The following is a 288,358-nucleotide window of genomic DNA, read 5'->3' on the forward strand; positions in this document are numbered from 1 at the left end:
AATCGCAAAGGGTTTACATACTTTTTTCTTGCAACTGTCTGTTTGTAATTAAATGGGATTTTGTTGTGGTGGTTTCACCATTGAGCAATATTCACCATATTGGTGTTGGATTGGAGGTTGGATTAGGGTCTCCCCCCCAGAACTGGTGCTGAGAAATGTTCTAAATAAAGTTAGCTAAGGTCAGGTGACATTTCATAATTTCCTAATTTTTCAAATGTATTTCCTGTACATGTCATTTTTGTTTAATAAAATGTTTACTCTGCTTTATAATTTAAATTAGTTCTTCCTAGAGTTCTTGTGAATCAACGCATTAACTGTTGTCTGTTATTTAGAGTTTATATACGACTCTACACAGTGTTGAATTAACTCCAAAATATTAGCTCTTTTGATATAATTATTTTAACAATATATATTAGAGTAAGTGGGACTATATATTATATTACAAATTATATTAATTTTGCAGAATTTTACTGAATCTAGTATAGTTCTATAAACATCTGAACATATCCTGCTGCTATCTTACTGTATGAGGCCGCCACCTCATATAATAACTAACTTAATAGTTATGTAGTTGCATAAGTGTAATTACTGCTGAAGAATGCATTGTTGTAGCTTGTTGGTGGTTGTATATAATACATAATTACACACATGTACAGACATATGTTCATATTACATTACATACAGTACATGTATTAGGGCAATCAAGGTTAAAGCGTTAATGAACAAGATTAATTTGAAATCAGTAATGCTTTTTTTTTTTAAACAATTAATTACACCACTAGGTTGGACCCCATCTTCTACTGTAATCTGCCCCACCCCAGCCCAACGCTCTGATTTTTTATTTTTTTTTGGCTGAATGACTGAAAAGCTCCAACACAGAAAACACAATTAAAAAAGAGAACTGTCCAGGTGTGCGATGCCCAGCTGTAAAGCCTCGGAGCCGATCTTGGATCAGACTTCAGCTCTAACCCAGATAGAAAGCTTTGGAGCAGGAAAAACATGGAGCACATGGAGCAGATAGAACACTCAGACTCGCCCTGGCGGAACTCCACTTGCTTATTTATTAATTCATACATTAACAAATGCAGCACCAAAGCATATTTATGGTGTTTCTTACAACAAATTAGTTAAATAAAAGAAATGAGCTAGGTCCAGTGGTCTCCGTGGTACAGCACTATTCACACACCATGATTCTCCACACTCTCAGTGCTACAAACGTGCCTTAGCGTAATGGGGTTCTTAAAGGGACAGTGTACACATTACTGAATTTTGGCTGTTACATATTTCCCCAGGCCATTTAAAACACCACCCACCCACCCCCAAACATTTCCTGAGATTTTTATACTCAGCAAATTAAGTTCTATTTCAGAAATCCTTACAACCAAGCTGAGGTGTTTAAAATAACATTTAAATAAAGTATCCACTATCCGATTTAATAAGAGCGATTAATGGCAGTTAATCACAGCATATAGCCTTTATTATTCTGATCAAAGTTTTTAATTGATTGACACCACTTATATATAAACACGACTGGTCAAAAGTTTTAGAACACCCCTATTCTTTCGTTGTCCAGTAGCAGTATTGTATGGGTTAGGGTGTGTGTGTGTGTGTGTTTTTTCTTTCTCATACATTAGTAAAGTATGTACATAGTATAGTACATACATACATATACATCACATGTGTCAAACACAAGGCCCGCGGGCCAAATGTGGCCCGCCACGTCCTTTTATGTGGCCCGCGAGAGCTTGTAAAATCTTAGTGTCCATAATAAATAGGTCAGAAGCATTCTTTGACCAAAAACTACATTTCCCACAATGCTTGTCGATTGTATTACCCGCGAGGTTACGGCTTACTGCCACTAGGAGAGATATTTACTGCCATTTAGGAGAGATATAAGTTATGTGTAAATATTTATAAGACAATAGCTGACAAAATATGTTTTAATGACGTTAATAAACATCACTGTGACAGGGCTAGTCGCAGTTTCACCACAGCAAAGGACGAAGACGTGAATCACTTATCTAACCAGCCTTTACTGATTTCTGCCCCCAATAACCGTTTCAATAACCTCCAATAGCCTTTAATAGTCTTCAGTAGCCCAACAGTCTAACCTTGCCGCCGTGGTGTGTCCACTAAACTCCGTAGTTATAAACATCATGAGGTTAGCAGCGCGCTAACTGACCTGTTTATAATGTAATCCGAGCAGTGACTCCGTGATGGCTGCTTTAAACTGCTGCTGTTAGCTGCTTGGGCTGAAAGATGAACTGTATTATCCGGTTAGTGGGGTTAAAAACCTTTATTTCATACACGGAAGAACTTAAAAATGTTAAAAACGCTCCAGACTGGCTCAGCTGAGCCCTGTAGCCCGTGGCTGGGCTGTAGCTCTGACTCAGTAAAGACTGCGGGCTTGTGCTGCTGCAGCTCCCACTAGTGGTTGTATGAGGAACTGCTAAATCTGAGGAAATGCTAAATCTGTCATGTTCTTAACAGCTCACAATTTTTTATTTTATATTTATTAAGCCTTATTTCAGTATCAAACGTTTTGATCAAAGTTAATATAACTTGTATTTTATGTCATTTCTATTCACTTGAATAGTTTGGTTCTTGATTGATGGAGTTTTTGGATTTCATAACATGACAAATTAAAAGGATTTATGTTAATAGAGCAACAAGCTAACATTTTTTCCATGCAACTGTAATATTTGATTGAATAAATAATATATTGAGAGTTACTTAACATTAAAGAGTAATTACATTCATTTTATATTACATCTGGTTACATTTTCTTACATTTATAAGTTACATCTGGCCCTCAGAGGACAGCCAATATGCCAATGTGGCCCTCGGCCAAAATGAGTTTGACACCCCTGATATACATAGTATAGTGTGTATATATATATATATATATATATATATATATATATATATATATATATATATATATATATATATATATATATATATATATATATATATATATACAGGGATAGATGTTAAGATATATACAGGGAGAGAAAAGTCAGAGAGAGATAAAGACAGAGAGAGAGAGAGAGTGAGAGAGAAAGCTAGATCGCATCAGACCTCGGATGAGTCATGCAAAGAACCTGTATTAAAGGGGGCGAAGTACCAACGAAAGCCAGCAGGGGGAGCCATAACATAAATACTATTAAGTTCTCTTTCTAAATCACAATTCACATAGGTACAACTGAGCTTAACTAGTGCATAATTTATTTACATATTTACATTAAAATAAATCCCGCCCCCTGGTTATTACAACAGGTGAATGTGGAAGCAATACTGAATGCTTAAGATCTTTCATGTTTTTGAATATTTATCATATTTATTAGACTTGTTTTATTAGTCACTTTCAATTTTCATTTTTCTATTTTCTGTCATTTATGCATCCAAGCTGCGTAACGATGAAGATATGTCTGAGATGTCAGCGTTTACTTTCTAAAAGGGTGTTTATTTTGAAAGTATAATTGAGCTATTTATTTATTCACACATGAATAATCACACATCACATTACCTTTCAAATAATTACACACAATCACCTAATTGCAGATGTACATATGCTGTTCTAATCTCTAAATGCACTATTGATTTTATGTCATGTCGGAGGAAGAGGTCATCACGCTCACTGCTGCACTTTGTCTGTGACATCTGTGCTGTGACTGACGTTCTTTGTTCGTGGGTAATGAATGGAAGCACCACATGGCCCTGGTACTTTATCTTTGACAGTGTTTTTTGTCTATAAAGGCAGATTTTAGTTGAGGTCCTTTTTTCTGAATTAATGTGATTGATCTGAAATGAGTGCCTTGTTGGTCACTTCTGGTTGGCCAGCAAGATTTTTAATGGCACAGAAAATGAACAGGCTTTAATTGAACGTACATGAAAAACTTTACAACATGAAAATTCCTTTAAGGAATTATTTTACATTTGTTATTTGTTTTATTTATATGCTGCTCTGAACATAACTGGTTTCTTGTTGATGGTGGTGTCCCTCCCAAAGCAGGAATGGTAATACATTTTTATAAATTTAATTAAATAAAGCACCTATAGCAATACATCTCTGAATGTACATTTTCAACCACAGTTTCCAATTTAATTTAATTGTAAATGCAGACGTTATTATCTTCACTTTAGTCATTCACCGGTCATATCCCTCTTTAGGCCAGTAGTAATAAGCACCACTTGCAAGTAAACTGGTGAGTAGCTTGAGAAATATATTATATGACACTAGTTGCACAAGTTCCAACCTTTTTATGATTGAGAATTAAAAGTTCACTGAACTAAAAAATCCTTTATATGGGAAATGCAGTGTAGGTTCTGCAAGTTTAGAGAATGGCTAGAGATTTTAGCAGTACTCACTTAACACATAATTATTCACAGAGAATGAAAATAGTTGTACTGTCATCTTAACTTTCAAACCTGTGAAATAACTACCCTCATATTAGAGACACAACAAGATTTGGATCTTATAGCTTGGTAGGTGTTCAGTACAACAGAGACAAAAAAGCCTAAAGCCAACTTAGGTTAAAGTTTATTATACTGAGCGCTGTATAGCACTCCTGAGTTAGTCAGTACATCCTGTAGTGCGTTAATTAAGCATAAATGTGTAAACCAGCTTCCACACACACACACTTTACATATTTTTTATTTTCCATATAAAATATAAAACATCAACAGGAAACAAAATATTTGCAGAAAAATGTCCAATTTGCAGTTTGTTACTCAATAAAATGTTAGAATGTGTAGGGATAAAGAAAACAGCACCTTTTACACCTTTTATTTTGTCCTTTTTTTGTTTATTTTCAGTTATTTAAGATAAAAAGTAAAAGGAGGGAAATTAAGTCACTCCCTCTACACATGGTGGTCTGAGAGGGAGAGACAGGAGATCCTCTGTATCAGGATCATTTGGTACCAATAAACATATCAGTCAACATGAAATCCAGGGCTCTGCATGCAATTTTCAAAGTACGAGGTAAATATGATGCCCTTCACTGATTTTTACTGAAGTTCAGAAAAACAAAATGCACTGTGCTTTGTGAAGTTTATCCTGTGCTTATAGCAGAACTGTAACCACAAGTTACCTTCGCCTGTGTTTGTGCTCTATAGGCTAAAATCTAATTACATGGTGTTAAAGATTAAGTGTTTAAAGCCTAAAGCTTAAGGACGCCATTGCAAACAGCGACATCTTGAATTTATATCAACTGCTACACAAGTGCCATAACCCATCTCATATCCTGGTATCAGCATCATTAAACTAAAGGTTCAGAAGATGATCTAATCATAGATCATAGAAGTGTGACTTGACAATGAAGAATCTCTTAAGTCCATTAGATCCACCATAAACAATTACGCTGTAATTATTAGAAACAAATTGAATCTGTATCTGTTTTTAATAAAAAAATAAATCCTGAAACATTGCTAATCATTATTCATAGTACTATTGCTAGTACTGATAACAAATGAATAGATTTTCTAACACTCAAAAACAGTTGATCCCATTGTGTGGGCACCAATAGCACCATATCATTTTTTATGCAAACCACAATTAGGGCACTTCTTTATTAGAGAATCCCCTCACTGGGCATTTTTTTTCTGGGTACTCCTACCTTTAGAAGCACCTTACAGACCACTGCACTCCATTTTTAGTGGAAATTGCACCTTTAAGACAGTGCTTTGTAAGATTGGCACAGAAACGCAGGCAGAAGGTAGATCACAGGCACTCATAGATGACCACTCATCAAGACACATTATAAAAAATATATATATTTCAATCATAATTTATTGCAAGAGGAGGCATGCTGTAGCAAAGCGGACAACGCCTTTTTTCCCCACAAGAAGGGCAGCCAATGGGACACTATCTATTTTTTTTTTTATTTTCAACATCCCATCTCTGTCAGAGTTTAAAAGTTTGAGGACAACTGATGTAATAAAACTGCCTATATTTTATAAGTTGCTAAAGAAGAGAATGATTCAATATTATTGAAGAACATCTTCTATAGCTTTTGCTTTATGAGTTTTCAGCTATAGACAGACTCGATCTGACCTCCATCTGTGACACTGGCAACATAATAAGCTCGGTCTGTCTGTCTGTGTGTCAGTTCCTCGGAACGCCTCGCCAGCGAGGCAGGGGGAAGTCTTTATAGTAGGCTCGTGTACTTGGTTGCTACTTCTTCCAGGATATCCTCCCACCGCTGTGCAGATTTAGTTAGATTTCCCGCAGCCTCCAGGAGAGCCATCTGTTGTGTTATTTTTTATTTTTTTTTATAGTAACAGAAACTCAGTATATAGTAAATATATATTTATGTAGATGTTTAATTCGTCTTTTAGGAACTATTAGGTACTCTTTTTTTCGCAAGGGTAGTAATGTTGTGTTCGCGTATTTGCTTTTTTTCTTTTAATGCACGACGGTGGTGAAGAAGTTTTGATCTAAAGTAGATACGATAAGCACGCGCGACCCCCCGGTCCCCGGTTTCACAGCCTGACGTCTCCTCGCGGATGAACCGCATCGCTACGTTGCAGCAGATTTTTTTGTACGGCAGAGATACGGAGCCGCTGCGCCTGGCGGAATACCGAGCGGCTGGATTGTAAAGTAACTGTTCTTCATGCTCTGTTTTGGGTTTTTATATGACGAATCGCAGTCAGCAGTGTCGGCGGGTCTGATCTCAGTTCAGTCGGACCGCTGTCGGAGAGGAATTATGGTCCAAAACTGAAGAAAGTCCAGAGACAGAATGACTTACTGCGACTCCGGCGAGCCCTCACTTTCTTGGTGTATAAAATCTTAATGTTTCACATTTTTGACGTACAAATATGATGAAATGGCAGCCCCGGAAGAAGGTAAGGCATGCTGATTAGACTTTTTCTCCATCTGTAAAACGTTTTCAGAATTTAGCAAGGTGACCTAGATCTTTAGCCAGCCTAACATCTATCTGTGTCTCTCTGCCAATGATTTCTCCGTGTTGCACAGCCTCCATAATATAAATGTATTGGAGAAGTTGGAGCAGAATCGAGTTGGAGTGATTTATATTCTTTATTTTAACTGTTTTATTATATGTGGGTCACTCGAAAAGTCGAAAAGTTCGGCAAGGTTCATCTAACCAATGTTGAAAAAAAATGCGTATGTTATATAGGCTAAGCATCGTGCAAATGTAGTTATGTTGCCATTCACAGGCTTAGCTTAAATAAATAACGATGCATTTAAGCTGTTTCTCACTACTTTACAGTATAATGTGTTTTCCTCATGCAGTCAGTACTCGTCTGTCAGCTGTGTTCTGTGTCAAAATTTAGGCTGTCCGTATCTCGGATCATAGATCAGGTGTTTCAGATAAATAAACGCTCTGTATGAAATGACAGGAACGCGTATGATAAGTATGATATTTAATTCCATAATCAGAAGCTATAGAGCAGGTGATCCAGGCGCAAGCTTTAACGCTACATGCGTTATAAAAGAAATGGGGCAGAGGAGGGGGGAGTGGTGGTGGGAACGCTCGCGGAGAAGAATTATGACATTGGTAGCGCCATATATGGAAATCCGGGTTTTTCTAAAGCAATTTTGTGGAAGCTCACACGCTGGGGCTGGTCAGGTTGATTAGGCTGGTTGGCTAGACTGTTTCTTTAACCAGCATAAGGGATATTTTTGTTGGGAGTTTAATGTTTTAGCTGGCTGACCATTCTGACATTGCATAACCAGCATAACTAGCATGATTACCAACATGACCAATTCTGGTTGACTAGCATGACCTACAAAATCAAACTAGTAGACAAGCATGACCAACATGACCAAGCTGGTTGACTATCATGACCAACATCACCAAGCTGGTTGAATAGCATGACCAACAATATCAAATTAGTTGACTAGCATGAACAACATGACCAATCTCGTTGACTAGCATGACCAACATGACCAAGCTGGTTGAATAGCATGACCAACATGATCAAACTAATTGACTAGCATGACCAACATGACCAAGCTGGTTGACTAGCATGACCAACATGACCAAGCTGGTTGACTATCATGACCAACATCATCAAGCTGGTTGACTAGCATTACCAACATGACCAATCTGGTTGACTAGCATGACCAACATGACCAAGCTGGTTGACTAGCATGACCAACATAATCAAGCTGGTGGACTAGCATGACCAACATAATCAAGCTGGTTGACTAGCATGACCAACATGATCAAGCTGTTTAACGAGCATGACCAACATGATCAAACTGGTTGAATAGCATGACCAACATGATCAAGCTGATTGAGTAGCATGACCAACTTGACCAAGCTGATTGATTTGCATAGCCAACATCCTCAAGCTGGTTGACTAGCATGACCAACATGACCAAGCTGACCCACTGTTCTACCAGTATGACCTGCATAAACAAAATCAAATGCAACACATACTATGGTGATCAAGAGCTGATCAACCAGCTGGTTTACCAGCATAGGGTATTGTTATAGATTAGGTTATGTATAGATTACTTTTTTTAACCAGCTTGACCATAACACACCAACTTAACCCATCTGAAAACAGGTGGTTGTTAGGATATTTAACGATAGCCAACCCATACAATGGTACAGTCTTTTTTTCTGCATTCTGATTTAAAGCCAGTGTTTCCACCATGAATTGGCCCCATTACTCTTCTGTGTTTAGCCTGGCTTATGTGTGTAAAGTAGGGGGTTAACCTAGTTGGCACCTATACAAAAACAAATGGGAACTGGGTGTTAACTTACAAATAACCAACTGTGTGTGGACATCACCTCTAATGAGGTTACTTTAAGTGGCACAGCAAGTATAAACACACAAACACATCTTGTCTCATCCCAGCAGAGACGTATTGACAATAGAACAGAACTCTGGAGCAGTTAAACATAAACCTTGGAACTGTTGGCACCATGCCTAATGCCAGACTTGAGCTAGATGAGTATAAAGCTTCCAACATTAATTAGGCTGTATTTTGGAATAATGACTCTCTATCTAGTACTTTAAAATGTGATTTGAGGATTTGGGGATGGGTTGGGGTGCTGATCATCTAATATTCTCACACAGCTAACACTCATCTTGTTGCATGCAATCAAATCATAACAAAAATAGTTAAAAATCTAGTTGAAAGACTTTTTCTCGACAGAAGAGACGGTTAATTGGTAACAAAATATGATGATTTCTTTTATACCCTTGATTTTGGAAGAAATGATGAATGAGTTGGTGTCAGAATACGTTTGTCCATATTCTATACATGTATTTCTGGGCTATTCTTAATACGTCAGAATGTATGAGTTAGTGCTAAAATAAGTAACAGGTAGTATGATAGTAAGACATGTATCCTTTATTGTGCCCATCTTTAATTTTACGTTGTTTCTTGAGGAGCATTTAACTTGATTTATTTTGAGCCTACAGTTTAGGTTAATTAGATTGTGGATATAAACACTGACCGAGATTTAGCACCGGTACCAGTTCTGCACTCAGGGTGTGTTCACACCTACAGTTAATTGCTTTGGAAGTTTGCAAGCTTGGAGTGTTTTCACCTTGATTTGGTTTGTTTACTTAAACAGGGGAAAACCCAAGTGAACTAAAAGGCTAAAAAACTACATGAGAACAATGTCTTTGCTCATTAGTCAGAGCAGTCTTGAGGGGAAAGTAAATACAGGAAGATGGTCTGGTGTTAGCTTGGAGTTTGGTCTACAGTATGATTACTCTGTTCACACCTGCCCAAAGTAAAACCAAACAACAACCAGAGTCTTGTTTTACCAGATTAAACAGTGGGGGTGTAACAAAATGGATAAATCTCTTTAACTTTTGTTGACCTCAATATTGCACGTGTATTACAGTAATCATATCAGGCCATTTACACATTTACACAAGAGTTTTCCTGGCCCCAGTGCTGGTTCTGCAGTTGTATCATAGTACTATAGACCATTATTTCTTTAGACCTGAATCAATCCTGCTACATTGATAAAAATGTATGTAATACTATCGATTCATCACCGGCCAATTTGCTGTGTATATACCTTCCCTCAAACACATATACACAGCCTGGCACACACTCTAATATTTTTGTGAATCGCTTTTAGCTCTGATTGCCTTATTTTTTCACCAAGGTCTTGCAGCATTGATGATGGAAGAGTCTTGCACATTTGACTCTGCACTTTGGTTATTTTATGTGGCAGACTGGAGAGGGCAAAGTCATGTGACTACTATTCTTAATTAAGGGCACATTCTAAAGAATGCTGGATGATTTGTTAAACCTGTTTAATATACTGAGTAGGGCTGTAACGATTAGTCAATATAATCGACAATGTCAGATATAAAAGTTTGTCGACTCCAAATGTTCATTGTCAACTAATCGTTAATTCGCAGCACAGTGACTTAGGTGGCTTAGTGGTTAGCACGTTTGCCTCCCAGCACTGAGGTCTTGGGTTCAAGTCCCTGTCTGGGTGGAGTTTCCCTGTTGCCTCCGGGGACAAAAACATGGAGATCAAGTAAATTGGAAACTAAACGGAATACCCAGAAAATGTTTTACTCTAAAATGATTTGTATGTGTTTTGTATAGTATTGTGTGTGTGTTTGTATAAAATGCATGACTGTGCCCAGATATGGATTGGCACTGTATCCTGGGTAAATGCTGTAGTGCCCGATGCAGTCCTCCAGGTGAATGGTTGTTTCTGGTTGAGAGTATGCTGTGTGCTATTGGCTGCCGCTTCTCACCTGTGTAAAACGTGTAAATTGTAGTGTCCCTGGGTTTCTAGAAAGGTGTTATATAAGTGTGACTGCATTAATTCGTTCATTCAACTCGGTGTGTGTCTCCAAAAGTGCCCAAACACAACAGATTACATTCCTAATACTGAGCAATACCTTTCTATTTCATTTCATTATGTCCAATTGATCATTAGACACTTAACAAATTGAGGAAGACAACATTTATTTTTAAGTTACTTTTGCCCGCAACCATCCACCTCATGTCTTTCCCATACTTCAGATGAGCTTGTATGATAAATAGATAAATATCATGAAATGTACAAAAGTTTTTTGTGTAACATACAGTATGAAAGATATTAAAACTGTCTCCATCACATTAAAGATTATTAGCCGTGATTCTGAAGTGCAGTCAGTAGATATGGGAAGCAGTTATTAGGTTAATGTGCCTGCTGCGTTCTTGTGCAGAAGCAGTTAGGAATGAAGGCAGAGTTATCTTAATGACTGAACTCCAGCCATAAAAAGCTTGTTTGGCTCATATTTCTGGAGCAGATATAACACTGTAAGTTGTACAGATTTATGTAGTTAACCTTGAAAGAGGTTAACATGCTGAGCATGAGCTTTTAACAATATAACCAAAGCGCAGGTGTTGCTAACATGTCTCTGTGATGTTATCTCCTTAAGCGCTTCCAGACATCCTCATTTATCTTAGTCTACAAAGTACATTTCCCATCCTGAAGAACAGAGCCATGTTTATGGTCAACGACTCAAGTGGAAATTGAACGTTTTTGTTTGCCTTTTTTTTCTCCCTCTTTTTGTAGTGCTGCCAGATGTGGGAGTAAATGTCTCCCTTTAGACTCTCGGGCAGATGTTTGGAAGCTGCAGTTGTCTGGTAAAAGGGTGATTTGTGAATCTCAGGCTTTCTTATCAACCACAGGGTTTATGTCCTCATTCCTAACCTTGTTCTGAAAGTCCTGACCTCAGAAAGAAGCCTTATTCCACTGCATGCTTTGCTTGCATTATCTCCTTATTTATGAAGTGCCTGTGCATAAGTTAATGGCTAGCACTACCACAAGTGGCCCATCAGTCCAGGAGATGACCGATAGCCAGTGGCTGTTCTTCCGTTACAGGTGGGAGAGATCGGGACTCGGGGCACATTGGGGAAATATTGTAATGACTTACAGAATAGTAAGTCTGACCTTTTAAAACTGCAACTTTCTGCACAATTTCATGCAGTTTAAGCCTGAATAACTTTTTTTACTTACTGCTATTTAAAAAACAAAAAAAATGTCAAAAGAGAGTAAAGTACTGTTATGTTTTGCGATATACTGTAAAAGAAAATAGTGCTGTAATGATTTTTCTGGGTTGTTTCTGCTTCTTTGGGGTTTATATTTAGTTAGAAATAAATTATGTTTAATAGTAGTTTTGTTAAGTGTTGCCATTTAATGTTTTTAAACGTTCTAAAAGAAGTTTTGGTGTGTCTACTTGAATGTTTTGGGATATATTGTTAAAAAAGTGTCAGTACTTTCATCAGGTGTGCTAAAATGCTAATGTCACTCACCATGACTAACCTTTGTTTAAAAGGCCCCATTTTCTTCATCCAGCCTATTTTACCATTAAATGGGAAAATGCATTGCAGTTCTTAGCCAGCATGGCTTAGCCTACAACACCATGGCCATGCAGTCAATCATCATAACTAAATTCCTAAGGGAAGATCTCCCTGGTGGGCGAGGCTGCACACTGATGGTGAGTGAGGATTGGGCGGAACGCACAAATTTAAAAATAACACAAGATGCAAAATTAAGAAAACTCTTGGCAATCTGGACACACAGGGACAAGCTCCCTGTGTGCAGGAGAAGGCTGTACAATCCTTCTGCAGGTGAAACAGAAATGTGAGTTATAATGCATTCTGCCATATTTATCTTATAGTGTCTTCCAGAGTTTAAGTATAAGTAACCCTTGAGTATAAGCACGGGTTACCCCTGTTGTAGAGGAAACATATATAAACCTGGGGTGGGTTTCTTAGTAGCTTTTTAGCTTTTTAGTTAACCTGCACAGGCTCTGAGTGGTACTATGATCGGGAGTTCGAATCCCAGTCATGCAGCTTGTCATCAGCTGCCAGAGCCCTGAGAGAGCATAATTGGCCTTGCTCTCTCTGGGTGGGTAGATGGTGCTCTCTCCCACCTCACTCCTAGCGCGATATCCATTTGCACAAGGCATCTGTGAGCCGATGCATCGGAACTGAGTCACTGACTTCACACGTATTGGAGGAGGCAGGTGCTAGTCTTCTGGTGATCACCTGATGAGGAATTTACAGCAGAGTAGCAGCTAAATTAGGAGGAAATGGGAAACAATAAAAAAAAAAAAACACCTGCATGTAGATAATAAATGTTTTTATTTTGATAGGTATTTCGTGCATTTACAACTCTGGCAGGTAATAGACAGTTAATAAAACATGGGCTTTCTATTGTAGCTATTCTATTTGTATTGGAGTTTTTGACAGACCGGAAATGTACGTGAAAAAAAAAAAAACTACCAGGGGTGCCGTAAAATAACCCACTTTTTTTCCAACTGGTGATCTTTTGCCCATTTTTGCTGCTCAAAGACTCTTTTGAGTCTTTTGTGGATACTTAAAAAGCATGACTACAATGACCTGTTGCCATCACCTGTTTGAGATCACATCATTATTTAGATTGTCACATCATTACTAACCACAAAGTGCCAGCAAATTTAAATGTGTATATGAACAATTGATAATAACAAATGATTAAATACGTGTCAGGAGAAACCTTTGGTTGTTTTGGCATTTTCTATACGGTCCAAGCTTTTTATGGTTTGGGGTCATTAGCGAGACTATTGAACACCCTGCGAAAGATGCGTTTCAATGCTCGTTGCTATCTTACCCCCCGCCAACAGTATATTTTAACACCTTGTGTCTGCGTTGTTAAAATAGGGTCAGAGTTTAGGAATAAATCTACACTAATGGGTGTGATGGTCTGGAAGTGAGGTGTGTTCAGGTAAAGTTCTGGTCTGTTTCTATCTTGGTGGAAATGCAGGTGCACCACTGACTGATTAAAACCCTGACAACAGTCAACAGCCAGCCGCCCAATCCTATCTTAACCATGCAGGAGCACTATGTGCACTGTGCACCCTCAGCATTCGTACACCCCCGCTCGTTAAACACACACACAGACGCACTGCAGAGGGGAAACTCAAATTTTACAATAAACTGAATAAAGAATAAAAAAATAAGTGAATGAGCTGCTGGCATACCTTCAAAGCAGGAACACACAGATCGGTATCCTCTGCTGAGACGCACAAAGTGCAGCGCTGTTAAGATATTAACGTGCTAAAGTCAGAGCTCACCTGGCTCTTAAAGTGAATGACAACTGGCGCACTTGTACCTAAAACACATCCATATGGAAACAGTGCAGGAAATATGTAAATGCTTCTATCAGACTCTATAAGGACAGGTGAACCTCTTAAAAAAGTGAGACCAAGTTTAACAGTGTTACTGTGACAGCTGTAGTTTTGTACACACATTCCCACTCAGAAATCTGCATATTCTCCAGGAAAACCCTGGGTCGGTGAGCGGACTGATGCAGATGCAGTGTGGGTAAGCAATGGGAAGGAGAGAGAGAGTAGTGGTACCTGCTGTTCTCCATACGACCTGGTATTTATGACCCAGGAGTGATAGCAACACCGGGCGGACCCCAGGCCTGTCCTCAGGGAGCTTGCTTGAAGAAAATTTATGTGCTGGTCTCTGCTCTCCTTGCACTGTTACTCCCATCCCCCATCCCCAGAGACTGCTGGGACAGAACAGGATCCATGTGTGGATCTATAATGGTGTACGAAGGCAGTTTGGTGTGTGTGTGTTTTTGCATGTATATATACTGTATGTATGTGTGCACATAGTTGTGAGTAGCTATAATGTTTTATAGTGGTTTAAAGGTAAAGGTGTGTGTGTGTGTGTGTGTTTGACCTATATCTATATGCGTATGTGGTTTGGGGTTACTGAGGTGTATGGTTTAGGAAAGGTTTGTGGAGTGTGTCAGAAAAAAAACTACTGATTGATATATGTGTGTGTGTGTGTGTGTGTGTGTGTGTGTGTTTGGGTTACATGTTGTGTTTCCTGCTTTTATATTGGTGCTGAAAAAATGGGCATGCTTGAGATTTTTTCAGATTAATAATAAAACACAATATTTCATACTTTATTAATTAGGGCTGCATAGCATATCATTTCAGCATCATTACTGCAGTGTGGGCACATGCAGTAATCACTGTTGGATATGCAATTTCAACAAAGGCAAATTGAATTAAATGTTAAAACATTTTTGTCCACTTAATATACAAATGAAATTCCCGTATTTTTCATAACATATATATAATATTTTTCCAGTATAACTTATTTTATTTTAATTTTGGCTACACAGAGTGGGGAAAATCTGTGTCTGTATTTTTAATATTGCAGTACATACTGCACAAATTAACATTATAGTTAGTTTTTCCCAATATTGTGCAGAGCTATAATTAATCATTGCTTATCTAAAGCTTTGAGTAGCTCTCAAAACATTACAATAGTTTTATAATAGAGTAATAGTTTTACAATTAATAATTACCATTTCATTCCCAATAGACTATTTTACACAAAGACTTAAATGTATGCTTGATTCTAAAACAAATATAAATACTGGTAGTAAAATCAGATATTTGAATTGATTTCCAACACTTTTTAGGGATCAAATGTATTTTTGGAAAGAGTCTCATCTACTAAGTGGACAGAAAATGCTGTAGATTGTAACATAAATGTATATGTATACACATATGTAGCATATTCTGCAAAAAACAACTTCTACACAGGAGCCCACAGGCTTGTCCTGATGCATGTTTTGCTATGTAAGAGATTATAATCTAGCGCGTTTTATGTATGAATTTTACCAGTCAGGTATTAAGGAGTAGTAAAGACACACAGGATTGTACAAGAGTTTCAGTTTAGTTCTCCAGCATAGAGCCTGGAGCAGCATTAGCATTAGCGGCTAAACGCGCTAAGCGCTAGCTCTTTTCTCCATTCAGAGGTCAGTATATTGGACTGTAGCCTGCGCATTTACCGTGTTAAAATAAACTATGTGGGAAAATTGCAATCTAATATCGCCCTGGCTTAACAAAACACTCAGTGTCGGGTGGCATTTACGGTTAGCTGCTAATGGTAATGCTGCTGCACCTAGCCTTAGTGGAAATCTGGAAATCTAAGCTTACTGTAAATAAGCAGAAGCGCTTTACTCACCCAAATAAACAGTTTATAGGAGAGAAATCTGTGTAGATTAACATCCAGCAGTTGTTTGACTTAAATTCGCTTTTTTTAAATTACAGTTTTTTTTACTTAGCTTAGCTGTACTTAACTTAGTTAGTCTAGTTTTGTCTAGCAGGTTTTTCTGCCTTGCGTCCAATGATTGCAGGTAGGCTCCAGACCAATCCTGACCCTGAACAAGACAGGTAGATGCTTATAGAAGGATGGATGTATGAACTGCTCTAGGCCACTCTATCAAATGCTGTTTAGAATTGGTATTATTTTAAGTCTGCTCAGTTTAGAGGCATACTCAAAAACAGAGAATAGCTGGAGGTGGAGATGGGGCCTAAACAAGTGGAAAGACACGCCCAGTATGGAGATAGATGAAGGCAAGAGCCTGTGGGAAAATGCAGCCTTTTACAGCCTGAACCACAAGGGAATATTCTGAAATGAGATCGATATGCTGACTCAACCGTACCCTAGCTCTGTGCTCAATAGACTGGAAAAGGCATATGGCCGCCGAGGGGCTGCCCGTTGTGAGTTTATGAGAGAAATTCAGAGTAGTGTAAACTGAACTAAATTTAGCCATGTTAATACAGGAAGTGCAGGTTTAAGGGGTCTGAAGCAGTTACACATGCATTGCAGGTGCATGTTATATAAAATAAGTCTGATTTGTGCCTGAATAAATATAAATAACAATAAGAATTGTAATTGTAATATGTCATTTAAAAAAGCCCTAAGAGATTGACACAGTAAGTAAAAACAAATGCACCTTCAATGCTAGACCTACTGCACCTTTGTGATTGATAATCCTTTGTGATTTCATGTCCTCTCACACCGTGTAACTGGCTCTAATCTCCTAATCTTCAGGCCTCTTGCTTGTAGACTTTGGCAGCTATTAGATTTGTAAGGGGAACAACCCATACACACCCACATCTATTCTCACAGATGCCAGTAAATCCCACTAATTTGATTAGCTCCTTGGTCGTCACAGATGGGGTCCATAAGCTTACCAAGAGCTCAAGTTGCCAGAAATGTGTATATTGGTTTTGTGGGTTGTGGTGTGTGTTGGGAGTGTGTTTTTGGAGAAGAAAATGTTTACAGAATTTCAGTGTAATGTACCTTTTATATAAATATATTATATCATGTTTCTCCTGATCAGGTTGTGATCTGATCTAGTATTTGTGTTTGTATAAATAATATAGCCACAGAGTTTAGATAAGATGTGTTTCTGATTAATACTCATTTAAATCAGTTAATTTTAGCAACAGATTAAATAATAAGACATTCTGGACTGTTTTAAGGGATCATTGTAATTAGTTTATTTTTTAAATTAAATTTACTATTACTGTGTGTTTAATTTCTGATGATCCAGTCTGACTATTCTCCCTGACTGTTAAGCATCCGGTTAAACCACAGCAGTAATGTCCCATTGTGTATATATATGTGTGTGTGTGTGTGTATTTGTGTAATGGTACACTAGGGGTGTGCCATATCGTATCGTACTCAATACTCATTTTCACGAGGGCCACATCAGCATAATGGCTCTCCTCAAAGGACTAGATATAACTTATAAATGTAACAAAATGTAAATTAAAATGAATGTAACTACTCCTTAATGTTAAATGAATCTATTACTTATTCAATTAATATATTATAGTTGCATGGAAAAATATGTTTGCTTGTTGCTCTGTTATAAATCCTTTTAATTTGTCATTTTATGAAAGCCATAAGTTCCATTAATCAAGGATCAAAATATTCAAGTGAACAAAAAATAACATCAAACACAATTATAACATTAACTTTGATCAAAACGTTTGACATACTGAAAAGAGGCTTAATTAGTATTAAATCTAAAATTGTAAGCTACTAAGAACATGTGTGTAGCATTTAACAAAAAATCTACTGCAACAGCCTCGCTTCAAACTAATGAGATGCTTTAATTACAATTAACATTTTTCTGCTAAATTACAGCAGCGTTTCCACATCAATGGCTACACTGCTGTGTAGTGGCAGTAAGCTGTAACTTTGTTGGTAACACAATTGAAATGCATTGTGGGAAATGTAGTTTTTTGGTCAAAGCACATTTTGACCTATTTATTTTTAGACACTAAGACCTTTCAAGCTCTCCAGGGCCTTGAGTTTGACACATGTGCTCTAGTGGATTAGTGAGTTCTCTCAGTTTGAGTTTACTCTCAGTCAGTAAAGAGATGGTGTTAAACACGGAGTTCAGGTCCCAGTGTTAAATCACCACAGAACATCTTAAAGTCCTGATTAACTCTCAGGGTATTAAGTGATTAGCTCCACCCTTTACATGCTGTGTAGCCCATGTGGAGCATGTTTAAGAGGTGCGCAGCAGCAAAGGACTCTGGGAAAAAGGGTCTGATTATTCATCTTTGCACCACTTTCCAAACAAAAAAAAATAAAAAGTTACGCCCGTGTGTACAGTTGTGGACAGAATACTTATGTTTCTAGTGTGAAATAGATGTACAGCGTACATCTTTAAAAGAAAAAAAAAAAGGACTGCAAATTTAGTTTTGCAGTACCGTATAGATTTTTTTAAAGAACACAGTATAATTTTTCAGATATTAGTTTATGTACCGTATTTTACCCACTATAAAGAGCACTTAAAATCTTTTTATTTTCCCAAAAATCATGAGTGCACCTTATAATCCGGTGCGCCTTATGTATCAATTTTACCAGTCAGGTATTAAGGAGCAGTAAAGCCACTCTGCTGAAGTACAGAGTTATACAGGAGTTGCAGTTTAGCTAGCTCTTTTGCTGTTCAGAGGTGAGTATATTGGACTGTGGTCTGCGTGTTTACCATGTTAAAACAAGCTACATGTGACAAACCGCTAGCTGATATCACCCTGTCTTACCAGAACACTCAGGGTTTCTCAGTGTAGCGCTGTCGGGCAGCATTTATGAGCTTTAAGTTGCTGCTAACTGCGACTAGCGCTGCTGCTAACCACGCTAAAATATTGGAAATCTAAGCTTACTGTAAATAAACAGAAGTGCTCAGAAGTACTCACCCAAATAAACATTTTTCAGGAGAGAAATATGTGTAGATTAACATCCAGCACTTGTTTAACTTTAAAAGAAAACCTTTTATTTAGAATTACAGTTTTGTTTACTTAGGTGCCCTATAACCCCCATTTCCCCAACCCCCCAAGCAGAGAGACCTGCTGAATTAGAAGGGAAACATGGCTTTTGTAGTCCATAAAATACAGTATATGTAAAGATACTGTCAGACAGTGGTTTATTTAGTGTTGTATTTAAGCTCTGTACACCATATTGAAGTAATGTAATCTGTCAATAGATACCACTTGTTCTGACTTTTTTCTTTTACTCAAATTTTATAAATATAATAGTGTGCATTTATACTATGACACCTTTGATTTAAATTCAACCATCACTATACTTCTCTACAGTATTACAATGTATTGCAATATATTGAATCATAACCAATGTATAATATTATTTATCATATCCTGAAAAATATAAAGTCTGGCAAATGCACAGTCCTAGTTCGTAATAGTAACATGAGTCAGAACAGCAGGAATCGCAGTGCACAGGCAGTATGAGTTAGACATCAGAAGAAATGAGGAAATAACAAGAAAGTGCTGCTGAGGGGAAGGAATTCAGGTTGGAGATGATATACTGTAGCAGTTTCATCTTTAAATTCAATATAGAATTTTAATGCTGAAGTTGACATAGTTTATACGTGCGATCCACCACACCATTCTTTATCAGCCTCACTGTAAACAAGACATTCATCATGTTGCTCTGTAAGCAGCAACCATAACAGGTAATGGGGAATGATCCCTTAATATAAGTCACTGACGGGTTTTAAACATCAATCATGCAAACGAAAAAGGGAAAATCATCACACACTGTCACCTAGGCTACTACATTAGTACAATAACAACTGTCTAGCTAGTTGCAAACAGGCTAAGCTAATTCTTCAATGCCACAACACAACCTGCTTACATAAAGAAAAAACCTAATACAGCATTCAAGTCAAGTCAAGTCAAGTCAAGAAGCTTTTACCCTCAATATATCTGAACACAGGTACACAGTATAACACTACAATCAATACAATAAATACAGCAGACTAAACACTTTAACAGACAGGTCAGTGCAGTACTGATAATATATAATGAAATGTTCTTGTGAGGATAAGGTGCAGAGATGTGTAACATACTGTAACATATATAACATATATAATCACTGCAGTTACTGAGGTAGAGAGTTTATAGTACTATAAAGCAGCAAATATTGCTGAAAGGGATACAGCTATTTCGGTTCCAGTGTGTGTAGAGTGATGGGTGGGTTCAGTACAGTCTGTATGTGTGTAAAAAGTGGTGGAGGGGTTTAGTTCTGTTCTGTGTGAGTGTGTTGGGTGTGTGTGGGGTGTTTCAGCTCCGTGTTGAGAAGTCTGATTGCCTGGTGGAAGAAGCTGTTGCAGAGTCTGCTAGTAGAGGCTCTGTGTGTTGAGGAGTCTCACTGCCTGGTGGATGAAGCTGTTGCAGAGTCTGGTAGTGAAGGCTCTATGTATTGAAGTGTCTGACTGCCTGGTGGAAGAATCTGTTGGAGAGTCTGGTAGTGGAGGCTTGGATGCTCCACAGGAAGTAGAAATGCTGCTGGGTTTTCTTGGTTCTGGTGTTGAGGGACCAGGTAAGGTTCTCTGTGATGTGTACACCAAGGAACTCGGTGTTCTTCACAATTTAAGTATCAATTCACCATAATAGAGGAGGTGTAGACATCATGTGTCTAATCAGTGCTAGAGATTTGGGATGGCTTAGTGGCTTTACGGTTACGGCACATTTGTCGTTTGGGTATTGGGTTCAGGTCCCCATCTGGGGGGACGTTTTACCATGTTCTCCCATTGTCTGCGTGGGTTTCGTCAGAAAGGTGGGGGTTTAATCCCACAGTCCAAAAACATCCTTGCTCAAGGACAGCGCTAAAACAGCGCTAGCCCACCAAACCTGGGCATCGAACCCACAACCTTGTCATTGATGACCTGGTGCTATAACCCTAAAAGAAAAAGCAGTATTCTTTTTGTCAAAAAATAAAACAGTGACCTTAAAGAAAGGTATTTATTGTTTGGATAGCATCAAACTTGATTGGTTTCTGGGTCATAATATTGGAGTTGCATACTAATAATTCACACTATTTTAATCATCAATTAATTAGCAGTGTGTGAAGAGTCTTTATTCAATATTTTTTTTCATTTTATTTCTTGTTTATTTGCAATCAGTGAGGTAAGATTCCACTTCATTTAAATAATAGATTAATATAGATCTACATTTAATATCAGGAAGCTGTGTCTCAATCAGGTTTATGTGCTTCTTCTTTCAGAGACATTAACCCAGGAGAGCTCCTTTTCTGTGTGGCCAGTAAGTGGCAGGAATTCAGGGGAGATTTTTGTAAAGGATCCAGGCTTGTGTCTTTAGCTGTCGTAGCTGAAGAGGGAGAGCTGATTAGTGTTTGTGTTAATTACCATCTGTCTTCGTCTCTTTGGCCTTTTTTCTTTCATCCCTTTCAAAGTCATCTCGTTTGCGTTGCGTCTCTCTTATCGAGTAAGTGTGTCTATCAGCGAAACAATACCCTCTGTAGCCTCATCAAGGCGCTTTGCTCAGATCGAGGTCACTGTCTCTTCTTGTGTTCTTTTTAAATTGTTATAGGAGGATGATATTATGCTGCTAATCTAGATTTGAATGCTTGTGTTGTCCCTCTGCGGCTTGTGGGGGTACTAGTGTGGAGAATCCTGGCTAGCAGCACACTCTTATCTTGCTCTGAGTTCGGGAATTTCCTGTGGCTCTTGTCATTTTATGTGTTTGATGCGAAGAGATCAAGAGGTACCACAACCAACAGATCTCTTGCTGTTATTTCTCTGGCTATTCTGGAAACATTACTGTCCGTAAACATGGTTCTATTGTTACTGTACAGTTACAATGAAGTCCCAACACAGTGGATGTGAAAACTAAATCCATTAAACTTTTGGATAAAAAAACAGAAGCTGAAAGACTTCATTGACTGCATTGAGGCCTGGCAGCTGGGGATAGTGCTACTCGGACTATTAGCACTTCAAAGAGTTCAGATAAAGGCCCTTCATCAGAGCAGCTGAGGTTAGATAATGAAGCTGAACCGGGCTAGCAGAAAGCTTACAAAAAGATTTTATTTTACCAGATGAAACAGCTAATTGTTTCTGGAAGAAAAGTCTTGGAATTTTCCTATTGTTTTTTGGGAATGAGTAAATCCATAAAAGTGCAAGATTGGAGCCTCACAGACCATGTAATTATTGAGATACCTTTGGGAGAGGTCAGAGTACATTTATTTCTCATGATAGTGTTTTGTGATTTTTTAGAGAGGAGGATTTGTAAAGGAGCCAATATTTTTTAAACCACAGATATTCAGTTTTGTTTGCAACAATATGAGATTTTTCAGAGCATGGTAGAAAATATAACTGTGTCACGGTAAAGCAATATTGTACAATTGCCATAAAGCAGTGGTTCTCAAACTTTTAAAGCAATCTACCTGCAATCTGCAAATTATTAATTATCTTTTCTTGTAAATGCAGTACACCTATGAAAGCTTGAGACTAAGATAAATAACAGGACTGTGAGAAAATGTAGTGGACTACAGAGTCTACATGGAACCCCTTGAATACTCGGCTAGTTATTGTGCTATTATTACTAATACAAAAACTATTGTGAATTGTGGAGTTCCACAGGGTTCAATTGCAGGACCTGTAAGAATTGTAAGCTTACACATAGGGTCTACCAGGTTAAACACTAAACACAAACAAACTGATGTTTCAAAAAAATTAAAGGTAAAAATTTTTTAATATTTAATATTAATATTTTTGTGCATGAATTACAGTTTCAGCAATTATCTGGTGTACCACTCTGAAATGCTCTGTGTATCACCAGTGTACACCTTTCACAGTTTTATAGCCACTGCTATAAAGCATCAACAGAATTATAATGCTAAATAAAAATTATACATACGATGAATATCAGACTAGTACATTGCATTTGATGGCGATTATAAGATATATATTTGGATAAAAAAAAGGATATGCACATGCAGAGGGGAGCTTTTCAATTTGCTTTTTTGTTTAATACCGTGGAATAAAATAAAACCAGTTACTGCTGCAACCCAAGATGAGTCTGGGAGGATATCAAAATAATTACAAATAAGCCATTCCACTGTCCAGAATATAAATTCTAAGTGGAAAAACTGTCAACGTGGCCAAAACAGGCTGTTTTAACATGCTCAGCCTGAGAGCAGACCGCAAGATAAGTAAAGGAGTTTCCAACAATCCTGTAATATCATCACAGGACCTGTTAAAAGCTCTTATCATCAAAAAGAAACCAAACCAGCCGGATTTTTATTGGAAGTGGAAGGAGCAAACCCTTTAGAGAAAATCAGACTAAAAAAGATTTAAGATTTAAAAAAGATTTAAGTGTTAAAACAAACACTTCCCCTCAAAAACCCTCTTTAGTGATATTATTATTATTATTGTTTGTAGCTGATGTGGTGCACCTAATATAAACTTTTTTAGAGATAAATGTTGGGGTTTCCTAATTACATTTCTGTGAATTGTATTTGACAAATATTTTAAAATACATTTTATTTAATTGTTTAATTTTGTATTTATCAATATTGTTAAATTACAAAATGAATGTTCTTATGTTTAAATATATATAAAAATATAAAAGTTTGCATAGAGAGTCCCAACACTAATCCATTGTTAAAAGGCCTATGTATTTTTTAAATATTGTTAAATCACAAAATGAATGTTCATATGTTTAAATATATGTAAAAATCTAAAAGTTTGCATAGAGAGTCCCAACACTAATCCATTGTTAAAAGGCCTATGTATTTTTTAAATTACCCATGTATTTAAAATAATTGATAATACATGCTGATAATAGTGATGAAGTCATTTACATTTACAGTGGCAGTCCATGAATCCATTTTTTAATAGTGGAAGGAACAGCTTGAGCTTTAATTACAATGTGATACAATCTTGCTTTTCATATTTTGTACATTCATCAATATTGAACAAAATTTCATCAATATCTTACAGTATATTTATCTTATAGTATGAGAACAGAGTAATAACATGTTTTCTATTTTCACAATTCTCACATAATTTCACAATTTCATAATCTAGAATTCAGTCAATAGCTTTTTAAAACCAGTATTGTGGAGCAGAAATCCCTCAACCCAACACGTCTCTAATGCTGATACCCCACTGTTCCTCAGGGACTCCACCAATTACTGTCACTTTTCTGTTCTGTCACATGCGACCCCCACTCAACTCCCTCCATTAGGATGAAACCATTATTCCCTCTTTTCTAGCTTAACTAAATTTGTCAAGATCATGACAGCACATTGTGCCAAATTACCCACAATTCAATGATTCTCCTTCATGGTGGCAGCAGGAATTTTGATAAAATGGAAATGGTTTCTTTTCAATTGTTCCTTATATGATGTTTTAACCTCTTCACTGTATAATTACTTTAACTGATACTGAATAACCCTCCTCTGTTTCTCCCTAAATATTTTGTTTTCATTACTTAACACTCCTCCTAATATCTTCTGCCTCATTTCCTCACTTACTCGGTTTCAACTCAGGCCCCTTATTGTGAATCCTTGTGTAAATAGCTTGGATAATCGGCTCTTTTACCAATTTGTATATATGAATATTGCATGACTGCCAAGTCTGTACAGAACCAGATAACTGTGCCATTCTCTCCTCTCCTGCTTAATTGAAATTCAGTGGAACTGATTTTAGTCTGTATGGTCGTCTTTTGGTTAGGGGCACTGTCTGTGTCTCCCATCCTAGTTTTCTTCTTTTTTTTTTAACAGCAGCTCCAGTTAAAGTACAGTCTTTATAGAGAGTAAGTGCAAATGAGCTCTAAGAGCAGAGAAATGAGGTTAAGTGTAGAGGATGTCAGAAGAGTTGATATGCTAACCCGTGCCATATCAGAGCCTCACAGACTTGACTCGAATCAAAAGGACAGGGATTCTTCTTTTCACTGGGGGAAGTGAAGCTCTGAGCCGGGGAATAGATAGGGTGATTTCACAGTTTTAGCCCAGACGGTTTTCTGAAAGAAGCCTCACTAAGTGGCCATGGCTTATTTTAATTTATTTGGAATGTCACTGACTCGGCTCTATACTATGTGTATATCAGTGCTGATAATGAAATATATTAAAGCTCAATACACTCTGTGATTGAATAAAGTTACACTTAGGTCGAGCCTCTTAAGAAACCCCAGTGCTCTTCACGATCAACACTTTACACAATCCTTTACACTCAATACTCAACCAACACACACCTGCGAGAAGCAGCAGCCAGTCACACATAGGAAACAACTGGAAATTACCATCAAGGACTATGCATGGACTGCAAAGAATACTATATAGACTAGGGGTATTTAATTAGAATTCAGTACGGTCCAGTTAAATAAAGAAAATTGCTGTATTATGTGTTATGATTCAGTATTATATCCTGTATACTGAAGAAGCCTATAGTAGTTCTGTCAGTGTTTTATGTCATCAGCAACTGAAAGACAAAACTAATTACAAATACTATTTAGTATATTTCAACAGTATTTATTGTTTTAAAAAGGCATGTCACAATAATTAAATTATTGACTTATTGTACAATAAATGGAAACTCCAACAATAATTTAACTTATCGAGTCTAATAATGTGAATCTGATTTTATTTAAATTAGATTTAGGCTTGCCTGTCGTGATAATTACATAAATGAGAAATTGCACAATATACAGAGAAATGTTTGCTGAACTCGGCCAGAATATCAGCTTAGTTTAAAAACAGCAGTTTTGTTTTACTTAATATTATTACTGTTAGTATGTTTTATAAATGTAGTATTTTTATTTCTTTTTCTGGTGCGCACCATCTGTATTAGCTTTTCTCGCTTTATTCTCCGACTGCAGCTTCCTGCAGTGTTGCTGCCTGCTTCGCCTGTTGTGCTTCTCGCTCCCGAATCTGCACAGATCTGATTGGTGTTTGGTGATCTTATAACACACGTGATTGGTCTGTGAGTTTACTGCGCCTCAAAGGACGTATACTGTAAAGACAATAAACTTTCCACCGCTTTAAATGAACACTGACATTGAAATTAAATCCTTCTAGGTAGTTTATCGGTTTGGGTCCACATTGGACAACATCTGGGTCCTGACCCGGACCGTGGTCCGCCTATTAGTGACCCCTGTCTTAGACAGTGACCAATATTGGACAGAGTGCCAATCTATATCTGGGTGTATAGACATGCACACACACATAACCCAATTTGAAAGTAAGTAGCCAATTTAGAATAGCCAATTTTGGTACAATTTACAGAAACCCGGTTATCTGTAGGACTGTGGGAGGAAACGTAAGTCCTTGAATGAAACCCACATGGACACAGAAAGAACATGGAAATTCCACTCACATAGGGACCTCAGCCTTGCGAGGCAAATGTACTAACCTGTGTGAATATGGCTTTAGCACAAGACCCTAGAACATTTCAATATAGACCTGGTTTTGCCACCTGTAAAATTTTAAATGGTCTGTTTACATTTAAATTGTGTTTGAAAAGGAATTTAGTATTTAATGAAACGGTTTAAAAAAGGCCATTTATAAGTATTTAAACTGAGGAGCTGAGAGTGTGCAGCAATGTCTCATTCAACTTCTAAGTTAGTCCATATGCATTGTGATGCATGTGGAGTCCTAAGTGGTTCCTTTGGAATAAGAATTACATGCTGGCATGTAGTGAAGAGCCTGTTTAAATGGAGTCAGGGAGCAGCAGCCTGAATTATATTAGGCACCACGGTCCGTTGCGTGTTTACTGATTGGGTTATTCAAATCGGTGCTTCTGCTCCTGCTCCAAACACGTAAACACACTGAAAAGGACACCTGTTCTATTAACCCTCTGCATCTGTTTAGTCTGTGTGTGTGTGTGTGTGTGTGTGTGTGAGAGTGTGTGTGTGTGTGTGTGTGTGTGTGTGAGAGAGAGTGTGTGTGTGTGTGTGTGTGTGTGTGCTTGAGAGAGATTAATGTCGCCTTCAAAACCTGCTGCCTCCCTGGCCTGGACTTTTCAAAGAGTGTGTATCTGTGCTTTTGTAAAAACAGCAGGATCTTTCCTGCAGTTCAGGTGTGTGTGTGTGTGTAGTGTAGAGTAGTGTTGAAAGCAGTGATGGTGTGTTTCTTGCCTGTATCTTGATTTTTCCTCCATATGTCCCACTTAGTATAAATGTTTCATACTACTGTTTCCAAAACTGACTCAAATTCTACAGAATATTTTGACATAAGCTCCAGCCCACGAAACCTGTCTCCTCCCCTCATGTCATGATAATGCTCAGAAATTTGATGGTTTGAAGTGTTGCTAGAGCATTAGTTCTACACTATGCACCTTATTTACTCTGCGTTCAAGTTGAAACGAAAGCGAGGTTGGGGGGATGGGAGCGCACTTAAACCATAAAGGCCAGTGCCTGTGTGGACAACTAACCTCACACACCTCCCTGAATTAACGGTGAAAGCAAAATGAGCAGAAAATAAGTGCAAGATTCCCCGGGCTGTTTTAATAAAAGCCTACAGTAACTGGACTGAGGGTTATGTGCACAATGTGGAAGGTAGCTAGGTAACTAATCGCCTTTCTTTGCTGTATTAAAAAAATTAGTGTGTAAGTGGGCTTGCTAGCTAGTTAATTACTAACTAACTTAGTGACTGTAGAAAAATACCTATAGTCCATCTAGCTATAGTCCTCATGTCAGTCCTGATGCTGTCAGTCTGCCCATTCTGGAATATTGTTCCACTAAAAACTCTATTTCCCATCATTCTCATCCCATGGACTACAATGACTCAGCTGAACATGTGACACTGCAGCGTTCAGCCTCGCCCACATCTGATTGTTCATTCCCCACACCTGTGTTCACCTGTATAAATAGCCCTCTGTTTCCTTTGCTACTTGCAGAGTATTATCTAGTTTTCTAGATCTGTTAGAACGCGTTTTCCTTGCTTTCTTGACTTATTGTTATCGCCCTTTTTCTGCTCTTAGTTTACTCTCTCTTTTAGCCCTATATTTCTTCTGTTGATCTTTAGTTACTGACCTTGCTTTACTCTCTGACTACTTTCTTTTCTCATCCCTTTACTCCTGATTGTTTATCCGTGTACTGACCCTGCTTCCGGCTCACTAAGTTCTGGTATGTTGCTATTTATTGCTGCCCTGTTGTTCACTAGTTGTCCTGTGTACACCAATCCCTTTGGGATCTGTGTTAATAATAACCCTGTATTTTCAAATCAGCAATTGTCTCACCTTGTCCTGGCCCTGGTGACACCTCCTTACAGGCTTCACTTAACTATCTGTCCAGGCAAATAACATGGGCACAGCATCCTTTTTCAGCATTCACACTCCAACCAGTGTTTTAAAGAAATACTCTTTGTGTTCACGTTATTCTGTAATATCAAATCAAATCAGACATAAACTTAATGTTAATCTGAGTATTAAATGCTAAATATAGTCCAGCTAAGCACTGTAAGTGTACACTCTGTAAGACCAGGATCCCCACAGTAGGATATTAACTAGCTAGCTAAGCAGGCTACCCTAAAGAGCTACGGCTTGACTAACGTTACCCCCCACTCATTTTGACATTAAACCAAGAAAATAACCATTTCAGGGTTAATCAAGTCATAGCCGGAGAACTGAGTTTAGCTAGCTTGCTGTCTCTCTGCTGGCTGGGTAATAATAATATGGCTAGCCTTAGCTAGCTAGCTAGCACCGTAACATACTTCTTAAATTGAATGCGTGATCTCTACTGATTTTTTTGCGAATCCATACATGGTAAATGTCGGGATTTTTAGAAAAACTTTCTTCTTGAAGAGGTGTATTTGGCATCATAGCAGTGAAGCAGCATTGCTAGGACCCAGCTAGTACCAACGCTACTTCCGTCCCCCACAGCCTCGTTTTGGTAGATAATGCTGACGTAGAGGTGAATAAAGCATATTCCAGTAGGACAATGCTAGTCCATATGCTGCTGATGTCTTAAGAGCTTGGATTGAAATCACAGATACCATGCCATGGCCAGCCGCATCACCAAACCTATCCCTCACTGAAAATGTGTGGGAGGCTATTGGACAGCGTATCAACACTCCACCCCTACTGCAAAACCTGCAGGAACATTTAATCTGACACAATATTAAAGGACACCATTAGGAACCTCTATAACTCCACAGAGAATTGTCTGGCATGTTGCATTGTTACACACGCTACTTACACACACTACTTAAAATGACCCATTTCAGTGTAAATTTGAATTATTTATTTTTCCTTGTGACATTTTCATTCCTTAATAGTATTGCAATCCAACGTTTCTTTTGGTGAAAGTATATTAAAATATTGCATTTTTTTAAGTTTTCTTTTTTTATATTAGTCAAAGTATGTTAAACAAAGCATTTTCATTTTCGATTATCCTATTTGCACTAAAGGGAAAACCAGATTATAAAACACACCGGATTATAAGGCGCATTATGCAACATTAGTAAGCAACAAGGGTGTCGCCATGTTTCCCTTCTAATTAAGCAGGTCTCGTCGCTGGGCGGCGACACTTGTAAAGCTAAGCTAAGTAAAAAAAAAAATCTTATAAAGTCAAATTAGTGCTATGTATTAACCTACACAGATTTCTCTCCTGAAAACTGTTTATTTGGGTGAGTAAAGCACTTCTGTTTATTTACAGTAAGCTTAGGTTTCCAGATTTTCACTAGCGCAGCAGTATTAGCATTAGCAGCTAACTGCTAATGCTAGCGGCCTGACAGCGCTACACTGAGGAACCCTGAGTGTTCCGGTATGCCAGGGCTATATTAGCTACCAGTTCGTCCCACGTAGCTTGTTTTAATACGGTAAACACGCAGGCTACAGTCCGATATACTCACCTCAGAAGAGCTAGTGCCTAGGGGCTAGTGTTAAAGCTGCTCCAGCAGTGCTAGCCATGGTGAGCAGCAGGCTACAGACCGATAAAGAGCTAGTGCTAATACTGCTCCAGTGTCAATGTTGGAGAACTAAATTGAAACTCATGTATAACTCTGTATTTCAGCAGAGTGGCTTCACTGCTCCTTAATACCTGACTGGTAAAATTCACACATAAGACGCACTGGATTATAAGGTACACTGACGATTTTTGGAAAAATTAAAGAATTTTAAGTGCGTTTTATAGTGCAAAAAAATACAGTAGACTATTAGATTTGTTAAAGTGGGTAAATAGGACACATTAAGAATGCATTATCCATAAGAAAAGTGACAAAATCCCCACGAGTGGGAGGGGTCATGTTATGGTGTGTCTAGCTGTAATCAGATGGTGGGTTGGGGGCAGGGCCTGACAGTTGGCCAAATTAGCTTGTTCGACATCTGTTGGGTCTTTTGCAGTATTCAGAGTGTAAAGCTAAAAATGCAATTATCTGTAATGCACTACATCTGTTTGTTAACTAATGGTGATGAATATTACAGGTCTTGTTAATCAAAAACAAACAATATTTATGCTATATTGATGTTAAATTTTTTTTTTAAAAAGAAAAAAGTTCTTCAGTGGATCTGTGGAGAAGTTTAATGACTGGGAATAATTTTCACGCTCAGTGTTAAAGGAAACAAATCTTCACTGACAACTCAAGACAGCACCATATTAATCATCATATAAAGCATTGCTTTATTTAAGAAAATGGTTAATTGTCTTTTGATTTGACTTGTGTTTTTTTCTGTAGTTGAAGCATTATTTTAAAGGAAAGTAGTGTAAAGAGGCAGTACATACTGTGGAATGAATCAGTTTGTCGAGCTCAGCTGTCCTGAAGCAAAATGTTTGGATCGCCGGTTTGAATGTAACCTCTGTAGCTTGATGCTACCTTAACTAGCCAAATCCACAATCATTTTCAATACCCTCTATGCTAGCTTTTTGTACCTTACATTTCCTGACTTTTGACTGTATTTAAACTCTACTAATTAAATAGATAGATAGATAGATAGATAGATAGATAGATAGATAGATAGATAGATAGATAGATAGATAGATAGATAGAAGTGTGAATATACAGGATGTACCATAAAGTGTCTATAGTGTTCAAGAGTGCAAATGTACAAGACGTACCATAAAGTGTCCAGAGTGTCCAGGAGTGCACCTGAACAGAATATACAGAAAAATATGAAAGTGAAAGATTCAGGAAGCATGAGATCATCATTTTAACACATGGATTGTTCACCACAGAGTCCAGATCTTAACCTCATTGAGAATCTTTGGGATGTGCTGGATGGAGAAGACTTTGTGCAGTGGTCAGACTCTACCGTCATCAATGCTGCTGCAAGATCTTGGTGAAAAATTAATGCAACACTGGATTGAAATAAATCTTGTAACATTGCAGAAGATTATTGAAACAATGACACAGAGAATGTTCAGTGCTGCAATCAAAGATTCCAACCCTCCAGTTTATTACATCTGCGTTTCCTAAATTCTGTTTGTCTGACCTCTTCAGAACATGAGATAAGCTAAATGGGATGGACTGAAGAAGTGCAGAGAGGAAAGTGTGTGTTGTAGCTGTCAGTAGAGGAGGAGAGTTTACAGAGTGAAAGAGGAAGAAGGGAAGATTGCTTAAACAGCAGAGAGATGGAGAGATGGATGAAGTAGTGTTAGAGCTGGCACTCTATCTTTTCCAGTCAATTAACTCTCCCCTTGACTCCAGCGTTTCCTCTTTACCATGTTTACCACTGTTTTTTATGCTACTTTGTGCACTCACTGTGATTGTCATCTTCCTCTTAGTGGAAGTTCTCAGCAGGGCTTCTGAACATGGACATTTTGCTCGATGTTCATTTATCTGTCATGAATTAATGCTCACATTTACAGTACTTTTTCTAAAAAACTGTGTGTTGTTGAGCACCAATGCTAAAACATTTTCAGTAGCCATAGCATCTGGTTGTTTATCAGAAGTCTGACTGCCTTTCTCTGTGTGAAACACTCACATGACTTAAGTACCACTATTGAGGTAAATGTATGACTAAAATTGCCAGGCTGAAAGAATTCACTATTAAAGTAAATGTATTGAGCTTTGTTGGTGTGTGAGTGTGTGTGAGTGTGTGTATATAAATGAGACAGAGATTAGTCGATATGGTTTATTTTTCACATTATAATCCTGAAGGGTCAACACTTGTTTTGTTGCTCATTATAAACAGAAGAGCACCATAATGATCTTTAGATGCTGCTAAATTCTTTCTTACCGATTACTTTGAACATCAAATTATTTTTATTTATTAATACAGTCATAGCCAAATATATTTTTAACCCTGCATTACTTTATAAATGCTGTGTTGTTATAAATGCTTTGGAATTCAGATTAATGAAATTCAATAATTTCTCACAATTTTAATGGGGCACCAATAACTTTAACCAGTCTATTTGTGGAGTTCTGTGTGGAATGATTTTTGGTTTTCTCTGCTTTTTATTTTGTTCCAGCTTACACAAAAGAAATAAATGTGATTACTTAGGCATGTATAACTCCTTTGTTGCCTTGACTGTATGTTTTGGGTCATTGTCTTGCTGGAAGACCCAACCACGACCCATTTGTAGTGTACTGTCAGAGGGACAGTACTGTCAGAGTTTTTCTCTGCTAAGGTGCCCTTAGCAGAGAAAAACTTCCAAAGCATAATGTTCCACCTTTGACAGTGGGGACGATGTTTTTTGAGTCATAGTCAGCATTTTACTTCCTTCAAACACAGCGTTTTAAGTTAATGCCAAAGAGCTCAAAATGTGTCTGTCATTAAAACAGAAGGTTTACTGGAGTTTTTTTCTTTTTAAGCTTCAGTATTTTTCTAGTGGGGAGACTGACTGCACGAAAAAAACACCTCCAAAAGAATTCTAGTCATACATATTCATCCTTTTCCCCGAGATTATGAGCTGCATTACTTTCATCCTCATGTGTATTGTGTGTATGTGAGTGTGTGTATTGTATTGGCATATCTACCCCTCAGACAAACTGGGATAGAGGAGCTGCTATATTAAAAATTGCAGAGGCTGCATAATTCGTCTGACACCTTGAAGGATAAGATGAGATAGGCTGTGAAATACAGAATTTATTCAGCGTTACACACAGGCACCCATACTCACTTAGCCCATGCCTACAGAGATTGATTTTTTTTTTAAGTGCTAGAGTTCTTATATTGTCATGTGCTTATGTATGTATGGGTGTTTCGGAGATAGAGGAAAAGAGAGAGAGAGAGAGAGGGAGGGAGGTGAGTAAACCGGGGGACTACATTCAGTCATGTAAAAGGGCCAACTGAACCGCTGATAAGCTCCATTAATCCTCTGTTAGCTTGGCTATAGGTATTCAGCTGGGTGGCTGACTGCCATCATGGGGTGAGCTGCATCTGAAAGGCGGGCTTTCTCTCCTCCAGGCCCGGCTCTCTGTTCAACTCTCTGTCAGTAGTCCGTCCAGCGTGGCGTCCGAGCAGCAAGACTTCCCCTCAGTCCAGCTTATCATGCTAAAACACATTGGAGCAGTCTGTGGAGATTTATTTCTGTGTGCTGGTTTGATGAAATGGTTGTGTTTAAATCAAAGCTGGTCTGCTGTGTATGAGAGAATGTTTTAATGCAGTGCAGAATGCACTTTGTAATCCTGACTACTGGTGTCTGATTCGAAATGAACTGTATCTTATTGTTGCTGAAAGCATGTTTTAATGTTCAGTAATGCAATTCTGTCTCCTCGGCTGACCCTGCTTAAGATTTTTTCTCATTTGAAGCAAAGATAAGATACTATTACCCTTGTTCTGTTTAATAGCAGAGTGAAAATTAAAACCCCAAGAGATCTGAGCTATCAAATAACCTAATGGCAGGTTCAGGAAAATACTGATTTTAAAACAAAGTTTAGGAAAGTGACAATGTTATGATTGTAATTAATTATACACTGCTCAAAAAAATAAAGGGAACTCTAAAATAACATCATAGATCTCAATGAATAAATATTCCAGTTTAAAACCTTTATTTGTTACAAAGTGGAATGCGTTGAGAAAAAAATAACATAAAAAAAAATCAACAATGTAAATCAAAATTATTATGGAGGTCTGGATTTGGAATCATACTTAAAATCAAAGTGGAAAATCGAATGACAGGCTGATCCAACTTCAGTAGAAATTCCTTAAGACAAGTTAAAATGAGGTTCAGTAGTGTGTGTGGCTCCACGTTCCTGTATGACCTCCCTACAACGCCTGGGCTGCTCCTGATGAGGAGGTGGATGTTCTCCTGAGGAATCTCCTCCCAGACCTGGACTAAAGTGTCAGTAAACTCCTGGACAGTCTGTGGTGCAGTGTGGTGTTGGTGGATGTAACGAGACGTGATGTTCCAGATGGATTGGATTCAGGTCTGGGGAACGGGCAGGCCAGTCCAGAGCATCAATGCCTTTATTATGCAGGAACTGCTGACACACTCCAGCCACATGAGGCCTAGCATTGTCCTGCATTAGAAGGAACCCAGGGCCCACAGCATCAGCATATAATCTCACAATGGGTCTGAGGTTCTCATCCCGGTCTCTAAGGGCAGTCAGGCAACCTCTGGTGAGCACATGGAAACATTAGTGGATATTAGTGTCCTGCTGGAGGTCATTTTGCAGGGCTCTTGCACTGCTCCTCCTGTTCCTCCTTGCACAAAGGCGGAGGTAGCGGTCCTGTTGCTGGGTTTTTGCCCTCCTACGGCCTTCTCCACGTCTCATAGTGTACTGGCCTGTCTCCTGGTTGCGCCTCCAACCTCTGGACACTACGCTGACAGACACAGCTAACCTTCATGCCACAGCTCGCATTGATCTGCCATCCTGGATGAGCTGCACTACCTGAGCAGCTTCTGTGGGTTGTAGACACCACCTCATGCTACCTCACCTCATGGTGAGAGAACTGACAAAATGCAAATGTGACCAAAACATCAGCCAGACAGGATGAGAACAGAGAAAAGGTCTGTGGTCTCCACCTGCAGAACCACTTCTTTATAGGGGATGTCTTGTTAATTGCCTCTCATTTCTACCTGTTGTCTGTTCCATTTGCACAACAGCATATGAAATTGATTTACAATCAGTGCTGCTTCCTAACTGGACACAGTTGATTTTACAGAAGTGTGGTTGATTTGGAGTTACATTGTGTTGTTTAAGTGTTCCCTTTATTTTTTTGAGCAGTGTATTTTTAAAGTAGCAGATTTACCTACATTTTTTAAAGTAATTTATATTACAATTACAATTAGAATTTGTAGTAACGTTTATTTTCAAACATTAAACCTTTTTATGTAATGCTTGAATAGAAATCCTCAAGATTTAGATGTGTAATATCAGGTAGAAAATGTACTAAAAATTATGGCCTGTTAAGGGGTTAAAACTACAAGAAACCTTTAGGATGTAGCAGGCAACGCAGTGGTGGTGCATAGTACTGGGTGGTACACTACTTTATTCTGTATATCAGTTACAGTCTGTGTTTCTGGAATACCATAATGCCCTCGTACAAGGGAAACATGTAGTGGAAAAAAAGATGAATCATGAATAGCACACAAATTTAGCAGTTATGTGCTGCTAGCAACAGTACTCACAGAACTCACTCTACAAAGTCTGCAAAGAATTTGCATCCAATCCCTAAACATACAGTGACATGAAAGAGTTTTTCCTACCTACAGATTTCTTTTATTTTCACATTTTTGTCATACCTACATTTTTTAGATTATCAAACTAACATTAATAACAGACAAAGATAACCTTAATAAATAAAAAAAACACTTTTTAAATGATGTTTTCGTTTATAAAGGAAAAGAAAACTACCCATCTAATCTAGCCATGTGTGAAAAAGTAAATACATTTAATGTGATTAGACAGCATAGCACTTTTTAGAAAGCATAAGTTTAATTTCACTACTAACAACAATCAGACCCGATTACTGCCAAACCTGTAGAACCAAGAAATCATTTAAATAGTCTATTAACTACAACATGAAGCAGATAAAACATCTCAAAAAGCAACATGTAATGAAGAAATTCAAAAACAGAGAGAAAACAAAGTCATTGATGATCTTTCAGTCTGGAAACAGTCTGGTTACAAAGTTATTTCTAAAGCTTTGGGACTCCAAAGAACCCCAGTGAAAGCTATTATTATTCACTAATGGAGAAAACATGGAACACTGGTGAACCTTCCCAGGAGTGACCAGCCAACCAAAATTACTCCAAAAGGGCATGAACAACTCATCCAGGAGGTCACAAAAAAAAACAAGAACAACATTTAACGAACTGCAGGTCTCACTCGCCTCAGTTAAGGTCAGTAATAAATGGTTAATGCTGTGTTTTGTTAAACAGCTTACCCTTTTACACATCACCCCTGTTTCATTTTGAATTATTGAGATGTTGTACTAAAGTAAAAATACAATATGGTGTCACTGTCCATATATTAATGGACCACACTGTGTCTGTAGCGTATTGTTTTGCTGTGCTCCAGTATATACATATATATTTATGCTGCCCTGCGTTTGTTTACATTCTCTAAATACTCCTCCAGTACTGGAAGTGCAGAGGCTCAGTCCTGCAGTGGTTTCCTGTTGTGCCTGCTTCAGGTTGACTGAGGTGAGAGTGTGTAATTACAGAAACCGCACTGTTGTGACATGATGCAGTTTCCCGTTTTAGCTCTGGAGACGAGAACTCTTATGGGATACTTTAACAGAAATTCTAATGTGGTTAACCATAAACAAACACTCGTAGCAGTGTCAGCGCAGTGTTTATCAGTTTCATTTTCTGAACGTTAGAGGCGAAATGTGAAAATTATTTGTTTTATTTAGTATTGTGAATCACTTTTAGTTTTTAGTTTCTAAAAAAGCCAGTTTTGACTTTCACAAATAAAATTTCAGGAACATTTTTAAAATTAACTGGTACCACTTTAAAATAAGGCTCCTTTATTAAGGGTTTATAAATAGTTTATAAAGGAGTTTATTAATGGTTGTTAATTAATTTTTAAATACATTAATAACCATTTACAACATGTAAATAGAAATAACAACAGTGACAAAGACTAATCTAGTCTAATAAAATAATAGAGAAAGTCAGTTTAGTCGTTTAATATGTTATTATAGTTAAATTAAGTTAATAAATTAAGTTATTAACAGAAATGTTAATGATGACTGATGGATAAGATAAAAAACAAGATAATCATTTAGTAAGATCTGAAGTTAAACAGTATTAATGAATGTGGAATCACTAGTTGGAACACGGCAGGCCACTGTTGACCCCTTCCTATTTATGTGTTGTAACTGATTATTAGTTTATAACCTAATTAATAACAATTTAAAAAATATTTTACAACAATTTTTAAACCCTCCGTAAAGGAGCCTTATTTTAAAGTGGTACCAAGAACCTTTTCTCTATTTTCAGATTTTCCAGTTTTGTCTTTTAACAAAAAAGTGATGGTACAAAACACCCTGCTTTTGTGGTGTGAAAGTGAATAGATGGATTGGGTTTAATCGTTTAACATCATGACCTCACTAATGTTTTTGCCACTGAATGCAATCACAGCAAAAACTTCACAGCAATGCTTTAAATCTTTATTTAATAGAAAGTCATCCCTGCCCAGTAGAGGCAGTTACTCCAACAAAAACAGCAGAAACTCTTTTTAGTCTCCTTGATGTCAGAAGGAACAGTAATGAACATCTGTCCTTATATTGTATGGTCACATTAGAAGAGTCATTAAAGGCATTTATTTAAATTTTATTGTTGTTTTTAATAGAAGTGGGCGATATGGCCTTAAATAATATCATAATATCATAAATATTTTAAGGTATTTTTGTGATGACAATACTTTTGGCGATATGACAAAACACTGAATAAAAAAAAAATCAAGAATAAACTACTGCAACAAAATAAATATAAAATTTTATTATTACATACAATATGATACGGCACACCCCTAACTGAGATATTAAAAAATAATAATTTTATCAGATTTGTAACAGACATTAATGATCCACAATGTCATGATATTAATAATGCACTCCATATATCTCCATATATACAGGATTAAAGTAAAATAAATGATACTAGACAGATATAATCTGTCTCTAGTAGATATATAATGGGAAATAAGAACAGTGAGATTTTTTATTTTGCTAAAAACCAAGCCAAAAAGTAGTACTTTGATGTGATAACTAGGGGTGGGTGAAATGACAAGATATTTCAGGGTATATAATCATTCACAATATTTAAAAATGTTGGCGATATTATTACGTACAATATGATAAAGCACACCCCTTTAATATGTTTTAAAAAGTAAATATTGGGCATGTGACACGGATGGGTGTTAAATGCTAAGATACAGAATGAGGTTTACAGACTGATTTTTAACCCTCAAAATGAAACACGCTAATAGTTATTTTATAGTGGATGTACCTAGCCTAGCCTAGCCTAGCTTAGCAGAATCAAAAACTTTTAACACTGTAATTTGAGGCTTATATTGCAGAACTGGCATCTTAATGAAAGGATAATTTTGAATTATGCAGTAAAAGATGCAATAATATTTCAAGGCTTTTATGACACTGTTCTTGTGGGAGGTCTCGTGCACACTTCACCAAAGTTACATAGTGCGGTATCTGGTGTGCAGAGCCCTGAAGTGGCAATGAGAAGGACCCCTTTCACTCAATTACAGTTAATAAAGATAATTTTGACTGATTTTGATGATTATTTTAAGGTACAATTGTTTTATAACTTCATGAATGAATTGTGGTAAGCTTCTTTACACTGGCATGCAAAAGTTTGGCCCGTGTGGTTAGAATTTCTCTTACAGTGAATAGCAAGTGAACAGGAGATGAACAGATTTTTTATACAAAAGACGTCAAGATAAAGATAAAGATAAACATTCTTGTTCTAGTAAAATTGTAAATTATGTTTCCTTTTTCTTTCAAATTGTCCTATACATAAAGAGAATAAGTATTAAAAAAGAAGAATGCTGTGACCTGTGTATAGCTCATGCACGGGAGTCATCAAGTGTTATCATGATAGTTGTGCACAGAATGGTTTAGAGATAGGTGTCTCTGAGTTGGTTATTCATTAAATCTCATTCTGAATGCAATTAAGCAAAGATGGCCTTGGGAACATTTCAGACTTCTCTTTGTACTCTGGAACAAAAAGAGAAAATAAGTGAGGATGGGCAAAAAGGCTTTTCAGAGCCTCTTAGGGTTCTTTAGCGATGAGTCAAATTTGCAGTGGAAAGAACAAAGCAGGCAGACAAAGCGATATCACAGTACCAGCCACCTAATTAAGCACTTCTCAGCTGATAATGGAGAGGACTGCACTGACAGTCCTTCTGCTCCAGTCCACCTCCTCCTTCTCCTCCTCTCTATTCTGATGCCAACCACTTCATTCTGCATAAACACGTCCTGTTGGATCAAATGCTGCTGCTGTTTTCATACCAAAAATAAAATTGGCCAATCATTAGCAATCATTAATCACTGTCAGATTGTTTTTATAGCTGGCATTAATTCAACAAATCAGTGTGTGTGGTGTTCTACGACATTGTTTCATTTTGAGAGCAGTCTTAAAGCAGGTCAGATTTATCAGTGGCATTGAGTTTGTTGTTACAGGTGTGGCAGCTTGAGTCTTGAGTATAATTACTATCTAGAGGGAGCAGTTTCTGCAGAAACAGAGAGTGAGATTTCAGCTCAGTAGTGGTAGAGTCATTCCACCGAATGGGTGTCATCTGCTTGTTGTAACTCAAACCAAATTAAACTTATTTTTTTTTATCTTTTTTCAACTCTCAATGTAATAACACATTTATTTAACTATTTAAAACATGTACTGTTTTACTTACATTTACATTTACTTACATGAACTAATATTCACATGAATAATAAGTCAATAAACCAGTTTTTTTATTATTTTATTATTTATTATTATTAAAAAAAAAAAATTATAATACTATACAAGTTTGGCCAAATCATGACCACTTCAGAACAATTCAGAACATAGGTTCAACATTATTAGTTATAAAATAGAGTGGCTTTTTTCTTTAAAAAATATATTATTATTTTAATTCTCTGCTAATCTTAAAGGATTCAAGGATTCAAGGAGATTTTATTGTCATTCGCATCACATGTGGTACATGAGGTGGAACGAAATTGTGATCTCACGATCCAGTTTACACCCAGGAGCTGTTATTAAAATAGATATATAGATAAAATAAAGAATACAATAAAAATGGAATATACAAAATAGGTAAGATAAATACCCCCCCCCAAAAAAAAAAAAATAAATAAATAAATAGAGTAGACAGGTTGCAGCAACATGAAGTCCAGAGTGCAAGTTTTGCTATAGCAGCATGATATGGAATTAGAGCAGTAGAAGATAAAGTGTCTCAGTGCGGTTTAAGGTGACAGTGTTTGTTAACAGTAATTGTCATTGTAAAGTGTCAGTGCAGTGTGTTGTTTAGGTGGAGTTTAAGAGTCTTACAGCTTCCGGAATGAAGCTGTTTCTCAGTCTGGTTGTTCTGCACTTAATGCTCCGCAGCCTCCGGCCTAAGAGGGGAGCGGGACAAAAAGTGCATGTGCTGCGTGGGTGGGATCCTTCCTGATGCAGGTGGCCCTTTTCCTGCATCTGCAGGTGTAGATGTCCGTGGTGATATGTGATCCTTTAAGATTAGCAGAGAATTTAAATAATAATAATTTTGCCACTCAGAGATCTGTAATATTGGAACATTTCCCTCAATAAAGTCCCATTTGTTTGCTTTGGTTCTCCTTACATTTTAGTTAAACTAAGTAATCACTTATAGCCTTTCTTATTGAACAAAAAGCTCTATAGCTATGACCCACTGAGAGTAGGATTCTCTACATCAGGTGATTAGATGGAGACACTAAAATGACAATCTTGCAATAAATCATACATTTATTAAAAAATAACTGAACACTATACCAATATATAGTTTTAGATATAAAAAAAGATATTAAAAAATGATCATATTTGTAATATTGCACCTGCTACTATTAGTTGGATACTTTAGATATAGATATGTGTTATTAAACTATATATGCTGTTTTTTGGTTCTGTAAAAATGATATTTTAACACCTCACTTTATTAAAGTTTTCAATAAATAGTTTCATTATTTGACATGCTCCATCATCGTTTGCAATTAAGTCAAAATTTAAACGTATATATATGTTAGCTTTCTCATACAGCTGAATCCAGTGTATTAATTGTGCCCTTTTGTTTTTTGTCCTTATTTATTATTTGTGTAATATACAGCATTTTGAGGCAAGTCTGGTTATATTAAATGTGCTATATAAATACATTATACATTATACTTAGTTAATAATATCATATTGTATATTGGCATTTCTTTATTGTTTTGTGTGTCATGTCACCCGGCCCCACATTAAAATGCAGACGACCATTTTTTATTAGGTTCCGTATGTGGTGCTGGGGGAGCTTTCACCTTTAAACAATGTAGGCTATTCCCCCGAGAGCTGACCTCTGACCTAGCTGCCAGAAACCCGGTACAGTGTCACCCCTCTCTGACCCGCCCCTCACTCCCTATCTACCCCCACGTCCTCCCTGATGCCTCAGAATGAGCTTTCATCTACTCACACATACAGCAGCTGAACACCACACGCATCCTGCACTTTCACTTACAGTTAAACACACATTCAGACTGTGTTTTCTCTTTTTCATTTTCTCATTCTGTACCTTTCTCTTGTTGTTTTCTTTTGTATCTTGTTTAAGGAGGAGTGTTGTGCAGGGACAGCTATTTTAACAATGCAAATATTTTGATAAGAAGATTTTTTACATTGTTATTAATAGAAAAAAAAAACAGTTAATCAGTAGTAAATCAGGATCAGAACATTTTTATTCAATGATTCAGTGCTTACTATCCACCAGAGAAGCATTGATACATGCACCCTGACACTAGGGATGTGCATATCATGATATTACAATATTCTTGAGAGTATATTTGAGCAATTTTTAGTTAAATATATCATAGCAGATGAACACAGTTATATTTGTATCACTAATGAATCATTAAGTAAAATGAAGTTTACAAGATTTAAAGAAAGTGTGCAATAATTCTTTAATCTAAATTAGGCAGGTGTATAAATTTAATAAATTAAATAATTCTCCTTTTTTGAATCTTCTCTGAAGATTGACAGCATGGAAACCTCAAAAGACAACTCAAATGACCTGAAACCAAAGATTTTTCAACATCATGGTTTAGAGGAAGGATATAAAAAGCTCAGATCTAAGACATTTCAGCTGCAGTTCACACTGTGAGGAACAGACTGAGGAAATGGAAGATCACAGACACAGTTCTAGTTAAGACCTGAAGTGACAGAACAAGAAAAATCTCAGATAATCAGAGGAGAAGAATGATGAGAACAGCCATAGTGAACCCACAGACCTCCAGAGCTCCAAACACCTACATCATCATCTTACTGCAGATGGAGTCACTGTGCTTTATTCAGCTATTCAGAACACTTTACACAAGGAGAGGATGTATAAGAGAGTAATGCAGAAGAAGCCTTTTCTGAGCACACGCCACAAACAGAGTCGCTTGAGGTGATAAAGCTAAAGCACATTTGAACAAGCCAGCTTCATTTTGGAATAAGGTTCTGTGGACTGATTAAACTAAAATTGAGTTATTTGGAGGGCGGTTATTTTAGCATGGAGGCAAAATAACTCAGCATTCCAAGATAAACACTTTACTGCTCCCCACAGTAAAATGTGGTGTTGGTTCATCATGCTGTGGGTCTGTGTGATCAGTGCAGGTACTGGGAATCTTATTAAAGTTGAGGGTCTCATGGATTCCAGTCAATATCAGCAGATTCTTGAGAACAATGTTTAAGAATCAGTGAGAAAATTGAAGTTGCACCAGGGCTGGATACTTCAACAAGACAATGACCCTAAACACTAAATCCTGCTCAAAATCTACTAAATCATTCATGCAGAGAAACAAGTACAACGTTCTGGAATGATCATCTCAGTCCCCAGACCTGAATATTCTTAAAATCTGTGGTGTGATTTAAAGCAGCTGTTCATGATCAGAAATCATCAAACCTGACTGAACTGAAGACGTTTTATAAAGAAGAATGATCCAAAATACCTTCAACCAGAAGCCAGACTCTCATAGGAAGCTGTAGGAAGAGTTTAGAGGCTGTTATTTCTGTAAAAGGAGGATCTAATAAATACTGATGTAATTTTTCTGTTGGGGCCCAAATTTATGCACCTGCCTAATTTAGTTCAAATAATTATTGCACACTTTCTGTAAATCCTATAAACTTCATTTCCCTTCTCAAATATCACTGTGTTCATCTGCTTTATGATATATTTAACTGAAATTGCTGATCTGAACAACCAATGATTTATAAAGGAAAATCATGAAAATTATCAGGGGTACCCAAACCCTGTAAGCCAGTGCAATAATATTTGTACAGTAAATGACTACCAGGAATGCATCAAAATGCATCTGTAAACTGTTAAACAGAAATTCTTTGCTTTATCCCGTTTTCTACAATCCAAATTGACTGTATGATCAACCGTAAATGCCCATATGAATGGATGTTAACAAATGACACACTGGTCATTTTACAATCGGCAGCTATCACACACAACACTCCTGGTATCTGTATGGGATTATCCTGGCTATGTTGCCTTTAGAGTTCATTTCTTCCGTAGCTGATATAATGATAGGTATACACTCATATACACTCTTTTAAAGCTGCATTTGACCACATTCCTGACTCTCCCTTTATCTCATTCGCATTGTTACCCTCAACATGACTTGCAAACCACACACACACACATACACACACACACACACACACACACACATACACACACTCGTGTTTAAAATAAAAAGAGAAAGTGATTGCCACACATTTCTATTACACTGTTGGTTTAATCACAATAGGCAGGTTGGCATAGTAATGGAGGTATTCTCGGTCTTATTATGTGCTAATAGAGATGAAACTATTCCCTCAGAATTTTAAAGAGCTGTGGGCAGCCAAGCTGTGCGGCTCAGCGTGGAGTCCTTATTTGGGCGCTTTAGCATAAGGGAAGTGTGCTGGATTAATCACTAGCACTCAAGCAACATTATACTGACAGCATGCTGCGCTTTTCTACCATCTTGATACTTGGCGTGAGAGCAGTTTCATATTGTATCTTGGTGCCGCCGAGACGTGATCATAAAAAGGTTCATTTTTTTATAGCCTATTTAAGCAAATTTTCTCACAAAAAAGAGCTTTAGAATTGAGTGTTTGTGTATTACTGAGCAGAGGAACCTTCATTTTCAACGGATTTCCGATGTAAAATTTAATTTAGGTGCAATCAGAAAAAAGAGAAATAAATTGTGTTGAGGGGGGAATAATACATTAAGTAGTTGTAGTGTTTTTTTTTTTGTTTGTTTTTTTTACATTTTTGTAGGTCAGAAGATCACATGGCTTGAATGCTTTAAATATATATATCTATCTATATATATATATATATATGTATATATATATATATACAGTTCAAGAATGGATTAATGCGTTATTAGTATTGAAATTGTTTAATATTCTCAATAGTGATGTATCTTGAGCAGATCATAATAATATTTTATTAGTAGGTAGTAGCCTCAGTGGAATAGTGAAGGCTGTGTCATCTTGAAGCTTATTGACTTCTTAGCTGGTTATATTTAACTCAGTGGACTTACTATTTAAAAGCACAAGCTTTTATGTTATTGTCCTCTATGACACATGACATTTGAGGCAAGGGATCGGATTTGGACAAAATATTCCACCAAGAGTTCTCAGCAATTACGCTGAGGGGTGTTAGCAAAACCCTGTATAAATGATGAGTGAGTGTGTGTGTTTGTTTGTGTATAATTGAGAGAGAGAGAGATAGAGGGCAGTTTAAATGATTAAGGATTAATATTTCTGTTTCTGGGGGGAGGGAGAGAGAAATAATAAAGCGTATCGGTGTGAAAGATTATTTTCATCAGAGCTAATGCAGCTATAATGATGTTTGATTATTTGTAAATAAATAAAATCATATGTTTCGGTCGCTGTGAGAAGTCATGTGATCATCTCAATATGAGTATGAGTATAAGGTCTGCATGTAGGAAAATATAAACATGATTTAAACATAGCATATATAGATTATGGCTGAAACTGTAGTGAGGGGGTCACTGACCAATACTATAAACACAACACTTTTTCTTATGTACACAAAAAGCCTTTTTCTCACAAAATTTGTTCAACATTGTGTGTAAATCTGTGTTAGTGAGCACTTCTACTTTACTGAGAAAAACAACACTGTAAGCCCGGATAAGTTGAATTTGCTTTAAAAATTGAGGAAAGTCTTAGTTAAGTAATGGGCAATGAAAACTTAACATCAAGTTATTACAACTAAAGGAGAAGTTGATTCAATTTTTTTTATTTTTGTTATATTGTAAGACCAGATAAGTTGAGTTTACTTAACTTTTATAACGCAGTTCGCTTAAATTTTTGAGTTGAATTTACTTAAAAAATTTGATGAAACCGGTTGCCTTAAAAAAGTTAAGTAATGGGGAATGAAAACTTGAGTTAGCATAAATTAAAACATCAAGTTATTACAACTAAAGGGAAATTAGATTTTTCAACTCAAAGATCTCAGTTTGAATAGTACAGTATATGTGCCCACAAATGTTCAGCTAACTCAAAATAGTTGAGTATTGTTTAGAAATATCCAATTTTATGTAAAACAGACTTAATTTATTTGAGTTCAAACAACAAGTGTGGGTTCACAATACAGTTACAGATGTGAAATATCAAGATGCTGATTAAACACAGTGATTATTAAACAGGTGTATCTTGGGCCACAATAAAAGGCCACTCAAAAATGTGCAGTTTTATGATATTGTGAGAATTTGGGGGGTTCAGAAAACCAGTCAGTATCTGGTGTGTTTTAAAGAACCCCCACTATGCTTTTGCTATGAAAATTATAATTACCTAATCATACAAATGTGGTTTTAAAAAGCTAATTAAAAGCACAGTGGATTATAATAGGCAATAACATTGCTGTTGTATTCTAAGAAAATGGAGCTGAAAGTCACATAAAAGAGCTATTTAAAAAAGGTGCTCCTTCGAGACTTTTCTTCTAGGCACCAAAATGTGGCGAGCCAAAACAAATTATCAGCTTCATTTTCCCAATCTGTAGTAAAGAGTAATCTATTTTGGAAATCGCTGGTCTCGTCAGCGCTGATGGAGCTGAGCTTGCATGGTCATTATCCTGATTTGCCTGCTCTAGTTTCTCTTTCACATTTTCCCGCCTCTCGTTCTTAAGTGTGAAACTGATCTATAACGACTGCTACTGGGAACTGTTGACTCCATGTCCAAAAACTTATTATATATTTACATTTGTACAGTATGGGATTTATCCCATGGTAAAGTCACTGAGAGATTATTGATCTAGTGCATTTATTTTGGGTTTAAGGTGCTGAGCAGCTAAGCTAGCAGGCTGTGCTGTTTGCTGTATTTCTACATGTGTAAATGCCTGATGTTCAATTCAGTTTAAAACAGATAAGGTCATAATGCATTCACAGCACTAGAAATAACTATAAAAATATGTGTATGAGTTTACTGCATGTACTACTATCCACATCACACAAAAAGTAATTTCTCTGTAGCCTTTAAAAACACTTTTAAATGCATGTTGTATTTTTCTAAAATATGCATGGTTTCTAGAAGACCCAAACCTGGAATTGATCAAATTTATTATCATGCAATTTATTAAACAAACAGATAAACGAGAAACCAAACAGAATTGGAAAAAAGTGATTTAAATTAACTAATATATACATATAAAATAAAACTGTACACCAGGGGACAATACTCACTCCTGTTACTAGCACTTACTCCTGTTACTGGCACTTACTCCTGTTACTGGCACTTACTCCTGTTACTGATACTCACTCCTGTTACTAGCACTTACTCCTGTTACTGATACTCACTCCTGTTACTGGCACCCAATCCTGTTACTGGAACTCGGTCCTGTTACTCGAACTTACTCCTGTTACTGGCACTCAATCTTGTACTGAAACTCACTTCTGTTACTGGAACTTACTCCTGTTACTGGAACTCACTCCTGTTACTGGCACTCACTCCTGTTACTGGAACTTACTCCTGTAACTGGCACTCACTCGTGTTACTGGCACTCACTCCTGTTACTGGAACTCACTCCTGTAACCGGCACTCAATCTTGTACTGAAACTCACTTCTGTTACTGGCACTCACTCCTGATATTTTTTGTTTCTAGTAACAGGACTAAAAGTATCAGGAATGAGTTTTAGCATAGAATTAGCAAAAACATGAAAAATAGCTAAATGGTGGCTATGCTAATAGCATGAGGACACTGAGCACATTCTTGAGCTCCTCAGTCAGAGTTACAATAAGATCAAATATACAGAAAAACTAATGAGGGAACTTAATTTGAATCTTCTCATGATCTTCAGAAGAACCAGCTGATGTCACTTCCTGTTGTAGTTGTGACTTGTATAGATGTTTCAGACGGGGTAATGTGTTACAGTAACAGGACTGAGTGAAACCCAGGAACACAACTAAAATGTGTATTTTAACTTAAATATTATGGATTTATTATGAAAAAATAATAGATGGGATTTGGAGTCACAAATAAAAAAATATATATTTTTTCTTTATTTCAGTTGCTGTTGTGTGTTGTGAGCATTCACTAGTGCATTCACTGAGCACTAGTGTTGAAGTCAAATATCAAAGAAACGTAATTTGCTGTTTAAAGGTTCTGGGCTTTTTTCTGAGCTGTATACTGGGTAGTTATCTAAGGCTATGTATAGGTATCAGCTTAGACCTGACATTTATCACCACTCTTGTTCTCTATAGTATTGACCTACTTTGTTATATAGCTATCTGCTATGTTATTCTGTGTGATGCTAAATGGCAGAGCTGTTACACACATTGATTTACACCCTTAAATGCGACTATTATTCAGTGACGACAAAAAATAAATATAGTTCTAAAAGGGCTACATGATGTTGTTGTTATTCCATGATGTGTATTGCAGTATTGATTAAAATACAGGAATTCTCACCAGATTTCAGCAGAAGTCTATGATCTGGCAGATAATAACAATGCCCTCGGTGTATTTAAGATTGGAATATATTAAATCTGAATCTGGTAGGTTAATGGGTAATGAGAGCAATGCTGTATTTATTTCTACCCATTTTTTTTTACCAAATTAATGCAACATTAAATGTGATGTTGCGCTTCCTTCAATGTGACTGTTGCACATTTACATCTTTTAGTAATGATGTTAAAACAATATATTCTGCAGCTCTAGTTTATAATCAACATTACTTTAGACAGACACTGTGACTGTGGCTCCTTATAACATCACATTCTCAGTCCATTTTTCCCAGAGACAAAACTGATTCAAAATGAGGTTGAGAGTAGAGACAGAAACTGCAAAACCAAGATATACCAAACTGCTCTTAGACTTGCCTCAGTAGATGATTGTAATTATCATTACATTTCATTAGATTTCCATTAAATATATGATCATTAGATATAATAGATCATAATATATTGTCATTAGAGATTATCATTCTCCTTGCATACGTCTCAGACACATCCTCAGGAAAATCCTCAGGTCTGAGCATGTGTCTGACCTTTTTGTGTTTCAGCCACCCCGCTGGCTGATGAGCTCTCCTATAATGACCATAATCACAAACTGGCCCGGTGTTCACACACGTTTAGTTTGGAGGTGATGAAATAGGCTGCTAGTGTTTCCCACTGGACACTCATTAATCTAACTGGAAAAACATAGCCTGATCTGATGAATCTTGATTTCTGCTGAGACACAGGCAGATGGCAGCTCAGAATTTGCTGCCTGCAACATGAACATCTATGCACCGACTCGACTTTTGTGGGCAGGACCTGGTGGAGGTAGTGTAAAGCTGTGTTTTTAGCTGATTTTTGTGCTTCTTTACAATAAACACAGTAAAAAAAACTTGTGATAACTCTGTAAAAAATATGACATAACCAGACTGGACGCAGAGCGAGGTAGATAATCTTCCTCTTTCTACCTTGCTCAACCTCACTCTAACTCGCTGTCCTCACTTTGCCCCACTCTATCTCTCTCTCCCTCCCTCTACCTTACCTTTATCTTGCTGTACCTCACTCTGCCTCAATCTACTTTACTCTCCGTCACTCTAACTTGATCTATCTCACTCTGCCCAACACCATCTCACTATCAGTAGAGATAGGTAGAGTGAGGTAGAATGAGGCAGATATGTAGAGTGAAGTAGTGCAGGGTAGAGAGAGGGAGAGTGAGATGGTGTTGGGCAGAGTGAGGTAGATCAAGGTAGAGTGATGGAGAGTAAAGTAGATTGAGGCAGAGTGAGGTACAGCAAAGTAGAATGAGGTAGAGCAAAGTAGAGTGAGATAGAGCAAAGTAGAGTGAGGTAGAGCAAAGTAGAGTGAGGTAGAACAAAGTAGAGTGAGGTAGAGCAAGGTAGAGTGAGGTACAAAGTAGAGTGAGGTAGAGCAAAGTAGAGTGATGTAGAGCAAAGTAGAGTGATGTAGAGCAAAGTAGAGTGAGGTACAGCAAAGTAGAGTGAGGTACAGCAAAGTAGAATGAGGTAGAGCAAAGTAGAGTGAGATAGAGCAAAGTAGAGTGAGGTAGAGCAAAGTAGAGTGAGGTAGAGCAAAGTAGAGTGAGGTAGAGCAAGGTAGAGTGAGGTACAAAGTAGAGTGAGGTAGAGCAAAGTAGAGTGATGTAGAGCAAAGTAGAGTGATGTAGAGCAAAGTAGAGTGAGGTACAGCAAAGTAGAGTGAGGTACAGCAAAGTAGCGTGAGGTACAGCAAAGTAGAGTGAGGTAGAGCAAAGTAGTTTGAGGTAGAGCAAAGCAGAGCGAGGTAGAGTGATGGAAAGTTAGGTAGATTAAGGCAGAGTGAGGTACAACAAGGTAGAGTGACGTAGAGCAAAGTAGAGTGAGGTACAGCAAAGTAGGGTGAGGTAGAGCAAAGTAGAGTGAGGTACAGCAAAGTAGGGTGAGGTAGAGCAAAGTAGAGTGAGGAGCAGAAAGGTAGATTCAGGCAGAGTGAGAAAGAGCAAAGTAGAATAAGGTAGAGCAAGGCAAAGTGAGGTAGAGCAGTAGCTTGAGGTAGAGCAGTAGCTTGAGGTAGAGCAGTAGCTTGAGGTAGAGCAGTAGCTTGGTGTAGAGCAAGGTAGAGAGGGGGAAGTGAGGTTAGAGAGAGGTAGAGTGAGGTAGAGGTCCACAGTGAATACTGACACCAAACTACTTGAAATATAAATCCTCGATCGCTTTGGAGAAATCCAACAGCATGATCACACATTGCATTGTTTGTTCATATTGTACTCCACTAATACTGACCATGATTGACCTCTGGTGAAGGATAATGAATGTATTCTGTATTCTGTTGTCTTATTTTTAGATGGCTGTAATATTGACGTCTGCTTTCGTTCTCATTAATTGAGTTTGCTCATTGTGCTGAATGACCTTTTCCTCAGAGGAGCTCTCTCCTCTCTTTTTCTCTCAATATCACTCTGTTTAATGTGCACCTAGCCATCAATAGCCTCTGGCAGTTTTGCAGTATCTAAATGATGTGTCAAAATAGAAAAAGACTCATACGCTATTTATATATCCATCTGCCAATATAGGCTGTTTTCACCACCTCCCAAAACGATGCCTTTAAATTATAAATGAGCTTTGCTCCATTTTGCAGTCATTCACCAGACAAAACGATCTCCCTACAACACTGCAATTAAGAGTATCATTTCTAATAGCCTAATTAAAGCTTATGATGTGGAGGAAGTAATTACACATATCTGGCATCGCTGTGTTGCGCATTAATATTTTAGAAGGTGACATTAAACAAGGATTATATACAAATTCCCTCAACAGTTAACAGCTGGTTATTACTATAGTATTGTTATGTAGTAGCATGGAAATTGGGTGGTAGTAAAGAAATATATTTGCGTAATCTTTGTGATCTAAATACAACAACATTTCCAACTGTACCACTGTAAAAATACAAAAAATACCCACTAAAATAGATTTGATTTATACCGTTGCCCTCAAAAGCTTGGTTTCCGCTAAGTTTCCATTATAGTGGTGATACTTAAAACCACAACCAAATAAAATCTACCCACCGTCCTCAAAACGTCTCTTACCACATTAAAGAACACAACATGACATTGCTAGACAAATTTACTACTAAACTATATACAAACCCCAAAGCATAATGGGAAAACCCTTTTTTTTTTTTCGAAAAAAAAAAAATAAAAATAAAAATGACAATATAACAAAACTTCTCTATTTTGTAAAAAAATAAAAGCTACAATTACAAAAAATGTTTTTTTTTTACATAGAAAACATTTTTATTTGAGTTTTCTTAAACATACTAACTAGGAGCTGTTAAAAAAGAGGATAATTCATGTACACTGAATTTTTTCATGAATTCACATGAAAATTTTTTTGTCATTTAAGGTTATTTTTCAAATAAATATTTTTCTAGGAAAATAGTGTAAAATGCATATGAGGTAGGCATGTCAAACCATTTTTACAGTGTAGCTCAGTTATAAATGCAGGGCATGTAAGCTGTCGTTTCACAATGTATTGAACACAAATAAACACTTTGTTGGCTTGTTTAAGAACATGGCCTGTTACCCAGCAGAGAAAATGTCATTCCGTCTTGTCTAAAATGGCCAGTTCCCAAACAAATCTTCCCTATTGGATTAGTGGATTATGACTGCCGGGGGGATGTGGTATCTGTGAGTAACCCTGTGTTAAATCTGCCCTCAGGCAAAGGTTGTAATCCTCTAGCCAGACACACAAGGTTAGGAGCAATAGATGCCCCGTCACCTTTCGTCTGCCCTCTGGGAATGTAGGAGACTGAGGAGAAGAGGAATTTAAAATGTTAGCAGTGAGAGACGGAAAGACGGGGAAGTAGCAAAATGATAGAAGCTTTATTTTTAGGATAAAATTATACTATTTAAGTATGATATGTGCAGAATGGCAAAAATAAATCACAGTACTTAAATTCCTTTTTTAACAATATGTAATACTGTTCTAATTCTTTTTTTAGGTTAGATACAGCGGACAGAAACAACAGAAAACAACAGAAAAGCCTCACTTTTATATCAGTTCTATATTAAAAAAGTCTCAGCTCTCTAAGCTGCTAAAGATTTGAGCTTCTTCAGAGTAGTCGCTGTAACATGTTGAAGGCATGATGCAAATGCAATTGTTTTAATTAAAGCCATAAAGCCAAAACAAAGCAACTCATACTAGGACAATAAATTAAACAACAAATCACAAGCTAGAAAAGCAAGGACTAATAAAAACAGTCGAATCCACAAAAATAAAATAAAGATAATCTATAACTGATAAGTCATTCAATCAAACTAATCAAATAAAGATAATAAACTACAACATACCAGTAACACAGAGGGAACAACACAACACAACACAACTGTGGGTCAGTTTTAGTTTCTGAATCAGTTTCTCTGATGTTGCAATTTATAGGTTTATGTTTGAGTAAAATGAACATTGTTGTTTTGTTTTTCCCTAAACTTCCCTTTCCCTTTCTAACCTCAAATAATGCCAAGAAAGTAAGTTAATATTTTATATTATATATATATATATATATATATATATATATATATATATATATATATATATATATATATATATAATAAGTTTTAAGAGTTCAGAAATCAATATTTGGTGGAATAACCCTGTATTTTAATTACATGCATCTTGGCATGTTCTCCTCCACCAGTCTTACACACTGCTTTTGGATAACTTTATGCCACTCTTGGTGCAAAAATACAAGCAGTTCAGCTTGGTTTGACGGCTTGTGATCATCCATAATCCTCTTGAATATATTTCAGAGGTTTTCGGTTTGGTAAAATCAAAGAAACTCATTATTTTTAAAGACACAAACACGGAACATCTGGGGAAGATATAAAGCAGGCTGGGTTTTAATTCAGACACTAATCAATGAGCAGGGCTAGGGTGGGGCTTGGGCGAAGACAAGGGAGAACAAAACAGGGCCATGTGCTGCAGAGTACATGACAAGGAAAACAACTGGACTGTGTTAGGACGAATTTTTTTAGGTACATTTACACATGGACATATTACCGTATTATAAGGCACATTATCAATAAATGTCTATTTTCTGGTCTATTTTCATACGTAAGGCGAACTGGATTATAAGTGACATTATAAGGAACCTCTAATTCAGCAGGTCTTGCTGCTGGTTGGTGGTGGTGGTGGGGGGTAGCTAACTAAGTTAAGTAAAGCTAAGCTAAGGAAACAAAACTGTAATAAAAAATACTTTCTTTTAAAGTCAAAAGAGCGCTGGATGTTAATCTACACAGATTTCTCTCCTGAAAACTCTTTATTTGTGAGTAAAGCACTTCCATTTATTTGCAGTAAACTTAGATTTCTGAATTTCTCCAGCACTAAAGCTGGAGCATTAGCATTCACGGCTAACCGCTCCAGCAGTACTAGCCAGGGTTAGGAGCAGGCTACAGGTCGATAATACTCACCTCTGAACGGGGAAATAGCAGTTAGCAGCTAATGCTAATGCTACTACAGCCCCGGTGCTGGAGAACTAAACTGAAACTCCTGAATAACTCTGTACTTCAGTGGAGTGATTTTACGTCTCCTTAATACCTGACTTTGAAAATTCATACATAAGGCGCACCTGATATGAAAATTAAAGGATTTAAAGTGTGCCTTATAGTTAGAAAAATATGGTACATTACTTTTAAGACATCTGTTTCCAAAATCATATTTAAACCCTGATAAAATCCTATAAAAGCCTCATGAACAGTTTATAGCAGTTGGCTTAATATTGCATGAAAAACTTGTTTAGCTTGTTATGGCTACTGCACTTGCGCAGATCTCTTTAAAGAAAAAAGCTTTCCCCTCCAGTACACTGACCCTCATCCACTCAGAGTTTAAGCAGCAAGCAACAAAAACATTGCACATTGCAATGATGATTGCAAAACAATATTCTCCAGCTGGAGTTATCAAAGTCATCATATTACACATCACTATAAGCCAATTAAAGATGACCAGAGAATCTGTATCATATTGCATTTTACTGTTAAAACCGTATAATATAACTCCATTAAGCATAATACATTCAGTAGAGCACATCATTACTGTAATTAATTCTTTATGGTAGTATGTAAATAGCAGATTCAAATGAATATGGAACTTGAACTGCTTTAGATCAACATAACAGCTCTTGAAAAAAATAAGAGACCACTTAAAAATGTGTTTCTTTGATTTTACCAAATTGAAAACCTCTGGAATATAATCAAGAGGAAGATGGATGATCACAAGCCATCAAACCTAACTGAACTGCTTGAATTTTTGCACCAGGAGTAAAGGCATAAAGTTATCCAAAAGCAGTGTGTAAGACTGGTGGAGGAGAACATGCCAAGACGCATGAAAATTTTGATTAAAAACCAGGATTATTGCACCAAATATTAATTTCCGAACTTTTAAAACTTTATGAATATGAACTGGTTTTCTTTGCATTATTTGAGGTCTGAAAGCTTTGTATCTTTTTTGTTATTTTAGCCATTTCTCATTTTCTCCAAATAAATGCTCTAAATGACAGTATTTTTATTTGGAATTTGGGAGAAATGTTGTCTGTAGTTTATAGAATAAACAACAATGTTTATTTTACTCAAACATATACCTATAAATAGCAAAATCAGAGAAACTGATTCAGAAACTGAAGTGGTCTCTTAATTTTTACAGAGCTGTATTTTAGTGCATAACCGTTTCATCAAGCTTAGTCTCTCAACTCCAGAGAAAGCAATCACAGAAAACTTGATGTGTTGTCGAGTGTTCACCTGTTTCCCTCTGTGACTGTTGTTCCCTGTTTAATTTGTCACGGTCAGCAGCTATCTCAAGCTATTAAATTAAGCATTTGACATCTTGTGTGTGCCGTGTCTTGCTGTGTCACTGTGAGAGGAGTCTTGGCAAGATCTCAGAGCAGATCTGAGTGCAGCTAGCAGCTCTGTTCTTCTTCACAATTGACATTTCTGGGTCATGTTTGGAGCCAGGCAGCAGCACCTAGCAATTAAAAGCCTCGGTAAGGAAGGCCTTCAGCTGAGTGTGGGTTAGCATGCCAGTGGCACAGACCAGGCTATTAGATTTTAATTAGTGCCCTGCTAAAGTGCACAAGACACTGTCTTCTAGATGGACATGACAGGTGAGGCAGAGGGGTCTGGAGCAATCAGGTTTGTGTGTGTGTGTGTGAGTGTGTGAGTGTGAAAGAGTATTAAGACTTTCACTGTTTAATAAAAAATCACTTCTACTTCATTTAGAAGTTTTTTTGTATGTATTACTATGGTGTGTCTAAGATAAACGGATAAAATTAATTTAAAAATAAATACAAAAAATGAGCAAAGATTCAATATATATATAAAATGATTCTATAAGGGTGAAATTACTTTACTTTTTTAACTATATGTATATTTTTACAGACTGACATTCATTACAGGTTGTGTTTCTCTGTGGCCGTTTTGTTGTTTAAATTGATATTGGAATTGTGTTTAATTTCATAATTAATTGTGATCCTATCTTAAAGCACTTAGTGTGAGTCATATTAGTCATGCTGTGTCCATAACTAGCTCATTTTATGTTATAGCTGTTATTTATCTAGTTTTTTATTTAAATGAACATTTCAACCAATCACAATTTAGCTTTTATCATGTGCTTCAAGTGTCTTGACCAATCACAGTTCCAGAGTGAATGTAAGCCTTTTAATTAATAAGCAAATAAGATAATTATTTTGATTAAAAACAATACAGACTCATCTTTGATTGTCACACTATTTTAGTAGATTATTTTATTAAATAAAACTGTAAGACATTTAAAGTTTAATATAAGAAAATATAATCAGTATTGTACTAGAATTTTGGCCATATTGTGCAGTAGAAATGTCACAATTCTAGACTAATATTTATAGACTATATATTAATTAAATGTTAATTACAGTGGCTTGTAAATGTATTCATACATCTTGAACTTTTCCATGTTTTTTCTGCTTACAACCACACACATGTATTTTATTAAGATTTTAAGTTGTAGACTGACAGAAAGTTGCACATAATTGTGAACTTGAATGAAAATAATACAATTTTATTAAATTGTGAAGACGTCAGTGGTTTGTTAGAGAACAAATAGTTAGAGAAACATTAATAGTTAAATGCAGGACAATCCTGAAAGAAAACCTGTTGGAGGCTGCAAAAGACTTGAGACTGGGAAGGAGATTCACCTTCCAGCAAGACAATGACCCTAAACATACAGCCAGAGCTACAGAGGAGTGGTTTATATCAAAGAATATTCATTATATGTGTTATAATGGCCCAATCAAAGTTCTGACCTAAACACTACTGAGCTTCTATGGCAAGACATGAAAATTGCTGTTCACAGACGCTCTCCATCCAACCTGGATGAGCTTGAGCTGTTTTATAAAGAAGAATCAGCAAAAATCTAAAATCTCAGTCTTTAAATGCGCAAAGCTGGTAGAAACAAACCCCAAAGCACTTACAGTTGTAATTCCAGGGCTGAATACTTTTGCACATTACACTTTTAAGATTTTTATTTAGTTTAAATTTTAAAAACCATGTATAATTTTCATTCCTCTTCACAATCATGGGCTACTTTGTGTTGGTCTCTCATTTAAAATCACTATAAAATACATTCAAATCTGTGGTTCTACGATGACAAAATGTGAAAAAGTTTAGTGTATTATTATTATTATTATTATTATTATTATTATTATTTAAACAGCATCAACCATAACAGAGCTCTAGTCTTAATCTTTATGTTCTCCAAGTTTTAAAGCAGCAGTGTGAACAATATTATATATAGTGAACATACAAAACTTTCAAATTCATATTCTTTATCAAACATTATTTTACTCCTCAATGTGTTTACTGTCAGTCCTCTATGAAAGCTTACACCAGGGGTCTCCAAACTTTTTTTTCTTGGGGGCCAGAAGGAGAAATATATTTGAAGTCACGGGCCAAAGACTCTGTAATAAAACAAATAATGAAATATACCACTTTAAATAATACATTTTCCTGATTACTTTCATTTACACACCATTTTACTTGACTCACTATCTTTATCTATCTTTGACAGTGTTGTGTAAACTAAGATTTTTCAAATTGATGTTTCATTTCATGATGTCTCTTTATATTAAACTCCTTAATTACGGCAACTTTTAGACTCTTTGGCCCGTTTTTCTGTGCAAGAAATGCGCACTCTCTCCGCTTTTAGACTCTTTGGCCCGTTTTTCTGCTCTAGAAATGCGTACTCTCTCCGCTTTTAGACTGTTTGGCCCGTTTTTCTGCGATAAAACTGCGCACCCTCTCCGCTTTTAGACCATTTGGCCCGTTTTTCTGCGTTAGAAATGCACACTCTCTCCGCTTTTAGACTCTTTGGCCCGTTTTTCTTTGCTAGAAATGCGCACTCTCTCCGCTTTTAGACTCTTTGGCCCGTTTTTCTGCTCTACAACTGAGCACCCTCTCCGCTTTTAGACTCTTTGGCCCGTTTTTCTGCTCTTCAACTGAGCTCTCTCTCCGCTTTTAGACTCTTTGGACCGTTTTTCTGCTCTACAACTGCACACTCTCTCCGCTTTTAGACTCTTTGGACCGTTTTTCTGCTCTACAACTGCACACTCTCTCCGCTTTTAGACTCTTTGGACCGTTTTTCTGCACTAGAAATGCGCACTCTCTACGCTTTTAGACTCTTTGGCCCGTTTTTCTGCTCTACAACTGAGCACTCTCTCCGCTTTTAGACTCTTTGGCCCGTTTTTCTTTGCTAGAAATGCGCACTCTCTCCGCTTTTAGACTCTTTGGCCCGTTTTTCTGCTCTACAACTGAGCACTCTCTCCGCTTTTAGACTCTTTGGCCCGTTTTTCTGCGCTAGAAATGGGCACTCTCTCCGCTTTTAGACTCTTCGGACCGTTTTTCTGCGCTAGAAATGCGCACTCTCTCCGCTTTTAGACTCTTTGGCCCGTTTTTCTGCACTAAAACTGCGCACCCTCTCCGCTTTTAGACTCTTTGGCCCGTTTTTCTGCGCAACAACTGCGCACTCTCTCCGCTTTTAGACTCTTTGGCTCGTTTTTCTGTGCTACAACTGCGCACTCTCTCCGCTTTTAGACTTTTTGGCCCGTTTTTCTGCGCTAAAACTGCACAAACTCTGAATCTCACATTATAAAAACCTGCTTAACAGCGGGCCAACTTTCATTCTATTTCTAAAATACCTCGCGGGCCGCTCCAAAAAAGGAAACGGGCTGCAAATGGGGCCGTAGTTTGGACACCCCTGCCCTAGACTGTGTTTGGAAATCTGCTTGATTAATAATGTGAGACTGGATCACTGAGCAGATTCTGTTGCTAGTCCTCGTTAAGTGTATTAAAAGTATGCGTAAGTGGTATAAAATGGCCACATCATTTTTCACTTTGTGAGATTCTGCAGTGCAAAGGTGAAGGCTAAAGGACGTTTGGTAATGACTGTGTGAGGGAACAATGGCAGGTAAATGAATGCCTACAGATTCATGTCGTGTCTCATTTTCTCTAACCTCTCCCTGCCCTCACCTCTTTATTGGATTATTTCAGAGTCTTTTGGCATGATAATGAAATTCTCTGCCAAGGCAACAGATATCAAAGTCCTTAAGGATCAGTCTTAAATTAATGTCTGTAGCATAAGATGCACTTAAAACAGCACTAGTTCACAAATCTTACATTTCCTTCACTTAATAAAACTGAGATATGATATAAGTAAGACTGTTATGATTAATTGCTCAAACTATTTTTTCAATGACTATTATGTATTGATATTTATGAGTTAGGATGATGATGGCGTGCAGTGTATAGTGAATTATGGTGTCTACATGGCGTCCCCTTGAACTCTAGGTTATTTTTTCAGCTGTAATCAGGAGTTCCTCTTGTTTCTATTTTTAGGGCCTATTGAAGTAATGTTAACAATTAAGTTATACTAAGAGTTATGGAAGTGAAGAACTGAAGTGTGGGCTTACATACATACATACATACATACATACATACATATACTGGAAAAGCTTAAACTGTGTTTGGAAATCTGCTTGATTAATAATGTGGGACTGCATTCATAAGCAAATTCTGTTGCTAGCCTTCATTAAGTGTGTTAAGAAAAATGAAAAGTATGCATAAGTGGTATAAAATTGCCACACTGATTTAATATCATTTTTTTATTTATTAGAGATCACATGGTGTACCATCTCAGAATGCTTCACACTCCATTAGTTTGAGAACCGCTGGCTTTCACAAAGAAACTTGCACTGTTCCAGTCCTATATGGTAGATTAATAAGCTGCACGATATTAGAAAAAAATTGACATTGCAATGTTTTTTTTGTTTCAACAATTGCAATATTAAAAATGCAGGACCCGTGACATCATTAGCCCCGCCCCCATCTGCGTGCTGTCTCACCTTCACTCAGCCCATCATTCAAAACCCAAGGAAACCAGCAAAGCAACAATAATCAGACAGTGGTAACACTTTATAAAAACGTTAGTCATTATAACATTTATACGTTTTTAATTCATATTAAATTAATGATGAATTCATTATCTACTCAGCTATAAGTCATGAATTTCATTTTTAGCAATGCTTTACCACATAAAGCCACATAAAAGTTCCTCTTTCATTCTTAACAAATGATTAACAAATGATGATGATGAATAGATCAGGAATTCAGATGTTACACATCAGTTACATACTTTATACATTATATTAACTAATATGTGAATAGAATCTCTACAAAATCATTTAGGGCCCTATCGTGCATTCTGTGTAGAAGGTGTGTTGTGATGCTCGTTGCTATCTTACACCCCATATAATTGTTTTTAAAATCCTTTTGTATTAAATTAGGTTATCCTTCTCTGATATTAAAGTTTGTGTGATAATCTGTAAAATGCAAATACTATCTCATGGCACTGTAGGTGCTGTACTTTAATCATTGTATTGTATTTATGATGTGTTGTAGCTGTTTAGCTCAATAGAGCAGGCTTTATTGTTAGAAAAAACAATAGAGCAGGCTTTATTCAGTTTCAATAAAAGCTGATTTATTGAAACATTAAACGAAAGATCAAAAGAAAGTGGAAATCAGAAAAAGTCACAACTATTTTTTTAGCGTTCAAAGTTTTTATCTATTATTAATGTAAGTATATAACTGACATGTAACCACTGAATTCCTGATGTATTCGTCATTTGTTGAGCATTTGTTAGGTATGAAATAATAACTTGTATGTTTCTTCTAAAGCATTATAAATATATTAATGAATTATTTATAGATATGAGTAAATTTTGGTTAATTAGGAATTAAAAACTTAAAAATGTTTAATAGCTGAACGTTATTATAAAGTGTTACCCAGACATTTAAATGGCCTATTAAAAGGGAAATAAGAGCGTTTTTCTGGGATTAAAAGCACGATTTCAGCTGCAACTGGAAATATCTGCAAAAAACTGTGCCGGACTGAGGTACACAGCTTTCAACCTCTGCTTTTACAAGCATGTGCCCATCCATGTGGATGGAGGCCATGCAGTTACCTCGTGTTTACTCCTGCCCCTCCCCCTAAGCTTCCCCTCCCCCTCACTCTTCTCAGGCAGCAGGAGCCTGTCACTCACACAGACACAGAGACAGCGCTGTGTATCTACTTCTTGTGTCAAGAATCAAAACTTTTAATTTCCATAGGTGCTCATCGCACATCCTGCGATGTGACTTTTGCTCATGCACACATCACAATGACGATGCTTAACTGGTATATCGTGCAGCCCTAGTAAATTAGGCACACCAATTTATTTCTACCCACTCATTGTTTCTCATAAGTTCATTAATATTAATTATCTTATAAGATCTCCAGGTTATTTTTTTCTCAGTGAAAACCCATCTTTGATGATGAGGGCAGATTAAAATTCCTCTGTAACTCTTTCATCTCTGGATCTTTGGAGAATACAACTTGTGTTATCCTCCAGCTCACACTATGTTAAGTTACTACTGAATTACTGTATCTCCAACATCAGAGCATTTCTGAAAAACATTAAGACCTGCAACGCTCCTCCACCAGTGCTCCTGAACGTTAAAGCTAAATGTGAGAGATTTTAACCCTTGTGTGGTGTTCGGGTCTGTGGGACCCGTTTTCATTTTTTCATCAAATTATACTAAAAAACTCAAACTCATTGGCATTGGTTAATTTCTTGTGAAAAACATATATCAAAACACATTTTCGATAAACACACACTGTACCCCCCCCCCTACACATTTATATTACATACAGTATGTTTGGCCGAGGGCTAATAAACATTGCTTCATTTGTAAATTTGAAACTAAACAAATGTTCTACTCATATCTTGAGTTTAATTCATTTTCTTTTACATTTTATTAAAAAACTAATAAAAAAATAGTAGCACTTTTTGAAAGAAATGTAACATAAGAAAGGTAAAGGGCAAATATTAACCAGGTAAGCTGTTTATATTGCTTGCAATTTAGGTGAAGCAAGCATGTGTAAAGCCTTTTAATGTAGAATTGCTTAATTTTGCAGAATTAAATACAAGTAACAAACAAAAATATGAACACCACACAAGGGTTAAATAAGCGCTTCTGTAAAGTTCTGGAGCTGAGGTGTTGAACATGCTTCCGAATTTTTATTTTTGGATACATTTATATCCTCCACAGTCTCATTAATATTGCAGGACCATTTTCTTTTGCCTCGTCTTACATCTCTTGTTTACTTTATTCTACAGAGCAGAAAACATGAATTAATGCAAGCTCATAAATTCCCAGTTGTAAACAACAACAACAACTACAAGTACAGCAACAAAAAGCCCTTTTATAAATGCACTACAAAAGGGTGTTGATTACTGATTTATAATTCCTTTTGTTTGCAGCATTTGCTTTTATGTTGAATATGTACAACCAAGCACAGAACAGAAGAGCTGTAATCTGAGAAATGTGTGGACTTATTTAAATCCACTATAGTAATGGTTTTAAGACTGTGACGGTGCAGAAATCAGTGTAAAAATGTTATTTATTCATTAGTACAATAACCCATATCTAATAGAAATGCTAACAGAATTAAGCCTATGTCTCTTTATCTTTTATTACAGGCATACTTCCGACAGGGTGTTGCCCTTCAGTACTTGGGCCGCCATGCAGATGCGTTGGCTGCCTTTGCCTCCGGCCTGGCTCAGGATCCCAAGAGTCTGCAGTTGCTGACTGGCATTGTGGAGGCTGCCATGAAGTCTCCTCTGCGAGGTAAACATGCCTTATTTTTATATGTTTAAATTTTTAAAAATAGAAGCTTTACCTTCTTCTGTTCTCTTTCTATTTTGTTTTATTTTTCTATCCTGCACTTTTATTGCATATACATTAGTATTATTTGAAGAAAAAAAGACTTTTATCATAGAACATAGGACCAGATGTGTGCTGTTGCTTGTGAAAACGCTGATTTAATGCTGAGTTGCTTAATAGAAGTTCAGAATTAACAACAATGGATATGATAACAAAAAGATGCAAATAGTGACACAGCTTGTGAATATATCTATGCTGATGGGCATGGTGGAAAAAGTTCTTGCACATTGCTATCTTGGGAATGCGAAACACAGATGCACCACTGACTGAATAAAACCCTGCCAACAGTTGCCTGTCAGACTTTCATTGCAAGGAAATGTCAGTGCACGCAACTTTTACATTCAAGGATTCAAGGAGATTTTATTGTCATTCGCATCACATGTGGTACATGAGGTGGAACGAAATTGTGATCTCACGATCCAGTTTACACCCAAGAGCTGTTGTTCAAATAGATATATAGACACATGAACAATAAACAGAATTTACAGTAAAATAAGACTGCTGTTCCAGTATATGAGCTGCTTGTGCACCTTCACAGCGTGAACATGGAGGTCAGTTCCCTCTGCTGAGATGGGCAGAAGCACTGCACCATTAAAATACAAATGCCATTAAAATACCAATCCTTAAAGGGAATGGCAAGTGAAACGCTGATTGGTTTATTTCACATTACGCCCAAAACACACAGATGATTTTTTAAAAGAAATAGCACTTGCCTTTTGCGCTCTTCTAGCCTCACAAGTCTTACTTTTCCCATTGTTATGAAAGCAAAGACATACTGACACACCCTAAATCCATGAAAATGGATAAAAGACCATGGATGACGACTTGCCTATAGATTGCTAAAATAGGGGCCAATAACTTACATAACTAACCAGGTGCTTGTAGAATAATGTAACATATAGGGCCCTATTTTAGTGACCTATAGGCAAGCCAACAACCACTCAGTGTGCAGATTGTTTTAGGGCATGTAAGTGTGTCTTTGCTATCGTAACAATGGGAAAAGTATGCTTTTCTTCTTAGCAAGATAGCTGTATAAGATAGCAATTTTTAGGCATATTGCATAGGATATCTCAAAATAGCATAGGATTTTCAAAATAGATTTCCCAAAAAAAGGCGCACTTCATAATCCGGTTTTGTATGAATTTTACCAGTCAGGTTGTAAGGAGTAGTAAAGCTACTCTGCTGAAGTACTCCTATATAAATACATTTATATAGGAGTTTAGTTTAGTTCTCCAGCACCGAGGATGGAGCAGTACTAGCATTAGCTGCTAACTGCACTAAGTGCTAAGCTTTTATTATTGGCCTGTAGCCTGCTGATAACCCTGGCTAGCACTGCTAGAGCAGCATTAGTATTAGCAGCATACTACGCTAAGCTCTAGCTCTTTTGCCATTCAGAGGCGATTATATCAGACTGTAGACTGCGCATTTTTGCGTGTTAAAACTAGCTATGTGGGACGAATCGCTAGCTAACATCACCCTGGCTTCCTGGAACTCTCAGGGTTAATAGTTTAATAAATATACCTCTGAGTTCTCTGCTGTCTGTGTCAGAGCGTATAAGTAGAAGACAGTTGAAGAGCTCAACTGCTCTGTCGTGAACTCAGGGAGCAGGAAGTTCACTAGCTTTATTTTTATTAAAAACCTTTAGATGATTATACTCAGAGTGGATGTGAAAGAGACTAGCAGGGAAAAGACTTTCAGTAATATTGGAGGACAAAAGCATTAAATAAAAAGACTGTATGTGCACAGAAAACACGATCCTCTAATACATGGAAACAAATGTAGCTCATATTAATACACAGCAAAAACAGGAGAGTTGAAATTTCAGAGTTAAACAGCTGAGAGTTGATTTTCTCTCTTAAAGTGTAATTTTAACTCTTTCAGATTTAAAGGGTGTTCAGTGTTGGAGTTATTTGACAGAGTTGAATATTTCAGTGTTAATCCCACTAAACCCAATAAATACTGGCCAACTCCACAGAGATTTAATTAAACTCCGCCCAGTTGAACACGTTATTTGCATAATGGGTGTGTCCCTCAGATCCTAACTAACCATCAGTGTGAAATCTTGCCCACCAGGGCTACCTTCCATTGGGTATTGTGTTATATTTTGTTTAATGGTTGTTTGTCTAGCCAATATATTGTAGGCTATAAGAGCAAATTACCATCCTTTATACAGTAAATTGTGATAAAGTGTTGGTAATGCACTAAGATATAGAATGGAAAATTACACGCTAACCTGTCCTGAAAAATAATGAAATAATAAAAAGTCATATCAATTGACTAATCTTCTTCTCATTTATCATTTTTAAAACTCTTTCCAGTGTTAGTGTAACAATTTAGGAAGTCAAAGAAATACAAATGTGAGTTAAAAAGGAACTCTGGCAAGGTGTCAAATGTTTAACTATTTTGAAAGTGTTGATTTAACTCCCTGAAAAAGAGTTAAAATCAACTCCGTGGGAGTTAATTTAACACTTGCCTTTTTGCTGTGTACAAACTCCAAACAATGTAAAATTAACACTTTAGGTGTTGCTATAACACTAATGAACAACACTAGCATAAGTAAATAGTACACTGCACAGTGTCATTTAACACTGCTATCAGTGTATTTTTTACTCTCTGTAGAGTGGGACCATATATGCTCCAAAGGAGTGTTAAAGTTAACTCTTTAGATGTTGATCCAGCACTGCTTATTTTACTGTGTAGGCTTAATAAGTATAGTAACAACTTCCTCTACAACTGGATCCCTATTAACAGCAGTCAGTCATTCATTTTCTATTACATTTTCTACAATATTAAATACAATTGAACATTTATTTAATACTGAAGAACTATTTATTTTTATTAAATTAAAAGACAATTAACTTAACATAAATATTTCTTTTTATAAAAAAATAAAATATGGTCTTTCTTGATTTCACTTAACATAAATACTTGTTTTTATAAAAAATATATAAAATAAAGAAAGTCTTTTTTGACCTGACATATTTAACACTGTAAAACTGAACATTGAACCTGTTGTTCTCTGCAGGGCAGCAAGGAGTGGTTTGATAAAACAGAACCGTGTATATGGTCAAGGCCAGGGATCACATATATGCAGACTGCAGTCCGGGTCCGGACCCAGACGTTGTCCAATGCGGACCCAAACCAGTAAACTACTGAGAAGGATTTAATTTTGACAGTGTTCATTTAAAGCGTCAGAACCTTTCTTGTCTTTACGGTATACGCGCTCTGCGGCACGGGGAACTTGCAGACCAATCACGTGTGGTGTAAAATCTTCAAACGCTCTCCTCTGCCAATCAGATCTGTGCAGACCGCTGCCCTGGCTAGTGAATTGGGACGCAGCCAGGAAAACCCGCCTTTATAAAGAGATAGGGAGCCCGAGAACTGGCGGAAAAACGAGAATGGGCGGAAACTAAAGTCACGCCAAGCTCGAGAGAGAGAGAGACAGGGGAGAAAGCGAGACGCGTGTGATTGGGGGAGAGCGGAGGGGGATGGGGAAGGGAACGCGGTGTGTGTGTGTGTGAGGTGGAGAGAGAGAGAGAGATAGAGTAACGCACAGTGACTTGGATAAGTAACTTTAATCTGATTACTGCATTGGAAATAGTAACGCGTTAGATTACTCGTTACTGAAAAAAGAGTCAGATTAGAGTAACGCGTTACTAACATCACTGCTTGGGACCCTGTGTCAGCGTGAGGCTGCCGTAAAAAAAAAAAGCCTTTTTAATTTATTTAGACAGCAGTCATATTCATATTGTTCTACCCAGCTACTGATGCATCTGTAACTCTTTACAATCAGGGTAAAAAATAACAGTACTTACGACTGTAATAAACATTAAGTGGTAATTAAGTGGTAAATATTATTTAACATTTCTAAATTGTAATGCTTAAGAATGTTGTAAATAAAGATGAATTGCGATATCAGTTTTAACATTTTGTAGGAATTAATATCTTAACTAGTGTCATAATAATAATTAGTTGAGGCATTCTAACATAAGTATGGTTAAACAATGTAAATTAATTGTAAAGTGCTACTGATGCATCTGAGGCCAAATATCTTAAAGCAGGATTCCTCTACTGTAATTGTATATTTTGGTTTGTGGTAGACAGATTTACCTCAAACCAAAAGGTATGTGGTTTTAGCAGGTGTCCATTTCTGTCATAATCAAGTGATCACCATGAATTTATTTTGAAAGTTACATTTTTTGTAGCTTGTATTTTTTTCCTTTTCAAATGTCATATTGTTTTTACAGACCATTTTTACTGAAAGATGTTACTGATCTCTATGTATCACATGCAGAGGGGGGACATAAAAAAAGTTTTAGATTTGATTTGCTCACTTGGCATTTTTTGAAAGGCAAAATAATGTAGTAATATGCTCAAAATCATGTAACTTAAATATATAATTATATTAAATTATGGTCCTCCAACCTCTGTGGAGTTGTGGGTGCTAATTTGTAATTTGAACAAGTATTTCTAATAAAACAGATGTTTTATTAATGTATGATTTATGTTATTGGATGAATAAAGGGATACTGCAGTGTCTCATGGAACCTGGTAAGACAAGCAGACTGTAAGAACTGATTTTTTTTCTCTGTTTTTCTAGTGTGTATGCTGACCTCGGACAGTACTTCTGAAATGCTAATGCTTATCTTTTGGAATTTGATTCCTTTGATTCTTATTTTTTAAAGCATCAGAAAGTTATCAGTATATTTCTGTATGCAGGGCTTAATTTTGCACATGTAAATCCCAAAGCTTTAATCGTTTTAAAAGTTGTATATAGATATTTCTCAGAGTTGCACAGACAATTGTAGGCAGACCACCAGTCACAATAAATTTGAATGAATAACCTTCCATAATAAATTACTGGCCAATACATTGAGGTAACACTTCATGATCAGCCTCAAACCTACTATCCCATGACTTGTAGAAGTAATGTCAGTGTAATTCCTAAGTGGTCAAACATCACATAGAGGCGAGTTGTTGAAAATTACACTTTGGTTTTAAGTATAACAAAAAGGTGTAACACTGAGAGCCTTTGTATATTACCAGATATATTATTTATATAAATTCAATTAAAGGAATAACTTTCACTGAAATACAAAACTGAAATTGTCCTTGGAGCTGACATGACCTTATCAACCTTATCATATTTGGGAATATGAGACACATGGGATAATCAGCTTTTAACTTCAGAACATCTCTGTTCATTACATTAATAATAAATCAATAATTTCTGATTTATTCTTTCAGTGTTTAGTTGAAGTGTTAAAAAAGTGGTTGAATGTGGGCATCAAATCCACATTTAATAAAATATTAAAATATTTTTTTTTCCATAAACACATTTCAAGAAACTTAGCGATAGTGTGATCAAATAAACAGACAAGTGATAGCAATAAAAAAACATTTATTGACAAAGTTAAGAAACAAACAAAATTAAGAACAGTTAAAAAAAAAAAAAAAAAAGTGTCCAAACCTCTTTTGAGTAAGCACAAAGGAGACAGCGGCAAAGAAAATTCTCTCAGAAAGAGAGATAGAAACCTTGAGAGGAACCCATACTCCTTGGGTCAATACACAAATTAAAAATGTAAAAATCTGAAAAAGACAAAGAGCATAAACATTGAAACAAAAATATATACAATGCAAATATAAAATCTCGTATAAAGACATACAATTAATAAACAATGTAATATGAAGCTGAAAGAAAATTAAATAAAAAATAATGTATAAATATCAGAATTAAGTACAGAAAGATTAATAGTAAAATAGTAAAAGGTAAGTACAATATTAATTGATTAAAGCACTAAAAGACAGAACGTTAAAATGTTTTTAATGAATATAAGCCCAAAATAAGACTAAAACACCTATACAATAACCATTAATAAAGCAAGTAACTAAGCAATAAAAGAAATATATACAAAAAGTGTATGGATTAAAACACTAACAGTATACTACATAAAGAAATACAGTTAAGTAATTAATAAACATCAAAAGATAAACAATATCAAGATAAAAGGATTAAAGCCTTAAGTACATGAACACAAATACAAAACAGGAAGCAATTAAAAGCATACAATACACAAAACGATTAAAACATTTATATAGTTAAAGAAAATCATTACCTTTTTAAAAGTATGGAATCAATAGCTTTATTAATACCTGCTATTTTCCTTAGGTGTGTTTTATAAAAAACCCTCTAAACTAGAGAATAGAGCTGGGCGATATGGCCGAAAAAAGAAATTCGTTTTTTTTTTTTATCCAATTTTCGATTTAAATCGATTTTTTCCCCCTACTAAAAATCAAGTTCTTATTTAATTTGTTTTCACTTAAAATGTTCCATTTGTGGTTAAAGTGCAACCAGAAACAAGCAAAAAAAAAAAACTATTGTAAACAGTGAAAACATCTAATGACTTTTAGAAAGCTTTCTCCAACATAGTTTAGGTAGACACAATGCACCCTCAAACTTAAAAAATAATTAAATAAATAAACACACCCTTAAAAACAAATAGAAATAAATAAAATGGTGCCCTTTTTAGATAAAACTTACAAAGTAGACAATAGAAAACAAGTACAATTTATATGCTCTTAAGTAAATACTTTTCCCTATTGGGCTAGAATTGCAAAACAAAGCATTTAAATAAGTGCCAGTGTTCTATAAAATGAGATCTTTTCTCATGAATATGCAAAACATCTTAACTTGTAGTGCATACAAAACCTGGTACACGGTGGGAAGATGTGCCAGGGACAGTTCCTTGTTTAACGTTGAATGGTGAACTGGTGCTGCTGCTGCGTTCATTCCTATGGTAGCAGCACTTCTCCCACTCCGCTACATGGTTCTGTTTAAGGTATAGTGATAAATTGGTTCACCTTACAGCGAGGACCTGTTTGGTCTACGTCCGACGCCGCAAAACCGAACCAACTCCAGATCACGGAGCTAGTTGCTCTTAAGCTCCGCCGTCATGTGTTTTGTGTATGTGTGTGTGTGCGTGTGTGTGTTTGTGCGTGCAAGGGAGGGAGGGAGTGAGGGAGGGGTCGGGGGTGCGCGGGAGGGAGGGAGGGAGGTATGGAGGGAGCTAGCTAAGCTCACTCTGTGCCCACAGAGGAGCGTCTGTGGTGAAAAAGAAAACTCAGAGAAAATCGATTTTCATAAAAACACATTGTCCTTAACTATAAATTCGAATTTATCGATAAAATCGATTAATCGCCCAGCTCTACTAGAGAACTCTCTAAACTAGAGATTGAAAATATAGATTTTTTTTTAAATTATTATTATTGTTTTATATGGTACCTGACTGAGGTGTGCCTGATGTGGTGGCTGTGTCGTGGTGTATACTTAGCCAGGGGTCATAGAGCAGATGGTGGAGAGATGATCTGAGACTTCTTTGAGGTGATCTCCGTGCTGGTGTTGAAGGGTCACCTCTCACACACAGCAGGATGATTCCTATCTGCAACACTGTGGAGGATTTGGCCTCATGGGTAAACCACTCATGAGGAAGGTCCTGAAAAGTAAATTAGAGACAGTGACTGAGCGTTAAGGAATGTTTTTGACCTGAATCTCTATTCAGTAATGGTAGCTTCTACGAAGACAGTTCTCTGCCTGTAGTGTTCACTGAAAACCCATACCAGAAGAACAGAAGATGAAGGCGTGGTTCCTAACTGTACATCTGAACCAGGATGTTCTATGGCTTGAGGTCACAGTGCAGAACCCCTCTGGCATGGACCTCAATCACGCCTTCAACTAGCTGCCTTAGAAGTACCTGCAGAGTACACAGAGCACATTATAGTAAAGTTAAATTGGCTGAAATTTCTCCCAACATTTGCAATACTTGTGATTGTCGGCACGCTGCCACGTTAAATAAAAAAAATATAAGTACCTACAGAGTGTAAGAAACAGACAGAAGGAAATTACAGCCGCTATAGAACAGGCAAACAGTTATCCAGTGGGTAGCTGCTACATTAAGGGTGAAGAGTGTTCAGGTACCTAACGATTTTCCAATGATTTCACAGTTGCAGACAAATTTCCAGAGTCAGGATAAAATCACGAGAGTCTGGCTAGAGTCGAGCTGCAGTTGAGTTGCGGTCGTGTCATCTCAATGGTTAAGTGTAAGGTGGTTACGATTGAAAGTTTTAGTCAGTTGGGTTTGGGTACTGGCGCTCCGATAAAATCAACTGTGTTTGTTTTTTATTTATTAGCAGTGTGAGCAGCATCTGTAAGATCGAAAGAGCGTATTACACCTCTCTGTTTGGAAATATTTTAAAGTGGACTGCAAAGGCAGGATTTTACAAGGTGGGAAAGAAAAAAAATGCACATTCAACAACAAACATGATTCCGTCCCTTAATTAGTTCCCCCGGTAAGACAGTAATAAGAACAATTACAGTAATAATATTAAGCTATTAATGTATTAACATATATATTCATCATCTTACATTTTTAAACTATTTTTTAAGCTAACTTTTGTAAAATGCATATTTACAGTTTTTTTAAGCCGAGCTGCCTCAGCGTACTCTGAGAATTGTAACGATGTTTCTGTCTAATATTTTATTTTATATACAGTTTTTAGTTTTGATTTAGGTATGTTCTTAAATCATTGTTTCAATAATAATTAATTTATTAATAAAAACATAAGGGACAACTTGGATGTGTTCCTTTTTTTCCATTGCCAAAATATTGGATTAAGAAAAATAAATGACTGACTCAGAGGCTAAAAATGTGATTGGGACTTACCGCTCTGCACTACCATCTCAACATCCTGGGACCCTCCACTGCTGCTGATCTTCCTCTTTTGGGTGGGGATGGAGAAGGTGGAGTGGCCAGTGCTTCAGCTGGAGCTCCAGGACACTGAGGATGTTGTGTCTTTTGGAACTGGGCCTGATTTTACAGAACAGAAACAAAACAGTTCATGGTAGCTGTATCAATTTATCCAATAAAGTAGATCTACAGGTCTTACTTTATATAAATAAAACTAACCGACATAAAATAGAATGAATAAAATATATATTTTTTAAAACACACAGGCCTGCATGAAAATGTTCAGGACATCCAGAATGGCAAGTATTTAAAAACACGGTCCAGTGTTAATTTTTAGTAACATGTTTAAAGTCTATACTATCTAAGGCAGTGAGACAAATACAGCAACTTTTCTAAAATTACACTCTTCTACTGCAGCACAGACTTACACTCCCTCCTTAAAAAAATGCTCAAAACCAGAAAAAAACAAACACCCTGGGAGGTTAGCTCTTTAAAAAGCTTTTGACCAGCATAGGTAATGTTTATTTCTGGATGATCAGCTGGACTCAGCAGGGCCAACATTAGTAGCCTAGTCTTTTAAAATTAATTAACTCATTTTTTTTTTAACCCATCAAGTCCAGTAACAGCTGTGTTTATTTGTTTTTTAAAGTCACTGGTTAGCTGCGGGTGTAACTTCACAGACCGCGATCTCAGTTCACAATTATGCAGCCACACATCTTATAAAATCTCCTTCTCCTAACCAAATATCCAGCACAACAAACCCAGCTTTAAACCCAAACCATCGCTGTATAAACAGAGACAGAGGAGAAGTTTTCTTTCAGTGTTTTCTGACAGAAACTGTGAGGATTCAAAAAAAAGACAAGAGTGTGTTTACTAATCCGTTACTCGTTCGTGATGAAGTTAACGCTAACTTGCACGTACAGTGGATTCACGCGGTTAGTTAATAGTATGCAAAATGCAGTGAATGCTGCTGTTTGGGGTCAAAATAAACTAAACACCTTAGCTAATAATCATGGACTGCAGAAAACTAAGCCGGAGACACAACAAACGCTAGCTCTGTAAGTTAGTTGTCTAACGGAGTTACGTTAAGTGCATAAACTGCCTGCACAGATCAGAACATAACAGCAGCTTACCTTTTCATGTTAAATCCTCGACGAAAACATTCTTCTCTCATATCTTTATAAAATCCAGTTGCAGCGTCACCTGCTCGTTCAGAAACAAAACAAACTCCCAGCGCTGTTTAAGAACTGATTCACGACCTTCTCTCCCAGCACAGGGTGTGTTTTTCTCAATCAGCAGTAGCTTTTAAACCACGCTGTAGTTTAGTAATAAGATCGCGTTTCACCGAGAGCTAACGGTAGTTAAAATACCTAACAGGCCTGAGAGCTCCTCTCGGTACTCCGGTGTAATCCGGCAGGGTTTTTGTAGATATTTAACTTCTGAATCTTATTAATACTGAATGGTATGGTAATCTGGCTAATGTTAAAGTCAACTAGCTTTTTACCAAAACACTTAGTTAATTTATACCTAATTTTAGTGGTGTGTTCCCACAAGACGAATAAAAAAAATAATAATAAAAAAAAGAGGGGGCCGTCTGCGCGTGCGCGAAATTTAGCGGCCGTCTACGCATGCGCGAAATTTTAAATTTGTTTAAATTTCGCGCATGCGCAGTCGGCCGCAAATATTCGCGCATGCGCAGTCGGCCCCTAAATTTCGCGCATGCGCAGTCGGCCGCAAATATTCGCGCATGCGCAGTCGGCCGCAAATATTCGCGCATGCGCAGTCGGACGCTAAATTTCGCGCATGCGCAGTCGGCCGCTAATTTTCGCGCATGCGCAGTCGGCCGCAAATATTCGCGCATGCGCAGTTGGCCGCTAAATTTCGCGCATGCGCAGTCGGCCGCAAATATTCGCGCATGCGCAGTGGGCCGCTAATTTTGGCGCATGCGCAGACGGCCACCCCATTTTTTATTTATTTTTTCTTTTGTCTTGTGGGAACACGCCGCTAAAATTAGGTATAAATTAACTAAAAGTGTTTTGGTAAAAAGCTAGTTGACTTTTTAATATTAGCCAGATTACCATTCTTTAATTCAGTATTAATAAGATTCAGAAATTAAACATTAACTACTAAATTAACTACAAAAACCCTGCCGGATTAGACCGGAGTACCGAGAGGAGCTCTCAGGCCTGTTGGGTATTTTAACTACCGTTAGCTAACTGGCTGTTTCAGCTCTCGGTGAAACGCGATCTTATTACTGAACTACTGCATGATTTAAAAGCTGCTGCTGATTGAGAAAAACACACCCTGTGCTGGGAGAGAAGGTCGTGAATCAGCTCTTAAACGGCGCTGGGTGTTTGTTTTGTTTCTGAACGAGCAGGTGCTGCTGCAGGTAATCGAGCTAACTGTAGCTAATTAGCTTAGCCAGCCATGCTCCGCTCGCTAACGTTAGCTATTTTACAGCGTTATTCGCCATTAACACGCTTTAAATAGTCTTTAAATAGTGGTAAGACTATTTTAAAGCGTGTTAATGGCGAATAACGCTGTAAGATGGCTAACGTTAGCGAGCTAGCGAGTGGAGGCTGGCTGGCTAAGCTAATTAGCTACAGTTAGCTCGATTACCTGCAGCAGCACCTGCTCGTTCAGAAACAAAACAAACACCCAGCGCCGTTTAAGTATCATAATAAGACCGCGCTTCACCGAGAGCTGAAACAGTCAGCTAACTAAATTACTCACCGGGACTTACAGAGCTCCGCCGCGCTGCTCTAATCTAATCCGGCAGGGTAAAAATCAATATCGGTGCTGAAGGCCCGCTAGTGCCGCCGTTTTAAGACTGAGGGGCTTTAAATGAAAACAGAGTAAAGGGGTTCACACACTAAAGAGCAGCGCAGCGCACCTTCAGCACCAGAGTGAAGAAATACTGGATTATTTGACCCAATATTAATAACTGTTCCCCATAAAACACAGCGAGGCTTTGGACTCCTGCAGTCCCCATGCAGCTCCCGGAGAAAAGGACGTCTTTCTTGTGGCTACTGATTCAGTGGAGTGGAGCCACGACCATTCAAAACTAGGTTCGGGGTTTTTTTGTTGCCCGAAAGGTTTTTAATTTGTTTTTTAATATATTCATTATATGTTATATTGTATTAAAACGTGAGATATAAACGTGAATAATCATAATTTAATAGGAACGGTGAAATATATTATTTTAATTATATTAAATATCATGCCTCAAAATCTCAGATCTCCCCCTCTTTTCCAGTGACTTTGGTTTCTTCCAAAAGTCTGTTGATGAGAGGGCGGGCGGAGCTGGACTGGAGAAAGAGGGCCGGTGTTCTGTCGAATTCTGCTACCTTGTCGAACCGTGCTGCCCCAATGTATATTTAACTGTAAAAATACAAAAGAAGCACTATTTTAGGGCATGTACCCAGTGATATTCCAGTAGATGTACGTTATTAGATTTGGATTGCATAATTCATTGTACCATGGCAAAGTTATAGTAAATATAGCTCATTACAAACTGCTTTTGTATTTATTTATGATAATAAGTGTAATTTTTAGTTTCCATTTACACTTTTGTGCAATGATAGTGCGCCCAGGTTGTTTAATGCACATAAACCCCCCTAAACCAAATTAATTATACATAAAACACGAGAAAGAATTAAATTGTGTAGGTCGGCGCATGCGCAGTACCGTTGGGAAGCATGTATCGATGGGTAGCAAAATTCGACAGAACACCGGACTAAAAAAACTGTTTTTAACACACCTTGGGCTGAACAGCTGTATTCACTCAGTCGCAGTTAAATAAACTCACTGGCCATTTAGGAATCACTTAGACCAGGAGGAGAGCACGCTAAAAACACAGAGAAGGGGAGACAGACACGTTTCAGTCGGTTATATTAATTCAGACATACATTAAGCCCAGACACGAGAAGAAAACGGATTAAAATAACTCACCTCACTGTAGATTTAGTGCAGTACATTATCTATTTGATATAATACCATAACAATCCCATCGTTTTTTAAGAGAGAGAGAGAGAGAGAGAGAGTTTTATATTAATATTACTTTTTCAATCCATGCTTCAAATTAAATTTCTCATGAGTTTCCCAAAAGGCCAAAACAGATCCAGTACCTCTTAAAAGAGTCCATCCTAGACTATTACCTCTGCAAATTTGGGTAAATTGCACTGTATTGTTTATTTTATATTAATTTTTGTATTTTTTTATCATGCTTAAAATTCAATTTCTCATGATTTTCTTATAATGCCAAAACAGTTCCACTACAATTTGAAAGAGTAAAACATAGGCTATGACTCCTGCAAGTTTGGGCAAATTTCACTGTATTGTTTATTTTATATTAATTTTATAATTTTTTTATTCAGGCTTAAAATTCAATTTCTCATGATTTTCCCATAATGCCAAAACAGTTCCACTACCATTTGAAAGAATCTGTCCAAGGCTATGACTCCTGCACGTTTGGGCAAATTTCACTGTATTGTTTATTTTATATTATTTTATTTTTATTTTTTATTCATGTTTAAAAATAAATTTGTCATGATTTTCCCATAATGCCAAAACAGTTCCACTACAATTTGAAAGAGTACAACATAGGCTATGACTCCTGCAAGTTTGGGCAAATTTCACTTTATTGTTTATTTTATATTAATTTTATATTTTTTTATTCCAGGCTTAAAATTAAATTTCTCATGATTTTCCCATAATGCCAAAACAGTTCCACTACCATTTGAAAGAATCTGTCCAAGGCTATGACTCCTGCACGTTTTTCCTGCAATTTTGTTATATTTAAGATTTAAGCGCCCCCATGCGCACCTCCCCTGCCCAAAAAACATAAATAAAGTAATACATTAAACAACCAGTCACTAACTAACCCTAACTCAAGAGTCTATTTTAAATATGTTTCTTTCTACTCTTCTTTCTTGCAAAGTCATCCACTAATTCATCAAAATTAAGCTGTCTGACCAAATCTGATTCAATGGCCAGAAGTGACAGTGAGTTCAGGCGGTTTTGGCGCATCCTAATCCTGAGTTCATTCTTAATACGAGCCAGTTTGGAGAATGAACGCTCCCCTTCACAATTTGTGATAGGCACAGTCAAAAAAAGTCTAAGTGCTATGTAGACATTTGGAAAGGTTGACTGTAAATTCAAATTTATCATGGTTTTGAGCATTTTACTAGGATGTTTTTCTTTTTCTGTTATGAATGATTTGTATTGTATCAATTCATCCGCCAGGCTCATGTTCAGATCTGAAGGATATGCTGCAGCGAGTAAGTTAGCCTTTAAAATGAGCTCACTGTTGGACATATTGTCAGGCATGAAAAGAACATCAAATAGCTCAGTTAAGTGTGTGTATGCATTCAAACGGTGGTTGAGACAGGACACAAGTTTGTCAATGACAACATTGAAAGTTTCAATCCGAAACTTGTCCTTTCCGTTAAATGCTACACCTGGCTCTGCACTATCATCGGACATAATTTTGCGCTTCTTTGTACGCTGGAGGTCATGCCTGTACTCTTGGGAGACAGCAGTGGTGACATTTAAAGCTGCCCCTTCAAACACCTCAAAGTTATCTCTCTGTGCTGCCACAAAGTCTCGTAAAGACAAGAGAAGTTGTGTAGCTGTACATATGTCAATATCATGCTTCTGCAGCTGCAGACTTGAGGCTTGGAACCTCTGTAGTATTGTGTCCCAGAAGTATGCCATGAAGGCCGTCTCCAACGTGTCCAATTTGTCACAGAGTGCAGAGGCTTCACTTCGAGTTACACATTTCTCCTCCATATCTTTAGACATATCATTCAATGCCTCTCTCAGTTGTGCATAATATTTCCAAAGAGCCTTAGTTGACTCAGCTCGTGCACTCCATCGATTACCTGACAGTGATTTCAGTGTGAGTTTGATATCAGTATCACGGAAAACCTTTCTCCACCTGTGTGTAGATGATGCACAAAATGTGAACATTGCCTGTACAAAGTCAAAAAAACGTCCAGCTTCTGGGCTACTGTCAACAGCATTGACACCAACTAAATTCAGTGAATGTGCTGCACAGGGGACATAACAAATCAAAGAGTTTCTTTGTTTAAGATGAGCTTGGACTCCATTGTACTTTCCCGACATGTTACTTGCATTATCATATGACTGGCCCCTACAGTTGGATAAGTCTAGGCCCAGATTCTCCACCATAGCAACGACACACTCTGCCAAACTGTCCCCACTATGGTTTTCAAATAGGCTCAAAAGCTAGAAAACGCTCAACTACATGTCCGTCATTATTAACAAACCTGAAAATAAAAGTAGGTTGGTCCACATGAGCAAGGTCTGGAGTGGAGTCAACTATAACAGAGAAGTATTTTGATTCTTTGATCTTGTTAACAATTGCCTGCTTTGTTCTCTGTCCCATCAAATGGATAAATTCTTCACACACTGTTGATGATAAGTAGGACACAGAACCTTTTCCCTTACCTCCAAACCTTTGGAGGTGCTCAGCTAGGAATGGGTCAAATTTGGATAAGAGTTCTATGATGCCCAAAAAATTACCATTGTGGGTTGATCCTAATAGCTCATCAAGTCCCCTCTCCCCCAAAAACTGGATGACTGCAACAACTCTTTTCAAAACATCCCGCCAGTATTGTCTTTCTGCATCAATTTGTTTGACAATATCAGAATCAATTGTTGCTGTGCCTCTGGAGCGATTATATAATGCTAGCATGCAAGCCCTATGCTCCACACTCCCCTCATGCTCACCAATCCGCTCTGAATGTTTCCAGTCAGAAAATCCATGAACAAAAGTATTGTGCTTACTGGAAAACAGTTTGCAAGCAAAACAATACACACAGCCAGTTGAAGGAGAGTAAAGTAGCCACTGCCTAGTCACAGTTTGCCCGTTGGGTAGAGAGCAACTGAGTAGAGCATTTGTAAAGCTCCTACTGGTACCCCCAATGCCTCTATCCCTGACTGAGGCTGGGTACTTAGCACTTCTGTTTTGAAATGCAGTTTCCCCTCTACTAACAAGAATCGACCTGGCTTGGTCGGTAATGGTACTGGGCCATAAAGCAGGGTCGTTGACCGTTTCACACCAGGAGTTGGGGTCCTTGCCCTCCTCATTTGAAAAACGACACTCACACGATGCAGCTGGCTGGTCTGATTGTGGGTCTGACACACCTGCAACTTTCCTTTCATGGTCTTTCTGCTGCTGGTCTGTGGTAGCCTGCCAGGGCTGGCATTCCTGCTCTGCACCTGACTGGGTCTGCAAAGGTACATAGTCACTGACAGGTGACACTAAGCCAGTGGTGATCACATCTTCATTGCTAGAACTCTGATCACTGCTAACATTAGCAATACTTGTCTCACTCATATTGAGCGGTTTCTCAAAGAAGTTTGAGATCAAAGGTACGCTTTTCAGGAAATCTGCCTGATTTGCTTCCTTAATCTTTTTTGCTTTTCTTTTTGAGGCACCACTTTGTTGTTTGGGATCCATGTTATTAATGGCAAGTGTTTCTTAAGATGCAAATAAAGAAGCTTGTCTTGCAAATTCCTATTCCTATCCAGTACTTACTATGTTGTTTCCAGTGATGTCAGTAACGCGTTACTTAGTAACCTAATCTGACCCTTTTTTTCAGTAACGAGTAATCTAACGCGTTACTATTTCCAATCCAGTAATCAGATTAAAGTTACTTATTTAAGTCACTGTGCGTTACTCTCTCTCTCTCTCTCCACCTCATCTCCTCCACACACACACACACACACACACACACACACACACACACACACACACACACACACACACCGCGTTCCCTTCCCCATCCCCCTCCGCTCTTCCCCAATCACACGCGTCTCGCTTTCTCCCCTGTCTCTCTCTCTCTCGCGCTCGGCGTGTCTTTAGTTTCCGCCCGTTTTCGTTTTTCGCCAGTTCTCGGGTTTCGCCAGTATCTCTTTATAAAGGCGTTTTTTTTGCGGCCGCGTCCCAATTCACTAGCCAGGGCAGCGGTCTGCCACAAATTTCCGGTGCTTTAAATGAACACTGTCAGAATTAAATCTTTCTCAGTAGTTGGGTCCGGTATGGGTCCGTATTGGACAACGTCTGGGTCCGGACCCGGACCGCAGTCTGCAAATATGTGATCCCTGGTCTCGACCATATACACGGTTCTGTTTTATAAAACCACTCCTTGCTGCCCTGCAGAGAACAACAAGTTCAATATTCAGTTTTACAGTGTTAAATATGTCAGGTCAAAAAAGACTTTCTTTATTTTATATATTTTTTATAAAAACAAGTATTTATGTTTAGTAAAATCAAGAAAGACCATATATATATTTTTTTATATGTTAAGTTATTTTTTTTCTTTTTATTAAAAATATATATATTTTTTAGGAAATAGTTCAACTTAATAGAGATAAATTGTTGCTGTTAAAAATGCATTTTACAATAAAGGGAGTATTGGCAAAATTGGTTATAATGTTTATGTTAAGGCGGCGGGAGGTGGTGTCTGCAGCTGCTGAAAGTAACTAATAAAGTAACTTGTAAAGTAACTTAGTTACTTTTAAAATCAAGTAATCCATAAAGTAACTAAGTTACTTTTTAAAGGAGTAATCAGTAATCAGTAATCGGATTACTTTTTCAAAGTAACTATACCCCAGCAAACAAGGAACGTCCCGGGGACGTTCGCGGACGTCCCTGTTTGGGCATTTTTGTAACGTTCTCTATAGGACGTTTGTAGGACCAAACTGACGTCCGCATCAGGTCCTATTACCGTCCAAATGGAACGTTCCCTAACACCCCTTTAGAGGACGTTCGGTAACGTTCGCAGCAGGTCCTATTCTCGTCCATACATAACGTTCCCCAAACACCCCTTTATAGGACGTTCGGTAACGTTCGCAGCAGGTCCTATTCTCGTCCATACATAACGTTCCCAAACACCCCTTTATAGGACGTTCGGTAACGTCCGCAGCAGGTCCTATTCTCGTCCATACATAACGTTCCCTAACACCCCTTTATAGGACGTTCGGTAACGTCCGCAGCAGGTCCTATTCTCGTCCATACATAACGTTCCCTAACACCCCTTTATAGGACGTTCGATAACGTTTGCAGCAGGTCCTGTTCTCGTCCATACATAACGTTCCCAAACACCCCTTTATACGACGTTCGGTAACGTTCGCAGCAGGTCCTATTCTCGCCCAAACAGAACGTACACAGGACGTTACCTTAGAACGATTAGATGTGGTTTTCTCCATGGAGCAGGTGCAGCTGATTAAAACACTGTTGATTTTCACATTACAGAGTGGTTGGGGAGCAGCCCATCACACAGACTAGACGTGGGTATTTTCCTTTGCCTTTCCATATCTTTCCTTTCTCAGAAATGGAATGGGGCTGCTCCTTTTCAAGCCCCAAAACAGGCTAGATTTAGATTTAATTACGCTACAAACCAAATGACATTACTTGTGAGTTTAATGCTAGTCAATGTTTTTTTTTTTTTTTTTTTACAATTTATCATGTGAATATTGATATTAAGTGTTTTCACTGTGCAAGCATCACATTTTCATTGCCTAAATTGTAACATCTTGTACCATCACCAATAGCTTATCAAAACTATACAAATACTGCACTTATAAAAATGGCATTAAGCCAACCTGAGGTCAAAACTGTTCAAGTGTATCTTGTGTGTATCATAGCAGGAATTACAAAAAAGTATTTCACTTTTGCTTGCCAGAAAAAAAAAAAAAAAGAAAAACCCATAAAGGTTTGGTCAGAAGTGTCAAATATATTTCACAGATAACAAAACACACATTGCATAAAACATTCTATTCTTAGAAATTTCTAAGTTTTTAAGTTAGGCTTTTTCCTCAACTTAATAAATACATTCAGTACTGACCAACTTATAGAAACAGCCAAAAATAACAGCAGTACTTGTTTTAAAACATATTATGGTTACAGGTTAGCTGCTCTTTGGGGAGACAAAAAACTACTAAACATAGTTTATTGGGTGATAGTTTTTATTGTCATTAAAACATTAAACATGAGACATACTGCTTTGTTATTATCTTTACAAAGACAATCAGTGCATTTCAGCTGTACATTTAGAGAATCAAACTTATCTTTTTAAAAATGCAGATTGTGTTAATCATTTTATAATCCTTGATCAGTGGACAGTTTCCTCACCTTAAAAGCAACACAGACACTTGTACAACTCTCAATAGTACATTTCTATTATGAAGGACCAATATTTTATAAGATTAGTAGCTGTCCTGTGATTGAATGAAACTAAGGGTGCTTTCATACCTGAAAGTCCGGACCATGGTCTGAACTAACGTTCATGTGTTTGATACACTGTACCTTTTGGTCCGGTTAGGTTTCATTTCACACTGCAGTTTAGTAAGCGGACAAAAGAACTTTACTATGTCCTCTCATCATCAGCTACGTGGGCTGTGTCTCTCTATACTCTATATTAATTGGTTTATAGAATGATAGGTGTTCGGCGAGTTGCTGTGATGTGATAAATCTGCCGCAGCAGAATGAGTGTAACAAATTCTCATTAGATTTATTTTATTTCTGTGTATAAGTAAGACTTAGTATATTGTTACAGTTATTAAATTATATCCCAGTGTAAGTGCTTGTGTCCTATAATGTTGCGTGACGCGCCTGCACGCCGAGGGGAGTCAGATTTCAGTACAGCACCAATCCTTTCTTCCTCTGGTTTGTTTTCTGCCTCTGCTTCCTGTAATTGGTCCAAATATCTGAACCATCTAGAAAAGTGCTTTCACACTGCAGGCGAATGTTTAAGGACTCCATGGTGATCTAACCAGGAACCAGCTAAAAAAAAAGGAAGAAGAAGAAGAAAGACAGTACACATTATTCTTGACATGACATACATACAAGGCAAAGTGCAAGCAGAGGCAGTGTTTGCACTGGGGGCTTCTGGAAATATTGTCCCATCAGTAATTACCCATGTTCATGACTACCATATATGCAATTATTTTCTAATGAATAAAAAACAACACATGAATCTAAACAGAGAGCGAGTGTATCTTTACCTATAGACTGTCAAAATAAATATATTGCTAAATGTAATCTAATGCTACTACACACTGAATCAACATCTTTGGACTGCAGCACAGTAAGCAGGGCACATTGTCATTGCAGTCGAATGGTATTAGCATGTTTAATTCGAAAAGTAGATGGTTGTCCACACTATGTGTTCTTTGATGAAACTGGTCAACCACCTTGACCATCAAACACCATCTTAAATAAAACATTTTTCTCAATCTTTTAACAGGGAACGAATGTAGGTTACAGTGCAGTTATCTGTTCTTCATATAGCTTGTTAATACTACACCACAGCCTTCCCTACTTACCTTTCCTTCACAAGCAGTAGCAGTAGGTCCAAGACGAATGAAGAATAATCGCTCAGTGAGGTGAGGAGCACATAGTGGTCTCCAACAATGACATTTCACTGGAAAAAGAAATAGGAGGTAATTAGCTACTACACAGGTGCACCATGAGGAGGATGGATTAGTTTCTATCAATCACCCTCTCTCTCTCATCCCCGCCCCTCTCTCTGTGTAATTCCATTTGAGTTTGTTTTTAAATGCTATCTTTTGATAAGTTTTTACTACACAATACTTACTCTGACCTTTTTGACTCCTGCCTCTAACAAATAACACAAAGTGCAAAAAAAAAAACTAAAACTAATAAAACTAAACTAAAACTAAGCTTTAAAAAATATATAAAAACGAATAAAAACTACAAAACCTTAGCATCAACACAGAGATCGAGACAGTGTATCTTTATCTGTATATTGAGGTAATATGGTTTTATCAAGTGAATAATTAAAATACATTGTCAAAACTAATGTACAGAGGTAAGAGTGCATTTGCCAGTAAGTGTTTTTGTGAGAAAATATAATCACACCTACAATTAGAGTGCTATGTCCTCCTAGTGGTAAAGACTTATTGTAGTCTGCACAGCTGAGAAGTCATTAGACACATTCCAATCATGGTGAATGAAGTAGGCAGTGAAGCTTATATATGGTTCAGATATATGATTTGGACACAGAAGTAAGAACAAACTCCTGCACCTTTTCAACACTCTCTTTACATTTGTGTATAGATGGAGATGGGGGGATTCTATGATTCTAGTACACAGTGCTAACTAGCTAACAAACTAGCCTGCCTCTCACTCTTGTCTGGGCTGGTATTTGCTGTAAAGCAGGACTGACTGTTGAATTGCCTGAGACACGTGATCCCATGGGGGCGTGTGCAGTGCTGCTTAACTTACAAGCGTGTTTTTCCCTACAGACCACAATCTCAAAAAGACATATTTTGAGACTATATTAAATGTTCCTTAGAAAAAATATATATATTTTTACTTACCTGGGTAAAACCCAGTCTGAAGATCCAGACTTCTGCCTGCTGGGTCCATGAGGGTCCAGGGGACTTGGGCCTATGTGAAGAAAATGTGCAAATATAAAACAGAAATGTGAATATTGGAGTTGCTGAATGTTAGAAGAAAGCCCTGTACGCACAATGTGGATTTTTCTCTGTTGACTAATTACTATGGCTACTAATGTCTTCCTAAATGGCAAAGCGTTCAAAAGTAGAGGCGGTACTGAACTATGAGAATGTATACCAGCTTGTTTTTCTGACTTAATTTCACCATTCAAAACAAGCCAGTCATAGGGATTTTTTTTTTGCAATATGAAGGAAATGTTAATACATTGTTTTGTTCAGGTTACAATTGTGGTCTGGTATGTTACAGGTCAAATTTATTTCAATATATTTGGACTGTGAGGGAACAGGGAGAATGTGCCAACTCCACACAGAAAGACCTGGGTCACTCCATGTAAATATGCGTGTATGTATATATATATATATATATATATATATATATATATATATATATATATATATATATGTGTGTGTGTGTGTATATATATATATATATATATATATATATAAATATATATGTATACGTATATATATACACACACACACACACAAACTCTGTTTTTCTCTGACAACAAGAATATCCTTACCTTATTACAAGAGAAGATTGTAAACTTGCAGCTTTCCGTCCATAAAATAGGGAATGGTGGTTTAGATAGGTGCAGCACAGCAGTCTCCAAATAGGATGGTGTGCAGCAGATCAAATGAAAAAAAGGAAGATGAACACAGCTCACTGGAGACAAAGAAAATTAACAGGTAATCAACTTATTGAAAGAACCAACTAAATACAACAATGCCACTGCCACACTCTATATATATTTAAAATGTATCTAACAGACATGAAACATTTCACATTATTAAAATTTTGGAAAATAATAACAATAAAAATATCTATGCTATATATAAAGAAAGGTTTTATGCAATTTATAAATATGTTTCATTATTATAAATAAAAAAATATTGTAAAAAGTTTAATGGAAGGTGACTGACTAGTAGCGCACGCGGCGCACAGCTGTGGGCGCACGAGCCAGTTTTGGTCTCGTGAGGTTTCTGACAGTAACGGTTATTTTACCTCAGCTCCGCTAGTTTGTGGTCTGACAACACTTTTTGACGGTATAACATACAATATTTACAGTTTCCATAGTTAATTTGATTCATTTTTCATTATTGGTATTGTTGTAACTTTTATTACATGTAAATAGTGTTAATTTAAATCGGTGTGTACCTTATATATCTGCTAGCTTGCAAGTTGCTATTTCAAATCTTCGTAAATATACTTTCAGGGGGAGTGTCAATTAGATAGTTTAGCAAAGGACGCTACATTTTATGGTTAGTTAACGTAATAATAATAATAATAATAATAATAATAATAATAATAATAATAATAATAATACGATGCGCGAATTACGAACAAGATGAGTTTCAGTCAACCCTCAATAATACGTTCATTATGTAACCCTAGCTAACTTAGCTAGTTAGCCAGCTAGTTAGGCTAACGAAACGCTAATCAAAGTCAATGCCATAAAGAGAATCTCTGCCTGGTGAGTTTGAGACTATTTCTAAAGTATACGGTCAAGGCAATTAATTATGTTACCAAATGTAATTTTAGTGTTAAATAAATGATCTATGGCTCGGCTCAGCCGACGCTAACGTTAACATACATTAGCTTGCAAGCTAACTAGCTAACTCTAACATTATCAAGCTAGCTAGGTTTGAGTAGTGGCTAGCTGTCCTACAAGCAAAATATTTAGTTAATGTACGCTTATTGTATGCTTTTACAACCTAATAATAAGCACTGTTGTACAATTTACAATAAAATGTAGTAAAACAACTATAAATCTCTATAAGTTATATAAAACAAACTTACCTCTCAGCCCGAAGCCTGCTCATATCACATAGAAACTCGACCCCAAATGAAATGATGCAACGATTTCTGCCAGTGCAGAGCAGCAAGGGCAGGAGATAAAACACGGATAAGAATATCTCATTCCCCAGACACGCAAAAATCACTATTTGTTATTTAAGGCATGCTTATAATGTATTTAATGTATTCATGCAAAATATGGCTATTGACAGTTTTGTTTATCTTTTTTTCTCTAGCCCTATTCATCTGGCAGCATGTTCCCTAAAACGGTAAGTCCAATGATCTAGAACGACCCACATTATACTTAATGTTTTATTACTATACAATAATTATAGTTAATTTTATATTTTTAAGTGTTCAATAAACTGGATTTTTTTTAAAGATAGACAAATATAACCACATTTAATAGACATTACAAGTAATTTAACATTTTACTTTTTGGCATTTGGCATTGCTGGACTTGTGGCTCCGTACCGGGACTTCACTCAAGCTGCTGGAATACAATTCCCGTCTTATCCCGATACTATTGGTTTATATGAACATATATTTACATATCATGTGACAGCGGCCTCCGACTAACATTTAACATCATTAAGCTCTGATTTATCAAACAAGCTTCTGATATGATGACAATAAATAATATCTCACATGAGGACCGCTTTGGAGGTGTTTCAATGAACAAACTCATGTAAAATAACTATTTTCGATATATGTTTTTTGTATTTATCTTGGTATTAGTGTTTTAGTCGACAAATAAGCACATACCCTATGCTGGTTACTCTTTAATTTGCGAGCGAGTTCATAAGTCATAAAATAAAGGTATATTATTATTATTATTATTATTATTATTATTGTTGTTGTTGTTGTTGTTGTTGTTGTATTGACCCTCCTGTTGTTTTCATTCTTTGTTAGCTGTTTTTTTTGTCTCAATATACAATTAAAAATCCATTATTTGAGCTCATAAAATTCAGTTTATGTTAAAAAATACCAAAGGAAATAACAAAGAAGCTGAATTAATCCTTGGCAGAGCTTAGTGTGCTCGGAGTGGCCCTTATCTAATCTTATTCTTGCATTCATTTACATTCAACTATGTATGCATTCTCTATTCATCAGCCACTACTTCGCAGTAGATTAGATGTGTTTAACCTTCTGAGGGAATTCTCCTCTCCCAAATGTTTGAGTTGGTTGCGCCCACGAGTTTTCTTTTCTGGAGCGATAAAATTAAATACAGCAATAGAATAGGACGAAGCGTCACTGGCTGTGATGGAGGTAAAAAGAGGCCAGGTGGAGCCGAAAAGGCCAGATAAAAAAAAATAAAGAAGATGGAAGAAGAAGCTGCCAAATGTTTAAAATTAACAAGCTTGTTTTCCAGAGGACAGACTCTAGTTGCAGCCGGTAAACAGAGATATGGAAATAATCTTGAATTGTCAGCTATTGCGCAACGTTTGCAATGTCGACTTGGCGTAGTTTATTTTGTAGAGCCCAATACACATCATTAACCTCTTAACACGCCCTGGCCCGCCGGCGGCCCAGAAATATGTCATAATTAATATCTGGCTGTTTTTATTAAAATAATTATAGGCACCCAATATGCCATTTTAAAGATTAGAATCTCTGCTTTTCAGTTATCTAGCCTATTTAGCTGTATATCCTTTCAGAAAATAAACATTTAAAGCGAAATATGTCTTGTTTATTAGAATTATTATTCATAATTACCATATTTGCGTTTTTTGTACGTTATATTCAGTGTTGGGCACGTTACTTTGAAAAAGTAACTAGTCCTCCAAAAAGAGTTACTCCACTATAAAAGTAACCAGCTACAACTGTACCGTAACTGTAACCGTAAAAGTAAATTATGTAATTACTATTATTATTAGAAAAATAACAAGCGAAAATAAACCCAAAATGTTGACAAAAATATAGTCTAACGAATTTCAAAAAAAAGAAACGAAAAACTCCACACAACCAAAGAAAATTACTAAGACTTGTAATACTGAAAAAAAAAACGGAAAAAGCAAATTCGCGTCTGGGGATGAAATTAAACAAATTAGACAGGCACTTGTGCGTGTAAAATAAGTAAAGAACGAAATTAATACTAATAAAAAATAAACTATTATTATTATTATTATTATTATTATTATTATTATTATTATTATTATTATTATTATTATTATTGGCAGTGGTAGTAGAATAATTAAAACTTGACGCTATTATTAATACCAATTCTTTTTCAAATTATAAAAAAAGGTTTTATTGTTAGAATTCTTATGTTTAATATTATTGAGGCTGTTGCTGGAACAACAATAACAACAACAACAACAATAATAATAATAATAATAATAATAATAATAATAATAATACATGCTATTAAAATGCCACTTTTTATCATAATCATTTTCATTGCAGTTCCTACAACATAAGCTTTTATATTTGTATCCAGTTGATCTGCATAAATTCATATTCATTTTTTTTTACTTCCCCCTCTTGTAAATCGTCACTACCAGTTACTATGATTCTAACAATAATATAACCAGACACTTTGCACTACATTTATAATATTTAATGTGGTTCTATTTGTTTTATAAGTTACATCGGAAGCCATTTCCCTGTGGTTTATTTTTTGCGCTCGGTGTGCAACACGCGTTAATATTTAAAATAATAATTGTAATGAATTAGAAAAAATAATCACTGTTTTTCATTTTTGTAATAATTCAGTCAGTTTATTTAGTCAGTATTTAGTATTGCACTTGCCGTGGTATAGCTGTATTAAACCATCATACTGCATGTCCAGTCCGTGGATTTTCATTATATATTAAGTACAATTAATATATGTTGTATGAAGAGATCACAAAATTGAAAATGAACAAAAATACTTCTTTGTTTATTCTCTTAGGCTTCATCCCAGGGAGAGGAGGCTTGAGACGCTGACAGCGAGCACACCACACATTTTCAAGATCAGTTCATGTTCACAGTTTATTATTGTTACAATAAAGGTTTTTGCATCATCACTTTTTGTCTCTAATTTTACGCTACAAGCATTTACTGTCCCATCATAGTCTGTGTTACCAGGAGGTCCTACAAACGTCCTAAGTATGTTGTATAAACGTCTCCTCAGAGTCCCCTGGATGTTATTTCGGGGTCCTATGAACGTCCTAAGAACGTTAAACAAAACCTTTAAAACACATCCCATAAGCGTCCCCTCGGAGTCCTCAGGTGGTTCTAGAAACGTCCTAAGAACGTTACTAACGACGTTTAGAGGACTTTCCATCAACGTCCCCTGGACGTCCCGTGAAGGTTCCCTGGTGGTCCTACAAACGTCCTATGAGGACGTCCGCTGCAACATTTTGGCGACCCTACAAAATGCCCGTCCTGGGGACGTTCGCGGTGTTGGTTCGGGGGACGTCCTCCGGACGTGTTTTTGTTAGCTGGGACCATCACTGGTTGTTTCTATGTTGTATGTTCAGGAACAAAAATACAATCACAAAATTGTAGAACCAGATACAATATGTAATAAAAAAAAGGCTGACCTATAACTATTTAGCTATAAATTGTTGTTATTGTAAATGTATTGTGTGTATGTACTATTATAAAGCTTACACTTCTACTATTATCAATAATGTAATATGCAAATAACAATAAGCTTTTAAAAAAGCTGTGAGTTACTAGTTAGCAACGTTACACTAGCCTTGAAAAAGGCTGTGAACCTTTCAAAGTTTAATATAGTAAATATAGTAATGTAATATTATATCATGTAATATAATAGAATAGAATATATAAGCCTTTGAAAAGGCTTAAAGCAGAATATATGCAGTATAGTATAGTATAATATAATATAAAAACATTTATATATATTATAAAATAATATAATGCAGTATAAAGGGCAATGAGCCTTTAAAAAGGTTGGTTGTCTGGTAATAGCAAGGTAAAAGTTGTAGTAAAAGCACAGAGCAAGTTTGCAAGCTGAACTGTTTGAATGTGAGGAGTTTTGATACTGGCTGTTTTGTGTGTGTGTGTGTGTGTGTGAGAGAGAGAGAGAGAGAGAGAGAGAGAGGCATGGAGAGGGAGACAGGGGGAAGGTTTTGAGTATATTAAAAATGCTGTGTTAATGAGATTAAATCAAGTTTAATTATTGTCAAGACCCCTTCACACTGCCTTGAAACATGTCAAGTCATGTCAAATTGTCATTGAATAGTCATTGAATAACAAGCTGAATAAAATATGTTTTCCAATAAATAATCCTCAAACAAAATATCAGGGTTACACGCATACGCAGCCACAGCTACTACAACAAAACCACTTGCTGTTTCATCATCTGTCACCAAACCAAAATTGAGCTACTCAGTAAAATTAGCTTGCAGTTCTGTTGTATGAAAAGGCACTTTTCCTTTCATGCATTCCTTCAGAACTAGAGTGACCACTGGTCTCTTTACTGTTGTTTATTAAAGGGGAAACATGAAACTAGTCAAATGGCTTGTTGTTTTCACATAAGTGAAATCACACCCATGGCCAAATTCACTCAATTTAATCGGTGTCAAAGATAGCATTCATCAGACAAGCAATTTTGTCTTAAATTTAAATAATTGCAAAATTGCTAAATTAATTTGTGTCTCTGCGCTTAAGAGAAAGTGAACATAATAATTTTGAAACAATACAAATTCAGAAACATTAAGTAAGGGCCTGAATTTGTAGTTCCCTAGAAAGTCAAGGAGCCATGGTAAACTACTTCTATGGAAGTCAAGGGCCCCATAGCAGGGGCCCTTGTGATCAAGGGCCCTCTAATGGTATGCCCTGCTCTTCTCTAGGGCCCCCTGGTAGGGGCTCTCATAACCAGGACCCTCTAAAAATATGCCCCCCTCTTTCCTAGGACCCCTAATAGCCAGAAGTCGAAGTCAGAGCAGTGCCACAACACCTCATCCATTTTTTTTTCCAAAAGCATGGCTAGGGCCCCCAAGAGGCCATGGGGTCAAATCCCTAATAGTCAGAGGATCCTTAAAATGGAGGGCCCTCGGAAATAAAAATATATTGTACCATAAATGTTGATAGGCATCGCAAAAAGTTTTCGGCCAGGGCCCCCCCGGGGCCCCCTGACCTCAAGGGCCCCTGGGCGCTGGCCCCACTGGCCCGGTCAGTAATCCAGCCATGAGTGATGGTATAGTTACTTTGAAAAAGTAATCCGATTACTGATTACTCCTTAAAAAAAAATTAGTTACTTTATGGATTACTTGATTTTAAAAGTAACTAAGTTACTTTACAAGTTACTTTATTAGTTACTTTCAGCAGCTGCACACACCACGTCCCGCCGCCTTAACATAAACATTATAACCAGTTTTGCCAATACTCCCTTTATTGGAAAAAGCATTTTTAACAGCATCAATGTATCTCTAGACATTTAAAGTTGAACTATTTATTTTTATAAAATTAAAAGACCATTTCTCTTGAATTAACCTAACATAAATATTTTTTTAAATAAAAAATAAAATATGGTCTTTCTTGAGTTCACTTAACATAAGTACTTGTTTTTATAAAAAAATATAAAATATTGAAAGTCTTTCTTGACCTGACATATTTAACACTGTAAAACTGAACATTGAACCTGTTGTTCTCTGCAGGGCAGCAAGGAGTGGTTTGATAAAACAGAACCGTGTATATGGTCGAGGCCAGGGATCACATATATGCAGACTGTGGTCCGGGTCCGGACCCAGACGTTGTCCAATGCGGACCCAAACCAGTAAACTACTGAGAAGGATTTAATTTTGACAGTGTTCATTTAAAGCGTCAGAACTTTTCTTGTCTTTACGGTATACGCACTCTGCGGCATGGGAAACTCACAGACCAATCACGTGTGGTGTAAAATCTTCAAACGCTCTCCTCTGGCAATCAGATCTGTGCAGACCGCTGCCCTGGCTAGTGAATTGGGATGCGGCCGGGAAAAACCGCCTTTATAAAAAGATAGGGAGCCCGAGAACTGGCGGAAAAACGAGAATGGGCGGAAACTAAAGACACGCCGAGCGCGAGTGAGAGAGAGACAGGGGAGAAAGCGAGACGCGTGTGATTGGGGGAGAGCAGAGGGGGATGGGGAAGGGAACGCGGTGTGTGTGTGTGTGGGTGTGGGTGTGTGTGTGAGGTGGAGAGAGAGAGAGAGAGAGAGTAACGCACAGTGACTTGGATAAGTAACTTTAATCTGATTACTGCATTAGAAATAGTAACGCGTTAGATTACTTGTTACTGAAAAAAAAGAGTCAGATTAGAGTTACTTAGTAACGCGTTACTGACATCACTGCTCACTTCACCACGCCAAACCACGTAAACCTACAGGCACAGCGGCCAGAAGCTCAAGTTCACCAGAAAGAGGAGGGGTTAACCAGGGCAAAGCGAAGTTAAAACAAAAAAGTTCACTGAGCGCTAAAGTAATGTGCAGTAACGGGGTGTCAGAAATGGTAACGGCGTTATAGTTACAGTCAGAGTAATAAGTTAGATTACTCGTTACTGAAAAAAGTAACGGCGTTAGTCTGATGAAGGTACAGCAGCAGCAGAGGGACAGAGCCTGCAGAGACAACATAGCAAGAAAAGAAAAATATAAATAACTTTTTTTAAACACAAGCCATCAAACCAAGCTGAACTGCTTGAAGTTTTGCACCAGGAGTAAAGGCATAAAGTTATCCAAAAGCAGTGTGTAAGACTGGTGGAGGAGAACATGCCAAGATGCATGAAAACTGTGATTAAAAACCAGGGTTATCCCACCAAATATCTGAACTCCTAAAACTTTATGAATATTAACTTGTTTTCTTTGCATTATTTGAGCCATTTCTCATTTTCTGCAAATGAATGCTCTAAATAACAATATTTTTATTTGTAATTTGGGAGAAATGGTGTCTGTAGTTTTAGAATAAAAAAAAACAATGTTCTTTTTACTCAAATATATTGCAATTGAATTAAAGCAGTCTCTTATTTTTTTCCAGAGCTGTATAAAATATACCGAAGCAGCTTTAAATCTATTAAGAATGCTTTTCTACTTAACCTAAATGGCTTTAGAAATAATTTGGGCATTTTTTACAATAGTTGCAGTTTCAGTAAATTATGAAAACATATATTTAGGTGTCTCCAAGACTCTTCCTGTATGAAAGCCAACTCTGTCTCCTGCATGTGTTCAGTGTTCTCTGCTGCTATCGTTTCTAAGCACTTAGCGCTTTCTGTGTGTCTGAGCTGGCCTTGTGTTGTGCTGATGCCTCCTACCCATTGTTCTGTCTCTCTGACACACTTCTCCCGGCACAATGAATCCTCAAACAGCTCTCCAAAAACACATGCCAGGGATTCTTCAGGGTATCATCTCTGCCCAGAAGCTCTCTCCCAGCTGTGCCAGAGTGTATCCTGCTCTCAGTGGCACAGTCTCTCTCTCTGCCTCTCTCTCCTCTTGGCTGTTCCTTAGAGATCAAATGCATATTATTTTTTCCTCCCTGTGCTGCATTCATCCGCCACTCATCTGAGTCATATGTAGCGTGGGGTTGTGTCTCCCATCTCAGAATGTAGGTATGAGAAAAAAAGACTGAGAGAAGCTTTCATGCAGATGTATAGCATTCTCCCAGAGTCTGAGTCAGTATCCCCCCTGAGAGATATCAGACAATGTTAGTGTAATTAAATCTAGTGATTCTCTGCTGCCTGTAGTAAAGCTACAATGTACATACACAGAGCAGGCATGACATTATCCTGCGTGTTTTAACACATATTGATATTTATTGTACTTTACAGTAGTTTATAACGGTTCTTCTGTTTTCATGTTTATTATCCTCATTTTATCCTGTTCTATAATGTCAGGACCTCACAGGACCACCATAGAACAGCTACTGTTTTTATTTCAGAACAGTATTCTCAGCTCTGCAGTGACTCTGACATGATGGTCTGTTACTGGTGGTTAAAGTGGATCAGGCACAGCAGTGCTGCTGGAGTTTTTAAACACTGGACTAAGAATATGTGGGCAGTGACCTGTGGGCAGTGTTCTGTGGGCAGTGTCCTGTAAGTAGTGTCCTGGGGTAGCGCCATGTGCACAGCTCCCTGTGGTTAGAGTCTTGTGGGCAGTGCTTTGTTGGCTGCACCCTGTTGTCAGCATCCTGTGGGCAGTGTCCTGTGGGCAGTGTCCTGTCGATAGTGTCCTGGGGTAGCGCCATGTGCACAGCGCCCTGCGTTTAGAGTCTTGTGGGCAGTGCCTTGTTGGCTGCACCCTGTTAGCAGCGTCTTGTGGACAATGTCCTATGGGTAGCGCCATGTGGGCAGCGCCTTGTGGACAGCATCCTGTATGTACTGTCCTGTGGGGAGTGTCTTGTGGGCAGCACCTTATGGGAAGAGTCCTTCTGGCAACACCTTGTGAGCAACACCTTGTGGGCAGCATCCTGCTGGCAGCACCTCGTGTCCTGTGGGTAGTGTCGTATCCTATGGGCAGCACCCTGTGTGCAGCATCCTGTGGGTACTGTCCTTTGGGCAGTGTCCTGTGGGCATTGTTCTCTGGGCAGTGTCTTGTGGGCAATGTCTTGTGGAGAGCACCCTTTAGGCAGTGTCCTGTTGGCATTATCTTGTGGGCAGTGTCCTGTGGGCAGCAACCTTCGGGCAGTATCATGTGGTTAGTTTCTTGTGGGCCTGCAGATGGTCAGTTGTAGCCAAGGCTGTCAGTCACTTCATTCACTGTTGGAATGAGAAACTGGAGATGGGAAGACACTTTAGAAATTTAAAATTAATTTACTAACAATAGTAATCAATACAGTTATTGCATATTGAGATACTTTGATATATCTCTGCTGCTATTTTTTTGAGCATCCTCCCACCTTTTCAAAATATTATTCTCTTTATTTGGTAAAACTACATAAAGGAACAGTGGGGAAACCAGTCTTTCCAAAGGCAAATCAGTATTCTCACAGAACCTCAGCATCAAGACCATTTCTGAAACTGTCAACAGTTGTTTTGAATGGGAGGTTTGCTAGCAGTCTGTAAAATGTGTCTTTTGTTGTACCTTTTTGTATCTGTATCTTCTTCCAACCCTACTACTCACTAAGCATTACCAGCTGCCTACATATATCTCTGCTGCTGTGCTTTTTCTCCAAAAATATTCTTGGTAATATCACATATAATTTGTACCTAATTAATTTGAATGTGCCTTTTTTCCTCAGTCATGATATGTATTAGCTTTTGACCAAGATACTCCAGACATAGAAGAAAGCTTCTCCAAATTGTGTAGACCAGCTGTAACAAAGTACTACTCACACACATAATCATACAGCCTTCTCTTCTCAGGATTTAATAGAAGTCAAATTTGCATTCAAATACATGGAGCAGAATGGCTGCAGTGGATTGTGAAATGGGCTGAGGAGGGATGGTGCTTATTCAGAAGAGAGGGAAATGATGCTCTACTGCTGCAGAGATGAAATGAAGAGTGTGTATGAGATGTGTGTGTTTATGTGTGTGTGTGTGTGTGTGTGTGTTTGTGTGTGTGTGTGTGTGTGTGTGTGTGTGTGTGTGTGTGTGTGTGTGTGTGAACAAGGAGAGGCAAGAAAAGCACAAATAAATGTTGGGTCTTTGTAAAGGTTTTGTGAGGCAAGATGAAACACCAAGCTGAATGCAGACAGGTGGGGTTTTGGATGCTCTCTCTCTCTCTCTCTCTCTCTCTCTCTCTCTCTCTCTCTCTCGTGTTCTGTGTGTGTGTGTGTGTGTGTGGGGGGGGGTATTAACCTGTGATGCCTGTTCCAGGTAGCTCAATATGTGTATGCTGTCACAGAGTTTTCTTCCCACCCTCCGATGATTAATGACGCTGTAGTTCTTGCCACTTGAAATGCAATCATGAACTATGAACGTGCATCAAAGAAACACTGCCCTTATAAACAGGCACAGCTGTGGGTGAGGCAGAAATGCTGATGTGGAAGAATTCTGTCAGGAGAGTTTATTCTCTGATATGTGTGTATATTCATGAGAACGTGCCGTACAGTGTGAAGTATAACATCTTTATATTCACGCTCTTATTTCTAAAAAGGTCAAAGCTACATTTAATATGCATTTGCAAGGGTTTACACTGTTGTCTTTTTCAGTTTATTATCAGCATGTCTTTCGGTGTGTGTGTGTGTGTGTGTGTGTGTGTGTGTGTGTAAGATCTGAAAAGCTCCCACATGGCCAGACATTGATTTATGTCACTGCTTGCCTCCTCTCTCACTGTTAGTCTTTATCTCGCCCTTTGCCTCTCACATTCTCTCTCTGTCTCTCTTTCTCTCTCTGTCTGTCTCTCTCTCTCTCTCTCTCTCTCTCTCTCTCTCTCTCTCTCTCTCTCTCTCTCTCTCTCTCTCTCTCTCTCTGTGACTCTAGGGGTCACCTTGTGTGTCTTTCTATGTTCCCTCATTTTTACACGTCTCTCTGTTGCAAAGTATCGTTTTTTGGCTTTTCTATCCAGCACTCGTTCATTACTCAATAGGACACATTTATTAAAAATGACACCTTTATTATGATTAAATTGCTAAGCTTGCTAGTAAACTTTATAAACCTTACAATTCACAGGTAAGATATTCATAATCATTTTATCATTTTTCTTTGTTTAAATTTGTGTGACTGTTGCTTTTAGAAGAATTAAACCATTGTTTTCTCCTGCAGGTTTCATTACTAAACCAAAATTTTAACAAGTGATTCAGCCAATCAGTGACTACTAAAGGTAGTACTTAGGTTGATCAGGCGTCTGTGGTCCATCACTGCTATTGTGTGCGATTCTGAATCAGAGGTTTTTCTTGATTGGCACGGTCTCATTTTAGTGGTTTTCACTTTTTTTGTCTCTATATTTAAAGCTATACTGAAGAATATTCCTTCAATTCTCTCATCTCTCATCACAGAGTCAGTGGAGCCCACATACCAGCAGCTGCAGAAGATGAAGCTGGACAAGAGCCCGTTTGTGGTGGTGTCTGTGATTGGGCAGGAGCTGCTTTCAGCGGGGCACCATGCTGCCTCTGTGGTGGTCCTGGAGGCTGCACTGAAGATCGGCACCTGCAGCCTGAAGCTCCGTGGCTCTGTGTTCTCGGCTCTCAGCAGTGCCCACTGGCTGATGGGAAACACAGAGAAAAGCACAGGCTACATGCAGCAGGACCTGGAAGTTGTCAAGACTTTAGGTACAAAAGATTGTATTCATGTTTTCATAGTATCGAACTCAGTGGTGCCAGCAGACAGTGCTGGGTATTAGATAAAAAACAGTTTTTGATCAAATGTAGAATGTCACAGAATTACTTTATGTTATATAAAGCAAAACAGTAATTTCTCCATATATATATATATATATATATATATATATATATATATATATATATATATATATATATATATATATATATATATATTACTCCCTATAGTAATATCTCAGTATAAGAAATTACTTTTAATACTCATATCAATGATAAATTAATAAAGTTGTTAACATAATAATATGTTAATGCTGACTAATGGAAAAGACAAAAATTAACAGTATAAATGAATGTGGAATCACTATTCGGTAAACGACAGGCCGCTGTTGCCCTTCTATTTATTTATATATTATTTTATTGATATTTTAAAATATTTACAACATAACTAATAATCATTTATAGACTCATTTATTAACCATTTAAAAACCCTTTTTAAAGTGGCCTTATTTTAAAGTGGTACCATAATATTTAATTTTATTACTTTATTTTTTACTTCACTGTAAGTCCTATACAAACAGATCGGATCTCTGTTTGCTGATTGCCCTATTACCAGATATCAATATTTGATATACTGTTTATGTACAGCTCTGGAAAAAAAACACTTCAGTTTCTGAATCAGTTTCTCTGATTTTGCTATTTATAGGTATATATTTGAGTAATGAAATATATTTTGAAATGAACATTGTTGTTTTATTCTATAAACTACGGACAACATTTCTCCCAAATTCCAAATAAAAATATTGTCATTTAGAGCATTTATTTGCAGAAAATTAGAAATGGCTGAAATAATAAAAAATATTAAGTAGTTCAGAAATCAGTATTTGGTAGAATAATCCTGGTTTTTAATCACAGATTTCATGCATGTTGACATGTTCTTCTCCATCAGTCTTACACACTGCTTTTGGATAACTTTATGCCACTCCTGGTGCAAAAAATCAAGCAGTTCAATTTGGTTTGATGGCTTGTTATCATCCATTTTTCTCTTGATTATATTCCAGAGGTTTTAAATTTGGTAAAATCAAAGAATCTCTCTAATTTTCCAGAGCTGTATATATTTATATCATTAATAGTCTATAATAAGTTGTAGTGTTCACGCCACATTTTCTAAATTGGGATTATTGTCAACTTTTTGTGTTTGTGCCAAGACATGACAGCATTCCTGATGTAACTCTTCCTGACTGACAGTAATAGGGTAGCTTTACCTGTAAACCCCAGGAGGAAAATGCAGACTAGATTAAGTGTGTTCAGTATGAGACAGGCTTAGACAGCTAACTGCTGCATTTCAGTTTATAGTCAAAGAGAAGCTGTGGATACTGACACTGGCAATCCCTGCTGTTTTAGGAAGCAGTGTATGTGTTATTTGTTATCATATATCACCAAGCAGTTAGAAATGCGGAATCTGAACAACACATTAGACCAACTATTTACAGTACCAGACAAAAGATTGGACACACCTCTTTTGATTTAATGTCATAGTCAGATTGAGCAGGGTCAATACAGTGAATCAGTGAACAGCAGCAAGAGAGAGAAAACGTACCATGCACAATTAAAGTCCAGTGGTCATACACAGGAAAGGAAAAATCAAAGTTGGTAAATACAAAAACAGGTTCAGCACCAAGAGAGAAAATACAGGCTAAAAGAAGCACGTTGTTCAATGGTAATCCATCCATACTCAGCACAGGTGAAATGAAGTGAGGGGTTTATATAGGCAGGTGAGCAGGTGTTAAGAATTCCGGTGATTTGACTTTTTGGAGTTGCCATGTGCAGTGTTATAACTTTATTTATTTAGCATCTTTTTCATACAAAAATGCAGCTCGAAGTGCTTCACAATAAAATTAAATAAAATAGAAAAATGTAAAACAATAAGTAAAATCAAACAAATAAAAACAGTTAAAAAGTAAGTGTTAGTATGTGATGCATCCTGGGTATTGTAGTCCGGAGACTGGAGACCGTAGGTAGAGCTGAGTGTGGGAGACATAGAAGCTATTCAGCACCAGGCATGACAATTTGGCTGGTACTGTATATGACCAAAACCTACTCTGATTAGACTTAATTAATTAATAAGAATTAATACCTTACCTTAATCTTTTCTCACAAAACAAGCAAATAGAAATGTATCTTTTCTAACATTCTGTTAAAATTAATTTAGCTAGACAGAAGCATTAGTACATAATATTACTGTGCAATAAATTAAAAAAAAAAAAAAACTTCATACTGAATGTCACTTCCTATTTAATTCTTCATCAGGTGACCAGTCTGGAGAATGCCGTGCCCATGGGAACCTGGGGTCGGCATTCTTCTCCAAAGGAAACTATCGTGAAGCCTTGTCTAATCACCGCAACCAGCTAATGCTAGCCATGAGGCTGAAAGACCGAGAGGTACGTAACTGATGTGTAATGTGTGTGTGTGTGTGTGTGTGTGTGAGTTTTTGTGTTCTTGTGTGAAATTAGAGATACATTGAGATACATTGCACATGAAATCAAGTTAAGATTGGAGGTGGTAAGTCTGATCTTTTCTATATAAATATGGATCTGTTCTGTGAGTGAAGAACAGACGTCTCTATTCAGTGCAGACATCCAGCACACTGTGACATTTCACTGCAGCTAGATAAATGTCAGCTCTGTCTGATCGCACCACTTTTCTTTATATAGAACAGTTGCAGTGTTTTTTTTATTCTCTAGAAAGTGTTTTAGTTAATTTAGCAGTATTTACTGTGTAAACAGCAAGGTGTCTTCTCCTGATATATTTATACACACACACATCCTCAATGCTCTAACTGTCAGACTGAAGTAGCGGATGATGAATTTGAACTTGAGCCTGAAGGAGAGGGTTGAAGGTTAGCTATAAAATAGCTCCCCCCCTTCCCCTCTCTCTTTCTGTCTCTCTCTCTTTCTCTCTCTCTCTCTCTCTCTCTCTCACACACACACACACTCTCTCTCTCTCTTTCTGATTGTTCTGGGTGACAGGTGCTCTCTTAGGCTCACTTCCTGTCAGTCTGGGAGAAGAATGACCGACACTTCCCTCTCGTTCTTATCCAATCCTGGCAGCCACTCATGCATGTGTTTATCTTCCTTTCAGACAGAGTCAACATGATTTAAACAGTGCTTTTACACACACACACACACACACACACAGAAATGATAGTCAAAATATAGCCAGAGCGTAAGACTATGAGGGATTAGAAAATTACATTTAGGCACACACACTTTTTTTATGTTACACATAAATAACAAATATTCCTGGGTGGGTGCATAAATGTATGCATGTTCACCAACATGCCACTGCATGCATTAAATATGGATGTGATTTCTGCCAGAGTCACTTGTCTGCACAGACAATTCCAGCCAGAGGCTGCTGGTCTCGATCATTACATCCACTGTGTTGTCCACTGTGAGTGGTAATGACTTTAATGATGAATTCCCTGTACACATGTGTGATACTGTGGACTGAGAAATGTTAAGAATTCACATTGACTAGATAACACCTCACAAATTACACACGTTTGGGTGTTCCCAAGCTGTCCCCTGAGTCTACAAACACTTTCTGATCAGCTTATATACTGATATCCCAAGACTTTTGGCATGTAATTGTAACCTTATTAACATAACCCGTAGAATAGACATACTGTATACACAGACTTCTGACAAATATTTAAACTAGGGCACTAAGGGAACTTATGAAAAAGAGGATTTAATTTAATCACAAATTATTAAAATAGTGTGTATATATGTACATATAGGAAACACCAAATCTAGTATTATTTACAGTATTGTTACAGAATATGAATATGATATGAAATTTTTGTAGTTGTGCAAAATTGCATTTATGGTGTAGAATGGAGTTCTGGTCCACTAGGAAGTGTCGTCTGATGATATACCTTTCTAAATCTATGAGCACTAATTGGAAGTTTTAATCCCCTTTGCTGCTATAACAGCCTTCACTCTTTCTAAGAAGACTTTCTACAAGACTGTGGGAGGAGTGGGAAGTTTTGCATTTGTAAAGTCAGCCACTGATGTTAGATTTGTTAGTTCAAAATGTCTTGATCGCTAAAGCACTAAGACTTTCCTGGCCTATGCCAAACGCTTGAAAACAACCTCACAGCATTATCCCTCTAAAATTTACATTTGGTACATTAGTCTGTCAGAAAAAGAAGCATAAAAAAAACCACACTTCTATTACTATAGAGTGTAGTGGTGATATGTTTTAAACCACTCAAGGAAAACTGACGTCATGAAGATCCCACAGGTCAGTTTTTAGCTTTAATGTTACCGTACTTTTCGCACTATAAAGTGCACCGGATTATATCACTGAACGTCTATTTTCTGTTCTATTTTCATGCATGAGGCGCACTGGATTATAAGGCACATTATGCGACACTAGTAAGGAACAAGGGTGTCTCCATGTTTCTCTTCTAAATCAGCAGGTCTTACCACTAGGTGGTGGTGGTGGGGAATTAGCTAAGTGAAGTAAAGCTAAGCTTCGCAAACTAAACTGTAATAAGTAAAAAGTAAAACGAGCTCTGGATGTTAATCTACACAGATTTCTCTCCTGAAAACTGTTTATTTCGGTTAGTGAAGTGCTTCCGTTTATTTACAGTAAGATTTCAGCAGCATTAGCATTAGCAGCTAACCACTACAGCTAATGCTGCATGACAGCGCTACACTGAGGAACCCTGAGTGTTCAGGTAAGCCAGGGCAATATTACCTAGCAATTCCTCCCACGTAGCTTGTTTTAACACAGTAAAGTAAAGTCGCAGACTACAGTCCAATATACTCACCTCTAAATAGTGAAAGAGTTAGCATGTAGCGTGGTTAGCAGCTAATGCTGCTCCAGCAGTGCCTGTTTGGGGGTTAGCAGCAGGCTACAGGCCGATAATACTCACCTCTGACCAGCGAAAATTTTATCGGTTAGCGCGGTTAGTGGCTAATTCTAATACCTCTATAGCCTTGGTGCTGGATAACTAAACTGAAACTCCTGTATTAAGCTGTACTTAAGCAGAGTGGCTTTACTGCTCCTGCTACTGCAACCTGACTGGTAAAATTCTTACATAAGGTTCAAATTAAAGGATTTTAAGTGCACCTTTTAGAAGGTAAAATGGAGATAGCAGAGTGTTGGACACTTCTCTTTACTATGCTCCTCAGCACTCAGCAACTCTGTAACTCTTCCACATTTAATAATACCACTCTCATTTTGATGATAAAATATCTAGGAGAAAGATATTTCACCGAATGACCTGTTGAACCAAGGTTTCTAAGGTAATTAATGTGTGTAAAGGCATGGCTGTAGGACCTTGAACATTTATAGGACTGAATGAAACTCAATTCAATGATAAGAGATGTGTTCCAATAAGTCTATCTATGTATAATTTACAATCAGTTTGAATGTTTGCACTGAATAGATTCCATAAATACAGATATACTCACATGAGTGTTCTTAACTAGTACAGTTTATAATAAGTATATTTAACACTAATACCCAGAGGCGGAAAAAGTACTGAAAAATTGTAATTAAGTAGAATACCTTTACTTTGAAAAAGTACTCAATTTAAAATGTACTTTGAGTAAAAGTTACATAGTTACTTTTAATTATTTGATGTAAAAAAGTACAAATCATAAATTAAATCTTTTTAATGAATTATTATTCCAAATAATAATTAGGATCTTTCAGACAGTATTTGTCCAGCCCATAAAACATTTTCAAGAACAAGTGGTAAAGGTTTCTATGATCCATTTTTTTTCTTTATTGTTAAAAGGTTATGCTCATATAAGTGACTATAAACCGTATATTTATAGTTTTACAGTTCGTTATTATTTTTTAACTTGCCATTGCTATGCTTTAACTGCTATTTACATGTTTTTTATTGTTTAATGTTTCCAAAAAAACTTAAGGAATTATCATGAAAAACATGAAAACATACAAAAAAAACTTTGTCGGTGCATGCGCAGTACCGTAAAGAAGCACATATCGATGGGTAGCATAACTCGACAGAACACCGGTTCCCCCGAGCACAGCTGATTCACACAGCGTCTCTCCTGCTAACCATAATAAACACTGCTGGGAAAAGTTCAGCTGCGCTGCCATGGAGAACAAAACTCTCTATATATATTTTTTTTTAGACATTTTTTTTTCCAGCATTTACTTATTTACTCAGTAACAGGGAGTTTTCCAATGTAGTGAAGTAAATTACTTGTGACAAAATGTACTTGTACTTGTAAAAGTTAAATTACCTATTGTAAAAACTACTTAACAAATTACTCATAAAATCTACTCAATTACAGTAATTTGAGTAAATGTAATTCATTACTTTCCACCTCTGCTAATACCTATATATTATATAGTCTGGGCTTTCTGTGTGTTTGCTTTGCTGAAATTTGATAGGGGGTGTTCATACAGACAGGGACCTGACCAGTGATGGTATAGTTACTTTGAAAAAGTAATCCGATTACTGATTACTGATTACTCCTTTAAAAAGTAACTTAGTTACTTTATGGATTACTTGATTTTAAAAGTAACTAAGTTACTTTACAAGTTACTTTATTAGTTACTTTCAGCAGCTGCAGACACCACCTCCCGCCGCCTTAACATAAACATTATAACCAGTTTTGCCAATACTCCCTTTATTGGAAAATGCATTTTTAACAGCAACAATTTATCTCTATTAAGTTGAACTATTTCCTAAAAAAATAAGTTTTTTTTATAAAAATAAAAAAATTAACATAAATATTTTTTTTATAAAAAAATAAAATATGGTCTTTCTTGATTTTACGAAACATAAATACTTGTTTTTATAAAAAATATATAAAATAAAGAAAGTCTTTCTTGACCTGACATATTTAACACTGTAAAACTGAACATTGAACTTGTTGTTCTCTCAGGGCCGCCGCTCTGCATACGCAGACAACGCAGCCAGCGTTAGGCCTCAACCATTTTGCAGTTGCAGGGAGCCAAATTGACTGAGAATGAAATGTGTTGAAATTATGACACCCAATTAAATTTTAAACCCAATGTGAATTATTTATGATACGCTCATCTTTTTTGTCTTTAAACATTGCATGGGGCACCTACTCCACTACTTAAAAGCGGCACGTTATTATTTTTGTGCATAATATAATGCCCCCACCCCTATTGCCTGAAATGGCACGGCTCGGTTTGCTCTGTTGGTTGTTGCCAGATGTGACATTTTCCAGTCAAATAAATAATCAAAAAATGCATGGAGGCGCTAAATCTTGCGCATGTTTAACCATTTTTAAAGTGTATGTGGCCATTCTATACAAAAACTTGTCCAGTGCAATATTTGTGTAAGATAAAAACTTAAAATAAAATAAACAAATAGGGGGCCTCCCTGACCAGTTATGCTTAGGGCCTCCAAAACCTTAGCAGCGGCCCTGTGTTCTCTGCAGGGCAGCAAGGAGTGGTTTTATAAAACAGAACCGTGTATATGGTCTAGACCAGGGATCACATATTTGCAGACTGCGGTCCGGGTCCGGACCCAGACGTTGTCCAATACGGACCCATACCGGACCCAACTACTGAGAAGGATTTAATTCTGACAGTGTTCATTTAAAACACCGGAACTTTTCTTGTCTTTACGGTATTGTGCGCTCTGCGCCACAGCGAACGTGTGGTGTAAAATCTTTAAACGCTCTCCTCTGCCAATCAAATTTGTGGCAGACCGCTGCCCTGGCTAGTGAATTGGGACGCGGCCGCAAAAAAAACGCCTTTATAAAGAGATAGGGCGCCGAGAACTGGCGAAAAACGAAAACGGGCGGAAACTAAAGACACGCCGAGCGCGAGAGAGAGAGAGACAGGGGAGAAAGCGAGACGCGTGTGATTGGGGAAGAGCGGAGGGGGAATGGGTAAGGGAGCGGTGTGTGTGTGTGTGTGTGTGTGGAGGAGATGAGGTGGAGAGAGAGAGAGAGAGAGAGAGAGAGAGAGAGAGAGAGACAGGGGAGAAAGCGAGACGCGTGTGATTGGGGAAGAGCGGAGGGGGAATGGGTAAGGGAGCGGTGTGTGTGTGTGTGTGTGGAGGAGATGAGGTGGAGAGAGAGAGAGAGAGAGTAACGCACAGTGACTTAAATAAGTAACTTTAATCTGATTACTGGATTGGAAATAGTAACGCGTTAGATTACTCGTTACTGAAAAAAAGGGTCAGATTAGAGTAACGCGTTACTAAGTAACGACATCACTGGACCTGACATACGTATGTTCCAAAGATGATACACACAGATGTTGTTCATCTGTCCAATAGCATGCCACTGGTTGATGGACCAGGTAGTGGCTTTTAATAAGGTGAAATGTGCACGAATATCTATGCTGATGTCTTGTTTTAACGGCAACATGATTTGCTGTAGTGTGTGTGTGTGTGTGTGTGTGTGTGTGTGTGTGTGTGTGTGTGTGTGTGTGTGTGTGTGTGTAAATAGTTCTTGCGCTGCAGTAGAGGTGATGGAGCAGTGTGTGTGTGTGTGTGTGTGTGTGAACTCCAGTGGAACACTTGTGCTGCTGTCAGAGAGATGAATGACTCCTCGTATTATTCACTCCCCCTCCCCCCTCTCTCATTTGTCCTTCCCCCACTCCCCTCCACCTTAAAAGGTAGTACTTTTCTGCAGGATGAATATGGGAAGACAGGGAGTGAGGAGTCAGCATGAGTCTACAGTTATATATGCTACTGCATGCCTTTATTTCTATTCAGAGATTGTGTGTATATGTTTGTGTTTCTCTGTAAGTGTATATGGCAGGAGCAGGGTAGCCATACCTACACTGCAGGCATATATTTTAAATGACCTTAAATGACCTTATTTAAACTTAAAAGTGTAATAAAATCATTCAAACAATCAAATAAATAGAAAATTCTGTATGTATCAGGATGAGTGATGGGATGGAAACATATACCTGCAGTAAAGAAAATGGATGTTGGTACAACTTAGAACAATAAAGAACCTGAGAATATACAAAAAGATCCCATTAAACCACCTTAACAAATAGTTATTAATAAAATAATTAGATATATGTATTCTGCTGAATGGGTGCCATTTGTGTCCCCAGGAAATTACATGCATAAATGTGCACACAAAATAACTTTAAAATATATGTCATTATGAAGCATAGTGTCTTGTACATTGACCTAATAGCAAAAGTAAGATATATAATTAAAAACATTAATAAAGCTACTTAGAACACCGAAAAACTATAAACTTTACCATAAAATATAATTATTACAATCCTTCAGAGATGTATTTTTTTTTTGCATTATTGTGTGACTCCAAATCCCATCGCAAATTGCATTTTTAATTACCCAAAAGATGTCTGAAACCAAAAAATCCTAACAAGCAGTGTGAATATTTCATTACTAACACCATTATTAATGATTCTATCAATATTTAAGGCAATGGTGTTCTTTACCTCTAACAGGTAATGCTTCAATTAGGATAATTCACTACTTTATTTTACTTTTACTACGTTATTACTTTTGAAAGACCAACATTTTATAAAACACAATAGTTTTACATAACATTGAAACATAACATTGCAATTTTGTTTTAATTTTTGTCGTTTTTGCAGGGGATGGTTGCAAATATGTGAAATGAATCATGTTCATATTATATGCTATTATATGCTTATTAAGAAAAGCAGAAGAAGTTTCATACTGAAAAAATATTTTAAACTATTTTTCCTAGATCTTCAAACTTTAAAACGGGTCAATTTGACCCAGAACATAACAGGAAGGTTAACGTTCTAGAGTTAGTATCCAGGATAAGCCCTATAATGTTAATATAAATGTGTGTATGATTGTTATATTTGCCCCTTCTGAACTGAACTGAATTGATTTTCAGATCTTTTGATCTTGAATCAGGTGTAACAGATGAAGAGCGTTGTTTCAGCTTTAGCTGTGAGTACTGATGGTGCATGGTCTACGCTTGATTGTCATTTATGTGTTGGCTGTAGGCACAACAGACTGACTTCATTTCTAGTCAAAATGTGCTCACCCTGTGGGGATATTTGGCACTGTAATGAACAGCTGTGGGCTGAGTGTGTGTGTGTGTGCTCTGTTAGGTTAGCGGTTCTGCAGTGATGCACTGCTGGTATAATGTTGAGGAATGAGTGCAGGTATTTGCTGGTTAGTGTAGAGCTGAGCTCAGTAGCTGATTTTAAGCTGTTTGCTGTTAGAAGAAACTTTGCAGTACATGAACAGAATTCAATTCAATTGAGTTCATTTGCAAAAACAGATAGCGGTATGTTAAAAGAATTTCACTTTTGAACGCATCATTTATTTTATTAAGCCACAGATCCTTTATATTTGTGTTTGTCTAATCTAAATATGGTAAATCACTTTATTTTGTATCTTAAAAACATTAGATAGACAGATTTTTGATCCTAAAGAAATTTTAGGCAAATGGAAAAGGCAGCTGTTCAGTGTTGTTCAGTGTATAATCTATTTACCTAAAGGCCAGAGGTGGAAAAAGTACTAAACATTGTAATTGAGTAAAATTACCTTTACTTTGCTAAAATTCTACTCAAGTAAAAGTAAAAGTAGCCATCTAAAAATATACTCGAGTAAAAGTAAATACTTTGAGTAAAAGTTACATAGTTTCTTTTAATTATTTGATGCAAAAAAGTACAAATCATAAATTAATTATTATTAAATTCAATAATTTGGACCTTTCAGGCAGTATTTGTTCAGACCAATCCATTAAACATTTTTTAAGAACAAGTGACATTGTGATCCCTTTTTTTCTTTACTGTTAAAAAGTAATGGTCATATATGTGACTATAAACTGTATTTTTATAGTTTTACAGTTAATTATTATTTTTTTAACTTGCCATTGCTATGCTTTAACTGCTATTTACATGTTTTTAACATTCAAGCAGATTGTTTTATGTTCCCAATACTTATGGAATTATCATTAAAAACATGAAATCATACAAAAAGAATGTTGATCGGCGCATGCGCAGTGTCGTAAAGAAGCACATATCGATGGGTAGCACAACTTGACAGAACACCGGTTCCCCCGAGCCGAGCACACAGACCCCAGGATACACAGCTGATTCACACAGCGTCTCTCCCGCTAACTGTAATAATCACTGCTGGAAAAAGTTCAGCTGCACTGCCATGGAGAACAAAACTATTTTTTTTTTTTTATTTAAACAATTTGTTTTTTTCCCCCCGCATTTAATTATTAACTCAGTAACGGGGAGTTTTCCAAAGTAGTGAAGTAAATTACTTGTGTCAAAATGTACTTGAGTAAAAGTAAAATTACCTAATTTAAAAACTTAGTTCAACTTAGTTAGTTACTTTCCACCTCTGCTAAAGGCCAATGTATAATTCTGTGTCAAACTTAAGCCATAGCCTAGGTATATCCAGCGAGAGTGCGCTACAAGGTGGAGCAGGTTTATATTTGTCGGCTCTGCGACGCTCTGCAGTTTAAACCGTGAAGGCGGAAGCATGAGGCCCGGAGGACCAATCACAGCTGTGGCTGTCTGCGTAGCGTAGTTATTTTCACAGGGAGGTGCTCATCAGGATACGGCGTAGGGACACGTAGACTAGGGCGTAGGTTTGTCACAGAAGCATACATTTGCCTTACGTATGAGTGTATCTTTCACTACATGATGCTGCCACACTTGCTTTCTCTTGCACTGTTCACAAGCTTCCCTAAAAAGAATATATTTTACATTTGAACAAAATTATGGAGCAAGAATTCGAACATGTAGCAGCATCTTATTGCTACTACTTTGTGTATGTAATGATAAAAACATTTTATAGTAGCGCTTTAGTAGTTCTTTAATTTGTTATCATGGGCAATAATGAACTAAAACCTGCCAATATATCAAACTCTGTTTACCTGTTATCTCTGTGGAATGTGGTGCAGAATGTGCTGTTAGAAAGCTTTGTGTCTGCTTCACATCACCAGACATGTTCCAGTAGAGAAATGTTTAGATTCAGTCAGTCTGGCAGTAAAAATGTAAAATTATGCAAAACAGAAAACTTGTAAAAGGGACAAACACTGTGTGTGTGTGTGTGTGTGTGTGGTATATGCTAATAATTTCCACCTTTAGCTTGACTGCACAACATTCTGCCTGATAATAAGTCATTAAAGGGTTAAAGGTCAGGGACATCCTGAGAGACAACTATTCCTTCTGGGTATTGTTCATTGTTATCTAGTTGACCTTCTTACTGACACTGTTTCTGGTGCATCTTCCAAACCATTTACACATTGTTCTTTTACACTGTGTGTGTGTGTGTGTGTGTCGGTTTGTCGCTTATAGAATAAAAAAAATTGTAAAACCAAGGTGAATTGAAGATTTAAAAAAAATCTTAAGAAGACTTATTCTACAATAGTCAAAACATGTTATAACGCAAGGCCAAACATCCTAGAAATATATTTCAGATACATAGCTCCAATATATCAGCCGAGACATGCTTACTGTGTAAGATTGTCTCTGTATTTGTGTACTTAAGCTGTGAAGCTAATGTAGCTCAGGAATGGAAGATAACTCAGTAGATGAAATCTTCTCTTAAATTATGTATTTTTGGTGTCGGTCACATTCAGCTGATTCAGCTTACTGGACAAATAGATATACATGTAGTTCTGGTTTTGAACTCATTATCAACACTTTGCTTATAATAGAGATGGTCCATCTGTGTCCGACTTTATTATCTCTGTGTTTTCCCCATGTATACAGCTCTGGACAAAAATTAGAGAGCACTTCAGTTTCTGAATCAATTTCTCTGATTTTGTTATTTATAGGTTTATGTTTGAGTAAAATGAACATTGTTGCTTTAATTTATAAACTACAGCCAACATTTCTCCCAAATTCCTAATAAAAATATAGTCATTTAGAGCATTTATCTGCAGAAAATGAGAAATGGCTGAAATAATAAAAAAGATTCTGAAAGAATTTTCAGACCTCAAATAATGCAAGTTCATATTCATAAAGTTTTAAGAGTTCAGAAATCAATATTTGGTGGAATAACCCTGGTTTTTAATCACTGCTTTCATGAATTTTGGCATGTTCTCCTCCACCAGTCTTACACACTGCTTTTGGATAACTTTATGCCACTCCTGGTGCAAAAATGCAAGCAGTTCAGCTTGTTTTAATGGCTTGTGATCATCCATCTTCCTCTTGATTATATTCCAGAGGTTTTTAACTTGGTAAAATCAAAGAAACTCATCATTTTTAGGTGGTCTCTTATAATATTATACAGCTCTGGAAAAAAAAATAAGTGACTCAGCAGAATGAAACAGCATGGCATTTTGTCTGGGTCTGAACTTGGAATATGAGAACAACTGCAAAAAACCAAGCTCTTTTTATTATTTATAAAGAGATACAAAATGAATGTGAAAAAAAAAACAGAAAAAGATCAATTTTGGAACAAAAACAACACAATAAAGAAGAAACTACACTATATGTCCAAATATGTTTGGACAGACATTCTAGTAAATGCATTCAGCTACTTCAGGTTAAACCCACTGTTGACATGAATCTACAAATGTACACACACACAGCTTGAGTCTAGAGTCCAGTCTCTAGAGAAGTACTGCCAAAAGAATATGAACCATACCTAATACAGTACCAGTATAAAACGCAGGAGATTGAGCTGTGGGGCATTGTGGAGAACTGTGTTCTCTGAATGATGGTGCTTCTTCCAGTATATCTAGAACATCCTGGCCTCACTAAAGCTCTTGTTACTGGATGCTGTCAGATCCTTACATCAATGTTTTAGAATAAAGTAAAAAGTCTTTCCTGGACATTAGGCAGCTACTCCAACAAAAGCAAGACTCTGCAGATGCTTCCTTTCAACAGTACATTACTGTATATCAGGGGTCGGCAATAGGCGGCCCACAGGCCAGATGAGCCCCACAAGCATGAAACATGTGGCCTGTGAGGTTGTTATGAACGTTAATGAAAAAAATAAAATAAAATGTAGTTTGTTTCCGCCTGTTGTCGTTTTCCCACCCATTTTCAAACTTACTATCTCCTTATATTACGTTTTTTTCCCGGCCGTGTCCCAATTCACTTGCTGGGGCATTGTAAGTGTATTGGACCGCGACCCTGATGACACGGGTTCGATCCCGTGTGAGGAGCAGTGTGTTTATTTTTTTTTTTCTTGGATTAACCTGCTTTGTAATAAACTGTTCTGCAATTGGGATCAACAACCATCTGGGCTGAAGAGCTACTAGTCTACAGCACTCCATCCCATTACACATTACATTTTTTTGTAGCTTGGAAGTAACAGCTTGGAAAATATCTGGCCCGCGGCCACACTTAATGGCCGACCCCTGCTGTATATCATGGCCAAATGTGTTAACTACTTTTTTAACTAGTTTTAGAGAGGAACACATTCTGAAATACAGCGTTAAACAGGAGTTTCAGTTTAGTTCTCCAGCACTGAGACCCCCAGCTAAAACAGCTGGAGCAGCATTAGCATTAGTCACTAACCATGCTAAGTTCTAGCTCTTTCGTCGTTCATAGGTATTATCGGCCTGTAGCCTGCTACTAACTCTGGCTAGCACTGCTGGAGCAGCATTAGTTAGTAATCACATTAAGTGCTAGCGCTTTCACCATTCATAGATGAGTATTATTGGCCTGTAGCCTGATGCTAACCACTGCTAGCACGGCTGGAGCTTTTTCTTCTGCTAGCCTGCACGTTTACCATGTTAAAACAAGCTATGTGGGATGAACTGTTGGCTCATATCGCCCTGGCTTTCCAAAACACTCAGGGTTCTTCAGTGTAGCGCTGTTGAGTGGCATTCGCCACTAAGTGCTGCTAATGGTTAGCTGCTAATGCTAATGATGCTTCACCCAGCTTTAGTGGAAACATGAAGAAAACATGGCAACACCCCTGTTCCTTACTAGTGTCGCATAATGCGCCTTATAATCCGGTGCACCTTATGTATAAAAATAGACCAGAAAATAGACTTTTATTGATAGTGCGCCTTCAGGTAATCTTGGGAGGCTTATAGTGTGAAGAATATGGCCATATGTAATTCAGATTGAGTTCACTACAGTAAAAACAGATCACACATTGTTCAGGATTTATTTTTTTACCTCATCCATCCATTCTATTCAGAGTTCATTACTTTCATGCGTACATAAGAAAGCCTTATGTGGGCATTATAACTGCATTAGAAACACATCACAGCATTATGTAGTGATTATAACTGTATTAGATGGACTGTTGTTCTTTGCGTCCTCTAGTCATGCCATGCATACACATACCACGGTGGAAGCCACGCTTCAGTGGAGCCGCCCCCACTGTTTCATATGCGGATGACAGACAAGTCTAATGACACTGTGGGGAGTTCCGATATATTCTGCAGTTTTTCCAGTGTGATTTAGCCTCACAGCGGGGTGCTTTTCATCATATCGCCACAGACAAAAAGCATGCATTTTTTCTCTGTTATCTGTTTGTGTGTGTGCGCAAAAGTGTGTGTGTGGAAATGTGTGTGTGTGTGTGTGTGCGTCTGCCAGTCCTTCTGAAAGAGAGAGTCTTGTGTGAGTGTAATGCGCTTGTAGTTGAATAGTTGAATGATCTCACTTTGAAAAAAATCAAATATCCTCCTCTTATGAAGCTCTACTGTAATTCCACAGTTTCCAAAGATCATTTTACATTTCTGCATGCCTCTGTGTGTGTGTGTGTGTGTGTGTGTGTATGTGTGTGTTTGGCAGTCCTTCTAAAATATATAATATGTAATGGCCTTTGTGTGAGTGTAATGCACTTGTAGTTAAAACAAATATATATATATATTTGATCTACTGTAATCTCATGGTTTACAAAGATCATTTTACATTTTTGCAAATTTGTGTGTGCATGTGTGTGTGTCTCAGCCAGTTCTTATAAAAGAGAATGTCCTTTGTGCGTGCAAAGAGTGTGTAGTTGAATGATCTCACTTTGTGTGTGTGTGTGTGAGGCACTTAAGCTCATTTGATACAAAGCAGATAGTGGGTTCTGGGGTGCATCATGCTTCTGCTCTGTATAAAAGTGCACTGTACTCAAATGTGCAGTACTTCACTGGGTCAGACTCCACTCTGTGTGTGTGTGTGTGTGTGTGTGTGTGTGTGTGTGTGTTTAGCTAGGCTTGGGTCAGTGCCCGTGACTGGAGCAGATGTTGAATGACTCATGTAATAGATGTTAGTGTTGGCTCCAGTGTGTTGCATTCTCCTACTCTTCTCCCAAACCCATTTCTCATTTTTCTTTCCTTTCTACCTTTCCTTTTAAGCTTTTAACTTTCTTATGTGCAGAGTTTATCTCATTCTCTCTCTGCTCTCTCCTTACATGAGTATATCAGAGTGACTGGTCTCTTAGTCTTCCTTTCCTTGGTAATACCAGTTTCATCATATAGTTTTTGATGGTCTTTGCTACTTTACTTAAGGGTACTTTCAAAGTTCTTGATTTTTTTGGATTGGCTGACCCTCATGTCTTAAAGGAGAACTCTGGTGTAAAATGGCCTTTTGTTGTAGTAAAACATGATAAAAAAGTACTTACCTTTGATTAACAGCACACCTCTGTTCTCCCACAGCGTTCAGAGACCCAGAACTTTTAACAGTTTGTCCAAACACCCTTCAGACTCAGTGGCACGGGGCATATTTTGCCCCGATAAATCTCTTTTTCCACCGTTATCCAGCTCAAAGTAGCTCCACACCTCCTTGCTAGAATCCGGAGAGCTCTGACATTTAAAACGAGGCATTTATAACTTAAAAAGTGCAGAAGAAGCTTATTAAAAACACTCTTTACATCCCATAATGCTAGCTTCAGCTACGAGCGCCGCCATTACTGAACTGAACTAACATAGACATATATACTGTATATACATAGACTCCGCATAGCGTAGCAGTCGGCACCAGGAGGTGTAGCTAAAGCTAGTTTTGGAGTGTCTCATCAAAGTGCAGACTTAAAATTATGAATGCTTAATTGAGAAAATTACATTCCTATTTTTAAAACATGATTGTCATAATTTTTTTTTTTTTTTACGGCTGGAACAACCTATGACTTAATCAACGTCATGATTACTGGAATATTTTGATTTTCAAAAGGAGTGTTATTGCTTTGTTACTGTTACCATGGACATAAAAACAGGGGCTGTGTCCCAAACTTCGCACGGCTAGACTAAATAGTGTGTTAAAAATAGCTACTTAATCAATAATCCTTAGATGCAGCCTTACATTTTTAACATTTTAACTTAAAGTACTTTAAATTGTGCAGTTTTTCATTACAATAAAAAAGCATGATGAATGGACCAATAGAAACGAAATGAAATTAATTTTAGGTTAAATTTTATCTTTTATCCTATTCTCATTCTCAGTAAACACACTTTGTTTGTGCTCAGTCTTGCTCAGGGAAAGAGTTGTTATTTTTTGGGCTCAAGTGGAGACGTGTGCCACAAAGCAAAGCAAACCTATTACCCCCCTGAAACCCCCCCACCACCATCTCCGCCCCAGCTGCTGAGATCCAATCAAGGCTCCCGCCAGCGACTATTCACCCAGCATGTCAATCAGAGGCCCATGGCGTGTGTCACACAGCAGGAAGCAGCCTTTTCAAAGCTTTTCCTCCCACAGCAGGCAAACAGTACACTAAACCAACTCATTAATATGTGCTAATATGTTCCTCTTTAGGTTTTATTTTTCTGTCTTTGTCTGCACACCAGTGCTGGATTTCATTTAAACTCATTCAGGTCTACATCAGACAGGAACTCCTTGTCCATTTTCTCTGCTCCATCGCTCTTGTTTCTTTTTCCTGTCGCTCTGTCACTTTTTATTACCATTTAGAACAAGCTCGCTATTTGTTCTTCCTGCCTCACCTGTATCTTTCCCGCCTTTCTAAACCTTCCTTATTACCCTCCATCATTAACCCATCATCTACAGTATTTCCCTATCTTTATTAAGAATAGACACAATTATTTATTTGACACTGTTGTTGTATGTTGTTTATTATCACTGCCATGTTGATACTGACCCTGCCTGTCTCTGACTACCCCTGTAAGCCTTACTCCTTTGTTAATAAATTCATTGATTGGTATCTGCATGTTAGAATTGCATTGATTCAAAACCATTTTAAAGTGTGATTAATTAGTTATTTATGCCATAGCAAAATGTATTTTTAAATATTATGAATTACTGAATGTAACTTACAAACAGTCAGATAGAACTTCTATTTATATGAGTTGACTGCATCTAAAAAAAAATCAAATTTGGTGGAAAACAATTAGATGGATCCAACACAATAGTTCAAATATGATGAAGCTAGCTACCTGGCTAATTAAATAAGTATACATACCTTCAGCACAGCTGAAACATGGGCAGAGTTGATCCCATCACAATATCAAAACACCTGTGTAAGTCATAAAATGTCTGAAATTAATACAACACAGTCTATGAAATACTTAATCTAACTAGCTAATTGGCTAGATAGCTAACTAGCTCAGTATTAATAAGATTGTGGTCACAAATGTTCAAACAGGCATATTTGAGTGTATTACAAAAGCAAAACATTTCTGTTAAAAATACTTAAAAGTAATATACTATGCTCAAAGAAAGACTTAATATTTCTGGCTGAATATCTGGCTAGTTAGCTAACTAGCTCTAGCTTAGTTCATACTAAGGATCTTTAACACAGTCACAAAAAGGTGCTTCGCAGTGAAATGTTTTCTACAAATTATTTACTCCAAGAGTGGTGAAAAAGTGTATTTTTGGTAACATGTCAAATGAGCATACTGGATGTTAATCTACACAGATTTCTCTCCTGAAAACTGTTTATTTGGATGAGTAAAACGCTTCAGTTTATTTACAGTAAGCTTAGATTCCCGGATTTCTCTGGCATTAAGGCTGGAGCATTAGCATTAGCTGCTAACCGCTAGTGGGTAGTGCTAATGCTGCTCCAACAGGGCTAGCTGAGGTTAGGAGCAGGCAACAGGCTTATAATACTCACCTCCGAATAGAGAAAAGGCTGTTAGCGGCTAATGCTAATGCTACTCCAGAACCAGTGCTGGAGAACTAAACTGAAACTCCTGTATTACGCTGTACTTCAGTGGAGTGGATTTACTGCTCCTTAATACCTGACTGGTAGAGTGTGCACCGGATTATAGGCGATTTTGGGGAAAATTAAAGGATTTTAAGCGCAATGTTCTTGCGAATACTCAGGCATACAAACAAGTTATAAATTAAATATTGATGGGAGGAATACTTTTCTACCAGTAGATTGATAGTGACATGCCCCTATACATGATATGCCAACCTATGCCCTTGGGTACAGGTCACATGGATACTGTACTTACTCTTTGTGATATTGAGGCATAATTATGTTGAATTTGCACATTTGAATAGCAAAAATAATCCACTCTGTTCTGAAAAGTACAGTTTTCTCCTCCTGAAGCAGTAATGAAGGAGTTTTACACAGAAGCATGTAGAGTGTGTGCATCTGGCTTTGTTTTGGAGTGTGTGTATCTGTAAAAGTATATGCATATCTTGTCTGTCCTACATTCCTCCTACTTTAACATCCTCCTTTTTTATTCTTAGTCCTTTTTCACACTGCCAATCCCCACTCCCCACCTCTCTCTCTCTCTCTGGAGCCTCATTTTTGGGTCTGTCGCTTTTGATAAAGCACCGGCAGCCTCTTCTTCTACCCCCAGACCCTTATCGAAGCAACCAGGGTGGCTAAGACCCTCTAGCATAGCGTCTAACCAGCCACTAGTGCTGACAGGATCGAGTTAACTCACAGATGGAAAAAAAAAGCTTCAGAAGCTTCACCCTTTGAAGGTCTTCTGCCGCCAAGATGTCCCACCATTCTTGCTTTTTATATTCACTTTTTTGCTTGGTTCCCCCGTCAAGACTCGCTGCATGAAGCCTGTAATTCCATCTGGGGATGAGGGGGAGCAGATCAGGGGGATTTGACGGGGTGGTCTGCTGAGAGGGTGGGATTGCCTCAGTGTGTGGAAGGAAAAGGTTTGGGAGCTTGGTGGTTCTGCAGGGTGGCGAGTGTTTGTAATTTGGGGTGCATAAGAGAATTTGGAGATAAAGATAAAGAGGCTTGTGTCTGCCACTGCTGAGAATGAATGACTGAACCTAAAGCAACACATGACAGTTGTTTCAGATTTTCAGTTGTGCTGTGCGTATTGGAGACATCCAAAAAAAAAACCCATAAAAATATAAACAAGTTAAAAATGTCCAATAAATTTCATTGCACTTCATGATTGTGTCCCACTTGTGTCTCAAAAAAATTTCAATTTCATTTTTCATTATCATATTTCATTTCATTTTATGTTTGAAGCCGGAAATCTGGCAAAAGTTTGAAAAGTTCAAGGGGGCCAAATACTTTTGCAAGGCACTGTATGTTAACATTTTGTGTGTTTTTACAATTTCTCTAACCAAATAATGCATATTTTCGATAATTTAGACAAAATTGAACACAATATCATACTGTTTTTCATATTTATATGACCTTGGAACAAGATGTATGTTCACTATCAAACAAAAATAAAATAAAAGGACTTTGAGTGGTTCAATACACTAAGGTGCTGCCATCAGCAGCTGGAGTCTGAGAGAGCACAGTTGGCCTTGCTCTCTCTGGGTGGGTAGATGACGTTTTTCTCGGAAAGCGCTAGATACCTGGTGATGCTACATCAGGATGAGTTCTATCTAGATGTGATGGATGATAGGCTGTGTTGTATATCTATATGTTATATGTCACTCTTACTTTTCCCTGGAGAATGTGCTGATTAGGCCATGAGCTTTTTTTTACTATGAGAACATTTAAAATCTTAATAAGAAAAGGAAAGCTCTGTTTTATTGCAGTGAACTGAGGATATTGTAGATGTTTTTTAGGCTTCTATCAGTTTTGGTATTAAGTATTGAAGCTACATTCACCTGAACAGAAGATTAGCAAAATAGGCACCATTATAGGACGCATATATAAAACCTCAAAAAAGGCTCAAATATTAAAATATTTTCAGTTTTACCTACGTTATCTCTCATTGTGCACACATTCACATTTACACATTCATATTTCATAATATGCCTCACACTGAATGCTTAGACAATACCAGTTTTACTGTATATTAAAAACACTGATTCTAACTCCAGAAATTTGCTATGTGTTGAAGTTTTGATGTATTTTTTTTTAATACTGTACGTCTTGTTAAGTACTAGGTGATAACACAGTATTTTATACAGCATTAGCTACTTAGTTTAATTGATTAAACAGCTGCTAGCTGTGTGAAAGCCAAGGCTGAGAGAGCCAGTTGCTTAGTGCTTAGTAGCAAAAATGCTCTCTGCTGGGATTCTGAGGCAGTGGATGAATGATTCCCCTGCCTGGCCTGATTCTCACAGCAGTGGGAAAGCAGTTGGTGCTTCTGCTCTCTCAGTACGACCCAGCCTGCTTCACAGACTCACTTAGCCAACACCTGCTGATCATACACATCCTGCATCAAAGAGTAGCAGCATGCTAACCCCGCTCTGCCAATGACTTAGCCTGTTTTCCACTGGAGAACACGTATACATTGTTAGAGCGATTTATACGAACGGGTTGGGGTCGAGATCAATGGGAGCTTGGAACAATTGGAAAGAGAAAAGTCTTTCTGGTACTGAATTGGACTGAATACACTGAAAACACTCACTTCTGCTCTCCTAGAGTGTGATATTGTAATGTTTTGGAACACATAATAGTGTAATAACTCATAGAAGCCGCACAGCAGCCGTTCAATATTTGTGTGCTCAACATTCCTCACAGTGGCTCATGAGACCAGACATCATGACATGTTTACGCTTCACATCAGACTGGTCATCTACGACTCAATCTCAAGAGTCCTCTACTCAAAAACTGGTCAAAAAGTGGATATTTCAGCAATATTTTATCCAGCAAAGGCTTATCTTTAACTTTCTTACCAAAAACCAAAAGGCCTTAGCCCTATTCGGATGGGATTAATGAGAAAATTACAGGCTGAATTATCTACGTTTTTTCCCTGAACTCTGGGGTCCTCCGGTAATTTTAGTCCTGTCCAGATGCACATCTCTGAGTTTTATCACCTCACATTTAATTAAATAGCTACAGTATTTGTCCACTGCCACACAGTGTAATTACACATTTCCACGAAGATCCTCGTAAACACAAGAGTGAGTGGAAATGGAGGAGCTACTGAACGTGATGTCATGTGACCAAGAAAGCCAAAAAAATCACTGGTTCTCCTGTTTTTTCAATTGCAGTCCAGATGCAAGAGTTTAATCACTGAGTCGAAGTGTGAAATATTTTTCACACTTGGGAATCCAAAAGCAGTGTGTAAGACTGGTGGAGGAAAACATGCCAAGATGCATGAGAACTGTGATTAAACACCAGGGCTCTTCCACCAATTATACATTTCTGAACTCTTAAAACTTTATGAATATGAACTTGTTTTGAGGTCTGAAATGTAAATGCACACCAACCAAAAGTCTTGGTCTCAGGAGGTAACCATCTAAAATTTAAGTTGTTGCAAAAACTATTATAACAGTTGGGGTTATAACTGTGAAGCAGCATATGCTTCGTGATAAGGGGAATACTGGTTTTCTTACTTGGGGAATACTGATTTTCTAAATTGTCTGTATTTGTCCAGAAGCCAAAAGACCTGAGTAAAAACAAACCAGATCTGCAGAAAAAGGAAAGAGAATAACAGAATAACTCCTCCTCTAAAGCTACTGCTACTTTCCCAAGGGTCTCCACTGGATTCCTGAAAACTTCCATCATATCAGTTGCCCCCGAGGAGTCTAGACTTGTTTAGCTTTTATCAGGAGACCCTCGGCAGAAATGTGTATGCTGATAAGGGCCGGTGGTTTATCAGGAGTTTATAGACCCTGACGGCTAGATTAATCAGATAATCTGGAGAACAGCCAGACTGTGAAAACAAAATCATCTCTGTGTGCACAGGGGGGGTTGAGTGGGCGTCTTATAGACAACAGGGAGAATTGAGTTATAAGAACCCTCTCTCTTTGCTTAATGGATGTTTGTATTGATTTACAATCTGGGTAAAGCAATTAAATTAAATGCATCTATGAACAAATGTATATCAGATAAAAAAAAAATGTGTTACAGAAAATTATGTATCAATACTGAACCAAATATTGCATGTCTACTGTTTATTCTATAGATAGTCTACATTCTCAAAAAAAATTCAGTGGTGTCTGAAACCTATTGTCCATTTAATGTTCCAGAAAAAAAAAAAAAAACACAGAACACAGCTGAGCTAGAGTTGAGGTGGAGTTTCCATTTTCATGTATCTTTGTTTGGGGAGTGGCTGGAGTTGGGCTGATGTGGCATAGCTTCAAAAGGCCAAGCTTGAGATACTCTATCAGCAAAACATGAAACAAGTCAGGAGGCTAATTGCCAGCTTTGGTCTGTGTAACGTTTCTTCAGGACTTTAAAGTTCAGCAGAGTGCTGGAAGTTCTTATTGGTGGAAGTAATCTGTTCCAGGTTCCATCAAGCCTAAGAAAGTGATGGAAAATGAAATGTGATGGGTGTGTTTTTGGATTTAGTTAATTTAATGCATTTCAGATAACAGGCTGAACTTTTGGAGTAATAAAAATACAAACAAAATCATGCTTACTGGACATTCACTCATTGACAAAAATAACACATCATGTTGGTGTTGTTGCAATTGAATGAAATATTGAAGTGAAATGATCTATTTCCCCACAGATTTTGCAGCTGGGCCTGTAGAATCTGCACACTCACACAGTGGCGTGAAAAAGTATTTTCTCCCTACAGATATTTTTTGTTTTTGCTTTTTTGTCATACTAATATTTATCAAATTATCAAACAAACTTTAATATGAGACAAAAAAAGGCTAAGTAAATATAAAATGCACCTTTTAAATGATAATTTTATGTATTTAAGTAAAAAAAAAAAGAATATCTGTGGAGGAATTTTGGTCCACTCTTCTTTACAGAATTGTTTTAACTCAGACACATTAGAGGGTTTTCAAGCATAAACATCCTGTTTAAGATCATCCTACAGTGTCTCAATCAGACTTTGATTATAGGTCACTCTAAATCATTTTATTGTTTTTAAGTCATTCAGAGGTGAACTTGCTTGTGTGCTATGGATCGTTGTCCTGCTGCAGAACCCAAGTAAACCTGAGCTTGAGGTCATGAACAGATGACCAGACATTCTTCTTCAGGATTGTCTGGTAAACAGCAGAATTCCTGGTTCCATCTACGTGAGATGGACCATTGTGTTCCTTTTCTTCTGCACTTGTCTCTTTCTTATTATTGAATCATTAACCGAGGCGAGTGAGACCTGCAGTTCTTTAAATGTTGTTCTTGGTTTCTTTTGTGACCTCCTGGATGAGTTGTCCATGCCTTTTTGGAGTAATTTTGGTTGGCCGGTCACTCCTGGGAAGGTTCACCAGTGTTCCGTGTTTTATCCATTAGTGAATAATAGCATAATAATCACAGTTAATTTATAGGAGCAAACATTTTTTTCAAACAGTGCAAGGTTGGTTTGGATAGTTTTTTTCCTTTATTAAATGAAATCATAATTTAAAATGTGATTTATATATTAACTCAGGTTTTATTTGTCTGATATTAAAGTTTGTCTCATAATCTGAAAAATGTGAGTATGACAAAAATGTGAAAGCATAAGAAATCTGTAGGGGGGAAATACTTCACGTCACTGTATATTGCTGAATCTGGCATCCCAGCTGCTCCCATAAATGCTTAATTGGCGATAGATCTGAGAAACAGGCAGATGGATACATTCTTGGAAAACCCTTATTGTGTGTGGGTGAGCATCATCCTGCTGAAAACTGTTATTTGGAAGAAGCCCTGCAATGAGAATCCGCACGTATGGCAGCAGGATGTCTTGCACATATCGCTGAGCTGTTAGTATCCCTCGTATCACTTGTTGAAAGGTGATTGATAAGCGTACATAGAATATGTATTTTAGCATGTAAAGCAGAACATGGACCATAAGCAGGCATCCAGTTTACACACCGGCTTCAGTTTTGCACACACAGGTTCATTGAATGGTTGATAGGATTTGCTGTTTCTTTTGTAGTCTGGATGCCACCTACAGATACGTCTATGCGTGCGATTCGAAACAGTATTTTTCAGCGGAAGAATATCTAGACGTGAAATAAAGGGGCTTACTGACTGCTCCCACTCAATCAAAGAAAACCAAGTAATTCTCTCTGCTGCAGTTCTGGCCAAAATCTCCTCCTGATTAGATGTGTCTTTATCCCTGCTGTGCTGGTTTGCATAATTCACTTCTACTACAATCAGACTAAGTGAAAACACTGAAGCATGCTTGCTGCTGTGCTTACTGTGAATGGGGGGTAGGTGGGGGTTATCCACCACAGCTATTCTTTAAAAAGAAGTCTGCAAAAATCTCCTACAAAGAGTATTTATCTACACTATGTAGCACAGGGGTAGGAGTGAAGTGAAAGTTGGTGGGATAGCTTACAGCATCCTTTGGCAGTATGCAGATTACTTTCTGCAGAAGCTTGTTCTTCACCACATGCTTTGAAGTGGCCCTTAAAACCCCAGCCTGTTTTGATGTGTTTTTTCTCTGTTTTTGTCAATTCCCTGTTCACAGCTATGTTAGGAGAGAGCCACATTCTATTATTTTCTTTATACCAGAAGATATTGAGCTGCTGAAAAATGTAATCATTTGAAATGCTTTCAGAATTTGAAAATCTTCATGGAATTGATCATGTTTTAATCTAAATTTTACCCATCACCTGTTTTTTTCAGTTATTTTTAGATAAAAATATAAAAAAATATTGTAATTTAGAGCATTTATTTGCAAAAACTGAGAAATGGCTGAAATAACAAAAAAGATGCAGAGCTTTCAGACCTCAAATAATGCAAAGAAAACAAGTTCATATTCATAAAGTTAATGCATCTTGGCATCATGTTCTCCTCCAACAGTCTTACACACTGCTTTTGGATAACTTTATGCTGGTGCAAAAATTCAAGCAGTTCAGCTTGATTTGATGGTTTGTGATCATCCATCTTCCTCTTAATTATATTCCAATTTGGTTTTCAATTTGGTAAAATCAAAGAAACTCATCATTTTTAAGTGGTCTCTTATTTGTTTTCCAGTTTTCTTTTCAGCAATAGTTAGATTACCATGTATATTAGTTGAAAGTATAAGGATTTTTATAGTACATTCGTTACATTGCTTATAACTGTAACAAAATGCATGATCACATGAGATTTTTGACACAATTTGCATCATTGGGCTTATTAAGGCTCTACCCGACTCAAGTCAAATCAGATTGGGGCACTTAATATGAAAATTTGACTCCAATATTAATTTGTGTTTGTTTTTTATTTATATACTTATCAAACAATCAAAAAATCCGTGCACTTGAGTTCCGGTACTGATTTTCACCACATTAAGACAGTTTTCAGAGTGAAGGGAACATATTTCTGAGCCATGGGTGGCTAATGAAAAATACCTCAGGGGTGGAGGGGGATATTATGATGTGATTTTTGGTGACCTCAATATTCAATATTTAACACTGTCGAAATAGGACAATAGTAAAACCTGCACTGTGCAAATGAATCAGCTGGCTAATTTGACTTTTTGTCACCCTGCGTTACTGATCGGTAGAGCAGATACAGAATAAAGATTGGCATCATTTATGCCGCTATAGGGCTGGGGTTCAGGCCGGTAGCCAGGTTAGCAGGGCAATGCTAACTGGCTAACTGTGAAATCAGGACAGGACTGTGAGATTAGACACTTCTAACAGCATAATATCATCATAGTTATTACATGACACTTCCTGGTCCTGATTTAAGTGGAAAAAGAAAGCGTGATCGGTTTAATAGGCCCAGTCTGGTGCGGATCAGTGTCCACCATAGCAACCAGACTTATATACAGTCTATAGCAGGGGTCGGCAATAGGCATGAAACATGAAACATCTGGCCCTTGAGGTTGTTTGAACTATAATTAACGATAATGGAAAAATAAATAAAATTAATCTCTGGTGAGCTTTTGTTTACATACCTCTCCGTCTCTCTGGCGCTAGACACGACTTTAGTTTCTTCCCATTTTCATTATTCTGCTCGTTCTTGGGTTCCCTATCTCCTTATAAGGCAGTGGTAGTGTCATGGACCACAACCTTGACAACATGATGTGTTTATTCATTTATTTTTCATCCTTACTTCTTGGGTATACCTACTACAATTGTTCTACAGTTGGGTTCAATAACCCTCTGGGCTGGAGAGCTACTAGCCTGTAGAACTCAGTCCCACGAGCAGCACCTGAGCATCACCAAAGCTCTGGAAAACAAGCGGGAAGAGCTGTTCTACAATTGGGTTCAATAACCCTCTGGGCTGGAGAGCTACTAGCCTGTAGCACTACGTCCCATTACACTTCATTTTATTCTACCACCCCTTAGCGCCCAGCTTGTGGCCCGCCACGTATTGATTTGGAAATTGAATTGCCAACCCCTGGTCTATGGGAAACCCAGGTGGCTTTCCTGGGCTTTATAGGAATCCCCACCCACATGTGACACAGGCACACAAGTCAGCTAAATAAGCACTGGATGAATGTGCAAAAAACATTTTTCTCTTTCTTTAAAATTTTAATTATCAAAAACCAAAAAAATCTGGTTGATGATTTGACTAGAGTTAATAGTAATCTGTCATGTGTGTGTGTTTTTCTCTTTTCAGGCTGCATCCCTGGCCCTCTGCAGCTTGGGACATGTCTACACTTCTATAGGGGACTATCCCAACGCACTAGCCAGCCACAAGCAGTGTGTGCTGCTGGCCAAACAGTCCAAGGACCAGCTCTCAGAGGCACGGGAGCTGGGAAACATGGGTGCCGTCTACATCGCCATGGGGGACTTTGACAATGCCGTCCAGTGTCACGAGCAGCACCTGAGCATCGCCAAAGCTCTGGAAAACAAGCGGGAAGAGGCGAGGGCATACAGCAACCTGGGCAGTGCCTACCACTACCACCGGAATTTCGACAAGGCCATGTCCTACCACACTCATGTTCTAGAACTAGCTCAGGAGCTGGATGAGAAGCCCATTGAGATGAGGGCCTACGCTGGACTGGGCCACGCTGCTCGGTGCATGCAGGACTTAGAGCGGGCCAAACAGTACCACGAGCAGCAGCTGACAATCGCAGAGCTACTGAAGGACCGAGCTGCTGAAGGAAGAGCGTCATCCAATCTGGGTAAGAGCTTTAAAACTAACTTTGTAGTGATATTGTACGTGTTTTATGTATTTAGTGTAGTCTGGAAAAATCTAGAGAAGTGTACAAACTGACAGACTAAATATATATTGCGGCATAATGCAACTTTTAGTACCTTCCACTATTTTGGAAATACATTAATGAATTGTTTTCTGACAAGAGTGCATATGTTGGTTGGGGTCATTTTAATACTTTAATCCTAGAACGCTAAGAACAACTGTGATTTGCAAATCTACATCATGCAAAATAACCATTGTAGATAACTTGAAAACTCAGACTCAGACAAGCGCAGATGTAAAATTAAAGCTTTAATAACAAAAGGAGTAATACAGAGAGTAGTCAGAATAAACAGGGTCAATGCCAGAGAACAGGAGCCAACAGAAGAAAACATACCAGGGTCATAATACACAGTCCAGAGTTTGGTACACAGGCAGAGAGACAAAACAGGGCAGGCAAAAAATCAGAGTCGGGGTACACGAAAATTGGTAATACACAAAGGCAAAGAGAAAATAGAAAAGCATTGCAATGCTGGACAAAACAAAACAATACTCATCACTGGAGCTGAGTTCTGGGCAGTCTATTACACCTGGCTAACCAGGTGTTAGTACTCAGGCGAATTACTTCCTGAAGATGTCACATGATCGTGAGAATCACTGAATGGTGCATTCTGGGTAGTGTAGTACTGTGACTGGAAATTGCAGATAGAGCAGAGTGTGGGGGAGACAGGCTTGTTTTCTGCACCAGCATGACACTTCTAAAAAAAACTGAACAGCCATAGTGGAGAGAAATGGGACTGCTGGATTTTCTAATACTCTTATACAGTCAATTCTTTTAATAATTTAAATCCACAGACATTTTAGGGGTGTGTAATATGTACTTGAAGAAATTACATATTTCTATTAAATATTTCTATTTTTTACAGTAAAACAGTAAAACAAGCAGTAAAATAAATACAATGTAATCTATTGAACTAAAAATCATCCAAAATACAAATAAATTGCAGTATTTAGCATACGCAAAGAAACACCAAACTGCAAACAATTACACCAAAATGCCCTTTAATTAAAACAAAAAACAAAAATAAAAACAAAATAAATTGCTTTCAAGACAGAATGCTGTTATCAAGATACGATTTTTTTTTTGTTAAAAAAATTATACTATCATATACGATACTATATATTGCACACCTAACAATGACCTATACATTACATATGTACTACATCCGCTCATATATTATCATACTGTTGTGCTTTTCTTCATTTCTCATTCCTGGTGATTTATTCATAGACATGAAATGACCACTAAATGACCTTATTACCAATTCTAGCAATAGAAACCACACAGCATATGATCCCCCCCTCCCCCCCTTTAGAATGTCAGAAGGATCTCAGATGGATTTGCCTCAATAACAGGCCCCTACACAGCACATTTACCAGTGTTACATTAATACAGTTAGTGTTAAAGTAATGATGTCATCACTGAGGGTGTTAATTTGACACTATGGTGAATTTACTGTGTACCAGAAACGCACAAACACACACACACACACACACACACACGCCCATGAACAGACTTTGTGTCCTACTTCCTCCTTGACTTTGGAAACATCTGCATCTAAACAGGATACTTTAGTCCCACTCAGATAATGAAATCTGGAAGCTGTTTGTCTCCTTATGTAAATGTTAAGAGGTTGCTTGGCAGTTTTGAGGTCACTGGGATTACGTCACGGCAGCAGGACAGAACTGGCATCTTATTATCTAGCGAGGAATGGTGTCGTTCTAGCCGAGGGCGAGAATAGGCATCAGTCTGGCCTTTGCGTTGTCACAGCACTCACACAAGTGTCATGCTACTGTGGTGCCAGTGCTGCTATCTATTCTGTCAAATGCCATTAGGAGGAGCATCTTCTTGCTTGCCTCAGTAAAGAGATAAACATGCCAGGTGTTTTGAAAGATGACCCAATTAAAATACACAACAGTTCGCTCGTGTCATTATGTTTATTCCACCCCCCATTTATTTTTGCCTTCTGCAGAATTTGTATCGTTTATTAATAATTCATGTCCCATGCTCTGCACCTCTTGCAGTGTGTACGTCCATGTTTTCCTCAGAGCTGGGCTCTCGTTTTCCCGCAGTAGTTGCCCAGGGTTCATAATAACTCACCTCAGCTTGCGTATTACAGAAAAATGAATTATGCATGCTCCCTTCCTTACCTTTGACAGTGCCTGGTGGCATATTCGTCTTTGGAACAAGCCCCTATTAGTACGAGATGCCTCGGTTTCCCACAACAGCGTCACATAAAATGCCTTGCAGTGGGATTTTTTTTTATTGCTGCACTTCTCCACTGCCTGCCAACTTTCATGGGCTTTGGGGCTAGTTTTAAAGCCTCATTAGCCTTTGGATGACATCCTCACTTCTCCCCTACAGGAAAGCGATGAACTTAGTCCATAGCATCAAAACTACATACTACGTACTGGGTGGTGTGACCGACTATTCATTGTTCATTCTCTATACCGATAAAAAAAAATCATCCTGTGGTTTGTATTTATTCATACAGTAATACTGTTTTTCAAATAAGTAAATAAATGAGCACATAAGCAGAGACTGAAATTAGGAGCTGTGTCATTTTAAAGATTTGCTGATTTCAGATAAAACCCCTTTCTACATCCTGTGATTATATATGAGCTTTCAGTTAGCAGAGACGAGTTCTCAACAATTAGCTCAGTTAGAGACTACAGCCACAACCCTGCCGTGCACAAGCAACAACCCAGTATCTAACATCTCTACTAAAAAAACCTGGTCTTGATCCTTGAGACCTCAACAACTATCGCCCTATTTCTAATCTCCCTTTTCTATTAACTCTTGTGTGGTGTTCATATTTTTCTTACTCGTTTACTTTGTTACTTGTATTTAATTCAGCACAATTAAGCAATTTTACATTAAAATATCCTTTTATTAGTTTTTTAAGAAAATGTTAAAGAAAATGAATTTAACTCAAGAAATGAGAAGAAAATTTGTTTAGTTTCAAATTTACAAATGAAGCAATGTTTATTAGCCCTTGGCCAAACAGACTGTATGTAATATAAATTGTTTGGGGGGGGGGGGTGTACAATGTGTGTTTATCGAAAATGTGTTTCACAAAAAAATTAGCCAATGCCAATGAGTTTGATTTAGAAAAAATATGTTTTTAGTATCATTTGATGAAAAATGAAAACGGGCCCCACAGACCCGAACACCACACAAGGGTTAAAGGCTCTTGAAAGAACTATGGCCAGCCAACTACAGCAATGTCTTGAATCAAACAACCTCTTTGAACCATTCAATCTGGTTTCTGACCCTTCCACATTACTAAAATGTGGCTCAGATCTGATTTTCTGTGTAAACGTGCCTAATTCCCTTTTTACACACTTTTCTAAGTCACTTTCATATGTGGTCCTAAACTGGATAAGTATCTGATTCATGAACATTCATAAACATTTCATGAATCTGATTCATGAAAATTTTGGTATCCTCCTTATTCCACTCTCTCTAGTCAGTAACTAACAGTCACTTTAATTCAGGTACAAGAAATGAAGTAGAATAATAAAAGAAAAACTCTCAAATACATCTAGTAACATCTGTAACAATGTATTGTAAATATGTCATATGTCATTGTAACCTATTTGAACTAAAACATACATAGAATACACTGCTTGGCTAACAAAAAAAGGTCACACTCTAGTATGCCGTTGGACCACCTCACGCATTCACTGTGGCATTGTTTCGATAAGCTTCTGCATTGTTACAAGCTTTATTTCAATCCAGTCTTGCATTCATTTTTCACCAAGATCTTGCAGCAGCATTGATGATGGTAGAGTCTGACCACTGCACAAAGTCTTCTCCATCCAGCACATCCCAAAGATTCTCAGTGAAGTTAAGATCTGGACTCTGTGGTGAACTCTCTCTCAATCCATGTGTAAAAATGATGATCTCCTGCTCCCTGAATCACTCTTTCACAATTCCCCATGGTCTATATTCAGTATATTCAGGTAGTCAGCTGACCTCATTCTATCAGCACATACTGTTGCTGAACCTAAACCTGACCAACTGCGACAAGCCCAGATTATTTTCATTATCCAGATGGTGTCTTTTTTGGGCCATTAAAACATATATATAAAAAAAAGAGAATCATTTACAGCCTCATATACCGGTTATTTATCAAATATATTAGATGTGTTTTCAGGTTACAGTGTCTGATAAAGGGTTAAAGATTGACTTTAAAGCTTGCTGTGGTTTCCTGTCTCTGGCCGGCTGTGTATTTCACAGCTAATTCAGAAGAGACTACATACAATGTAAGTCATTTCAGAATAATGAGCTCCATTCATCTTTTTCAGTGTGTAATGAAAATTCCTGCACCGTACTTCGACAATACTTTAAGCTCACAGTAGGCAGAGATAACTCAGATTCTTTCAGACCATGCTTACGGTAACTGTCCTAAGCATTACGGATGAGCGAGAGCTACAGTAAGGACAAGGTCATGCATTACGTTTTCTGTGAAACAGCAGTGCTGTTTTTCTTTCTTGTGCTTTAAATCTAAGTCTGCATGGTGACTTTTCTTTCTAATAAATAGGATTGAGCAGGAATGTGTGTAGAAGCAGCATAACAGTGAATAGCTTTGCATTTATAAGAATGTAATAAAGGAATGGCCCTGTAGCCAGGTTTTATCTTCAGTATGAGTGTTGAGCATGGTGCATATTAGCTAGGCTTCATTTAAAAGGCAGGACCTGTAAGTTCACTGGGCTATTTGATCTCTGCTCCCGGTGCTAAAGTGTGTAAGCAGCAAGCCAAAGGGCTTTGTCACGACATCTTTTACTGTTACCTCCTGACCATTCAGATGCCTCCCCTATTACTCAGCTGATCTCATGAATATTTATCAGAGAATTTTACAGCTAATGGTGTTTCATCCTCCCTCGTCCTGTTTAGTAGATTACAGTTTCCTGGCTGGCGCTTGCTGGGGTTTATTAACGAGGCGTCACTAAAGCATTTTGTTGATTGGGTCTTGTGATCTACAATAATGCAGTTAGTTACACCTTGCATTACAGTGGGTTTGGAAAAAGGCTTGTCCGTTCTGCATTTTGGGCTAACACTGAATGGAGAAGATGCTAAATTAACCTTCTTTCTGCTAATGGATGCGTTCTGATTCCTGCAAAGTAGGCCTGTGTATTGGCAAAATTAACCATATACGTATTTTTCCCCAATATAAGGCACATTTAGGATTAATTTACCCCAAAATCATCAGTGCGCCTTATAATCCAGTGCACCTTATGTATGAATTCTACCAGTCAGGTATTAAGGAGCAGTAAAGCCACTTTGCTTTATAGTACAGCTTTACACAGGAGTTTCAGTTTAGTTCTCCAGCACAGAGACTGGAGCAGTATTAGCATTAGCCACTAACTGTGCTAAGCGCTAGCTCTTTTGCCTTTTTTAGAGGTGAGTATTATCAGCCTGTAGCCTGCTGCTAACCCCAGCTACCAATGCTTGAGCAGCATTAGCATTAGCTGCTAACCGCGCTAAGCACTAGCTCTTTGGCCTTATTAAAACGAGCTATGTGGGATGAACGCTATCTGATAGTACCCTGGCAACTGGTACTGGAATACTCAGGGTTCCTCAGTAAAGCACTGTCAAACGGCATTAGCCGCTAATCACTAGCACTATCGATACTTAGTATATTACTATGTAGGGGTTATGATGCAATATATTGGAGAATATATTGCAATACTGTAAGCAAGGTGATATATACTGTCATAGTATAAATACATGCCATCATATTCAATATGAAATGCAAGCCATAGGGAAGTTCACTTTTTATCCAATCAGAACAGTCAGATCTAACCACAGAGTACTACACTGCTATTTAAAAATAAACCACTGTCTGACAAAAATCTTTACATGTAAGCTAACTATAAAAAAATATATATTATTTATCAATATCAATGCAATTTTGTAAAACAGAATATTGTGATAATTTGACATATCAATATTTTCTTAATCCCCTTTTATTAATGTGATATTTTTCAGATCCCAAATATCTTTCTTTATTTCAGGGAAATGCATTTCATGCAATAAAAGATCCAGGCTAAGAGTAAAATCTATTTTCTAGTCAATCAATTAAAATAATCAATCAGATTATTCACAGCAACTTTCTAGGATGAATCACATTTTTTTTTTCTTTTTAAGAAAAAGTGGACATTTAAATATGAATAAATAATGAATGTAAGATGTAAAATTAAATTTCTGGTAGGGAGAAATAATAGCGCAGTGTGGTTTGCCCGATAAACTGCCTGGATCTTTTTTTTTTACTTTATTTTAATATATGTTCTGAGTAACAGTTTAATAAGGAGATTTAACATCACATAAGAGAAGCTTTGTGTGTGTAAGTGAGTGTGTGTGTTTTACCTTATGAATTCAACATAAGCAACACTGTTTTTTTTTTTTTAGCCCGCCACCCCCCCTCTTCGGAGGACTGAAGATACAGCAACACTGTTTTAACAGTATGTGTACAGAGTGTGCTGGCAGGAGCATTTTTTAAGGTTGGGGGCATTACTAGTGAGTGACAAAAAAGAGACAAAATTAGAAAAATGAAAGTATTAAAAAGCCTGAATTACATGGGAGAAACTGATGGCAAATTTAGTACAATGGTTATTTTGCATAAAAAAATTAACACATTAAAGTATTCAGATGTTTTTATATATAGTTGATTTTTTGTAAGTGTTGGAAAGTACTTACCGTATTTTTACCGATAATAATCTACACAGAAAACTGTTTATTTGGGTGAGTAAAGTAAAGTGCTTCCGTTTATTTACAGTAAGCTTAGATTTCCAGATTTCCACTAAAGCTAGAGCATTAGCATTAGCTGCTAGCTGCGGTTAGTGGCTAATGCCACCCAACAGAGTTACACTGAGGAACCCTGAGTGTTCCAGCAAGCCAGGGTGATATTAGCTGGCGGTTTGTCTCACATAGCTTGTTTTAACACAGTAAACGTGCAGACCACAGTCTGATATACTCCCCTTTGAACAGTGAAAGAGCTAGCGCTGTGGTTAGCGGCTAAAACTGCTCCAGCAGTGCTTCATGCACAAGTTGCACTGATGATTTTTGGGAAAATCAAATAATAAAATTGGGATTTTATACGGTACTTTAACGCTCTTCTTTGTTGCTCATGAGAGCAAAAAAAAAACACTCCACTCTTGCATTTTGTGGCAATTCTACCTTTTAAAACATGTTACAAAAGCTCTCAACATGACTACATCAAAAAATTCAATTCACAGTGGCTGTGCCGTGGCCAACATCCTGCACTGTAGAACAATCAGAGGCAAAGCATTAATCTCTTTCATCTCCTGACCCAGCCCATACGCCTGCTGCAACTTTCATAAACTGTACCTCTTTAGCCTTTCCTACCTGAATCACGCTATTGTCCTTCTCTTTTTCTGCTCTGTAATTGTCACACGTTCTCCTCTGCCACCTTCCATGCCTTCTTTCTTTCTGCAGAGCTGCGTTCCTCTCCCCACCTCCTGACTCCTAATGCAGGCTGTCAGACTGCCGGTAATTGAAAGCGACTTGATGAATCGCTTAATTAGCTTTAATAGCTGATTGGCGTAGGCTGGGGGTAATGAAGATAGCAGGGAAGAGGAGGAGAGCTGCCTCCAGCATGGCTCTCGTTAATTACAGTATTGTTGCAGGGGCTGAGGCTGCTCTATTAGGGTTAGTTTGCAGAGGTGGCAGGACAGAGTGTGTGGGACTGGAACTGTGTGTATGCAGATGTGATTGGGGGATTAGGGAATTGGGGGATTGTGGGGGTGTCAGTGTAAAAATGTGGGAGACAAAGAATAAAAAAAGTGAGAGATAGTAGAGGTTTGGATAAATTTGATTATTTTTTGTTGTTGTAACTGTAGTGCTTTGTGTTTATAATTACCAAAAAAGCCTGTAGTGCTGTAATTAATAAGTGATCTCTGTAATGGTGTTAGAACTTTTTTAGTTTAGAATTAAGTTTAAAATTTCACAGTTTATTTGTCTACATCAGGGGTGTCCAAACTACGGCCCGCGGGTCATTTGCGGCCCATTACCTTTTTCGGAGCGGCCCGCGAGGTATTTTAGAAATAGAATGAAAGTTGGCCCGCTGTTAAGCAGGTTTTTATAATGTGAGATTCAAAGTTTGAACGCTTGGTGTCAGAAACGGGCCAAAGAGTATAAAAGTGGAGAGAGTGAAGTTTTAGTGCAGAAAAACGGGCCAAAGAGTCTAAAAGTGGAGAGGGTGTGCATTCCTAGCACAGAAAAACGAGCCAAAGAGTCTAAAAGCGGAAAGAGTGTGCATTTCTAGCGCAGAAAAACAGGCCAAAGAGTCTAAAAGAGGAGAGGATGCGCATTTTTAGCACAGAAAAACAGGGCAAAGAGTCTAAAAGCGGAGAGGGTGCGCATTTCTAGTGCAGAAAAACAGGCCAGAGAGTCTAAAAGCGGAGAGGGTGCGCATTTCTAGCACAGAAAAACGAGCCAAAGAGTCTAAAAGCGGAGAGAGTGTGCATTTCTAGAGCAGAAAAACAGGCCAAAGAGTCTAAAAGCGGAGAGGATGCGCATTTTTAGCGCAGAAAAACAGGGCAAAGAGTCTAAAAGCGGAGAGGGTGCGCATTTCTAGCGCCGAAAAACGGGGCAAAAGAGTCTAAAAGCGGAGAGGGTGCGCATTTCTAGCGCCGAAAAACGGGGCAAAAGAGTCTAAAAGCGGAGAGGCTGCACATTTCTAGCACAGAAAAACAGGGCAAAAGAGTCTAAAAGTGGAGAGAGTGCGCATTTCTAGCGCAGAAAAACGGGCCAAAGAGTCTAAAAGCGGAGAGGGTGCGCATTTCTACCGCAGAAAAACGGGCCAAAGAGTCTAAAAGTGGAGAGAGTGTGCATTTCTAGCGCAGAAAACAGGGCCAAGAGTCTAAACGTTGACGTAATTAAGGAGTTTTATATTAAGAGACATCATGAAATTAAACATCAAAAATTTTTGTTTATAGTTTATACAACACTGTCAATGATAAAGATAGTAAGTCAAGTAAAATAAGTCAGGAAAAAAATATTATAAAAGTGGTATATTTTTTTATTTGTTTTATTACAGTCTCTGTGGCCCATGACTTCAAATATATTTCTCCTTCTGGCCCCCAACAAAAAAAGTTTGGACACCCCTGGTCTACATGAATGTAGTCATACCTACAGAGGTGGCCTAAGTACTCACACTCCTGTTTAACCCCCACTCATGTAAAAAAAAAAAAAAAAACTGGTGGAAAAGACTGAGTTCATACAGAAAACAGGTGAATTATTGACCTCTGTCAATATTGTCTATATAGATTTGTAAACCACAGAATCTCCAGCATTCCTCTCTCACAGGACTGATTTACCCTCTCTGGACTGCTGATACTGATTAGCAATATAAATCAATAGTAATCAATATTATTTAGTATTAAACTCTTTTGTGCTTTTGAGAACACTGAGTAAAACAAGGTGAAAAGCTGTAGACGTAACATTGCAACTGATGTATCCTTCAGGCTCCTTGTTTACCCACAATTCACTTTGCTCTTAAATTACACCTATGGCGGGTCCCAGTTGTGTATTAATTAATAACACTTAGTAGTTTTTGAGTGTGAAGTTTGTACTATAAATGAAATTCTTAAAACATTATCAGTATAAACTTACACGTTAACGATGCATATTCAGATTTGGCTGGCTTTTTTGGTTTATGCATGATGGTCATCACTGTCCCACAATGCAATGCGGACATACTCCCTCTGAGAATAAGGACAAATCTTCAAGCTCCCGATACAGATATAGCTTTAGCAGTGGAGTGCTAAAGTTTAGTAATCTAGCTGCTGCTGGTTAACTATTAATGTTAGGGTTTATTGTACGTCTTCATAAAATGGGAAGATGGTGCAGAAATTAATTTTTATTGTCTATTCCCTAATTCCTCTGTGATGGAGAGCTGTGTTAATCTTGTTAACGAAAAACTAAGACGAAAAATCTTTGACGAGAAATTGAAAAGAACTAAATAAAAATGAATACTTGAAAACTAAAATTTATTATACAAAATATTACTATACTTTTTTTAAATAATAAAAACTAAACGAAAATGGGGAAATTATTTGTAATGAATTATTATTGACCACCTTTACAAATCACTTCCTTTAAAAGATTTTAAATGTTAACATAATGCAAAAAAAAAAAAAAAAATGCAACAAAACTTAAAGGCTATTATTTTAATAAACATTAACACTAAATAATCTTAAAATAATAACACAAATCTAAAATACTAAAAACAATAAAAATAAGTAATACGTACATTTTATTTGACTAAAATTCATTATACTAAAACCAGACTAAACTGATAATAAGAAAAAGACTAAAATGTGACTAAAACTATTACACATTTCATTCAATTTTTTTCATTTTATTACTATCTTTTTATTGCATTTACCTTGTACTTTTTTATATACTGCCGTAAAATGTATGTAAATAATGCAAAATACTGGAAAAAGGAATATATAGAATTGTATTTGTATTACATTATATTGTACTATGTAAAAAAAATAAGTTAAAAAAAATAAAGACTAAAACTTAAGCTAAATCAAAGTCACTTGTCAAAATTAACACGATGGGGAGCTGAAACGAGCTTTTGTTTTATTAAATTTTTTCCGTTCCACCCTAAATGCTGCAGCCTCTGCTTACCATTTAAGTTGGATACCATCTGCCTAAGTTAAAATAGGAAAGTTAGCTAGCTAGTGAGACAAATTACAAGCATTTTTGGTCTGCTTGTTTAAAAAAAAAAGATTATAAAATATTAAAACTACACAGTAAACTATGCTGATATATATAGTGGTTATTGCCATTTTTAAACAAAGAAAATACTTAAAATTATGGGTTTCTTTATTTGCTTGTGCTGCCGTCATCTTACCAGTTATTCTCATACATGTTTCTCTGTAAATCTTTTTAAAAGGTCCATGTAACCCTTCAACACTTCTCAGTACCCCTCCAGCCTAATAAGAATTGAAACACCCCTACCCTTAGCCATAAACAAGCAAAACAGAGGGGTAAAACAGAATTGTAGGGCCAAGGGGTGAAATGGGATTGGGCCTTTATAGTATCAGTGTGAAGTGTACAGTTGGGACACAGCCCTAGTGTGTGGATTATTAAATTACCTACTCGTCTTCTAGTGTAAAAGCAACACATTACTCTAAAGACCCTGACCTGTTATAGTAGGTCTCTCTCTCTCTCTCTCTCTCTCTCTCTCTCTCTCTCTCTCTCTCTCAGGCTCATGGTTATGATAGAAAAGCAGGAATGGGTGACGGAGAGAACAGTGTGTGAGAATGGTTTGTGACGATAGGTTGAGGGGGGAGGTTTGCATATTAATTCGGACTATAATGTTTTCTCATTGTTATTGTTTCACTGACCTTTAGAGTATATTGAAGATGAATATTAGCCTCTGCATACTGCTACTGCAGAAATATTGCTATTGCTATAATATGCTAATTAGACCACTCTAGTCAATCACAGATGCTTGACTGTGTGCTTTGTGCAACCTGATTCATGCCTGTGTGTAAAATATTGGAACATCTGCTCATTCATTGTTTTATCAGAAGATATTAATAAATATAGTTCATCCTGCTTTTGTTGCCTGCCTATATCTATTGTCCATTAAAGGCTTTCCTAGTGAGGTCACCCCAACCTCATCTCCAACTTATTAACTTACCTTATTCCAAAAGTGTTGATTGGAGCACCATCATTCCACAGAACACAGATCCACTGCTTCACAGGTTAAGATACACAGGGTATTCAGTTCATTGGTTGTTGGGATTTGCAGTTTCAGTTAATTATATCATACTGCAGATGAACACAGTGATATTTGAAAAGTGAAATTAAGTTTATAGGATTTACAGAAAGTGTGCGATAATTCTTCTTAAAACTAAGGTGGAGGGATTTTTGGCACCCTTGTCATTTTATTGATTTAAATACATTTAGCACTAATTATTGAAACACAAAATTAGTTTGGTAAGATCATTGATCCTTGACTTTCATTCACAGGTGAATCCAATTAGGAGAAAGGGATAAGGCGCCAATTGCAAGATTTTCTCCTCTTTGCATTTTTACTGAAGAGTGACTGAGTGGGAGCCTCAAAAAACTTAAACTCTCAAAAAAAAAGAAAAAAAAAGATTATTTAACATAATGGTTTAGAGGAAGGATACAAAAAGCTCAAAGTTTCCACTGTGAGGAACATAGTGAGGAAATGGAAGATCACAGATACAGTTCTAGTTAAGACCTGAAGTGGAAAAAGAAGAAAAAACTCAGATAATCAGAGGAGAAGGATGGTGAGAACAGTTATAGTCAACATACAGAGCAACTCCAAACACCTACAACATCTTGCATTTTAGAATAAGGTTCTGTGGACTGATTAAACTAAAATTGACTTATTTGGAGGATGGTTGTTTATGCATGGAGGAAAAAGAGCACAGCATTCTAAGATAAACACTTTACTGCTCCCCACAGTAAAATCTGGTGGTGGTTCATCATGCTGTGTGTCTGTGTGATCAGTGCAGGTACTGGGAATCTCGTTAAAGTTGAGGGTCTCATGGATTTCAGTCAATATCAGCAGATTCTAGAGAACAATGTTAAAGAATCAGTGAGAAAGTTGAAGTTGAGCCGGGGCTGGATACTTCAACCATACAATGACCCTAAACACTAAATCCTGCTCAAAATCTACTAAAGCTTTCATGCAGAGGAACAAGTACAACGTTCTGTAATGATCATCTCAGACCTCATACCTGAATATTATTAAAATCTGTGGTGTGATTTAAAGCAGCTGTTCATGATCAGAAATCATCAAACCTGACTGAACTGGAGACGTTTTATAAAGAAGAATGATCCTAAATACCTTCAACCAGAAGCCAGACTCTCATTGGAAGAAATAGGAAGTGTTTATAGGCTGTTATTTCTGTAAAATTAAACTTCATTTAACTTTTCTAATATCACTGTGTTCTTCTGCTATAGATACATTTAACTGAACTTACTGGATTAAATACAAACAAACAATGATTTATAAAGGAAAATCATGAAAATTATCAGGGGTGCTCAAACTTATTTAAATATCACTGTGTATGCTCAAAATTGATTAAAAAAATATTTATACTCACAGGGGGGTTATTCCAAAAGGCACATTTTTTTGTGTGGATACATAGAAAAAAAGCAAGGTGAAAGGGCTCTGAGCTGGTGTTTAGACTACTTAACTCTCCTTGTAGCCTCTTGTGAATGATCCATGTCACCATAAAGGCTCATGTTTTTTTTGACGTACTGAATGAACAGACAGGGCTTCACATTTTACTGCCTCTGCATCATAATAATACTCTTTTAACAGAGAGGACCACCATTACTACCCTCAGATATAAGCCTCACTCTGACCTATAAAGGATATGAGAATGCTGCTTTCTGAACTGGCATTTATTATTCATTACAGAGCACATGTACCCCCTAGTCAGCAATATTTAAAACCTCACCCGAGAAGTGGCAGCATGTTCATCTCTTTCCTCGGCCCTCCTCATTCTTTCTTTCTTTCTTTTTTTTCCCTCTCTTTCGCTTTGGTGTTTCTCACTCCAGAATACACAAACAAAATCCAGATGGCATTTCCCCCCAGTTGCTATTCACTTCAAAGAGCTTATATTTTTTTGCTTTTAATAAGTTTGTTGGGAAGCTGCTCTCCTCTCTCCCTCCACACTTTCTTCGTGGCTCTGCTGCCATATCTGTTTTCACTGCCCTCCCTTTCTCAGCTCTTTGTCTGTCTCTGTGGGGGGAAAAATGCACTTGAGTTTGCACCTTCATTAGTATACATGGCTGGAGGTAACAGCTCTAATTAACCAATAATTCTCCTTCATTCCTCGGCCCTGAAGGACCCATTTCTGCTGACATGAGGAAAATGGAGCCATAAGAAGAAACAAAATACAACAAAACAATAGAAATGCATCTCACCAAAGAACACATTATGTAGCATGACTGCTAATCAATGCATGCAAGCGCAGGAACTTTCTCAAAGGGAGGAGAAACAGCTGCAGGGCTATCCTCTGACTGCTGAGCTTTTAGTCAACCAGGCCTTATTCATTCATTCATTTATTTATTTATTCACTTAATCAAATCGAATTTATTTGCATACCAAGAAGTGATGTCAAAAAGCACAAAGCTTTACAGTCTGGCCGTGGCATAATATCTGTGTCCTTAAGGAAGGCAAGGCAAGCTTATTTATGTAGCACCTTTCATACACAATGGTCATTTAAAGTGCTTTACAAATAAAAAATTCACAGAGAAGTCAAATAAAAAAAAAAGAACATGTAAAAGAATAACAGTAAAAATTCAAACATAATTTAAACAAAGAGAAGTCAAATAATAGTAAAAACATGTAAAAGAACAACAATGATTTTAAAATAAAAATAAAATAAGACTAAAGCATGAATAAAACATGATTAAAAAGTGGCGTAACAGAATAAAAGTGGGCGGAGCTGCAGTGTTTTAAGATGAGCTGAAGGCCCTGATCAAACATGAAGGTTTTCAGTCTGGATTTAATCAGGAAAGGAAATCTTGTCATAGCAGCTGTATGTGGACGAGCATCGTTCTGTTGAAGTAGAGTGACAGAGTGCCTGTAATGAAGGCCAACGGTGGTCATGGTAATTTAGAATCCAGTTACTATAAAGATATTGACTATCATATTGACTATATTTTTTGCACTATAAGGCACACTTAAAATCCTTCATTTTTCTCAAAAATCCTTAGTGCGTCTTATAATCTCAGACTTCCCAAGTCTCCCGCAAGTTGCAGGAGTCTAACGCATATCAATAATGGTTCCCTGATGCCCAGAAAACAGAGTTCTGAGAACAGGGTTCTGATTGTCCTGTTCTTGCAAAGATTGTGTGAGTCAGCCAATCAGTTTTTAGTGTGGGCGAGCAGTGTTTTTTCCCCCCTTCCTAGACAGGATGCGTTTAGTGAATAAGAGAAGGAGCATCATGGCTCCCATCAAAACTCATTTCACCTGTGACTACTCTAAAGTATATCCATGTCTGGTAAAAGTAAAAAAACAATGAAAGTCTTGCCCGCTGTACAATTTATAATAGTGATTTTAGCATTGCCCTTGGGGAACTAAATAATCGCAAAAGGCCTATAAAATAGCAAAAATCTTAAGTTATGTTGTACTTTGGTATCCTTCGGTGTGTGCGCAAGGCATTAGCCGGTAACAGCGTTTTTTTTTTTTTTTAAGAATTACAGTTTTGTTCACTTAGCTTAGCTTTACAGTTCTCACCACCCAGCGGTGAGACCTGCTGAATTAGAAGGAAAACATGGTGATACCCCTGTTCCTTACTTGTGTTGCATAATGCGCCTTATAAACTGTTGCAATTAATGTATGAAAATATACCAGAAAATAGACATCTGTTATTGTAAAACTGATCAATAGACACTCAGGAAATCACTAGCTACTTACTCTACTGTATAACTGAGGAACGGCTTTAAATGAATCCATAGTATAAACTGATTTTCTCAGCATCCATCTATTGGTTTCAGACAAAACATAGATAGATGCACAAATCTTAAGTATTACAGATGAGAGACAGATGATGATCACACAAATCCACCAATTAGAGCAGCAAGAGGCAAATAGCGAGTTTCTCAACTGTGCTTTATTATAACAAAGATATTTATAGAAGCATTGAATTCAGCGTGCCGGTGCATTTGTCAACCCCAGAGACTTAATGATGCATTCATTAATGTTCTCAAACATGTTTGGTCGCACATGCTGGTTGTCAGCACATTATGCACATATTTATTGTTGCCCAAACAGGCGTGTCAGTCATTAATATGCATTAACATGCATTAGCACTGAGAGTTCATGAATACATATTACTAACCGTACCACACGTTTTACATTCTACAGCTTCTAAACCAACTCACAACTCACGTTCACTGAAGTTCTGCTATACATTCTGGGCATGTGATATACAGCTCTAAAAACAGTAAAAGAGCACCTAAGAATTATGATTTTAGCAAATTGAAAAACTTTAAAATATAATCAAGAGGAAGATGGTTGATCACAAGCCATTCAATCAAGCTGATCTGCTTGAATTTTTGCACCAGGAGTAAAGCAGCATAAAGTTATCCAAAAGCAGTGTGTAAGACTGGTGGAGGAGAACATGATGCCAAGATGCATGAAAACTGTGATTAAAATCCAGGGTTATTCTACTGAACTCTTAAAACTTTATGAATATTGACTTTTCTTTTTTTGCATTTTTTAAGCTTAAAGCTCTGCATCTTTTTTATGTTATTTCAGCCTGTTTCTCATTTTCTGCAAATAAATGCTCTAAATGACAATATTTTTATTTGGAATTTGGGAGAAATGTTGTCTGTAGTTTATAGAATAAAACAGAAATAATCATTTTACTCAAACATAAATCTATAAACAGCAAAATCAGAGAAACTGATTCAGAAACTGAAGTGGTCTCTAATTTTTTTTCCAGAGCTGTAGCTCTACCAGACATTTCTTGAAATGTGGGAATGTGGGATGCGAGTTTTCACAGTTTTTAATAGCAGGTCAATGTTTTTTTTAAGTGTACACAATGCTGTTAACATGGCTTTTCAATATAATGATATACGTAACTGCCAAATCCCAGCAGAGAGTCTAGTGTCAGCGAGATTCTGGTCTGTCTGTCTCTGCTTATAAAGAGAGAGAAGGCAGTAGACGGGGGAGAGGAGAGGGACGAGTGCCAGACAGCTGCATCCTGTGCAGGCCCACTCTTCCATGACTTTCTAGGATAACTGAGCAACTTATAAACTCATTATTTCTGTCCCTTCACTCAAGAGATTGACACTATAAACATGATCTTTCTATACTAAAACTGCTTCATACTCGCTATCACACTACTGGCCTAAGCAGAATCAGTGGCAGAATACTGCACTATGCAAATGAGGTCTCTAATACATGAAAATGTATATGCACTAGGAGTATCCTGACCAATCACAGACATTTCAGATGAGATTTATGTTCAATGCAGGCCTTACAATTTTAATTACAAAACAAAATGTGTACCATATTTTTTGCACCATAAGGAGCACTTAAAATCCTTTAATTTCCCCAAAAATCATCAGTGCTTATAATCTGGTGCACCTTTTGTATAAATTCTACCAGTCAGGTATTAAGGAGCAGTAAAGCCACTCCATTGAAGTGCAGCATTATACAGTTTCAGTTAATTCTCCAGCACCAAGATTTGAGACTGGAGCAGTATTAGAATCGCTATTAGAACCGCTAATCACGCTAAACAATAGTTCTTTTGCTGTTCAGAGGTCAGTATTGTCACCCTGTAGCCTGCTGCTAACCCCTGCTAGCTCTGCTGGAGCAGCATTAGCATTACCTGCTAACTGTGCTAAGCGCTAGCTCTTTCGCTGTTCAGAGACAAGTATATCGGACTGTAGTCTGCGTGTTTACAGTGTTAAAACAAGCTACGTGGGATGAACCGCTAGCTAATATCACCCTGGTTTACCAGAACACTCAGGATTCCATAATGTAGTGCTGTCAAGCAGCATTAACCGCTAACCAGGGCTAGCCTTAGTGGAATCTGCTAAATCTAAGCTTATTGTAAATAAATGGAAGTGCTTTACTCACCAAAATAAACAGTTTTCAGGAGAGAAATCTGTGTAGGTTAACATCTAGCACTTTTTTTTTAATTACAGTTTTGTTTACTTAGCCTAGCTTAGCTTATACCAGAAAATAGCCGTTTACTGATAAAACGCTTTATAATATATTTATAATATAATAGCAACTTATCGTGCACAAAATATAGCAGTAATGTGTTTTAAATATCTGAACCATTAGGATTGTGCAGATCAAGTTATTTTACCTTTGGTCCAATCCGAGTCTCTTAATTCTGATTTATGATACGATGCAAGGCAAGGCAGTCCGGTGTGATGTGATATGATATGTGTTCTTGTATGAATAGTACAGTGCCACAGCTTAGATAAGGTGTGCTGATTATTTTAAGTAAAAGTTTATATAAAATGAGACATTCTGGACTGATTTATTTAGATTAGTTATTTAGAAAGTTTAAGATTTTATAATCCAGTCAGACTTTTCTACCTGACCATTTAGACAACAGTTTCTTTAGAGTACTGCCGTCCAATCACTTGTTGTAAGATAAATATTGTTTAATAATTGTTTTACATTGAGGTGAATGTGGCTTGATTTTGGATTTCTATAGCATGTGAGTATCAGCATTAGCATTAACCTCCACTTAGTTCTTTCACTTCAGTCCTTTTTTAAACAAAGAAAGCTGTTCTCCTGCAGTTCTCCTAACAGTAAAAGAGAATGCTTGGGTGAAAGGAAATTTAAAATTTCGAAAGTTAATGTTATGTTTCAGTCACAACTATAAAATCCACACTGCATGCTCTAAATAAACATTTTATTTATATTTTTTAAATAAATAATATAAAAGTGAATTTCAGTTAAATAATAGTGAAGTGAAATAAAATAAATTTATGTTCAGTTGCAGTGCTTTTCTCTTTTCATATTTTTATTTCCAACACTACAGAATGTGAAAGAATGAATGAGAATAAGCATCTGTTAAATTCTTAAACAGCAGAATGCCTATATGTGCTATATTAAGCTACAGTTTTATTTTTTATTTTTTTGCTGTTGTAAAGATGTGATGGTATGTGGTATTTTGCTTTGGGTGTGCAGTGCACACAGTGATCCAGATGTGGTTACGTGGCTGACTGATGACTGTTGTCAGGGTTTTAATCAGTCCAAGGCGCACATGTGTTTCCTGCAGCCAAGATAGAAACACGACAGAAATTTACCTGAACACACGTCACTTCCAGACCACCACACCCATCAGCGTTAATATATTTCTAAACAACACTATTTTAAGGACGCGTGTGCAAGGTGTAAAAAAATAAACTGTTGACAGGCTGTAAGATAGCAATGAGCATAGCCATGCACCTTGCGCAGGGTGTTCGGTGAAGTTTGGAGTTTATGTGATGGTTACATCACATCTTATAACGTTATTTGTTTATTGGCTGAGTTCAACGTACCCTTGTGTAGTAAATGGATTATGGACTATACTGTCTATACAATTCTTATAAAACTCCCGCTGTATTATTTTATTAAGCTATAGTAACTGATGTGTTATTGGACTATAGTAAAGTACTACAGTAAACAGAGACAGTACTCTACTATAGAAACAGAGATTCTATATTTAAGATTCAGCAGGCTGGGGGAACTGGTCTGGTTTGAGCTGTGGGGACTAAAGCTGGAGTGTGTGTTGGCAGACCTCCTGCTCTGAGTGCATTTTTCCACCCCTTCATCCATTTGTCCATCTCTCCATTCTTTCATCGCTCCTTGCCCTCACTTTTTATCTCCCGTCTCACTCAGCATGTCCAGGAGCTGTCTGATTCTCTGGATGGCTTCCTCTGGTACACACACACACACACACACACACACACACACTTTTTGTCCTTGTTCACCTTATTTTGCTTCAGTATTTTTTTAGGTTTTCAGGGTTTTAAAATGTAAATAATTAAAATATATACAATTATTTCAGTTCTGCTTCATGTCAGGTGTCTCAAAGTTGTCACACCTTTATAATTCATTAATCTGTTCATAATAGCAGCTTATAAAATCACATTATGTAATTATGGTTACGCATTGCAAAGTAATTTGCAACTACATTGTTGTCTGATTTATATTCTTCTGCTTACACGCTCATCTATCATACTACTGCTCAACTGATACACACCAATTATATACTAACTACTTAGCAAAGCAACGTATCAACCACCTTGGATACCATAGCAACCACCTAGCAACACCACAGTAACCAATTTGCAACATCATAGCCAACACCTGACACACCTTAGCACCAATCTGGCAGCACCTTATAAAAACCATCTAGCAATACCTTAACAACCCTCAGCTACACCATAGCAACTACCTTGGATACTATGGCCACCACTTAGCAACATCTCAGCGTCCAACAGCTTCAACATAACACATTCTTTCATGCAAAGTATCAAAAACAGTCACTAAATACCTTTCTGTAGTACTGAGACATTTCGATCGGTGCCTTTTTGGTACCAAATTTCAGTACCCAGCCCTTTATGCTACATATCAGTCTAATCTTCCCTGATTGGATAGATGCAGCACGTCGGCTCTATTCATTTGCATAAAGTTTAGCTCTGCTAAACACAACACAACCCAGCATGCACTGCAGCATGTGCCGACTCTCTCCACGTACTGTTAAAGGTCTTCCAGAAGGCCAGATTGGAATTCACAAACAAATAAAGACATGTGCTGCTGCAGCTACATTCTGGACTGAAGAGTTATAAACTAATTAGACTAATAAGACCTAAAACAGACTCTCACTAATAAAGTACCTGATCACGATCCAAAACATGCACATTCTTTGGGCAAGCAAAGTGGATTTAGTGTCACAGCCTGGTCTTAGATGGCTTCTTTTGGAACTGAAGAAAGTAGCAGGATAAATAATTCAGTCACAAAACATTCTCTCTGCCAATTAACAAAGAAATGTATCCAATTTAATCGAGAGAAGCTTTATTATACATTATACAAGACAATGACCCAAAACACACTGGCAACACAACTGAGGTCTAAATCAGAGGGGGCCTGAAACAAGAAATAGGACAAAGCTTTAGTAAAGTTTTAGTTTAGTAAAGTAAAGCAAAGGATATACAGCTCTGGATGAAGTTAAGAGACCACTTCACTTTTTGAATCAAAATCTTGTCATTTAAAGCAATTATTTGCAGAAAATAAGAAATGGCTGAAATAGATGCAGATCTTTCAGACCTCAAATAATGCAAAGAAAAAAATTCATATTCATAAAGTTTTCAGAGTTTAGAAATCAATATTTGTTGGAATAACCCTGGTTTTTAATCACAGTTTTCATGCATTTTGGCATGTTCTCCTCCACCAGTCTTACACACTGCTTTTGGATAACTTTATGCCACTCTTGGTGCAAAAATTCAAGCAGTTCATCTTGGTTTGAGGGCTTGTGATCATCAATCTTCCTCTTAATTACATTTCATCATTTACATAATTTTTTCCAGAGCTGTAGATCTCTGAAGTCCAGTAGCTCATGTTTATATCTATTACTCAGCTGAATATTAAAATATATAAAAATAGTGATGTAATCAGTGTATTTTCGTTTAGCCATCAGTGTCTTCGTGTTAAAAGTAACACACGGCTCTGCACAGTCAGCCTGCACACAGCTCATAAAGGGAATGAGAGAAGTGGATCTAATTGGCTGTTGCTGCAGAGCACCTAACCATGCCTGCTGTAATGTATTCACACTGCCTCTGTTTCAGTAGTGCTGCTCTGTGCTGGTTTAACTCCTGCACTCCCACTCACGAAAATACCAAAAATACATCATCTCACACCCACACACATACATACATACAGCACTGCTGTGACTTCAGATGCTGGAGCTGTGGCTACGAGAATAGAAGCCTGTGTGTGTTTAATAATGCTGTATTCATTAATCTTAGAGAGCTAAAGTCATTTCTGTATAAAATTGCTTGTGAAAAATGACTCAAGCATAAAAGTCATTATTAGTTTCCTTTTATAGATCTGTATTTGTGTCCTGTATAATGGAGATAACCACAGTTATGTTTATAAGGCTTAGAATGAAATAACATGAAATAAAAAAGAGAACAAAAGTGAGACACAATAGAATTTGATACCAAGAACCAAAACCCAAGGCGCACAATCTTGCCTGGAGACATCAGCCTCTTCGTCCTTCTGTTACTGTCTAGGTCCTGCTCATCTCCTCTCCCGTCCAGTGCTATTTCATTGTTCAGCAGGTCGCCAACTGCTGTAGGGCAATGTTGAAAAGCAGCCGTTCCCACTGCAGCCTTGGCCAGGCGTGCACCCAGCACTGGAATAAGGGCTTCAGGCTTTTCCTTTAAAACCCAGCCAATCTTAAATTCCTCCTTGCCTGTCTGCTATTTATGGCCATGGCACAGTGAAAATGTGTCACATTAGCTTTTCTGCCTTGAAAGCCATAGAGGGTAGAACGAGAGGCTTTGATATGGTTTTGTCCCACCAGGACCTCAGAGAGAGAGAGAAAAAAAAAAAAAAAACACCCTCTCTTTCTCTCTCTGGTTTTAGTAGAGGCAGTACTGATCAAATGTGGAATACTGCTGTTTAATTCTTTAATTCTGTAATGCTTTAATAGTCTTGTGTGATTGAAATCATTTAACTTTTTGAAAGTCTCTTAGATAATGGAATTATAAAGGAATAGATATGACAAAAAAAAATAGGTAAGGCAGTCGTTTCCTGTTTGAAGCTTGTAAGATTGTCCAGTTACAGGTTATATTACACATTATAGCATGAACCTTGAGTGTATTATTGTGATTATACCAGAGTTCCATTATTGAAAGTTTATTGAAAGATTTTTAGTTAAAGAGAATGAGAAAATACAATCTGTTTGGTTATAAAAACTCTGCCTGTTTAAATAGATCCATAGCTGCTCTGTTAGTAGCTGTGCTGTTTGGTTTGTAAGTGCTGCATCATTGCTAGGTTACCTGTATGTGGCGGAGTAATACATGAAGAGCTTCAGTTACAGTGCATTACCGGCTGATAGCGGCACTCGTATTATAACTTTCAGCAAATCACATTGCAGTGTCGGAACTAACTGTGGTATAATATACAGTTATGGATCCAGCATCTAAAACAAATGCATAGTAACAAACACATCCCGCTTCCCCTTCATCCGCTCCAACCTTGCCAGGCTCTGTCTGTTAGCATCTAGGCTTCAAATCTGCAGAGGCTAGCTGTAAAGCATTGCAGCTAACTCTCTTTAACCTTGGCCACCCCAGCTGCTATTTCTATAAGCATCAAGTCTCTAACCCTTTCAAGACCGGCTGCTAGCATCTTGGATTACCAGCCCCAAACTGGCTGAGCCCAGCTGCTGAGACTGATAGCATCACAGCTAAACTGGTCTAACCCTGCTGAGCCCAGTTGTTTGCATCGTCATTATCTTGCTCCAAATGTTTGACAAACTGTCGAATGGTGTGTTTTAACATACTGGTAGACATTTTGATGCCTAAAAGTTTGGAGTTTTTTGGTGGTGTAAAATTTGGACACTAGACAGTAATGAACATAAAAATAGCAGAGAAAACACACAGAGGTTCTCAGGGTGTCTTTAGTTTTACTTTTTTTTGGGTGGCACAGTGGCTTGGTTAGCTTGGTTAGCACATTCGTATCTTAGCACTGAGGTCTTCAGTTCAAGCCCCTATCTGGGTGGAGTTACCATGTTCTTCTTGTGTCTTTGTAAGTTTCCTTTGGGGACTCTGCTGTCCTCCTACAGTTCTAAAATATGTAGATTTGTTTACTCAAAATAACAGAAATTGGTTATTCCAAATTGTCCTGATGTGTATACTATATGTATGCCTGTATGCTCAGACATGGATTAGCACTCTGTCCTGAGTTAATTTTCTCAATGCTCTATGCCGTCATATAAGAGGGAAGGTCGTTTCTGTTTAAGAGTATGCAGTCAGTATTGGTTGCTGCTTCTTTCCTGTGTGTGTTGGTAGAATACTGAATGTAAAGTATTGTACAGAGTGTTGATTTTAATAAAGCGTCCTTGGGTTCTTGGAAAGGTGCTATGTAAGTGTAACTTCATTCATCCATTCAAATATGTTAGATTTAGCTGATTATATATAACCTTATTTTAAGACCTAAAATCCTTTAAACCCCCCACCAAAAAAAAAAAAAAATAAATAAATAAAATACATTTCTCTGCCTTATGTATGAATTCTATCAATCAGGTTGTAAGGAGTTACTCCAATTAGTTATAGGCTATAAGAGAGTTAGTGCTACTAACCACAGCTGGCTATGCTGTTGATAGCGCCTGGGTAGCACTGCTAACCAGGGCTGGCTAGCGCTGCTAACTGTGACTGGCTAGTGCTGCTAACTGGGACTGGCTAGCGCTGCTAACTCTGACTGGCTAGTGCTGTTAACCAAGGCTGACTATACCCAGCCATGCTAACTGCCGCTGGCTATGCTGCTAACTGTGACTGGCTAGTGCTGTTAACCAAGGCTGACTATACCCAGCCATGCTAACTGCCGCTGGCTATGCTGCTAACTGTGGCTAGCTAGTGCTGTTAACCAAGGCTGACTATACCCAGCCATGCTAACTGCCGCTGGCTATGCTGCTAACTGTGGCTAGCTAGTGCTGTTAACCAATGATAAAATAAACGGAAGCGCTTTACTCAGCCAAATAAACAGTCTTCAGGAGAAAATCTGTGTAGATTAACATCCAGTACTCATTTGATTTTAAAATATTTTTTTTTTTTTAAGAATTACAGTTTTGTTTACTTAGGCGCTTCACCCAGCTTCCCCATTAAAAGGGAAACATGGCGACACCCTTGCTCACTTCAATGTAGGCATCCTTACTAGTGTCGCTAAATGCCCTTTATAATCCGGTGCGTTTTATAGTCCGAAAAACACTGTATTCACAATATCCTGCTACTGCTGCTGCCCAGTACTACAAATCCTCCAAGCCATGCCCACTTTGAAGCTGAGAAAATGACAGGAGAATTATAGTCAAGGCTATATTTATTCACCCTCACTTATCATCACTGTTTCTCCTTCACACAACACTTGACTAATGCAGAGTGACAAATCAGGCCATCACTGAAGTTCTAGCAGGTGTCAGGAGGAGGGCAAAAGACGGACGGACGCAGCTCGTGTAGCGTGGGATAGTCTTTTGTTTTAATCCTCTGCACCTCCTGCCCTCGCTCAGGCCCCTATTGTCTAAATTCCTCGCTGACCCAAGTACAAGACGTGAGACCCAAGCACCGGGAGAAAGCTGAGCAATTCCTGGAAGTGGAACAAAACACACACAAGATCTAAATGTGTTCCAGCCGGGCTTTCTGTTAAAGGCCAGTCGCTGTTCTTGAAATGCTGCTGAGTTTATTTGACCTCAGGGACTTTGTGTTTGAGTTTTATTTGGCTGGTGTTTTTCAGCCACTCTGTTCCACAGCTCTCCTATTAAAGGTGTGTAAGGAATTGAAACTGGTGAGTCAGATTAAAATCCCCAGCACAGAAGGTTTATGGTAATTATTGTTGGAGCCATTTGATAACCGGGCTCTTTTTTCCAATTGGCCCAAATACAAATTTTAGGTGTGGTACTGATTCATTACAAATTTTAATAAAAACACAAAAGCACACATGTATTTGCATGCATTTGCTGTTTAGGTGGCCATAGAACTTCAGCTATGTGGAAGGGGGGTTGCAATAGGGGCTGTGACACTAAAACATTACTGGTGTAAGGGCTTTTTCCATCTCACTTTATTACAGAATCACAAATACTGCCTCCCCAGACCCTTTCATATCATGAACACGTGCAGAAAACTGTATTTTCTTTACTCCTTATTATGTAAGCAATTGCTTTTAGACTAAAAGTAAATGATTAAAATGTGTACACCTAGATTATCTTTCCACAGCAAGGGTCCAGAAGTGAAATGATGAAGATTGTGATCTTGTTTGTGAAATGTTTAGTCCAGTTTTTACTTGTTTCATTTCATCTATAACCAAACATTAGTCAAGCATAGTAGCAAAGTGTAGCTTCATTGTGATAAATATGGTAGGACACAGGCTTATAATATTTTTATTTTTTTGCTGATACTCGTATCCAGAGCAACTTACAGGATTATTCCTGTTACAGTGGATGGCCAATGTAGAGTTAAAGCTAATTTATACTTCTTTGTCAAACCTACGCCGTAGCCTTTGCCGTAGCTCGACACTCACCTCCCTGGACATGTGCGCAACGTGAACAGCCGTTGCTGTGATTGGTCTGTCGGGTTTCGCATTCCCGCCCACACGTTCCCGCCCACACATTTTTGCTGACCTTAATATAGCTCGTTATGTTTTTGTAAGCAAGTAGAGCCCATTAGAATGAATGAGCTGGTATACTGACATTGTTAAAAAAAGAAGGTTTTTGTTTTATTTGTTTTATTTATCAAGGATATTTAAAACTATTATATTCTAATTGCATGCTTGTCAGAATATTCTAAATAATTACAAATTAATAGCTTATTTAAAGGAAATAATGCATTAAAATGTTATCATATTATCATTATATTAGTGGCAAAACTTTACCTTAAAACAACAATAATATTGTTTATCGATTAATATTAATTTATATTAATTAATATTGATTTATCACAATAAATCACCCAAACAATAAGAGTAATCATGACAGAACAAGTAAAAGTAGTTGTGTACTTATCAGATTTATTTTGATCTATTTTAGTTTTCCATTGTTTCCATTGTAGATTTCATTAGTAGTATTACATTTTATAATGATTTTATAAAAATAGACAAAGAACAAATAACTATTTTGAATTAATTGTGTATTTTACATATTTGCAAATATAAATTAATTTGTAAGAACATTTTGGCTCTTTCCATACATATAAAATATTAGAATAGTTAATAGGATGATGTCAGTAATCCTCTGCATTTATGGAAAGAGCTGATGTTCACTCTCTGCTGTTAAAGGCAATAGATTTAATATGACATGCTGTTGCTGGTGTATCAGGTCTGCTAATGTATTTATTCTACACTTTAAGAATAAATGCACCACAAAAAATGATTTGAGTAAAGGAATAGAGGAAACACTTTTGTTTCTACACTGGCTGGCCAAAAAGGTCAGCTGACTACCTGAATATACTGAATATAAACCAGGTTATTCCATCAATGGATTTTTTCTTTCCTGATGACACGGAGCATATTCCAAGATAACAATGTCAGGATTCATGGTGCTGGAATAGTGAAAGAGTGATTCAGGGAGCATGTCATCATCATTTTCACTCATGGATTGAGAGAGAGTTCACCACAGAGTTCAGATCTTAACCTCATTGAGGATCTTTGGGATGTGCTGGATGGAGAAGAGCTGCTTTGTGCAGTGGTCAGACTCTACCATCATCCGCAATGCTGCTGCAAGATCTTATTCTTATTGTCTATAAATGTATTTGAAAACTTTTTGGCTGAAGTGATGCCTATTTCAATATATGTGATGAACTGCCGCAGCCCTGTAACTATGTGAAATATAAATGCAGATGTAAAAATTGAATTTACATATTGTAATTCATGAGGTGCACTTTATCATTGATGTATATGTGCACACATGCATGATGCAGAACAGTCAATTTAACACAATCAGCCTGTCAGGAATTATAGAACTGGTCAGCAGGAAACAACATATGTGCATTATGAACATGCATTTGAGAAATAAGTCAACCATTTACAGAGTTAGCACTCAGTGTCCACTGATGTAGTGCATTACCAGTATCAGGGCTTTATTTTGTTGGGTTGCACAGCAAGTGCAAAAAAACACGTTTGTGTAGTTGTGTAGTTTTTTGGTGTTTTTGTGACGAGAGGTATGAGAGTTAACTCATCAGAGGAAACTGTACTGGCTTTTTGTGTGCATATTTTTAAACCTGAAGATGCGACAAAGGTTTTTTTTTTTTAACAATGCTGTATAAAGGGGGCACAGAGTGGTCCAGCGGTCTAAAGCGCTGACCCTATGAGCAGGAGGTCGCAGGGTTGAACCCCCGCTCATGCAGCTTCGCCCTCAAGCTGCCGGTGCACAGAGGGAGCAAAATTGGCTCTGCTCCCTCCGGGTGGGTAGATGGCACTCTCTGCCCACATAACTCCTAGGGTGATGTCTGCGGCACAGGGCATCTGTGAGCTGATGTATCAGAACTGAGTCGCTGCGCTGTACCCCAAGCGCACTGGCTGCTCGGCAATGCTGCAGCAGCTCGAAAAGAGGCGGAGTCTGACTTCACATGTATCGGAGGAAGCATGTGTTAGTCTTCATCCTCCTGGTGTGTTGGGGCATTACTAGTGATAGGGGGGGAAGTACTAATGAGTGGGTTGGGTAATTGTATACTGTATTCTATATACAAACCACTTTGGTATTAAAAAAAAAAATTCCTGTCTGCATAACCGGTGAGCTGCAGCAACACCAGATCATTTACTTAGTTAAATCCAGGTGGAGTTTATATTAATTATATTCCAGCACATTAGTATAGAACTTTTACATAATTTGTAATGCATACCATATACATTGTATATAATAGTAAGTAAGTATTTATAAGTTTAGAACTGTTTTATTTTGTCAAGATCAGATTCCTTGTTGAATGTTGGAATGGTTTTATATAAAGTGCAGCTGTTTAAACTAATTTCAGTGAGAAGAAATCCTAGTGTGATCATTTCATACACAATTCAAATAGAAAAACAATTATTAATTTTTGAGACTTGCCTAACAGTTCATCCTTGTTTTCGTGTATCACCCTTGTATCTTCTTCAGTGCTTTTAATCACTCTTTCAACTTCCTTCCTGCCATCATTACGGTTTCCTCAAACCATTCCCTGTCTTGTGACTACCTGCTGAGGCAGCTGGCATGCTTTGATATTATGACTGTAATTATTAATTTATGAAGAGCCAAATGATGAAGATAAAGGGATGCGAGGATGAGCCTGAAATCCTGTAGCAGAAAAGGAAGAAGAGCGATATTTTAGCAGGGAACTGAATGATATCCAAAAAAAATCTGTCAAAGTGTAAATAAAAGTAAAAAATACAAAAAATACCCAAATAGAGATGTCAATAATTGATCATTCTGTGTGTCCATATTGCCTGAATACTCCTTTCCTATAATTTTAATGGTGTTTTACAGCCTTGTTTGAGCTGGTAGTCTTATTAGGATGGGTATTTTGTAAATATTTAAGAATATATTTTTGACTGTATAAAACCTATATGGGTGGCACGATAGCTTAGTGGTAAACAAGCCCCTATCCGAGTAGAGTTTCCATCTTCTCCCTGTTTTTACGTGGGTTTCCTCTGGGAACTCTGTTTCTCTCCGATAATCCAAAAACATGACAATCAGGAAAATTGAATACTCTAAATTACCCCAAAAATATATTGTTATGTATTTATATATAATTATTTATGGTTATAAATGTCTGTGTGCATGACTGTATGTCCAGATATGGATATTTTGATGACTGATTATGAATTGTATAAGACAGTTTGGAGTTTTATATGCCAGTATTATTTTGGCATAGGAAAAAGCACGTGAGCAGTAAGAAAATGTATCATGTAAAACGCATAAAGCATTTAGTTCATAGGGATGTTAGAAAACCTTAATACATAAAAGTATCACAATATTATATTGTTTTGCAATTCTGTATTGGTTCCATTACAGTCAGATCCATAGATAACTATTTTGTACTCTGTCTGAACATAATTTAACATTATATTTAAAATGTTCCAATACATTTCAAATTGTAAGCTTTTCCTTTATTCAGACTACATGCATACAATATATTGGTGTTCTATTTAAATTAATAAATAAAATTACAATAAATCATCTACAGTTTATCAGTTACTCTGATTTTACTATTTATAGGTTTATGTTTGAGTAAAATGAATACTGTTGTTTTATTCTATAAACTACAGACAACATTTCTCCCAAATTCCTAATAAAAATATTGTCATTTAGAGCATTTATTTGCAGAAAATGGAAAATGTCTGAAATAACAAAAAAGAGTTCAGAAATCAGTATTTGGTGGAATATCCCTGTTTTTTAATCACAGTCTTCATGCATCTTGGCATGTTCTCCTCCACCAGTCTTAACTTTATGCCTTTGCAAAAAATCAAGCAGTTTAGTTTGATTTTATGGTTTGTGATCATCCATCCTCCTCTTACTTATATTCCAGAGGTTTTCAATTTGGTAAAATCAAAGAAACTTTTTACATTTTTTAATATGTTTATACTTTTAACATTTTTTCAGAGCTTATATATATATATATATATATATATATATATATATATATATAGTAAAATTGTAAGTAAATATATATATATAGTAAAGTATATATATAGTAAAATTAAGTAAATTGTAACACAATGCCAGATACATGCCAATACACATTCCTAAATGCAAGGCCTTTTTAATCTATTATTTAGGCAAATACATAAAAAAAATTATATGAATTAAAAGAGATTTTTTAAATGAAAGTTTTTTTTTTTAAATGAACACTTTCAGAATACATACAATTACCTACTTTTATAATAATCCCCTGTTATCTCTTGCAGGTATCATCTTCCAAATGAAAGGTGACTTTGAAACAGCACTGAAGCTTCATAAAACCCACCTCACCATTGCACAGGAGCTTAATGACTACGGTGCCCAAGGTCGGGCGTACGGCAACATGGGCAATGCCTACAATGCCCTGGGAATTTTTGACCAGGCTGTCCGCTACCACCGTCAGGAGCTCCAGATCTCCATGGAGGTCAATGACCGAGCCTCGCAGGCCTCTACACATGGAAATTTAGCTGTTGCATACCAGGCCCTGGGGGCTCATGACCGCGCCCTGCAGCACTACCAGAACCACCTGAACATCTCCCGTGAGCTGCGGGACATCCAGAGCGAAGCTCGGGCACTGGGCAACCTGGGTAACTTCCACTGTTCCAGAGGTGAGTTTGCCCAGTCCGTGCCCTACTACGAACAGTACCTTCAGCTCTCGCCAGACCTGCAGGACCTGGAGAGCGAGGGGAAAGTCTGCCACAATCTAGGATATGCGCACTACTGCCTCGGGAACTATCAGGATGCTGTGAAATACTACGAGCAGGATTTGGCCCTAGCCAAAGATCTTCATGACAGGTTGAGCCAGGCCAAAGCTTACTGCAATCTGGGACTAGCGTTCAAGGCCTTGGGGGACTTCACCAAGGCAGAAGAGTGCCAGAAGTACCTGCTGTCTCTGGCACAGTCACTCGAAAACTCCCAGGCTCGATTCCGCGCACTTGGTAACTTAGGGGATATCTTCATCTGCAAGAAGGATGTGCCCGGTGCACTGCAGTTCTTTAAACAACAGCTGGCTCTAGCCAACCAGGTAAGGATATCTGAAATATGTGAAAAATGAAGAACAATATAGGGTTTTATGTTAATTTATTTTCTTTATCTGTTAAGCTTGCTTCACTATTTAACATTTATAGATCAAGCATAACATTATGAAAACCTTTTTGTTTATTCACCTTTTATTTAAAGGTGCTATTCATTTTTAGTCATTCTCTAGAATGAATTCATGTCCTGTGAGCTGCTCCGGTGATCCGGTATAACACTGCTTTAGTCCGGTGGAGGAGTGAACAAGAAGAAACGACAGGATTTTAGCTCTTGCTCATGAATATTCATACATGCAAACATATCTGTCGCCTCTGATTGGCTAACAGCACTGGAACACCAGGAGGCAGTGAGATGAACAACAGTTAGACATGTTTTAAAATAAAGACATTTTTACATTAATACCAGTCTTTGCAATGTAAAATGTTACTTTATTACACGTGTAATGCCCTGCTCAGTACAGTTTAGCCTCTGACCTTAGAGTCTTAGAGTCTCTGTAAAACACAAAATCCACTGGAGATCCTATATAAACCTATAGTTTCACACTAGCTAAGTAGTTAAGTAGCTAAGTAACTAGTGTAAACAGAACGGTTATAAACATAGACCTACCTATCTCAATTGTACTTGGCTGGTGGTGTTCCATAGACAAATTCTAACTAATTTGTTCCTTACCTCTGAATTACTAGGCAAAGCATCTTCTAAGACCTATTGTATTTCACAAAGAACAAGAAAAAGGCATTTTAGAGGAAGGACACTTTTAATTTTCAGTTCCACTGATCATATGAGGTCCACTTTGTGGTTTTATTGTATAATTACATACTGTTGTACTTCTGTTTCTCTGCATACTTTTATACTTTCATTCTCCTTTCACCCTCTTCGTCAATGGCCAGGACCCCACTGGAACACCACAGAGCAGACATTGTTTGGGTGGTGTAGGAGGTGATGTGCTGATGGTACGAGTGGATAAGATGCAGCAGTGCTGCTGGAGTTTTTAAACACTGTGTATAATCTCTCGCTGTCCTTCACTCTGTTACACACTCCTACCTACAGCTGCTCCACCTTGTAGATAAAGTAAATTCAGAGACAGAAGTTCTGTATGTGTTGCTGCACAGTTTGTGTTGGTCATCCTTTAGTCCTACATTACTGCTCACAGGACGCTGCCCACAGGGTGCTGCTAGTGGACTATTTTCAGAGGTGTTTAAAACCTCCAGCAGCACTGCTGTGTCTGATCTGTAATGTAGAAAAAAGAAGTCAGTGTATATTTGCAGATATCTCCATATTGTGGTAAAACAAATCAAGGAGACTTAACTAAATCTGTATCTCTGAAAACATTTTGTCCTTTTAGTTTTAAAGCTGTAAAATTGACTGTGGAGTGCATTTAGCCAATCAGAGGCAATATGCTTGCATGTATGAATATTCATGAGCAAGAGCCCAAATCTGACTTTCTTTAGAGATCTCTAATTCAGTGATCTAAAGCAGTGCTAAATAGAAACACCTGAACACGTTTTGCTTTTTGTGGCTCTCATGACATTCATTCATAGTAGAGACCACAACTAGACATTTTAAAATGAATTAAAAAACGATGGAATTAGACTTTTAAAACATTATGTTCCATTTGTATATTTTCTGATCTTTTTTTTTTTTTTCAGGTGAAAGACAGAAAAATGGAAGCCTGTGCTCATGCTGCCCTTGGTGCTGCTTACCGGTTAATGCAGAACTACGAGGAAGCGTTATCACACCATGCCAAAGAGCTCGAGGTGTGCCAGGAGCAGACTGATGCACCTGGGGAAAGCAAGGCCCATGGGCATCTGGCTGCTGTCTACATGGCACTGGGACAATATGCTGCCGCCTTCAAATGCTACGAGGCACAGCTGGAACTCAGCAGGCAAATGAGGGACCCTGGCATCGAGGCACAGGTTTATGGCAACATGGGCATCACCAAGATGAATGTGGGTGCCATGGAGGAAGCCATCGGCTACCTGGAGCAGCAGCTGGCTATGCTGCAGCAGCTAACCGGAAACGAAGTGGTGCTGGACCGAGGGCGAGCTTTCGGGAACCTGGGCGATTGTTATCATGTGCTAGGAGACTATGAAGAAGCTGTGAAGTACTATGAGAGATACCTGGCTGTGGCGCAGAGCCTGAACCGACTGCAGGATCAGGAGAAGGCCTACCGTGGGCTTGGGAATGGCCACAGGTGAGAGAAAGTTTTATCTTTTTAAATTAAAGCAGGAGACCTCCATCGGAGTAGGACTACAAATATTTGTCGGCATAAACGTCAACGCGGTAGAAATGCGTGTACAGTGTAATAGCAGCACTGTGTCCATAAAACACAAAACAAACACATTTAACTCCACAAGAGTACTCTACAGTCTGTGTTTACTAGTTCTGTTCGCAGCACAGTTTGAACACTGATTTCTATATTACCTGTGATATGTTAAATTACTGCAGAGAGCTGCTGAGCTGAGTTTAACCAGGATTCACATTCCTTCATTAACATTACTAACATTAGTCAAACTACCATTAGCTGGCGTATATAACTCCCTAAGAAAGTGTTAGGGAGATACTGTACTATGTCCACAAGGGGTGGGCGATATGGCCCTAAAATAATATCACAATATTTTCTGGTATTTTTGCGATAACAATACTCATGGCAATATGACAAAACATTAAATACATTTTTTTTCCAAGAATACACTACCGCAACAAAATAAAAATTACATTTTATTATTGCATACAATATGATATGGCACACCCCTAACTGAGATATTAAAAATACAAGAATTTTATCAGATTTGTAACAGTAAATGTAAAGTATGATCCTGCATGTTAGGATACTAATAATTCCCTCCAAAAATCACTGTATATCCAGGATTAAAGTAAAATGAATGATACTGAACAGATATAATCTGTCTCTAGTAGATTTATAATGGGAAATTAAACAAAACAAAATAAATTTCTTTTTTTTTAAATAGCCAAAAAGTAGTACCCTCACATGATAATTGGGGTGGCTGATATTTCAGGGTATATCATTCACGATATTCAAAAATGTTGGCGATAGTATAGCATACGATAAGATATGGCACACCCATCCATTATAATGAAACTAAATGTTATAGTAAATACAGAAAAAACTTTATTTTCTTAGACAAACAATCATTTCAGGGAGGAATCTCCTTGGAAAAAAGTAAGAAAAAGTATCCTAGAAGCCTAGAATCTCCTGAAAATATGATCCAGCCTGTGTAAATGTTTCCTAAAATATACTTTGTAATTTTTTGTTTAATATATGTATGTCAAACTATCAAAATGTACTGAAAATTGGTCTAGGGGACTAAATGCTTAGCTGTCCTCACAAACAGGAAGTATAAAAAAGTAGAGTAGTTGACTACTAAAATAGTCATTAGTTGCAGCCCTAATGAAAGGAGAGGGGACTCTAGATTTTTTAATAAATGGCATTAATGTGCTTCTGTGATCATTCCTGCAAAGCAATGACTGGCCTTGTAGGTTTTTCTGGGAGATTTTCTGGCCATGTCACATCTCTTTCTGACAGATGTTTCTGCTTATCTGAGCAGGTTTGGGGCTGCTAATGATGCTGATACAAGAGATACTGCAAACATGGAGATTTCTTAGCAGATATTTTAACATATTTTACCAGCTTATTCACACATCATGAAAAGAACTCAAAATAAACTGAACTAGAACAGAATTAGAACGGAGGAGCTCAACAGCTCTAAATGGAGATTGCACCAAAACTAAAGGACATTTAAAAAGTACTCTTTTTTTCTTATGGACTATTGCTTTGAATGATTTAAGTTTTTGGTGATGCATACTCACACATCTCAGAAATTGCCTATTTTGTCTTTTTAATCTATATATTCTTCCGATAAATACTCTCAGCATTCAGTGTGTGATCTGGAAATGGGCTTTAATTATAGGGTGCCCATGTTACAATTCCTGTAAATGAATCAGGTATTTTAAACAGAATAGGGTCTAAATATCAGTATTCTGAGATTGCTACACTGAAAGGTAATTGCTTCGCTGCCTGGTTAATGCCTACCAGACGGCTTATTGTTAGGAGTCATGACCATCCTCTTTCACAGAGCTCCGTTATTCTTCTCAGAAATCCACTATTGTTCATTTTGCTGGTGCCTGCATTTTGGAATCACCTTGCGTGAAGTCACCTTGAGCGCTGGCAGGATGTTGTGCGCTTGCCGAGGTGTGATACATGGACTGTATTTTCCTGCAGGCCTCTGCGTGTGCAGAGAGAGTCTGTGGCGGGTGCAGGTTTTAACCTAAACACAAACCAAGATAATGAATTGACCTTTTCTACGCATGTTCTTTCCCCAGACGTCAGGTCAGCGTAGGCTGGTAATATGGGGGGAACAGAATTGCCAGGCAGACAGACCTCTAAAAGCACACCTTTTAAAAGGTTCTTTCCTTTTCCCCCCCTCATTCTGTTTGACTGGCGCTCAACTCAGCGGAAAAATGGGTGGAATTTCATATTAGTCGTGCTTGAGAGGAGATGTGAACAATATTGGAACAGGCTAATATTCTTCTTGCCATGCTGAAAACAGATCCCCACCCACTTTAGTGCTGTGCTGAGAGTCATTACACTGAGAGTTAATTAAACTCTAATTGCATAGTTGATTATCCTTTTGAAACAACATGCCCCAAATGTAATTCCTCTGTGAATGAGATTTAGAGTGGAGGCCTGCGTTTTTTCCACCGATTTCAGTGCAGTTTCCAGTCAGTGGACACTGGAATATTGTCATTCTCACAGTGTGAATTGTTCCCATGACTGATAAATACTGGGATAAAAAAGTCATACTATTTAAATATGATTTAATCAGTTCTCTCAGATTAACTATTGCCAGTTTCTTCTATCATTAAAAGATACAGTTATCACTAAATAAAAATGCTTTAAGAGGGACTAGAGGGCAATATTTAAATATCATTGGGCCAATTTGGGTATTTTGGAAAATCTAAAACAGTATATAGTCTTATTAACCCTAGAACACTAACGTTAAAATCAGTAACACCATCACTAACATTTGATATACACTGTATGACAAGTTTTGGAACACTTCTTTACATTTTTACATTTCTTGCAACATACATCATCACATGAAATAAAAAGGTGCCATGGATGACCCTATAAATAAGCAGAAAAATGATTAGAAAATTTAGCTAATCCTTAACAGGTAATGTCCTAAAAAAATTAAAATGCTGCTGGGAACTTGGTCTGTGGTCCACCCATTCCTGGGGCATGTCAGCGCCTGATTTAAACACACAAACACTATTTAACATCAGGTAAATTACACCCATAAAATATGTTACTCTCCATCACTAACATTGGATGAAAATCACCTGAATGCATGCCCTTTTATAGATGAGAGTAGTGAATCAACCATAAGTCCCATGCAACTCAGACAACACAATAAAAATAACATTTAAAAAATGTGAATTAGCATTCTAGATCATTGTGCAAATCCGGCACAGCGCTGGCTTTCAACATCTTAGCCTTTCAACAGCTTAGCCTTTAACAGCTTTCATGGCTGCAGCACCCCTGTTGTGTTTTTAAGCCTGAAACCCCCTTATGGAATTAGTGTAGGGAAGTGAGCAGCAGGTGGAGTCAGAGGCCACACCCACACAAATTATTGTGACATACCACAAAGTTCTAGTAAGAAAATATTGGCTAAAGCTCTGCTGACTTTAACTTTGCATGTTTCCTTAAAATCTGTCCACACATCCTGATCATTTGATCATTTACTACTAATAATATAATCCTTAATGGTCCTTTTAAGTTTTAATAAAGTTAATCTACAGCTTAAATATTGTCTGACTCTCCGTGCTTTCTTCCGCAGAGCTATGGGTAACCTGCAGCAGGCTCTGGTGTGCCTGGAGAAGTGTCTGGTCGCTGCTCATGAACTCGGCGGGTGTGGAAATAAGGCAGCAGCCTATGGTGAACTGGGTGCCCTCCATAACCAGCTGGGTAACTACGACCAGGCTCTGTCGTGTCTGGAGCGGCAGCTTGCTATTGCACGCGACACTTCTAACCGTCCCCTGGAAGCGGATGCCAACTCCGGGCTGGGCGCCGTGTACCAGGCCATGGGTGAGCTGGAGCGTGCTCTGCAGTGTCACCAGCGTGACCTGGATATAGCCGAGGAGATCCGCAGCCCCCCGCAGCAGGCACGCGCATACGGAAACCTGGGGCTGACCTACGAGTCTCTAGGCAACTATGAGCGGGCCATGGTGTTCCAAGAGCAGCACCTGAGCTTAGCGGCCCAGACCAATGATCTGGTAGCAAAGACGCTGGCCTACGGAAGCCTGGGGAGGACACACCACGCACTGCAGAACTTCTCACAGGCTGTGGTGTATCTGCAGGAAGGTGGGTGCATGACAATAAATCTATGTGTGTTCTGATTCCAAATAAAGCACATATGAGATCTCCAACCGTCATAGAGGAAATAACAAGACACATGACCTTCAGAATCATTTCCAGATCTCCTCATTGTGTAACAGATAATAGAACTGTGACAACCAACACTAAGTACGTTGTCATGCACACGATAATACATTAACACATGCAATTAAAATTAAAAATTAAAATTTAATTTTAACAAAATTTACTCACGTCACTGATTTTGTCTACATCTTACTGCTGGAATTCACTTCTTTCACAGAGCCTGGTGATGTGTTAGTGTTTTTAGCAATGCACACACATACACATGCACATATAGCTGCATATATCCTTCCCAGGTTTTTAAAGATGGAATATTATTGTGATTAATAAAAAATATTTTTCAGTAAATGACAATGTAAAAAGAATTGCATTTTGTGAAACCAACACCAATTCTTTCATTTATATTTAAGTACCCACTAGCTTAGTCTGAAAGTGGGAATAAAAGTGTGATAGATCGTAATTATTAAAAAATTTTGTTGTTAATAATTCGATCAGTTATTTTAAATGATTGACATCCATATCATCCCCCCACATCTGATCAATGCATTTACATTAACTGAAAATCACCAGAGTTTTTGCTTCATTAGTGCTTTCACACATACCTTGCTTGGTCCGAATCAAAGTAGCAGGTTTGAAAGTGGGGGGGTGAACAACGATATGCACCAATGGAACAGAAATTCCATTGAATCCAAATTTAAAAGAGCTGGTCTCTGTCCCAATCTGATTAACTATGGTTCACTTCATCTGCAGTGGGAAAGCACTTTGCTAGACTTTTCTAGAGCCAATTGCAGGAAGTCTATAAACAAACCAGAGGAAAAAGAATTAGTGTTGTGCCGAAATCCGACCCCCCTTGGTGTGCAGCGAGTCATGAAGCAGAATGGACAGTAGATTAACCCTTTTTTATAAACAGATTTTTTTTTACATTTTTAAAGAAATCTGATGAGAAGGGGAGTCACAATTTGTCACAACACCTGGAAAAGTAACTCGTTCAATAACATTCTTCAAATCAGTTAAATAAGCAATAATAAGTTAATTACAAACAGAGCAGCAATCAAACTATCAAACTATTTTATACAGCACGAACCTTGACTGTATAATTGCCACTATATCACAGTTCCATTATCACTGCTTATTGAAAGATTTTGAGTTAAAAAGGACGAGTAAATACAATCTGTTTGGTTAAAAACACTCAGCGAGTTAAAATAGTTCCATTGCTGCTCTGTTTGTAGCTGCACTGTTTGGTTTGTAAGCGCTGCATCGTTGCTTCGGTTACAGTGCATTACCAGCTGATAAAGGCACTCATAGAACGCCTCTCAGCCAATCACATTGCAGGGTTGGAACTAACTGTGGCTTAATATATAGTATAGAGGGACTCCACCCATGTAACTAATGATTACAGGATGTAGTAAATTTCAATATTTATTTTGCTCACTAAACTGCAGAGTGACACACAATGTAACAAACCCAAACTTCATACTACAGCTTTTTAACGATAGATAGATAGATAGATAGATAGATAGATAGATAGATAGATAGATAGATAGATAGATAGATAGATAGATAGATAGATAGTTTTGTTGTCATCTTGCATGTGCCGTGTTATATGCTGCTCACTTATTTACCTCTACCAGGGTCTGTTTTCATTCATGTGCAGCTTAAGACATCCGAGAATACTCAAGTTAACAGTTACCTGCACTAAAAAATAACATTACTAAGCTAAAATCTAGCTCTCACTATTAGATTTCTTACTCCTTTTTTACACCTTGCTCTAATCCAAGAAATCTGAGCATGCTGTTTACACAAGTTTACTTGGTTGAATCAGATAAGTGCAGTAATCCTATTATGAACAGATTTCTGAGAGGATGTTAACATGTTCCCCCTTCTGTATGAATATTCAATCACTGTAAAACAATCTCTCCCTTTCCTTCAAACACAGACACACACATTCTTACAGCCAATTATATTTGAGCAGCCTACCCAGACAACAGCAACTCTCGCTCTCATGCTCTCTGCTCTTTCTGCATTTACTACCTTCCCCTTTTACTTCGTTCTCTCTCTCTCTCTTTCTTTCTTTCTTTGTTTCTTTCTTTCCTGTTACAGTTGCACTGGTCACGCAATGTTGCTTGTTTTTCTGGGTGTTACTGTTGAAGACGTTAATTGGAAGCAGGCCTGGCTCATGTGTTTGGCACAGCGTAGTGCGTGTGTGTGTGTTTGTGTGGAAATGTTTGGAAGGAGAAGTGGAATTGTCTTACTATGATAACTGTCATTAATTAATTTATAAAACGATGGCTGTGCGTGTGTGATCCATCAAGCACAGTTTATGTATGTGTGTATGTATGTGCATTTTCATGTTTTTAGCCTATAATGTATGTGTCTGTGTGTTGTGATATTGTGTGTTTGAGCATTTTGTGTGTTTGTGTGTAAGTACTGAAGCACCAGGACCACCAGCGTATCCTCCCCAGATGTCACTAAGCTTTTAAGGGTTTTTTAGCCTCTCCTTAGGGTGAGAAATATGTAAATGTTAGTGTGAGTGTCTGTGTGTGTGTGTATACATGTGCGAGTGTGTATGCATGTCCTCTGGGTGTATCTTGCTGCGATTGGCACTGGTATCATCCTCTTGTATGTGACAGTGCCTGCAGGCGATGCCAGACACACAGAGAATGATAGAGGGAAAGAAAGAGGGAGGAGAGACAGGGAGAGAAGCAGAGAGAGAGCAGGAGGATAAGTATTTCTGGGGGATAAATGGATGATGGACACAGATACACTGGATTATACACACACACACACACACACACACACACACAAAAGAGATGCGTAAATTGAATGATGTCAGAATCATATAAAATGAACAACACGGCCATGCCATAAAAATGTCACGCTTGTGTTTGTCCCTATTCTGTTTATCCTTGCATTTAATGGCATTCTCATCTTTGCCTTAACTATAATAAATGTACAGTGGTGTGAAAAAGTGTTTGCCCCCTTCCTGATTTTTTGCATGTTTGTCACACTTAAATGTTTCGGAACATCAAACCAATTTAAATATTAGTCAAAGACAACACAGGTAAACACAAAATGCTATTTTTAAATGAAGGTGTTTATTATTAAGGGAGAAAAAAAATCCAATCCTACATGGCCCTGTGTGAAAAAGTGATTGCCCCCTTGTTAAAACATACCGTTACTGTGGTTTCTGACTCCTGAGTACACTCTCTCTACCCAAACCCAGGCCTGATTATTGCCACACCTGTTTTTAATCAAGACATCACTTAAATAGGACCTGCCTGCCAAAGTAAAGCCCACCAAAAGATCCTTAAAAGCTACACATCATGTCGAGATCCAAAGAAATTCAGGAACAAATGAGAAAGAAGGTAATTGAGATCTATCAGTCTGGAAAGGGTTATAAAGCCATTTCCAAAGCTTTGGGAATCCAGCAAACCACAGTGAGAACCATTGACCACAAATGGCGAAGACATGGAACAGTGGTGAACCTTCCCAGGAGTGGCCCCACAACAACATCTAAAGAACTGCAGGCCTCACTTGCCTCAGTTAAGGTCAGTGTTCATGTCTCCACCATCAGAAAGAGACTGGGCAAAAATGGTCTACATGGCAGAGTTCCTAGACGAAAACCACTGCTGAGCAAAAAGAACATTAAAGCTTGTCTCAGTTTTTCCAGAACACATCTTGATGATCCCCAAGACTTTTGGGAAAACATTCTGTGGACTGATGAGACAAAAGTTTAACTCTTTGGAAGGTGTGTGTCCCAGTACATCTGGCGTAAAAGAAACACTGCATTCCAGAAAAAGAACATTATACCAACAGTAAAACATGGTGGTGGTAGTGTGATGGTCTGGGGCCTGAAAGACTTGCTGTGATAAATGGAACTATGAATTCTGCTGTCTACCAAAAGATCCTGAAGAAGAATGTACGACCATCTGTTCGTGACCTCAAGCTGAAATGAACTTGGGTTCCGCAGCAGGACAATGATCCAAAACACATCAGCAAGTCCACGTCTGAATGGCTGAAGAGAAACAAAATGAAGACTTTGGAGTGGCCTAGTCTAAGTCCTGACCTGAATCCGATTGAGATGCTGTGGCATGACCTTAAAAAAGCTGTTCATGCTCGAAAACCCTCCAATGTGACTGAATTACAACAATTCTGCAAAGATGAGTAAAGCCAAAATTCCTCCACAACGCTGTAAAAGACTCATAGCAAGTTATCGCAAAAGCTGGGTTGCTGTTGATTCTGCTAAGGGTGTCTCGACCAGCTATTAGGTTTAGGGGCAATCACTTTTTCACACAGGGCCATGTAGGTTTGATTTTTTTTCTCCCTTAAAAATAACCCCCTTCATTTAAAATAGCATTTTGTGTTTTGTGTTTTAAGCAAAAATTTAAATTGTAATTAGAAACAAATTGCTCATTTGTTCAATGCTTGCTCCTCTGCTCCCTCAACAGTTGGAAGTGTAATTTGCACTTTGAATCACCATTTAAAAAGGACACGCTTTACACATGCATTTCTGGACAAGCTCTGAGATACATTGCATAGTGCAGTTGGCATATTTTTTGCACTATAAGGTGCACTTAAAATCCTTTTATCTTTCCAAAAATCATCAGTGCACCTTACGTATAACTTTTACCAGTCAGGTATTAAGGAGCAGTAAAGCCACTCTGCTGAAGTACAGTGTTATACAGAAGTTTCAGTTTAGTTCTTCAGCACTGAGACTGGAGTAGCATTAGCATTAGCTGCTATCCACTATTTTCCCAATTCAGAGGGGAGTATTATTTGCCTGTAGCCTGCTGCTAACCCACGCCTAGCACCGCAAGAGCAGCATTAACATTACCAGCTAACCACGCTAGCTCTTTCACTATTTAGAGGGAGTATATTAGACTGTAGCCTGCGTTTCTCCTGTGTTAAAGCATAAGCTACGTAGAACAAACCACTAACTAATATCATCCTGGCTTACCTGAACACTCTGGGTTCCTTATTGTAGTGCTGCTGGGTGACATTATCCACTAACCGCTAGCAGTTAGCCGCTAATGCTAATGCTCCAGCCCTGAATGCTGAAGAAATTCAAGGAATCTAAGCGTACTATAAATAAATGGAGCACTTTACTCACCCAAATAAACAGTCTTTATTTTATTGGTCTTTTTTATTAAAGCTTTGTTTACTTAGCTTAGCTTTACCTAACTTAGTTAACTACACAACCACCACCACCACCCAGCGGCGGGACCTGCTGAATTAGAAAGTCCTTTAAATGCGCCTTATAATCCATTGAGCCTTATAATACGAAAAATACGATAGAGTTGGTGTATTTATTATTTACAAATTATTATTTTGTTTTAAGATTCTCTGTATTCTCTGCAATGCCAGTTTACAGTTTATTAATTTAATTTCTCATTCTCTCTCTCTCCCTCTTTATTTCAGGATTGAGGTTGGCAGAGCAGATTGGTAGGCGTGAGGATGAAGCTAAAATCTGCCATCGTCTGGGCTTGTCTCTCTGGGCTAGTGGCAACCTGGAGGAGGCTCGGCACCAGGTATTTTATATTTCCATGATTTAAGTGTTTATAACTCTGTATATAATCATTTTACCTCAAATTAATGAGATCACAAATCTATAAATGTCATAAAAAATTAGATTTAATCACAAAGTTCACTCACTAAACTGGAATGTGTAACGAAAACATATTTTTCTTTATAAATTATTGGTTGTTTGGATTAGCAATTTTAGTTACATATATCAATAGCAGATGAACACAGTGATATTTAAGACGTAAAATGAAGTTTATAGGATTTATAGAAAGTGTGCAATAATTCTTTAAACTAAATTAGGCAGGTGCATAACAGAAAAATTACATCAATATTTAGTAGATCCTCCTTTTGCAGAATAACAGCCTCTAAACACTTCCTACAGCTTCCAATTAGAGTCTGGCTCCTGGTTGAAGGTATTTTGGATCATTCTTCTTTACAAAACTTAGTGCTGAAGGTATTAAAATCAAAACAAGAGTGCCAACATTTATGGACCTGCTTAATTATGTTTAAAAAATAATTGCTAACTTTCTGAAAATCATATAAACTTCATCCAAACTGTGATCCAAACAATCAGTGATTAATAAAGGGAAATTAGGGAAATTATCAGGGGTGCAGAAACTATAGAATACCACTATATATGTTCTCACTGAAATTTTCTGGCTTTTAGGATAAAAAAAATAAAACCTTTAAAAAATCCAGACATACATAGTTGTTTATCCCCAATATTCCCAGAAAATTAAATCCAGTCTTTGTGACAGCCTATCAGAGTATAATTTATTTACATAAAATAGAATTTGAAGTATTAGTAACAACATTTAGCCAGTTAAAATGTTGAGAGGGAAATTATTATGTGAAATGAATAAACAAAAATAAGGCTCAGTGTGAAAACACACACAAAAAAAAGCTTAAGCTATGTGCTGACAGTAATTGGCTTGTCACTTCACACCAATTTCTCACATTGGCGCGCACACACACACACACATCTCCTCACACACACACACGTTGTGAGGGTCACTCAGAGTGCACTGCTGACCTGTAGTGGACTCCTGTTGAGACTGAATGAATCTAGAACTGGACAGCTGGATTAGCATCAATCCAGCATGAATCAATATGTAACAGTGACTCAGCTTTTCTTAGCTATACTCATTTCTTCCAAAATCTCATGAGTACAGGGTAAAAATCATGAGTACATTTGTTAATGCAGTCAATAGATCCTGAAAACTGTGTGGATGTTACTTGTGACCCTCAGATGTCAGAGCTGGGATTTACGTCATTGTTTATTAGTATAGTGCTACAGAATACCAAATGTATCTGTACTTCCTGCTGAGGCTACGTTCACATTACAAGCCACATTGTTTAAATCTGATTTTTTGCTCAGATCAGATTTGGCTATCTTGACGGTCCGAATCACAATACAAATGTAAGTGATCTGAATCTGTGTGTAATGTGAACGAATCTGTTTCTGAAACGCCTCACATGCGCATATTGATCTGAGTATAAATGTCTTCTTCACCACGTACAAAAAAGTCATATTAGAAAGAAGACTCGTAGCTTTATAAAGGGAAATGGATGAGTTAGCAGCTCATATGTGGAGCATCTTTTGCTGGAGTGGAGAGTAAACAGCTGGTCTGAAGTTCATGCTCAGGTCAAGGAGGTGAAAAAAATGCCAGGCGGTTTGCTTTTGCTGTTTTTGCAGCTATAGCTGCGCAGCTGCACCAAGAGATGTGTGGGTATAAGAGAGAAGAACCTAGCGCATGAGTAAAAGCAAGAAGATTTCAGAAAGAGACCGGATTTGGCACGTTCACACAGCCATGAAAAAATCAGTTCTGAGCCAAATTGATTAAAAAAATCTGATTTGAGTCTTCAGCCTGGTAATATGAATGTAGCCTTAATACCAATATTGTACCTTTGAGGGTATAATTATGAAAAGTTTGCTTTGTAGTGTGTAGCACTGCTAGGCAGTTGATAACACATTATGGTCATTTGTGCGTCCAAACAGCATGGAAACATCTCCACTGGTAGAAAATGGACAGTACTGTGTGTATGACTGATTTAATAAGATAATAATGGAGAAAAGTGATAAACTGTTTAATACTACTACTTGTTGATCATCTTGGATTCTGAACTTGGGGTTGGCAAGGCTCTCATAGCTTTCTGAGTAGGAATTCCAGTAAAAAAAAAATGTCCTCCTAGAAACATAGAAATTCCATGTTAAATGGAATGCAGCATTAGTTTGGATATTTTTAATTAGTAAAGATTTTTGTAAAACAATAGAGCCTTTAAAAGAAGAGCATCTGTATAGAACAGAACAGGCAATAATCCAGACATTACATTTTTAAGTCATAACCTTTACTGTAATTCTGAGCTGTAGAATATTTCTGCCCCCCGGGGGTGAACACAAGTACCACAGTGGGTCTCTCCTTCGGTCAGATGCTTTGTAGTCGTCCCGTCCCTCTAATTAGTGATTTAATAGAGGTATGTCCTGTTTTATATATTTAAATATTTACAAATATTATTCTAATTACAATGTCTGAGTATTCTAATTAATTAAAATAGAGACTTTAATTCCCCTTTCAAGTAATGTGTGCATTTTTCTCTATGATCTAATGTATTATCAATATATTATGTGGCGTAAAATGATCCACCAATCAAATGATATTGTGGTTGGTGGTTGTTCAGTGGTGGTCTCTTTCCTGACAAAGGAAAATGATTGAACTGTTTAAAAACAGTGTTCCTCAAATAAGGACTAAATAAGAGATTTGCATATTTCTCTCTCTATTGCCCATATCATAAGATCATTTAGGAATCTGAAGGAATTTCAGTGTGTAGAAGGTGAGGGCACAAGCCCAAGGTGAACACCAGTGATCTCCATTCCATCAAGAACCCTCATTCAACAATAGCTTATAGAAGCACATGAGCAAGAGATAACTGTACTCTACACCTTCATCACCAACTAGCTCTACAATACAGAGTTACTATATTCACTAATACCACAACAAAAGCTTTATGTTCACCAGAAGCGTCGGCAGATTCTCTGGGCTTGGAGACCTTTTAGGTGAACGTGTGGAGAATTTTGAAACTAAAAATCTGACCCTGACCCTGTACTATTACACATATTAAAATGTGATTGCAGGAAGAGAGGGACAACATAACACCTAAAACACTTCAGTGCTTAGGATCCGCAGTGGCCAAATATCTTTTAAAATGTTGTGTGAAGGAATGACAACATTATAAAGTGGAAAATGTTTTATTGTCCCAACTTTGTTTGGAATGTGTAGCTGGGATATTAAAAAGATTAAATATAGTTGCGCAGACAAAACCTGGAATATCTTGCATTCATAGTGTCTGCAATCAAATATAAGTCCAAGTAAATGAATGGAACTGTGTTTATTATTATTTGCTTATCCCATTATTTCTCAACATTTTCCGATTTGTGGTTCTACAGTAAATCTGCTTAATATGGTAGGAATACCTGATAAAATGGCAAAGAAATGTAAGTAGAAGTTAACTGCATTTTATAAACCGGTGTGTGTGTGTGTGTGTGTTTACAGCTCTACCATGCATCTGTGCTGTTTGAAACATTAAGGCATGAGGCACAACACAGCTCTGACTACAAGCTTTCCCTGTTTGACCTGCAAACGTCTTCATATCAAGCTCTGCAGAGGGTTCTCGTCAGCCTGGGTAACATTTCTTTTCCCTCAACTTATTTCTCCTCTAGTATTTATTCCTCTCTCTCCTCAGACTTAGTGCTTGTTTACCTTCCCAAATGCCTTTCCTTACAACTTCTGCCTCTACACCGTCTGTCTCTGTCCCACTTCCTACTGTATCTTCATTCCAGCTCTTCCTTTGTGTCCCTCGTCAATACTGGGGACTTTAATGTATAAAGTGTAAAGAAGCTGGAAAATAAACTTCCCTAAGGCAGAGGAGTGAGGGATGAGTACACGCAGGCTTGGCTACTGTCTTTTGGGCCCTTAGCTGTAGTTTGTTCACTAAAATAACTTTGTCTGCTCTTGGGTTTTATTTTTTTATGGATGGCTCTTACAGTTTGTTTAAAGTATGGATGATAGAACTAAATGTATGTTGGAAAAGATGCAGAAAAACTTTATTAAAAACTTTTTTTTGCAAAAACTTTTGTCTTTAAAGATTAATGCTTAATTTTATTTACCTTTGATATCAAAGCTGGTAATGATGTCACTTCCTAGTTGACTGCTTACCAGTGCTTACCATCAAACCAAGCTGAACTGCTTGAATTTTTGCACCAGGAGTGCAGGCATAAAGTTATCCAAAAGCAGTGTGTAAGACTGGTGAACATGCCAAGATGCATGAAAATCCAGGATTATTCCAACAAATATTAATTTCTGAACTCCTCAAACTTTATGAATATGAACTTGTTTTCTTTGCATTATTTGAGAGCTGAAAGCTCTGCATCTTTTTTGTTATTTCAGCCATTTCATGTTTATTTGGAATTTGGGAGAAATGTCTGTAGTTTATAGAATAAAACAACAATGTTCATTTTACTCAAACATAAACCTATAAATAGCAAAATAAGATAATAATATAATTCAGAAATAAATAATTCAGAAACTGAAGTGCTCTCAATGTTTTTTAGAGCTGTATAAGCTATAAATCCTTCAAAAGGGGGGACGGAGTGTGATACAATTATTATTAATGTCCACCTCAATACCTCTGTGTTAGGGGATGAAGTTGGCTATTCACTAGAGTCTTGATTACATTTCCAAGTAAGTGCTTCACCTTTTAAGATGGAATGGGAAATTTAGCTAGCTAGATAGATTACCAGTGTAGTTTGATACAGTTGTTATTGTCTTTTTAACAAAGAAAATCCAACATATGGGGTTTTGTGTGATTGCTTGTGCCACCATCTTGCCAGGGATTTTTCATAATCTCCATATGGAGTTTCCTATTTAAAATTCTATGTTTGGAGAACCATGTTAACCTAACAATTCACCCCACTGCTCTAGCCCAACAAAAAGGTCCACCCCTAATTCTGCAGCAGTAGTGAGCTAATGTTAACTATTGGCTAGCTTCTTTGGATTATCCTGCTCCACCTTAAATCCTGCAGAAACCTCAGGTGACAGAAGTGTATCTGTTGCACCATTTAAGGTAAACAAGGATATGTAGCGAATTAGCCTGCTAGAATTTTGTACGCATTAAACTAATAGAAATGAATGTTCTCGTAATTTTTCCCACAGAAAATACTACCGTATTTTTTGCACTGTAAAGTGCACTTAAAATCTTTTAGTGCGCCTTATGTATGAATTTTACCATCTAACGTTTATGTTTTAATAACACGTTTTCAAAACATTTTTAGAAATGAGAAGGGTACCATCATATAAGAGCATATACATGTTATACTAAACCCCACATTCACCAAACACAAAAATTACAGAAATGAAAATCAGTATCTACAACTCCTGGATTGATAAATGCCCCAAAAAAATAAGTTTCTCCAGTCTTTTAAATTCTTTCAAAAGGATCTTCCAAAAAGAATTGAATCACTCTCACTAGGTTTGGCTGAAACCGTCCCTAGAAGTCCAAAGAAATCCTGAGAAATGTAGTGAAACAGCGAAGAATAATCCAACTGTGCTTTGGCCGTGAAGAAGCGTCAGTGAAATTGTTACAGATGGTTGCAAGATTTGTGGATAGAAGTCCTTACAAGTTAAATGAGTGCAAAAATAGAAAAAATAAAATAAAAAAATAAAGCAACAGCTTCCTCTGTACCTCCATCGTTACCACATGGCTTCCATTTTTGTCTGGCTTGTAATTTGGGGTAAATAACCAGTACTGCCCCCAAAAGGTCAGGGTAGGAATTACATCTACATTAAAATGTGACTGCTGTCACAACCAGTCATGTTGTAATAAGCAGTAAAGCCACGTCACTGAACTCCAGTGATATAAAGGAGTTTCAGTTTAGTTTCTCCAGCACCGAGGCTGGAGCAGCATTAGCATTAGCCGCAGCGCTAGCTCTTTCACCATTCAGAGCTGAGTATAGCTGACTATAGCCTGCATGTTTCCCATGTTAAAACAAGCTAGTTGATACCGCGTGTAAGAATTTATTTTATAAATTAACTAAAATAAAAAAACAGCAACTAATTTAAAGCATTAGTCTGCGTTTTTTAGTTGCTGTAAGCTTTTTAAAATGGCTTCTGCCCCCACGTGACTGTGTGCCCCTGCTCCTGATTTTGAGAAGGGTGTAGTAATGAATCTTTTAGCAAAGTCGAAGCAAGTCTAACCAATCAGAATCATGATTTTCACTCCGGGGGCGGGGCCATGGCTGTGTAACCCCTTATCAGCGCAGTGGTGAAGGTGTTACGCGTTGCTGAGTCATAAACGGAGCTCATGCTGCATTAGTTCAATAGTTTGCTAACTATCATGGAATTGCGGCTGCTAATGAGACAAATATTGTGTCATATCATATTAAAAAGCCTTTTTTTAAAGGCTGTCCTTCAATGTGAAACTAATTCACAATAATAGGCCGCCTGACTGGTGAGTTTTTGTGTGTACTTAATGTTTTGGCTGCTCTGGCGTACTGTAGACATACAAATGAGTTGTCTTTGCTGAACGGTTGTAACGTCACTTTTAGGCAAATGAAGCATTTATTGTTGGGTCTATCGTATACTTGTGTAGTTTGTAGCTAATTAATATATTTTAATTATATAAGTTAGTATAATTAAGTCAAGACAGAGTATATGTAGCTATTGTAATATTTATCTATGTGTAGGTCGGCTGGCGGCGGGGTGGGGGGTTGCAGAAGGGGTAACGTTACCCACTATATTCACTGCACGCCACTGTAATACACTGTGCTTTATAGTCCGAAAAATACAGTACATTTGTGGGGTTTTGTGGCTTCTTAGGCAGCCCTCTTGCTGTGATTTCTCATTAACCTCAGTTTGCAGCGCGCCTCTGAAAAATCCCTGTTTCTCCCTACCCCTCTAACCCAAACAGAAAGCTAAGTGGAAGGGGTTAGGGGTGAAATGGGATTGTGCTTAACTATTGATCCATAGTGCCTAAAAGATGATTTGGCTAGTTTTGAGTTTAGTAAACATATTAAGCAAGTTTCTATTTAATGATTTATAAAATTGTTATTTTTCTATGGTAAAAAGGTGACGAATAAAATAAAACATTATGAAATAGTAAAACACTGTAATAACTAATTTAGACAGCGGTTCTGAGAGAGACGGGTAGTGAATGAAGGGATTTAAATGCTGGTGTGATCTCTCCTTCTGGTGCAAGATTCTGGCAGTCACAGGATTTTAAATCCATTGTAAATTAGTGATATATCTCTTGGGCAGGCTGGATTAGAGAGCATCACAGTAATCCAGGCAAGATGAACAAAGGCATGCATTACTTTCTCACACTCAGCTGTAGAGAGAAGATCACAGACTTCTGGAGATAGTATGCATGCTGTTTTACAGATATGTAGTTCTTTACCAAAACTCATAAAAAGCAACTTAATCCATGAGGTCATTTTTTGCCTTCACAGTTACACTCTAAAGTTAATTTATTTAACATAGACAATACAGCAACATTACAACTGCAATATACAATTATGCATGAAACCAAATATAGTTTATAGGGAATACTCATTTATTTACAACACCTATCTATTGGAGGCTTTAAAAATCATTAAGAATTAATTAATGAGAAAATAAGATTACACATGAGATCAATGTGTTTTTTTTCTTTTTGCTATAATTTAATACCCCTGCTGAAAACAGTAATATTGGATTGTGTTTTAACTCAGTAGGAAAACAGTTTGCTCTTCTATTGACTTTACTAGAGCAATCTGTCTTCTTTGTTCATTGAGGAAAATTGGTACTACCATTTAAAAATAATTACATTTAAACAAATATATAATTTTAGCCTTATTTACCAAGCAAAATCAATGCATTTGTTAGCAGTGGGAGTAGAAGCAGAACTGTTATGTGTATAATGTATTAAAACGTTGTTCAAGAACTTTTTATTGCTCTTGGGCTCCCTCTAAAGACAGGGAGTCTTCACTGCAGTAAATACAAATCAACACAAAAGAAAACATATTTTGAAGATCCCCTTTATGGTTAATATTTGACATTTGAAAAGCAAGCAAGCCAGTACTCACCTTCCTGCATTCCAGCAACTGGTGATCATTTCTCTAATATTGTTCTTTATTATTGCTCCTCTATCAGGCATATCGTACACAATCACACAATCACTGTTAGTGATTGTGAGAATTGTTACTTGTTTTGATTAGCTTTTTTGGATGGTGGATTTTCTTTTCTTTGCCCTGGTCTTACCGTATTTTTAACACTATAATGCACACATAAAATTATTTCATTTTCCCAAAATTTGTCAGTGCACCTTATAATCTGCTGCACCCTATGTATGAATTTTAGCAGTCAGGTTGTAAGGAGCAGTAATGCCACTCTGCTGAAGTACAACATTTATAAAGGAGTTTCAGATTAGTGCTCCAGCAGTATTAGCATTAGCCGCTAACCGTGCTAGCCCTTTGGTAGTTCAGAGGTGAGTATTAGTCTGTAACCTGCTGCTAAGCCTGGCTAGCACTGCTAAAGCAGCAATAGCATTAGCCACTAACCACAGAGCTAGCTATTTTGCTGTTCAAAACCGAGTATATCGGACTGTAGCCTACAAATTTGCAGTGATAAAACAAGCTACGTGGGAAGCTTGCTAATATCACTCTGGCTTACTGGAACACTCAGGATTCCTCAGTGTAGCGCTGTCGTGTGGCCGCTAATGCTAACGCTTCAGCTATAGTGGATATCCGGAATTCTGAGCTCAATGTAAATAAAAAGGGAGGTGCTTTACTCACTCGAATAAACAGTTTTTAGGAGAAAAATCTGTGTTGGTTAACATCCAGCGCTCGAATGACTTGTCAGATTTTTTTTTTTATTAGTTTTGCTTACTTAACTTAACTTAGCTTTACAGGTCTTGCCACCCAGTAAAACAGAAGGAAAACATGGAGACACCCCTGTTCCCTGTTACTAGTAGACAATAGACCAGAAAATAGACGTTTATTGATGCTGCACCTTATCTGGTGTGCTTTATAGTAGTGGTGGGCGATATGGCTCTAAAATAATATCGCGATATTTCAGGGTATTTTTGCGATAACGATATACTTGGCGATATAGGAAAACTAAAATAATTCATTCATTTCAGGAATATAGTATAATAGTATAACAGAATAATCAATGTGGCAAAATAAATAATATAGCATAAAATAATATAATGCAGCAAATAATATTGCAGAATATTTAGTGAATGCATATAAACTGCAAACTAAAACAGTTATACAATAAATACACCTAAAGCTTCACAGTAAATAATAGACTACTTTTAAGACAGAACATCTCTATTATTACGATATGGATTTTAATATCATGATATTTCTGTGTCACGATATATTGTATACGATATAAAATTGCCCACCCCTACTTTATAGTGCAAAACATATGGTATAAACAATTAACTGACACAGTAGATGAATTTAAAAAGATCTTACACAACTTGTGCATGTTCCACCAAAGTTACATAGTACAGTTGCTCACATGGCAAAGATGCTGTTTTCCCTATTAAAATTAAGTGCAGCATTAATATTGTTATTTAAGCTCAAATGTTATATAATGATACTTTAATAGGATGATCTCCCTTTTCTTTTCCTCCTCATTCTTTCTTTGTCGTTTTCATTCTTTCTCTAATATAAATTGTTGATAGTAGCTGTCTTAGAGAAAGTATTAGTATTTGATAAAGTGTGAGTGAAAGTGGTATAAATGCATACAGTATTATGTCTTATTGATCTCTCTCTCTCTTTCTTGGGCTCAGGTCATCATGATGAAGCTTTAGCGGTAGCAGAGCAAGGTCGGACACGTGCGTTTGCAGATCTGCTGGTGGAGAGGCAGACCGGGCAGCATGAAACAGATCCGTACAGCCCTGCCACAGTGGAGCACATCCTGGACTCAGTCAACAAGCAGAGAGCCCTGGTGCTCTACTTCTCTATGGCTGCTGGCTATCTCTACAGCTGGCTGCTAGCACCTGGTGCAGGTAAGAGTGGGTTATACTTACAGGTGCTGGTCAACGAATTAGAATAATTTGAAATAGTGCAATCATGAAATTCTTTGAATGCATTTTTTGTGCAGAAAGCAAATCAGGTGTTCACCGCACCTGTCCTACTCGTTAGACTAATCACAGAACTCGTTACCTGGAAAAAAATTTGCTCAGCTGAGCTTTCCAAAAGGCCCATTTAGGCCATTTAACTGTGACACTGTTGTTTTATTGAATTAGAATAATGGGGAAACCGTTTCATTGAATTAGAATAATTTTTATTATAATTACAATCATCACTTTCTCAGTATTTTGTGGCTGCCCCCTTGGCTTGTATTGGCTTGGCTTGGCCTGAAGTCTCCGCGGCATCGATTTGACCAGCTTGTCGCAAGTTTCCGCACTCACAGCTTCCCAGGCAGTGGCGATGTTCTGCTTCAGTTGGTCCAGCGTAGTAGGCTTTCTGTCGCGAATTTTCCGCTTGACGATGGCCCAAAGGTTTTCAATGACATTAAGGTCAGGCGAGTTGGCCGGCCATGCCAAAACTTCAAGCTGTTTTTTAGTGAACCAATCTTTGGTCGACTTTGCCGCATGAGCCGGTGCAAGATCCTGTTGAAATATGAAGTCTTCTTCGCCGAACTGTTCCTCAACAGTCGGAATCAGGAACGTTTCCAGAACATCTTGATATACGGCAGCATTGACAGTCTTCTTGAGGAAGCAGAGTTTCCCTACACCTCGAGCGGACATGCATCCCCAGACCATAACGCTCTGGGGAAACTTGACGGATCTTTTCACGCACTCGGGGTTGTAGGTTTCGCCACCACGACGCCAGACACGAGGACCTTGGTCACCGAAGGAGATGCAGAAGCGTGATTCGTCACTGAAGACCACTTTCTGCCAGTCTTCAGCAGTCCACTCGCCGTGTTCTTTGGCCCACTTCAGCCGTTTCTCCATTTGTTTCTTGTTCAGCATCGGTTTTACTGCTGAAACGCGAGATTTGAAGCCGAGTTCGCGCAGACGACGGTAAGTGGTTGATCTGGAGACGTCAGCGCCGGTCTGCTTGTTCCACAAGTCGGTGAGCTCGGAAGTGGACTTGAACCGGTTGCTGACTGCGATCTTTCTCAGCTGCTTGTTGTCGCGAGCAGAAGTTTTTCGGACGCCGGAACAGTTGGTGCGCTTGCTGCAGTTTTTCTTGAGAGCTTTGCAGACGGAAGACTGGCTGATGCCGAGCTGCTCAGCAATTTTAGTTTGGGTCAAGCCTTGTTGGCGAAGGGCTTGAATTTGAGCCACTATTCCGGTTGAGAGGTCGCGCTGCTTACTCATGATTGATTTTACAACTTAGAAATTCTACTCAACCCTGACTTTATACTGCACAGTGAACACTCTTCACAGAAAACAAAAATTCGAGCATTTATTCTAATTCAATTAAACGGTTTCTCCATTATTCTAATTCAATAAAACAACAGTGTCACAGTTAAATGGCCTAAATGGGCCTTTTTGAAAGCTCAGCTGAGCAAATTTTTTTTCCAGGTAACGAGTTCTGTGATTAGTCTAACGAGTAGGACAGGTGCGGTGAACACCTGATTTGCTTTCTGCACAAAAAATGCATTCAAAGAATTTCATGATTGCACTATTTCAAATTATTCTAATTCGTTGACCAGCACCTGTATACCTCAAGACAAATGTGAAGGTTCTTGGGAGGTTGGTGGTTCTTGATGGAATCTTTAATGTAAGGAGTTGTCGAGCTGATTTTATGACCCCATATAAGCTTTAAGCCCAGATAAGTTGAGTTTGGAGATTTTTTAAATAAAGTGTTGCGGCTGTAGTAAACGCAGCACATACCATACTCTTACTCTCAGCACGGAGCAGCAAAGACAGTATAATCTGGCTAATATATCAGATTAAAATGTGCCTTATCAGCAGTTTAGCTGAATTAAAAATAAGGATATTAAGGATAATAAGCTGGGTCTGATCAAGACCAGATCACGTTCTTACCACAAGCGAATAGCTCCAGAAAAAAATCTGTGCGTTGGGCATGAGTAGATTATAGTGGAGGTTGGTGGCATAATTAATTTGCATTCAAAAATAAAAACGTGTTATTGATTTTAAATATAATTAAAATATACACTTCAGTTTCTGTGATTTTGCTATTTATAGGTATGTGTTTGAATAAAATGAAAATTGTTGTTTTATTCTATAAACTACAGACAATATTTATCTCAAATTCCAAATAAAAATATTGTCATTTAGAGCATTTATTTGCAGAAAATGAGAAATGGCTGAAATAACAAAAAAGACGCAGTGCCTCCAGACCTCAAATAATGCAAAGAAAACAAATTCATATTCATAAAGTTTTAAGAGTTCAGAAATCAATATTTGGTGGAATAACCCTGGTTTTTCGTGCATCTTGGCATGTTCTCCTCCACCAGTCTTACACTACTTTTGCATAACTTTATGGCACTCCTGGTGCAAAAATTCAAGTAGTTCAGTTTGGTTTGATGGCTTGTGATCATCCATCTTCCTCTTGATTATATTTCAGAGGTTTTCAGTTTCAGGTCAAATCAAAGAAACTAAAAGATTACAATATTAGATTAAAATGATACTTTTATTGAGAAAAAACTGTACACTTGAAAGGAACCCTTCGCTGTGAGCATTATCCTTCTGAGAAATGCAGGCTGGATATCCTGCACCATATATCACTAAGCTGTTAGTGTCCCTCGTATCACTACTAAGGGTGCCTGTTGGTTGTATGCAATTCCGTATTACACCAGCAGTTGGAGAAGTGTGTTGCTCCACAGCAAATGCAGGTTTAAATGACCATACTGTTTCTCTCCAATTCTGTTACTCTGATTCTGTCCAATAATGTGTTTCAATAAAGTATTTAAATAAATTGTAGAGTCAGCAATCTGTCACCAAGAGGTACACTACCCAGGGGCAAGACCCAGTGTTTAATCTGACCATACTGGTAATGATTCACACACCTGCCTAAAACATAACTGCATGCAGAGCTTTGCAGCAATCTGAGGTGTGTTATTTATTTAGTAAATGAGTGTGTTTTTAACGCTTTCCTCTAAAATAGTGCTGTTTATATAAGCCCTCTTATGCTTAATGGTGCCTGATATTGAACAAACCATTCTAAAACCCCAAAGTGCTTTGCAGTCTGTGCACACTCACACTTTCTCTAACACACACACACACATGCACACACACCCTCTGCAGCTGCTTCCCAGGGGGTATGCAAAGAACTGAAAAGAGACTTGATAGAGCCACCTGCCATTCCTGGGTTGGTTAAATTAGGTTAGCATCACTGCTTCCATGTTACACAACCCATTTCCTGTGCGCTGTATGTTTGTATGTGTGTGTGTCTGCCTGCATTTTTATGTATGTATATTTCTGTAAGTTTGTGCTTATTTCTGTGCTTTGCTTGTGAGGCACAGAATTTAGAGCGATATTTTTTTTTTTAGCTCTCAATTCTCATTTGTCAAATAAATATTTCTAATCTTTCTGCATTAGCACTCACGAAAATAAAATAACATACATTTTAGCTTTTTACAGTCAGCATTATTCCTGTCAGACAAATGCCTTGTATCTCCATTGTTGTTGTTTGTTTATACCACTGCACACATTTATACCCTTTCAGGACACAGCCCTGGAAAAAAAATTAAGAGACCACTTCAGTTTCTAAATCAGTTTCTCTGATTTTGCTATTTATAGGTTTATGTTTGAGTAAAAAGAACATTGTTGTTTTATTCTATAAACTACAGACATTTCTCACAAATGCCAAATAAAAATATTGTCATTTAGAGCATTTATTTGCAGAAAATGAGAAATGTCTGAAATAATAAAAAAAGATGCAAAGCTTTCAGACCTCAAATAATGCAAATAAAACACATTCATAAAGTTTTAAGATTTCAGAAATCAATATTTGGTGGAATAACCCTGGATTTTAATCACAGTTTTCATGCATCTTGGCATCATGTTCTCCTCCACCAGTCTTACACACTGCTTTTGGATAACTTCATGCTGCTTTACTCCTGGTGCAAAAATTCAAGCAGTTCAGCTTTTCAGGTTTAATGGCTTGTGATCATCCATCTTCCTCTTGATTATATTCCACAGGTTTTCAATTTGATAAAATCAAAGAAACTCATAATGTATAAGTGTTTTTATAAAAAAAAAAGAGACAGTGGCTCCTATTACTACTAGTGATAGGAGTAGTCCTAATGAGTGGGTTGGGTAATTGGCTGTGTAAACTGGGGAGAAAATGAGTTAAAATAATGAAATAAAATTATTTAAAAATAAAATTCCTTTCTGAAAAGCCTAGTGACAGTTTCTACCAACATAGTAGGAAAGGAAGGAACGCTTGAAGACATGACCTCAATTTTACATTTTAATAAGATGCAGAGAAAGTTATTTAAATTAAGTAGAAAGATTTGCTTCCATTATTATCATCACCCTTTTTATCAACAGTCCTGCCCCTGAAATTCATATGTATGAGGCAGACAATTGCAAATTTAGTTTTGTACGCCAGTTTCACAGCCAAAATGAATCTGAAATTGGTGCAGAAGGCTTTAGTACATTTGGCCTCCCCTTTGTGCAGCTTCTCCTCGGCTCCCTCATTTTCAGAACCCCGCCCCCATCTGCTCCCCAAGGCAGATGGCATGCTCTAAGCTGCAATTATGTTTTATTAACTCCTGATTGTTTTATTCATTTAGTTCAGCAGATGCTTCCATACAGGGTTACTCTCTGTCATGCTCTGTGTTTACATTCAGCATAGTGTGGGCACTCGTGTGAGTGTGTGTGTGTGTGTGTGTGTCTGTGTGTGAGTGTGTGTGTAAGTGAAGTGTAAAAACAGTTTTCAGTTACCGTGTGAAATATATGCCTGTGTTCACTAAATGAAGTCTCCTCCTCAGGTATTGTGAAATTCCATGAGGTGTATCTGGGTGAGGGCGTGTCAGAAGGAGATCCAGACTTCCAGGAGGGACGAGGAGGAGCAGGAGGAGAAGGTGGAGGAGCTGGGGGTATAGGAGCTGGAGTCACTTCGCTGGAGCAGTATATCTGCAGTGCTCGAGAGGCTCTGGGAGTGGAATCGTTCTACAGCAGGTACAGCTTATACACACCTCCCAGTACACCCAATCAGCTCCCTGCTCAGTATCACTTTAATCAGGTTTTAGTTTAACAGAATGATTATCTGAAACCATTTAATGTTCTACATTTCTGCAAAAAATGTGACATAAAACATTATCATATATTCACACCCAAAATTAGATCAGGAGAAGCAAATCAATCACATTACTTTCTGGACATGAACTACCCACGTCTGTGTGTTTACATAGGATCTCCGGTGGATTTTGCATTTTACAGAGACTATAAGACTAGGTCAGTGGCTGAACTGCTCTTAGCAGGGCATTTCACATGTTGTAAAGTAACATATGACATTGCAAAGACTGATTGCAAATAATTTGAAAACGTTTATAACTTTATTATTTTTAAACAAACATAAACATATTAATCCACCTTGAGATTCAGCTCATAGACACATCTCCAGACATTTTACTTTAGAATTTGCTGGAACAAATTACAATTCATTGATCCATCAACAATGGTCAGCTAACTTAACTCAAATGTAGCACAACAGGCCCAAACCATTAATATTATCACTACTGTGTTTTACTGAGATATGGATTGTATACTATAATCCAGTGTTTTCCTTTCTCCAAACATGATCACATTCAAATCAGAAAACTCTATTGTGGCCTCATCCATTTACAAAACATTGTCCATGTTCTATTTAAGCTTTAGCAAACTGCAGATGGAAGTTAATTGCAGAATAATTCTTGACCTTGATAACTGAGCTTATATTGCAATTATAAATCATAATGAACACATTTCAATATTTAAATGTATTTATCTTATTTAAATTTCAACACAAGTCATGTAGTTTCAGGGAGTCTGAAATAGTGGAAGATGAATGAGTAGGAGACCATTTATATTTCCCCTTAATCTTCTGCACCTGGCTCCTCCTACAGTTGGGAAGTGTAATTCATGCCTTTAGCCACCACTAAAGACATACTTGCAATACAAACATGCATTTCTGGACAAGCTGAGAGATGCACAACCATCGCTGAAAGTAAAAAAAAAAAAAAAAAAACAAGTAGACAGAGAGTGTATGACAGTAAATGTATGACTCAAGGTTATGCAGTGTGCCTGTTAACAAATCCCCACCTACTTCAATAAGTTCTATAGTGCAGTTAGCAGTGTGCAGAGCCCTGAGCAGGAACCATAGCGAATTATGCTATTTTCTTTATTATAAATCAAGTTGTTTTAAATGTAGTGGACAAAAGCAGCTCAAGTATTAATAATGTCTCCTGTTTGAAATATATTATACTGCAGTACTGAGCACTAAACTTCCAAGCTAATCACTATATTTAGATGTTTAGATCACTGGTATGCAGTTGCATGATCTCTCAGGACTGTGGGGTGTACATTCAGTATAGTGTTTAGAAAAGGTCTGTAGTCCTGTAGAAGTGAGTTCCCTGCTAGCCGCCCTGTTCTGTTTCTGCTGTGTGAAAGACCACTAAGCAGCAGATTTACTGCAAATTGCCCGCAAATTTGTTTAGAAATTAATTTGCGAATTTGGCCTGAGCGCAGCGTTTAAGCTTCACCTCATTTCACTCTGCACTTTCTGCAGACACTTCCACTCGAACAGGTTCATTTGAAACGGATAATGGGCAAAGCGGCGCCTGGTAATGGCCACATCAGACACGCGTGAGCCTGCACACACACACACACACTGCACTCTGCACACACACACAATACATGGTTCATGGCAGTGTGTGAAGAAAGGCGTGGAAATGTGTGTGTGTGTGTGTGTGTGTGTATGTGTGTGAGCGGAAAGCATGTGTTAACTGCTGAGCCATCCATTTTATATTTTGATGGCTGCGTGAATCTGATGAAAGAGAGAAAGTGAGAGAGAATGTGAAAGAGAGAGAGAGAGCGTATATGCATGTAATAAGATGCTGAGGCATCCATTTTATATTTCTGATGGCTGGATGGATCTGATGAGAGAATAAGAGAGCAAGAGCAATACTGCATGTGTGTGTGTATGTGTGTGAGAGAGAGAGAGAGAGAGAGAGAGAGAGAGAGAGAGAGAGAGAGAGAGAGAGAGAGAGAGAGAGAGAGAGAGAGAGAGAGAGAGAGAGAGAGAGAGAGAGAGAGAGAGAGAGAGAGAGAGAGAGAGAGAGAGATTTTAAATTCTGGTTCCAGTGGCGGGGATTACACAGTGTAGTAAGTGAAGTATCGGCGGTCGCAGAGAGCTGAGATCCCCTGCTGACTAGCTTAGATCTAAACCTCTGTGTGAAGGGAAGCATTTGATTCAGCTCTCATCCTCTGAGACGCTCCAACTAGAGATAGAGAGAAAAGAGAGAGGGAGAAAGAGAAAAAAAGGGTCACACACTCTAATATTTGGTTGAACCGCCTTTATCTTTGATTGCAGCATGCATTCACTGTAGCATTGCTTCAATAATCTTCTGCAATGTCACAAGATTTATTTCAATCCAGTGTTGCATTAATTTTTCACCAAGATCTTGCAGCAGCATTGATGATGGTAGAGTCTGACCACTGCACAAAGTCTCCTCCAGCACATCCCAAAGATTCTCAATGAAGTTAAGATCTGGACTCTGTGGTGAACTCTCTCTCAATCCATGTGTGAAAATGATGATCTCATGCTCCCTGAATCACTCTTTCACAATTCCAGACCCATGAATCCTGATATTGTTATCTTGGAATATGCTCGTGATCATCAGGGAAGAAAAAATCCATTGATGGAATAACCTGGTCTATATTCAGTATATTCAGGTAGTCAGCTGACCTCATTCTTTCAGCACATACCGTTGCTGAACCTAAACCTGCAAACCAACTGCAGCATCAACCCCACATCATTTCCTTACTTTAATCCAGGTAGAGATTTTTTGGCCAGGCAGCGTATATTGGACAATCCTTCCATTGTTAAGATTTAAGTTTATTAAATTGCCAAGCTTTAATTGACCCCTGAAAGTATAGATAACGCTGACATTAGAAATGGCTGTACTTTTCTGCAATAATGCTGTCATCAGAGAAGTGTACTCACAACCCTATACCATGATGGACGCTGGTTTGTGGAGTGTGGCTGTTTGTTGCTGATAACAGTCTGGATGGTCCTTGTCATCTTCAGACCATCACAATGTTCATATTTTATACACATTCATCCTGTGTTCCCAGGGTGGAAATCAAAGAGCAATGTGTCTTCAGTGTAATAAAGTAATAAAGTAAAAAAGAAGTAAAATAGAATTACACTTTCCACCTGCAGAGGGAGGATAAAATAATAATAATTTATTATTTAAATTTTTATTCTTCTTCTTTCTACAACCATGGCAAAATAACAAGCTAGAGCGCTAACAAGCTAATAGCTTAAAACTAGCACTCGAGCTGAACACACACCGAGTTCTCTCTACTTCACACACACACACACACACACACACACACACACACACACACACACACACCCTGTGCTCTCCTCTTTACCTCACACATACATACAGCGAGTACCTTCTTCTGCTCCTCACACACACACACACACACGCCCCATGCTCTGAAGGAGGAGAGAGATGTGTGTTTTCTAGCTGGAAACACAGACACTATTCTGAGTTTGTATCAGATAAAGATGATCAGTATCAAGGGTGGTTGATCACTCTGTGCTGGTGACAAAGTGCTTAAAAGTATCTTGCAAGTAACTTAGTTACTTTTAAAATTAAGTAATCCAAAAAGTAAAGCTGTAATCAGTAATCGGATTACTTCTTTAAAGTAACTTTGCTATCACTGATCAAAACACCATATATGTCATATATGTTTTTACTGTACTGTAGAGTGTAGTGGAGAAATGTTTACACCTCTCTTTTTTTCTCTCCCTCTCTTTCTCTCACTGCTCCACCCCCTTTCTCAGAGGATGCTCTGGAAGTGAAACTGCGAGTGAAGCTGGAGATCTGTTAGACCAGCAGTTTGAAGAGCTTAATAACAAAATGAACTCTGGCTTTCTGCGTATGGTGTCCAGAAACAACATATTTAACAGGTAAGGACCCTCCACACACCTAGGGCTGGGGCAACCAAACAAATTTAAAAAATATATAAATTAAACGAATTAAGCATTTACAAACCACTTTAGAATAACTGAAAAATTGATATTGATAGATTAATCGAATCATAAAAAAAATGTTAAATTAATATATTACATTTATAATTGGGTACAGTCCTATAAAGAGTCTATAAGGAGTTTGTGTGTGAGTGTGAGAATGAGAGTGTGACGGCGTGTGGTGTGGATGTCCCTCTCATATATGTATCACTCTCTATGAGTCCTGTTAATATATAAGACACTAAGTCTCTCAAGTCTACTTAAACTAATGTAAATGCTAATCCCTCATAATGGGTGTGCATTAAAATAATCCCTTATTCTTAATGACTGGGACAATTATCATAACCACAGCTTATTGTGTATAATATGATGATTTGTACATGTGAAAAATAAACTGCATTTGAATATATAAAAAAAACGTGTATTTACCATTAGTTTTAACCCTAATATTTGTATACATACAGCTCTGGAAAAAATAAGAGACCAAATAAAAATGATGATTTTCTTTGATTTTACTAAATTGAAACCCTCTGGAATATAATCAAGAGGAAGATGGATGATCACAAGCCATCAAACCAAACTGAACTGCTTGAATTTTTGCACCAAGAGTGGCATAAGGTTATCCAAAAGCAGTGTGTAAGACTGGTGGAGGAGAACATGCCAAGATGCATGAAAACTTTATGAATATGAACTTGTTTTCTTTGCATTATTTGAGGTCTGAAAGCTCTGCATCTTTTTTTGTTATTTCAGACATTTCTAATTTTCTGCAAATAAATGCTCCAAATGACAATACTTTTATTTGGAATTTGGGAGAAATGTTGTCCGTAGTTTATAGAATTAAACAACAATGTTCATTTTACTCAAACATAAACCTATAAATAGCAAAATCAACTGATTCAGAAACTGAAGTGCTCTCTTAATTTTTTCCAGAGCTGTAGATGGTTTATTATAGTTAATCAAGTAGCTAGTTAATAGTTAATCATGACCTGTAGTTAATAATATCTGAGTTTACAAGCTGATTATTCAAGGCAGACAGATCAAAGGATTTTAAGAGATTTTCCACAAGATCCTAAAGAAATAGATAGGCTTAGTCTGAGGGAAATGCCGAAATGTACAGGTATCCTATTAGCTCAACACTGCCCTCTTGAGGTCACACTGTGTTAAAACGAGGTATCTACACTGCCTGGCCAAAATAATTTCTCCACCTGGATTTAAGTAAGTAAATGATGTGGGGTTGATGCTGCAGTTGGTCTGCAGGTTTAGGTTCAGCAACAGTGTGTACTGAAAGAATGAGGTCAGCTGACTACCTGAATATACTGAATATAGACCAAGTTATTCCATCAATGGATTTTTTTTCTTCCTTGATGGATTACACGGCCATATTCCAAGATAACAATGCCAGGATTCAACTTTTTTTGTGGCCAGGCAGTGTATTTTACTGGTGAAAAAACTGATCATATCTTAAATCAGATTTATTTGTAAGACAAAAAATCAACAACACAGAAAACAACTGTAGGCAAGCCAAAGTGACTGTGGCAAGAAAATCTCCTTCAACCCTGGATTAAGAATATAGTTAATCATACAGTAGAGCAGTAGATCTAACCAGAAACAATCCTAATTCAAAACTTTACAATTACCTTTTAACATTTTAACAGCCACAAACTGTAGAGCATTTCTAGTTGGCTGTATTACTATTTTTAAAATGACTAAATGTAGACAAAAAAGTAATAAGACTAAACAACTGTGCAATATTTAGACCCTATAGGCTTTATTACAGGTTTACACACAAATACTGGTACTTGAGGCACAATGAGCCCTAAATCTAACTCATGTACCAACTCCTTAAACCAATTATGCTAAACTACAAGCTCAATTCCTGCTTTACACTCAAATTGCAGCTCTGAAACACATTTTTTTAAAACACTACACACAGTGAAAATCAGTTTTTCACAAGGAAAACACTTTTGTTCAAAATCTAAGGTTAATTACCCTAATATACACAATGATCCGTCATATGGGCAAACATCTTTCACACAGATTTATAATTATAATGCCAACCAGTGATTTAGACAAAAAAGGAAAAAATATATATATTTAGGAAGGTGGCGATGTTATATGCTATGTCTCCTGCAGGAGTTGCCAGAGTATGACCAGCCTTTTCAGTAACCCGATGACTCCAGTCAAAGATGGTCGTTCCACACCCCATTGCCCCGGCGGTGCTCTGAACAAGCCTCCACTGCGTGCCCTCTACGACCTCCTCATTGCTCCAATGGAAGGGGTGAGTGCTGGACTCTTTCTGAAAGATAAATGCTCCCATTATTTCCACCATTCCTCTTCATTAGTGAACACTTCCAGATTTTACCCTCACACAGATGTCCACATTTGTTCCTCTTGTGAATGCTGAGGCAACAATATGTGTCTCTTCAGGATGCATTTCATAATGCAGTATGACTCAGTATTTCCAATAAGTTTTGAGAAGTTACATTCTTTTTTTATTTCCTAATAAAGAATTGTATTAAATCACAATTCAGTTAATGTGTGCAGTTCTGTGTATATATACTTACTGACAAAAAACATACAAATAAGGAACTGATGAAATGGATTAAAGCTGTGTATTTGTAAATGTAATGCAAGTAAATTATTTATTACAACATTATAGCAAAATAACAAGTTTACTGGTGAAAACTGTACGGTTGTAAGGAGGCTTTTGTACCCTGTTGGGTGCCTTTAATCTGGATACAAGATGGAATACAACTGGGCTTTTGAGGTTTATAGGTTCCAAATGGTATCTGTGGCCAAAGGTGTTGCTGCTGGGCCTGTAGATCCTGCAATCTCATAGGTTGTCAAAGCTGGTGTTCTCAAAGATTTCATAAATTCTAGATTCTCATAAATTCTAGATTGGATAGGCAATAAATCAAGCTGGATTGTGACGGACACTCACTCAATCTGGCACTCATCATAAGGCCTTCATACTTTAACTTACAGCCAAACACTCTTCCTTAAGCGACCAAGACACATGGAGCCTGTTTTTAATGGAAGCAGTGTAAATCTGGGAAAACAGAGAAAAGGAAACATGGCTTTAAGTTCCAACTTATAAAGATAAAAACCACTCATCATATACAGCAAAGATAATAACAACTCAAATAGGCTCTGGGCTTGATACACCACACTACAGTCCAGTTGAAGCCACCACAAACACCACAACAGGAAAGCTAACACCAGCTGACTAGCATGACTGCCCAGATGCTATACAACAAACAATGCTCTAAAAACTAAACGTCCATCAAAAATAAGACACAAACAGTCTAAAAAAACATCCAATAAACAAATTAACCAATGCTTTGACCGATGCTTACATGATCCTCCATGAAAAGCCAGAAAGCTGCCCAGTATATCTGCAGGAACTGCACCACTAGTGGGGGCTAAAGCAAACGCTAAGCATTAGTTAGAATAATGACAATTAAATGTTACAACCATACCATACTATACAGTCAAATAATGCGTCCCCTCTCAAAGTCTGTCAACTGTGCAATATGTCCCCGTCTAGTGTGTTGTTGAAGCAATGTCTAGCAGTCAATGATTTCTCACCAAGAGGTACACTACACAGAAGTAGCTTCTGAGAGCATTTTTATAGGACTGCAGTGGAAGCAATTATACCCTCCTGTGGCAAGAGTCTGTGTCTACTCAACCACACTTATAATCATTTACATATCTGCCTGAGACATAACTGCATGCAGCATTTTGTACTAATCCATGGTGTCAGTGATTGTTTGTTGAGGATTTTTCTTCATTAATTCTAATGAATAGATTTCAATGTCTAAATTCCATGTTAATTGTTTCATTCCGCTCTGCGCTGCTACATCTCTCTCTCTCTCTGTCACTTTCAGGGTCTGATGCACTCTAGTGGTCCGGTTGGCAGGCACAGGCAGCTTGTGTTGGTTCTGGAAGGGGAGTTATATCTCATTCCCTTTGCTTTGCTGAAAGGCAGCTCATCCAATGAATATCTGTACGAACGCTTCAGTCTGCTGGCTGTACCCTCTCTGCGCAGCCTCGCATCTAACACCAAGGTGAGATTAAATCTGTGACTCTTCATAGTAATAACAAATAATACCTAGAAAGCTTGAGTCAGTTGCTGCTGACTCAATGTTGCCTTAATCTGCTTGTTAAAAATATCATAAAAAATAAATAATGATTACAAATGGGTGATTTATAAGAATGTTTGGAACTGTATGCACAGAAGTCACTGAGATATGGATCTCCAGTTGCACAACAAAATTAATTATTTTAATGTTAAATATAATGGTCTTCAAAAAAACACTTCTCTCTATGGTCCTTTCGAATGAGACCACAGTGTTAAATGTTTTCCCCCAGTATTTTCCATATAAATACTCAGTCTCACAAAGTCTAACAAATTAGCTAGGCATTTTGCCAGTTCATTTGCAATACCAATGAGGCACTGCACTGCTTTAGAGTGTGTTGGGTTGGGCATATTAATGGCAGCCTGTACCTTCTCAAGGTCAGTGTATGCAGTCAATATGCACAGCACTGGAAAAAAATAAGAGTCCACTTAAAAATGATGAGTTTCTTTTGATTTTACCAAATTATAAACCTCTGGAATATAATCAAGAGGAAGATGGATGATTTAAAAGCCATCAAACCAAACTGAACTGCTTGAAATTTGCATCAGGACCGGCATAAAGTTATTCAAAAGCAGTGTGTAAGACTGGTGGAGGAGAACATGCCAAGATGCATGAAAACTGTGATTAAAAATCAGGGTTATTCCACCAAATATTGATTTCTGAACTCTTAAAATGTTATGAATTATCTTGTTTTCCTTGCATTATTTGAGATCTTTTTTGTTATTTCAGCCATTTCTTATTTTCTGCAAATAAATGCTCTAAATTACAATCATTTTATTAGGAATTTGGGAGAAATGTTGTCCGTAATTTATAGAATAAAACAATGTTCATTTTACTCAAACATAAACCTATAAATAGCAAAATCAGAGAAACTGATTCAGAAACTTAAGTTATATGGATATTGAGGGATAAAGAAACCTAATAATAATGCTTTCTTTTCTAGATCAACCTCCGTCGTGCCGGCCCACCCCCCTGCAGTGCGCTAGGCATGGCAGCTGTTGTAGGAAACCCGTGCCTCACCCCTGCTGCTATGGACCGCTGGTTGTGGGGCCCAATGCCCTCTGCTGAAGAGGAGGCCTGCATGGTTTCTGACCTGCTGGGCTGCCAGCCTTTGACGGGTCCGGCCGCCACCAAGGAGCGTGTGATGAGCGCGCTCAGCCAGGCAGAGTGCGCACACTTCGCCACTCATGTCTCCTGGAGACTGGCAGCTCTGGTGCTGGCACCCACCCACCAGGAGGGAAGCAGGGTGGATGGAGGGAGAGGAGGAGTGGCAGGGGGAGGAAGGAGGGCTTCGTATGGAGGTGGATACACAGTACCTGAGGATGAGAGTGATGTGGAGAGCGCATGCGACGCGCCTCCCCTGCAGGAGCTGCTGCTGACCGCAGCAGATATTCTGGATCTGAGGCTGCCTGTCAAGCTAGTGGTGCTGGGGTGAGTTCAGATATTTCCTGTCTACATTTTACATTGATTAAAGGTCTCATTCCATCGTTTCATTCATTTTTTAAATGTCTAGTTGTGGTCTTTAGTATGAATGAATACCATGTGAGCCATTTTTTGGTGATCCAAAATAACACTGCTTTAATCCGGTGAAGGAGTGGGCAGGGAGAAGCGATAGGATTTTGGCTTTTGCTCTTAAAACGATTTAAAATAAAGAAAACACGACACATGAAATCCACATGGTTGGGCACATGCATGTAAACGCGTGTTTCGAAAGCTGTGCACTTCAGTCCAGCACAGTTTTGCGCAGATATTTCCAGTTACAGCTGAATTCATGCTTTTAATCCCAGAAACACACGCTTAGTTTACCTTTAAAAAAAAACATTTAAATGCCTGATTAAAGGGCCGATTACTGTTGTTTTTCTGTTTTCCTCAGGTTTTAAGTACTTGGCATTGACTCAGCACAGACTCAGCTCTTGATTGGTCCGGGTATGAGACATGGGGGTGGGGCTGATGACATCATGGGCCCTGCATTGTTTAATATTGCGATATATATATATATATATATATATATATATATATATATATATATATATATATATATATATATATATATATATATATATATATCGTCAAAAAAAAACATTTGCAGTGTAATTTTTTCCCAATATCATGCAGCCCTAGTCTTTGCAATGTCAAATATTACTTTACAACATGTGCAATGCCCTGCTAAGTGCAGTTCAGCCACTGACCTTAGAGTCTTAGGGTGAATCCCATTTCTCCCCTTGGCCCTACCCCTTACCCCTACCCCTCTGTTTTGCGCGTGCACGTCAAGGGGTAGGGGTGTCCCGATTCCTGTTAGGATTAAGTGGTAGGGGTAAGGGGTAGGGCTAGTTAGCCCTTCAAACGGAGATTTTCCAGACCCACACTTCGTACCGAGGGGTATGAGAATGACTGGCAAGATGGCGGAACAAGCGACCAAAGAAACCCACAAATGTAAGTATTTTCCGTGTTAAAAATTACGATTAGCACTGTATTACCTTAGTTTATTGTGTAGTTTTTATGTTTTATGGCTGAATTCTTCATAACAAGCATAAAAAGTTCGCTAGTAGTTCGTTTCGGTAGCTAGCTAGCTAGCTAACTTTCCCGTTCCACCTTAAATGGTGCAACAGACGGCAGGCGCTACCGCATTTAAGGCGGAACGGAAAAAATAAATCAAATAAAAAATAATCAGAGCTAATTTCAGCTCCCCATCACAGACGAATTAAGGAATGGACAATATTAATTAATTTCTGCACCTCCTGCCCCCTTTCTGAACACATACAATGCCCTAAAGTTAACTAGTTAACCAGCAGCTAGGCTACTGAACTTTAGCGCTCCACTGCTATCATCACATCAGCCCAGCAGGGTCACCTACACACCACCGCTAGTAGCCTGGTCATAAATCAGTGCTATTTATTTATGTATTTATTGTTCATTGACAAACGTCATTGTGATATACCAGTGATTCCTCTGTCACTGAGGACCCATATTCTTGCACATTTTATTGTTTTTGTAACACATTAACTGCTCCAGGACCAGTTTTGGGAACCAGTGTGATATACAATTTCTAGTATATTATGGAGGCTATTTTCAATAAGATTCACCTTTCCTGTCTTGCCCAGCAAATTTAGCATATTTGTTATTTGAAGTATTCAGTTTGTCACCCTAATAACTGTAAAAAAATGGTTTATTTCAGATAAGAATAATTTAAATCACATGTTCTGTCATTCCAGGGACTCCACAAGAAACCAGACACCTCATCTGGTTCCGAGCTGATAATGAGCAGCGATTTCTAAAATCTAGAAGTGCTGCAAAATCACTTTGGGAGTGAGTCAATTGCTTGATTGCTTATATACATATATTTTGTGATCTTGTTATCCATTATGTTAACATTTTTTTTCATATGTTTTATGATACAGGACACTGATCAAAGAGCTAGGCCTTGAGGGCCAAATAACTTCCCAACAAGTGTCCAAAAAGTGGGAAAATCTTAAAAAGAAATACAAGGTAAGCAGATGGTAATCTTGTTGTAACTTAAGAAGATGCATAACTTTCACAACTCAAGGCCTACTGTAAAAGCCATAAAGCATTATTCATAACTCAGATTGCTGAATTATAATTTTATGTTTGTCTGTTTATTTGAGGACCTGAAAACCCCCAAAACAGGATCTGGAACAGATGCCGGTGAAGTAACAGCTGCCACTTGGCAGTTTTTTGAAGATATGCACAAGGTGCTGGGTGGCAGGCCTTCTATTGAACCTCCGGTTGTGGTTGCTTCTTATACAGATCCCACCACAATTCTTATGGTGAAGTATAAATATTACCTACACTTACATTTACCGTGTAATTCATTATAAATTTTTCAATCAACAATGTTAATAATTGTTTGATAGATACATACACACACACACACAAACCACCCAGTTTGTGAATACAATTCTTCCATTTCTTTTTCTCTTTCAGGAACTTGTGGAGCCCACAAGTGCAAACAACTCCCCAAGCACCTCTTCAATGGATGCCAGTACATCCATCACATCTCTCACTTCTCAAAGCCCCCCAACCCCTTCACCCAAAAAGAAGAAAAGGAAGAGCAATGCCATTGTGGATTTTCTAGTACAGGAAAGTGCCAGGGAGCAGAAGCGCCATGAGGAGAGTGAGGCGAAAACAGAGAGGTTCTTGAGCCTGTTTGAGAGACTTGTTGAAAAAATTTAATTTTGTGTTGGCTTGATGGTAATGTGCAATTTATTTACTATTTAATCACACAGGTTCCTGTTTGTGTGATGTTAAACTGTTTGCACTGTGATTGCACTGTTCAGTCATTTAAATTGTAATATGCAGATTTTTTCTGTTTGAATCTCACAGATTCCTCTAGTGAAATGGTTAATTTGTTTACACTGAAATTGCACTAATTACATTCAGTAACCTCATAAGCTTAATGTTCTTGTTGGATAATAACAATACGAACTGAAATGCTGACTGTTTTATTTTTATATATTTTATATATTTTTATATATTTTTTTTATACTTGTTTTGTTAAGCAAAAGTTGGCAAATATAAATGCATTTGCATTTGATGGTAGTGGCCTAATAAAGTGCAATATTGTTTGTAACAGAGATTCTGAGCATTACTAGCCTACCATTTAACAGTATTCCTGAAACAGATGTTTGTATAAAATTATTTATTAGAAAAAATAACATTGGATAAATAACACACCTCATCCTGAGATAAGTTAAAGCAGCATGTGTATTTACATAAAAACATTTAAAAATTCCAAATAACCGTAAAACAGTTTCAACATAACTAACATAAAAAAGCTATACACACACTTGTCAATTTTTGGAGCACAGGCAGCATCCCACATTCCATCCTACATCTCTGCATTGCCTGAGACCAGGGCAGCCAGTCTGTCCCTCGTAGCATTCCCAGAACTCTCGTTATATGCTAGTGGCTCTCGTTGTGGTTGAGGTTCAAATGTGTCCTGTGCAACATCTTCATCTGGCTCCAACATGTCTCCATGATCCAAACATACATTGTGTAAAAAAGCGCAGGACGCAATAACCAGAGGTGCAAATGTCGGCTTTACCTCCAAGGCTCTAAAAAGGGTAGACCTCCATCTAGTCTTCATCATTCCAAAAGCTCTTTCGATTATGCTGCGTCCCTTTGAATGGTAATGATTGAAGCGACTTTGTATTGGTCCATTAACTGGCTGTTTGTAAGGTGTTATTAGGCAGACTGGTGTGTCCAAACAGGGATAGCCACCATCACCCAGAAGGATGTAACCTGAGGGAGGGTAACATCTTGCCTTGTAGAAGCTACTGTTCTTCATGACACGTGTGTCATGCACTGACCCTGGATATCCAATAAAGATATCTAGGAACCGTCCATTGGAATCACATATTGCCTGCATGTTTAGTGAATAGAATCCTTTGTAATTCAAGTAATCTATCTGGTGATGTTGGGGGGGTTTTATCCTGATATGGCTTCCATCTATAGCACCCACAACATTTCTGAATGCACGGGTTCCTGATAGCTGGACAAATCCTTGTCCAACTGCATGAAGCTCTTCTGGTTGTGGAAAAGATATGGCCTGCTTCAGGTTGATCCATATTTTTTGTGCAATTATGTGGACAATGCGGTGGATTGTAGATTTAGGCACATTAAAAACATGTGACACAACCCGATAGGACAGTCCATGAGCCAACCAGTACACATAGATCAGGACTTCCAGCTGATTACCCCAGCCATGGTCATGATCCCTTTGTAGCAGCCTCTGTAGACCATGCATGGCTCTTCTGCTGAGGCGAAAGTCCTGCATTAGCTCAGCCTCTACATTAAACCACAAACGCAGGATGGGCATGTTGTGATTCAGTTTGCAGTAAGACATAGGATGACCATTCTGGAAAAGAAAAAAAAAGCTCATCAGTAATCTTAATTTGAACAGATTGTTTTTTAATTGCAGCAAAGTTAACATTTCATCATCCAAACAAAACATTTATTGCTACAGTACCTGTTTAAGTTATCTCATTAGAAAGTACAGTAAATTAATACAGTAAGCATATAGTGTCCATTAAGAAGGACAACCGATACCAAAGGAGAACTTGACTGTGAAATTGACTTTGTGTGTAGTAAAACCTGATAAAGAGTACTAATTTTGTTAAATAGCTCAAAGTAGCTGCACACTTCATTGGTAGAATTCGGAGAGCCTGACATCTAAACAAAGCACTAAGAACTTTTAAAGTGTACAGGAAGTTTATTAAAATAGTCTGTTTACATCGGGTAGCGATGACTTGCCGGCGCCAGAGAACTAGCATATGTTGCTAGGCTAACTATAATTAATATTGTCTGTCGTCTATCCTACATACCTCAGATTGATTCACCAGCATCATCAGGCGTTGGAGAAACATCCGTTTTCTTACATTTCTCCGATTTGCTGTAGACAAACGCAAAAAGATGCCTACAGCCCAAGCTAGAGAAATCACCACAGCTGAAGACGGCATGATGGAACTCACGTCGCTTGTGTTTACAGAAAACCAGTCGACTCCTGATGACGTACCGGGTGCTTGAAGGGTTGTCCCAATTCCTAGGGGTAGGATTTTACCCCTTCCCCTTGTAACTCCGTTCCAAGGGGAAGGATTACACTCGAAAAGAAGGGGTAGGGGTAAGGGGTAGGGCCAAGGGGAGAAATGGGATTCACCCTTAGAGTGTCTGTAAAACATCAAATCCACCGGAGATCCTATATAAACCTATAGTTACTAACACACAAAGAGGTGGGTAGACCAGGTCCAGAAAGTAACAATCCACCTCGGTGGATTTAAATCATATCACTGATGTGTATTTGCATAAATAACACTGAAACGAACTGTCAGAATATTTTCTTTTAACTATCTACTGCAGACAATGGAGGCTGAGGAACAGTTCCATGTGCAGCATCATAAACAACCTGTTGTATTTCACAAAGAACAAGAAAAAGTGGATTTTAGTGAAAGGAGACCTTTAATACATCAGCATTGACCATAAACTCTTTCTCTTTGTATCACAGTTCGTATCAGGAGTCCAGCAGTAAGGTGACGGCTGATGGTGTTGTGGGACTGACCCGAGCGTTCCTAGCCGCTGGTGCACAGTGTGTGCTGGTGTCTCTGTGGCCAGTTCCTGTAGCTGCGTCCAAAGTCTTCGTCCATGCCTTCTACTCTGCGCTGCTCAACGGAGCTAAAGCCAGTGTAGCTCTTACAGAAGCCATGAAGAGCGTTCAGAGCAACCAGCAGTACTCACATCCTTCTAACTGGGCAGGTAACTGTGACAGAGCCATGTTACTGACTATGTCCACATGGTTCTAGTAGTAGAATTACAGTCATGGCTAAAATTACTAGCACTCTACACTTCTTTCACAAAGTACACCACTACTCTCTGAGGTCTACTGCTGTTAGAACTCTATTGATGTTCATTTTTTGTTTGTTTGCAGCTGAAAAAATCTAGAAAGAATAAAAAAGTCTAAATTTCTTATATGCAGAAAGTTGTCTGCACTTTTAGAAAATTGTAAAAAGTAATTGGATTTTGTCACGTGACATTTCTTTAATTCATACAATCATAGCTGAAAGTGTTGGCACCCTTGAAATTTTTAATACCGTATGTAAATAACTTTAAGCATGTGATGCTTGTTTAAACTCACCTGTGGCAAGTAACAGGTGTTGTCAATATAAAAATACACACTTGAAATCAGAGAAAAAGGAGAGAAATTGACTTAATCTTTGTGTTTATCAAGAAGTTTACAACCCATCTCCCTGGACATGGAAAGAAGATAAAATATTATTATTATTTATATATTATATATTATTAGTATTATTTAGGAGACAATCACTTTTTCATATCGCAATCATACAACTCAGCACAATCACCATTAATATGTATAAAATCAATAAATACATTAATACAAATGTTTAAAAATGAATAGAAAATAGTAAGAAACATCACATATTGAGGAAAAATAGACTATTTGCATTCAAGTTTGAAAAAAAATATATAAATAAATACATACACAGAAACAAAAGAACATACTGTATGTGGATGTTACTCAACATTCCTCATTGGCGCAGGGGGATAAACATGCTAATGTGATAACATTTTATTTCATATGCCTGGAAAGACACACACCAACATACACAGAAATGAAAATTTTAAAAAGACATAAATAAGCTGTTGTAGAAAATAAATAAGTTTATTTTCGTGCTGTGGGCGATTCCAGCAGTAATGAAGTAAATTAGAACAGGTGGAAAACTTGAGGCACAATGTACTAACTGGTGCAAAGTTTTCATCTTACTGACATGCTTCCTCCGTAATCGATGACGCAATAGTGTTTGCAAACATTCGGTAGGACTATGGTTTTGGGAAATACTTGCATAGCAACTGCATCGTTCCAACTACTGTATGTAAGTTGCTAAGGTAGTTAGCAACTATGCTTTTGGGAAACGAACCCAGACTTCTTGGCTTGCCCGAATTTAACCAGATTTAACACCAATCGAGCAGTTTGATAATGGCAAACTAGCTTTGGCAAAGTAAAGTTTGCAGGATCTACAGGCCCAGCTGCAACACTTTTAAGCAGATGTGCTGTAGAATGCCATTGAGAACCTGTACGCCCAACTTCATGCCCAACTGTATCTTCATGCCCATCTTGAATCCACTCAAGGGATGAGGGGATTTTAGGAAAAGTATGTACAGTCTTGCTGGATCTAATATTTTACATTTTCGATTGAGACAAAATACAATCTCACTCAATAGCTGTCAGTATTTATGGCCATGACTGTAGCTAGTACTTGCTAACAGATATATGAAACAATCTGTAAAATCTGTTTACACTTTCAATACTAAGTATTAAACCTATTCTGGAACTTCTCCTTGTCTTTTTATGTTTGTTTTTTTCTCTCAGGCTTTATGCTGATTGGCAGCGATGTGAAACTGAACAGCCCCTCGTCGTTGATTGGCCAGGCCCTCTCAGAAATTCTGCAGTATCCTGACAAGGCCAGAGATGCCCTCAGAGTGCTGCTGCATCTGGTGAGACAGTGTACAGTGTAAACACACGAGGCAAGGGTCATCAGATTCAGGTCCTAAAGAGTTCTGTCTCTGATCAAACACTCCTGATTCAGCTCATCAGATAAATATCAGGATTAGGAGGACTGAGGTCTGAGCAGGACGACCACTAGACTGTGCTGAACTCTTAGAACTACTAGAATTAGAACACATGATCTCTGACTTGAGACACGTATAAGCATGTACTGTTTATGCTTGTGGAAACAGACACAATAGGCTACCTAATAAGAAATATGCCCTAATATATAGTAGTAAAGTATATTATGCCTTTTTTGCAAGCAGTTGTTAAAATTTTATACAAAAACACTCTAATAATACAGCTCTGGAAAAAAATAAGAGACCACTTCAGTTTCTGAATCAGTTTCTCTGATTTTGCTATTTATAGGTTTATGTTTGAGTAAAATGAACATTGTTGTTTTATTCTATAAACTACAGACAACATTTCTCCTAAATTCCAAATAAAAATATTGTCATTTAGAGCATTTATTTACAGAAAATGAGAAAAAAAAAGATGCAGAGCTTTCAGACCTCAAATAATGCAAACAAAACAAGTTCATATTCATAAAGTTTTAAAAGTTCAGAAATCAGTATTTGGTGGAATAACCCTGTTTTTAATCACAGTTTTCATGCATCTTAGCATGTTCTCCTCCACCAGTTTTACACACTGCTTTTGGATAACTTTATGCCTTTACTCCTGGTGCAAAAATTCAAGTAGTTCAGTTTGGTTTGATGGTTTGTGATCATCTATCTTACTATTGATTATATTCTAGAGGTTTTCAATTTGGTAAAAAAAAAAAAAAAAAAAAAGTCTTTCTTAAGTGGTCTCTTATATGTCCCAGAGATGTATATTTTTTAAGATTTACTCAAAATGACACATATAATATATATTATACAAATAATTTCCATTACTTTTCATATTTAGCAGAAGAAAAGCTTAAGATGCCTACACTGTAATGGTAAAATCTCAAAATTAATGCAAATATTTAAAAAAATCAAAATGCAGAAGATAATCATGGACAATTTAAAATGATTGCAGCTCTAGATCAAGCATATTTTCATCAAAAGGTCATCTATCCTGTCATGTCCACCTTGTCTTGCAGCTTGCCACAACAGGGTGGACAAATGAATGACAATGCATGCAATAAAAAGTAAAAATAAAAAGTAATAAGCCTTAAAACATTAATTCTAATACCTTATGAATATTATAAATAGTCAATTATCAATCAAGTTTAAGTTCAGTCAAACTATCAATTAAATTTAATCCCTCAATCTTTTTCTGTCTTTCTTTCCGTCTGTCTCTCAGGTGGAGAAGTCTCTGCAGCGTATACAGAACGGTCAGCGTAACTCCATGTACACGTCTCAGCAGAGCGTGGAGAATAAAGTAGGGGGGGTCCCTGGATGGCAGGCTCTGTTGACCACAGTGGGCTTTAGGCTGGACCAGGCCGGTGCTGGCCTTCCCCCTGCTGTGTTCTTCCCCACAGCCGACCCAGGAGACCGGCTCCAGCAGTGCAGCGCCACCCTGCAGTCTCTACTGGGTATGGAGGAAAACTGCTGATCATCTGCTGATCCCAAAGCAGTTTCAGTACAGGCTGCTGAATATGATATAAAAGTGTATATAAGTGTAAATCCATTAACCCTTTTTATTCTCTTTTAATACAGGTCTTCCTCATCCAGCTCTACAGGCACTGTGTAAAGTTGTTAGTGCCTCTGAGGCAGGAGAGCAGCTCATTAATAAGGTGAGTGTATCAATGGAATTGTAGTTCATTTCTCCAAACTCAAAAAAGCATAGTATAAATTTTATCAGTCAGGTATTAAGGAGCATTAAAGTCACTCTGCTTTCAGTTTACCTAGCTCTTTTCCCATTCAGAAGTGAGTATTATTATCAGTCTGTAGTGTGCTGCTATCCCAAGCTAGCACTGCTGGAGCATCATTAGCATTACCCGCTAACCGTGCTAGCTCTTTTGTTGTTCAGAGGTGAGAATTATTGGCCTGTAGCCTGCTGCTTACCCCGGCTAGCACTGCTGGAGCAGGATTAGCATTACCTGCCAACTGTGCTAAGCACTAGCTCTTTTACCGTTCAGAGGTGAGTATATCAGACTGTATCCTGCACGTTTACCATGTTAAAACAAGCTATGTGGGATGAACCACTAACTAATATCGCCCTGGATTTCCGGAACACTCAGGGGTCCTTAGTGTAACGCTGTTGGGCGGCATTACCTACTAACTGCACCCAACCTTAGTGGAAATCTGGAAATATAAGCTTACTGTAGATAAACAGAAGTGCTTTACTCACCCAAATAAACAGTATTCAGGAGAGAAATCTGTGGAGATTAAAATCCAGCACTCGTTTGACTTTAAAAGAAAGTATAAGTTACAGTTTAGTTTACTTAAATTTGCTTAGCTTTACCGGTCTTGCCATCCAGCGGCAAGATATGCTGAATTAGAAGGAAAGTATGGCGACACCCCTGTGCCTTACTAGTGTCACATAATGCACCTTATGTATGAAAATAGACCAGAAAATAGACATTCTTTGATAGTGTGCCTTAAAGTGTGAAAAATATGCTGTCTTAGAGCATAATATCAGCAAATTGTTTAAGAAATTATAAGGAAATTTAGTATGATCTCCAATCCCTTAGACACACTGCATCAAGAACCAACAGCTGATACCACATGGTATCACATGGACATTACTCTAGCAAGCTCTACCATACAGGGTTACATTAACAAATACCACTTAAGACTTAGCCTAGTGTCAATGATGTCCAGACGTGGTTTTGACTTCTCTGGGCTTGGAAGCATCTAGGATGGACCATCACACAGTAGAAATGTGTATTGTGGTCAGACTAATCAGTATTCCCGATCTTTTTGGAAGAAATGGGTGTGGTGTGCTCTGTACCTATTATGGTGGGTTAGTAAATTTCTGTAATGGCAGCATAAAATCAAAATTGTATTATATCAGATCTTAGAGCAACATGTGCTGCCTTCCCGGGATGCCCACACATTTGTCAAAAAAAACTGAAAACAGAAAACACTGAACATATTGGCAACCAAGGATGCAGGTACCAGTACTGGTCTGGACGTACAGTGGAATATAAAAGTTTGGGCACCCCTGATCATTTTGATTGCTGTTACTTTATGAATCATTGGTTGTTCAGATCAACAGTTTCAGTAAATTATATCATATAGCAGATGAACACAGTGATATTTGAGAAGTGAAATTACACAAAGAGAGGCTGCATGGGAGAGTAATGCAGTTTTAAATAAATACATTAAGTAAATAAATAAAATATCAAATTAATAAATAGTTTTCTTTTGCGCCACAAACAGAGTCGCTTGAGGTATGCTAAAGCTAAAGCACCTTTAGACAAGCCAGCTTCATTTTGGAATAAGGTTCTGTGGACTGATGAAACTAAAATTGAGTTATTTGGAGGCGGTTATTTATGCATGGTGGAAAAAGAACACAGCATTCCAAGATAAACACTTTACTGCTCCCCACAGTAAAATGTGGTGGTGGTTCATCATGCTGTGGGGCTGTGTGATCAGTGCAGGTACTGGGAATCTTGTTAAAGTTGAGGGTCTCATGGATTTCAGTCAAAATCAGCAGATTGTTGAGAACGGGGCTGGATACTTCAACAAGACAACGACCCTAAACACTAAACCCTGCTCTAAATCTACTAAATCATTCATGCAGAGGAACAAGTCTAACATTCTGTTTTGATCATCTCAGTCCTCAGACTTGAACATTATTAAAATCTGTGGTGTGATTTAAAGCAGCTGTTCATGATCAGAAACCATCAAACCTGACTGAACTGGAGACGTTTTATAAAGAAGAATGATCCAAAATACCTTCGCCCAGAAGCCAGACTCTCATTGGAAGCTATAGGATTTTTTTTGTTATTTCTGTAAAAGGAGGATCTACTAAATACTGATGTAATTTTTCTGTTGGGGCCCAAATTTATGCACCTGTCTAATTTAGTTTAAAGAATTATTGCACACTTTCTGTAAATCCTATAAACTTCATTTCACTTCTCAAAAATCACTGTGTTTAACTGCTGTATGATATATTTAACTGAAATTGCTGATCTGAACAACCAATTATTTATAAAGAAAAATCATGAAAATTATCAGGGGTACCCTGTTCTGTTGTACAGCTTATGCTGGGTTTGCAGGAAGAAATTGATTAAAACAATCACCTGAAACACTTCATTTCTTGGTATCCTCTGTGCAAAAATATCTTCTAGGTGTTGTGAATGGAATGGCAACATTATGAAATGGTGAATGCTTTACTGTCCTATTGTTTTTTGGAGTGTGCTGTAGGCAGTTCCTGATTATTATGCTCAGTAATTCTCAACTGAATGCTGCAATTCTTTGCCCTCCCGTGACCTCATGGTGTTATATGTACTTCTCACTCTGCTGTGATAGCTGCTTGTTTTTGCCCTGTGCAATACACTGCTTTTATTTTCACACCTTTGATTCATAATTCAGTAAAGGCATGCGCTGCTGTGGACAGTGTGCTGCTGTTATTTATTGGAAAGACTGAATTTCAGTTCTCTTTTTATGTGAAATGACATACACTATACTCAGAGCTGAAAGTTTAACATGCAACCCTTTTCTCCCTCTCGCTGCCTTTCCAATGGAAGGCTGTAAAGAATATTGTTGGAATGGTAAGTATTCTTTCTCCAGCTGTATTGTAGTCTTTGTAACTTTGTAAATGATTTCAGATATCTGCCTGGTGTTGCGGCTTTGTCTTTTGAAGCTCTAATTATGTGATAATTAAACACAAAAAACTCTTAAAATGCCTTGTCCTGTATACGGGCTACAGGTGTAGGTGATACAAAACCCTTATTCTCTGCAGTAAAATAACTTATTTGCATTCAGAAATTTGAGGGCTTTGAAATCTCACTTGGAGAAGCTGCCTGTTTTCTCTCTACTCCACTTAATAATTCCAGTAATTCTAGATAAACATTACAAAACTAAAGGTTTGGAGGACATGAACTGTTTGATTTGTATTCAGGAAAATATTGATTTTAGAATAAAGTTTAGGAAAGAGCCAATTTTATGGTTTTATTCATTATGTTTTTCTATTGAAATTACAGTTATGCTTTTCAGTAATGTTCCTTATCAAACATTTTTGATAAAGCTTTTATGTAATGCTTGAATGGAAATCCTCAATGTCAGGGTTAGAGGGTTAAATATCCATTTAAACAAAATCAGTAAGACTCAAATAAGGTTTCTTATGTCATTCTTGTCAAATGGTTTTAGTGAGCGCCTCAGTTCACATAGTAAATAGTGGGAGGGCGTGTCTGAAGAAAAAGCAAACCCTTTTTCAGTACAGTGTGGACAAGCTCTTACAAAGGCATCTCTGTTTCATGCTCTGGAATTAATCTCCTTAAAAAGACCAGCTCAGTGTGCTTTGGAGTTCTACTTCTTAAGACCTGCAGAGAAAATGCCCCTGCCCCCTGCCCCTGTCCTCATGAGTCTGTTTAGTTTTGTAAGTGTAAGATTATTTTGCTTATTTTAGAAACAAAGACCTTAATGAGTCTCACTTAGAACCTTCACCTCATTTCAAGTCATTTAAACTTAAATAAGCACAAAAAGTAACCAGTCCTGTTATTCTTATTTTTATTCTTTTTTTTTAATTTTTATTATTATTTTTACTTGCGGTCTCCCTCTAGAGTTTAACAGTCATTTACAGATATAACAGGGGGGACAGAAAGTGGTCAGACTCTCCATAAACAGCTCTTGTAATGCAGAGGGAGGGTTTTGGACCCGTGGTTCTCTCTTTATGTGATCCCATTAGCAGTATGTTGCCACTGCTCCTGACTCCCTGTCACAGATATCTAACATGCTAAATATTGGCTAGACCAGCGTTTCTCAACCTTTTTTCTATCACGACACCCTTTAAATGTATGCAAAATGTCAAGGTACCCCAGTTTACAATGTTTTAAAAACATTTACTCTGCATTATTTATTAGAGGGAGCTAAACGGGATGGGGGGGGGGTGGGGGGTGTGCAGGCGCAATACTTAAGGTGAGAACTGTGTTGCTGGCAGAATATTTTTTTCAGGTGAGAAGGGGGGGGGGGGGGATTTACTATTAGCGGAAAACCTGCTGACTTTTCAAACTAGTGAAATACTCTGCTACACTCACTGCTGAACTCTGATGAAGTTAATGGCTTCGATTCAGAGTTATCTGAATCTGCAGTCTTCTTTTTAAAAAACGTTCCATGCTAGCTTGAGTGCTTCACACATCTCTCGCAGTGCATCGTGTGGGGGAAAAAACTTTACAGTGTGTCCCAATTTAGGGGCCTCATCCTTCGGAGGCTGTATTCGAAGGCAGATTGCGTCACAGCTGCGCAGTAATAGACCGCCTATCTCTGTGGGTCGCATCCTTCAGAGTATGCTGCCTGTAAATTGGGACACACATGAGGCACAATATTTTCACGCCACCCCCGATGAAGCCAGGCGGCACCCTGGTTGAGAAACATCTGTGACTGGTCAGCAATCAGTAGGCAACGGCTCTGCAAGCGTCTTTTAGTAGTTTACACTACGTGACTACGCAAATTTGCCTTGGAGCAGAAAATTGTATAGTGTGAACCTGGCTTTACTCTGATACTTTGATATGATACTTTTTTATACTGTAACTCAGTCTTCACTTGTCTCCTTTTTTATGTGTAGCTTCATCAAGTCCTTGTCCAACTGCAGACGGGGGAGAAGGAGCAGGATTTTTCCTTGTTACCCATTCAGGTTTCTATAAGTGTCCAACTGTGGCGATTACCAGGCTGCCATGAGTTCCTTGCTGCACTTGGTGAGTCAGTTTTGCCTGGTTACACGTTTGAATACAGAAATACCACATGTTGCCTGTGGTGACAATTAAACCACAACTAGGAATTTACAGAAGGAATTATGTAATATCTTGTGTGTCATTTGCTTTCACAAATTCAGGGTTTGATCTGTGTGAGGTGGGGCAGGAAGAGGTTGTTCTGAAGACGGCTAAGCAGGCCAGCCGTCGCACCATGCACTTTGCCCTCCAGTCTTTGATGGCCCTTTTTGGTAAGGGGTATTAAAATATATCTATAAGTCCATCCTACAAATAACCTTTTCTCCCATTTGGGAGGAATCTATTTTTGTTTTTATTTGGATTTGTTCAGTAAAAAAAAATTACTTATATTTTTTCATAAGAGCACCTAAAATATAATGGCTATAATTATAACTAATGGCTATAAATTGGAGGGGCTCATATATTCTCCTTGTTTTGTCCATTTAGTTCGTTCATTGCTGTCAAAAGAAGTTAAAATTCCCCCAATTAAACGTTCTTTAATTAGCATAATTTTATCCATTCACAATTGGTTATTTTTGATTGTATGAAATGGATAATTCACAATCTGAAAAGGATCCTGAACTTTAAGCTTTAGGAGTTTGACTTTAACTTTTTCTCTTTCCGTTTCTTAAACTGCAGACTCAACAGAACTTCCGAAACGTCTCAGCTTGGACAGCTCATCTTCTCTGGAGTCACTCGCCTCAGCTCAGTCTGTATCCAATCCACTGCCTCTCAGCTATCCCAACCTGCCCTTCTCTCCACACTGCCCAGACAGCATGGCATTGGATGCCATATCTGTGTATAGCTTGAGCTCTGTTGCTTCTTCCATGAGCTTTGTTTCCAAATCTGAGAACGATTTTCTGAGCCAAAGACGTGGTGGTAGTTTGACTTCCTCGCTTTCTGCTCCCAAGCACCCGCTCAGTGTTTCTCGCAGCCGATCCTCACCACATGGCTCAATGATGACCTACAACACGGGGGGGCAAGGAGATGAAGAGGAATACGAGGGATTCTCCATCATTAGCAGTGAGCCCATGGCCAGCCATTGTGACTCGCTGCCTCTGCCACGAGGCCACAATCAGAGACACCGCCTCGGTCACGGAGGAAGGAATGGGATTGGCGTCCCCATCTCGAGTTCAAACACTGGACAAGCGTACAAAGTGTCCATCTCTTCGAAAGGAAGTGTCAGCACTCCCACCTCTCCACTCAAGGCAAACTTGGTTCCAAGTCCGAACTCTCCTTTCCAGAAGGTTGGGAAAGTAATTAGCTCAGATCCGGGTGAATCAGACCAATCAAGCACTGAAACTGACAGCACTGTCAAATCCCAGGAAGAGAAGCCAGCCTCTGCCACTCTGGATCCTCAGGAACTCGCTAAAAAGATTCTGGAAGAGACTCAGAGCCACTTCAAGGCCATGGGTACTCTACAGAGAGGAGTGGCAGAGGGCATGGCCACTCCCATCTCTGCCTCAACCCCAACCAGATGCTCAGCTTTTCGCTCCTCAGAGACTAGCGCATTCAGCCGACCGGGCAGCAGCGCCAGCATCCGAGATCCTTCGAACCGCCCCAAACTCTCCTCCCGTTCTCCTTCCCTGCAGAAGATCAGCTCTGGCTACAGCAGTCCTGCCACATCAGATACTTCTGTGAAAGATGGTGGGCACTCCTCACCCACACTTGACAACCTTTCTCAGTTCAAGCTCAAGTACCCCAGCTCCCTTTTCAGCGGTCATATGTCTTGTTCTCCAAGAAACGTGTCCCCCAGCTCAGGCCACCAGTCTCCTGCTGACAGCGCACCTTCCCCAGCCCTTTCTTATTCCTCAACGGGCTCTACCGGCTCAGGTCCAACAGATGCTGCAGAGCTTGACCGCTTGAGAAGGGTTGCTATCACAGAAAAAGTTCAGGCTATGCATAACCTCAAGACTTTCTGGTGTAATGCTGCAGGCAAGCAGCAGCATCAACAACACACCGGACCACTCAAAGCACTTAGAGGACCAGTGATGTCAACAAAGACGGATAATGTGCTCGGACTTCTCAACCTGTCCCCACGACGCTGCTCACCTGGAGATGGCCAAGATGCGCTTGAACTGTTGAAAATGGGTCACCAATCTCTGGAACGAACCTCAAGTCATGGACATGATGGTTCTAGTGGGCAGAGGGGTGCACCTTCACCCTCCATCTCCACCAGAAGCAGCCCAGGTGGTCGACCTATACACCTACCCACTGGAAATGGTTACCAGATGTTCCTTTCTTCTGGTAGATTCTTTCCTTCATCCAAGTGTTAAATCTGTCGAGTGTCTATCTTCAGAAGTCAACACCTCATGGAACTTCTGTAACTTTCTGTAACTTTTCTTGTTTGCCCTTTGTAAGTTTGAATAAAATGTCTTGTCTACCAAGCAGACCTGTGACCTGTCTGGGGACAACAAATTCCTGGTGCTTCTGCCCTCAGCCACCACTGTGTATTTGAGACAGAAGACCTTATACTGTGCATAAATGTCAGGAACATTTTGTGTTTTGTGAGGGCCAAACATGACAGTACAGACTGGTTTGTTCAGTTTTTTTTTTTTTTTTTTTTTTTTTTTACATATTATTATTATTATTATTATTATTATTATTATTATTATTATTATTATTATTATTGGCTGTTGTTATTGATGCTATAATTATGTTTTGTAATTTAAATGAAGTGTCAATCAGTATTACACATTTTATATTGTTAAAGATCAAACCTTGTGGAAATGTATAAGAATTGGAAATGTATTTCATATTTTTATTGAAATTTCAAAGCAGATGTCTGGCCTCATCTCTTCGTTAAGTGAATGTCTCATTTAAAGCATGAATCCTCTTGCTATTGATTGTTAAGTACCATGTGTGACTTTTTAGCTCACTCTTTTTGAAAAACAGACTACACACATTTCAGTTTAAAGACTTCTCTCTATGTCCCTTACAGGAGGGGTTTAAATAAAAAAAAGATCTTCCTCTTCTGTGTTTTGCTGTGGATTTTTTAAATGTATTTATATATATATACACACTGCTCAAAAAAATAAAGGGAACACTCAAATAACACATCCTAGATCTGAATGAATGAAATATTCTCATTGAATACTTTGTTCTGTACAAAGTTGAATGTGCTGACAACAAAATCACACAAAAATCATCAATGGAAATCAAATTTATTAACCAATGGAGGCCTGGATTTGGAGCCACACACAAAATTAAAGTGAAAAAACACACTACAGGCTGATCCAACTTTAATGTAATGTCCTTAAAACAAGTCAAAATGAGGCTCAGTATTGTGTGTGGCCTCCACGTGCCTGTATGACCTCCCTACAACGCCTGGGCATGCTCCTGATGAGGTGGCGGATGGTCTCCTGAGGGATCTCCTCCCAGACCTGGACTAAAGCATCCGCCAACTCCTGGACAGTCTGTGGTGCAATGTGACGTTGGTGGATGGAGCGAGACATGATGTCCCAGATGTGCTCAATCGGATTCAGGTCTGGGGAACGGGCGGGCCAGTCCATAGCTTCAATGCCTTCATCTTGCAGGAACTGCTGACACACTCCAGCCACATGAGGTCTAGCATTGTCCTGCATTAGGAGGAACCCAGGGCCAACCGCACCAGCATATGGTCTCACAAGGGGTCTGAGGATCTCATCTCGGTACCTAATGGCAGTCAGGCTACCTCTGGTGAGCACATGGAGGGCTGTGCGGCCCTCCAAAGAAATGCCACCCCACACCATTACTGACCCACTGCCAAACCGGTCATGCTGAAGGATGTTGCAGGCAGCAGACCGCTCTCCACGGCGTCTCCAGACTCTGTCACGTCTGTCATGTGCTCAGTGTGAACCTGCTTTCATCTGTGAAGAGCACAAGGCGCCAGTGGCGAATTTGCCAATCCTGGTGTTCTCTGGCAAATGCCAAGCGTCCTGCACGGTGTTGGGCTGTGAGCACAACCCCCATCTGTGGACGTCGGGCCCTCATACCATCCTCATGGAGTCGGTTTCTAACCGTTTGTGCAGACACATGCACATTTGTGGCCTGCTGGAGGTCATTTTGCAGGGCTCTGGCAGTGCTCCTCCTGTTCCTTCTTGCACAAAGGCGGAGGTAGCGGTCCTGCTGCTGGGTTGTTGCCAGCCTCCTACGGCCTCCTCCACGTCTCCTGGTGTACTGGCCTGTCCCCTGGTAGCGCCTCCAGCCTCTGGACACTACGCTGACAGACACAGCAAACCTTCTTGCCACAGCTCGCATTGATGTGCCATCCTGGATGAGCTGCACTACCTGAGCCACTTGTGTGGGTTGTAGAGTCCGTCTCATGCTACCACGAGTGTGAAAGCACCACCAACATTCAAAACTGACCAAAACATCAGCCAGACAGCATAGGTTCTGAGAAGTGGTCTGTGGTCCCCACCTGCAGAACCACTCCTTTATTGAGTGTGTCTTGCTAATTGCCAATAATTTCCACCTGTTGTCTATTCCATTTGCACAACAGCAGGTGAAATTGATTGTCAATCAGTGTTGCTTCCTAAGTGGACAGTTTAATTTCACAGAAGTTTGATTTACTTGGAGTTATATTGTGTTATTTGAGTGTTCCCTTTATTTTTTTGAGCAGTGTATATATATACAGTTGTGGTCAAAAGTTTACATACACTTGTAAAAAAACATAATGTTATGGCTGTCTTGAGTTTTCAATAAGTTCTACAACTCTTATTTTTCTGTGATAGAGTGATCGGAACACATACATGTTTGTCACAAAAAACAGTCATAAAATTTGGTTCTTTCATAAATTTATTATGGGTCTGCTGAAAATGTCACCAAATCTGCTGGGTCAAAAATATACATACAGCAACATTAGTATTTGGTTACATGTCCCTTGGCCATTTTCACGGCAACTAGGCGCTTTTGTTAGCCATCCACAAGCTCCTGGCAAGCTTCAGGTCGAATGTTTGACCACTCTTCTTGACAGAATTGGTGCAGTTCAGCTAAATGTGATGGTTTTCTTGCATGAAGCCGTTTCTTTAGCACTGTCCACATGTTCTCAATGGGGTTTAAGTCAGGACTTTGGGAAGGCCATTCTAAAACCTTAATTCGAGCCTTGTTTAGCCATTCCTTTACCACTTTTGATGTGTGTTTTGGGTCATTGTCTTGTTGGAACACCCAACTGCGCCCAAGACCCAACCTTCGGGCTGATGGTTTTAAGTTTTCCTGCAGAATTTGGAGGTAATCCTCCTTTTTCATTATCCCATTTACTTTCTGCAAAGAACCAGTTCCACTGGCAGCAAAACATCCCCAGAGCATAATACTACCACCACCATGCTTGACAGTAGGCATGGTGTTCCTGGGATTAAAGGCCTCACCTTTTCTCCTCCAAACATATTGCTGGGTGTTGTGGCCAAACAGCTCAATTTTTGTTTCGTCTGACCAGAGAACTTTCCTCCAGAAGGTTTTATCTTTGTCCATGTGATCAGCAGCAAACTTCAGCCGAGTCTTAAGGTGCCTTTTCTGGAGCAAGGGCTTCTTTCTTGCACGGCAGCCTCTCAGTCCATGGCGATGTAAAACACGCTTGACTGTGGAGACTGACACCTGTGTTCCATCAGCTTCCAAATCCTTGCAGACCTGCTTCTTGGTGATTCTTGGTTGACTCTTGACCATCCTGACCAATCTCCTCTCGGCAGCATGTGATAGCTTGCGTTTTCTTCCTGATCGTGGCAGTGACACAACTGTTCCATGCACTTTATACTTGCGTATAATTGTCTGCACAGTTGCTCTTGGGACCTGTAGCTGCTTTGAAATGGCTCCAAGTGACTTCCCTGACTTGTTCAAGTCAATAATTCGCTTTTTCAGATCCACACTGAGTTCCTTTGACTTTCCCATTGTAGCTTTTGTAGCTGAGTCTAATCACTGGGTCAAATGAGCCCTATTTAAATGGGCTCATGAGAAGTCAACAGCTGTAGTCAATCAGAATCACTTACAAGAAGTGAAGAGGCCATGACATGAAGCTAATTTGATTGACACAACTCGCTACATCACCAAAATTGACAAATTTTGTTGCTGTATGTATATTTTTGACCCAGCAGATTTGGTGACATTTTCAGCAGACCCATAATAAATTTATGAAAGAACCAAATTTTATGACTGTTTTTTGTGACAAACATGTATGTGTTCCGATCACTCTATCACAGAAAAATAAGAGTTGTAGAACTTATTGAAAACTCAAGACAGCCATAACATTATGTTTTTTTACAAGTGTATGTAAACTTTTGACCACAACTGTATATATATATATATATAACACATCAACATTTTATTTAGTAGGCATTTAGCAGAAATAACAGCCTCTAAACACTTCCTACAGCTTCCAACAAGAGTCTGGCTTCTGGTTGAAGGTATTTTGGATCATTCTTCTTTACAAATCATCTCCAGTTCAGTCAGGTTTGATGATTTCTGATCATGAACAGCTGCTTTAAATCACACCACAGATTTTAATAATATTCAGGTCTGAGGACTGAGATGATCATTCCAGAATGTTGTTCTTGTTCCTCTGCATGAATGGTTTAGTAGATTTAGAACAGAGTTTAGTGTTTAGTGTAGTTGTCTTGTTGAAGTATCCAGTTTCAGAATCTTATTACAAACTGAAGCTGACTTGTTTAAATGTGCTTTAGCTTTAGCAAACCTCAAGCAACTCTGTTTGTGGCGTGTGCTCAGAAAAGGCTTCTTATGCATTAATTTCTCTCCCATTCAGCCTCTCCTTGTGTAAAGTATTTCTTTGGGGTATGAATGGAAACAGTACAGCGCAGGCGCTGCTTCACTGAACTGAAGTCTTATAATCCTTACAGTGTCTCGCTTCCTTACTGTAATGTCTACAGCACGTAAAAGATAAATCCATTACATCAGCTAATGAAGCACATACCAAACAATAACCTTTATAGTCACAAATAATATATACTAGGGGTGAGTATCCTCACTGATTTCCCAGATTTGGTTCAATTCCAATTCACAAGGTCCCAATTCAATTCAAATTCGATTCATTTAGGGAAATTACTACTATAAAAATTGTAGTCTGAAGATGAAATGTATGTAATTATACAAGAAACACTTAAATCACTTAAATCTCATTATATTATGTCTTTAATCTCGTAATATTACATCTTTATTCTCAAAGTGAACTGTTTTTTTGTATGGCCCTGAAACGGCATCGTAGTTCCTAAACAATGGCAGCAGAAGAAGAAAAATTACCAGAAAAGCAAGAAAAATGAGCAGTGGAAGCACACAGGGACTAACCTAGAGTACTGTGCCTGACGTTGCTGCTGCTGGTATAAAAAACACTATAGCAGCACTACTACTACTACTACTACATTTAATCCTTATCCTGGAAAGGCTTTCCACCAGTGGCTGTAAAGTGCTGTAACAAATATAATTTACTGATGGCCATTCCTCTTGATGAAACTATCTCAGGACATAAATGAACAGGGGCCAGTAGTAAGTATTGTGTTATCATTAAAAAATATTTAAATAATTTAAATTAATAAAGGGATTATTCAAGGAAATTAAAACTGTCCAAAAAGGAAATAAATTTACCTGCATTTCTTTTCTTTACCAACTTTAAAGATTTTGCATAATGTTTTTTTTAATGATCATTTTATGTTTATTCATGTCATAGCATCTTTTTTATGTAATTGTTCAATGTGAAGAATGGGTACCTTTTTGTTGTGTAGTGAAAACATGAAAATAATGCCTTTTGTTTACAAAAAAAAAAAAAAAAACATCTCAGGGAGAGTAGAATTTACGTATAAATAAAACTACATATGTTAAGATGTAGGCCGAAATTGAGCTTCCCCTCCTTGAAAGACCAGCATCCGCCACTGCTTTCCAGCGAATGAACCACCCGCTGAATTGTCAACACGCCAACGTCAGACGCACGTCCTTCTAATCAGCGTCAAGTTAAGGAAAACGCATCGATGCGTAAGTGATGATGAAAGGATGTAGGAGTATCACACAAAGGTCTTTGGTGCGCTCCCTAAACTGCAGTGTGAAAACAAAAATAAGCGGACCAAATATATACAATGTAGCAAACACAAGAACCTTGGTTCAGACCACGGTCCGGACTTTCAGATGTGAAAGCACCCTTAAACTTCCGATATTAAAGTATTAGTGTTTATTTTATATAGATTTAACACAACATTTACATTATTTTTTAAATATCATTTAATGTAGCTTAGTTAATTACGGCACTGTGCTTCACATCTCTATACAGGTTTGGAACGGTCACTTTACTTAAATGTTTACATGTGGGTAAAATATAACGTGGTTTCAGAACATTAATTTCAGAGGCTTCGGACAAAACATGCTTAATAAATTCATTACTTGTGAATAAAAGTGTGAAATTTACCCAGACCCACTAGTTCAGATGTGATAATATAATAAGTATAGTGATAATAAAAACACAACAAGCTAAATTAATAATGTAAAGGGAGAAATCTTCATTAAATTCAAAGGAAAAAACAGCCGGTCTGAGCAAAGCGCTTCTCCCCAATTTTAAGAGCCTCACGTTCCCTGGGGACAAAATAATCTGGGGATGATCATAATTTCACTATTTACACATTAAATCACTCGGTTACAGGTTAATCTACAGTTATTCAGTCTAACAGTAAAACCTGTTACACTGTACGACCCCCTGATGCAGCTACGGAGCGGGGGTTCCTTTAGCGTGTAAAAGGCTCAGAAACCCGGCTAAAGAGGAAATAGTTTCCCCGGTGAATTAGCTAACCCGCTAGGCTAACGGGGGATTCAGATAGTCAGGTCTTACTTTAAATAAAGTACAGGCGAACACTACACTGGAAAACAACTTAAAACAGTGTTAAATGTAATATTGTGATGAACACAGGCAGCAGTGATTAAAAATACAGAAGAAAAATACTTACATTTTTACAGAAACTCCTCGAACTCCTGGGCACCACCTTTCGTGCCCCAGCTCACCCAGAGGGCGGTGCTCGAGGAGGATGGTCTGTGAGACTGTACTCATAATGGGCTAATTCTAAAGATCGATTCAGGTTTATATGAATCTATATTGGATAATTAAGAAATAAAGAGCAATTTAAATCGAAGAATCAATTTTTTAAACACACACCTAATATACATTATACAGCAAAATCCACAGTTAATCCTGCAAAAACACAGACAATGCTATTGGCTGGTATCTTTTATCAGATTTCTCGCCATTAGATTTTATTTCATATTGTACAGGATGTCTCCACACAAAAATCATTTGTTATTTAATTTTAAATAAATATAAAATAACAATATAACTGAAATCCCTGTAGATAAGACTTTTGTCCCTCATCTCATCCACATATTTTGACACTGGGACTACAATATTAAATGTTAAGAGGAGAATAAATTTATATAGCTTAGGAATAAATTTATATAGCTTGGCTAATGTCTTTTTAAAAAAGCTTGGCTATAGTTAATGTTCAAAAATCAATGCAAAGCGGGGGGCACTTTTGTATTGCCCCTGGGTGTAGTAATACTGGGTGTAGTAAAACTTTATAGGCTGAAGAATGAGAAAAAGGTTCACTTTCACTTTCATACCTCGCCTTCTAAGGACAGCTGTTCTTCAGCGGGGGCTTGCAGCGCTGAAGCGCGAGAATCCTCCGGTTAGCTGCAATGCTAGGGGTTAGTAGCGAGCACTTTCTAGACCAGGGCAGCACGGGCAACATGGCGGCGCCCTAGCGCAAACGTAACAAACATAAATATATTATAATTTAGTGTGTAAACATTTTATATAAAATCCCCCCCCCCCCATAAATTCCATTATATTTAATCTCTTAGAAAACTTGTACAAACTGAAATGTTTCATGTCCTCTTTAAGTTATAAGTTATGGCTAGCTAACCAAGCTTTAAGTTATACGTTATTACTAGCTAACATAACTTTAAGTTAACTAGCTAGCCTAGCTTTAATTTATATGCTATAACTAGCTAACCTATCTTTAAGTTATAAGTTATATCTAGGTAACCTAGCTTTAATTTATAAATTATGACTAGCTAACCTAGCTTTAATTTATGACTAGCTAACCTAGCTTCAAATTATAAGTTATGGCTAGCTAACCTAGCTTTAAAATATGTTATAACTAGCTAACTTAGCTTTAGGTTAACACGTTAGCTAGCTAATTTAGCTTTGAGAGATGTTATGGCCAGCTAACCTAGCCTTAATTTATAAGTTATAAGTAACTAAACTCTAGCTTTAAGTTATAAGTTATTACTAGGTAACCTAGCTTTAATTTATAAATTATGACTAGCTAACCTAGCTTTAAGTTATGACTAGCTAACCTAGCTTCAAATGATAAGTTATGGCTAGCTAACCTAGCTTTAAAATATGTTATAACTAGCTAACTTAGCTTAAGGTTAACTAGTTAGCTAGCTAACTTAGCTTTGAGATATGTTATAACTAGCTAACCTAGCTATCTTGTATTATCCCATGAAATAGCTATGCTAATTTATATTGTAGTAAGAATTTAGCTGTACATTATTAAAGTATCACAGTTTAACTTTAAATTAGGCATGTTACGAATGGGTTACAAATACTTAAACTTGTTTTTAATCTAAGAGTATTCTGACCCACTTGTAACTAAGTATCTTTGTTTTGCTGGTGGTCATTGTTTGTTTATTTCTCCTTTTTTATAAGATGAAACTGGGGAAGGAAGGCACCACTGTCTCAGCCCCTTGTTGGAAGACTGCAAAAGCACAAGCTATAGCCAGTGCGACCGCACAAGTGCTACTGATGGAACTCTTTAATGTTGATGTTCTCTTGAACTTGTATTATGCATATTATACATTATACAAGTAGTAGTATATGATATATTCTTGAAAATACAGTGAAGTGTATTGTTCAATATATAATAAAATACATTGTGATATATGTGGTAATATATGATATGTGTATTATAAATAGTGATATTTGGAAATATGTCCTTGAAGGTATAGTGAAGTGTTTGTTAAATATATAATAAAATACATTGTAATATATATGGTAATATATGGTATGTGTATTTTTGATAGTAATATATTGAAATATATTCTTGTATATATAGTGAAGTGTATTGTTCAATATATAATTAAGTACATTGCAACATATGTGGTAATATATGGTACATGTACTGGTAATGTATGGAAATATGTATGCATAAATATATAATTTAGTGTACTGTAAAATATACAGTTCAGTACAACACAATATATGTGACTATATATAGTAGTTATAGTCATATATGGTTAAATATATAATTAAGCAATATATAAGTAAATATATTTTATATATTACATTTCCATATATACAATATATGAAAAGCGGCAATTCCTTATGTATTTTTCAATATATTGTAATATATTCATTACTATATAACACCATATATTAGTCTATATATTTTCAATTTTATCTAATATATGATATTTTTTCAGTCACATACTAATCAGTAGCACATACTGTATCCATAAAAAAATATTGAACTTGTTAAATCTTTCCAATTAACCAGTAAATTGTAAAATTAAATAATTCCATATATTGGGACATATATTTTCCTTCCGTAAGGGCGGTTTGAAGCATTCCCACAGGTTACTAGGTAAGCACAGAGCAATTCTGAGCTGTCTGTTTACTTTAGAATTGGCTGTTTAGCTGAATGATTAAGTCATTTTCCACAAGAGTAAATAGGGGTCAGCTCTGTGAGGTCAAACATGTTAGGCCTCTAATACTATATTACATCACTAATTATGGCACTCTGCCCCGGTACATATAATATTACTGTAATCACACCTTATCGTTTTATACAGAAACCTTCATAGCAAAACACCACTATTAGAGAGACCCCTCAAAAATGATGAGTTTCTTTGATTTTACCAAATTAAAAACCTCTGGAATATAATCAAGAGGAAGATGGATGATCACAAGTCATCAAACCAAACTGTACTGCTTGAATTTTTTGCACCAGGAGTGACATAAAGTTATCCAAAAGCAGTGTGTAAGACTGGTGGAGGAGAACATGACAAGATGCATGAAAACTGTGATTAAAAACAGGATTATTCCACCAAATATTGATTTGTGAACTCTTAAAATGTTGTGAATATGAACTTGTTTTCTTTGCATCATTTAAGGTTTGAAAGCTCTGCATCTTTTTTGTTATTTCAGTCATTTCTCTTTTTCTATTTTTTGAAATCTTGGCTGGTTCGGGCAGAGAATCTAAGCTCTACTGTGGAGTCCTTGGACTGCAAGGTCGTGGGTTCGATTCCATCCTCTAGCAACTCAGTCAATGTCTAAATTGTCGAAATTGTTCAAGACTACTTGAAGTGATTGAACCTTGAAAATGATCACTTTTGCCTATATTTTGTTTTAAATAAGCTGTATGTGGAGTTTTTTTTAAGGATTGATTTTATTATAATTTATTTTTTATTACTTTTCATATGTTTTTTTTTGTATTTTCTATCTATTTTGTTTGGATGTCTTTTTATATTTCCCCTGTTTATGTAAAGCACTTTGAATTGTCACTGTATGTAAACAATGCTACACAAACAATTTTGCCTTGTCTCGCCTGTTACTGATGTGATTGTGATTGTGTACAAATTGTATTATATATATATTTTTTTATAAAATGACATATGTTAGGAGAAGGTTGATAATGAAACAACAAAGCACACTTTTAGCCATTGGAAAAAAACATTGCCCCATAGGCATCAGTTACTGTTAAAATTCTAATATATATATATATATATATATATATATATATATATATATATATATATATATATATATATATATATAATGTATTACTTTAACATCACTTTCTACATTGCAAGTCCACAGTACATGCTGTACCAACAGAATAAAAACAGTATATGAACAGTATATAGTTCACTTCATATGAGTTTTTTTTAAATGCCTTTATTTGTTTTGTTTTGTTTTGAAATAAACTGTTCATATAAATATTTGTTGTGTATGTTTATGTGTGTAGCGTGTGTGGTTGTGTGTGTATAGTGTGTGTGTGTGTGTGTGCGTATAGTATGAGTGTGTGTATAGTGTGTGTTTTGTGTATAGTGTGTGTGTGTATAGTGTGTGTGTGTATAGTGTGTGTTTGTGTATTGTGTGTGTATGTGTATAGTATGTGTGTGTGTGTATAGTGTGTTTGTGTATAGTGTGTGTTTGTGTGTGTATAGTATGTGTGTGTATAGTATGTGTGTGTTTGTGTATAGTGTGTGTGTATGTGTATAGTATGTGTGTGTGTATAGTGTGTGTTTGTGTATATTGTGTGTTTGTGCGTGTGTGTGTGTGTGTGTAGTGTGTGTTTGTGTATAGTGTGTGTATATTGTGTGTTTGTGTATAGTGTGTGTTTGTGTGTGTGTATAGTATGTGTGTGTGTTTGTGTATAGTGTGTGTATGTGTATAGTATGTGTGTGTGTGTATAGTATGTGTGTTTGTGTATATTGTGTGTTTGTGCGTGTGTGTGTGTGTATAGTATGTGTGTGTGTGTATAGTGTGTGTTTGCAGTGTTGCCAACTCCTCAGTAAGGAAAGTAGCTATTGGCTGTCCTAAAAGTCGCTAAATGACGTCATCACCTACTTTGCATAATACATGTTTTTGAAGATGTAAAGGATTAGGGTTGTGGGAGAGAAAAAAGTGAGTAAAAAACACCATAAATATGTTAGAAATTTTACAAATGAATAACTTCTGTTGCTTTTTAAATAGGTCACTTTTTTACAGTAACTTCATTTTATGTGAATTATGTAAATTGTTTGTTTTTAAAAAGCGTATAGTTTGTGTTTGTGTATTGTGTGTGTGTGTGTGTGTGTGTATAGTGTGTGTGTGTGTAGAGTGTGTTTGTGTAGAGCTGCTGTTTGATGGAACATCACGGAATTCTCGATGATGTCACTAGAATTCCGTATATAAGCTACATTCTATATGAGCAGCTGCTGTAGAATTCTTATTCAGAAGCGCGTCAGACACGGCCGAGAGAACATCTCAGCTACTGGTTTTCTACAGAAATTCTACAGAGGATAAAACAGTAAAATCACAACCTTATTTACTGTGCTTGACAAGGTAAATCACACACAGCACTTACTGTAGAACTATCACCAGATAAATTTACTGCACATTTCGCACTATAAGGTGCACTTAAAATCAGTGCACCTTATGTATGAATTCTACCAGTCAGGTGTTAAGTAGCAGTAAAGCTATTCCGGAGCTTCAGCGTAGTTCTCCAGCACAGAGACTGTAGCAGTATTAGCATTAGCCATGAGTATATCAGAGTATATTAAACAAAAGTATATTAGCCTGTAGCCTGCTGCTAACCCCAGGTAGCACTGCTGGAGCAGTATTAGCAATAGCTTCTAACCAAACTAAGCACTAGCTCTATCGGACTGTAGCCTGCTGCTAACCCCGTCTCATTAGCATTAGCTGTTAATTAATCAGCTGTGCTGTTGCATTCCACAATAAAAGTGTTTTTTAAAGGTCAGGAAATGTTTATAAAACATAATTTTAAGCAGGACTGGTATGTTTCATTACTTCAAAAGGTACACATTTCAGCTATTACTGGAAAAATATATATATGGTTTAGGGTTTAGTGTCTCTTTAAATACTTTGCAGTGAACTATGTTGCTTCATAACTATGTTGCTCATATCTCGTTTGAAGTCAATGTGCTGTTTTTTAACAGAAATGGAGGACCGTTCTGCAGCAGAACGTCTGCGTTTGAGGTGGAACGAAAGGCTACCTGTTGGAGCAGGACTATGGAACCTGGGCAACACGTGCTTTCTGAACTCGGTTCTGCAGTGTCTTACTTACACCCCTCCACTGGCGAACTACATTCTATCAGGAGAGCACTCCAACACATGTACGTGGTCATGCATCTTTTTCTTGCTGTAAAACTTCTTACTTCAGGTCTGTTTAGGCTTATTTACGAATGACGCTTTGTTTTCTCTTAAAGGTTTCAGTCCTGAGTCTTGCATCACGTGCTCAATACAAAAGCACTTTACTCAAGTGTTTGCAAACCCGGGCACAGTCATCATTCCAGTAGACATGGTTTCTAAACTTACTCGTAAGTATAAACCCTTATTCACCCGATGAATCTGATTAATACAAAAAAACTATTCCCATATCAACATTTAAGCTTTGCTGATTAAGCTCTGTCTGCTTTTCTCTTAGTGATCTCAGAGCAGTTCTGTTTAGGACAGCAAGAGGATGCGCACGAGTTTTTCAGCTACACAGTGAGCGCTTTGGAGCAGTCCTGCCTTAACAGAAACATGTAAGTCTAAATGAACCATAATACACATCAATTTGATCAGTTAAATTCTTTTGTCTGCATCATCTGTATATCACTTATCTTGTTTAAAAAAAATTATTATTATTATTTTTTTAGGCTCGACAGGGAAACAGAGGGAACCAACCTCATTAAACAGATATTTGAAGGTTGTATGAGATCTAGAGGTGAGTTTGTGGATCATGCTTCTGCTGTTATAATGCTGTGTATATCTTCTTATTCTTATCTATGTTACATACATAATGCTATAAATTGGATCAATAATGGTAATCATTTAATCTCATTTCACAGTGAAGTGCCTGAGTTGCAGAGCAGAGTCAGACACATTTGAGCCTTACATGGATGTTGCACTGGACATCAGGGTAACTAACGCATAAAAAACACATACAAAAAAAAAAAAAAAAAACACTTTATTGCCTTTAAAAGACTAGATAACACTAACATGCCAGCACAAGGGCTTCAAGTGATTTGTTAAGCTGCAGTTTGTGTGTTTAGTGTGAATAACAATTATTTAGCTTAGCATTTCCTTTAATAATTACATTACAGTGTCCAACATTCTTTTCAGTACCTAACAAATAAAGCATAAATCATCAGCATAAGAAAGATGTATTGCTTATCAGGTTCTCCACATTCAGAGTCTGTACATAATCTGTTTTTTTTTTCATGTGTTTTAACTTGTAGGAAGCTGAGGATCTTACAGATGCTTTAAGGCAATTTGTTAGGTCTGAGCAACTGGATGGCTACAAGTGCAACGTGTAAGTGTAACTGCCCTTATGTGCCCCAACACTAGTAGATGAACATATTTGGCATCTGCTTTTGGATAGATAATGTATTTTGGAACTTACTTTGAATTCTGTTTTACTTACAGGTGTATGAAAACGAGCCCAGCATCAAAAACCTTTGCCATATTTCGCAGCTCAAATGTGCTTACCATCTGTCTCAAACGCTTCAACTTTTATGGAGACAAAATTTCTAAGGTATGATTTTATGAACTAACATTTCTACTGATTTTTTTTTTTACACCTCTTAAATGCTTTTCCTTCATTTACGGGGTTTCTACAGATCTTTAAAATGACTGCCTTAAAAAGTCTATTTGATTAAAAAAAAAAATCTGTCTTAATCGGCCTTAAATCCTTTTTCCAAATGTATTAAAATGCTAAAGACATTTAATTCAGTTCTGGTTTTAGTTTCCAAATTTTAATGGCAGACTGAATTAGAACAAAACTGTATGCAAGGGGATGTAAAAATTAGTATATATATTCTGCGCTGAACCCAATATTCATGGATTTAAAGCAGTCCCGAGAAGCTAATGTAAAATCTTGTCTATTATGCACAGTTTGTGAGATATCCCACATACCTGGACATGGACCCGTTCATGTCTGATGGAGGAGGGTCTGATGAGAGACAAACTTACAAGCTGTATGCTGTGCTAGTGCACTCTGGATCTGACTGCCAGATCGGACACTACTACTGCTATGTGAAGGTTAGACATGCCACACATATTACACAATTTATCCATACATATATATTCTTGTTTTGCTAAAGAATAGGATAACGAGTTGAATAGCACAAACGTGTGTGTTAATTTTTTTTTAGGCTGGTGACAGCAAGTGGTACAAGATGGATGATTCTGAGGTGTCCGTCGCTGATAAACAATCAGTGCTTTCAGAACAGGCATACATGCTGTTCTATATCAGGTAAGACTCTTTCACTCAATAAATCTGAAACTTTTTAAAAATGTAGTAAAATAAGTATTTGAAAGGTAAAGAACCTTACTGGTATGTCTGCCCCTGTTGTGATACATTTATTATGATGATAGACACAAAAAAAAAAAACCATTTAATTCTGCAGGACTACAAAAACAAAGGCAATGAAGAGGAGCAATACATGTGGTGAGAGCAGCGGAATCGAGAACACCAAAAGGAAACGCGAGCGCTCCCAAAACCCTGATAAAGAGGAGTCTCCCCCGATGGCTAAGCGGGCATGCAAGGAAATACCTGCAACTCTCCAGCAACGCTGTCAGGAAGAAAATAAACAGAAAATCTGGTAAGTTTTTAATTAAACATTAATTAGAGAAAATTATAATAAACAGCCCATCTAAAGAAAAGCTATGCTAATGTTAAAGGGGCACTAAACCCTCTGATTTTAGCTGACTTCACCTTTAGCTCAGATTTAAAAAAGCAAAAAAAAAATTAAAGGGGTAGTTTGGAGGGGGCGCTGGGTGATGTATGGGTTTAGGGGCAATGCAGGAGGGAGAGCTGCACTGTGCCTCTGATAGCAGTGAGAAGCAGATGGTGGAATGTCAGTGAAGGGGCAGTATTATAACTGCATTACACCACTGCACATATCTTGTGTTATAGCACGCCCTCTTGTCTATTACTGCTTAATGAGATTTAAAGGTATTTTCCCCAATTTATTGGAGGTTTTAGTGTTTTTTTGTGGGGAATAGATGTTATAATCAATATATTATAATATTATGTTATAATATATGTTTATTAGGATGATAGGCACAACACTCTAGCTGTTAGATTATATAACCTCTTTTGATTTTGATCCTGCAGGACTTCAGAAACACAAAACTTGGAGAGAAGGAGCTACAGATATGGCGATGGCTTTGACTTGGGCAGTATAATCTTTAACACCACACAACAAAGCACAGAGAAACGCAAGCGCAGCCCGAGCTCTGATAAAGAGGAGTCTCCCCCGATGGCAAAACAGGCACGCAAAGAAATGCCTGCAACTCTCCAGCAATCATTGCAGGAAGAGAATAAACCGAAAATTTGGTAAGTTTTTAATTAAACATTAATTAGAGAATATTATAATAAACAGCCCATCTTAAGAAAAGCTATGCTAATGCTAATGGGGCACTAAACCCCCTGATTTTACTTTTTACTTCACCTTTAACCCAGATTTAAAAAGGCAAAACAAAAATGGAAGGGGTAGTTTGGAGGGGGCACTGGGTGATGTATGGGTTTAGGGGCAAGGGCATGAGGGAGAGCTGATTGGCTGAGCTGTAGCAGCAGCAGTGTGCCTCTGAAAGCAGTGAGAAGCAGATGGTGGAATGTCAGCGAAGGGGCAGTATTTTAACTGCATTACACCACTGCACATATCTTATGTTATAGCACGCCCTCTTGTGTATTACTGCTTAATGAGATTTGAAAGGTATTTTCCCCAATTTATTGGAGGTTTTAGTGTTTTTTGTGCGGAATAGATGTTATAATCTATATATTATAATATTATGTTATAATATATGTTTATTAAGATGATAGGCACAACACTCTAGCTGTTAGATTATATAACCTCTTTTGATTTTGATCCTGCAGGACTTCAGAAACACAAAACTTGGAGAGAAGGAGCTACAGATATGGCGATGGCTTTGACTTGGGCAGTATAATCTTTAACACCACACAACAAAGCACAGAGAAACGCAAGCGCAGCCCGAGCTCTGATAAAGAGGAGTCTCCCCCGATGGCAAAACAGGCACGCAAAGAAATGCCTGCAACTCTCCAGCAATCATTGCAGGAAGAGAATAAACCGAAAATTTGGTAAGTTTTTAATTAAACATTAATTAGAGAATATTATAATAAACAGCCCATCTTAAGAAAAGCTATGCTAATGTTAATGGGGCACTAAACCCCCTGATTTTACTTTTTACTTCACCTTTAACCCAGATTTAAAAAGGCAAAAAAAAAATGGAAGGGGTAGTTTGGAGGGGGCGCTGGGTGATGTATGGGTTTAGGGGCAAGGGCATGAGGGAGAGCTGATTGGCTGAGCTGTAGCAGCAGCAGTGTGCCTCTGATAGCAGTGAGAAGCAGATGGTGGAATGTCAGCGAAGGGGCAGTATTATAACTGCATTACACCACTGCACATATCTTATGTTATAGCACGCCCTCTTGTGTATTACTGCTTAATGAGATTTGAAAGGTATTTCCCCAATTTATTGGAGGTTTTAGTGTTTTTTTGCGGAATAGATGTTATAATATATATATATTGTAATATTATGTTATTATATATGTTTATTAGAATGATAGGCACAACACTCTAGCTGTTAAATTATATAACCACTTTTGATTTTGATCCTGCAGGACTTCAGAAACACAAAACTTGGAGAGAGGGAGCTACAGATATGGCGATGGCTTTGACTTGGGCAGTATAATCTTTAACACCACACAACAAAGCACAGAGAAACGCAAGCGCAGCCCGAGCTCTGATAAAGAGGAGTCTCCCCCGACGGCAAAACAGGCACGCAAAGAAATGCCTGCAACTCTCCAGCAATCATTGCAGGAAGAAAATAAACCGAAAATTAGGTAAGTTTTTAATTAAACATTAATTAGAGAATATTATAATAAACAGCCCATCTTAAGAAAAGCTATGCTAATGCTAATGGGGCACTAAACCCCCTGATTTTACTTTTTACTTCACCTTCAACACAGATTTAAAAAGGCAAAATGGAAGGGGTAGTTTGGAAGGGGGCGCTGGGTGATGTATGGGTTTAGGGGCAAGGGCAGGAGGGAGAGCTGATTGGTTGAGCTGTAGCAAGCAAATGGACAATATTATGACTGCATTACACCATTGAAAATATCTTATGTTATAGCACCCCCTCTCATGTATTACTGTTTTAGTGTTTTTGTGGGATATAGATAGACAGAATAAGAAGTGTTTAAAAGTAAAGAAACTGTACTGCACCTGTTATTATATACATTTGTTATGATGAAAGGCACAACATTCTAGCTGAGAGTTTCCATAACCACATTTAATTCTGATCCTGCAGGACTTTAGAAAAACACAAGCTGGAGGAGAGGAGCGACGAGGACAGCTTGGTTTATGGAGAGTGCAGTGGAATGTTCTACACTCCACAGCAAAGCACTGTGGAACGCAAGCGCAGCCACAGCTCCGATAAGGATGAGTCTCCCCCCGGCGCTAATCGAAAACACACAGATACACCTGCAAATCACCAGCAGGGATTGCAATAACAATAATTGGCAATCTTAAATTAAACTTATATTATTAAAAGAGTTGTCTACACCTTTTTAGTCAACAGCTCCGTCGTGAGTTTTTACTCTTTTCCAGTTGGCGTTGAGCTCAGGGCAAAGTGGACAATTAAATTCGTAGGGGTAATTCACCAATAATAAATGCTCCACGGTGTGTAGCAGCATTTTCTCCACGAAGATCTAAGTGGACTGGCTATGAAATAAGCCGATGTATGAGCGTTTAGGTATGAAGGAATAGACCCCTGCCCACTTGCGCTAATCAGATATCTTATAATTCTCTCTAATATGGCCTTATAGAACAGGATTGATCACAAATCTGGATGTTAAAGTTTCCCCCCAGCTGTCAGACTTTCATTTACCATTTACCATTTAATTCAGACATTCAGATCATTTACCAAAACAAATAAGTCCTAAAAGTCCTCCGATGAGGAGGGGTGGTGGTGGGCCCAAATTATTTCAATTACATTAAAAAGCACATGTGCTTTAATAACAAAACATTCTTAAGAACTCTGACAGCTTGGTGTAAACTTCAACAGACCAGCCCATGTGTATACAGTCTCGGGACAAGAAGACACTTAAAAACGTTGGTGTTTTGAGACCTTTGGTAAGTACATTAATATCATGTAAAATAAGAACTAAATATACCAATTTTGATATGTAAATAAATAATATTTTGCCTTATTATACTTTTTCCCTTCAAATGAATATATGAGTTTTATGAGCTAGCAAACATAGCTAACGCTAATGCTAACACCCCTAGCCCTGTTAATGGTACACTTCCACAAAAATTAAGGTTGTCAGCTAGATAGATAGCTAGATAGATAGATAGATAGATAGTCTTCAGGTAGGCTGTGAACAAGGGCTAGAGTGCACTTAACAGGTTAAGTCTAATATGAAAGGACAAAATGGACGACGGTTTCTAACTTTTTACAATCTCTGCAGGTCCTCTGTGACTGGGGTTGGGGCCTTACCCGTGCTGAAGATTTTTATTACAAAGAGATTTTTTTTAGACATTCACTGTTATCTAATAAATATTTTGTTGTTTATTTTTTACATTAATTGCCTAAAATAAAACTACATTAAACGATTCATTGTTCCATGTTGTGTACTACACTGTTACTTGTTTAGATGATGATCTTGTTCAAAAGGAATATATATTTTTTCACTGTTATTGATTAAATATATTGCTGTTTACTTTTAAAACAAATCTTCTTGACCCAAATCACATAGATTCCTATAAAATATAATCATGTACTGCCATCACCTTAGACAACTGCTGTAAAAATTACTACCAAAAATGACTTGAATCCAATTACATCAAACAGCACACATGCTTTAATAACATAACATTGTTAAGAACTCTGACAGCTTGGTAGACATTAAGCTAGTCAGTGAACTATTGAGTTACCTATTCAGTGAGCTAATGAGTTACCTAGTCAATTAACTATTGAGTTACCTAGTAAGTGAACAAATGAGTTGCCTAGTCAGTGAGCTAATGAGTTACTTAGTCAGTGAGCTAATGAGTTACTTAGTCAGTGAGCTAATGAGTTACTTAGTCAGTGAGCTAATGAGTTACTTAGTCAGTGAGCTAATGAGTTACTTAGTCAGTGAGCTAATGCAGTGTTACTGACAAAATAAACGCTTTTTAGGAGAGATATAAGTTGTGTGTAAATATTTATAAGACAATACCTGACAAAATCTGTTTTAATGACGTTAAACATCACTGTGACAGCGCTAGTCGCAGTTTCGCCTCAGCAAAGGACGAGGACGTGAATCACTTATCTAACCAGCCTTTACTGATTTCTGCCCCCAATAACCCTTTAAATAACCTCTAACAGTCTTTAATAGTCTTCAGTAGCCTTCAACAGTCTAACCTTGCAGCCGTGGTCTGTCCACTAAACTCCGTAGTTATAAACATCATGAGGTTAGCAGCGCGCTAACTGACCTGTTTATAATGTATCCGAGCAGTGACTCCGTAACGGCTGCTCTAAACTGCTTCTGTTAGCTGATTGGGCTGAAAGATGAACTGTAGAGAGCTGTATTATCCGTTTAGTGGGGTTAAAACCTTTATTTCCTACACAGACGAACTTAAAAAAACTGAAAAAAAAAAAGCTCCAGACTGGCTCAGCTGAGCCCTGTAGCCCGTGGCTGGGCTGTAGCTCTGACTGAGTAAAAACAGCGGGGCTTGTGCTGCTGCAGCTCCGACTAGTGGTTGGATGAGGAACTGCAGCTTTCTGTAAGCGAGCAGTTTCACCGGTTTCACCAGTTTCATCCACATACAGCTCTGATAAACTGCTTAACCCTAAACTCCTGAATCAGATCGGCTAAAATCAGAAGAATATCTGCCGATCGCCGATGCCGTATTTTGGCTGAAAATCGGCCGATACCGATACACTGCCGATCGATCGTTCCATCTCTAGTTATTTGGTTTATGTGTGTGTTTTAAGAATGAGGGCCCCTTGTTTATATTTTGCCTAGGGCCCCAAAATGGCTAGATCCGTCTCTGCTAATGAGTTACCTAGTCAGTGAACTAATGAGTTACCTAGTCAAAAGCTAATGAGTTATCTAGTCAGTGAACTAATGAGTTACCTAGTCAGTGAGCTAATGAGTTATCTAGTAATTGAACTCATGAGTTACCTTGTCAGTGAGCTAATGAGTTATCTAGTCAGTGAACTAATGAGTTACCTAGTCAGTGAACTAATGAGTTACCTAGTCAGTGAGCTAATGAGTTATCTAGTAATTGAACTCATGAGTTACCTTGTCAGTGAGCTAATGAGTTATCTAGTCAGTGAACTAATGAGTTACCTAGTCAGTGAGCTAATGAGTTATCTAGTCAGTGAGCTAATGAGTTAGTCATTGAACTAATGAGTTACCTAGTCAGTGAGCTAATGAGTTATCTAGTCAGTGAGCTAATGAGTTAGTCATTGAACTAATGAGTTACCTAGTCATTGAGCTAATGAGTTGACTAGTCAGTAAACTAATGAGTTACCTAGTCAGTGAACTAATGAGTTACCTAGTAATTGAACTCATGAGTTGACTAGTCAGTAAACTAATGAGTTACCTAGTCAGTGAGCTAATGAGTTACCTAGTCAGTGAGATAATGAGTTACCTAGTCAGTGAGCTAATGAGTTATCTAGTCAGTAAACTAATGAGTTACCTAGTCAGTGAGCTAATGAGTTACCTAGTCAGTGAACTAATGAGTTACCTAGTCAGTGAACTAATGAGTTACCTAGTCAGTGAACTAATGAGTTACCTAGTAATTGAACTCATGAGTTACCTAGTCAGTGAGCTAATGAGTTACCTAGTCAGTAAACTAATGAGTTACCTAGTCAGTGAACTAATGAGTTACCTAGTCATTTAGCTAATGGGTTAGCTATTTAAGTAGTCAGAGCCCCCCAACACCTCTGTAATTCGCACCCTGCAAACAAATATAAGTTAACATGTATTAATGTAAGAAACACTGCATTTTGTTAGATTGCTTTTTTTTCATTACTTTTTTATATTGTCCCAAATTTTCATTTAAGGGTTTTATATTGATCTATTCTTTGTAATGTTTGCCATGAGTATGAGTTATGTTTTTTAAATATTAGTTTACATAACAATAACTCTTTGAGACCTGAATGACACACACACAATATAAGACACTTATATTCTTATATAAAACCTATACATATCCAATTAACACATTTTTTTATTATTAAACATAATAAAAAAGTGTTCTAAATCACAAAGAATTAGTAAAAAGGAGCTTGTATTGCTCTGACTCATTTGTTTTGTAGTGCTGAGTTGCTGATTTTTTTGTCCAGTGCAGTGGGTAGGGCTTAGCTACTGTTTCTTGGCTGGTTAATGATCTTTTCTGATGGACAACAGGTCTCAATTAGGGTTCAGCTCACATGGCATTTATTCATACTAGAGACCACAACTAGATATTTTAAAATAAATAATAATAATAATAATAATAATAATAATAATAATAATAATAATAATAATAATAATAATAATAATAATATTCTGCCAAGAATAAAAAAGAAAAAATGTCAAACAAAATCACCTGGATTGAATGTAATTAATGGTTGAACAGTATTTTGGCTGAAAAAGTGAGTATTTGTCGTTGTGTTTTTTTGTAATTGGAACTTTATATCGCACTATTTGAGGAGTGTGGTGAGGGAGAGCAGTGGTAGAGAGCAGTGAGCAGATTATTCATCACTCTGTGCTGCAGAGGAAGAAGGAGGAGGAGGAGGAGGAGGAGGAGGAGGGGGGGGGGGTTTAGTACACGGGGCGGATTAGTAGGCCTGTTGATAACTGTGTGTGTGTGACGTCAGTAGCGTTGCGCAGCCGCAGCTGTGAGGGGGAAGATGGTGCTGATCAAAGAATAGTAAGTGAAATATTCCTTTACTGCTGTTTTACTGTGGGTCACTGAGCGGAGGGTCGGGGCGGAGAGCAAGGGAGAGCGGGCTGTGTGTGTGTGTGGAGTTTGAGTAGTTCTGGAAGTGTTAGCGGGTGGTGGTGTTTACCGAGGCCGGGTTTGGGTGTTTGAGTGCCGGCTGTGTGAAGTGTGGCCTACCGGCACTGACAGCCAGACCGCTCTCTGAGCCAGGTACCTACCGCTGCCCTGCCGCTGCCTTACTGCCCCCGCGGACCCGCGGAGCTCCCGCACACAGAGCGGCTCAAATTACCGCCTCCACACTCGGCGATACCGGTGTAATTAGGGTGTGAACCGGCCGCTAGCTAACCTACGTTTCTCCACACGAGTCACACATCTGGAGCTCGGCGTGTTTGTAGAAACTCTGGTTTATAAAACAGCGGGAAACATCTGGAACAGCTTCTGTGTAACGTTAGCTGGTTAGCTTTAAGCTAGTTAACTAATTTAGGGAGACTTTTTACGAGTATTTTAAAGTAACTTTTTCCACCTGTGACACACACACACACACACACACACACACACACACACACACACACACACGGGAAGCGGAGAGCAGTAGCGCGAGAGCTCCCTGGCGGCAAAATCAATAGGAACCCACCCCTGAACCCATGGGCTGATATACTGACTGAACTAATCAGTTAATTCTGCTCAGTATCTGTATGTCAGCTGTGTTACTCACACTCACCCTTCAGCACTGTAACTACACAGTCCAGCCACAACATTATGACCACCTCCTCGTTTCTACTCTCATTGTCTGTCTAATAAACCCCACTGAGCAGAAAGCAGATAAAGTTGTGTAATTAGTGTGATGGCAGCAGACAGTCACTCTACTGTTCTTCTTAAGTCTTATTTTTATTATTCCACCAGTGTTTTGCCCAATTGACTTATTGATTCCATTCCAATGATAAAACGTGCGTCCTTATCTGGAATGGTGGACTTTACTATAACTTACTTGTGTAGCTTTCTGATTGGACATACCTTTTTTTCATTAAAACTTTGTTAATGGCCTTATCTAGACGGGATTAGTTTCTCAGGGGTCCTGGGGTAATTTTCGGAAGGACCAAGTGTGTGTTTTCCTCAGACGTCCTCGGAGAAAATTACAGGCTGAATTGCCTACATTAATTACGCACCGTAATTACACTTTGGGTGCGCGTTTCCACAGAGAAACACAACAGCGAGTGGAAATGGAGGAGCTACTGAACGTAATGTCATGTGACAGAGAAAGCCAAAAAAACTCACTGGTCCTCCTGTTTTTTCAGTTGTAGTCTGGATGCAAGAGTTTTATAGTGGATGCAAGAGTTTTATATGTAGCAACTGCTTAGCAACATCTTAGCAAGCACTTAGCAATGCCATAGAAACCACTACAGATGCCATAGCAACCATATGGCAACACCATAGCAAACACCATGGATACCATAGCAACACCTTAGCAACCACCTAGCTATTACTTTGCAACACCATAGCAACCACCACGGTCACCTTAGCAACATCTCAGCAACCACCTAGCAATACCACAGCGGTTGGTAACTGCATACTGGGTCATTCTCCACTGCAGTGACTGTACTGATATGGTGGTGGTGGTGGTGGTGTGTTAGTAGTGAGTGTTTTGCTGTGTGTGTATGAGTGTATCAGACACAGCAGTGCTGCTGGAGTTGTATAACACCCCAGTATCACATTAATGTGATTAATCAAATTACAATACAACATTTTTAAAATGGGATAATAAAGATTGTACATCTTTACATGTACTAGTGCTTTTCAGAAAATTATAATCATCATTGAAAAGTTACTTTTTCAATAATTCAGTTAAAAATGTAAAACTCATCTATACATATATTACACACAGTGATCTATTTTAAGCGTTTATTTTATTGTTGATTATGACTTACAGCCAATGCAAACCCAAAAATCATTGCCTAAGAAAATTTTAATATTATATAAGACCAATTGGTACTTTTGGCAGTGTGGGCAGTGTGTCAATTCCTGCTGGGAAATAAAAAACACATAAAGGTTGTCAGCAGAGGGAAGAAGCATGAAGTGCTGAATGATTTTGTGGGAAAACACTGCACTGACTTTGGACTTGATAATAAAACACAGTGGATCAACACCAGCAGATGACATGTCTCTCCAAACCATCACTGATCATCAGTAAAATTTACATTTGTAAATCAAGGGAGCAGAGTCTGCAGGAAAAGTGGAGAGACACACAGTACAAGCTGCTTGGGGTCTAGAGTGAAGTTTCCACCAATCAGTGATGGTTTGGAGAGACATGTCATCTGCTGGTGTTGGTCCACTGTGTTACATCAAGTCCAATGTCAGTGCAGTGTTCTTACAGCACTTCAGCGTAGTTACATGACCAGGGTTAGCCTGGAGATGCTAACAGACACTTCGCTGTGCTTGACCGTGTTGAAGCCACAGTGCTAACAAGCACAGCATGGTTGGAGCAGATTAGCTGGGATGTTAACAGGCACTGCACGCTGGCTCGAAATGTTTAGGGCATGTTAACTGCAATACTAACAGGCACAACATCCAATCGCAGGAGGGTTTTAGCAGATTAGCTGTAATGATAACAGGCACAGCAGCCATGCCTTGGATTGGGTAAGCTGTGATGCTAACAACCGGTCTTGGTAGGGTTAGAGCTGCAGTGGTAGTAGACTCTGCAGCATTCAGCAGGGTCTGATCAGGTTGCCACAATTTTGACAGCCACAGAAAATGAGAATAAGTTAAAAATAGTAAAACAAGGCTGCGTTCACATTACAAGCCACATTGCTCAAATTAGATTTTTTGCTCAGATCAGATTTGGCTATCTTGACGGTTATCATTCACATATGTATGTGAGCTGTAATGTGAATGAATCTGTCTCTGAAATGCCTCTCATGCGCACATTGATAACTGTATAAACGTCTCCTTCTTCACCAACAAAAAAAACGGCATATTTGAAAGACGACTCGTAGGTTTATAAAGGGAAATGGATGAGTTAGCAGCTCATATGTGGAGCATCTTTTGCTGGAGTGGAGAGTAAACAGCTGGTCTGAAGTTCATGCTCAGGTCGAGGAGGTGAAAAAAGGCCAGACAGTTTGCTTTTGCTGTACCAAGAGATGTGTGGGTACGAGAGAGAAGCACATAGCGCATGCATTAAAGCAAAAAGACATAAATTCCGTTTGACAGTTCACATTCATGTTGCATGTCCATGGATCTGATACATATCCAATTTAGGACAACATATGAAAGTGACTTAGATTTGGTTTGAAAAAAATCGGATTTGGCACGTTCACACAGCCATGAAAAAAATCTAATCTGAGCCACATTAAGCAAAAAAATCGGATTTGAGTCACTTCCGCCTGGTAATGTGAACATAGCCCAACTGCTCTGTTGTACTTGTCTGTGTTTCTCTGGGCTTCACAAAACCTTGTTGAGAATGTGAATAGCAGGAGGAAGGTGTGATTGAATATGGTCCATTTGTTTTGGTCTGAGTTGCTGTCTGTCTAGTGTGATGTCTGCCAAAAATCGCTAAACACTCTTTTTTTTAAAGATCTGTTATAGTGTGTTAATTCATCTTTAAGACCTGATGCAGCTTATGCAACATAACTTGGTCAGTGTGAGGCAGGCATGTAGAGGCACGGAAGAGTACATTCTTTTGCTCTATTGCATCATTTAAACGGTAGAAAACTGGAACATGTATTCTAAGAATACAAGCAATGAAAAATAATATACAATTTTTTTGTAGTTGGATATCCAGTTTGGGTATTATTTTAAAGAAACATATTCATTCCATCAGAATTAAATTCTGCACACTTTGTAATAACTATTTTATACTTACATATAATTACATATTTATCTCATATATGTGTTGTTAAATAAGCTTCACTAAACTAGCAATATAAAAAAGCAAGATTCTTTTGTCCAGTTTTTGTATATTATACAGTGCATAGACATTATAATACTGTTCTTACAACTGATAACAGTTTAGTGACAAATACACTTTCATAAAGAGGTTTTATTGTTGAGGGTTAAAACAACTCTAGCAAAGTTGGTTAATACTGTTAATTACTTATTTCTTAAGTGGTGTTATCAATGCCTAGAACAACATAAACAAAAGTTCAAAGGTGAAGCTACTACAGGCCTAGCTCCCTCTGGACCAAGTCCAAATACCATAAGATTTATTTGCACTGGCCATTGGTGCTGAATCCCTTACAACAGCTAAAGGTGTAAACTGGCAATATTAGATTTGGTTAATCTCAGCAGTAAATAGCTAGGCCTTGTTACTGTAATTTAGTGGAAATGTATATTATTATGTAGTAAAATACATGAACTGGACTTTCACTGTTGAAGCATGACATGTTTTGAATAAACTGAGAAAATACTAGATACATCCACTTTGCTTCTTATCCTCTAGGCTGCACTGTAAACTCAATAAAGGCAGTCTGAAACTGTTGATCTATGAGAAAGGGTAGGACAATCCAGTCTCTTCTGTTCAGACTTTGGTTGCAAAGTCAACACTATGGCTGACATTTTTGGTTCATTTCTAAAGTAAGGAAATGGAACTAGGGCACTCATACTACAGTATATACAGGCGTTGGAGTTTAATAGTCACATGCAGAGAGAGTAGTAGAATGCAGTCCAAGCTGTTCCTGGGAACTCTGTTTCTGTTTTGTTTCTACTAACCACCAGAATACCTTTCAGTTGTGCATAAGGCAAGATATTATAAGCAGAAACAACGAAACAAAACCAAACTTCAGGATGAGAAAACAGAGCTCTAGCCCTGCCTGACGAGAGAGTGTCTCCAGCCGTGCTCCAGCTCCTGAGTTCCATCTAGCGGATGGATGAAGTACTGCAGTTTCCTGTGACCAAGCAACAATTAGATCCACATTGCTGCTGTGTAAACCTTAACTGCCCAATCGTATCGGCTAAATTAGTGAAATATTGGCTGATCGCCGATCACGTAGTTTGGATGAAAATTGGCTGATACCGATACATGGCCTATTGATCGTTTCATTTCTAGCAGAAGGTCTGTTTTAAGTTGAGTCAGCAAGAAATAATTTGAGGAAATGTAGTAAGTTTATTTATTCATTTTTTTGCACAAGGCAGTAGTATCTAATCTTTTGGAAGCTTGGCAACTATTGATTTTACTTATTTATTTTTGCACCTGCGTGTAATATAGTCACTGTGTCAGTGTCACCTTGTCTTTCCACATTAGAGGAAGGCAAGCGCTTCACTTTACAGGTAGCAGACCTTGGCCTGTGGATCAACAGTTTCTAGATAAAGTTCTCAGCTCTGCTTGCTCTGTATTAAGGTGTGAGTAGAGTGAACCCTACCTTAAAAAACAGTGCAGATTGTAGCATGTAAACTGTTTAACATCGGATTCAAAAAACTGTACGACAATCACAGACTGTACGGGTATGTTTAAGTTCACCAGAGCAGCGTTTCTCAACCTTTTTTCTATCACGGCACCCTTTAAATATATGCGAGATGTCAAGGCACCCCAGTTTACGGACGGGGGGGGTGCTGGCGCAGTACTTCAGGTGAGAACGAGGGGTGTTGCTGGCGGAATATGAAATAAAATAGCGCGTGCATCGCGTGGGGGGACAAAAACTTTACAGTGTGTCCCAATTTAGGGGCTGCATCCTTCAGAGGCTGTATTCGAAGACAGATTGCGTCACAGCTGCGCAGTAATACACCGCCTCTGTGGGTCGCATCCTTCAGAGTATGCTGCCTGTGAATTGGGACACACCCCGACACGAGCTGACTCTGGAAAGGAAATATGCACGTGAGGCGCAATATTTTGACGGCACCCCCGATGAAGCCAGACGGCACCCCAGGGTGCCGCGGCACCCTGGTTGAGAAACACTGCACCAGAGTACACAGTGAAATAGATGGCGCTTAGCGCGATTAGCGGCTGATGCTAATGCTCCTACAGTCTCAGTGCTGTAGAGCTAAACTGAAACTCCTGTATAACTCTGTACTTCAATGAAGTGTATTTACTACTCTGTACAACCTGACTGGTAGAATTCATACATAAGGCGCACCGAATTATAAGGTGCACTTACTATTTCTGGAGAAAGTAAAGAATTTTAAGTGCGCCGTTTATAATGCGAAAAATACAGTACTGAAGACATACCCTTGATCGAACCACCCCAGTGCCTGTTTGATTCCTTTTTTTCTGATAGTGTGTCTGATCACTGTGTATTGGCAAGAATCTGACGATTCGATATGTATCACAATACAGCATTTATGTTTTTATATATTTTAAAACTGTAAGCAAGAGTGTATATTAAAATTTTGTTGAGGGGGTGGGGTAGGGACTGTCATTCTATGAAAACACACCATAGTATGCATAAAAATAAAATGTTTAATAATGTATGAATTAATTGCACAGTTTGCTGTGATTAATTGTGATTTAAATTCATCTGTATTAAAGAGTGGGAAGAAAAGGAAAGGGAGGTGAGAGTGTTAACTAGAGTTAGTCACAGTAGTTGATTTTCAGAGACATCAGTTAGGACCTGAAGAGAATTGTGTGAATCCTGCAGGACTAAAACATACACTGAGCACTGACTCTGTTTATTAGAACAGTGTTATTATATATTATAAATTGTGTTAAGTTTCAGGCTAAATGTACAGCTGAAATTAAGCTGTACATGAATATATATGTATAAAACATGAAAAGTGACTTTACTTCTTACTTTTCTCTTTGTTTTTTTATTGCAGCCGTGTTGTCTTACCGTGCTCCGTTGAGGAGGTAAGATGTTTTTTCCTTTATGTCTATGAATATTTAAACCAGTAAATGTTAAATTGTGCTTAAACAATGGCTGTGGCTACAAATGTTTCAGTTAAATGTAATTATAATCATTTGAGGCAATGTTTAACTGATTCACAGTTTAACTGATTCACAAAGAATAAACAAATTCAACGTCACTGCAACTGATATGACATTGGAATAATAGCTCCTCTACAATGCTCCTAAAGCACATTCAAAATTGTTTAGTGTTATGAAAGGGCTTGTTCCCAGCTGCCCTTACATGCGTAAAAAAAATTAACAAGACCACTAAGCAGCTATTAATCCAGTACATTGCCTCAAATGACCTGGTAAGGCAGTTCCCTATGCAGCTCCCTTTCACTAGCCTTGATTAGAAAAGCACTGCTCATGAAAATTTATGATTAGAATAGCACTGTTGAGGTCTATTTATTATTAGATCAGCACTGCTGATGTAAATTAATGAATAGAATATCAGTACTGAGGTAAATAAATAATTAGAGTAGTAGTGCTGAGGTAAATGTATAATTAGAATAGCACTGCTGATGTAAATTGTATTTGTTCATAATCATAAAATTTACATCAGCAGTGCTATTCTAACAAATGTACCTCAACACTGCTATTTTAGTTATATATTTATCTCAGCACTACTATTCAAATTATACATTTACCTCAGCACTGCTATTCTAATTATACATTTACCTCAGCAGTGCTGTTTTAATAATTAATTGACCTAAACAGTGCTATTGTAATCATACATTTTCCTAGTTATTACTTTTATTTCTGATTCATTAATATATTTCTAATCATAAATTATGAATAGCACTACTGAGGTCAATGTATTGTGCTTTTTTTCTTTGTCTGCTTGTAGGTTTATAATTTTATCTTGGTTATATCTAAATATATTCAATGGTGGAAAAAAGTGTGTGTGGGGGGGGGGGGGGCAGTGCCTAAGGTGCTCAAATGTTTGCACATAATCCACTGATGTTATACACAGTCCAATCAGAATATTATGACCATAATTCATTTTCATTCTGTTTTTCACTGGTCAGGACCCACAAGAGAGAGATCCCCACAGAGCAGCTATTATTATTAGGTCGGGTGGCATTTAGTAGCTCTAACTGCAGCAAGCGCTAACGGTTAGCTGCTAATGCTGCTGCACCCAGCCTTAGTGAAAATTAACAATAAAATAAAAAAAATTAATAGATTAACATTCAGCGCTCATTTGATTTTAATAGAAAACGTTTTTTAAGAATGACAGTTTTGTTTATTTAGCTTAGCTTTATTTAGTTACTACATTTTACTGAAATGTGTATTTAATTTAAAAAGTTTGTTCTTGTTTTAGTACCAAGTGGGCCAGTTGTTCTCTGTGGCGGAGGCCAGTAAGAATGAAACGGGAGGAGGAGAAGGTATTGAGGTCCTGAAGAACGAGCCTTATGAGAAAGATGGAGAGAAAGGACAGTACACACACAAGATCTACCATCTCAAAAGGTGTGCTCTTCTTCACACGCAATCTCACCTAACTTTACCAAACACGGTTCACACTGTATACTGAAGCTGACTCCATTTCCAATGTTTTCTGTGTCTGTAGTAAAGTGCCTGGGTTTGTGAAGATGTTTGCACCAGAAGGCTCGCTGGTATTTCATGAAAAAGCGTGGAATGCTTACCCATACTGCAGAACAAGTGAGTGATCGCTACCAAAATCATTTTAATGATTTATTTTCTGATGTGGTGTGGTAAGGCCTGTCACAATGATCATGTATTTGGACAGTATATTACTGTATTTTTCACACTATAAGGCGCACCGGATTATAAGTGAACTATCAATGAACGCCTGGTGGTGGTCTCAGTGGGTGGCGACCTGTAAAGTAAATAAAACTGTAATTCTTAAAATACTTTTAAAGTCAAATAAGCACTAGATATAAATTTACGCAGATTTCTCTCCTGAAAACTGTTTATTTGTGTGAGTAAATTACTTCTGTTTATAGATTAGATTTTCAGATTTCCACTAAGTCTAGCCGCAGTTAGCGGCTAATGCCATCCGACAAAGGTACACTGAGGAACCCTGAGTGTTCCGGTAAGCCAGGGAGATAATAGCTAGCGATTTGTTACACAGAGCTTGTTTTAACACTGTAAACATGCAGACTACAGTCCAATATACTTGCTTAGCTTTGTTAATGCTGATGCTGCTCCAGCAGTGCTAGCCATGGTTAGCAGCAAGCTACAGGCCCATAATACTCACCTCTGAACTGCAAAAAAGCTAGTGCTTGACACGTTTAGCGGGTAATGCTAATGCTGCTGCAGCAGTGCTAGCCAGGATTAGCAGCAGGCTACAGGCCAATAATACTCTCCTCTGCAAACCAAAGAGCTAGCGTTTAGCAGAGTTAGCGTGTAATGCTAATGCTATTCCAGTCTTAGTCCTGGAGAACTAAACTGAAACTCCTGTATAACGCTGTTCTTCAGCGGACGGGTAAAATTCATACATAAGGCGCAGTGGATTATAAAACTCACTGACGATTTTTGGGAAAATTAAAGAACTTTAGGTACGTCTTATAGTGTGAAAAATACAGTATATTACAATAAACAATGTTATTCTCAAGACCCTTTTAAGACGTGTTTTGACACTGATATATTACGAATAATAATAATATAATAGCGTAATAATGCATTTACATAGGATTGTCACAGTAAATTTTTTTTTGGATGAAGTATTGTCCCAGAAATAATTGCAAAAAATGGGATTTAATGCCTTGTAATATAATATAATATATTAATATACCAGCATAATAATGTATTTGCACCTGGTTAAATCAATAATAGTTTAGGAGTTGGAGTGTGGAGCTGGTGTCATTGATACAATGATAATTGTGAAACTGTCTAAAAATACGCATGTGTTCATGAATATGTAAATATATGCAGTTAATCACAATAGATGACAAATATCAATAAATCAATAAATAAATGTCAATAAATAAATAAATACAGTTTTAATTAGTTGACATACTGGCTCATCCACATTAATGGGCTCTATATGCTAACTAGTCATAATGGGCAAAAATCTGAGGTTAACAAATATTATGGAGGTTATGTCTGTATCTTGTTTGATAAGTCAAAAACATGTTTGTGACAGGTCTGTTTGTAGCCCTGTGAAAGAAGTGGTTTATAGTAGTATTGTGATTAATAATGTGAAATACTGTGTTGCCCTCAAGCTGTAAAACTGATGTTGAAGAGCTGACTGTTCCTGGAGGCTGTTGCTATGATTCAGCAGATATGTTTGCTCTGAAGCTTCCTGTTGTAGGTTGGGAGTTTCACAGTGAAGTGATGAGTCAGTGATGAGTCAGTGTCTTAACCGCTCCTCTTTTTGGGCCTCTCCTGCTCAACAGAATGGATTTATGTTTGTGCTAAAAGTGTTTTGAATGTATTTTAAGCAAAATGTTTTCTTTCTTCTTTTTCTCTTTTGACTTCATCATTCTTCACTAGTTGTAACGGTACGTATACTTACAATATTATTGTGATTATTTGAATGTTTGTTTTAGATGTGTTTAATGAAAGTAGTGAAATATTGGGCTTAATGTGCTGCTGTCGTGCTATAACGTGATGGTACATTACATTTTTCTGTACTGTCTTTTATTGAGTCCAAACACTTTATGTTTAATGAAGTCTTGGCTCCATCTAGTGGAGGTATGTGGGACTGCCCTTTGTTTGACTAAAGCAGCATTAAAACAAGTTATTTAAGTTTTATAACATTTTATAAGTTATGTTTTCACTTTTGAAATGCAATGATAATTGTAACATGTTGTCAGAGTTGAATTATACAGTGTAAAGAGTTGAATTAACTCTTCAGTGATACTGATGATACCTGTGTCTGTTCTTCTAGAATGAATACATGAAAGATGACTTCTTTATCATGATTGAAACGTGGCATAAACCTGATCTTGGAACAATAGAAAATGTAAGTGAGTGTGTGTTCTGTTTGTGATAATTTGTCTTTACAAATCATTATTTGTTGGGATCTGCAGTTTTAGTTAAATATATCATATATTAGATGAACACAGTGGTATTTGAGAAGTGAAATGAAGTTTATAGGATTTACAGAAAGTGTGCAATAATTCTTTGAACTAAATTAGACAGATGCATAAATTTGGGTTCCCCAACAGAAAAATTACATCAATATTTAGCAGATCCCCCTTTTGCAGAAATAACAGCCTCTTAATGCTTCCTCTATATGGTCGCTGTCTTGTTAAAGTATCCAGCCCTGGCACAACTTCAATTTTCTCCCTGATCCTTAAACATTGTTCTCAAGAATCTGCTGATATTGACTGGAATCCATGAGACCCTCAACTTTAACGAGATTCCCAGTACCTGCACTGATCACACAGCCCCACAGCATGATGAACCAACACCACAATTTACTGTGGGTAGCAGTAAAGTGTTTGTCTCGGAATGCTGTGTTCTTTTTCTGCCATGCATAAATAACCGCCCTCCAAATAACTCAATTTTAGTTTCATCAGTCCACAGAACCTTATTCCAAAATTAAGCTGGCTTGTTCAAATGTGCTTTAGCTTTAGCATACCTCAAGAGACTCTGTTTGTGGCGTGTGCTCAGAAAAGGCTTCTTCTGCATTAATTACTCTCCCATACAGCCTCTACTTGTGTAAAGTGAGCTGAATAGCTGAACGATGCACAGTGACACCATCTGCAGCAAGATGATGTTGTAGGTCTTTAGAGTTGGTCTGTGTCTCTGTTGACTGACTGTTCTCACCATCCTTCTCCTCTGATTATCTGAGATTTTTCTTGGTATGTCACTTCAGGTCTTAACTAGAACTGTGTCTGTGATCTTCCATTTCCTCACTCTGTTCCTCACAGTGGAAACTGAGAGATGAAATTTCTGAGATATTGAGCTTTTTGTATCCTTCCTCTAAACCATGATGTTGAACAATCTTTGTTTTCAGGTCATGTAAGAGTTTTGTTTTAAGGCTCCCATGTTGCCACTCTTCAGAGAAAATTCAAAGAGGAGAAAAACTTGCAATTGGCTCCTTAACACTTTCTCATAATTGGATTCACCTGTGTATGTTGGGCAAGGGTTAATGAGCTTACCAAACTAAGTTTGTATTCCAGTAATTAGTGATAAAGGTATTTAAATCAGTCAAACAATAAGGCTGCTCAAATTTAGTTTAAATAATTATTGCATACTTTCTGTAAATCCTATAAACTTCATTTCACTTCTCAAATATCACTGTGTTCATCTGCTATATGATACATTTAACTACAATTGCTGATCTGAACAACCAATGATTTATAAAGGAAAATCATGAAAATTATCAGGGGTGCCCAAAATCTTTATTTGTATAGCTGTGTTTATGGACATTGTCCATGTTGGACAACTCCTGGAAATGTGATTTAAAAGAATAAATCTAATTTAGGAAAATGGTCATAGTATAAAAACACCATTTTAGGCATACAATCTGTGTAAAAGAAAGTTTTCTTTTTAAAACAGAACCATAGAATCTTAACATGTAGGGCAACACTGCCATCTAGTGGCTGGGGGTAAACAACCCCAGTGACTCACTATCTGACGCCTATCTTTACAAGTAATGCTGTTCATATACTAAACGTGTACTGAACTTTGAAAAGACTTTTAATAAAAAAGATTTCTGACACCCTCTCACATCTAAAGACAAATCACAGACTGTTTAGTCACAAGCTTAGATTTTGCAACTAGATTCTTTCTGAGATTATTTTCCATCATGCTTCTGGTGGAGTTTACATACAATACATATTACATATTAATTTACAAATAATGTGGATATCAGTACTGTGATTTATCAGAGACTCCCCATAGAGGTTTATTGATAGTGTGCATTATAATCCGGTGGGTTAAAAAAAAATACTTATTTAAATAAGTTTGATGATCTGAAACATTTAAGAGGGACAAACATGCAATAACATGAGAAATCATAAAGTGGGCAAACACTTTCAGATATATGTTGAATTCTCTATTTAAATGCAATTCAACAGAGCTAGACTAGGTATGCTACTCATGATTTGTTTGTGATAAATCATGTGAGGTTTAATGTGGGATTGTCTGTCATTTGAAGGTGATAATGCACTTTATTTTTAATATAATAAAAATAATTTATTTTGATGTGTTTTTTAAAGCTTGTTTAAACTTTCATTAGTTGGTATGAAAGAAGCATGAAGGGCTCAAAAAATGACATACAAGTAGTACATATTCACAGTACATTGTTTACAGTTTTTGGTCTAATAAATGCTGTTTTTAATGGAAAGGTTCACAAGCTGGACAGTTCCACGTGGAAATCAGTGGAGGTGATGCCCATCGACATCGCAGACAGAGATCAAGTAGCCTATTCTGTAAGTTCCAATCACTGATATTTAACTCAGGAGTACGTTTAGGAAAACTCTCATTTACATTGTAGCATTAAGTGTTGTGGGTCATTCCGCCGAATGGGTGCCATTTGCTTGTTGTATTATTATTTTTTTTAAATATTTTTTTAAACTCTGAACCTTATAACACATGTATTTCATTTTTTAAAACATGTACTGGTCAAACTCCGGCAGCTTCACTTAATTTACAAAACTCATGTGACATTTAAAAAGCATGTTTAAAAGCAAGTCCACTAATTCCTTTGATTTTTCTCACAAGAAACCCTTTATTTTAAAGAAGTGGTTGACTGCATGATCAAATAATTGATATTTATAAAAAAAATCAGTCCTGTTACTGGCACTCACTTCTGTTACTTTATATGTTTTGAGCAACAGGACAGAAAAAAAGACATAAAAGTAATGGCAGCTAAGCTAATAGCATGAGGACACTGAGCACATTCTAGTGATTTTCCTAAAATTTGTATTTTAAAAATAAATAAATAAGATCTAAGAATTAATTTAGGTAACAGGACAGAGTGTTGAGATTGAGCTCCTCAGTCAGAATTACAATAAGAGCAAATATACAGAAAAACTAATGAGGGAACTTTATTTTTGTCTTCCCATGATCTTCAGAAGAACCAGCTGATGTCACTTCCTGTTGTAGACGTGACTTGTAGAATGTTCCAGAAGTTTCAGAGGGGGTGATGTGTTACGGTAACAGGACTGAGTGAAACCCAGGGACACAACTAAAATGTGTATTTTAACTTAAATATTATGGATTTATTTATATAATGGAGTCACAAAACAATGCAAAAAATACATCTCTGACGGATTTTAATAATTATATTTTATGATAAAGTTTATAGTTAGAGAGGGGGAACAGGTAACACAAGTAGTTTTTATTAATGTTTTTAATTACATATTTTAATTTTGCAACTAGGTCAATGTACAAGACACTATTCTTAATAATAAAATGTATTTTAAAGTTATTTTGTGTGCACATTTATACATGTAATTTGCTGGGGACAGAAATGGCACCCATTCAGTGGAATGGCCCTAATATATTGTGATTCACTGTCTTTAATTGTTTAAAGTACATTATTGTTCATTATAGGGTTGCTATTGAGTTTCTCAAGTTTTATTATATTATATTAGATTTTTTGTGTTTATGTATTTTAACAGCTGCCAGTCTTCTTTATTGCCTTCTTGTGGTGAATTAGTGTAAAAACATTTAATTTATTGATGACTCTGTTCAATAACAGAAGTACAGTGAGCTGAGGTAATGGAAGTATGTTATGCTACTAAAACAAACAGAATCTAGACTCACTTAAAACTTAATGTTGTCAGAGAACATTAACTGTAAAATAAAAATATTAATAGTGAAAATATATTAGTAGTAGTAACAATAGTAGTAATATGATCGTCATAAAGCTACATTGTATTAACTATTCTACAGATTAATTGTATGCATTTAATACAGCAGAAAAAAAACATTTTGAAAAATGTACACATGAATAAATAAATAATAACAAGGTTTGGCTCTCATTTTTTATAAGCTGAACTCAAAGATCTAAGACTTTTTCTATGTACAAAAAAGACCATTTTCTCTCAGGCTTTGTTCACATTTGGGTCTAAATCAATGTTAGTGTGTTAGTGAGCACTTCTTTACTGAGATGAACCATCCACCAGTCACAGGTTTGGCATATCAAGATGCTGATTAGACACAGTGATTATTACACAGGTTTATCTTGGGTTGGCTACTATAAAAGGCTATTCTATAAAATTTGAGAGAAAAAGACCTGTTGTGTACATAGTCTTAGATCTTTTGAGTTAACTCATGAAAAATGGGAGAAAAAACAAAAGTGTTGTATCTATATTTTTGTTCAGTGTATAATTTACATAGGAACTCATACTACATATTTACACTGACCCTAAAGCAGATGAAGGTTAATATGGTATTTGTAAGCACTTCGAGCAGAATAAAATCCTTTAATTTTCCCCAAAATCATCGGTGCACCTTTTGTATAAATTTTACCAGTCAGGTTGTAAGGAGCAGAAAAGCCACTCCACTAAAGTGCAGCGTTATACTGGATTTTCAGTTTAGTTCTCTAGCACAAGGGTTAGCATTAGCATTAGCATTACATGCTAACAGCTGTTTTCGCATTCAGTGGTGAGTATTATTGACCTGTAGCCTGCTCCTAACCCCAGCTAACGCTGTTGGAGCAGCATTAGCATTACCCACTAACCTCGCTCGCTCTTTTGTTATTCAGAAGTGAGCATGCTGGACTGTAGTCTGTGTGTTTACTGTGTTAAAACAAGCTACGTGGAAAGAACCGCTAACTAATATCACCAAATATCTAAGCTTACTGTAAATAAACGGAAGGGCTTTACTCGCATAAATAAACAGCTTTCAGGAGAGAATTCTGTGTAGATTAACACCCAGCGCTCATTTGACATTTTTTTTAAATACAGTTTTGTTTACTTAGCTTAGCTTTACTTAACTTAGCTAGCTACCCAAGTTTTTCACTCACCTGTACACCTGTACTCCTATGATAAGACAATATTGTCTTAAAAAATTTGGGTTCCCACTAATATGCAGAGAACAATATTTACAACATAGAGTAAGTAGAATAAAATAGAAAATATACAATTAATACACATATGGGTATATAAAACCATATGGGTGTGACTTAATCAATATTTTTAGTTTCTACATATAACAAAATTCTTATTTGGTATTCTTTATTATTGCTCTTGTAAACTACGTATTACCCTCATTATTATTATTAATATTATTAATATTAATATTATTGTTATTGTTATCATTATTATTATATATGGATATAGAGTTTCTCCAAACACTCTGTATGTGTATGTGGAGGCTGTTATTTTTGACTAGTGTAACAAACTAGTTTTCACCACAGCTCTTTAGTGTGTGTGTGTGTGTGTGTATGTGTGGGTGTGGGTTGCGTAGTAGGAGGATGCGATGAGGAACATGTGTGAGAAAGTGAGGGAGAACTCTTAATGATGGTGTTCTTGTCTACAGTAGGTGTGTGTGTGTGTGTGTGTGTGTGTGTTAGAGTCTCTCAGGTCTCCAGGCTGTGTGTGTCTGTGGGCCCTATCAGGCTCTAGCCTCAGGCAAGGCTGCAGGCATTGTGCTGAGAGCCTGCAACGATGAGTTAGTTAGAGTAATTAAGGCTCTGCTGCTACACACACACACACACACACACACTTGCCTCTTCCTCCTCCGCTTTGCATGAATTCACACCCAGCCTCATTAGTGCATAGTCACGCATTGTCCTCCAGACAGTGCATATGGTATTAAACGGGCCAGTTTACTCTCTCTCTCTCTCTCTCTCTCTCTCTCTCTCTCTCTCTCTCTCTCTCTCTCTCTCTCTCTCTCTCTCTCTTCTCTCTCTTTCACTTTCTGTGTGTGTGTGTGTGTGTGTACATGTCTCTTTACTGCTCGTTTGCTTCTCTCACTGTATAGTAGCCCTGAAAAGCTGCTGTTTGGCTTCTGGCGCATCATGATTTATTTACAATTGCAAGGCCCTGGAGGTGCAGTTAAAATTAAAGACTTTTCGTCCATTTATTTTAGCTGCTTTTTTCCACCTCTCTTCCAGTTTATTAAATGGAGTCTCTCTCTCTCTCTCTCTCTCTGTTTTTTTTTCACAATTTCCTTGTCTACCTCTGTTTCTGTTCTCATATTATTTAACTTATATTATTTATATAAGTTGTACACTCTGTCTGCTTATGTATACATACTTTGATAAATATTGTGGAAAATATTGCTGGAGGGACAAAAGAGGCTTTAATAATCTCATATGTCAGATTTTGCATTTTTTATTCATTAGCAGTGTTCTGAAATTGAACTGACCAGAAGCATAAAACGTGTTATATTTGTATTTCTGTACAGGATTACAAAGCAGATGAGGATCCTGCACTCTTCAAGTCAACCAAGACAGGCAGAGGACCACTGGGGCCAAACTGGAGGGTAAGAAAGAAGGACATAGCTGTTTTCTAAAGCTTAGGTTCAAAAAGTAATCTATCTAATTTCTAAACTCAACTCTAGAGACAACATTATTACATTTAAGCAATAATAGACGAGAGAGAGAGAGAGCTATAACCTGTAGTATTACTGCGGTCGTAGGCAGCAGGCAGAGTGCCGTAGATCAGCACAGCAGTGACAATATTACACATTATAGCATGAACCTTGGGTGTATTTTTGCGATTGTACCACAGTTCCATTATCACTTTTTATTGAAATATTTTGAATTAAAGAGGAAGAGAAAATACGATCTGTTTGGTCATAAAAACTCTGTGAGTTAAAATAGTTCCATTGCTGCTCTGTTTGTAGCTGTGCTGTTTGGTTTGTAAGCGCTGCATTGTAGCTAGGATAACCGGTAAGTGGCAGAGTAGTACATGGAGAGCTTTGGTTACAGTGCATTACCAGCTGATAACAGCACTCATAGAAAGCCTCTCAACCAATCATATTGCAGGGTCGGAACCAACCATGGTGCGATGCTAAAAAACACGGTTTATAGGTCACAAGGAATCTGTAAATTTAAAAACAGGAACTACAACAGTTAGAACTTGGTGAAATGATTTGTTTACATTTTAAACAATGTGTTAAAATTTCCAGATTAATCATTAGCATGTGCAGCACTTATATTTGATGTTATTTTTGAGGAAAACATAAAACTTTGAACAGCAGGAGCACTCCAGTGCCAGAGAGAGGAATCGTTAGCCTATTTGAACAGTGCAATCAATAATTCACTGTTATTTTTTTTTTTTGTTTGATTTGTGTGTATTTGTTTTTTTAAACCTTTCATGTGTGAGTAAATTGAGAAGAAGCCCAACTGAACAGTATATGAAGATGAACAGAGGTGTAGGGTGAAGAATGGAGAGTGTTAGGCCAGTTAAGGAAGGGAATGTTAGAAAAGAAGTGTAGAGAAGTGAGAGAGGAGGGGCGAGTCTAGTAGAGTGACAGTGCGGTGACTATGCTCTGATGAAGATAAATCACTTCTATCCTGCTTCTAATTGAGCTTAATAGATAGCGCAGTGATTGGAGCAGACGAGGCTCGTCTTGTTAGGCTGTGTGTTTGTGTGTGTGTGTGTGTGTGTGTGTGTGTGTGTGTGTGTGTGTGTGTGTGTGTGTGTGTGTGTGTGTGCTGAACCAAAAAGAAAGACATTGATGAAAAAGAGGTTGTTGTGTGACTAACTTTAGTTGCTGCTCCTAAAGTACTATAAATACCTGAGAAATCAGAGATTAAGGCTTCGTTCACATTATAAGCCACATTGCTCAAAACCGATTTCTATCTTGGCTATATTGACGGTTCACATTCACAAATGTAAGTGATCTGTATCTGTATGTAATGTGAACGAATCTGTCCCTGAAACGCCTCACATGCTCACATTGATACGAGTATAAACGTCGTCTTCTTCGCCAACAACATAAAAAAACCCTCATATTTGAGTGACGACCCGTAGTTTTATAAAGGGAAATGAATTAATAAGCAGCTCATATGTGGAGCAACTTTTGCTTGAGTGGAGAGTAAACAGAAGGCTGGGTATCGTCACTGATTTCCCAGTTTGATTCGATTCCGATTCACAAGGTCCCGATTCGATTCAAAATTGATTCATTTAAGTATTTTTTTTAGTTACAATAAAAATTGTAGTTTAAATATGAACTGTTGTAATTATACCAGAAACACTTACACTTCCATTACTAAAATCCTAGCAACAGTTACATTTGTATTTTAATGTCATTTAATGTGGCTTAGTTAATTGCTACACCGTGTTTCACATCTCTATACAGGTTTGGAAAGGCATGTGGGTAATTTATGATTCAGAACATTAATGAGGCTTCGGAAGCCATCGTTTTTAACAAGGCTGTAGGAACGTATATACTGATATTTTAGTAACATAAAACAAAAACCTAATATGCTTCATACATTTCTCATTTATTTGCAAACAATAGTGTGAAATTTATACAGACCCACAAGTTCAAATGTGATACTATAATAAGCAAAGTCATAATAATAACACAAGCTAAATTAATAATGTAAAGAGAGAAAACTTTATTAAATTCAAAGGAAAAAACAGCCGGACTGACCGGAGTTTAGCTTCCCCCGTTATAAGAGCCTCTTTCTCGGCCGATAATCACACTCATCCCTGTGGACAAAATAATCTGAATTAGTAACAGCGCTTTATAGAGAACACCATCATAATTCCACTATTTAAACATTAAATCACTCAGTTACAGGTTAATCTACAGTTATAACATAGTTTTACAGTTAAACATAGTACACTCAAAGACCGCCTGATGCTGCTATAGCGCACCGGTGGGGGGTAGTTTAGCGTGTCGGCCGCATGTAAGGCTAGTAACCCTGGCACCCAGTGATTTGGCTGGATTTGGAACTCGCTAAGCTAACGATGGATTCAGCCAGTCAGGCCTTACTTTAAATAAATTACAGGTAACAACAACACTAAAGAACAACTTAAAACGTTGTTAAATGTAGTAGGTTGATAAACACAGGCAGCAGTAAGTGAAAATACAGAAAAAAATTACTTACATTTTTACAGAAACTCCCCACAATGCGACACTTGTGCTCCAGCCTCCAACTCACCCCAGCCAGAGGGCGGTGCTCTCGAGTATGGTCTCGCAAGATAAAACGTGAGACGTTAAAACTGTACGGAAAATGGGCTATTTCTAAAGATCATTTTGAGTTTATGTGAATCGATATCGGATCATTCAAATGAAGATCGATTTAAATAGAAGAACCGATTTTTTTTAAACACACCCCTAGTAAACAGCTGGTCTGAAGTGCATGCTCAGGTCCTGAAAAAAGGCCAGGCAGTTTGCTTTTGCTGTTTTTGCAGCTCTAGCTCCACAGCTGCACCAAGAGACCGGATTATATGGCACATTTTAAGCGACACTAGTAAGGAACAGGGGTGTCTAAAATTAGCTGGCGGCTAGCCACGGTTAGCGCTAGTAATTGTCGGCCGACAGCGGTACGCTGAGGAACCCTGTGAGTGTTCTGGTAAGTCAGAGCAATATTATCTAGCGATTCGTTCTGCATAGCTTGTTTTAACACGGTAAACACTGAGACTACAGTCCAATATACTCACCTCTGAACAGGGAAAGAGCTAGCACTTAGAGTGGTTAGTAGCTAATGCTAATACTGCTCCAGCCTCTATGTTGGAAAACTTCACTAAAATCCTGTATAACACTACTAGTAAAGTGGAGTGGCTTTACTGCTCCTGACAACCTGACTGGTAAAATTCATAAGGCACACTCAATTTTTGGGAAAATGTGGTTGTTACAATGGTCTATTTTCTAATTTTGAATTTGGGTTGATTCCTGCTACTGATTTGAAATTATTAAGAGGAGTAGAGAGTGAACAGGCAGCTTCTCCAAGTGTCCTGTAGGAGAGTCTCCAAAGCCTTCAAAGTTTTCCGAAGGTAAATTCCTTACTATAATTCAGAGGAAAAGGATTTTGTATCATCTACACTTGTGGTCTGTATGTGGGCCAGGGCCTATTAAGAGATTAAACAGCAGATTGACAATGGCACTGAAAGGAATAACTTTAATCAGTGATCTAGTTGTGTCCCAGTACTTTTGTTCATATAGTCTTAATTTGTTAAAATGATTTAATTAAGTTAAATGAACCCAGTTCAGTTGCTTGTTTCCACACAAAGTATTTTTAGGTAGGTTTTCATTTGGCATTTTACCAAATAGAATAATACAGCAGTGTGCTGGTTTTACAAGCAGCTGCTGCAACACCAGTGCAATTACACGTTCCAAAGAAAGCCTCAAACCAAGTTTATCTCCGGAGGTTTTGTATTGGGTCTGTTACAATATCTATACAGCTTTACTCACAGATAGTAATGAGACGGATGTTTGTTTAAGATGTTTGTGTTGTTTATATTGTAGCACAATGGAATACTGGTCACCTCAATACCTCAATTTATATGAAGACAAAGGGCAGAGTGTGAACCAAGGAAGATTGGTTATATGTGACTGTCATAACATATATATATATATATACATATATATATATATATATATATATATATATATATGTATATATATATATAATATATATCCCCATATTAACTGGGGCTTATCTATGTACACTAATTGTCCAAAAACAACAACAAAAAAAAACAGACATGGTTATAGGTAGGCCTCTCACGATAAGAGTTTTTTGTGGATGATGTATGGCGTTGCAGTTATTGAAGCATTGGACTGGTATTGCATGACTAATTTAAAAAACGCATTGCTATATATGTGAACAAACATACAAATACACACAATAGATGATGTTACGATTGTTAAATATTATTGAAGTCATGTCTGTTTGGGATCCAGCAGTGTTTAGCACTTTTTTTTTTGTTGAGTCACACACTGCCCCATCTGATGGTGTGATGAACTTTAAAGCCATTGCATACGATAGTCGCCCCGCCTAGTAGTAGTAACGATACATTCAAACTGCAGTGATATGAAGCATCCACTGATTTCTGTGGAGATCACTGGCTGCATGAAAGAGGCAAAGCAGGCGGCAAAAAGTCTTCGTCACCACACAAGCTACAGGCTGAACTCTGTATGAGAAAATGAGAAGACTAAGTAAAAATTAAGAGACGACTTCAGTTTCTGAATCAGTTTCTCTGATTTTGCTATTTATTATGTTTGAGCAAAATGAACATTGTTGTTTTATTCTATAAACTACAGACAACATTTCTCCCCAATTCCAAACAAATATGGTCATTTAGAGCATTTATTTGCAGAAAATGAGAAATGGCTGAAATAACAAAAAAGATGCAGAGCTTTCAGACCTCAAATAATGCAAAGAAAACAAGTTCATGTTTTCATGTTATGAAATTTTAAAAGAACTCAATATTTGGTTGAATAACCCTGGTTTTTAATCACAGTTTTCATGCATCTGCTGGTGCAAAAATCCAAGGCAATTCCATTTGCTGTCACGTGGCTGCAGTGTGAATGTACCGTAATGACTCGTGGATATGTGCAGGACATCTCTTGCAGCCACATGCATGTGTTGTCTGCCGGGGCAGGGCTGTCACTTTTTTTGTTCTGGAACATATGATTTGGGGGGAAAAAATAAGAGACCACTTAAAAATGATGAGTTTCTTTGATTTTACCAAATTGAAATCCTCTGGAATATAATCAAGAGGAAGATGGATGATCACAAGCCATCAAACCAAGCTGAAATGCTTGAGTTTTTGCACCAGGAGTGACATAAAGTTATCCAAAAGCAGTGTGTAAGACTGGTGGAGCAAACAGCAAAAAATTGCAAAATCAGAGAACCTGATTTAGAAACTAATGTGGTCTCTTATTTTTTTCCAAAGCTGTACATGTTTGTAGATACATATATATAGATATATAATAGTGGATTACTTGATTAGTAAAGCAATTTTGCCTTATTTTAATCCTAGTTTACTCCCCATAAACTAATCTCTGCAGCCAGGACAATCTTTCAACCTTTCTCTGATGGCAGAAACTTTCTGCATTTTCATGAGACAAGCGTTTATTCTTTCTTCTGTTCCTCACAAGAGAAAAAAAGCCTGCTCTGCTCTCCTGTAACCTCCCCTTGTTGTTATTTAATTAGATCAATTTCCTTTTTGAGGCCAAGGATGAAACTGAGACTCAATATTTCTGTCTCTCCTGAGTGTGAAGATGAGTCCTCTATCTTGCTGTGCACACACGCTCCCTCCTCCACTTCCTCTTTAGTCCTTAAAACGCAGCTCCTTTGAGCTGCAGAGTCAAAAAATGTCACTGCTGGCTGGTTTTCATGTGGGATTCGTTTCAAGTCGAGTTCTCCTATTTTGTGGCTGCAGCAACTTTTCGAAGCCCGTTTTCAGTATAAACCCCAAACAGCTCCCCTTCCCAGCTTCTGCGCTCCCTCTTGCTCCATCGCACTGATCAGAGCATCAGACATGAAGACGTGGCTGCTGATAGACTACATGCTCTTTTTTTTTGTTGCTCTTTTAGCGAGCGGAGAGCTGAAAATCAAATGATTAATTAAGCAGGTGTTATCGACTGGAGAGCTTGTCAGAGCGGCGTGCGTGCAGGCAGGTCCTCAGTGTTAATAATGTAACTGACCCGCTGCTGAAAAGTGATTAGCACGTCACTTTTGGCGCTTTTTATCTTGCTCCCTGCCCACAAAAGCAGCCGTGTGGTTTGCAGCAGTGGTGCTAACAGGGCTGGCGCAGCAAAATCATGCTTATATCGTACATTTATCCATTTTGCTTCTTTTATCTTTTCTTTTACCCCAGTTCATGCCTCCCCATCCTCTGTTCACAAGATTAAAGTAAAAAAAAAGCTCACTTTCAGCTTCTACATGCCTATCCCCTGGTTTGATTATAATTTTATTATCTCCCATTCCAGCACATTATATTTTAATACACTTTTAGAGCTGTACTGGCATAAGACATTACGTTTTCAGACCTTTTTTGCCATATTTTTTTCTGTACAGCTTTCCCAAAACCTGCAAAAGTTTTTTTTTTTTGTCCTAAACGTAACTTTATAGGATAATCACTTTTACATTCTTTCCAATTTCTATAGGACTAATACTAATGATATTTAATTAGGGTTAGTAGTGTGCGATATGGCCCTAAAAAAATAGATTTAAAAAATAGAAAGGGTGACAAACATGCAAAAAAAGGGGGCAAACACTTTTTCACACCAGTGTGTGTGTGTGTGTGTGTGTGTGTATATATATATATACGATATTCATAAATGTGGGTGATATTATTGCGTACAATGCGATATAGCACACCACTAACTATGATATTTTTTTTTTTGTCTGAATTGCAGAAGGAGCTGGTTAGTAATCCGGAAAGCCCGCGTATGTGTGCCTACAAACTGGTCACGGTCAAGTTCAAGTGGTGGGGTCTGCAGAACAAGGTTGAAAGCTTTATTCACAAGGTAAGACTTGCAGCAGATGCTTGTTTTTGAGTAAGTTTGATATGTGTCACTGCTAGTATATCACTGTAAAGTAAAAAAAATTACAGAGCCTAAATGAGGTCGTCATGATGAGTGGATAGATTTCAGTTGTGTACTCCCTGTCTTGCAGCCAGTCGTACTTTCATTTATCACCTGTCATTGGACTTCAAAAATCTGCCTATAATAAACACTTAAGATTATATTAGTTGTCTTTCTTAAGCATGCTTGTCACAGAGCATGGTGTTCAAGTGCATTTATAGCAATGATATTGTAAAAATAGCATCTTGGGCAGGAGTATGTACATCCTTAAATCCCACAAATGGATTATATAAAAATGCAGTTTTCCAAATAAGGTGGGTCTTTGGGGAAATTTAGGACTGCTAATAAGATCATAATTTCTTTACAGGGAAAAGATGGACAGCTTGTAACAAATGTGTGAGGAAAGTCTAGAAATGTTTAAATATTTAAGATTCAGAGACATTTGCATACTACTTCTTCTACAGTGCATAACCAGTACATAAACCAGTCAAATAATCTGGATGAATTTCTCTGTAAAGTGCTAGAGCTAAGTCTAAAATTACATTCAGAGGAACCCTGAGTGTTTCAGTAAGCCAGGGTGATCTTAGCTAGCGGTCTGTCCCATGTAGCTTGCTTTAACACAGTAAACGCGCAGGCTAAAATCTGATATACTCACCTCTGAGTGGCGAAAGACCTAGTGCAGTTAGCGGATAATGCTAATGCTGCTCCAGCAGTGCTATCCGGATATAACATCAGGCTACAGGCCAAGGACACTCACCTCTGAACGGGAAATAACGGTTTGCAGCTAATGCTAATTCTGGAGTTTCAGCATTGGGGCTGGAGCAGTATTAGCATTAGCCGCTAACCGTAATGTATTTTAAATGCACTTTATAGTGCAAAACATGCAAAAAACAAATCTGTGATCTTCAGACCCAAAAACAACGCTGTACTTCAGCGGAGTGGCTTTACTGCTCCTTAATACCTGACTGGTAAAATTCATACATAAAGCGCACTGGACTAAAAGGCGCACTGATGATTTTTGGGGAAATTTAAGTGCACCTTATAGTGCAAAAAATGCAGTAAACAAATAACATAACGAAAACGACTGAACTTCTATGATCTCCAGCCCCATAAACAACACTGTATTGAGAACAGTCATTCAACAATATCTGGTAGAACCACACTGGCAATGAATTGCTTTGGTAAATGTTCTGCAAGTACATTAAATTCCACTCAAAACTACTGTGCATCATGTCCAGAAATGTCGTTGACTTTTCTGGGCTATGAGGCATCTGAAATTGACCATCACAAAGTAAAAATGGGTACTGTGGTCATACCAGTATTCCAGATCCATGATTTTGGAAGAAATATACATTGTGTGCTATGGACCAAAGATGAAAAGTACTATTCAGACTGTTATCAGCGACAAGTACAAAAGCCAGGGTCGGTCATGGTGAACAAAAGTACATTTGAGAGCAACATGATGAAGGAAAAATAACACCCAAAGCACTTAAACCATCTTTTGGCTGTTGTGGAATAGAATGAAAACATGAAAATTGGTAATTGGTTTACTGGCCCAACATTTTAGGAATGTATTACAGTTAAAAAATCTAGAAATGAATGTATATTAGTCAAAGTAAATGTAAGAAACACTGTCCTTTTTTTTATTAAAGGTCACATTACATTGTTTTTTCATTCATTTTAAAATGTCTAGTTGTGTCTCTAGTATGAATTAATGCCATGTGAGCTGTTTTTTGTGGAAAAAAGTGGTCCGGTGATCTGGTATAACGCTGCTTTAGAGGAGGGGAGTGGGGAGGAACGATAGGCTCTTGCTCATGAATATTCATACATGCAAACATTACGCCTCTCAATGGCTAACAGCACTGCGAAACCAAGAGGCAGCAAGACGGATGACATTTAGAAATGTTTTAAAATAAAGAGATGTTTACACTAATAACAGTCTTTGCAATGTGTAAAGCAGGGATGGGCAACTTCCATGATGGAGAGGGCCAAATTTTTTTCAGCATGACCATTGGAGGGCCACATGACCTCGCACTTCAAATAATTGAATATGAAAAACGCTACAAATGATTTTCAATAAGAACAAATTTTATATGAATTTATATCTGTATGTTTACAGCACCAACATTTATCAACAACTATTTTCTGCATATTAATGCATTTTAATACGGCAAAAGACAAACCGTTTGCTTAAAAAAAGTGCAAAAAGGAAGTCCTTCATATCGAAGAACAAAAAGTTTGCTTAAAAAACTAATTGCAAATACAGTAGTTCCTCTGTGTAAAATAAGTTCATTATAACAAGTCCTTCATAAGCAACAAGGACAAAACATTTGCTTATAAAAGTGCAAAAGGCATTTGAACTCATTTATAACAAAGAACAAAAAAGATTTAAAAACTGATTGCAAATAGCTCATTCAATAATAGCAGAAAACTAGACCACAGAGGCCCAACATTTATTGAAGCTAATGAGAGAGCTGTGGTTTGGCCTGCTGGCTCACAATGGACTGGATGTCAATGTCAATTTTCGTGGTTGTTTGGCAGCGCCCTCTAGCGGTCAAAAGTAGAATTACGTTTTTTTTTTTGTTTTTTTTTTAAATTATGAAATTATGAAATTATTTTTGATCTATTCGCGGGCCGCACTGAGTGATGACGAGGGCCGTGTGCGGCCCCCGGGCCGCCAGTTGCCCATCCCTGGTGTAAAGTGTTACTTTACAACATGTGTAATAATGCCCTGCTAAGTGCAGTTTAGCCACTGACCTAGTCTCAGAGTCTCTGTAAAACGAAAAAATCCACCGGAGATCCTATATAAAATAGCTGCTTACACACAGAGTTGGGTAGTCCAGGTCCAGAAAGTTAAAATACGCCTCAGGGTTTTGTTGGTTGAGCCGCAGCAGAATACTAATTCACGGGTTGGCGTAGACACGGCAATTTTCTTGATTGACTCTTTTTTCTGAATATTTTCTTTTACTAGCTGCTGCAGACAATGGAGGGTGAGGAAGAGTTTCATGTGCAGCATCATAAACAACTCAGAGAGACCTACTGTATTTCACAAAAAAACAAGAAAAAAGTGAATTTTAGCAGAAAGACACCTTTAAATTTAACATTAATCTCCTCACAGGCAAAGTGTAAAATATAAAATTCAAGCCAAAGCAATGCCTTATGTATGTTTGACTGTAATTGTTTTGAATTATGTCTTATTAATGCAAAATACTGTATTTGTTTATTTTTTTTTTTTAGCAAGAAAAGCGAATCTTTACCAACTTTCACCGCCAGCTGTTCTGCTGGATTGATAGATGGGTGGATCTCACTATGGAGGACATTAGGAGGATGGAGGCAGAGACGCAAAAAGAGCTTGAGGAGGTATGTGTGCATAAAAACAAAACCATGCTCACATGTTCTTATCCAGACAGGCACTCTTATAAAATGTAGAGAAATCAGTACTTTCTAGGAATAAATGTATGCTTCCTGTTAAAGCACACACACATTTTATCTGAACAAATTTTCATACATTAGGACAGTGCATGTTAATTGAATTAAAATATGCGGTTTTATGGAATCATTCTTCTATATTACAAATGACAAATGCCAGGTTATTTCAGCAAGTATGTTTATTGAATAATCTGTAGTTTAACCAGTTTTTAATGTATAAATGCTAAATATGTGACCTTGCTTGAGGCAAGCGATTCTCAGACATGGTTGAAAAGCCTATTTACTAATTATTTTTTTGCAGAAAGATGAAGAATTAAAAAAAAGCTGGTTTTACTTTTTTTTTTTAAACAAATATAATGAACTGCTTTACTGGTTCTGTCCTATTATTCCAACATGTTTAAACCTGCAGATTCCTCTAGACATAGCCTATTGTTAGCCTTCACCTTTTGTCTCCTGAAAAATTCACATTGACTGGGTTTATGTAAATATTTAGAAGAAAAATAAAGTTTTTTTCCACTATAAGGCACACTTAAAATCCTTTAATTTTCCCAAAAATCTGTCAGTGCCCCTTATAATCCAGTGCACCTTATGTATAAATGTTACCTGTCAGGTTGTAAGGAGCAGTAAAGCTACTCTGCTACATTACTGTTTTATACAGGAGTTTCAGTTTAATTCTTCAGCAATATTAGCATTAGCTTCTTTGGCCATCCAGAGGTGATTATAATTGCCCTGTAGCCTGCTGCTAACCCCGCCTAGCATTGCTGGGGCATCATTAGCATTACTGCTAGTGGTTAGCTGCTAATGCTTATGTACCAGCTTTAGTGAAAAAATCTGGAACTCTAAGCTTTATTCACCCAAATAATCTACCCAGATTTTTTTTTACTGAAAACTGTTTAACACCCCTGTTACTTACTAGTGTCGCATAAAATGCGCCTTATAATCCAGTGCACCTTATAGTCCGAAAAATACGGTAATTAGTCAAGACTGCAACTGATCAGGGTTTTGGGATTGGCTCGTTTTACAGCCTATAAAACTTTGCTAAATCTTTTTAATTTTAATGTGTATTTTTTTTAACAATGGCTCATTATAGTTTGATTAATGGGGGTCTGAAAAGCTCATGGGTAAGGGTTAATTGTAAGAGCTTCTACAGCACAGAGGTTGAGCCAATAGTTAAGACGTTGGTCACAAAATCTGTGTACATAAAACCAATAGCAATTAGTTATAAATATCAAATAATGATTGTGTCCTACAATCAGTGAGGATTTTACAGGACTATGTTTCCTCGTCACGTATGAAGCACCTCTGTGTATTCCACAGTGCCCCTTCACAACATCTTCACTCGTCTGATGTTGTATCTGTGTGTCTTTGCTGGTCGTCCCTCAGTAAGGTCCCTGATTGGCCGGTGCTGTTTTTGGTAGGGGTTGTTTGTGAGGCTCAGAGGCAGCAGATGACTAGCTTCATCAGATTAGTACAGGGGAGTAAGTGCATCTGTTTAGGGTTTTGCACGCACTTGATTCTTACTAAATAGGGTGTTTAGTCAGCATGCACTGTTTGAGTATTCACAGCACTCACGTTGTATGTGTGTACGTTTGAGGGCAGTGGCCGGATTTAATATGTTTTGTGTGTGTGAACATTTTTAATGTTTAACAGTATGAGCATTGCGTAAATCCTTTATTTTTCCCAAAAATCGAAAGTGCGGCTTATAACCCGGTGCGCCTTATGTATGAATGTTACCAGTCAGGTTGTAAGGAGCAGTAAAGCCACTCTGCTGAAGTACAGAGTTATAAGGGTGAGTTTTCAGTGGGCTTTCTCCAGCACTAAGGCTGGGTGCAGCAGTATTAGCATAAGCCGCTAAGTGCTAGCTCTTTCACTGTTCAGAGGTGAGTATATCGGACTTTAGCCTGCGCATTTACCGTGTTAAAACAAGCTACGCTGAATAAGCCGCTAGTTGATAGCACCCTGGTTTACCGGAACCCTCAGGTTTCCTCAGTGTAGCGCTGTCGGGCAGCATTTACTAGCGCTAGCTGCTAACCGTACTAAAATACCGTAAATCTAAGCTTAAACCCACATAAACAGTTTTCAGGAGAGAAATCTGTGTAGATTAACATCCAGCACTTTGAAATAAAATGTTTAGTTTACTTATCTTAGCATTACTTAACTTAAATAGCTATATGCTTGATAATTTCATAAAAACAAATAAATAACAGCTGTTTTGTGCATTTTATGTTCTTCATTAATCTACTGTCATTAACAGTAAAAGTCTTTTGTTATAATAAGGTAATTTTACCACAGAAAATGTTAAATTAAAGTGTAAAATGAAAAAAATAATCTGAAAAAAAAAAACATTTGGAGAAAATTGGAGCATGCCAATAAAGAGGGTTGTGTCATGTGACTAAGATCTCATATCCTATCAGGATGAATATCTATATCAAAATATAGCCAAACTTCTATAAAGTCAATAGAAATATGAAAATGTATCTTATTTTACTGCATTTCTTATTGCATATGAATTTTCTACTTTTTCAGAACCTTTTTGTGCGGTTATATGATATATATCCATATTGCACAGCCCTACCAGTAAGGCTTTCTGACTTGGCTGGTGGGTGAATGGCACATTCAGGCAGTGGAGCTGATCTGGAAGGCAGGCTGCAGGGACACCCAGTCAAAATAGATATCATTTAACCAGAAATCTCTATATGCATGAGCCTCTAGTTCTGCATATATTAACTGCCCACGAGACCAGTGAAGTTTTCAGCCTAGACTAGAACTGTTTTAAAGCAGGGAGGCTTTTTGGTGCCATGGAAATACAGGCTCACACACAGCTTACTCTCAACATACTGTTGCTGAACCTAAACCTGCAGACCAACTGCAGCATTAACCGCACATCATTTACTTACTAACATCCAGTTAAATACAGGTGAAGAGTTTTTTTTTGACCAGATAGTGTATAATAAAGCATCTAACCTTGTAACCTGCCTAGTGATAGTGAAAGAATGGGTTGTATTAAAGAATGCAGCCCTTGGTCTGCACCTGTATCTTGGCCTGAACCTGTATGTTTGGTGAGATTGTTGTTAAGGTCTCGTCTATGATAGTTTGGTATAGTAACACCATGTTTGCGTATCATTCAGTGGATTGTATCCAGGACTTTTGGTGTACGCCATATGACCACCTAGCTCTTGATCTTTAAACATTCTTTTTTTTTTTTTTTTTTTAAGATGGAAACTGAAACTGTTATTATCTTTTGATTTTGTTTAAATTGTAATCAAGAAACAGTTTAATAATCGCAGCTGACGGATGGTGACGTAAACATCCGAGTGCAGTGAGTGAGGTTTGTGCAGGGCAGGAATTCTTTTTCAGCCACAGAGCTCAGAGCACAGGCTGGTTTATGGCTGCTGATTGCAGTGGTCATGCTATGTGAAGTTTTCATTGAAGTTGTTGATACTTTCCGAGCAATGCTATTACTGGCTCCCTTAATGAAACACAACTAGGGAAGGATGGGTGAGACATGACTGGAAACGTCTAGGCCTGGATTGAAGTTCCTCTGCATTGGAATGAATGGCTGGTGAAAGGAATGGATGAATAGATATACGGTGGTGGTACATACTTTTTGAAACGAAAGTCTGTGACTTGCTAACTCCTTATTTGTGAGTCTCTGTGTGACTGTGTAGCACACTAACTTATCTGTCCACTCTTGGCCATAGTCCTACCACACAAAAATGTGTGTTTGTATGTGTGTGTGTGTGTGTGTGTTCACGCTTCAAGATGTTCCTTGAGGGCTTATTAACATACAAATGGAATTCTGTACTTGAAAAGCACCTGTGCCATGATTGCAAATGAGAAATAGACCAGAGCAGAGTGGGGGTAGGGAAGTAAAGAATGACTTGAATGTTGGAATATTCATTGGGTCTGTCTACCCTCTATCCTTACGGCTAAGGTTATTTTTAAACAGTTTGTCTTTTTAAGAATTCCGATCTAGGCCCGTCGAATTTGGCAGCTAATTGGCTTTTTGAAGTTGTCAAGACTTCCCGTGCTTCAAATCCTGAAGTCAAAGCAGTAGCTCTTCTATTTAATTGGTAGACAGATTTAAAACTTCTTAAAGGTTTTTGAACTTTCTCAACAAAGGCTGAATTGCGCTTTCTAGTATTGGATTTTTATGAATGTGATTACAGTTGTAAAGCATTTTATGTTGGGTGTGCCTTCCGTATCTTGAATTTTTTTCACTTTAAAAACTCTCCGCAACTTTGCCCTGGGTTGGAGGTAAGCTACTTTCTTCAGTACCTGCATAGTATATCGTTTCAGCTTTGTCCGTGCAGTGTGAACATGGGTTATAGTCACCTTGCTGGACATGCATTTGTCACACATAAACCTAAATGAAGCTTTTTATTTGCTGCTTAATACAAAAAGAAAATTCACACTGTTCTTACTTTCCATTACATACAGTCATATGAAAAAGTTTGGGCACCCCTAGTAATCTTAATCATTTTTAGTTCTAAATATCTGGGTGTTTGCAACAGCCATTTCAGTTTGATATATCTAATAACTGATGGACACAGTAATATTTCAGGATTGAAATTAGGTTTATTGTACTAACAGAAAATGTGCAATATGCATTAAACCAAAATTTGACCGGTGCAAAAATATGGGCACCCTTATCATTTTATTGATTTGAATACTCCTAACTACTTTTTACTGACTTACTGAAGCACAAAATTGGTTTGGTAACCTCATTGAGCTTTAAACTTCATAGACAGATAATATTTGATGGCCAGTATCATTCAACTCTGTGGAGTCAAACGCTCGTCTCACTTTGTCTGGAGAGAAATGAGGACGGCAATTTATCTGAGTAGTGTTCAACAGCAAACAGCAATTATTCACTCAGATAGAGACAAATGATATTGTGCAATTGATCCACAGCTGGGACAAAAAAATCCTCTCGCCACCCTAAAAGATTTTGGTCATAACGTTCAGCACTACTGGTTACTGACCTTCGTAGTTAAATAGGGCCTGGTGTTCTGTAGCGTTGTTGGCTTTAACCTGGAGATTGAGCCAGAGCTCTATCTGTATTATTCAGCACTGAAGACTAATAAACTAACATTAAAACTACATTATATATGTAGAGCAGAGAATTAACATTCATTTCTTTTTGCACAGAAATACAGAGAAAAGTTTTATTGTAGTGGAACCGTAGTGTTATGGACACACAGAGTTTAACCCCACATAGTATAAAACCCATGAGCATCTCAAAGCAAAGAAATGTAAAGTTCTTAAAGCCAGGTTGTGCATCTTTTGACTTACTGAAGACCGGACACAAACAAGCACCAACTAATAAAGATGGCTAAAAAACCTCAAATGAGGAAACTCTGAATTTGGTAATGTCAAGCAGTCACTATGGACTGGCATCTGAATATAAAAAAAATCAGTCAGCATATGACAATAGAAAACAGTTAAAAAAAAAAAAAAAGGGGGGGGGAGGGGTTGAATTCACATCTTGATTGTCTAATTTCAAATTCAGCGTAAAGAAAGGTACACTGGCACGTTATTACAAAGGGTGTCAATATCCATATACTGATGCGGCCTGTATGTACTGTATTTTTCACACTATAGGGTGCAGAAATTTGGAAATCTAAGCTTACTGTAAATAAACAGAAGTACTTTACTCACCCAAATAAACATTTTTCCGGAGAGAAATCTGTGTAGATTAACATCCAGCGCTCGTTTGGCTTTAAAGTATATATTTTTTTTATTACAGTTTTGTTTAGAAGCTTAGCATTACTTAACTTAGTTAACTACCACCCCCCCCCTGCTACCCAGCGGCAACACCTGCTTATAATCCGATGCACTTAGTGTATGAAAATAGACCAGAAAATAAATGTTTATTGATTGTGCGCCTTATTATACAGTGCACCGCATAGTGGCAAAAATCCGGTATTTTTTTTATTAGAAGACAAAGGAATGGCCACATTGCTAATTTGCTAATTAGTTGGTTTTCCATATAAGAATGTGACCTATTGTCTAAAAGGAATTTGCCACACTTCCTTTCAACAAGCACGTTCATTTATTAGCTATAGTGTAGCTTTAAAGCATGCCCGTCTAATTATTTTAATTAAGAAGATCAACATTAACAAACGTTAACCTGTGTGTTTTATGTTTGATTGTGATAATTCTAAGATTACCTGAATCATTTCATTATTCTAACTCTTTCTTAATGTTTTAAAGAATCAGGTCATAAGTACATGCTTGGATATTCATAATAGCAGACATTTAGACAAGTGATCACCAAACTTTTGAGTGTCACTGTGTGTATTAACATGAATGTCTGTCTTTTACTCTTCCTTTACTCTTTCTCAGCTTCGCAGACAAGGTCAAGTGCGAGGAACCAGTGCTGCCAACGAGTGAAAGCTACAGCATTCCAAACCTGACCTCCATTAGTAAAAAGAGGAGGAGCTGGAGATTGGCCTTCACCTGCAGCGTTCACAAGTCTCCCGCTAATCCAGGAGAGAGCTTATAATTGATGGATCAAGCAAATCAACTGCCGTGCCCCACATTGACCCAATCACACTCTCTCTGTGTCAAAAAAATCAATGCATTTAGATGTAGAGAGGGTGATTACCCTAAAAGTGCCTTTATTACCTGAGCCGTTCTGCAGGAACATAAACGACTCGAAAAAAAAAACTGTACAAGAACAAATTTTAGGTTATCTAGGTAAACAACAGATCTCTTCTTAGCATCATTTTTTTATTCAATTTTGGATTAGGAGATTAAATCTTCAGCACCCTGAATAACTGTTTATACCTTTACACACCACAGAAACGTAAGTTATGATCTAGTAACAGTTTTTTTTCTTTCTTTTTTTCTTTCTTTTTGTTTTTCTTTCTTGTTTTTTTAAATCGCAGCTGCTTCTCCCTGTTTTGCCCTGGGGGCAGAGTTGATCCTGTCAATTTTGCTGGTTCTGCTCTTGTCCTTTCCTGTCTAGGCCTTTACTACGAGATAATCCCTCATCCAGTGTCTGTGAACATGCCGTTTAATAATAAACACTTTTACTTCAAAGCCCTAAACTATGCACACATGTATTTACACATAAACACACACAGACACTCATGACACAGGTGTGAATGCCTTTGTGGTGACGGGTCTATTATAAGCTTTATAGGGGCAAATCTGCACAGGTTGTGTCTGTTACTGTTGTGCTGTTTCTGTATTTCTGCTTTTATCTTCCTCTCCACAGGTGCCTTCAGACGGAGTCACAGAAACAAGTCTGTTTAATGATGGTGCTGCAATATAAGCCACACACGCTCCACCCTCTGACTCTCAGTTCTGACCTCTGTACCACTCAGACTAATTATACTGCTTTAGAAAGTTTTTCTTTTGTTTGTTAGTTTTTTTTTTGTTTTTGTTTTTCAAGGTAGTGCAAGGTTTAACTGTAGAACAGTCCGGCCCCTGAGAGATTCGTCTTCTCTGCTGTACAGTCTAAACCTATACACACTAATCATTAGAAGTTTGGAACCTTTCAAAAAGCCAGTTTAAAATGTACTGGTACTGTATTTTCCGCACTATAAAGTGCACTGGATTATAAGGCGCATTATGCAACACTAGAAAGGAACAGGGGTGCCGCCATTGTTTTTCTTCTAATTCAGCAGCTCTCACTGCTGGGTGGTGAGAACTGTAAAGCAAAGCTAAGCCAAGTTAAGGAGACCCTTAAGTAAACTGTAATTCCTTAAAAAATATTGAGGAACCCTGAGTGTTCCAGATAAAGCAAGGGCGCTATTAGCTAGCAGTTCATCCCGCATAGCTTGTTTTAACACTGTAAACATGCAGACTAAGTGCGATATACTCACCTCTGAACGGCAGTTAGCGGCTAATACTAATGCTAATGCTAATACTGCTCCAGCAGTGCTAGCCAGGGTTAGCAGCAGGCTACATACCAATAATACTCATCTCTGAACGGTGGTTAGCGGCTAATACTAATGCTAATGCTGCTCCAGCAGTGCTAGCCAGGGTTAGCAGCAGGCTACAGACCAATAATACTCACCTCTGAACGGTGGTTAGCGGCTAATACTAATGCTAATGCTGCTCCAGCAGTGCTAGCCAGGGTTAGCAGCAGGCTACAGACCAATAATACTCACCTCTGAACGGTGGTTAGCGGCTAATACTAATGCTAATGCTAATACTGCTCCAGCAGTGCTAGCCAGGGTTAGCAGCAGGCTACAGACCAATAATACTCATCTCTGAACGGCGAAAGAGCTAGCACTTAGCGCGGTTAGTGGCTAATGCTATTCTAATCTCTGTGTAGAAAAATTCACTGAAACTCCTGTATAACGCTGTACTTCAGTGGAGTGGCTTTACTTCTTCTTACAACCTGACTAATAAAATCTATACATGAGGAGCACTGGATTATAAGACCACTGATGATTTTTGTGAAAATTAAAGGATTTTACGTGTGCCTTATAGTGCAAAAAATACAGTACATGCACCAAACTAAAGTTTATGGTTTAAGCTCCACCTTGTAAAGTGTGCCTATTGTTCTCTCAGGACCGACCTAAATGCCTTAATGATAATGCCAAGACATTGCCGTCAACTTTTATACAGTTTATACTTTTAATTTGCCTTAAGTTGCCATGGCCTTTGTCTCCTCCCACAGTTCACTTTCAAAAATATAACCGCTCCTCAGACAACAAGCACAATGCCAAAACTTGGCTAATAACCTCACCCTTTGTTTTTTATTAACGTGATTTACCTGCTTTGGTTCATTAAACATGATTCCACCCTAGCAATACTTCTCAGGAGCACCAAAGCACCTCTTTAATCAATCAAATGTAGAACTCTTGGATCTTCTGATACATTGTTAAGACTGTCAGTGAAACTGTTACGAACTTCAGTGTTGCCTGTCAATATACTGTCTGGTTGGAATTAGTTTCTCAGGGGGACGGCTGTAAAAAATATTTCACAATTCTACTCAAGTTTTAAAACTCTTGCATCCGGACTGCAATTGAAAAAACAGGAGGACCAGTGATTTTTTTTAATTATTATTATTATTTTTTTTTTGCTTTCTCGGTCACTTGACATCGCATTCAGTAGCTCCTCCATTTTCACTCGCTGTTGTGTTTTACATGGATCTCTATGGGAACGCCCAAAGTGAAATCACTCTGTGTGGCCGTGGACAAACACTGCAGCTATTTTTTATTAAAGGCGAGGAGTCGGGACAGGATTAAAATTACTGGAGGACCATGGAGTTCAGAGAAAAACAGTAGATAATTCAGCCTGTAATTTTCTCAGAGGACGTCTGAGAAAAACACACACATGGTCGTTCCAGACGGGAATAAAATCACAGAGGACCCCCATAAAAGAGAAAATTACCCAGAACCCCCTGAGAAACTAATCTCATATAGATAGGGCTTTAAACCAGCATCTTTTGAAACTCTCAGATATTAAGTTTTGAGTTTACTGTGAAAACGTGGTCAGTGAGTGTGTTTACTTAATACTTTCATAATCAGATTACTGCAGTTATCTGAATATTCCTGGAGTCATGTAAAGTAAGGAATCTGATAGCGAGAGCTGAATTTTAGCTCAGTAATCAGATTTCTCTCAGTGCATTTAAACTCTTTACCGCATTATTCTCGGATGTTTTCGTCTGTATATGCGTGAAACAGAAAGATAATTTTTTTCCATGATCTGATCACTAAAGTTTATGTAGCGGGATTACTGACAAAATCTGATGTTATTCAGTAATAAAATTATGAAGTTTATGTAAACACACACTCATCGAGTACATGTCTACCACCAGTTTTACTCCAGTATGTCTGCCCTGGTGAAATGAGTGTAGTATCTGTAGGAAATGGTTTGATGTTCTTAAACCTCTTTATTATTAAAGGGGCTGTAGGGTGGACAAAGATCTCCTGTACTGTACTAAAAAAATATGTCAGTTCTGTTTAAGCAGTGCATTCATTTAGAGTATCATGATTTATGGCGTTTTGTTTGTTTGTTCTATTTTAAAATTTCACAGGAACACATTGATTCCTCTGTTACACACAAAGCACACAAAGGTTTTTATATGTCCGGCAGTATTTTCTGTTTCTGAGTTGGCACTGTATAAAACTCATATCAGATTGATATTTACTCCAGTGATGCTGTTTAATAAGATAATGTTAAAATCTACAGCATAATCATGATTCTTTTATTTTTCATTCCATATGTTAAAGTCTATTCAATTCCTGTATGTCTGAAACTGCTTATTAAGAGTCTTTTATAATGATTGTGAACTTCAGGGGATATAATTGAGAATGTATGCTTTACTTTCTATTCTGCATATTCTGGTCTGAAAAAAAAGAGAGACATAAATTGTCCATTAAATTTCATTGCAAATATTAGTGACTTATTTTTTTGTTTCCAACCAATGTCCTGTGTTTCTGTTTCATATTTTAATTAAGGGATTTCAGTGAACACTCATTTCTCTGCAGTTATTGTAGAATTAAGCAGTTTTCTTTATTTTATAATAAGACTGGAATGATTAGGCAGTGTAGGCAGTAAATTACTAACGGTGGCACTGCTGTAACTGCTGTGAAAAAAAAATTAGTAATTCAGTTTAAAATGTGAAACTCTTATATTATATAAATGTATTACACACTATAGAGTGATCTATTTTAAGCGTTTATTTCTTTTATTGTTGATGATTATGGCTTACAGACAATAAAAACCCAAAACTGCCAAGTCCTGCTGGAAAATGAAATCTGCATCTCCATAAAAGTTGGTTTGGAGAGACATGTCATCTGTTGGTGTTGATCCACTGTGTTTTATTATCAAGTCTAAAGTCAGTGCAGAGTTTTTTCAAGAAAATCTTACAGCACTTCATGCTTTCTATTTGCTGACAACTTTTATGAAGATGAGGATTTCATTTTCCAGCAGGACTTGGCACACTTATATTATAATATATAATATTCATATTTTCTGAGATACTCATTTTTGGGTTTTCATTGGCTGTAAGCCATAATCATCAACAATAAAATAAATAACCACTTAAAATAGATCAATCTGTGTGTAATTCACCTATATAATATGAGTTTCACATTTTGAACTGAATTACTGAAATAAAGTAACTTTTCAATTATATTACATATTTGAGATGCACTAGTACTGCTATTCAAGAAATGATACAACCGTTAATATGGGTGGTGAAAACCCTTAATACAATATATTCATTGCTCTGTACAACCCTGCTTTACCGATCCTTCTCAGATTCTGTTATTTTCACCTTAATGGACATGTAGGTTGGTGGGGGAAAATTGTCCATTATTCATTTATTTATCTGCCTGAGATTTCCTTTTCAAGTTGCTTTTTTGGTCAGTTATTATATTTGCACTAGTTAACTAGTCCGAAGAAAACGACTTGATACTCGACTCGGACTCCTGCCCAAAGCCTTGATACTCGACTTGGACTCGTGCCCAAAGAATTGATACTTGACTCGGACTCGTGCCCAAAGATTTGATACTCGACTCGGACTCGTGCCTAATAACTTGAGACTCGACTCGGACTCGTGCCCAAAGAATTGATACTTGACTCGGACTCGTGCCCAAAGATTTGATACTCGACTCGGACTCATGCCTAATAACTTGAGACTCGTCTCGGACTCGTGCCCAAAGAATTGAGACTCGACTCGGACTCGTGCCCAAAGTCTTGATACTCAACTTGGACTCGTGCCTAATAACTTGAGACTCGACTCGGACTCATGCCTAATAACTTGAGACTCGTCTCGGACTCGTGCCCAAAGTCTTGATACTCGACTCGGACTCGTGCCTAATAACTTGAGACTTGACTCGGACTCGTGCCCAAAGAATTGACATTTGACTCGGACTCGTGCCCAAAGACTTGATACTCGACTCGGACTCGTGCCCAAAGACTTGATACTCGACTCGGACTCGTGCCCAAAGACTTGATACTCGACTCGGACTCGTGCCTAATAACTTGAGACTCGACTTGGACTCGTGCCCAAAGAATTGAGACTCGACTCGGACTCGTGCCCAAAGCCTTGATACTCGACTCGGACTCGTGCCTAATAACTTGAGACTTGACTCGGACTCGTGCCCAAAGAATTGAGACTCGACTCAGACTCGTGCCCAAAGACTTGATACTCGACTCGGACTCGTGCCCAAAGACTTGATATTCGACTGGGACTCGTGGCCAAAGGTTTGAGACTTGACTTAGACTCGTGACCAAAGACTTGATACTCTATTTGCACTCGTGACCAAAGAATTGAGACTTGCAAAAAAGACGTGAACATCTCTGGTGCCAACCTTCAATCAATGGCATTTCCAGCCTTGTCTAGAGTCCTGATAAGACTTGATGTCCTTGGCAGAGTGAGATAGGATGCGAGGCGTGAGTCTCACAAGGAGAACACAGTCCCATGTTTTCTTTCTGAATAAACATCCTCTTACTCTTTTCGCACGACGCTGGTTCAGCATCCAACATGTGCCCAGATTAGTAACCTAGATTACACACTCAACAAATGCTATTCTCATCTGTTCCTTTTCTGTGTGAGAATCAATTTCACATGAAATAAAGTATTTACATTAGATTTTATAATGCATGAGTTATTTGTCTGATGTTGTTTAAAAACTTGTAAGCAATACAATTCCAAATTATTTGATAATCAAATGTTACGATTCCATCTCCAGAGCTTGAAGACTAGAGGTTTACAGGCAGGTAAAGTGTCCCAGATCTGATTTCTCACTGTCTTTTTAACGTGACCTAAACTAACGTGTATGCGCAAAAAAGGAAAAGACTTTATATGAAATTTCAGTTTCATCTTCTCCAGCATTACAGCAGCTGCCAAGCATTTTTATAGGCTGACTCACCAATATAACATTCCAGCTTTCTGTAAAGATGACATGTTCTTTGTTTTGTGTTTTTTTTTTTATTTCTTAACATTTTGCTTTCACACTTTTTTTCTCAATTCAATTAGACAGCTGATGAGAGGGGATGTTAGGGGGACCAGTACTTTTATGGTGAGAGGCTTAATAAATAAAGCTAACTAAGTGGCTGCAAGACAAGCCTTCCAAATTAGTTTGAACAAAGATATCACCTCAAATATTTCTAAGCACTGAAAACCGCACTTACTGCTCACGTCCATTTTTTCCATCTTCTGGATGGAAAAGTTTCATGAATTCTGATCTGGCATATCTGCATGGAGACAAATTGGATTTGCAGGAGGCTCCAAGTGGTCTACTATGATTGGGAGATTGTTCGCTGGTTCGAATCCCATTCATGCAGCTTGCCATCAGTTGCCAGAGCCCTGAGAGAGCACAATTGGTCTTGCTATCTCTGGATTAGTAGATGACACTCTTTCCCCACATCATTCCTTGGGAGATGTTGATCAGCACAGGGCATCTGTGAGCTGATGTATCAGAACCGAGTGTGCTGTGATGCTACTCAGCAATGCTGCATCAGCAGCAGCTTGAAAAGAGGCGGTGGCTGACTTCACATGTATCGGAGAAGGCATGTGCTAGTCTTCACCCCCTACTGGTGTTGGGGAATTACTGGTGATAGGTAATGATAGTGATAGGTGATGGGTAATTGGCTGTGTAAATTTGGGAGAAAGTCGGATAAAAAATTAGAATTAAAACAAATTGTATTTGTAGGCCTATTAGATTTGATGTGGAAAATTTAAAAAAATATATGAGTGTTTTTTGCCATTCACACTACCACACAAATGATATAACTGATGAAAAATGTCAGCCCATGGCGGAAGAGAATTAATGGAACATTGCAAGGAACATCGGGGAAAAAAGGAATAGCAGTTTTCATAACAGCAACACATTTACAGAAGCGGTGCATTTTCTGAAAAATGGCAGGGATGCCAATATGTATTACTGTATTTTTTTTGTATATAATCTGTTCTCTAAAATGTAAAATTACTCAGATACATACAGCTCTGAGGAAAAAAAACCCACATAAAAGTTGGAGTTTCTTTCAATTTTACCAAATTAAAAACCACTGGAATATAATCAAGAGGAAGATGGATGATCACAAGTCATCAAACCAAACTGAACTGCTTGATTTTTTGCACCAAGAGTGACACAAAGTTATCCAAAAGCAGTGTGTAAGACTGGTGGAGGAGAACATGCCAAGATGCATGAAAACTGTGATTAAAAACCAGGGTTAATCCACCAAATATTGATTTCTGAACTTTATGAACATGAACTTGTTTTTTTTTTTTTTTGCATTATTTGAGGTCTGAAAGCTCTGCATCTTTTTTGTTATTTTGACCATTTCTCATTTTCTGCAAATAAATGCTCTAAATGACAATATTTTTTATTTGGAATTTGAGAGAAATGTTGTCCATTGTTTATAGAATAAAACAATGTTGATTTTACTCAAATTTATACCTATAAATATCAAAATCAGACAAACTGATTTAGAAACTGATTTGTATCAACCTTAACAAATGTTTTATCTCAAACTGCACTTCGTTAGTCCCCCAGTGTGTGTGTGTGTGTGTGTGAGACCCCTGCGTGTAAGCGTCTCTGGGAGATCAGGAGAGCAGGGAAACTGGTGGAATTGGCACACAGTGCACAGGAAAAGTATCCAGTCTGCCTTTATAGATATCCTGTCAGCCTTCCCGCTATTGGCTGAGGAAGAATGGTCACATGAGCAGAGCTCACGGAAAGCGCACTATCTGCAGCAGTGCAGGCTTTCATTTGGTGAGGTTTGTTTAAAAATGCTGTTTCTAAAAGGAACGAGGGGGGCGGGGGAGGGAGGTTTTGAACATTCTGCTGCTGAAAGCACCTTCCATCTGCATTGTCTGCGTGCTTGTCTCAGGTCACCAGGATGTTGACTATTTTGGACTGGCCGGGGTCACCAGTGGGGTATTATTTTCTTGGCCCTTCTGTACAGTGGAAAAAATAATAAATATAATAGTAATATATATACATATACAGGTGCAAGTTATTTTATTTCAGTAATTCAGTTCAAAATGTGAAACTCATATATTATATAGATGTATTACACACAGAGTGATCTATTTTAAGTGTTTATTTTTTTTATCGTTGATGATTATGGATTACAGCCAATGAAAACCCAAAAAACAGTGTCTCAGAAAATTAGAATATTATATAAAACCAATTGGTACATTTGGCAGTGTGCCAAGTCCTGCTGGAAAATGAAATACACATCTCTATACAAGTTATCAGAGGGAAGCATGAAGTGCTGTAAGATTTTGTGGGAAAACAAAACTGCACTGACTTTAGACTTGATAATAAAACACAGTGGATCAACACCAGCAGATGACATGTCTCTCGAAACCATCACTGATTGTGGAAACTTCACTCTAGACCTCAAGCAGCTTGGACTGTGTGTCTCTCCACTCTTCCTCCAGACTCTGCTCCCTTGATTTCCTTTAAATGAAATGTAAAATTTACTGATGGTCAGTGATGGTTTGGAGAGACATGTCATCGGCTGGTGTTGATCCACTGTGTTTTATTATCAAGTCTAAAGTCAGTGCAGTTTTGTTTTCCCACAAAATCTTACAGCACTTCATGCTTCCCTCTGCTACTGACAACTTTTATGGAGATGCAGATTTCATTTTCCAGCAGGACTTGGCACGCTGCTCTAAAGTACCAATTGGTCTTATATAATAATTTAATTTTCTAAAATACGGGCTTTTAGGTTTGTATTGGCTGTAAGCCATAATCCTGAACAATAAAATAAATAAGCGTTTAAAATAGATCACTCTGTGTGTAATACATCTATAGCTATAATATGAGTTTCACATTTTGAACTGAATTATTGAAATAAAGTAACTTTCAATGATATTCTAATGTTTTAAGATGCACCTGTATATATATTCTGAAATACAGAGCTTTTAGCCGATGCTCTGAACAGGCAGACAATGGTAGTGATAGGGGCACAGTGTTGCTCATGCAACAAAATCACTATTTTACACCATTAACAAACTCAAAGTAGCTCCTCACTTCATTAATTGAATTCAGAGGTCCCTGACATTTAAAACGCAGAGGGGCAGGGGTGTCCCGACTCTCGTCAGGCTGGAGGGCTAGGGGTAGGGGAAGGGATAGGTTTTTAATCCGTCAAACTGAGATTTTTCAGAGAAACACTTTAAATCGAGGGCTATGAGAATCACTGATAAGATGGCGGAGCAAGCGACCAAAGATATGAAATAAAAGAAAAGCTAATCAAAGCTAATTTCAGCTCCACTTTAAAGAGGAATTAAGGAATGGACAATAATAATGAACTTATTTTATTATTTATTCAATTTTATTCATTTCTGCACCGCCTGCCCCCTTTCTGAAGACAGATGATAAAGCCCTAAAGTTAACTAGTTAACCAGCAGCAGCTAGGTTACTGAACTAGCGATCCTGATGACGTATCAGGTGATTGAAGGGTTGTCCAAATTCTTATAGGGAAGAATTCACCACTTTCCCTTACAACTCTGTTCCAAGTGGTGGGGTTACACTCGAAAAGAGGGGGTAGGGGTAAGTGATAGGGTCAAGGGGTGAAATGGGATTGGGCCTATATCTGAGTAACGTCAACTTAAGCGGCTTGTGTACAGCTAACATCATTTCATGTTTGTACTCAGTTTAGTAAGTTATTTAAGCTCAATTGATTCATGATTTATTTGAGTTGACTTAGCTCATCAGGTTTTACAGTGTGTGTATAACATAATTGTGTGTAAGGTCATTTTATTTATTTATTTTTATTTATTATTTTTTTTTGCTGTTACGCATTGTACGTGCAAGATACTGTAATAGCAGATATTGTAATTCATTCAAGACAGCAACACATAAAGCTCTGGAAAAATTGCTATTGCTATGTATAGGTATATATTTGAGTAAAATAAACATTGTTGTTTTATTCTATAAACTACAGACAACATTTCTCCCAAATTCCAAATAAACAAATACTGTCATTTAGAGCATTTATTTGCAGATAATAAGAAATGGCTAAAATAACAAAAAAGATGCAGAGCTTTCAGACCTCAAACAATACAAAGAAAACACGTTCATAGTCATAAAGTTTTAAGAGTTTAGAAATCAATATTTGGTGGAATAACCCTGGTTTTTAATCACAGTTTTCATGCATCTTGGCATGTTCTTCTCCACTAGTCTTACACACTGCTTTTGGATAACTTTATTACCACTTTATTATCCACTCTCGGTGTGACCGGGTGGAAGCGGACATGCGCAGGGCACTGGTCTCCTCTCCCCTGTGTCATGGGGTTATTTCTGGCCTCCCGCAGCACAGCTGTGATGTAAAAGGCACACTTCCTTCTTCCTCCACTTCCATACTGGCTAACATCAGGCCCCAGAGAATCCTACTTATTCCTTCCTGCAGAACCAGAACAGGAAGTGGATGAAAACTGTATTCTAAAAGTACCGTTTTGAGTGATGAGTCTATTTTTGCTCCATTTATACAATCTTGAGACACATTCCGTCATTGAATGTATGTATTTTATAATCAGACTGCCGGAAATGAACAGAGATCTTGCACAATAAAACTACTGAATTGCTTTGTGCATTAAATGTTGTGAACATTTGCCCTCCTAAATATTTCCTGACAGTTTTATTTTTTTCTGTTTATGGGTCCAGGTATTTACATCTGCATCTGATACACAGTTCTGAAGATAGTGCTTTTTGTCTGAACCCACACATTTTATTGGAACATGTGACTGCCAGGTGTGTTTGCCAAGTTGGCCCGCTGTTAAGCAGGTTTTTATAATGTGAGATTCAAAGTTTGAACGCTAGGTGTCAGAAACGGGCCAAAGAATATAAAAGCGGCCAGAGTGAAGTTGAAGTGCAGAAAAACGAGCCAAAGAGTCTAAAAGCGGAGAGAGTGCGCAGTTGTAGCGCAGAAAAACGGGCCAAAGAGTCTAAAAGCGGAGAGAGTGCGCATTTCTAGCACAGAAAAACGAGCCAAAGAGTCTAAAAGCGGAGAGAGTGCGCAGTTGTAGCGCAGAAAAATGAGCCAAATAGTCTAAAAGTGGAGAGGGTGCTCAGTTGTAGCGCAGAAAAACGGGCCAAAGAGTCTAAAAGCGGAGACAGTGCTCAGTTGTAGTGCAGAAAAACGGGCCAAAGAGTCTAAAAGCGGAGAGAGTGCGCATTTCTAGCACAGAAAAACGGGGCAAAGAGTCTAAAAGGGCGGGAGTGTTCAGTTGTAGCGCAGAAAAAAGGGCAAAAGAGTCTAAAAGTTGCCGTAATTAAGGAGTTTAATATTAAAAGACATCATGAAATGAAACATCAGTTAGAAAAATCTTAGTTTACACAACACTGTCAAAGATAGATAAAGATAGTAAGTCAAATAAAATGGTGTTTAAATGAAATAATCAGGAAAAAAAAGTATTATTTAAAGTGGTATATTTCATTATTTGTTTTATTACAGAGTCTGTGGCCCGTGACTTCAAATATATTTCTCCTTCTGGCCCCCAACAAAAAAAGTTTGGACACCCCTGGTTTAGACTGTGCATTTATAGTTAGAGGAGTAACCAACATAAAAACCAGAGAGCTGACTATGGGTGAAAAAAAGCAACTGTGACGCTGAGAGAAGATGGAAAATCCATCAGAGCAATTGTACAATTGTTGATAACCAATACAATAATTTTTTGACTCATTCTGACTCAGAAGTACATACATGGACGAAATTGTCGGTACCCCTTTGGTTAATGAAAGAAAAACTTTTTGAAAAATGGCCTAATCTGTCTCTTATTCTTGGCTTTTTGAATAGGGCATGTTTGTTTAACACTGTTAGGAAAGTTTTTCTGAAATGTTTAAGTGCCCCATTAACATCTGGGTATTCTGGATCATTGCTAAGTCAGAAAGAAAAGCTTACTTATTAAAATGATTAAAAATTTCTTCCAACAGTTTTTATGTACAACTGCTTCTAATGCATCCGATTGGACAATGATCACTTATGCTAAGTTCAAAACCTCCTAAAGCAGTCATTTGGTGAGCTTTATTGGACAGTATTAGATCTATCAGGGTTGACTTGGTGGGTTATTGCAGATTGCAGAGAATACATTTAGAATCCTGAAATCATCACTAGTGTACTGGCAACAGACGTAACAGGTAGATCATGGAAAACCACACCAGATAATGGCAAAAACCAGAAGATGTGAACCACTATTAGCAAGAACAGTAGGAAGGCCAGGCTGGTACAGAGACAAGCCTAAGAAAGTTTTATGAACTGACAAGAAAAATATTAACATTTACTTCTCATGATTCCAAACATACCAGCTTATCTGTGAAACACAGTGTCGTGGCTTGGCTTCTTCTGGGATGGCCTTATTAATCTTTATTTATATACAATGAATTTAGAATCCTACAGAAACATTTATACATCTGTCAATTTAAATAGAGATAAAACCAAACTGATCGGAAGATCCTTCATCATGCAGCAAGATAATTATCCAAAACACACAGCCTGGAAAAACATCACAGAAGAAGAATGCAGAGGGATAGTAATGTCAGTAAGTCAAAGACATGATATAATTACTGCAAGTGAATGATTCACAACTAAATATTACGTTTATTTACTTTAATTTACTTTAAGATGCTCTGTTCCAGTACTTTTGCTCACAAGTAAAATGGGTGGATTCTGATAAAAGGTGCTATATTCTGAACTGAAGTCCAAATGTTTCAGTATAAAGCAGAAAAAAAGTGTTCCAATATTGTTGGAGGGGAGTGTATTTTTAAGATTTACTCTTACCTATAGAGGAATATTAACTTATACTGTAAAGTACTTTTTTAAAGTACTTCTTTTTTGATGTGTAATCTTTATGTCCAAACTGCTGTCTGGTTAAGATATAATCCTTTTATCATATATTAAGATTTTGATGTTTTTTTGTTTTTTAGATGTTTAGATGTTTAAAATAATTCATTCATTCATTTATTCAGAGTGGTTTACCAGATTATGGGCATTTATTACACCTGATTGTCCGGACCAGAGTCTGCACTAAGGTTTGTGTTTTTATTACATTGTGTATATTTAGTCCGATTAGCTCCCTGAGACTCTGGGTTATGCTGCTGACTGACTGCTGTACATGCTAGCATGTTAGCATGTTAGCATGTGTAGACACATAATCCAAATTATTACAGTAAGTGAAGGCCTGCCACAATGCAGATTAGCCTGTGCACAGTAATGCACTGCTTCAAAATTTTAGAGAATTTTATTTGGTGACAAATTATAATTTACTAAATTATTAATAACTTCATAATGATAATAAAAGTGCAGTGTCTGCAGAAACTACATGTGTGTTGCAGACAGTGTAAATCTTTGAAAACTGTTCCGATATTTAAGATGTGTCTAATGTGGAAGTTGTAAAACATGAGGCAACTCATTTTTGTTTCTATGAACAAACACAAAAATAAGAACATATTCACACTTTGCCTATATATATATATAACTATACAGGTTAAAACACTTTACTGGTGAATTGTATATAAAAACTGTGTGAATAAAGCATGACTTGTTTGATTTATTGGTATGAGATGGATTTTCATGGTACAGAGTTAGCTAGGTAATTTCTATGGAATCTCAAGTGATTGATTGCTACAGTGTTGCTATTGCTAAGTGGTGTCTAGGTGGTTGGTATTGGTATGTGGCTATGTGGTTGCTTGGTGTTGCTATGGTATCCCAGGTGGTTACTTTGCTGCTGCTACAGTGTTGCAGCTACAGTGTTGATAGATGGTTGTTATGATATGCCAGGTGGTTGCTTAGTGCTTTGGTCCCTTTGGGTCTAAATGGGTACTACAGTGTGGCAGTTGCCATTATGTTGCTTAGTGGTTTCTAGTGTTTTGCTAGGCAGTTGCTAATTATTGTAACCAATTAATTCCTATGTGAAAATACTGCTAAGATCTGTTGTCACTGTGTATATGTTTATCAGACCAACCCACGGGATGATATATGTTTAAAAAACAGCCAATAAATAAAGAAATGCAAAAGCATGTACATCTGTAATAATGCAATTGCAAAAACTGTCCGTGTGATTGCAGCTCAGCACCAGAGCTGTGATATAGGTGTTGGTTGCTAAGGTGTTGCTATGGTTCAGCCCTTGTACAAGAAAGGTTGGTATGAAAGCTTATTTATGAACAAGATGTACTAGAGAGCAACACTGAGGTATGAGTCAGTTCAGTTAAAAGTCAGGTAAAAGTCATGCCAAATTTTCAACAGGCCTGAAAGTAAACTACGCTGGGTTTCCATCTCTCCATCTTCTCATCCATCTTGTCGTTCAGCTTACACAGATTTATGAGCGGGGAGGAAACCAGAGTACCCCGAAGAAACATGAGTGGACACAGGCAGAGCGGTTAAAACACTGTATTACAGCCCATCTTCAAAACCTCAATCATCTGTGAAACATGGTGGTGGTAGTATTATGGTTTGGCCCTGGTTTGCTGCATCACGGTTGGCTTTTCATCACTGATGGAACAATGGAATCTGACTTACACCAGGAAATTTTGAAGGTTAATGTCAGAACATCTATCCATGAGCTGAATCTCAAGAGAATGCGAAAAGTAATTTATTTTGGAAATTCAATATTTTTTCTCAATAAATAATCACTAGATGATGCAACATTTCTTTTTTTTTATTTGTTTTCAAGCATGCTTAACATTCCTCTCTCCACAGTGTATGCATAGGGTGCGTAGTGTGTGTGTGTGTAAGGAGTGTGTCATCGAAGACATTACCACCCACAGTGGACAGCACAGTAGGTTGCGAGTACATGCGAGTACATTTACAAACAGCATGAAGTTTAATCATGGTTTATCATTTTAGAATTAATCGAATCATACTGGCAAATAACGTTGCCTAAATTCTGAATTAAATTTTCTTCCAGATTAAAGAACTCTCTCAACACAAACACACACACACACACTTGTACATTCCTCCCATTCTTTTTCTGTACTCTCCTCCATGTACAATCGCTTTCCTCTGGATGACAGATGCTGCTTAACCCCTGTGCCCCATCACACTGAAATGGCGTCCACTGACTGACAGGATTGGAGAGGCCTCAGAAAAAGCCAACTGTTTTCCCTCCGCACAGGAAGCCCTGTCCTGAAAAAAAGAAGAAGGAAAGGATGATCCCAGTGGGCGTCACCCATGGGGTGATACATGCATCTGAGAACAGGCACTATCAAAGCTTGTGAATACATCTGCATGACCACTGTCTTGTGCCTCTGTCAGTGTTATTAAGACAAATGACAGTTGAAAGCCCATTGAAGAAGGCATGTGCTTCCTGGAGGAACATGTGAATGAGGACCATAACATGGAATCTGAAGTGGGGTTGAGTTAGTATAGGTACCGCATTTTTCACACTATAAGGAGCACTTAATATTCTTTAATATTTCAAAAACACCTCTTTTCAATAGTAGTGTCGCTTAAAATGCTCCTTATAATCTGTTGCGCCTTATAGTGTGAAAAATACAGTAGTATGAATATGGGCCCAGTAAAGCATACTTGATATTTATATGATATTTGTTTGAGTGATTATATGTTTGACCATTTTTAGCACAGCAATGATAACAACATGGTAATGGAATGATTATATGTTAATTAGTACCCCATAGTAAAATTAGCATAAATGTAAAAAAAAAAACAGGCTTTTGTGTTCTTTTTAGCAGTGTTTTTTTTTACTTTGAAACTCTCATATGGATACCATTTTCACCAAGTTTCTTTCTTATTATTAAATTATTAACACTGACCTTAACTGGGGCGAGTGAGACCCACTGTCCTTTAAATGTTGTTCTGGGTTCTTTTGTGACCTCCTGGATGAGTTGTCCATGAGTGTTCCATGTTTTCTCTCTATTTGTAAAGGATAACTTTTACTGTGGTCTGCTGGACTGTCAAGGCATTAGAAATGACTATTGAAATGACCTTTTCCAGACCTTTTCCAGATGATCAATTACTTTGTTTCTTTATCTGTTGTTGAATTACTTCAGATTGGGTCATAATGTGTTGCTTTTTGGGATCTTTTATCTTGCCTTATGCTGTCAGACAGGTTTTATTTAAGTAATTTACATAAATTACAGACTTTTACATACAATAAAATGTGGAAATCATCATTTAAAACCTGCTTTTTTATATTTACTTAGGTTATATTTGATTATCTGATATTAAAGTTTGTTTGATAGTCTGTAAGGGGGAAATACTTTTTCACGGCACTATGTATATATATATATATATATATATATATATTACATGAATATTTCACTGATTGGCATACGTAAGTGTTTCTTGGTATTGCCTGTGTTGCCTGAGTACATTATTCCTGACTCCTTATACACAGCATTTGCAGGCTGGTGTAATGTAATGCCACTGCACCTGCCAAACCATTAAAAAAAACTTTTTGAGTCAAATAACCACACAGAAATTTAATGGCAGCACATGACAATGGCCTGTGTCTACTGCGCCGCTGAGAAATGACCAGTAGCGGTGAGTTGCAGGCAGACAGTGCTGAAATGGTCTCCTATTGGTAACAAGTGGCTGTATTTGACAGCAGTGTTGTGGCCCTTAGGCAAGATGCGTACAGAAGAGCGCACTGCTCTCCACTGGGCATCATCATTAGGTTAAGTTGACTGTTAGGCACTCCCAAAGCCATAAAGAGGGTTCATTTGGAGACTATACTCTCTCTCTCTCTCTCTCTCTCTCTCATTCTCTGTCGTTCTCTACCTCTCTCCGCTCACCAGCCTCTTGCTGAATTAGTGTTTAGCACTGATTAAAATCCTGAGACTAATACTTGCTGCTAAACAGCTTATTGGATACTAATAGCATATCTGTGCATATTTCATATATATGGAACTTCATCTTTCTCTTCTTTGTCTTCTTTTGCCTAATAGTTTTAATAGTGACTAGAATAATTAAGAATAATTAAACAGTTCTAAATGCCATTGTCATAGAAAAAAAAATTTGGGACACCTGATCATTCATTTACGCATTTAATTGCGTTCAGTAAGAGCAGGTGCATTAGTGAGGCCAGATTGTTGGATGGAAACTGAATGGAAATCTGTGGCATGCTGTATATTTGTATTTGAAAGTATATGTCAGCAAGTATATGTTTGCTTAATAAAACAGCTGCATTTGTGTAGTGGAACCATCAACAGTCACCAACAGCTCAAACCCCAACAAGCTTGCAGAGTGGGCATGATGCCAACTATAGAAAGCCACTCAAATGTAAAGATCTACAGCTGCTTTCTATGAGCGCTAACAGCTGATTTATTTCAGTCTGCATGCATACTGTCAGCCCAGTTATTTTTTTACATGCTACTGGTTTATTTTTCTATTGAAATTATTCACATTGTTTTGTGATATTTTAGATTGATATTGCTTACTGTATATTATACCACAGTTAGTTCCGACCCTGCAATGTGATTAGCTAAGAGGCGTTCTATGCGTGCCGTTATCATCCGGTAATGCACTGAAGCTGAATCACTGAAGCTCTCTATGTATTACTTCGTCACATACAGGTAACCTAGCAACGATGCAGCGCTTACAAACCAAACAGCGCAGCTACAAACAGAGCAGCAATGGAACTATTTTAACTTGTGGAGTTTTTATATCCAAACAGATCGCATTTTCTCGTCCTCTTTAACTCAAAATCTGTCAATAAACCACGGTAATGGAACCGTGGTATAATCAATAATATAGCACTCCCTTTTGTGCATTGTTGCTTAAGTATCGAATGCCAGAGAATGTCTAAACAATAAGTCAGCGTCACAGTGTTTTAGTGTGTTTGGGCTGCCCTAGTCAACTGTAAGTGATGGGTTTGTGTAGTAGAACCACATACAGCAATGATTCTCAAACTGTGGCCACTGCTAGTACATGAAGCATCCCAAGGTTCGTAACGTGATAGACCCACTATGTAAAGACAAATTTTAGTTCTTCACTATTTACAGGTTACAGGTTTATAATTATTATTATCAGTTTTACAGGCCATCTTCTACAATTCCACTCCAATACACAATAGGAATAGTGAATAATGAATAATTGACCTAGGCTTCAAGACAATGCCATGTCTACAGTATAATTCACTTCTATGTCTCGCACACCTGTTTTTCCTTGTGTCAAACACTGAGAAACAGTGACCTACGATATCAACAATAAACCACAAAGCAATAAGCCCCCATAAGCTGGAAGAGCAAAACCCCACAGTACAGAGTGCAGAGTGGCACTGAATGGTAGTGTGTAGAAACGTCCTTCCCTTGGTTACAACACACCACCAACTTCCAAGCTTCCTCTGGAAGCAATATCAGGATGGGAACTGTCAGTCAGGAGCTTCATGGGTTGAGTTTCCATGGTGACTGCAGAGTCTGAACAGCTACACAAGCCTAAGACCACCATATGGACTGACATCCAAGTGCTGGCTGGAGTAAACTCTGGACTCTGGACTCTGGAACAGTAGAAATGCTTTCTCAGTAGTAGTGAATCATTTTTCACATCTGGAAGTCCAGTGGATGATTGTGAGTTTAGTGGATGCCAGGAGAACACCACCTGCCCAAAGGCATGCTAGCCTATATAGAGTTTGGTGAAGGAGGAGTAGCAGTATCCCAGCTAACAGAGAATGCTATGAGAACATTTAGTATTAGTACTTTGTGAAAAGGTTTTAGGAAGGTTAGCCTGTAAGGGTACATAAATAAATTTCCAGGAATGTTCTGAAAATGTGTGCCATAGTGAAATTTTTTTCATCACAATGTTATTAGAATGTTTTTCACATAACATTTTCAGCCAGACAAATCAGAAAATGTTTGACTAGCAGAGGTGCCAAGTAACGAAGTGGAAATACTTCAAAAACTTACTTAAGTAGAAAATTTTACGCATGTATCGGTCATTTCTACTCCTTACATTTTCAAAAACAGCCTTGTTACTCATATTTCATTCCTGCTTGATTTTATTACAGCTGGTCAACATAAAAACTAACAAACAAAAAGATAAACAAATAATCGCGCCATCCGGAAAGCTTGAGGTTGGATAACAGGTATTATACAACAGTTAGTTCCGACCTCACAATCTGATTGGTTGAGAAGTGTTCTAGCCGTGATGATATTTGTGATAACATCAAGGCCTTCTCACACTAAACTTGTATCACTCCACCAACGCGTTGCCGAGTAAGGCGTATATACACAAGACACCCGCAGCAGCGTTAGCTTAGCACAGGGTAGCGCTCAGCCGCGGCGCGCTCGCCTGCAGCGCTGGCTTGTCTTTTGTGGAAAAAAGGGAAAGAAAATCGCTCGGCTAATGCCGTCTGACAGCCAGAGCTAAGCTAAGGCAAGCTGTGCTAACCTAACCGCAGTCCAGCAGGGTAGTTAAACACCACCCACCAAAACAAGCAAAAATGCTCTAAAAATGCGAAGACGACTCCTCTGCGCAGGTGAGGAGAGTATTAGCGTTATTTCACGCTCCTAACGTTATCATCTTCGCTTATTCCCAATTTTGCTTTCAAGCTAACTTTCGTGGTGTTATTCTGTATAAACCATACACCGTTTTGAAGTTAAGTTTCAGTTATGTTACAGTTGTGGTGGAACTACTTTTTGGCGTAAGGCACAGTCCATATTAAAGTATATTCATTTTTAATTTCTTAAAGTTCTTTGATTTATTTTCTTAATTCATTTTGTAAAAAAAAAAATGTATAAAAGCAATAGAATTATTGCTTATTAAACATTTACCATTCAGACCCTCTATTGCCTGGTAATAGATCCATCTCACCTGCACATCACAGCAAACTCCAGCAAGAACAACCTCCAGATGCATGTAGCTTTATGAAAAAGATTTGAGAGAAGTGGAGCAAGATATATCGCACTCTGAACTGAGCACTAGTGAGAATGTTGGTAGCAAGGAAGACCCCAGTTATGCGTCTCCAGCTGCAGCGAGAGGTTTTGGGATGTTGGATGCAAAAACAACTCTCTCCATCTAATATAAAAAGCATATTATGGTAAACTGAATGTTTCCTACAGTTATATGTTGATAGGATATTGTAGTAAACTATTGATGCACTAACGGTGTATCTGTAAGTTTTCCATGGTTTGGTACATGTCAAGACATGCTGAGGTTCGCTTGATAGGTCTAGGCTTTGATTTAGTGCTGTAAGTTCGTTTGGAGAGCTTGTGTGAGCTTTTAATTTTATGAGTTTAGGTGTAGAGGTGGGTAATCTAGGTTCAAAAAGTACAAATCCATCCCAGGATTTCGCTCCAATTGCCTGGCTGGCTCTGGAGCTAGTTGGACCTAATCCCTGGGATGGAATTTTAATTTCTGGACCTGGATTATCCACTTTAAGATACTGGTGTTTTTGGGTCATCCTTAAAGAACTAATCTAGGTTCCAAGCTGGCTAAGAGAGCATTGAGAGTAGACAACACTGGCATCAAAGCAAAAACTGCTACTTTATAAAACATAATTTGTTGACTTTTGTTTTTCATTTTGTTGACTGAATAATTATGGAAACTCATATGCCATAGATTTGATGCTTTAATCTCCAACAAATGTAGAAGAAATGTGTCCAAAACTTTAACTGGTACTTTATATTATTGCTATATGATATATTTGTAAGTTGATTGTGCAAAGCTACAGTCTACAGCTGGTTGGTAAAGAATGTAGTAAGGACAGGTATGATGGTGTCTGTGTGAGTCTGTCTGTAAAATATTTTTATAACATCCCTCAGAATCTCCGAAGACTTTTTTTAGCACCATTTCAGTTCTTATAGTCATCTAGTCATCGGGGGTAGTGCACTACCCCTGTAGTGCGGCCTACGCTTCTGTTTATAAGGTTATTTTTCCCCTTACATTACTTTTACTTTTATAATTTAAGTAGTTTTAAAAGCAGTGCTTTTATACCTTTACTTTAGTGAAAAGTTTGAGTTGAAGCTTTAACTTCTACAGAAGTATTTTTAAACACCAGTACTTCTACTTCTACTTGAGTAATGAATGTGAATACTTTTGACCCCCTTGTCTACTAGCCAGAATTTGTTAGCTGGAATGGGGCTGTTTGTCCTGGTTTGGATTCTAAGAATGCTTTCACACCTACCTTGTTTGACTTTTGAACTTTTCAATTGGGCCCAAACTAAAATAATAGCAGCTGTGACCAAAATACCTAAATTTTGCCCTTCCAAAAGAGGTGGTATTAGTCTGGATCAACTGTTCATCTGCAGTGTAAAAAAAAACACTTTTCTAGATGGTCCAGACTTTTGGACCAATTGCAGGAAGTTGAGGCAGACTGTTATCACTCATTCAACAACTAGAAGAAGAAGAAGCAACATGGAGAAACCAGTATGGGCGCAAACGCTTACAGTCATGAGTTTTGCATCTACTGTAACTCTATATTAATTCTTATATAAGAATATAAGTAATCTGAGGAAAAAGTATGCATCAATTACATATTTAAGAAAGGGAGGGGGGCTGAATTCTGACAGGGAGGCAGGTTTTAGCACAACACCTGGAAAAGAAAACAAATCATTGTCAGATACATGGAGACCAAGCCTATATAAGTGATGAAGACAGAACTTTGGAAAATTCCTTAGTGTGCTCACTAAACTGTGGTGTGACACCAAACTTACCAGACTAAATGTAGACCATACAATGACCAAACACATGAAACATGAAATAAGTAAGTGAGTGTAAAGGCAGAAATCTCGTATACTAAATATTGCAAATCAGAGTAATTTTAATTTTGCAGTAGTGTAGCCTTTGCATACAAAATTCAACTCAAATTCAAACTCCAACAGCTATTCGATCAGCTTTTTGTTCATATTTTCTTATGGTACAGGCTAGTACTTGATTTCCCTGTTGCCACTTTTTATTGTATTAAATACAGCTTCCGAAAAAAAATACGAGACCACTTCAAAATGATGAGTTTTTTTATTTTACCAAATTGAAAACCTCTGGAATATAATCAAGAGGAAGATGGATGATCACCAGCCAAGCTGAACTGCTTGAATTTTTGCACCAGTGGTGTAAAGTTATCGAAAAGCAGTGTGTAAGACTGGTGGAGGAGAACATGCCAAGATGCAAAAAAACTGTGATTAAAATCCAGG

The 288,358-nt window shown here is 37.7% G+C and overlaps 4 protein-coding genes and 3 long non-coding RNA genes across 14 annotated transcripts; 4 read left to right on the forward strand and 3 right to left on the reverse strand.

Annotated features, from left to right (window-relative positions):
• Positions 1–6,121: 6,121 nt before the first annotated feature.
• Positions 6,122–210,054, forward strand: LOC103036679 (tetratricopeptide repeat protein 28). 2 transcript variants are annotated; one of them, XM_022664890.2, is made up of 24 exons: positions 6,122–6,846; positions 62,215–62,362; positions 96,364–96,636; positions 98,953–99,083; positions 124,346–124,853; positions 155,065–155,861; positions 157,519–158,063; positions 161,731–162,254; positions 167,748–167,857; positions 171,404–171,533; positions 177,687–177,905; positions 182,813–183,002; positions 186,880–187,005; positions 189,199–189,343; positions 190,953–191,132; positions 192,148–192,635; positions 198,223–198,470; positions 200,104–200,228; positions 201,568–201,799; positions 201,924–202,000; positions 204,905–204,928; positions 206,941–207,070; positions 207,208–207,315; positions 207,722–210,054. In XM_022664890.2, the coding sequence occupies exons 1-24, from the start codon at positions 6,820–6,822 to the stop codon at positions 209,356–209,358; spliced, it is 7,122 nt and encodes a 2,373-aa protein (XP_022520611.2). In that variant the 5' UTR covers positions 6,122–6,819; the 3' UTR covers positions 209,359–210,054. The 2 variants fall into 2 exon arrangements, with proteins under 2 accessions (XP_022520611.2, XP_022520612.2); XM_022664891.2 differs by lacking the exon at positions 204,905–204,928.
• Positions 67,843–74,210, reverse strand: LOC125786890 (uncharacterized). Of its 4 annotated transcripts, XR_007428872.1 has the most exons (5): positions 73,936–74,210; positions 72,336–72,405; positions 71,179–71,322; positions 70,076–70,209; positions 67,843–69,951 (listed from the first exon to the last, which is right to left on the reverse strand). It is a non-coding gene; the product is annotated as an uncharacterized LOC125786890 (long non-coding RNA). The 4 variants fall into 4 exon arrangements; XR_007428871.1 differs by lacking the exon at positions 72,336–72,405 and having other exon boundaries at positions 73,936–74,208; XR_007428870.1 differs by lacking the exon at positions 73,936–74,210 and having other exon boundaries at positions 72,336–72,508.
• Positions 81,187–85,575, reverse strand: LOC111193326 (uncharacterized). The gene is made up of 5 exons (XR_007428873.1): positions 85,514–85,575; positions 84,237–84,379; positions 83,575–83,644; positions 82,558–82,655; positions 81,187–82,015 (listed from the first exon to the last, which is right to left on the reverse strand). It is a non-coding gene; the product is annotated as an uncharacterized LOC111193326 (long non-coding RNA).
• On the forward strand, positions 84,652–88,518 carry LOC125786892 (uncharacterized). Its single transcript, XR_007428879.1, has 3 exons — positions 84,652–84,759; positions 85,747–85,779; positions 88,404–88,518. It is a non-coding gene; the product is annotated as an uncharacterized LOC125786892 (long non-coding RNA).
• LOC111196150 (putative nuclease HARBI1) lies at positions 195,909–197,881 on the reverse strand. The gene is made up of 2 exons (XM_022685291.2): positions 197,546–197,881; positions 195,909–197,079 (listed from the first exon to the last, which is right to left on the reverse strand). Exons 1-2 carry the CDS (start codon positions 197,678–197,680, stop codon positions 196,051–196,053), a joined length of 1,164 nt encoding a protein of 387 aa, XP_022541012.2. The 5' UTR covers positions 197,681–197,881; the 3' UTR covers positions 195,909–196,050.
• Positions 210,055–221,027: 10,973 nt separating the features above from the next.
• On the forward strand, positions 221,028–228,447 carry LOC111190977 (ubiquitin carboxyl-terminal hydrolase 17-like protein 13). 4 transcript variants are annotated; one of them, XR_007428868.1, is made up of 16 exons: positions 221,028–221,150; positions 221,765–221,941; positions 222,035–222,145; positions 222,253–222,352; positions 222,467–222,534; positions 222,659–222,729; positions 223,049–223,122; positions 223,236–223,344; positions 223,704–223,850; positions 223,964–224,064; positions 224,219–224,413; positions 224,929–225,150; positions 225,691–225,912; positions 226,453–226,674; positions 227,139–227,962; positions 228,301–228,447. XR_007428868.1 is itself a non-coding variant. In XM_049470520.1 (15 exons), exons 2-15 carry the CDS (start codon positions 221,767–221,769, stop codon positions 227,338–227,340), a joined length of 2,019 nt encoding a protein of 672 aa, XP_049326477.1. In that variant the 5' UTR covers positions 221,028–221,150; positions 221,765–221,766; the 3' UTR covers positions 227,341–228,447. The 4 variants fall into 4 exon arrangements, 3 of the variants coding, with proteins under 3 accessions (XP_049326477.1, XP_049326478.1, XP_049326479.1); XM_049470520.1 differs by having other exon boundaries at positions 227,139–228,447; XM_049470521.1 differs by lacking the exon at positions 225,691–225,912 and having other exon boundaries at positions 227,139–228,447.
• A 3,172-nt stretch (positions 228,448–231,619) lies between these two features.
• On the forward strand, positions 231,620–269,710 carry LOC111190987 (phosphatidylinositol transfer protein beta isoform). Its single transcript, XM_022664844.2, has 11 exons — positions 231,620–231,733; positions 238,487–238,517; positions 239,878–240,023; positions 240,124–240,215; positions 242,013–242,020; positions 242,410–242,484; positions 244,820–244,903; positions 248,832–248,909; positions 255,753–255,863; positions 259,158–259,280; positions 265,698–269,710. Exons 1-11 carry the CDS (start codon positions 231,714–231,716, stop codon positions 265,743–265,745), a joined length of 816 nt encoding a protein of 271 aa, XP_022520565.1. The 5' UTR covers positions 231,620–231,713; the 3' UTR covers positions 265,746–269,710.
• The last annotated feature ends 18,648 nt before the right edge of the window (positions 269,711–288,358 follow it).

This window comes from Astyanax mexicanus, chromosome 22, assembly GCF_023375975.1.
Source record: "Astyanax mexicanus isolate ESR-SI-001 chromosome 22, AstMex3_surface, whole genome shotgun sequence".
Classification (NCBI taxonomy): domain Eukaryota; kingdom Metazoa; phylum Chordata; class Actinopteri; order Characiformes; family Acestrorhamphidae; genus Astyanax; species Astyanax mexicanus.

What these genes read in the sequence shown, in the direction of transcription:
- LOC103036679 (XM_022664890.2), top strand. Translation starts at nt 6,820, where the DNA reads ATGATGAAATGGCAGCCCCGGAAGAAG. An exon ending in GAGGGTTCTCGTCAGCCTGG is followed by an intron (nt 171,534 to 177,686) that starts GTAACATTTCTT and finishes TCTTGGGCTCAG; the next exon opens with GTCATCATGATGAAGCTTTA. An exon ending in GTCTTTGATGGCCCTTTTTG is followed by an intron (nt 207,316 to 207,721) that starts GTAAGGGGTATT and finishes CTTAAACTGCAG; the next exon opens with ACTCAACAGAACTTCCGAAA.
- LOC111196150 (XM_022685291.2), bottom strand. Translation starts at nt 197,680, where the DNA reads ATGCCGTCTTCAGCTGTGGTGATTTCTCTAGCTTGGGCTGTAGGCATC. An exon ending in TGCTGGTGAATCAATCTGAG is followed by an intron (nt 197,080 to 197,545) that starts GTATGTAGGATA and finishes TTTCTTTTCCAG; the next exon opens with AATGGTCATCCTATGTCTTA.
- LOC111190977 (XM_049470520.1), top strand. Translation starts at nt 221,767, where the DNA reads ATGGAGGACCGTTCTGCAGCAGAACGTCTGCGTTTGAGGTGGAACGAA. An exon ending in AGGAGAGCACTCCAACACAT is followed by an intron (nt 221,942 to 222,034) that starts GTACGTGGTCAT and finishes TTTCTCTTAAAG; the next exon opens with GTTTCAGTCCTGAGTCTTGC. An exon ending in TCCTGCCTTAACAGAAACAT is followed by an intron (nt 222,353 to 222,466) that starts GTAAGTCTAAAT and finishes TTATTTTTTTAG; the next exon opens with GCTCGACAGGGAAACAGAGG.
- LOC111190987 (XM_022664844.2), top strand. Translation starts at nt 231,714, where the DNA reads ATGGTGCTGATCAAAGAATA. An exon ending in TACCGTGCTCCGTTGAGGAG is followed by an intron (nt 238,518 to 239,877) that starts GTAAGATGTTTT and finishes TTCTTGTTTTAG; the next exon opens with TACCAAGTGGGCCAGTTGTT. An exon ending in AAGATCTACCATCTCAAAAG is followed by an intron (nt 240,024 to 240,123) that starts GTGTGCTCTTCT and finishes CTGTGTCTGTAG; the next exon opens with TAAAGTGCCTGGGTTTGTGA.